The following is a 288,358-nucleotide window of genomic DNA, read 5'->3' as shown; positions in this document are numbered from 1 at the left end:
TGTTACAGTGTTTTCTCTCTCGCTCTCTCTCTCTCTCTCTCTCTCTCTCTTGCAGGATTGATGTATCAGCTAAACCTGTGGTCTACACTGAGGTCTCCAAATTTGCACCCTCAAGCTGTATGTTGTTAACTCACTCATCCTCTTCCAGCTCCTTGTCTCCCTTCCACTGTCCCTCATTCATTCCCTCTTTCATTCAGGCACTCCCTCTGGTTCCCACCCTTCTGAATCCAAGCAGGCTGCTGTCTGTGTCCTGAAGAAATTCTCACTTGCCTCCCTTCTTTATTGTTCTGTCACATTTCCCCCTTCATCTCCAGGCTCCTTGAAAGGGATGTCCGTGTTCAGGGCTCCAATGTCCTCTCCTTCAACTCTGTCTAGATTCCCTCCAGTTGGGAGTCCACCATCTCTCTGCCACCAAAACTGCCCTCCTAAACTCACAAAAACACTTTCCTTTGCAACTCTAAGGCTTTCTTTCAAACTCATCCTGTTTTTCTGTCCATTTCTGACACTGCCATTTCTTGGTTCTCGTCCTGTAGCCAACTGCGTGAAATTTGGACATAGCAGCACAGATAGTAGTGGGGAAGAGTTTGGAGGAGGCAGCAGGAAGTCAGTCTCTGTACACATGGATGAAATACCACTGAGGTAGTTCTGTAAAAAGCTCTCTTAATTAAGAAACCATTTGGTTTTACAACCATGGAGTCCTTTGATGATATTAACTGGCATGTGGTCCATAAAATATTTTGTACATTATTGTCACCTTCTTCAGCATTACCTCCAATAGGTTCTCTTTTCCTCCTTTGCTCCCAACTGAACCTGAGTGCACTGAATGAGGGACCAATGTAAGAGTGAAGAAGATGGGTGATTTTCTTGAAATGGCCAGTGCTGCTGCTAAGAAGGAGAAGTGGTAAAAATGGAAGGCATAATGCGTATTGTGACATGTTTTTGATGTGAGTCCCCTCTGAACAGGAGCTTACCAACAATGTTGCTGCATTTTTCAATGATCTCCTATTGCTGAAATATTTGCTGCCTTCTCCCAGAAACATACCTGTGCAGAACCTTCCACTGTGGTTTTGAAGTAGACATTTTGGTAGGCGCAGATTGTGTGTGCAGGGCCTGGCGCCTCTAAGATTGTTGTTTTGGTCTGGGTTGGTCCAAGTGCCGCTGATTTTGGCAGTGGAAAGAGGTGTCTCAAGGCCTCTGGTACATGGTGCTTAGAGTTGCCTGAGAGTCCTTCATGGTTTTTGGAGGCGAAGACCTACACTCTATCAAAGGGAAGGTCCTCTTCTTTGAGATGAAGCTCTCTGGGCACCCCTGAGGCCTGTACCCAGGATGCCCTGTGCATGACAATAGCTGTGGTGGTGGTTCAAGTGGCTGTATCTGCAATGTCCATAGCTGCCTGGGGAGATGCTCGGGCAATTTTGTGGCACTCTTTGATAACAGATTGAAACTGGGGTTTTTTTGTTCTGACAAGTTGTCCATGAGTTCCCCTTGTTTGGAATAGTTGGAGTAGTCATAATTAGTGAGAAGTGCGGCATAATTGGGTACCTGAAATAGCTGGGCAGAGAATAAATGTGTTTTTGTGCAGATTCATGAGAAAAGGTATACATCCTTATAGTTATTCCATGGAGCCCCCTCTGCAGCAGAGAGGAGGACAGGCTAGCCACAGCTAGGAGTCCCTACTAACAGAGCTGCCTTGGAGCCCTGACTCCAGAGCCTCCTGGGCTCTCTGCAGTTCTGTAGTGATCTGTTCAGTTTCTCCTGTTTTGAAACTAGACGGCTGGAGTAGTTCCTGGGTAGATGGGGAAATCTCAGGTTACAATGATGCGACAGGGAACTCTCCCAAGAGATCCCATTGGAGCTATCTGTTCCCCTTAGTCCTCTCCCATAAGTTTCAGCATGGGGGTGTGTGTGAAGGATATTTGGCCCCATGTTATTTAGCTGATAAATGCCTATGCATATTTCTTTAAAATCAGGTGCTTCATGAGGAACTAGAGAATCCAAAATACAAAGCGAATTTGTTATGGTACATGCTGACGTTATGGGGGACTTTCACAATGGATACTAAACCACAGAAGTGCCTAGTGCTGCAGGCCAGAATCTTCACTTGATTCTCCGATATGTGCCGTGACTTTTGGAGGCATTGTAAGGAGTTCTAGCATGAGGGATTACCATAGAAACCCTTGTTACAATCTGTCTGGGTCATTGGACTGTGAACTGAAAATTCTTCCAGGCAGCAGGGAGAAGACAAAAGGAGCCACAATGTTCTCACAGGTCAGCAGTGCAAGCTTGAATCACCCACGCTGGTGCAGTGGAGGGTGCAAAATACCCCTTACACCAGCAGGAAAGGCTGCATCTGGGGAGGAGGGGAAGATTGACTCAATGGAGGATTCCGGCAGTGTTTGCATCCCCTCCTACCCTGGGTTCGTGCAGAGTAAGGCAGCGTTAGACTGAGTCTGGCCTTGACTCGTACGTCACCAAGAGAGAATAAGAAAAAAGAGGAAGTGTCTGCCAATGACCCTGACTTTAACTCTACTTGTCTTTTTAATTTTGTGTTTGGCAGGCCCCTCCTGCCACCTTAAGGGTCTGTTTGCTGAGTTCCTGTAGCTGTGTTGGTCCTAGGGTAGTCCAGAGACAAGCGTGTCTCTCTGGCCAATAGAAGTTGGTCCAGTAAAAATATATTCCCTCACCATCTTGCCCACTTAAGGGGGCACTTATGCAATTAAATCTCCTTATGTCAGGTAACATGTGACTTGCAACCTGCTAGAGTTCATCTGAGATTTTTTTAAAATACTGAATATAAGATAATCAATGACAGTTTGAGGTCCAGTAACTGACGCCACACTTCTCCATGCCTGTGTCCCAGCAGAATCTTCTTCAGTAGACCGTGGGAGATGCAGGTGGATTCCCTCTTCCTGGTGTAGAAACATGCAAATTCCACTTCAGTGCCTGCTGTTCCCTGGAGAGATTAACTCTGAGGGAGTAGGCCAGTGATGTGTCCAAAAGCCCTATTAATGGCATTATGGTGCTACTGCACTGAATGAGTACAGCACTTACTCACTGGTCAGCATTCCATTCCTAATAGCATCACTCACTGTTGGGGATGGACTTACAGTCTGCCAGACCCAGTTGGAAGGACAGTGCTCCAACCTGTTCCAGGGCAGAGTTCCAGCAGCAGGATCCCTGTGCCTTGGTTTAATTGGTGGAATACTGTATAAACCTGCAAAGGACTGAGGCCACGGTAAAGACGGTTCAGCCATGGAACAGGGACTTGGCTTTTTGAAGTGTCTGGTTGCCTTGAATATTCACTGTAAAACTCCACATTGGTTCATAGGCTCACTAGCTTTTCTCTTCTCTCATCCACAGTAACAAACCAACCAGATTTTTAATGTTTTCTGGAGGGGTGTGGGCTGTACTTTTTTTTGCATGTTCAATTTTTAGAAGAATTTTGAGCAGGGAGAATAACGGGGTTACAGGGATTTCACTTGTAGCTTTCTAATTCAAATGTAGTTTAGGATGGTGGCTGATGTACTCATTGCTGTGTAAAGGCTGTGTTTGCCTCTCCGTGCAATGTTAAATGTTTGGCCTGGTTCCTGATGGAAAAGCTTCCACACATGGAAGGTATTGCTCTTGTTTGCTTGTTCAGCGATAAGGTGCAGAGGATGGATGAGCTGTGGAAACTGAACTGCCATATCAGGCTGCAAGGTCACCCTACACCAGGTAAGGAAAATATCAAACCATTTCAATACCTTGTTAATGTTTACCAGCATGTGTGAGATTTAAATGTATTTTCTTGAACTACAACTATGTCATAGATTTCCTGTTTGCCTCAAACCACAAATCTCAATAGGTCAGAACATCACTGTACAGCTTAAAGTCTATTGTGCCGAGCTCAACTGAGAAGTCATTCATGGTGATGGCACATGTTTCTGCTTTTACTCCAATGGCAAATTCATGGATCAGCTTTTCTCTCCTTCCCTCAAGTGAATGCCAAAGCAGCTGAAATCCATTAACTCATGGTTTATTACCAAGAATGAGAAGTAGATCCAGCTAACCGGCTGCAGTATGATTGGTACCCTGTTCCAGGCTTTGTTCTGTGAAACCACTGCACTGGGCCAAACAAGGTCGCCCACTCTCTCCTTATGCATGGCCACTTGCAAAAGGCTGTGAAACGGCCCGTGATGCCAGGATCTGATTTACATCTGGTAGTCATTTTACATGCTCACTTAAGTTGCAATACCCTTGTGTTTTTGGAACATATGGAGTGATGTTATCAGTGTGTGCTGGGGTGATGGAGGATAGAAAGTTTTAATAAAATCACAGCTATTAATATAAACAGAAGACGCTCTGGAGTAGAAGTCAAAATATTCTGTAATCAGTCTTCTTCAGTAGATCTTTAATTATGAGTTGAGTCCAGGTCCCATTAAAGTCTATGAAGAAGCTTCCGTTTACTTTACATTTACTGGGAGCAGCCATACCTGTGGATGCAAATTATACAACCTTTCTTTCAGCCTGCCAGTGACTTGACAAGTCATCCGTGGCCTGCTGCTCACAGGTTGTTTATCACTGGCCCATTGTAACCATATCACATGTTCTGATTGCAGGATTGCGGTCTTCATCTGAGTGAGTGGTTGTACTGTAACAACTGCAATATAGGGAAAAACCTGAGGAATGAGGTCTCAGCTGAATTCAGATTTTGCCAGGTATCTTCCATTTGTAGTAATGGGAACTGTCAGGTTAAAGCGCCAATCTCAGAATTAAGAATAGAACATGTTAGGGATGTTTGTTGTGTGCAGAGCGCTGATCCTGAAATAACAAGAAGTCTTGTGGCACCTTACAGACTAACAGATATTTTGGAGCATAAGCTTTCGTGGGCAGAGACCTGCTTCATGCACTCATGCATCTGACAAAGTGGGTCTTTGCCCACGAAAGTTTATGCTCCAAAATATCTGTTAGTCTATAAGGTGCCACAAGACTTCTTGTTGTTCTCAAACCTACAGACTAACACAGCTACCTCTCTGATCCTGAAATAATGATCCATGAATTCCTGTGACAGCTTTCCAATGCACGTAATTGCTGCTGCTGCGAATGGGGGTGAAAGACATCTATGTAGTCATGAGTTGAAGAAGAAGAGTCCGTGAGACATATTCTCTATTAAGCTGTGGTCTTGACTGTGGAAAAAGTTTGGGACTTTCTAATGGAAATATATTTTAACAGGTTAAATTATATATTAGAGGCCAGGCTGACAACCTTACTCACATAAGGAGTGTCGTATATTCTAAATCCTCTCAAAATCCTACTGAATACATCTGGGTTCTGTTCAGACACGCATATTTAATATCATGCTGAACGTTAACAGTGTATTTTCCCCTAATTCAGAGACCTGTTGCATTATTGTTGAGGATTGTGGCTAATACAAGCAAAAACAATATTAATTGTATTCCTTATTTTTGTTTTGTTTTGTTTAAGAAATAAAGCAAACATACCTTTAGCTTAGACTCTTCAAGGCTGTGCACAGTTTTGGGACCTGGACCAAGACTCAACTGTCCTAGGCTCTATTCCTAGCTCTGGCACTGACCTGCTATTTGACTTCCATCTCTCTCTGTGCTTCCCATTTCTTCCGACCCTTTGTCTGGACCATCAGTAGGCATTTATTATAGGTTTGTCTAATCTCAGCTGGAACCCCTATCCACTATCTTCATAGAAAGCATAAATAATAGTAGAAATCAGTAGGCTTGCTAAATACAAAAGAGCTATTAAAGTCAATATAAATATTCGCTAAATAGCAAGGTATAACATAGACAATTCAAACAAAATGGGTCCCACTAGTGAGTGAACCTCTGAATAATTGCTGGCGAAGAAAAGTGTCTCATTATTCTTTTCATTTCCTTATCTGCCAAGAACACCTCAGAACTCTGTTTGTCCCTCTGCAGAGTACTAGTAATGCACATAATGCCCAGAAAGTGTCTCTCTGGATCATAGCTTCTTGCCATAATCAACAATGACTATTAAGCTGAGGTGAATAAATTTGGCCTGAGACATATGGTTTAGTCATGTCTAACCAATTGGCTGACATAACCACATCTGTTTTTAGTGGAGTCACTCTATCTGATCCTGTTTTGTACCCTGTTCTGGAGTTATATTGTGCAGACGGCTAAGCTTATGTCAAAAGATTATTCACATGTTGTTTGGGTCTGTTAGCATTATTGAAATAAATTCTGCCTTATGGAACAAAATCTAATCTCAAACAATTAAGGTTCCAAATTTGCAGTCTTTCTCACAACATTACTTTAAACATAACAACAAAACTCCAACATTGCCTAGACATTTCTATTCCTGTGTGCTTGAGCTTAAAACAAAAATAATTGCTCTACTTCCCCATAGGGGCACAGCATAGGAGCTTTTGGATATGTATGGCAGAGGAAAATATAAGCATGAGTACACAAGGTGGCTTATTCTGAGGAGGAGGAGGAGGAGGAGAGTGTGTGTGTGTGTGTGTGTGTGTGTACACACATTCATGAAGAATTTGTCTATCACCTTGAATTTTATAAGCAACAGGACACTCCTGTTTTGTTACCTAAACACTGACACTGAAGACAAGAGCCCAGCATCCAGCCTGGACAGGTGGGCCATGTGCTTTATGAAATGGATCTCTCCCCCATGCTCCTGATTCAGAGAGCCTTTGCCAGTGAACGTGACAATACACATGTCAATGGATCTCCCTCACCCGGTTCATCCTTATCCAGCACATTCGCCTACCCTCTCCCTCTCCTCTCCTCTACACCTTGTCCCTCCCTTGTACAATGGGACCACGCTGATTGTGCAGCTGAAGTGCCTTCTGTGTCCATGGCTGAGGACGTGAGATGTCCCCGAGAGTGTCCAAAATGGCAAAATAAAGGACATGGCCCACCAAAGACTAAAACTGCCTATTTTGATATTTAGCCAAGAATTTTTTTATGGAAGTGAGTTATGGTAGTAGATTCCATGCACTGAGCTGCTGTTCCCCCTTGAGCTATAAGAGCAAATCCTTTACATGAGACCCAGTTGAGGTTGATATTTATCACTGCCTATTATTTCAACTTCACTTTCACTAAAGATGCAAGTGAAACTCCCTGGCATTTGAAATAGCATTAGGAATGTTGCTACATGAATAAATCTGAGGCCACATTGGGCTTCATGGTGTTTTTTGTAGTCTATGTCCCGGTCACATGGGTCTCCCCTGCAGCATGGGTAATAGTACTAGATGGATCCTCTGGATCTACAAGGAGAACTTATTGGTTGAAAGGGAACTCCAGGGGGGCCTAGGGCACTGAGTTGAGCCTCTATGACTCCATCCATTAGAAGGCAGTGGGACACATACAGGCTTGCTAGTCCATTGGCCAACACTTTATGGGATGATTGAATTTCAGCTATGAACCATACACATTTCAGATTGTTTCCACGTCTGCCTGGATACTAACAAGATTTTTTCCAAAATACTGCCTCCATTCACTAGGGAGAGGAAATTAGAAAACAAAGCAGCATCTTCATAGCCATCAAGTTTTCTTATGACTAGAGTTCCTTCCCCAGTCAGTGATTAGCAAAAAAGGCTCAGTCACTCTGCTCTCATAGAAATCTATGGCAGTCTTACCTCATTGAGAAACTAGGCTCAAGCCCCTAGTCTTATCTTCAAAGATTTATAAAATCATTATTCTGCAAGGCTATCTTCAGGTATAACCTGATACCACTCTGCTAGAGAGACCTTCCTCCCTGGCATGAGAATCACTAGGCTTCCTGACCATACCCAATGAAAGGTGCAGGTGGGATTAAAGGGAGCTACTGCACATGCTATAGGTCACTGTGGGTGGAAAGCAAGTCAATGAGTTTCTGAAGCATCCAGTCACTGCTCTTCTGAATGTGCTCTGTGTGGTGCACTCCCTTGAAATGAATCAAGCTGACAGCCTTGGAGATTGCCATCCCCACTTCATGAAGTTTCTTGAGGCAGGGAGTATGCCTTCACTGACTGTTGGAAGCACATTGTGGCCAGAAGAAGGTGACCAGTAATAATGAATATGTCTGTTCCCACATGGTGAAGTCACTGTGCAGTGATGGCAGTTATCGATGGGGCAGGATGGCGTGAGTGTTTTCCTAAAACCTCTAATCAAAACAACAACATATGCTAATAGCTATTTTGAAATACAGTGAAGAAAAAAATCTTAGAAAGTGTGGTACGGCTTCTCTTTTCTCATATGCAGAATAACCAGCTCCTGGGTTATTGTGGAGCACGATGTTTTTGTCTTCTCAAGATAGTAGGAGCCCTTAGCACCCTGGCATTTGAGTTACTGCTCTTTGTCTCCATTCAACCTCATTTTACTTTGGGCTTTCCATCGGCAGAAGCCACTAGAACAGTGTTTCACAATTTTATTTGGCCATGGAACCTTTTTAAACTAGAAAGAATTTTGCAGAACCCCATTCCCAGGTCCTAGCCTCCTTTTCCCCCCAAATCACCCACCATCTCTACACTGTACCCACCTCAGCCCCAAACCCATCCCCCACCCCCAGACTTAGCCCCTCTGAGCCCCAAGTTGCTCCCCATACCCAGGATTATCCCGCCTCAGCCCCAAACCAACTCTCAGAACTAATCCATCTGCGGTGCTGGTTGGGGAGCCTACTCTGGGCCGCCCCATGTGCCCAGCAGAAGGAAGGCTGGTGTGGAGATGTTCCACTGGTGGGGGGTGAGCTGAGCCACACCCACCACCGGGGTATAGCTGCTCGGGTGGCAAAGCAAGTGAGGGGCTGTCTGCGGCTCCCTGCCCTGCCACTTCTGGAATAATGGAATTAAATTCAGTTGTTTTAATGGCTGGATCCCTCCTGCCACCCTGCCATCAGATAAACCAATTAAATTTAGTTCTACTGTTTCAGTGGCAGCAGGGCAGGGAGCCACAGAGGAGTCAGCTCATAGAGTGGAATTTGCTTGTGGAACCCTTATTTTCACATCCCAGAACCCGGGGTACCACGGATCACCATTTGGGAAACGCTGCATTAGAGAAAGGCTCTGTTGGTGCAAGTCAGTTTCCGCCCAGGGCTTTTGCAGGGGGTGCGCAGCATGGCCTGACAAATGACCAGTAGGTGGCATTACCAGGGGATGTGCACTTTCAGCATATTACCTCCACAGTCTCCACAGGCAAGTTATCTATAAACACCTCTCTATGGACAAAAACTGCTTTCTCCAGTGTAAGCACAGGCACCCTCTCCTTCTCCTCCCTGCAGAGAGCAGACCTTGCTAACGCAGGGGCTGGAATCTAGTAATGGATAGTAACATAAAGTAAAGGCACCACGTGGTACAACACTGCTCAGCTAAAGATTTTTAATAGGAAACAAGTGTGTCACCATTTTACTGCAGAATTAGTTTGCCTTTTTTAACCGATTGTAAGCATAGCTCCAGCCATAAAGGGTTACGGAAAGAAACAGGAATTGTAATTAACTAAATAAATGCTGTTTGGAAACCTCTGAGAGCTTGACACAGTTATACACTATAATCACACAAATTCATACAACTGACAGTCTTTTTCTTATGTGATTTATTATTATTACCTGTTAGTGTGGTGAAGTCAGGATGCCCTGACATCATCACCACAATATGTTGTGCTGGGTTCATTGACTCTCTGACCATCAAAGAATCATAACGTGGAAATTTTGGTATACCTGAAAGCCTGATCGAACCAATACTCTTGGCAGCAAGGAAGGATGAGCTTCTGGTTCAGGTGCTTGACTGGGACTCAAAAAAATTTGGATACCTGGTGGCCCTGAGCTGCGGCCTTCCTATGTGACCGTGGGCTATTTACTTAATTTATCCATGCCACAGCAACCCATCCGTAAAACAAGGATAACAGTTCCCTTGCTTACAGGGTGTTGTGAGGATAGATTTATCCATGGTTGTAAAACACTTAGATACTATGGTAACGGGGTGACATAAGTAGTACATAGAAAAATTGTGGAAGATACATACTTAGCTTTCACTGGCTATGCTGCAAATCTGCTGATATTTCAGGGTGTTAAATAAAGCCAATTTGTTAATAAATGTCTCTGAATTTTCTAAAAGCGCTGCCTTCTCATCTCCTTGGTTACAGAATGGCTTACGTCACTAATTGGTCAACCAGCGTGCGGCACTGTGAATGACGTGAATGAGTCTGGAACATGTGCAATTACAGATTATGAGATTTGCAAAGATAGTAGGAAGAATGAAGGGGTGTGCACGTTGCTCCAGTATATCAAGCATCCCTGTGCCTAATAAATATGTTGGTATGAAGAGGATATTCGGATCAGTTGAGGAATTGCTTTAGAAGCTGAATAATGTAAATCATGGTTTTGATCATGCCTCTGTTATGATTAAGCGTGTAGAAGAATCCCTGTGAAAAAGCCAGTTTTGCTTCATAGACACATACTGCTGTACTCCTCCTTTGCACTGAGGAGTTTTAGCAGTTGTCCTGGGATCACTTTTCTGCTTTCTTAGTAGAGAATAAAAATGTCAGTTAATTAAGCTGGAATGACAGGATAAATCCTGTTGCAGCATATAAAGCAGCTTCACTTTTTATCTTCCTTTTGACAGGCCTAGCTCATGCACTATTCACCAAGTAAAGAAAAAGGTACATGTTTGTAAGCAGCCTGTCTGACACTCAGATAGAATTATGGAAGAATGAAGATCACAATAAACAAACCAGTGCTGTGGGTTTTTGCAGCTGCTATAAGAGAACTTTCCATTTTGTTTACTAGAAAAAAAAATCCATGCTTGTGGTTGGTCAAATACTCCATACGAAGCACACTTGGCACAGAAGTGGTTTTCACACAGCTGTTCAAATCTGACCACATTGATGCCCTCTTTTAAACAGCCTTTACAAACATTTGCACATGTGGAATTATTTTACCCCAAGGTTCAGGGAATGCCTGTTCTTCATACCTGCACCTGCTTTTGAAAGCACAGAGATGAGGGACAGATGCGCACATGATGGAGTTTATATATTCTTCCCTGACCAAGGGGAGGGAAGCGTCACTGCACTTCCCTATGCATGAGAGAAAACATACGCCCCTCTCTCCAACTCCCCCTACTCACCTCCCCTGAACTGGCAGTTCTGGACAGCAGGGCAGGCAGTAAGATCCGTTTGGGAAATAGGTTTTTTGAACAGTTTAACTAATGGGAGAAGATCGTAACTTGCCTGGACCTGGAGGACTTCTGCCAGCAGGCACACAGGGTCTGTTTGGACTCCCAGGACTGTTGGTCTAGGGCCCCCCAAGGAAAGGGGAAGTTTGTGATTTCATTGTGTCAGACTAGCTTGCCCTGGGGGCTACAGAACCAGGGGGAATAAGCCAACCCACTCTCCTCCAGATGATTTGTTGTGCAGATGTAAGTAAAATCTGGATTGCAGGTTGGATGAGGAGTTGAGCCTGGTGGATGTGGGTCAGACACAGATTATGTTTTTGTTTCTGCTCCGGGTCTATGTATGCAGATAACTGCATCATTCTTGCACATACACAGGCAGACTTGCAGAGTACCCTGAATCTTTTTTTTGGAAATGCCAATGAGAAGCTGGGTTTTTCTGTCAACATTGGGAAAACCAAGATATTCTACCAGCCCTTACCTGCAAACACTAATCTTTATGCTCCATGAATCACCATCTGTGGAGAACTCCTGGAAAATATGGACCATTTTCCACACTGTGGCAGCTACCTCCCCCAAACAGGCAGAACTGACACAGGCGTTGAATACAGGTTCAGTTGTGCCAACACATTCTTTGGAAGACAACTCAAATGAGTCTTCAAGGCTAGGGATTCACAAACAGGCACAAGACCTATGTTTACAAAGCAGTCGCCCTCCCTACCTATCTCTGTAAGAGAGAGACCCAAGTAACCTACAGATGACATCTCAAGCATTGGAAGTGATCCCAGCATCACTGGCTTGGGAGGATTCTCAGGATCAGCTGGGAAGACCAACACATTAACATCAATGTTCTTTCTGTGGCCAACATCAGCAGTGTAAAAGTGCAGGTCATGAAACACCAACTCTACTGGGCTGACCACTGTGTACGTTGGCCTGACACTTGCCTCCTTAAGCATGCACTCTTTTCTGTTACGTCAGGGAAGAAGGGCTCACAGAGGGCAGCAGAAGCATACTGAGAATGTACCTTAGGGAGGGAGGCGTCAACCCAGCAAACTGTGAGAATTTGATGTGGAAGAGAACCCAGTGGCACCACACACTACACCATGCCACAGCTCACTTTGAGAACAGATGTGCTCATGGGACAGCGAAGTGACAAAGGAGGAAAGAAAAGGGACAACATCCCAGCCAGCCACGTCTCATCATCATCAATAACCGCAGGCTCAGCACCTGTGGGTGTCTAATACCTCTCTCACTATTTCCTTCCATCTTTCCCTGTCCAGTGCGGAGTGGCTTAGTGTAGACTAGCTCCGCACCAATCTACTATATAATCTATATCATTCTCTGTGGGGTCTGCCTCTCCTATTCGAACTGTCCATTATGCTGAATTCCAGGGGCTTGATTCTTCATTCGTCGTTCATTCTGCAAATATGTCCAAATAGTTGTAGGTTCTGTTTTATAACCTTCTGCAGCAGGTTCTCTTTCGGCTGTATCTTCCTGTATAATTCCTCATTGGTGACCTTCTGCATCCATCCTATTCTCAGGATCTTTCTCTAACAACTCCTCTCAAATGCCAATATTCTTCTTTTTGAATCTATGGCTCCTCCAAGATTAAACCTGTCACTTTTGTGTGAAAATCTTCAGGGCATCCATTGGGCCCCATGCCCAGCAGTTGAAAATCACTGCTCTAGCGTGTACTACAAGTTGAACACCTCTAGCCTGGCACTTTCTCATCCAGCACCATCTGTAATCTGGCATGATTTTAGTAATGGGACTACCACTTATATCATAGGCATAGCCAAGTTTCCCATGGTCCCATAAAGTTTGTTTACAGCCACCAGTCCTGCCTCTGAGTGTTCTGTGCTGTTATTTAGCTGTCGTTTATCCCAAAATGTCTACTAAGAGCCCAGTAAGCAGTGGAAGTGTTGGTAGTACTTCTAGAAAATATTGACCTCTTGTGGACCAGCAAATTCTCTCATTCAACACCAGTCATGTCCTGAGGGTGCTGGACTAGAGGGGTTCAACCTGTAGCTGCAAATATGTAGGAGAGACCACTGTACTATAGAACTTACCATCTAAATAGACAAGTAACCAGGTGAGTAGGGGGAAATGGGAGGTATTCCAAAGTACAGTACATTTTTAGGAATATTCATTTTAGTCTTCATTGTTCCCCGTTTAGCCCACAATCACACAGGGCCTCCCTTAGATCTCTGTCGAGTGCTTGTCTGTTGTGACCATTGCTGCAGCTTTCTTTTGCTTACCAGCTCTGGACAAGCCATTCTGAACTCTCAGTTGCTAACTACTCTGGCTATAACTGTTTTTTGCAATATCAAAGGGAAAGTTAAAAGTGCAGCAGTTGTGCTTAATGTGGATTATTGCCAAGAGTTTCATGTGCTAGATGACCATAAGGGTCCCTTCCGGCCTGAAAAACTATGAATCTAAAAGCACTTTTGATCAGGAGAATGGATTCATCTGTCCTTCCCCTTCTGTTTCTTTTTTCAAAAGTCAAAAGACAAGGAGCAAATGAAGGTGATTCCCTACTGTTATTCTAACTATGTTAAAAATTAAGGGAAGGCTTCCAAGAATCACAGCCCTTCATTTAGCCACATAAAACAGCAAAGTACAGCAGGAGATAGGGTAGCGGGGAGTTCATTCAGATCATATAATTAAACCCAGAGACCCAGGGGGAGCTGGGTAAATTTTTTTTAAAAAAAGCACCACACAAGTGGAATGGGCTTGTCTCTTGAGGTGCTTTCTGTGCATTAGAGGAATATGATTTTGGGTGGCTCTGTGCAGTGGGGCTCAGGACCTCTCCCCTCTTTTGAATTCAGCTAACCTCAGCAAAGACTGAAATTAGTTGCAATCTAACCTGTGATTGATGTAATGAGCTGACGACTTCAATGCAATTTCTTTCCTGGATCCAATGCCCGTTGAAGTTAATTCATGAGGGGGCTGTAGATGCTTTCACTCACTGAGCACTGCAGCCCCTACCTTCTAGGCACCCTTCTTCCTTGAAGAATTCACAGTGGTAACTGAGGCACCCAAGCTCCCTGCACAAGGAACGGGGAAATTTAGGTGCCCAAAATGACGTTCACAAAAGCTGGCATGCTAAGGAAGAAGCCACCTAAACTAGCCAGTACAAAATTCTGAGGTGTATGACCTAAGCAACTGCCCTCCCTGAAAGGGTCTGATCTGAAGAAGTGGGTCTGTCCCATGAAAGCTCATCACCTAATAAATTATTTTGTTAGTCTTTAAAGTGCTACTGGATTGCTTTTTTGTTTTTGATAGTATATAGACTAGCACAGCTTTCTCTCTGTTACTATTTCCTGCAAGGAGTTAGCTGCCTAAATCCAACCCACAGGGAGTCACTTATCTCCACTTGTGATCCACAGCAGAGAACCCTCTCTTGGAGTTAAGTGCCTAAGACCCATAGCCCTTTACTCCAGAATAAAAAAGAAAGTCTCCCCCTCTTAGGTGAATGCTCTAATTGCTGAGCCATTGGATATAAAGGGGATAGTGGTACCACCACCACCTGTGTTTAGGCAGGGTGCAGTCTGTTAGGCAATCTCTTAATGTGCCTCCAAGCCCATGCCTTACAGGTGAGCCAGCCAATGGAATGCATTGTTTGTGAATCTGCTCAAGCTTAGCTGCTAATTAGGTACTATACTGCTTGGTGCCATTCACTGATGTGGCCAATATAGGCCCCATATTTAGAGTGAGTTACTTCACAAGGCATGGCGAGAACTTATGTGCCATATCTAGAAGCCTCATAATCCAATTCTTGTTATTCCCCCCAAACACTAATTTAATTAGTGGCATTTCAGTAGCAGCTATAACATATCAGTGTTGGAGATAAGGACATGAGACAAAGTAACTCAGCTGAGAGGAAAATACCTACTAAACTAAACTGCTACTGGACTGCTTTTTTGTTACTTTTTTATCTACTAAACTTACTGTAAAGTGTTCTGCAGCCCTACTCTACAAGTGGGTAACCCATCTAAATGAATCCAGAAGGTAGACATATGTCCATAGTAATTGCATGCTGATGCCTCACCTGGTTAATCTCTGTGCCAGTTCAAAAGTCAGTGGTGGCAGTAACAGATAGTGTAGCAAAGTGAGATGATTATTTATTCATTTACATATCAATACTCCAAATGCCCTTCCAGTTCACAGGTCTTTCCTAGCAGTGCTGATCATGTCTGAGAACAAAATGAAAGATCTGAATGTGTGTGTGTCTATGTACTGATCTATTTTAGTGTCAACTAAAAAAAAAAATCAAAGCCCTTTGAGTTACCCATGTTACTTGGAAGACTCAGCACCACAGCTGTATAAGGTTCAGATGTACTGAAACCTCTGAAAGCCTTGCTGCTTCATTACTTTGTTTCCAGCCTCTGCATACAATGTGCCCCTTTTCTTCATGCAAGCAAGAACAGTAAAAAAATAAATATGATACAAGTGCCCTCAAAAGTATGGCTTCCGTGTCCACACAAAGCTTCTCTGTCTCTCTTGATCTAAGTACAATTACTCTGTGTGCTTGAACTGCAGGAACATGCAGCATATTAAACTATATTTGTAACTAGCAGAGACACCCATGTAAGTAATGGGAATGTTAAGAATGGGGAAACATTATGAAATCAGTATCCTGGGTCAATTGCAAAACACTGCAAATCCAAGGAAAGTAACTTCCAAATGACAGTTGGCACCGACCTTCAATTCCTAATGGTTTACACTTTAGGAGACCCTCCTGTCTGACATCATATGAAGATTCAGCGCCCTCAGATTACATAGGGTAGTATATCAGCCTTTAAAAGCGAGACAGGCACTTCACTAGGGAACAGAGTTGCAGAGAGCCTGTAGCAAGGTCCTGTGGCCTTGCCCCACCCCTGAAGCAGAGGGAGCCTCCCCGAGGCCTTGGTGGGTGGACACAGAGCATCTGTGCCCCACCCTCCCAGAGACTGGCACACAAGGCAGGAAATGCCAAAGGCAGGGCCTGGACTCATCAAAAGGGCAGCCTCTAAGCCAAGCAATGGGCTCCAGCTGGGCTCCTGAGTGCTGGTGTTGAAGACACCAGGCCAGATAGGTCTGCCAGCTGCCCTGATCCCAGACGTGTGCTGGGCCTGCTGCATGCCAACTACCTGTGGGGTCCCTGATCTACCTGGGCCCCCTGACTGGATGTGAGCTTGCTACTCAGAGGTCCCAGACTTGCCTGAGCCTGTGAACCTGCTAGCTACCCAGAGGTCCGGGACCTGCCCAAGCCTACAGGTCTGCCATCAGTCACCTACTCCAATAATATGGACATACCTGAATCTCTGGACCTGCCCTCTGCCACTTACCCAGTGGATATGTACTTGCCTGATCTTCTAGACAACCCCCAGTGGGACCCCACACTGATGGCACTGAAGGTAGGAAGTAGCCTGGGGGATGCCTTGCCAGAACCCGCGTCAGTGTGTTGTGACCTGGATCCCTGCCAACTGGCAGCTAGCGTCAGCTGCTGTTAGGGTGCTTGGCTGGGGTGCAATGGAGTGGGTGGGCCTGGGGAGGTAGCCCTTGGCCTCTCCAAACCCACATGGCCTTTCTGGTGTGCCTGCCACCAGGGCAAACCATCTGCATACTGTTTGTTTGCTCAGCCTTGCATCAGGTGCTGAGCCTCATAACTGATTCCTGCCCTGCGCCCAGGCCAGGGCTTATGTCTATGGGGTTGCTCAGTCCCCAGCAGACACCTCTAGAGAGCCCCAGAATAATTATTCTGCCATGTCCTGAAACTAATTTGTAGGTCAGTGATGTGACATTGCATAAGCAGGACTTGGTGCCTTCACATATGGATGCAGTATCATAATATATAGCAGGACATTGCATCATGATTAGTTTGGAGAGCCCTTCCACTTTACTAGCCACACTACCACTTCTCTCTGTTCTTCCTGATTGCTTGGAGCCATTATAATTCTGACAAGTACCTCCAGTCAGATTTCTTGTCATTTTCTGCATGGATATGGGGCATGCTACTTAATGCACCATCTGCTCTGCCTAAGGCGAGATAGGCTATGAAGAACCTGGACCAGAGTCATGAATTCCACCACTCTGAAGAAATACATACAACTCTACATTTATGGCACAGGCTCACTCTTAAAGGACAACGCAAGCCGCCCTGTAGCACTTTTAACACTAAAGCTGGGTCTACACTACAGAGTTCTGTAGACAGAAGAGGCCTTCTGTCAACAAGATGAGGGAGCGTCCACAATATAAATGTGTTCTGTTGAGAATGTGTCAACAGACTGCAGCAGTTTTCCCAGCAGAGTTCCGTCTTCACCGTACAAGGCATAGTGCCTCTGTTGACAGATTCTGTTGACTTAAATATAGTGTAGATGCTCCGGGGGGGCCCTCTGTTGACAGAGGGGGCTTCTGGTTCACCAGGCTGCCCTATTTGCAGAGCTTCCAGTTGGCTGTTCTGTCAACAGAGGGCCAGGCAGGTTGGCCGTGCCCTGTCGACAGAGGGCATTGACGGGGGAGCCTGTGTTAGGTGTGGACATCTTCTGTAGACAGGGAAATATCTGTCGACAGTGACTTCTGTCGACAGAACTCTGTGGTGCAGACACCACTTAACTACTTTATTTATTAGGTGATGAGCTGTCATGGGTATGAATCTGAAGAAGTGGGTCTTTCCCACGAAAGTTCATTACCTAATAAACAAAATTGTTAGTCTTTCAGGTGCTCTAAGACTGATTGTTTTGTTTTGCAATGCTGCAGACTAACATGGTTTCCCCTCTGAGACTCTTAAAGGATATTCAACATTGCCTTTGCGTACAATACACTACTTTTCTAACTTTTAATTCTAAGGTTATGTCTACACTGCAGTGTTTTTTTTCAATGTTAATTATTTCAATGTTGTAATGTCTAAGTAAAAAATATGGAAAAATTGCATTCACACAGCCACAGCATTGCTAAAGGACTGTTTGCGTGAGCTGCTAATAGCTGTGCTTTGTGCATACACACCTTTTTGGACCTTGAAAGGGGGTTTTGTAGGCAAAATTTGTTTGCAGAGCTGAAGTAATTATTTCAAGAGAAAAGGCCTCTTAGCTCGAATTTTCCTGCTTGGCTGTGTGAACATGTTGGGGCTTTTTATTTTGTTTTTGGGAAAAAAGAGTTTCCACTTTTCCCTCAAAAAAAGTGCCCCAAGAGTCTTTGAATAATTCCTCCTCTAACTATAAAGCCATATTATATATGTCAGTTTCTAGAGAGATCATAATTATCTCAGCTGGTGATCGTGAGTTATGTCATTTTATGGTATTTTATTTCTGTTATAATTTAAAGAATAATTCACCCTTCCCTATTAGATAATTCTTAAATATTAACTGCTGGGTTTATTAGATTGCTTAGAATTGTTCGTTGTTTGCACAGCTGAAATATGTATCTCAAGAGATGAAAAATAAATGCTGTTTTCTTAAGGGAAGTCAAAAACAACCTTTCAGCCCTAGTGATCAGTTTGCTTTGATTTATATAATTTTAATGCTTTCAGGGTATTTTTTTTTGTCAAGAAGGACTAGACACTTGGTTTTTAAAAGGAAATGAAAAATGGTTCTTATATTTCAAAGTTAACTAAGTCAGGGGTGCCAGTTGCTGGCTCTGGATGCCATGCAGGGAGAATGCAGGGCAATAGAAATCAAAGGCTTGTGGGATGTGGTTTTTATATATATAAATGCATGATACAAAGGATAAAATAAATTAAAGTAGCTGGAAAATGTGAGTCCCACAGACAGTTTCAGTTTCAAAAACAATTGTATTCTAAGCAGTTCAGGTAATGCCACCTGTAGTTCGGGGTACCTGATGCTTTCCAGTAGAAATCCTTCTTTTTACTTGCTTACACATTCCCAACGTTTTAACTATTTATGATGAAATTTCCCTTGCTGGCTCAATACCTGAAACTGAATTAGATTTTGTTTTTAAGTGCTTTCAGCTAAACCAGTTAAGCCAATTTTCAGAACAAAAAACAGTGGAAAAAATAAGCTCATGTTTTTAAAAAAACAAAACAAACGAAAAAAACCCTCACAACCATTTCATACAGAAGCGCCAGAACCTCCGTGCTGTGGAATGGGTACCTGGGATGTTGCAGGGGGCTAAGGATGTCACAGATGTGATTTTTTTTCTTGCCATCCTTCTGTAAATCCAGACAAATTTCGCCCTTAAAGACCTAAAAAAATGCAGGTCAAATTTGCTCAATAGAGATGTGTTAGAGTTTGGCAACTAAAGTCTCCAAAGATTCCATGTGCCATGAATATGCTCCAGTCAAGGCTGCAGAGGCTGAGCAGAACCTGCCAGAACTGCTATGGAGCCAAACACACTGTCTCAGAGCAGGAGGAGGATTTGTCCTGTACTCTTAACACTCCTTCTGCTGGCACCCAGGTGGTGAGATGGGAAAGGATTAAGCAGCTTGATTTCAAAGCAGACAGGTAATAAATTGGGCATAAGGATGGAAATAATGAGGTTGCACCCTATATTCTTTATGGAAATATGCTTATGAATGTGAGTATGCATAAATGGAAGATGGATTATGCAAAATACATCTTGTAACGTACCATTAGAAATGTTATAATCTGCTGAGTGTGTTTATTCCATTTGTGTGCATGTATCATTCCTGTATTTGAAGCAAGAGGTCCTGTAGCACCTTAAAGACTAATCATTTTATTTATTAGGTAATGAGCTTTTGTGGGAAATACCCACTTATTTAGATTCTGTTCTGCTCCAGAATCTGAGGAAGTTGGTCTTTCCCAGAAAAGCTCATTACCTAATAAATAAAATGGTTAAAGTGCTACAGGACTGCTTGCTTTGTTTTGCAAAGATACAGAGTAACACAGCTACTCCTGTGAGACTATTAATCCTGTATTTGAAGTTAGATATATGAAGTTTAAACTTGTTTGCTAAGTGAGGGCCATTAGTCATACTCAAGGAATTTGATGTCCTCATTATTTGGGACAATGATCTGTGAATCGTCTGCTTTCCTGTAAACCTTGATCATGGTTAGGTCTGCCAAGACGTGTGGCCAAATCACTTGATGCTAGAAATCGTTGTGCTTTATACAGAGTAAGATGGAGTTATCTAGGGTTCTGTTCCCACACTGGGGCTGTGCACCTGGGTACTGTTTCAACTCCCTCTGAGCCTTTCCAGAGAAGAGCTGATCTCACTGTGTTGCTCTGCTGGGGACTGTGACCCAGGTCTGTGCCCTCACTGGAGGAGACTGGAGTGCCCAACTCATCAGGACAGGGTGGTGGAGTGCCCCAGAGGGCAGGCAGGCTAAGCGTTATTTCAACACATCAAGTGACAGTCTCTGTAACCAAACGTGTCACAATGAGGGGAACAGGGTCCAGCCTAAGACCAAACTGCCTCCAGTCAAGGAGTATCTTTGGTGCACCCCTCCCAACCTGTTAGATTTTTGATTAACTTACTTCTATTGCATGTGTAGGCTATTTCATTAATTACATGTGTGATTTGTATGCACGATTGATCCCTCTCATATAAGATGATAAATTTGCATACTAGGATCTGAATATGTGTTTATTCCTGCCATAGATATGCAAATTAAAATATTTGTTTCCTCTAACTTATACAAACAGTTTTATTTCAAGAATAACTGGAATGTTTTAACATCAGAAAATTGAACTGTGCATCAATGTATCTGAGGAGCTGAGTTCCCTCTAAGCTGGATGGCCATGTAGCCAGCCAGTAATCTATTGAATACCATGCACCTTGAGTTCTTCTCTGATCTTTGCTCTCTTGCTCCCATCTACTGCCTTGTAACCCTTGGCCAACTGCTGTTGAGTGGGATAGGGTGCTGATGTCAGGGTATCCCTGTCCCCAGGGCACCATTTAAGGGAGCTAGAAGTACTGTACCCTCACCTGAAGTCTGAACCTCTGAATTTTATACTTGAGGGTGGCTTAAGAGGGCACATGTGAGTTGAGGGCATGTGTATTAATTTCTACGGAACTTGTGCTCTGGGGAGTTTGGTTATGAACAGAGGAAGGCAGAACAGGTAACAAAGAGCTCGCCGTTCAAGTAACTGAGGGATCATTAGATGATCATAACATTGCCAGGTGGTGGTTGTAGTAGTAGTAAGCCTCTTTCATTCCTACATCTTGGAGCACAGGTGATTGATGATCATTCTCCAGTGTCCTCTGTCCTGGGTGATCTTTTCCAGTTCTGATCAGGTGCATCCTGTCTTCTTAGTGTCTGCCTTCAGGTCTCTATGCCAGGTGTTTCTTGGGTGCTCTCTTTCCTTTATCCTTGTGGGTTCCAACTTAACTTGCTTTGTGATGTTGGTGGTTGGTTTTCTAAGCATATGTCCAATCCATAGCCATCTTCTCTTCCTGATTTCTTCTTTAGCAGGAAGTTGGTAAGTCAGTTCCTACAGGTCTTGGTTGTTGATGGTGTATGGCCAATGGATCCAAAAGATTTTATGGGGGCAATTATTGATAAACATCTGGATTTTAGGACACAGAAGGTAGGAATAAATAATGTATTCCAGTTTAGGTACAGGGACCAGTGCTGTTCAACTTATTCGTAAAAGATCAGTGAGGTGAAAAAGTTTGCTGATAATACAAAATTACTCAGGATAGTTAAGGCCACAGCAGACGCCAAAGAGTTACAAAGGGATCTCACAAAACTGGGTCAGTTAGCAACAAAATGGCAGATGAAATTAAATATAAAATAATGCACATGGTAAAGTATAATCCCTACTATACAGACAAAATGATGGTGTCTAAGTTAGTTCTGAATCAAGAAAGATATGTTGGAGACATTGAAATACATAAATATCCTTCTCACTGTGTTTGTATCTTCCTGAACTCACTCTCCAGCTTTGGAGGACATAACAATTTCCTTGTCATCAAAGAGACAGACCCACCAAATAATGTAGGTGTACTTAATGTGTACCCAAATAGCATCAAGGAACCTAGATGTAAATAACACTGCTGACAGATTCATCCAGAAAGCTACAGTGAGACATAATTTTCATAAACTGGGACATTAGTGAAGACAGCTTGAAGATGATTGCTAGAATTTTAATATACTGACATTCATGATAATGACATTATGTAGTTCATAACAATTGAATCATTATTAAAACAGTAAAGATACAAACAGACAAATTCAATAACTAGAATATGAAAGAAGTGTATAAATATGTGGAAAATAACCTCCCCTGTAACTGGCAGAGTTCCCCTCGCAAACACACACACTTCTTAAAAAGAATTTCTGACAAAAAAGAAAAGTCAGCACCTATATCTTTGATTTTGTCCAAACCGTTCAAAACTGTATAATCAATATGGGCAGTTTTTAGGATCACCAGTCATAAAGCAGGGTCTGAGGTATCAGTCTTTGGTGAGCAATTCTTCTCACTTTTGTTTCTGTCATCGTGGCATGAAGGGTGGGGCTGATTTTTCTTTGTTTCCCTCCTCAAGTAAAGAAGATTTTTCTTACTACTCTCTGTTTCATTTGAGCCACATTCCTCTTTATCGTCACGTGACTTTATGCCACTAAGAAAACTAGCCAATTCTCCATCACTTTTCTCACATTTCAATTCCTTATCTTCAGGTAAATCAGCTAATTTCTCAGTAATAAGACTTCCATCTTTTATGGTTTGTTGCTCAATTTTTTCTGCATTGGGATGATCACTACTGCCCAAAGCCCAGTATATGTTATTCTTCTCCAGATATTTTCCCATCAAATTTGCCCCTTACTGCAGACTAGATTGCTGATGACCTTTTTGCTTTGAATACTTAGCTCCTGAAGGCATCTTTGGGGGCATCTTTTATTTTAGACAGGGGAAAACAGACTGGTTTAGGGTGAGAAAAAGTCTATAAAGTCTTAGAAAGTCATCAAACATTATGGCTGAATCTACACTACATTCCCCTTTTAAAAGGGGAATGCAAATGAGTGAGATCGGAAATGCAAATGAGGCATCATCATCATCATCATCTTCATCATCATTAACCATGGGCTCAGCGCCTGTTGGCGTCTGATGCCTCTCTCACTATTTCCTTCCATCTTTCCCTGTCCAGTGCTGAGTGGCTTAGTTTTTGGTGCGGAGCTAGTCTACAATCTACTATATTGTCTATCCATTCTCTGTGGGGTCTGCCTCTCCTATTCGAACTGTCCATTATGCCGAATTCCAGGGTCTTGATTTTTTTGTTCGTTGCTCATTCTGCAAGTATGCCCAAATAGTTGTAGCTTCCATTTTATAACCTTCTGCAGCAGGTTCTCTTTCGGCTGTATCTTTCTATATAATTCCTTGTTGGTGACCTGCATCCATCCTATCAGAATCTTTCTGTAACAGTTCCTTTCAAAGGCCAATATTCTTCTTTTTGAATCTTTTGTTATCACCCATGTCTCACATCCATACAACATGCTGCTGAATACACACATTTTCAAGATGCTCAGCTTCGTTCCCAAGCAAATTGCTTTGCTTTTCCAGACCTTATCCATCACCTTCAAACTTACTCTTGCTTTTGCTATTCTAGTCGCTATTTCCTTCTTACAGTCTAGATTATACATTATGTTGCTCCCCAGTTATGTGAACTTCTCTGCATTTTCTAGTTCAATACCATCTACACCGATCTTCCTTCCTATTTTCTTATCTCCAAATACCATTGTTTTTGTTTAATCAATGGTCATAATCAGTCCATACCGCTTACCTTCTTTGTTTAGCACCTGCACCATTTTCGCTAGCTTCTCCTCATCCTCCTCAATGATACTATATCATCCATGAACCTCAAGTTGTTAATTCTTTTCCCAGGCACAGATATCCCTTCTACCCATTCCTTGATCTTGTCCATCACTCTCTCCAGACTTGGCGATATTGGATCTCCTTGTCTCATACCTCTACTTGTTTTAAACCAACTTCCTAACTCCCTGCATGTTCTCACTGCTGCCTCCGCATTGTCATTGATATCTTTCAATAACCATATCAATCTGCTATCCTCTCCGTATGACTCCAACACTGCCCAAGTCACTTTCTGATCTGTACTGTCAAATGCCTTTTGAAAATCAATAAAGCAAGTATATACGTTTTTGTTCTTTCTCGAGCTTTCTCCGCTATCAGTCTTTGTGCCAATATCTGCTGTATGGTACTTCTATCTTTTCTGAACCCCGCTTGCTCATCTGCTATATGTTCTTCTATCTCCGATCATAGTTTCTCCGTCAGTATCATCATCAGCACCTTGCCTAGATAACTCATTAGGGCAATCATTCAGCAGTTCTTGCACTCCTATGTACTTCCTTTCTTTTGTATTGTCACTAGCACGGATCTTGTCCATTCCTTAGGCATCTTCACTTCTTTCCATGCTATATTACCTAGTCGGTGTATTTCCTGAATCATGCTTTCTCCACTGTATTTGATCGTGTCTCCCATAACCTTATCATTTTCAGGGCTCTTGTTGTTCATTAGTCATTTCACTGCTTTCTCTACTTCCTCCTTTGAAATATCAGTCTCGCTCTCGATGATCGGTGGAGATCTCTCTTTCAGTTCTTCACTCAGTCTCTCTGAGACACTTGGTTCCAACTGTGCTCTGTATAGGTTGGTGCAATATCTCATCCATCGCTGCACAATCTTCTCCCTGTTCATGAGCACTACTTTGTTCTCATCTTTGACTGCCATCTGCTTCAGTTGCCATTTCCTATTAATATTCCTAATTGTCTCAGCCACCTCCCTGGTCTTATATTCACCATAATACCCCTCTATGGCTACGTCTACACGTGAAGCCAACATCGAAATAGGCTATTTCGATGAATAATGTCTACACGTCCTCCAGGGCTGGCAACGTCGATGTTCAACTTCGACGTTGCGCGGCACCACATCGAAATAGGCGCTGCGAGGGTACGTCTACACGCCAAAGTAGCACACATCGAAATAAGGGTGCCAGGCACAGCTGCAGACAGGGTCACAGGGCGGACTCAACAGCAAGCCGCTCCCTTAAAGGGCTCCTCCCAGACACAGTTGCACTAAACAACACAAGATCCACAGAGCCGACAACTGGTTGCAGACCCTGTGCCTGCAGCATGGATCCCCAGCTGCCGCAGCAGCAGCCAGAAGCCCTGGGCTAAGAGCTGCTGCCCACGGTGACCATAGAGCCCCGCAGGGGCTGGAGAGAGAGCATCTCTCAACCCCACAGCTGATGGCCGCCATGGAGGACCCGGCAATTTTGACGTTGCGGGACACGGATCGTCTACACGGTCCCTACTTCGACGTTCAATGTCGAAGTAGGGCGCTATTCCTATCCCCTCATGGGGTTAGTGACTTCGACGTCTCGCCGCCTAACGTCGAAGTTAACTTCGAAATAGCGCCCGACGCGTGTAGCCGCGATGGGCGCTATTTCGAAGTTAGTGCCCCTACTTCGAAGTAGCGTGCACGTGTAGACACAGCTTATATCTTCACATTGCTTCTCTAAACATTTCTCCATATCCTTTCTGGCTGCTTTCCTTACCTCATTGCATTTCACCCTATATTGCTGTTCCGCCATCTCAGAAACATCTCTTCTGATCTTCAATGCTCTCTTCTCTTGAACCAACTTCAGTGTCTCCTGAGTAATCCACTTCTTATCGATCTTCTCTTCTTCTGGAACAGTCTGCTCAATTGCCTCTTCTATAGCGGTGGCTATCCCTGCGACTCTCTTATCTAGGTCTTTTTCTGTGGCGATATTCTTAATGTTCTCTTCAAGCACTGCTCTGTACACATTCCCCGTTTCTTCCTCGCATAGCCTCGCCACATCTCTTCTTTTCTTAAAGTGTGCCTTACATTTTCTTTTGAGTTTTATCTTGATGTTTGTGATCACTAGACTGTGGTCTGAGTCTATATCCACTCCTTGGAAAGTTCAGCACTGCTGTACTGATGTTATCCATCTTCTTCTTATCAAAATCATGTCTATCATGTTCTTGGACTTCCCGTCATTCGATCTCCACGTCCACTTCCTACAGTCCTTCTGTTGGAATCTCGTGTTGCAGATTACTATCTTGTGCTCTTGTAGTTTCTCACCTTGTTCGTTTCTTTCTCCATATCCAAACCTTCCGGTGACTCTTTCCCAACCTTCGTTATCTGTTCTAACCTTCGCATTCCAATCTCCTCTGATGATCAAAACATTTTTCTTTGGTATCTCCTCTACCGTCTTTGTCAAGTCTTTATAGAATAGCCCAATCTCTTTTTCCGTACTGTCTGACATGAGTGCATACACCTGAATGACTCCGATGTTGAACGGTTTCGCTTCAAATCTTGCTACCATCATTCTTGCACTCAGCAGTTTGTATCATAGTAATGCTCTTCTAGCTGTTTTGCTAAGAAGGAATCCAACTCCTGCTTTGCGCTTTGTTTCATTTCCTGACCAAATGACTTTGCAACTGCATATCTCTCCTGATGCCGTCCAATGCATCTCTGCCAGTCCAAGTATATTGCATCGGTATCTCTCCATCTCCTTCCAAAGCAGCTCTAATTTTCCAGGTGCCCACAGTGTTCGGATGTTCCATGTTCCAATGGATAGCACATGTGGTAGTTATAATTTTCTTTTGGTAGCCAATTTATTGCCCCAACCCCGATCACTCGATTGGTATTGCAGACCTTGTTTATCCAGGTGACGTCCGAGCTGGCATCTTTTATCATTTAGTTGTGCTGCACCAGATTTCTTTTGTATTGTTGGTTGCCGGTCAGCACATCAACACTCATCTGACCAACCCTCCTCCTTCATCCAGGCTTGGGACTGGCATGGAGCTCGTAGAGGCTTCATGGCAGAGTTAAAATGAGGCATGGATTTACATATCTTGTGCAAGGATATGCAAATGAGGCACACTCTCACTTCTGGAACAGCCTTTTCTAGAAGCCAAAACAGCTGTGTAGATGGGGTTCCTTCAAAAATAAACTCCGTTTTTGAAAGAACCCTTCTTCCTGAAACAAAATAATCGCTTGGTTAATGTTTGTGACACACTCAGGCATCCTACTAAGAGCACCATAAACACCGAGAAGGAAATTAATAATATTGCTTTATTCGGTGCAGGGTTTGTATGGGATGCAATAAATAGGCCTAGGATCACACACTGCTTGCAGACAACAAAAAAGAAATATTGAATATCCTCCAATTCACTGAATGAGGGAGGACAGGGTCCTGACGTAAACTGAATGAGACTGGGAAAAACTTAGTTCCTCCAATTCCCCCTCCCCACTATCCAGCTGTGTCTCTTGTCCCTCTGCATTAAAGTCAAGCAGATGCCATCTTCCAGTTGCCTGTGCCCCTGAGGGAATCACTGAGAGCACAAGAGAAAGTAAATAAAAATTGGCTCCTGAACTGAAATAGAAATACAACTAAAGGAGACACTGTAGCTCATCTTAGCAGGGAAGGTCTGTCACAGTGGGAGAGAATCATCTAAAGTGGAGTCATGAAAGAAGAAAATGCAGATGAAATAATTTAAAATGAATAGTCACAGAGGGGTAGCTGTGTTAATCTGCAGCTTCAAAAAACAAAAAGCAGTCTTGTAGCACTTTAAAGGCTAACAAAATAATTTATTAGGTGATGAGCTTTTGTGGGCAGGCTCACTTCTTCAGATCTGAAAATGGGACTGAAAATGAACTGGTACAATGAATATATAACAGGGAGGTAGAAAACAACAACAAAAACTGAAATGAAAACTGACAGATCTGCTGGGGGCAGGGGCAAAGGGTAGGGCAGATATTACTTGCTGCAAGTGTCTATTAAGTTAAGTGATTTGCCTGAGATCACTACGAATATCAAAGAGGGCAAGCTGTCTTTGTAATGCGTAAGGTAATTGCTATCTCTATTGAGGCCAAGGCGCAAAGTGTCGAATTGGAGAATAAATTCCAGTTCAGCTGTCTCCCTTTGTAAGCTGATGTTAAAGTCTCTTTGTTGTAGGACGCAGATTCTCAGGTCTTTAATACTGTGGCCTACTCCTTTGAAATACTCACTAACAGGTTTATGTGTATTTAATTTAAAATAAGATTGGGAAAGCCCTGAAAAATATGCTGCAGCAGGCAACCCTGCATGGGCAGGAGAGGGGCTGCACAGCTGGATATGAGACAAACATTTCAGCTGTCATCTCCAAATGCAACAGCAAAATGTATAGGTGTTTCCATTGGCCTGTGCATTTGTGCTTGCGATGTAGGGTTTTGGGTGTGCAGGTTGTGACAGCTGTGTATTTTGCAGACACATTTCTAAACGCCAACTAAATATTTCCTGGATAGCTCCTGTCCTGTGCATTTCCAGCCTCTGTAGGCTGCTGCTGTCATTCTATAATCCTGATCAGATGCTTTCTAAAAAAAAGTTTATATCATTCAGAGACACAGAGGTCTCAGAGCTGGTGTCAGTTACACTGGTGTCGCTCACATAAAATGAGATCAGCCTCTGGCCTGAACAGTCACCAACATCAGCTCCCAACCCCACAGAATGAGCCCCCATGCGCTGCAGTCAGACAGCAGGGGAATCATCCTAGAATTCTACTCCAAATGCGGCTCCGTAAACTAGCTCTTGATATGTTGTTCAGAAGAAGAACTGGTCTCTGTAGATAGAAAATGTAAATGCATTTTCGCCAAACAAGTCCCTCCTTAGTCCCCTTGCTCTCTTCATCTCTTTCTCAGTGCTATACCAAGACTGCCTCCTCATCAGGCAGAGAAACGGCTCCCGGGAAAAGAAAGAATCCTCCCCTCTGCACACAAGCACCCACCCCCTGAATGACAAGCACTGTCTGTTCTGAAAGCAGCAAGAAGCCAGTGGCTGGGCCAGTGCTCAGAGAGGCCTGGCGCCTGCAAACCTAGTCCCTCCCTGTCTCTGTCTTTCTCTTTTTGGCTATGATTTGTGATGGAGGCAGGGAAGAGCACGCAGGATGTGAGGGAAGGGCCATTTCTACCAGTTCACATCCCCTTCTGGGAATTTTGTTCATAAAACCAGACGATGTTTTTGTTTTCAGAAAGACATCAGCTGTTTACAACTCAGATTCTGTTCTGAGTGGAGGCCCAAAGCCCCATAGCAACTGCAGACCTACAGACAGGCAGTGATCTGGTCTGGCAGCAAATTTGGAGTCCCCTGTTACAATCCAGCCTACTGTATTCTAGGGTGAGGGAGTCCTGTGAGAAAGCCTTGTGCCTGCAGTCACGTGCAGCTATCACGCTCTGCTTCCTCCCTGTACACCCAGGGATCTGCACTCTCCTGTTTTGAAACCAGGCCTTGTAGCACTCTCAGATCTAGCCCATAAGAATTCCTGTAAAAACCAGGAGTTCCGTTTGTGCCTTGGCCAACATAAACTGGGGTATTTTTCTGGCCCCTAAAGCAAAATTTCAACAGGAGTCGTCTCATAAAAATGCATTGACTAGAACAGAGGCTGTATGATTATATGTTAGGCTCGGATTCTGGTGAATTTTATGAATAGCCTTAAAACAAAATGGGCATATTAGCCACTTCTATGGGATTTTGTTCTTGAACAATTGCCTTGATGCCCAAGAAATGTAACCTAGGGGGGTTGGTTGGCATATATTAGAATAAAGATGAACTACAGATTTGTTTTGGTTTTAAAATAAAACTTCACTTGTGTAAAAAGATTAGATGATGTCACCATGGCTACGTCTACACTCGCACACTATGTCAAAGAAGCCTATTTTGAAGTAAGAACATCGAAATAGGCTACTTAGATGCATATCGTCTACACATCCTCCAGGGCTGGTGCTGTCGACGTCCAATGTTGAAGTAGCAACGGGCAATGTCGAAAGGAGCTGCCCCAGAAGGAAATGCAGGGCGTCCACACACACAAGCACGCACTGTTGAAATAAGGGGCCAGAAAAGCCTGTGGATGGGGTCACAGGCTGAACTAGCCCTTCTGGGGCAACAGCAAGCTCCCTTGAGGGGCCCCTCCCAGACACACCCGACCTGCACAGCACGAGGTCCGCAGTGCGCTAGCCACACTCTCGCAGACCGACGCACAGCAGCCATGGACCTCCAGCAGCAGCTGGAAGCCCTCCACGTAGTCACCCAGGGAGCAGGTGCCCTGCTAGGTGCTACACGGGAGGCCACCCAGCACCTCCTGGCAGAGGAGTCCTCCCAGGGGGCAGACAGGGACGCCCCTGACCACCAGGCTCCCTTCTTCCTCTCCCCGCCGGGTGCTCTCCCACCTCTGGAACTACCCAACCAGCTCCAAGTGGTGGGAGTGGGATGATGACCAGTGGCTGCAGAACTTCCGCATGTGCCGGCAGACCTTCCTGGAGCTCTACCAGTGGCTCACCCCTGCACTGAGGCACCAGGACACACGGATGCGGCGCGCTGTCCCCGTCGAGAGGAGGGTCACAATAGCTGTCTGGAAGCTGGCCACTCCAGACAGCTACCGCTCCATGGGGCACCAGTTTGGAGCGGGAAAGGCCACGGCTGGGGCCATCATCATGGAGGTAAGGAGGCCTGGGCATTCACTCAGGGGGAGGTGTGGGGGTGGGCCTGGGGGCCTGGGTGTGGGGCTGAGGAGGAGGGGCTGGGCGAAAGGGTACCTGGGGAAGTGCCTGGGGGGGGGGCTGACGGGGAGGGGCCTGGGGCACACTGCACACCCTCATGGGCTCTTGTGTTCCCTCCCCACAGGTGGTCCATGCACTCCATGCCATGCTGCTGCAGATGGTTTTCCGACTCAGGGACCTGGAGGCAGCTGTCACTGGATTTGCCGCCATGGGTTCCCAAACTGCTTCGGGGCCCTGGATGGGACCCACATCCGCATCCGCGCCCCGGACCACAGCAGAGGAAGATACATCAACCGGAGGGGCTACCACTCCATGGTCCTGCAGGCCATGGTGGACAGCCAGAGCCACTTCCACGATGTCTGCGTGGGCTGGCCCGGATGCACACATGACGCCCTTGTCTTCCGGAACTTGGGCATGTGCCGCGGGCTGGAGGCAGGGACCTACACCCCCAGAGGGAGATCCCTCTGGGGGACACCACCATGCCCCTCTGCCTCGTGGCAGACGCAGCCTACACCCTCTAGCCCTGGCTCATGCATCTGTACACCAGCCACCTCAACGCCAGCCAGGAGCGGTTCAACGCCCACCTGAACCACACCCGCCAGGTGGTGGAGCGGACCTTCAGCCATCTGAAGGGCCACTGCTGGTGCCTCCTTGGCCTCCTGGACCTCAGCCTCCAGACTATCCCCCAGGTTGTGGGCGCATGCTGCATGCTCGACAACATTGTCAAGAGCAAGGGGGAGGCCTTCATCCAGGAGTGGGGAGTCAACGCCGGTACGGGCTTCTCCCAGCCGGCTGCCACACCCAGTCGCCAGGCCCACTGCTAGGGGGTACAGGTCTGCGAGGCCCTGTGGGCCCATTTTGATCAGACCCCCTTAGCACCTCCCTGGACTTCCCCAGAGGGCACCACCGACCACACACACTGCCCGCACACCACCCCCACCACCCACACACCATCCCCCCCCCAACAAGCACACCTCTCAGGTTCTTTGGCAAATAAAACTGAATTATTGAAAACTGGTAACTGTGTTATGTGCACAACCAAAACTGCAACCAGTATACAAAGGAGGACAACTATATACAAGGCGAACAACTATACACGGGGTGTGGGGGACAACTGTATACAAATGGGAGGCCCAGCGGATGGCTTGGCCATCGGCCCATCAGTCTGGGGTGGGTATAGAGGGACGCTACCATGGGTGGGTACGGGTCGTGACACCCCACCCCTCTCTGTCCATGGTCCCCGGTACGACCGGCTGGGGGCTGGGAGGACTGGCAGGTATGGCCGGGATGCCTCCACCAGCCAGTCTTCAGCCCCAGTGGCCTCCAGTCCTGGGGGGGCTGGCAGGCAGCATGGCAGGGGGCACAGCAGGTGGGGTGGCAGGCGGGGCAGTGGGGGGCGGGAACCAGGCGACAGCCTCCCGGATCGACCCAGCTATGTCCCAGAATACCCCCATGAATTCCTCCCAGCTCCAGGTGGACTCCCCCCGGTCGAACTAGAGTCTCTCCTCAGCCACCTCCATCTGCCGCCGGAGAGCCACCAGAAGCGGGGGTTCATGGGGGCCATCCCCTGGGTCTGTCGGTGGCATGACGGTGCCACTGGCCTTGGGGGTGTCCCCGGGTGCTGGTGGTGACTGACTTCCCGCAGGCTCTCGGGGACCACGGAGGGTGCCTGGCTGCCCGGGGCCTCGGATGGTGCAGCTGCAGAGAGGGAGGGGAAGGCTGTTAGTATGGTGCCCTGGCCCATGGCCCATTCCCCCCACCCCCCCTTGGGTGCTGGGTCTCCATCCCCGTCAGTGGGTGTGGAGTCCCTGTTGGGTGTCCCCCATTGCATGCCCCCCCGCATCCCCGGGGTTAGGGCATGGTGCTGTCCATGGGTGTGGGTGCTGACGGGCGCTGATGGCTGTGCTGCTGTCCTGGGACCATGCTGTGGCCGGGCGGTTGCAGATTGGGGTCCGCTGGGGGATGTGTGAGGCTCCCAGTCGTGTGTGGTGCCCCCGCCCTGGGGCCTGGGGGGTGTGTGCCCTGTGGGATACGTACTTGACCGTCCATTGCTGCAGTCGGGGGAACCCTAGTGGGTGGACACCTGGCTGGTGCTCCGGGAGGGGAGGTCTATGAGAAGCTCCCCCCCCCAGCTGCTGGACGCCCCCCCACCATCCCGAGGCGGGGGCTACTCGGGCGGGCCCCAGAGTGCGGGGCTGGCCTCTGGCTCTGAGGCCTGCTGGGGCTTGTTGGCTGTGGTGTCAAGGGTAGCTGGTGGCGGGGGAGGTGGTGTCCCAGGGGCCCAGGATGGCCCTGAGTTCCCTGTAATAGGGGCAAGCGGTGGGGGCAGCCCCAGACCAGCTGGCCGAGTCCTGGGCCCGGGTGTAACCCTACCATAACTCCTTCACCTTGCTCCAGAAGTGATCCGGAGTGCAGACAGGGTGACCCCGGATGGCCAGGCCCTCGGCCAGTTGGGCAAACGCTTCTGGATTCCACTGCTTGCTCCCCATCACATGGAGCACCTCCTCTTCACCCCAGAGCCTCTTTTTGATGCCCTGTTTGGCTGCCAGGGGTGCCTGGGTCCCCTCAGGGGGTAGCCCTGAGGGGCGCGCTGGGGGCTGGCTGGATGGCATGGTGCTGGTTGGGATGTTCAGGGCCTCTGGAGTGCGTGCAGGGCTAGCACGTGTGTGCGCTGCTGCCTGCACGCTCTTAGCTTCCTGCCACAGGAAGTCCGGGTCCATGGTGCTTTAAGGACTGCTGCGCGCGGGGACCATAGAGCCCTGCAGGGGCTGGACAGAGTGTCTCTACTCCTCACCTGAGTGCCACCATGGAGGATCCCGCTATTTCGAAGTAGCGGGGACACAGATCATCTACATGCGCCCTACTTCAACATTCAACGTCGAAGTAGGGCGCTATTCCCATCTTTGGATAGGAATAGCGATTTTGATGTCTCATCACGTAACGTAGATTTCAATGTTGAAATAGTGCATGGCTAGTGTAGCCGCACCCCATTTAAACAAACGCTCAATAGACCTTATTTCCCATTGCCTTTCACATGGGTCAGTCATGTATGGGTTGTAAATCAGCATAACTGCATTGACTTCAATGGAGCTATGCCAGCTTTTATCAACAGAGGACCTGGCCCTTACATATTTGCACATTGGTTGTAAATGCCATCGTTCTGATTTGGTGCTGTACTGTACATGGATGTAAATAACTTGACAAGGCACAGAGGAATGACAAATAAAGCGCACTATGTTTAGAAAAAAAATAATTTTCTGCACAGGCTTATATGCTGTCAGCTAACAAAAAGTTCTTCAGAGATGAAGGGAATCTCACCTAAGATAATTCCTCTAGTTTTTAGCTACTTTTAAACCCAAGTCTATTAACTTTATGTATATATTGTTTTTCTTTTTCCCCTCCAGTAAATTCAGTGAATTTACTAGATTCAAGCTTTGTGGGCTGTTTTCAGTTTGAAGTTGTAGCACTCTGAGGATAATTTCTATGACATAAGTGTAAATCGAACCAAGTACAGCGTTCTTAACAAAATCCATAATACCAACTTTCATCAGCTCCTTATGGACCACATGTTACACTACAAAAATCACATTCCTTTTGAGTATGGATAAGGTATTAATTTCTTAGCTGAGTAGAAACTCAGCAAATACCTTTGACATCTACATTGGCTGAGTTTCTTGTTGTATCTGCCAAGCATTCTTCGTATGTCAAGGTCTGAGATTTATATGCTAGAAAAAACACAGTATTTTTTAGGTTGTGGAATTAACCAGTTTTGCACAAAGTATACTAGTTAAATAAAGGTAATTTGTCAGTGAATTTAAGTGCTCATGGAAAACACTAATGACAGCACCGGAAACCAAAGTCCTCTCTTTATCTGTAGAGCTTGTACAGAGCGTGCAGGCTTCCCACCTTAACGTGGTGCTGTGCTTCAACCCTGACCTAGAGTGCTCAGCTGGAAGTTGAATGGCTAATTGGATTTATGTTCATTTTGCTAACGTGCATCACTCAGTTGTGGTGGTGGATGGGTTTCCTTGGGATTTTTTTTCTCCTCCATATTAGATTGGTTGAAAATACAGTTTTCAGAAGCATTAAACAATTCAGTAGCACAAAGTACTTTACATCTTAAACTAGAATCTCCCCACTTCTCTCCCCTTGATCAGCTCAAACCAAAATTCCATTAGTAACCTAATTCAGGGATAGGGACTTCCTGTGATATGGTCATGTGACCACTAAGAGCTGCAGTAAAGCCACCAGCTCATCTTCAGTATTGCTATCCTCAAATGTTAAGAACCCTGAGTCAGCACCCCACCCGCAAAAGACACTGATTTAAAGATAATTGGATTAATAAAAATAAAATGGGAGGAGGCACCCTCTTGAATTGCTCTTCAGTTTTTGAGCCACCAAAGAGCACCTGGAACATATTTTTGAGTATTGCTTACATAAGAATGGGCACACTGCATCAGACCAAAGGTCCATCTAATTCACTATCCCGTCTTCCAACAGTGACCAAAGCCAGATATTCCAGAGGGAGTGAATAGAACAGGTAACCATTGAATGATCCCTCTCCCGTCATCCATTTTCAGTCTCTGGCAGAAGCTAAGGACACCATTCCCACCCATCCTAGTGAATAAGCATTGATAGACCTCACCTCCATTAATTTATCTAGTTCTTTTTTTAAACCCTGATAAAGTCCTGGTCTTCACAACATCCTCTGGAAAGGCGTTCCACAGGTTGCCCATATGAAGAAAAACTTCCTTTTGTTTGTTTCACTAAGGGAAAAACTTGCATCAGTGCACGTAGTGAGCGCACACATCTAATATTGAAAGAATTATATTTTGTTGGAAAACTACAGTGCAAGGACTGCAGAGATTAGCAATATAAATGCCATCATTTTAGCATAAATATCCTGTGGCAGGCTTGAGGAAGCAGTCTGTGTGAAAGTCAGCAGTGCAGACCCAGTTGCAGAACCTGTGGCTTGCAGGAGATGTGAGCCTTTTCTAGGAATGCCTTTATTTCAGAAATAATTATTTCGTACAGTTTTCAACTACAGATTTAAAGTTTTTGAAACATGTCTTATATCAGGAAAAAGAATTGTTTTGTCATCTGATATTCCCAGGGGTTTCTTATATCCCGTGCTGTGGGGATTTCCGACAAAGTGCAAAATTCATGCAACTGCACATTTAGATCATGGAAAACAACACACACACACACACACACATGCACCGCCCCCTCCCCAGCCATTTATTTGTTTGGGGAGGAACTGTAATGGGGTACACTCACCTCTCACACGTGCCTCCTGGCTGAGAGCATGCCCCTGCACTCTGTCAATGGCGACTCTTTGGTGATTCAGTCCTCTGGGCCCACTTACACACAATCTGTAGTTCACATAACAAGGCAAACCCCTTCCAAGGCACACATACAACAGAGACCTCTCTCAGTGTCTTTGTAGTGTATCAGTTTGGCTCTGCTCTGGAATGGAGCAGTTCCCAGTGTTGCCTCCCTTGAGGCAACATCTTGCCATTTTAGGGCCTTTCTGCCTTCAGCCCTTCCGCTGGGTCACTATAGATCTGTTCCTCACTATGAGATGACTCACTGTCTAGGCCACGTCCCACCACCCTGGTGGCTAATTGGACTTGGGAGGCCCCGGGCCCACGCTCTACTCTGGGTCCCAGCCGAGGGACCCCCATAGATAGCAGTTGTCTGCAGCATCTCTTTAAATATCGATGCTGCTGCTGCTATAATTCCCTGGGCCACTTTCTCATGGTCCCAGCATTACAGGGCTTTACTGTTACAGGGCTTTGACCCCATAGAATCCCAACAGCTGGCCAAGATCACCATCTCCTCCACCTCCAGCACAGAACTGGACTGGGTTTGGCTTGGCAGCTCTCTTCATACTAGCTTGCTGGGCCTGATTGGCTGCTTTCAAAACAATCTCCCCTAGCACTTCAGAGGACATCTCTATTGTCCTTTTCTGGGACAGGGTGTGGCAGGATCACTAGGCCACCAGCAAAGGGCCTCAGAACCTAGCTCACCCCACTGCAGGAAAGCTGAGGTTTACTGTGCTAATAGGCATTCTTTCAAACTTGGGAGCCTTTATTCACACAGCCATTTTGGAATGGGTGCTCTGTGCACAGCTACATCTGACCATTGTTAGAGCAGGAAAGTGGAGGAGGACTCCAAAAGCTTGTCTTCCTGTTATTCCTCTTCAGAAAAGCAGCTCCTGGCTAGTGTAATAACACAGCCCATGTGTCATGAGCCCAGCTTTAACCCTTGGATCTTCCACACCAAAAGCACATGCCTCAACCAAAAGAGCCGGCGAAGTAAAAGCTACCGTCAGATATCAGTAGTCCATTGCCCTCTATGTGGACTAGCTACAAGAGGGAGATGTGCCTTACCTTTGTCTAGAGTGTTACACTAGTGTTCTCTGAGTCTTAGTCATCCTAAAGTGGGTAGGGAGTACGGGTAAAGAGCGAGGACTGTGGCCTTGTCTCTATTTGACATGGTTAGCATCCAACATAGGGCACTCTTTCCCTGCCCTTTGCTGAGCCCTAGTTCCAGGTGTCATTGTGCCTTGCAGAGCAAGCTGTGCCTCTGAATGTTCACCTCACCCCCTAGTTGTGCCTTAAAAGACATCCGAGCCCTTAATATGCACAGAAGCTCATAAATTTCCAATGAAGCCAAAGAGAATTTGGCATGAGGTAGAAGTGAGTAGGAATAGCACGTAAATAGCATTAGGAAATGTATATTTTTGAGTGGTTGCTATGTGCCTACTTTTCAAAGTGAACTGTCTTAGCTTTTTATAGTCTTTCCCCTTCCATCCAGCTAAAAAAGACATTATGAGCTAATTCACCAAATCTGTATAGGACGAATCTGAATCTTTCTTTCAAATTTCTGAGAGAGAAAAAAAAGTCACTGAAAATATGCCAAGATTGAGACAAGAGTGGGATTTTTAATAGCTGTTATAGATAACTGAAAATGGGGGTTATGGTAGACCAGTCAGGCTCCCAAATATAATGAGCTGGCCAGTTGTCACTAAAGTGTATGTAAGACAAAGGAGATCATTTTTCTGATCATTTTAATTTTTCTAATGAAGAACAGCTTATTGTCTGACAGCAGCTCAGGGAGTTGAAACTAAGGGCACCATTCTTGCCATGCACTTATCTGAATTGTGCTGAAGATCTGAATGAGGTTGTTATAGAAGTGGAATTCGGCCTTTTGGCTATGATCAAGTGTAATTAACTCCCTTCCTAGTAACTGAAATATTGCTATTCAGTTTCCAAAGAGGAAAGTCTTCATTTTTTAGCTGGGTGTGGACCCACCCTGTATGTATCATTGTTTATTTGTAAGATCATTTCCTTTTTTTTTTTCTTATCAGTATCTTTCAGCTGTAAATTAAAGATCCAAGCTGTGACGCAGTTACTGGGCTCTTGATTTAATGATGTGCAGGGTTCCTCACACGAAACTTTGAAGCAGGCTTTGTTGGATAATTAGTGAGGGGAGAGAAAAAAGACTTCTGCAGTTTCATGGGACAGCTGAATCTTGGTGTAACACCACTGAAGACGGTGGGATTAGATCAGGGATGATGTAGGTGCAGTTTACAGTAAATAATTTTTATATATTGTGTTGCTATAGCACACTTCATGCTTTGGGCTCGAAAGAGATATACAAATGATGACCACCTTGAACAGAGATGTGATTCTGGAAGGGGCGTGTGTGTGTGTAAGAGCTGTACACTTGGAGGTGGCAGGGACAGCAGAGACCAGGGTAAGTAGGATGCAAGCTATGAGCTTGGCCAAGCACCACCAGATCTCAGAACTAAGCGTATTGGCCTAAGGTGGATGTATTATGGAACCTACAGTTTGTGCTGTCTGCCATTTGTAACTGTCCTACACCCACCAAACAAATAAATGAGTTGAGGGAGATTTTGAGGCCAGGTAGCTCTTAGGGAATCATAGTCTGCTTGGTTCCTACAGAATCAGTGCTGTGAAGGGTAGTAAAAGGGAGGGGCTAGCAGGCAAAAGAGCTTCCACCATGAAACCTGTCTAGCAACCGGTCCCCCTGGTCCCCTAGGCAGAGATAAAAGTATGGTGCAGTGCCCAGTTGTGCCACTTTGACAAGATCCGGTTGGGGCACTCCGCTGCAGGAAGGGGGGTGATGTGCTCCCAGCTAGGCTCCAGGCACTCTGCTACAGGCTGACAGGTTAAGGGACAGGTAAAAAGGGCTGTCTGGGGACACATCCCACACTCATCCGAGACTTCCCTAGCCACGAAGCCCTCCCCAGGCTGCCCTTTAGGGATAGCAGGGGGCCTGAAGGCTCCCCCATTCCTGTTACCTGAACAGTGAGGGCAAAGAATGAATCCTGCCCAAAATACAAGTTCAATACCCTTTCTGTGTCTAATCACTGGGCATTAACCACAACACACATTAAAGATAAACAAACAGGTAATGAATTTTATTGAACAAGAGAATAAACAAACAACATTATTAAGGTCCTGGTTGTCAAACATGAAAATGAATGAAGGTAGGTATTAGCCCTCCCTCTTGCCCATGCCTAATGCTGTCCCGAAGGCAGAGAAAGACAGTCAGGTCTAGTAGCAACAGGAGGGGAGAATAAGGCTGACAGCCAGGAGCAGCACCGCACTCGGGTCTGAATGGATGTTATGCTCTGCTTCCTTCCTTCTTTTTCTTGAGTTCTTCTCTTTTTCATACGCCGTCCTGTGTGGAGAGTGCCTGATGAGACCTGTAAGGACACGTGTACAGATGTGTGGTCAGTTCCCTAGCTGTTTCCCAACTCAGATCAATAGAAGGTTACACTGGCCTACGAGGCCTAGCAATGTATCCCTGCTGTCCTAGCCGCCAGATGAAACTGGCCTACAAATCCTAGCAGTATACACATGCTGCCCTGGCCACCAGTGGTCTCCTCTAGATCTTCTCTCTAGTGGCCTTACGAGGCCTGCTGGCCTGCAGCTGTTGCCCTAGTTACTGCTGTTGCTGACAGGAGACAATAGAGTGAGCCCTGAGGTGATTGCTTTACCCCTTTTCATAAACTCTTGTCCCTGGGCAGCTTCTGGGCAGGTGACCCAATCTCTCCGGCCTTAACTGCCCACCTTATCTGCGGGAAGAAGGCAATGACTCAGCATTAGCGGCTGTTTAAACAAAAACAAAAAAAAAAAAGCCAAACCAGAATCCATATTGGAAACCAAATGAAGTTCATTCAAAATACAACTGAACACCTTAACTCAACTCTACTTCAATGTTCCTACTCATATTGCTTGCTGTTCCCCTGGCACGCAGCTTGCCTGCCTGCCTCTCCCTCCTGGCTGCTGAGAGCTTTCCTCTCACTGCCTGACAGTGGCAGCAGGGGACCAGCAAGCCACAAGCCATATTGGTAGGAATGGCAAGGGGGCTTCAGCCCCAGTTTCCTTAAAGAGCACCCTCACACTTCAGCCACACACACTGTTCCCCTCCCCTGCTCTGAGCCCCCCCCCCCCCCACCAGACCCCCCAGTCCTCTGCCATGAGCCTGTATTTCACCCCACACTCACATTTCTTACAGGTACTGTCAAATCACACCTCCCTAACCCCCTGCTCTGACCCCCCCACCCCAGCAAGGAGTAATACAATAGTACCTGTAAGAAATGTAAGTTACTTTCACCCCTGCTCCTGGGGTGCATAGGGCTCACGGACCTCTGGGTGTTTGAGGCTGGGAAACTTCAGCTTCTGTGAGTGGGATAAAACTCCTGCAAGTAACAGGTTTTGCTGGCTGCAGCTCACTGAATGCTCACTCTCCTATGTGGGCTGTGTAACAGGCAGGCGGTGTTTGTTTGATACACTGCGCTTCGGTAGTAGGTGTTCAAAAGGCTAAGTGGGTTCTGCTTATTCACTGAAATAGTGGTCTGATTGCCCCCACATGTATGCAACTGGAGTAAAGAGAACCTAGGGTGTCAGAAGAGCAATTTTGAGCAAGGTATGCTACAAGCAGCCAAGGGTGGAAGAGAAGATGAGAGCTAAACTATTGGTTTAGCTAAACTTTTATTGGTTTCTTGATTAATAAAGACAAACCCCAGCACAGTCTACTTCAGCTTCATCTAGTGCGCAGGGCTCTTCTGACAATACAGCACAATGCAAACTCAACCACCCCTGTGGTGGTGTGCGGGGAGGCTGGCAATCAACCTCTGCTCAACAGTGCTGGGAGGAAACTTTGATTGGAAACACTGGGGTCAACCATTAAACTTACTGAAAATTCCATAATGGGGTCTTCAAACCCTTTGTTTTTGAAGAGTAACTTCACTCAGGCTGCAGCTATACTATGAGATAAAATCAAATTTATTAATATTGATTTTGTAACTCTGGAATTTATAAATTCGATTTTGACTAGCCTCACCTCCCCACGTGCTCCTCACAGTCAATTTATTGCTACTGCACGCAATTGGCAAACATTAACCGTTGCAGTAGTGCATTGTGGTAACCTATCCCACAGTTCCCTCATCCCTGTAGCATTCTGGGTATGCTCACAGGTCTTTGACATCATTTTCCCACACTGCATTTTCCTTATTTCCCTCCCATGCTAAGCAAATGTCCATTTTTCCCATCAGAAGGAAGGAAAAGAGAGTAGTTCTTAATGGTTCTCAATCCTGCTGGAAAAGTATAATAAGTGGGGTTCCGCAGGACATGGTGCTGCCTGGCAGCATGGTCAGCACCGAATGGGGGTTTTATTGGGTTGGGGGCTATGCACGTGATGTGGCTGAGCATGGGAAAGACCCCAACTGCATGGCGCCTGTGGGGAGAGAGCAGGGCTTCGTGCACAAATGTAAACTGCTGAGAAGTTTCTCAGCCTGTTATTCAAGTATGACCCCACAACAGCCTTGTTACCACGTTGTGCAGTGGGACAGTGGCTGGTGCCAGGCAGTGCAGAAAAAAATACCAAGTGTAGAGACAGGACCACAAACTCCATGCTGGGGTTATTTTTAATGGGTAGATGTGCTCACAGCACTAATAACAAAGGAAGAAAGCCATTTCTCAGGCTCTCATACAAATATGATCCCACAGCGACAAGATTTCTGGTCCAGATTTGAAATTCATGGTCTTCGTGTAACCGAATTCCTGTGCACCTGGAGAGTAGCGGCCAGAGCGGAGCACTGAGGGGCATCGTGGGTTACATATGGGACACCTCTGGAGGCTAATACATTCGATGTTAACACATGGCACTTCCACACCGGCTTTTAATTGCATTTTTGAATTTGAGCTTGACACTATATGCATCAGGTATCAACGATATTGTAATATCAATATTAGTGCTCCCTAAATTGAGCTAATGGCATTTACAGTGAAGACAATCACATGGTAATATTGAGCCAACGGCCTTAAATTCAAATTTATCTCATAGTGTAGACGCAGCCTCTGACTCAGTGATCACAGCTGAAGGTGGAATCTTGTGATGGAAACGTAAGCATTTGCTCAAGACCTCTAACAGCTTGGCCAATACAAGCCAAGCATGAGCAGATATTCAAGTTGAAAATAAGTCATAAATTGACCCTCTTATTGACCATGAGATTAAATAGAAGCAGATCAGAAAATATTCTGAAATGTCCTAAGAGAATGATTGAAACATATTAAGGTTATATTTAAGCAACCTGAAGGGTTGTCAAGTCAGTCCTTGTCTCTGTAATAATTAATTTAATAGTAGGGATTGTTTTTTTTGGTCAGGAAATTTAGAAAAGAATCTACTGAAGGGAAACTAACAGTGTAAATCCTGCAGGAAGTATAGTGATGCCAAATTTCCTGTACACTCCAGATGCAATTTCTGGTTTCAGGTGACACACTTCCTGTTGAGGCAGAAACCTAGAAGCACAGGAGAGGACTCTGCAGGCTGCAGTTACGCAGAGGCGTAGGAAGTTTTGTTACCTCATTTATGTGCATAGATGCTGTTTGTGATAAAGGATTTATTATTCTGACACCTTTTGGCTCATCAGTAAGTTACTGCGGAGGCCATAACCCCCAGAGCACTGTGCCTTCAGACTGGCTGGCAAACACATGCAGCCTCTTCTGGCCATACAACATAAGTCCTACACATCCTACACAGGATGTTCTGATGACTACTCTTCATATGAGGTTAGCTGATAGCAATGATGTAATAAACTATTAATGGATCTCCAAAATTGCATGGGTTTATCATAGAGGACAATGCCTCAGCTGCAGAACAGAAAGAATCACTGCGGTCCTGTGCCTAAGAGACAATCAGAGGCCCCATTAGATGTGTACACCAGAATGTGTCAATATCCACAGAGTGCAAAGAGGACTCACCTTTGAAAGTACCATCCAAAGATTCATGTACAGTGAACATCAGGGAATTCCATCAATCATCCTGGAGAATATAAGGGACTGAGTAGGATAACCACATTGCCCTATAACAAATATGGGACACTGGCCTCTGGGGGTGGGGGCAGGGCTGCTGTCCTATGTCAGGGCTCCTTGGCGATGGGGGCTGCTGCTCCAGGTGAGGAACAAGGGATGGGGGCTCTGCAGCCTCCAATGGGGAGGCACCAGGGATGAAGAGGACTGGTGTTCCAATGCCTCCCAGTGGGAGGGTGGCAGGTAATGAAGCCGGAGCTGCCACCCTCAAGTGTAGGAGACTGGGGAATGAGGCAGCCTCCATGGAGGGGCTCCCTGACTGTGGGAGCTGCCTCCCCTAAGTGTAGGGAACCAGTCAGCTGCCTCATTGTGGCGTTTGCAGGCAGTGGGGACTGCCACCATGGGGTGCCATGGAATGGAACATCTGCCCCCCAGAGGAGCTCCTCTGCAGCAGGAGCTGCTGCCACAAGGTGCAGAGCCCTGGGGGACAGGGCAGCCACCCAGTGGAGGGGCTCCCTGGCAGAAGATGCTACCACCCCAAGACACAAAGTGCCAGAGAACAGGAGCCCCACAAAATAAGGAACAATTTGCCCATTTTCTTAAAACATTTGGGATGCTTGTGAGACGGCGTAAATAAGGAACTATCCCAGGAAAAACAGGACAGATAGTCACCTTGGGACTGAATCAACATGACAAAGACATGAATGAATCTATGGTCCCTTGTCTTCTGAGTTACCGTGAAGTGTTTCATATATTTTAAAGCAAGAAGACACCATCATGATTATCTAGCCTGGCCTCCAGTGTAACACAGACCATAGAACTTCATCCAGTAACGTTGCATTAACTCTATAAATACTGTCTAGCTATAGTATATTTTTAGAAAGACATCCGGTCTTGACTTAAAGACTTCAGGTGATGGATCTTTTACCATATCCACAATTAAGTTGTTCTTAACATTAATTACCTCACTATTAAACATTTGCACCTTATTTCTAGTCTGAATTTATTTAGCTTCAGCTTCCCAGCATTGAATCTCACTAGGCCTTTTTCGTGACAAAAAGACTTCTACCATCAAAAATTTCTTCCCTCTGTAGATATTTGTAGACTGTGAGCACGACACCTGTTTATCTTGTATTAGACACATGAAACAGATTGAGTTTCCTAAGGCTCTCCGTGTAAGCCATATTTTTCAGACCACTTTTGTAAATATTTTCAGAACCCTTCCAATTTTGTAACATCTCTTTTTTGAAATGTGGACTCCAGAACTGGACATTAACATGGCATATAGAAGTAATACCATCTCCTTAGACTGAAGAAATGTGGAGAGTGAGGGACAGAACTGGCCCTGACTCTTTCCTTTGTTAAATTGTAAGTACTGGCAGGGTTTGTGAAAATCCTGTGATTTGTGATAAAGTGTGATTTTTTTTCTTACCTTGACAAATTCACTGCAGAGCTCCAATGATACCATTGCTTAAAGGGTGATCATTTAGGCCCAGAGGGATAAAATATTGAAAGCTAATGTCCTAGCTATAGAACCAACTGAATATTCACGAGCAAAGAAACAAGGGTACCAGAACAATGTGTATAGTGGGTGTGCTGAGAGCCATTGAACCAAACAGCAAATCCTATATGTGAGGGAAACCATTTCAAGCCGGGGGGGTGCGCCTGCACCTCAGGATCCCTAGTTCTAGCACAACTCAAAGAAACATTTTTAATAAAGAAATTGAACGCATCTCATGGGTTCTGACCTCTTCGGATTTTAGAACCTGCAGGTATTCTCCTGTGTTCTGAGTCTAAATTAATCAATAAATACTTTTTAAAAATGTTGAAATAAAAAAGAATTTCAGTCAGCAGGTTCTTAAAGGGAGTGAAGAGTTGAATAAACATGCAGTTCGGGTGGGGCCACAGATTGTTCAACAGGGAACTTCTCATCTGGTCAGTTGGAAGACAGGAAAGGAATAAAGAAACATAAACAAGGGCATTATACTTTCACCTCTATTTAAAAAAAAAAGTCTGTCAAAATCCCCAGTTCATCACAAATCTTTAAAGCTTCCATTGAGACAGATTCCAAAAATGGTCTTATGGTAAATCTGTCTGAACTTATACTGTGTACAGTCTCATGCAGCGAACTACATGGAGCATAGCAATCAGATGGAAGTGTAATTCACACCCTGGTGCAATGCATTAATTCCTAATACACTCATCCCTCACTATATGAGCACAAATGGTTCCCAAATTTCTGCTCGCAGGCAAAAGCTCATAAGATTGGCACTAAATTCCCAGTGAAATACATCTAAAAGTCTCCAATTCGTTCCAAATGCTTGTAATGTGATATAAACCAGTTGAGTTTAGGTACTTTTCTGATGTATTTGAATAGTTTGACACCAGAAATAGGATGTAGTGTATGTAGGTAGAGCAGGGATTCCTAGCCTATGGGTCAGGACCCAAACATGCATCGCATTAGATTTGTCAAAGGTCGGCAGCTGGGCAGTTCAGAGCTGCATGTGGCTGTTAAAGAAGCCATTTGCAGTTTCTTAACACTGCTGCCTCTGTCATTAGAGATAGCAATTACCTTATGCCTAGATGCTGAAAGCTTAACACTTGAGTTAATTGGTTTTAATGACTGTTACCTGCTGGAAGCAGGAGGGCTGAGAGAGCTGCCCAGCCTCACAGCCCCAGTGAAGAGGCTGCGGGAGGAGGAGGAATGTCTAAGGCTGGGGCCGTTTAGGGCTGTGAGGGTGGTGGTGGTGGTGATGATGAATCTAAGGCTGGGGGTGATTTAGGGATGCATGGGACGTCTAAGACAGAGGAAAGTTTGGGGCTGTGGGGGGGGTGTAAGGCTGTGGGTGATTGGGGCTGCTTGTGTGGTATAAGCTTGGGAAGGCAGTTTGGGGGCTGCTGGGGGAGTCTAAGGCTGGGATCAGTTGGGGGCTGCTGGAGGAGGTTTAAGGCTGGGGGCAGTTTGGGACTGGGGAGGGTTAAAACCTGGCTGAGTGTGAGGTCTGTGGGTCGGGGGGGGCGGGGCTAATACAATAAACCCTCAAGTTACCCAGGGATTTTCCTGAAACCCCTGTGTAACTTGAATTTTTCTGCAAGGGGAGGGGAGCCAGGAACCACCAGGGCTGGTCAGTTTCCTGGCTTCCAGAGTGGCAGGAGCTGGAAGCCAGCAGCCAACTGGTTCCAGTCTCTGCATGGCTTGTGGGACCGAGAAACTGTTCAGTTCATGGATGATCAGATTCATGTTCCCGCTAGTGCAGGGGAGAGAACCACGCTAAGAGCCTTCTCTCTCTCTTCCCTCCAGCCACAGGGCTGTCAGACAGCTGCATGTCTGAGGGAAGGGAGAAAGAATGCTCCGCCGCAGGGCTGCAGGTATCCCAGCCCTTGGCCAGGGACCCTGCGGCCAGCTCATATTAGTGGGGGAAGGTCGCTTGTCTAGTGAACATTGATAGGTATATATGTCCCTCGTTTTGGTGAGTAATCGTAAGTAAAGTACTTGCTAAATGAGGGATGAGAGTGTAATTGTTGTATAAGTCCCTTTCAGTGGGGTTAGGTTAGTAGAAGGAGAGCAGGTAAACAGGCATAGATTATTGGGATCTCTAGCTGTTGTACTCTAGTAACGGTGGGTTAAAGGGTGACTAATCCATTTAATATTGAAATTAAAGTAGACCCTCAGGCCCACTGATTTTCAGGCAATTTGTAGTGTCTGCAGGCAGCTGCATGGGGATGCTGTTACCACGTGTGCTATCACACTTTTAAAAAGCCAGAATGAGCTGGCAAGCCTCCCAATGATTCTACAACATGTGCAGCTCTCAAGACATTACATGAGGGGAACCAACACCTCACTGTGGTGATCACGTGAGTTTTGGCTTTATAAATTTTCCCTCAGTGACCTGTCCCTTACATAGCTGTAAATCCATCTCTGATGCACCCTAAAGAATGGTTTGTAGGTGGCCTTTCTTATGTGGCAACCTTCTGCAAATCAGGCTTCATGCACCGATAGACACAACAGTACACCTCCTTTTTGATTTTGCGCCAATTAATATCCATCACACTTTGCACTCTCACAGATATCTGATTTATCTGCATGGATGCATGTTAGCCATAGTTTGCACATCAGGATACACTAGTGCTGTCCAATAGAAATATAAGAATTGCCACAGGCTCCACCCCCTCAAAATAAGTACCCTACCCCAGAGCCAGGCACCCACCACCTATTCCCCCATCATGCAAACTGCCAGCAACTCACCAGAGCTGCTGCTGCCGGTGGAACCACATGAAGCAAGCCAGTCACAGCCCTGCGAGCTGAGCCACGGCCACAGCTGCAGAAGCCATGCTGGGGCAAGAGCCACAGAAGGAGCTGCCACCACCACCTGCTTGTCCCACCAAGTGATGGGGCGTGTACGCAAAGTGAGTGGAGGCCGCTCCATGTGTGCGGCCCTGAGGAGCCACATTGCGCCCCACCTCAGTGTCCAGTTTGCCACGTGTGGTGAGTGGCAAGTGCATTGGATACTGTGGGGAATACACCATAACTAGAGAAACCTGATCTCACTTTCAGAACATCTCCGATTCTGAAGCCCATTCCAATCTTTTTGCTACAACTTGTTCTCATAAAAGTTTATCCCAATCACAATTTGTCCAAGGTAGTGAGTAAATAATATCAGATCTTGGAGGAGAACAGGACAGCTCAGCATAAGCAGGGCACACACAGACTGATCGGGTCATAAACCATGATCTTCCTTGCGGGTAATACGGATTTGAAGGATCTATAAGTTATTGATGTCACTGCCATTGTCATCCTATCTTCCTGACAGTACAGCATAGTGGGGATGTGAATCATGAGCCATGGAAAATGGCAGAAGCGAGGCCTTCAACCTAAACAGAGGAAACATCATCCCAGCTGGATCAGGTCCTCTCTGTGGGGTTGCTTTTCCTTGCAATCACTGGGCTGGAGTGTGGCTTGGTATGTTAGACCAAAGAAAGGTATTAAGGAGCTGACTCCATTGAGCTAACTATCCAGACTGCAAGGAGCAGGGTGGGAAGTAAAGCAGACTCTGTGGGGCTGCTGCATGCCCCAGTGTTCGATCAGAAAGGAGAGGACAGGATGGCGGGACATGGGGAGAGTGTGCAGCATATGCCACCCGAAAAGTGTTAGCTAATGTAGCTATGCTGGTGCTCTGGGAGAGGTATGCCTCGTCAATACAAAACAGGTATAAACCTGGTGCAGACTTCTCCTCCTAGAACCAAGGTGGCCCGTGAAGGATCATAGAACATAGAAGGATCAAGAGGTCATCAAGTCCAGTCCCCTGCCCTCACAGGAGGACCTAGCACCGTCTATATCATCCTTGTTAGATATTTATCCAACCTGTTCTTCTATATCTCCAGTGATGGAGCATCTACAACCACTCTAGGCAATTTATTCCAGTAATTAACCACCCTGACAGGAAGTTTTTGTCCTAATGTCCAACATAAACTGCCTTTGATGCAATTTAAGCCCATTGCTATTTGGCCTACCATCAGAGGCAAAGGAGAATAATTTTTCTCCTGCCTCCTTTTAACACCCTTTTAGGTACTTGAAAGCTGCTGTCATGTCCCTCTCAGCCTTCTCTTTTTCAAACTGAACAACCCCAGTTCTTTCAATTGTCCCTTAAACGTCATGTTCTCTAGCCCTTTAATTATTTTAGTGCTCTTCTCTGGACTCTTTCCAATTTCTCCACACCTTTGCTAAAGTGTGGTGCTCTGAACTGGACACAGTACTCCAGTTGAGGCCTAATCAGTGCAGAGTAGAGAAGAATTACTACTCCTAGGGCTTGTCTACACTACCACCCTCCTTCAAAGGAAGGATGGTAATTAGGGTGTTGGGAGTTTACTAATGAAGTGCTGCCGTGCATAGGCAGCACTTCATTAAGCAAATTCCCCCCCACGGCAACTTCAAAGTACCAGCGGGTGCGCTGCAGCTAGACGCGCGCCAGTACTTTGAAGTTTAAAACTTCGAAGTGCTGGGGCAACTCTGAAGTCCCGAGTAAAGGGACGTTGCCCCGGCACTCTGAAGTACCGGTGGGTGAGCCGTGGCTAGACGCGTGCTGGTATTTCAAAGTTTAAAACTTTGAAGTTGCTGCAGGGGGAGAATTTGCTTAATACAGTGCTGCGTATGCAGCAGAGCACTTAATTAGTAAACTCCCAACACCCCCATTATTATCCTTCCTTTGAAGTAGGGTGGTAGTGTAGACACAGTCCTAGAGTCACAGTCAGTCTTTTGGTGCGCTCCAATTCAGTGCAACAATGTGCTGCCACTTGCTTGGGGCTCATGACAAAACCATGACTGCACAGTGAGTGCAAAGGGATCCATTTCCAGATAGCCAGGTTGCTGTTGAAAACTATCCAGCTTGTGGGGCCAACCACTAGCATTGTTGCAGCTTGAAATGCTACATCAGCAAAAGCACCAAGACCCTGAAAACTGGGACTGGTAGAGTGCAGACCCATGGGTTTCCAATACTTTTGCCTGAGTTTTGATTATAAACCCTCAGGTGCCCCATGCCTGTTTCTACCTTCCTTTTTAAGAAATGGGAATGAGTGAATTTAATGCTGGTTAAAGGTCCTGGCCAGACAGCCTTGGAGGCTGGAGTTCAGAATATGCTGTGGCGGTGCAAACTTCCCCTTCTCCACCAAAATGCCACAGTCCTATTCCAAAGGGAGTGCTCTAGGAGCAAGAGACTAGCTCAGTCACTGGCCTCCCTGCTCAGGCTGCCTACAACACTACTAATTTATGCCAGTGGCAGAGGTGAAAGGAGGGGGTGCCCCCAGTGAGCTGCTTTGGCAAGAACTCTCCTGAAGACAGAGCCCTTTGGTGGCAGCAGCAGGTAAGCTGGCCCCTGAGTACACCCCATCATCTACCTCAACCCTCACCTCCCTGTCTTGACTCCCCACATGCCCCAGTCACCTGCCCTGACTCCCCCGAACATGCCAATCCCTGACTCCTCCACACCCCCCCAGCCCTGACTGATTCCCTCAAACGCTTCCAGCTGAATTCAGCCTGGACCCCCCCGCCACAAATGCCGCAATCCCTGACTGTCCTACAGACCATCAGCCCCCTGCCCTGACTCCCGCACCCCTCTACACCCCAAACTCTGTGCCTGGGGCCCCACCACTCCATCCTATCTTAGAGGTACTATCATATTGCAACTCCCACAACCCCTGCCCTGAGCCCGGTGTGTGTGTGATAGGACAGTACCTGTAAGAAATTTAAAGTACCTTCACCCCTGGCTGATGGTGATAATGCATATTGTGACAATTACACCTGGTTGCTAAGAACTGGTGTGTGGCCTCAGCATATTTCGTACAAATCATCTGCTAGGAACAGCTGCAATCTATTTCTCACTTAAGCCAGGTTAGACTCTTTTTCCCAGAGGCAAAAGGTTTTGGAGCCCATTACCAATCTGTAGAACCTTCTACCTGCTGAAACATAATAGTTGTCTCAGTGTCAGTACCTTGCAAGCAAAAGAAATACATAATACAGAACAGTACCCTTCCAAGACCTTACTGAAGTACATTTTTAGTGTTGGCTGACGCTGCACACATAAGTAACCAATATAAGGCATCCGCTTGCCCAAAGGCATAATGTACAGCTATGTATCAGGTAGTCACCATTCTTATTATTCACAAATTTAGTTTTCCTTTTGGGTCACATCCTTGGAATAAGGTATGGCTAGTACATGTTCAAGTGATAATAAATAAATACAGAACAAAAAGGAAACAAATCCTGAGGCCAAATCCCACAAATCAACATTCTTAAAGGATTTCTCTTTGTTACTTTTCCATTTTACAGTCAACTATTTCATATCCGGCATTCTATTACCCTGAACTTTCAAATAACTGGCATTTTACCCATAAATACATTTTAATTTCATTTTCCATAAGTACAGTATAGTGAGAGTAAATACAAATAAATACATCAAATACAGTACGGGGGTGGCCACACTACAGAGATCTTTTGAAAGACGCTCTTCCAAAAGATCTCTTCTGAAAGAACTTCTTTCGAAAGAGTGCATCCACACACTTGATCTGCTCTTTCGAAAGAGAGCATCCACACAGCCCCTGGTCTTTCAAAAGAATGGGCCTGGGATCGAAAATGAAGACTGTTCTTTTACAAGAAGGGCCCTGCGGAGCACCTACATGTGTTTTCTTTTGAAAGAAGCTTTCGAAAGGAGGCGCTCTTCCTGAAAAGGGGAAAGGAAGAGTGATTTCAAAAGGAGCATCACATTCTTTCGCTTTACTTTCGAAAAAACGTGTTTTGCGTGTGGATGCTCCATGGACAATTTTGAAAGAGTCCTCTTCTTGCTAGTGAAGACGCAGCCTGTAAGTTTACAGTGTACATTACTACTGTTGGTAAATAAAGTACTCTGCATACTTTTGTTTGTTTCTTAACATATAATCATGTTTTCTTTATTGTTATGCATTGCTAGGTATACTTCTCTATTATTCAAATATTCTGTATATCCAGCAACCTCCCTGTCCTGGAACTGCTGGATATGAAAGAACTTACTGTATACTGTTTCTCCTGTATGGATGTTTGACTGTTCAGATGTATATTCCAAAGGAGAAGTTCACAGTGAATAAGATTCCTGAGATTAAAATGGAAATGTAACAATTGCTTTCCTTATTTTCACTGTGGGCTTGATCTAAAGCCCAGTGAAGTCAGTGAGAATCTTTTAATAGGTTTTGGATCAGACTCTATGTGCAATACATATTACAATTGATTTGTGTGTGCTGAGAACATACAAAATTTTATTCTATTATTTTCCTTTTTAAAAAGGAGACATGGCCTCTGTCAAGTTCCTTTTTTACATTGTTTATGCAAAGTATATCCTAACTACCGTTTCCTCTGATGCAAACATAGCTGGTCTTTGTTTTGATATTCTTTTAACAATGTTTATAATGCTGGGGGCAGAACCATAATGTATTCCTAAGAACTTTTTTTCACTCTCTTCAGCTTCTCTGAGATCTTCTCTGATCTCAGATACTTCCGGAGTAACATCACTGAAGTGAAGTCAATAGAGTTACTGCAGAACCTGACTCCTAAAAGCAACTAGTCTCCACGGACAGAACAAGGTTGGGTGTAGCAGAGTTTCTACATGATCTTGTATTAGATAACTATAAATGTGTTTACATGCACATAAATAATTCCTTACATATTGTGTTATATATTTGCAGTCAGCCCTTTAGTTCTAACTGCAGATTTTACATTTCTCCCCATCAGGAAGCATCTTTTTTACATAACCCAGAGTTTTGGTTTTATTCAATATCGGACCAAACCCCTGGCATGGTATTCTTTCATCACACTCTAATGTCAATTTTCTTGCCAGCTTCTTCCTTGTGATAACACATGGGGACTAGAAGGGTTTTTGGGACTGGAAAGAACAACAGCAAGTGAACTCCTGAGAACCCATGAGGGACAATGTAATCTTATCCCCTTTTTAATATTTCCTGATAAGCATCTCAATCCATTCCTGAGAGCAGATGCCTTTTAAAAAATCCCAGGATTGTATTGCCTGCAAAGTGAGGATGGTTTCTGAGGTTTTCTATGAAATCCAAAGGCTTGTGCATTGCTTTTACCACAGAGGTTTCTTAATGTGTCTGGAACTGATCCTTGCGGAGGCCTAGCATACAGCCTGGTATTATCCAGATAAATAAGGACACAGATGCTGCTAGCTCTCCCAGCAGCAGTTACTGGTTACAGACATTTCAAAAGACAACATAATTTATATCATGCAGAGGAGATGTTTGAATCTGACTTGCTAGATCAGTGGAGGATTTTACAATGGCCATTGCTTTTAGGGATCATGAGACACATGCTCAATTCACTGCCTTATTTCACAAGTTTTACTCAAGTCAGACACCACCGTTTTCAATGGTTATAATGGAATGGTGAACAAAACCCACATTCAGCACTGAGATGAATCCTTGCAGAACTAGGTGACTGGGCAATAAAATGGCAGATGAATTTTTATGTTGATGAACACAAAGTGATGCATATTGGAAAACATAATCCCAAATATACGTACAAAATGATGAGGGCTAAATTAGCTGTTGCCACTCAAGAGAGAGATATTGGAGATCTCTTGTTGGTAGTTCTCTGAAAACATCCACTCAATGCGCAGCAGCAGTCAAAAATAGCAAATAGAATGTTACGAATCATTTAAAATGGGATAGAGAGTAAGACAGAGAATATTTTATTGTCTCTACAGGAATCCGTGGTACGCCCACATCTTGAATACTGCAGGCAGATGTGGTCACTTCATCTAAAAAAAAGGGTATCTTGGCACCAAAAAAGTTCAGAAAAGGACAAAAATAATTAGGGATCTGGGACACGCACCATATAAGGAGAGATTAAAAAGACTAGAACTTTTCAGTTTGGAAAAGAGGGGACTAAGGATGGATATTACCGGGGTCTATAAACTCATGACTGGTGTGGAGAAAGTGAATAAGAAAAATGGTATTTAGTTGTTCCCATAACACAAGAACCGAGAGTCACCAAATGAAATTAAGTCACAAGTTTAAAACTAACAAAAGGAAGTTCTGCTTCACACAACGAGCAGTCAGCCTATGGAACTCCTTGCCAGAGGATGTTGTAAAGACCAGGACTTGAGCAGTGTTCAAAAAAGAACTGGATAAATTCATGGAGGATAGGTCCATCAATGGCTGAACTGTTCATTTTTTCTGGGACACCGGGCATTAGCCACTGTTGGAAGACAGGATACTGGACTAGATGGGCTTTTGGTCTCACTCGATATGGACGTTCTTATGTTCTCCAGGCATTCTGAATAAAGCAGCTCCACAGAAAGTGGATTCCTGAGTCCATATGATCACCGTCTCTTTGTGTTCTGCTTGGTTATTGATGCTTTTCTTTTTTCAGAGGACAAGTATGTTGAGCTAGAGAATTCTGAATTGAGCTAGGCTGTGGTGGGGCAGATCCCCAGCCATGGCAGCCAGGAGTTAAAGGGGAACAATCAGTCCGTTTCTGGTAAAGCAGCACCAGTCTGCCTTCAAACTACTGCAGGCAGGATTTGTGACAAATCAGTTTGTGTATTTCTAACATGTAAATACCACAATGCAAGGAAATAGAGAAATAGGCTTTGCACAAAATGCTGACAAGTGCACGAAGAGCTAAACTGTGACTTGGAATTTACCCCATGCTCGGGAATAAGAACTATATTTCTTTGCCTGAGGCACCTAAATTCAGATGCACAAGTTGGGCTGTTGACCACTTATGCTCTTCCCTGGAACAGGTGGATGGAGATAATAGAGAATGAGTGGGCTTTATATTTGACTGTGTCCCCTTTAAGTACAGTAAGAGAAATGCATTTTGAAGTGAGGCAATATGGAGATAATGTGGAGACAGTGTTAGTTTGCATGGTTGCTGATCTCCTACAAATAGACACAGACATTTTAGTTGATGTTTACATTTGCCAGCAGCCTTTGAGAGCTCTGACTGCAAAGTTTTGGTGAGTGAGCCCTAAAAGGTGTGGATAGGATTGCATGTGTGTGGTTAATGAAGGCAGGGTGGCCTTGTAGCTAAGGCACTGCGCTGGGACTTAGCAATTTGGATCAAACTCTCTTTTTGTCATTCACTGCATGTGTGAGTTTGAATGATTTCACTAAACAATTTGAGTGAGGGCCACACCCCTGCTCTGTAGCCTTTGCTACAGAGTGTTGTCAAAAGGCCAGAAAAGCCCTGTATGAAGCCAAAGGAGGATTTCTGTTGGGCAGGCCCTGAGGAAGGCTGCTGTAAAGCTGCCTTCCAGGAACTCTCTGGCAAACCTTAGCGTAGGGGATGTAAAAGGAGTGAGAAGTGGACCTCAGCCTGGTACTACTGTACCTAAGAATGGGGCAGTGCCGTGGGACACGTTCTTTGATGAGAATAAAGGCCTGACTGCTCATGACAACCCTCTGACCCTTGGAGCTACTAGATACTCCAGATGAGATCCAGGAAGAAATTTCTCCTTTGGGCAGACTATTCCAGAATTTTCTACAATGGATTTGTCTCTAGAAATTGGCTACTGGTAGAGGTGGTAAAATTATTCAAAAAGTTACTTGAGTAAAAGTACAGATCTTTTCACTTCTGGATATTTGAGTACAATGTAGATGTGATATGGGTGTATGCAAGTAATTTTCCAGAGGGGCACTGAAACTTGTACTTAAGTACATTCCTCCCAAAGCAGCTGTACTGCTACTCAAGTAACCTTTTGGGTACTTTTTCCACCTCTAGCTATTGGCTCTTGTTGGAGACAAGGTACTGGCCTGGATGGATCACAGGTCTGATTTCTATCTTTCTGACTGTACATCTAGTCTACATGCAAAAGTCTGGGCTAGAGAAAAGAATCTTTTTGCAATAGAGACACTGACTATCTACCCATGGGCACATTGAAAACACAAACAACTCCCCTCCCAGCCTTACCAATCATCAGACATGCTTGCTCAAATAAAGGCTGTTACTGGTCATTTTTGACTGTTTCTATTCTCCTAATGCAAAGCACCATAAGAACAGGAACAGTAACCACAACACATGGGAGTTATTGGCCAGCAATTTTCTTTCATGTCTTCCAGCCTGTGCACAGCCTTGAGTTTTGTGCCATGCCACATCCCATCCAGTTAGCCACATTATCAAACCACCCTTGTTGTGGGCAAACCCTGCAGCTGGCCCCTGGCCCCAGTTCCTACAAAACTAGCTTCAGCAACCTTCCTATGCTTATTCAGCCCACATCTCCCCAAACCCACCTTTTCTTTCCTTCAAGTTTTCTTTCCTTCAGTGATATTGGTTCTCTCTCCAGTTATGCGGTAAATTCAGGTGATTATGCTGTAAATTCTTTGATAGTCATGTGAGAGGTACAGTGAATGCTCAGCAAGTGCCTGTAGTATTTTGATTCAAGGGCAGAAATTTGCAGAAAGCTTCTCAGTGTCCTGTTTCTTTACTGTTCGTATCTAGCTTGCCTATAGCAAAATGCTGAAAATAAGAGTGTGCCTCAATTACATTTTATATTCATAGAAATGCCTTGGCATCTCCAAATTTGGCTAATGGTTGCTAGAGTAGTAATCATGAGTCCAATTCTATGTCAGATTTCTAAGAGAGGTTTAGTGTCACTTGTCATGCCACCCAGATTCTTAAAGTGCTCAGTGCATGCCAGTGCCTCTTCAGATCAGGGTAGGAATACCTTGACCATCTCAAAAACAACAAGAAATCCCGTGGCACCTTATAAACTAATGTATATTTTGGAGCATAAGCTTTCGTGGGCAAAGACCTGCTTTATCAGATGTTGCATCTGACCAAGTGGGTCTTTGCCCACAAAAGCTTATGCTCCAAAATATCCGTTAGTCTGTAAGGTGCCACAGGACTTCTTGTTGTTTTTGAAGATACAGACTAACATGGCTACCTCTCTGATACTTGACCATCTCAAGAGATTTAGATGCCTTCATTGTATTTGTCTTCTTGTATGATATCTTTAGACCGAACATCGCTGCTCCCACTGCTATTCTTTCTAGCAATCTTTATACCTCTTCTTGCAACAGTCCAATCAGGTCAATTCCAAAAGCACAGATTCACCAAAGGGAAGACTCTCTTATGGGATTCAATTAGTGGCTGCTCTTAACAGTTGTTTAAGATAACAGTTGAAGAGTCAGTGATTGCATGCATCTCTGTCTGCCTTCAATCCTCAGCTCAAGCCAAGTATTCTACGCAGGGCACACCTCACTAACACTGAAGCTATCATGCTTCTCTAGAGCTTTTGTCTTCTCACATTTTCACCAGCTCCAACCACTAACCATTGATTTTATATTTAAAGCCTCAATTCCTCTAGCCTCTGAAGACTCCTAAGCAAAATAACCCCATGAAGACAAGACAGTGCATCACAACAAGTGTGCTTTGATAATGTGGCTGACTGCATGAGATGTGGCATGGCACAAAACTCAAGGCGCTGCACAGGCTGAAAGACCTGGAAGAAGATTGCTGGCTAATGACTCCCCTATGTTGAGGTTCCTGTTCTTATGGCTCTGTTCTGTCCTGATTATAAGACTGCCAAGGTAGAGTTGTGCCTCACGCTGTCAGATGCCTTAGTGCAATCCATGAAGATGTACATCATCTTCCATCATTCTCCAGCAGTTTCACACAGCACATCCAGAGTTAACTGTTACTCTACCCATAGCTGGGCTACGTGAGTTGAGAGAGACAAAATCTTGAAATATGCTGTATGAGCTTGGCCAAGCATCGCCTTAGGGCAAGGTGAGCAAGGCAGCTGCCTTGGGCCCTGCGCTGTCAGGGCCCCGCTTTTCGATTGAGTATAGCACCTGTAGTACTGAGAGGGCCTGACAATCAGGCTTGATGTAAGGCTAAAGGCCCAAAACAATGGGCAGTGCCTAGCTAAAGGCCTAAACCCTGAACAACATAGGGTTAGAGCAAAAGCAGTGACCAAGGCAGGATCCACTCAGAGGCAGTCAACCAAGGCAGAGCTGATAAGGAATAAAGCCTATGAACCAAGCACTCATGGATGCACGTAAACACAATCCAGGGAGGTAACAGTACAGCTAACATACTCCCCTCAAACAACAAAGACAGTTCAGACATTCCGACCCAAGTTCAGGATCGAGATGACAGGATGATGGATAGCGTTTTGAGGGTACCACTGTCAACAAGAAAATGGGTGGTATCTAGTTACATCAAAAGGGTCAACTTACTACCATGAAAGGGTTGTACCTGGGGTACGTAGGTATTGTTTATACCTATGTATAAAAGTGCATGTCACCAGGACTGTGTTGTCTGGCCTGGGGAACAGAATGGGGCAATTCTGCCCCCAGAATTGTACTGAGTCCATTGTCAGCACACATGCATGTATTAGTGTAAAACTACGGGCATCCAAGCGGGGACCCCCAGAGTACTGAAGCCCACGTGTCAGTGATGGTAACCGTGATTCCAGTTCCTTTGTACCTTGCTTGATTTGTGGCTCTTGAGGGCTCCCAGACGTCTGTTGCATTGGCTAACTGCAGAAGCCAATGCAGCAGTCTGGAAGGAGCACACATGCAGTCAAGAGTTAGCAACACAGCCTGGAGCAGATAAGATGTCCAAACACCACTGGTAATGATGTCCCGACTACAGCACCCACTGCCCACCAGCCTGGCCCCACTGCCAGCATGCTGCCTTGGGACCTACCCATCACTGGGCCCCGCTTGGACAGCTCTGCTCTCACCCACGCTCTCTCTTAGATTACACATTTAGAGTTTTCACTGCCCACTTGCTTAGGAGCTATTAATAGTTGGTTATTAACATTTAATCTCTTATCCTTTATACAGTATCAGGCATTATTACTATCCCTCTATTCAGCTTAGATGTTTTATCATACAAATAATACTAACAACTTCCTGGCTAATATTTATGCTTTATGAATTACTGAACAAAATCCATCTGAGTTTACACTGATGACTGGCAACAGATATTAATAATCTTAACCTGATAACTTGTATAAATACCCTAAAAGTTAAAACGATAGGCTCTTATGCCTAGATTTTATATGAGGTTTATCATTATTACACATATCTAACCAATGGGCTGTAACCTTATCCTCAAAGGTATTTGGGCTTTTAACATTCCTTTAAATCAGTGGGAGTTAGAAGCCTAAATACCTTTGAGGATCTGGACCTCTGTAGTGGAAGAAACCTGTGGTCAGGCTGGTAATATGATACTTCAGTGCTGGAAATATCCCAAAGTTAAGAAATTTTGGCTCACAGAAAGGCAATGCAACTGAATTATAAATGCAAATCTCTCATGTTTAAAATAAGGGTAAAATTATTATACCTTTCTGGTCATTAGTTGTTTGAATTATTATTTCTGATGACTGCAGTAAAATCAATACTTCTGAGTCTGGATCAAAATTTGGAAAGCTATTCAGTAAGGAATGCTCAACTGTAGCAGTTGTGATGGCGTAGTAAGGACATGTCTATGCTAGCAATTTATTTAGCAAATAACTTTGAAATAAGAGCTACGTCTACACGGGAAGCCTACATCGAAGTAGCTTATTTCGATGTAGCGACATCGAAATAGGCTATTTCGATGAATAGCTTCTACACGTCCTCCAGGGCTGGCAACGTTGACGTTCAACATCGACGTTGCGCAGCACCACATCGAAATAGGCGCTGCGAGGGAACATCTACACGCCAAAGTAGCACACATCGAAATAAGGGTGCCAGGCACAGCTGCAGACAGGGTCACAGGGCGGACTAGCGCTTCCGGGGCAACAGCTATCCGCTCCCTTAAAGGGCCCCTCCCAGACACACTCAGCCTGCACAGCACGCAGTCTGCAGAGCCATAGGCACGCACACCTCGAGCGATGCAGTCATGATGGACCCCCAGCAGCAGCAGCAGCAGCAGCAGCCAGAGGTCCACCCAGCTGCCCCTGCAGGAGCAGTGCTCGCCCTGCTCCATGCCATGCAGGAGGCAGCTGAGCACCTCCTTGCCACAGAGGAGGAGCTGCCTGCAGGGGAGGAGGATGCAACCCCCAACCCTGCAGCACCCCGAGCCCCCCACCGCCTCATACGCCACCGGCTGTGGAGCTACCCCACCAGCACCGACTGGTGGGAGCGGCTGGTGCTTGAGGAGTGGGACGACGACCGCTGGCTCAGGAACTTTCGCATGAGCCGGCAGACATTTCTGGAGCTATGCCAGTGGCTCACCCCTGCACTCAGGCACCAGGACACCGCCATGCGGTGTGCCCTCCCTGTGGAGAAATGGGTCGGCATTGCTGTCTGGAAGCTGGCCACTCCAGACAGCTACCGATCCGTGGGCCAGCAGTTTGGCGTCGGCAAGGCCACTGTTGGGGCTGTCCTCATGGAGGTAAGAGGACCCACGGGGGGAGGGGGGCCCTGGCAGGGGAGGGCCACACACACCCTGCTCACCCCTCATTGGTGCTCTCCCATGTGCTTCCCCTACAGGTTGTCCGTGCCATCAACGCCATGCTCCTCCACAGGCTCGTGAGGCTTGGGGACCCAGATGCCACCATCGCGGGCTTTGCCACCCTGGGCTTCCCCAATTGCTTCGGGGCTCTGGATGGGACTCACATCCCCATCCGCGCCCCGGAGCACAGTGGTGGACGTTACATCAACCGGAAGGGCTACCACTCAGTGGTCCTCCAGGCCTTGGTGGACAGCTGGGGCCGTTTCCAGGACATTTATGTGGGCTGGCCTGGCAGCACCCACGACGCCCGGGTATTCCGGAACTCGGGCCTGTGCCACCGGCTGGAGGCGGGGACCTACTTCCCCCAGCGGGAGATCCCTGTGAGGGACACCACCATGCCCCTCTGTGTCATCGCAGATGCGGCATACCCCCTCCAGCCCTGGCTCATGCACCCGTACACGCGCCATCTGTCCGCCAGCCAGGAGCGCTTCAACCAGCACCTGAACCACGCGCGCCAGGTGGTGGAGCGCACATTTGGCCGCCTCAAAGGGCACTGGAGGTGTCTCCTCACCCGCCTGGATGCGGGCCCCACCAACATCCCCCAGATTGTGGGTGCGTGCAGTGCCCTACACAATCTGGTGGAGAGCAAGGGGGAGGCCTTCTTTCAGGGGTGGCTGTGGAGGCCGGCAGGGCCGCTGTGCAGCCACCCGCTGCCCCCAGTCGCCAGGTGGACCCTGAAGGGACCCGGGTCCGGGAGGCCCTGTGGGCCCACTTCGATGAGGCCGCAGGGTGAACGCTGGCAGGCCCCCCCACTGCCCCCCCATCCTCCACAACACTCCCTCCCCCTACGCCCACACCACGGAGCACCCAACAGCACCGCCCCCCCTTTCTTGTACAAATAAAAGCAGACACTTGTTTGTGAAATCAAACATGTTTACTTGAACTCTTCTTAATAATAACTATAGAACTTCTAACTAACTTATATATTATATGTATGTATATTAATATAAAAACAGGGATAACAAGGAAGGGGAGAACTATTTACATGCGGGGGGAAGGATCAGACAGCGAAAATGGGGGTCACAAATAAATAAATACAAACTATGTACAGGGCAACAAACCAAAAAAGTGTGGGGAATATATACAAAGGGGGGGGGGGCCACGTCCTGGGCCCCACGCCCCTACAGTCCAGCACTGGGGGTGGGCGGCCGGGATCCCCGCCTCGGCCGCAGCCCTGGCCGGGGCTAGCTGGGGGCCAGGCGGACCGGAAGATACGGCCGGCGAGTGTCAGCTGGCCCCAGGTCCCCCTCGGCGGAATGGCCCTCGGTGGTGGGTGGCGGAGTGACGGCGGACGGCGTGGTGACTGGAGCAGCGGGTGGCGCAGCGGGTGGAGCACGCAGGGCGGGCGCAGCGGCGGCCGGTGCGGCATGGGGGGCCAGGCAATCCGCTATGCAGTTGAATGCCTACATGTAGGCCCCCCATGCCTCTTGGCACCAGGCCAGCGCCCGCTCCTGCAGGTGGAGGCGGTGTTGCTCCACCCGCAGCCGCTGCTCCGCGTCCTCCACCTGCCGGTGGTGGAGGGCCAGCAGCTGGGGGTCTGTTGCCGGCGGCTGCTGCTGCTGGGTCTGCCGTCTTGCCCGCCGTGGGGCCGGTCGTTGCTTCGCCGAAGGGCTGGCCTGGAGCGATGGCCCCGGAGGGGATTCTGGGACCACTGAAGCCTCGCCGGTGCTCTCCGGTCCTTCCGATGGTGCAGCTGCGGAACACAGGAGTGGGGGAAGAAGAGTAGAGATAGCTGTTAGTGTGGGCCCCGAGCCGTGGCCCTTGTTCCCCCACCCTTCTGCTGCAGGTTCCCCATCCCCGTCCCCGGGAGATGCTGCTGTGATGGAGTTCAAGGGTCCCCCTGCACTGCACCCCATCCCCTGGCGGGAGTGACTCTCACTTCACTCAGCAGGTATGACAGGAGAGGTTCTTAGGCAACAGATGCCCAGTTTCTCCCAGAAGCGACAGTACAGCAGTCAGAGACAGTCCTTCCAACCCGTCCTGGGGAGAAGACCCCGAGGGGTGCCCCTCTGGGGTGTAGCTTTTCCCCTCCTCAGGCAGGCAGCCTTCTAGCTCTCCCTTCCCCTAGCCTCTACCTGCGGCCCCCGATTCAAACCCAGCTTGGCTCCTCCCTCCTCTTTGTTCAGGGCAGAGGTGTAACCTGCCACTTGTAGCCCCAGGATCATCCTTAGCCACTGGGAGCTATTCAGCTTGTTGCTCATATCTAGCCTGAGTCTCACATTTGCACTCCCCCCACTCTATCACATGCTGCTGCTGCTGCTGGGTGTCCCACCCCCTTCCCCCGGGGGACCCTAGAGGTTCCGCTCCCCCCTGCCCCTGGGATGGGGCATGGCACTGTCGTGCTGCGGGGGGGCAGGGGCTGATGCACTCCTGTGAGGGACATGCCACTGCTGTCCTTGGGGCCATGGTCATCTGGGCATGTGGAGGGCCCTGGCCATATCTATTACCCCCGCCCCTCAACCCCGGGGGTGTGCACCGGGGGGGTACATACCTGACAGTCCACTCCCACGGTCAGGGGACACCCGGGGGGCGGACGCCCGGCTGCTGCTCCAGGATGGCAGGAGGAGGATCTGGAGGCCGGTGTCGGTGGAGGAGGAGTCCCCCTCCTCCTCCTCCTCCGGTGCCCCGGGGGTGGGCTCCGGGGGGGGGCCCCCGGGGTGCGGGGCTTGCCTCCGGGGCGGACTCCGCCTCCGGGGCCTGCTGGGGCTCCTCAGCCAAGGTGTCAAGCGTGGCCGGAGGGGAGGAGGTGTGCCGGGGGCCCAGGATGTCCCTGAGCTCCCTGTAAAAGGGGCAAGTGATGGGGGCGGCCCCAGATCGGCTGGCCGCATCCTGGGCCTGGGCGTAACCCTGCCGCAGCTCCTTCACTTTACTCTGGACATGGTCCAGAGTGCGGGCAGGGTGACCCCAGGCTGCCAGGCCCTCAGCCAGCCGAGCGAACGCATCCGCGTTCCGCCTCTTGCTCCCCGTTACCTGGAGCACCTCCTCCTCGCTCCAGAGCCCCAGCAGGTCCCGAAGCTTGGCCTCCGTCCAGGAGGGGCCCCACTGCCGCTTCCCGGCCTGGCTCCTGCCCTGGGAACCCTGGCTTCCCTTGGGGGGGGTTCCCTGAGGGCGCTGGGGGGGCTGCCGGGCGGCCATCAGGTCGGTTGGGGGTGTGGGTGGCTGAAGAAGAGCGTGCAGGCTGGCCGTGTGTTATTGCTGCTGCCCGCACGCTCTCTCAGCTTCCTGCACAGAAAGGGAGGGGGTGGGGACCTTTAAGGGGCCGCTCCACATGGCCACCATTGAGCTGAGGGGCTGGAGAGAGCGTCTCTCAACCCCTCAGCTGATGGCCGCCATGGAGGACCCCGCAATTTCGAAGTTGCGGGACGCGTAATGACTACACGTTCCCTACTTCGACGTTGAACGTCGAAGTAGGGCGCTATTCCCATCCCCTCGTGGGGTTAGCGGCTTCGACGTCTCGCCGCCTAACGTCGATGTTAACATCGAAATAGCGCCCAACACGTGTAGCCATGACGGGCACTATTTCGAAGTTAGTGCCGCTACTTCAAAGTAGCGTGCACGTGTAGACACGGCTAAGGTTCCCTTTGGAAAAGCCATGCGGCGTGTCAACACACATTATATGCTACTTCAAAATTGGGATCAAAGTAACGGGGCTGCATTTCGAAGTTGATCTTCCATCCCTGTATTGGAAATAACGCCCTATTTCGAAGTGTAACTCTGAAATAGGACGTGTGTGGACACTCCGCATCTGCTTTTTCAAAATAGTGGGTCCGCCATGGCAGCAGCTCAGAAGAGCACAGAGACACTCTAGTCACCCCAGGTGGGCCTCTATGGTCACTGCCAGCCACGTTTAAGGAAATACACACCCAACAACCCGTGGCAGGAAGCTGATAGTGTGCTAGCAGCAGGGAGAGTATGAGCTCTCAGCTGCACACTCTCCCATCGATGACAGGACAGAGACCGGAACCCCCACCATGCCAATGGCAAGCAGCCAGAAGCCCTGTGCCCCCGGGGTCCCCTGGTTAGTCCTCCCAGGGCTCCCAGGAGCCAAACCAGCACAGAACCAGACGGGGCCCCTCCTGGTCCGAAGAGGAGCTCAAGGACCTCCTCCGCCTCTGGGGGAAGATGGGGTCCTCCTCCAGACTGGGGATGTGTCACCAAAATGCGGGTGCCTTCGATCCTCTCCAGGGGCCTCAGTGCCAGGAGGCACTCTAGCCGCACTGGGGACCAGGTGCCATCCAAAGTGGAAGAGCTGAGGCAGGTGTACTGCTGCAGCCTAGACACTGACAGTCACTCGGGGGCACCTCCCTTCCGGTGCCTATACTATGAGGAGCTGGACCACCTCCTGGGGCCCAAATAGGTGCCACCCCCTGAGCATGGCCACCCCACCGCCCGTGAGACCAGGGCAGCCACAGAGGAGGAGGAGGAGCCAGTCAAACCATCAGGGCGCTATAGTAGGTCCTGGCACTCCTCATTCTGGTGAGGAGTAGAGGAGGTTGAGGGGAGAGTTTCTCCCTTCGACCTCCCTCTGGGTGAATGACCAGAAACATTGATCTAGGATGCATCTATTCCAGCTATGCAATTGTTGTAGCTAAAACTGCGTATCTGAGATCGATGTTTCGCTCTAGCGAAGACCTGGCCTTAAATCCAATGCCTAAGGTCTTCCCATGGGTGCCACTGCCAGGTGCACTGTTAAGATCCCCCTGTTTTTGTCCCCTCCCGCCTGTGCTGAGGCTGGGCCGGCTGAGCCCCACTGGCTTGCTAACCCAGTGGTGCCCAGCGTGGGCTTTGCACTCCCTCTCATGCCACTCCAGAGGGGGAGGGTGGCCAGCTGTCTTGTCCCCTGCCAGGGCGGGGCCCTGGGTTTGAGACAAGGCGGATGCCTGGCAGGGTCAGGCTACTGAGCTCCCCACCTGGGGAAGGGCTGGTGCGAGCTGAACTCGCATCTGCCCAGAGCTGCTGGGCCTGGAGCCCCCCGCTGCCCCCTCTGTCAACAGACAAACCAACGCCCACCTGCTGGGGCGGGGCGGGAAATGCACCGCCGTGCAGCAGCCGCACAGCCTGGGGCGGCGCCCCCTGCCCTCCAGCGCGGTGTGCCACACTGCGGCTCCTGGCCGGGCCTGGGCCGGGGCGGCTCCCTGGCAGCCGGGCTCTCCCGCGCCCATGACGCTCACACAGCAGCGCTGTGCGCAGGGCGGCCGCGGCCTGGCCCGGCCCGGCCCGGGATGCCAGCGGTACCCGGGCGGGGCTTGCGGCGGCCCACTGCGGGTGGGAGGGAGGCGGGCGCCGCGGTCCCCTCCCCTCGGCCGGGCGCGGGGCGGGGGTGTGCGCGCGCTGTCCCCGCCCCCTGGCTCCCGGCGCGGCGCAGCTGTCGCGGTGCAGGCGGGCGGGCTGCGGGCTGCTCCGGGCACTCCCTTGCGCTCCGGCCACGGCTGCTGCATCTCCCCGGCCGCGGCGGGAGCGGCTGCCCAGCCCCGCGAGGTAGGGACCGCCAAGGCCAGCGGACAGCGGGGCACCCCTACCCCCACGAAGAGTCCGGCTCCAGCCCCGGGCGGCAAGGCGCAGGCAGAGGCGGGGGGCTGACACCTCCCGGGGCAGTGACGACCGGGCGGGCCGGGGGGCAGCGGGGCGCTGGCCTGGGTTGGGATGCGGCCGGGTGGCGGTGCGGGCTGCGCGCCTCGGCGCAGGAGCAGCCTCCAGCCGTGTGGTGCAGTGGGTTTATCCTGCTTCGTCCCGGGCGCCGCCGCGGCCGCTTTTGTGCGTGGGCCGGGGGCGGGGGGTGGGGTTCACTGCAAAACGGGGGAGCGCCGGGGGCGACAGCGGGCAGTTACCCCCTCCCCCGCGTGGAGCTGCCGTAGGGGCCGCCCCCCTGTAGCGGTGCAGGACAGGGGATGCGAAGAGGCGCGGCTGGGAGCTGCCCGCTCCCCCGGGCTGGGTGCTGAGCGGAGACCGGGCCGTGCCCCTCTCCCCCGGGGCTTCAACAGGTTTGGGCTGTAAAGCGGGCGCGGCGCCCGTCAGCGGCGTGCGCCTTAGGCACGGGCTGGACTGCGGTAAGGGCGCCTTTGCCCTGACCTAGTGCTGTGGTGCAGCCGCGCTCCAAGGGGGCTGAGCCGGGCGTGCCTGTGCGCTGGTGCCCGGGATGCTGCCCCAGCCCGCGCGCCTGGCCAGAAATGCTGCAGCACAATGCGGTGATCTGACAACCTCTGCTCGGGTCTTTCCGGCCGCATCTTGCGCGATTCCCTGCTCAGAGCCCCACCCAACAGGAAATCGGGATTGTTGTTCGTTTTTTCCCCCCGACAAACGCAATCACGGCCCTCTGGTTCCCCCGCCAGCCTTTTCTCCGTGTGGTTTGCGCCCCCGATCCGTGTGGCGCGGAGGTGCAGATGGTGCGTTCAGAGGGGGACTTGGGGGCTGGTGTTTTGCTGGCGCTTGGTTTGTGTAATGAAGGGGGAGTTACGCGATTGCCGTTCTGCAGCTCTAATGCGGTCTGATGGAGTCCAGCCTGCGGCTGGGGAACATTAATCTGATACTACAAAAGTAGCAGCGTTAGGGAGGGGTTATAGGAATAATGTTATTGTAAATGAGAGGAAACGGTGCACGTTTATATTGTAGCGGATAGGCACCTAGTGTTAATGCACCATTTGCACGCAAAGTGTATGTAAATCAGATTGAATACAGTTAGACTGGTTATTAGTGCCCTTTCATATTATACAGGAGAGCACGTTAGATCACCCGGTATTTCTTTACCTTCTACTTGAAAAGGCTGTCATCACCATTACACCTTTACATACTAATACTGTGCTTCCCAAAAATAATATTTATTGATATAACAGTATTTTCTGCTCGTTGAGAAGTATTGCACTCCAGTCTCTCTTAGAATGAAATGTACAGTCATTGGTCTGTTTTCTGCAATTTTGTTTGTCTTCTCTCAGATTGTTGCACAATGCTGTTTATATTTAAAGAGGAAACATTTGTTTTAATTCCAGTGTTTAAACACCTGATTTTTTTAAATGATTAGTCATATAAATTTCCAGTTTATTGATTATGAAGCTTTGGCTTAATATTTTAATAGGCTGACAGTTTTATGGACCTGTAACGCTTGTCTTACTGTAGTGAACACACAACTAAAAGGATATAATACATGGATGTGAATTCATTGTGTCTTCCACATCCACAGACTAGTTTGATAGTCACAGGCCTATTTTAACAATAAGTAAATAAATTAAATAAAATAAGTTGATTTCTACCAAGTATTGCAGAACTGCAGTGTCTCTGAAAAATTGCAGCATAAATCTGTTTAAATTATTTTAAGACATCTTGATTTTAAACGTAGATCCTTTGATTTTGAAATACTGTCCATGAAACATTAATTGATTACAAGTCTTAACAACAAGGAGTCTTGTGGCACTGTAAAGACTAACTATTTTATTATGGCATAAGCTTTTGTGAATTGCAACTCACTTCATCAGATGCACCAAGTTGAAAGGAAAAGAAACACATAGTTGGGATACAGAGATGGGAGTGTTACATCTGAGCTAACTCAGTCAAGAGGGATATGAATAAAAAGGTGAGAATAACAAGGCTATCTCTCTGAAGCAAGACTTAATTGGCACGCAGAAATGGAGTGAGTAAATTAATGTAGCATAAATGCCATTCTAGTCCTCTAGTTTGTGAGGCCATTTTCATCCTTACAGTACGAAGAGTGGGGTGGAGGAGGGAGGGAGGGAGGGGGAAGGGAAGAGATCAGATGTTTGTTTCTAGATGATGTCTGCACAGGATTCTGTGCTTTTACTGTGAGAGACATAGATCTTGAATTTTCAATATCAAAAATAAAATTCTTGTAAATGGAAAATAAACTACTGAGATTTGAGATTTCTTGAACCGTTAAGTAAGTAAGGTTTGTTGATAGAGTTGTACACAGGATGAAGCCTAGTTACTGAGCTTGGTGACTGATTTTTGATTGTTTCAGGTCTGTGACTGAAATCATGTATTGCATAAAGACATCTTGAAAACAACATTGCCAATAGTCTTGAAGATTGTCTGGGCAGCTGGTGTTTATTAAAGAAATATTAGCAGTGTGGAAATGTCACAGGAGACTTAGCCATTTTGACTTGCAGGCAGTGTGTAAAACTTCCAGCCAGAAAAAGAAAAAGTACCATGAAGCCAAAGCATTCATATTTACCAAAGTGGGCTGCATCTGTAGCTCTCTGTGCTACGTGGGCTGAATCCATGCAATGTATATACTACCTATGCGACCCTAAAGGTGTCACATAGTCAAAGGTGTGGGCCCATTGGGCTGCAAGCAGGCCACAGGCTTAGAACCACTGTTCTAAAATGAAAGGTAAAGTTTATGATACAGTTGTTGATAAAGAGCAGTAGGTGGCCAAAGTATGAATTGGTTTTAATAAATTCATTTCTAATGTTCAACAGTCTCATCAAGATGGTTGTCTTTTTTTGGAGAAAACTTGCAAAAACAGATGTAACTTCAGTGTGACACAGCAATTCTGGATAATAGGTGCAATAGTGAATGTTGGTGGCTAGTTAACACGTCACACGTGATACTAGGAAGATACTAAATAAAATGAATAAATTGGAGTATTTTTGTGACATTAAATTGTACAGTTGTAATGAAAAGTTGGTACACTAAATCTGGTAGTGGAATAGTGGTAGTTGTGCATCTTGTTGTAGAACAAGGTAAGTGATGTAAATTGTGTATGGTGAAAAGTAAAGCTTTTGATGGACTATAAAGTAATAGTTACACGTCAGAAAGTATTGTAGAACCCTGTTTCACCTATGTGTGGGATGAATCCCAGAACCCTTGGGATTATGGTGCACCTGCTACCAAGGATGGAATAGACTTTCAGTGAAACATTCATGCTCACACTGGTCAAGGTGTACACAAACAAACACACTAATACATGATTTGGTTTTAGACCTACCAGCCTTTAAATTGGAAATATATAAAATTTCTTCCAAAGCTCTAAGTTCTTTTTCTACATATAGACTTCTTGAACTGTGTGTCTTGTACAACCGGCCCCACGATGCTCATGAACATTACATAGGCTTGGGGATTTAATATGGGGCCAGTGTGACATGAGTAGGGCCCTACCAAATTCACAGTCCATTTTTATGAATTCCATGGTGATGGCGTTTTAAAAATCTTCAGTTTCATGGTTTCAGATATTTAAATCTCAAATGTCATGGTACTGTAACAAAACATGAATATGTATTTCACAAAGGCAAAATATAAACTTATAAACCTCTTAGGACTTGAGAACGCTTTCTGAAGTTGGGATTTCAGACCCAAAAGGGGAATCACAAGGAATTGTAATCGTCATGATATTGCATGGTAGAGCTGGGTGCCCAGCTCTGAAGGCAGCACCACTGACAGAAGCAGCATAGAAGTCAGAGTGGCAATACTGTGACTACCCTGCAATAGCTTTGGAACCCCTTTTTGGGTCCGAACCTCCAGACTGAGAAGCGCCATGTACTTTTGTATACTTTTAAATCTATCATATAGGTTACTCTTAGGCCGTTTCTACACAGGCCACTTCCTTTGGAAGTGGCACGCTAATATGCGGAGCGAAAGATGCTAATGAGGCACAGATGCAAATTCCCCATGCCTCATTAGCATAATGTCACGTGATTTGGAGTCCGGAAGACCATTCTTCCGGACTCCAAAACGCCGTGTAGAAGCGCGGCCCCCGGGGGGTCTTCTGGAAGGAAGTCCTTCTTCCGGAGGCCCCTCCTTCCTGAAAATTTTTGAGAAGAAGGAGCATCCGGAAGGAGCACTTCCTTCCGGAAGACCCCCCGGGGGCCGCGCTTCTACACGGCGTTTTGGAGTCCAGAAGAACGGTCTTCCAGACTCCAAATCATGTGATGTTATGCTAATGAGGCATGGGTAATTTGCATCTGTGCCTCATTAGCATCTTTCGCTCCGCGTATTAGCATGCCACTTCCAAAGGAAGTGGCCTGTGTAGAAATGGCCTTAGAGTATGGAATAAAAGTAAACAAAAGACCAGATTTCATGCTCAGTGACACATTTTTTGTGGCCGTGAGTTTGGTAGAGTCCTAGACATGAGATACTCACCTCTTGTAAGTGCCTCTTGTTGGGTAGGTTTGGTGCTGCAGTCTCTTTTTCTCCTGGCACCTCCTATAGATTGTCAACATCATTAGGCAGGTCTTGAATGGCTCTGTCCTCCAGCCAAGTCACAGAGTTGAAAAGGATGAACCCCCTCCAAGTAGAAAAGATCCAGCAAAACTACTTGTCCTTACCAGGGCCTTCAGCCCTCTCTCTGACTGTGTTACATCCTACCACCTACTAAGGCATCTAAATAAACCTTGTCCCCCTTTAGGCCCCGTTTCTGGTGGCTAGTGTTTGTACTTTGGCCCTTTTACTACTCTGGGTATCAATCCAGGGACTCTAGAAACAGCAGCCATATGTCACTGCCTTCAGTTTGCTGCTGCTGTTTCCTGGGCCTTTTCCTGCATAGTTCCTTTTTCTTCACCCATTATTTTAGAGTTACAGTTCTCAGATCCAGTGTATGCAGCCCAATGAATTCCTTTGGCCAGCACAGAGCACCCATCTTTGACCGTTGGTTCCAGCCAGGGACTGACCTATTCAGCCCATCATGGCTCTTTTTTGCTGTCTGCTGGGCTCTGATTGGCTCTATGTGTACAGCCTTTCTAGACAGGCCTGGAGATGATATCTTTGCTGCTCCTTTCTGTGGCAGGGAGGGAAGAACCATAAAGCCTTCAGCAGGAGGCCTCAAAGGGCTAGAGGCACCTTGTCACCTTCAGGTTACATGAATATTCATATGAGCAGTTTGACCACTTGGACAATAGTATTGTAATTAATTTGTGAGGAGCAAGTGCTATGCAACTCAAATTAGTCCATTTATTCAGATCTGTGATTACTACAGACTGCTAAGCCTGTACAGTGTAGCCCCAAACATCTTCCATGTCCACATCCTAGGCAGCCTCCAGCTGACAAGTCCTTCGTTCCGTGATTCTGGGAGAACCTTTACAAAAAGTAGTATTTTGGGTGCTGTTGGACCAAACTGAGGAGCCATTTCTGGAGCTGATTTATTGCCCCAGTCAGTGCTCTGTCTCTGTCCTACTTACTTTCAAAGCAGATAGCTGTGCACTACTTAAGAGCAGCGCAGACAGATACTACAATGTTTCCTGTGGAGAAGGGCAATCTGTGCGGTCAATGGAGGTTTTCCCTGTAGTAACCATGACTCAAATGAGCTGGGATTTTTTTAAAGTTAAAAACCAGCCTGTAGGTCTCCTCCTGTTGAGGGAGCTTTGTCTCTGACATAGACAGGAGCATTACTCAGATGCGTGGCTCTGGCTTAGCCCAGCTTTGAATAGACTTGACTACAACCTTTAAACCAGGACTGTTAAAGGTTGACAATCTTATGATATCTTGTTGTTTTTGTTGTGAGTTTACATCTTCACTTTAACAATTCTCTTGCGGTTAGTTGTAATCCCTATATAACAATCAACGACTGCCCCAGGAGGAAGTGCTAAAGGGTGGAGTGTATATACTGTTTGACATTACACAGGTAGAATCAATTTTTTGCAGTTACACTGTACCAAAGACAGCCTTATCCTGTGCAAATTTTGTTTCCGTGTGGTTTTCATTTGGCAGACTTTATAATGCTTAAAATGATCTGTTGTCAATTTGTTTTTCTAATGAGTGCTGTGTAGCAGCAGTTGCATCTGAACCTAACAAAGGTTTACTTTTCTTTTTTGAGAAGTAGGGTTACGTAGATCTCACACATGCAGTTCTTTTTGTAATGCATAGCTATATCCCATCTAGTTACATAACATCATACTTGTTTCTGTGACCAACCTATGAACCTCTGAATTTAAGCAATATAATATTTTAACAGTGTGTTGAGTTTTGCCTATTTTTAATGTATTTTTAAATTCTAGAACCAGTTTCTCCTGTCAAATCCCCATGGAAAATGCATAGTTTAGCTGCAGAAAATTCTATGTACAATTAAGCAGTGGTTGTATTTATATAAAAAAAAAGTCAGGTTTCTTTATCACAATTTAAAAAAAAGTGGCTTTTTGTTGTGTGTTTCTCTGAAAGAGTGTGATTTTATATGTCTTTTAATATATGCTACAGGAAAAAGAGCTATATTCATATGTAATCTTTGCAGTCTTGGTTAGGGTGTATCTTACTGTGCCCAATAGCATATTAAGGCTGAAGTGTTACTTGAAGTATGTTCTTTTTGCACCATTAACTGTTCTTTTCTGACCATTCCCCTTTATTAATAATTGTTTTGTTGCAATAACATCATTTCAGATGTTTCTGCTTTTATGTAACTTTTTGTTTTCTTCCATAGTTTTCTTATGTTCTGCATGAATTTAGATTTTCCTTAAACTCTTCGTATTTTTTCACTGTACAAAGGACTTGTAACAACCATTAGAGTGGAATTCCTTATGGTAGTTTATAGTCACTATTCTTCATGAACTCCTTTGGAAATGTGACAAGCATAGGAACTTTTATGGATATAGTTTGGCATGTTCAGCAATCTTAGCACATGAAGAAAACCGCATAAACTGAACAAAAGAGCCATTCTGTGAAAAAATTAGCCCAACAACTGGTAAGTCACACCTGTCAGCTAGGACAAATACACTGGTATCAGAGGAGTAGTTGTGTTAATCTGTTTCTGCAGAAACAATGAGAAGTCCTGTGGCATGTTATAGACTAACAGATTTATTAGAGTATAAGCTTTCTTGTGGAAAGACCCACTACATCAGATGCATCTGGTTAGTCTACAAGTGCCACAGGACTTCTCTCGTCGTTTTCACATGTACACTAGTGTTTACCAGCTATGCCATTGAATCAAAAGAGGTGTGACATTAATCCAATATTCACAGACACTAAATGCACTGAAATCAATCTGTTCATGGGTAATTTTTCCAAATTGAGTGGATTTTCTGTTTCTTAGGCCCCCAATAGATTTTACTATGTTTACAGTGAACTCTTTCATATCCGGCAGCCATGGGACTGGGATGTTCCAGATTTGTAAATATTTTGGATAACAGAGAGGTGTACCTAGCAATGCATAGCACTAAAGAAAAACAATATTAGATATTAAGAAACAAACAAAAATGCATGTAGAGTACTCTATTTACCAGCAACACTAGTATTGAATACTGTAAGCTTACACTGTGATTATTTGTATTTATGCTCACTATACTGTACTTATGGAAAAAGTAACTGAAATTTACTTATGGTTAAAATGCCGGTTATTTGAGAGTTCTGGCTAGTAGAATGCTGGATATGAAAGAGTTTACTGTTGTTCTTTTCTCAGAAGAAGATGCCAGGGTGCAAAGTGTATCTGGTCAGATCCTGGAACTACACATTTTTACATCAGCTGAGGATTTAGATTTTCATCCACAGAACACAATCAACATTTCTTCTGTTGAAGATATGGTAATGTGGTATTTGCTCCCTATTCTGCCCCACATAGTCCAAAGTTCTGAGCAAGAATGTTCTCTTCTCTTACCTGTGTTTATATAGTAACGTTTTTTCCAGTGGTATAAATATGAAATATGAAAGAGGAAATTCTAACCCCAGTCCATGAGATGGTTTCTTCTTCACCCTCAGTAGGGCAAGTGATTGATAAAGACAGGTTAGAAAAATAAAAATGACTAGGGACTGATTCAGCTGTCACGTACGCCTGTTTAAACGTCATATCACTCCATTTACTTCAACAGCACTAATAGTGATTTGTGGTAAGAGGCTAAGAATGAGTCCGACTCAGGGAATGTCAGTCACATCTATTGGGTAGTTACACTAATTTATTTAATGTTTTATTATGTATATTCATATTTTAAAGTAGAATATGCAGTTCTGGAAGAGCAGTTTTTGACCATGATGTATGAGAGGAAGGGATAATCAAAAGTGGAAATACTTATTGATTTTTTTTTAAAGTCTCCATCTGTCTCTTCATATGCCAGACAAATTGAATAACAGACAGGTAATATATGTGTTTAATTTTTATATGTAGAGTCCATAGATGATAGGGATTTTTGTATGGCACTATTAAGTGCGTGTGTATCATCTGGTAGCAAGCAGTTGGACTACAAGTGATGTGCAGATCATTCATAAAAATAAGTCACAATTTAAGACCTGATCTTGTAAAGCAGTGTTTCCGAAACTTTAAAACATTCGCATACCCCTTTCAGGACTTCGGCCTTATCAGTTTACCCCCTCTCTCCGTGCAGTCCCAGCACTTATCTGCTGCATGCTCATTGAAATCCTTTTGCACGCTACTGGTGGTATGTATACCACACTTTGGGAAACGTTGTAAAGTTTCGAACATCCTTAGTTTTCATTGACTTCAGTCCCAATTTCTCCTTGACAGAACAGGGGTGAGACAAATTCCCTTTGTCTTCATATAGGATTAGGAATATCTCAGCACCACAAAGAAAGTGCTGGGCACCTGGCATGATTGATATTTCAAACAATATTAGTATCCCTTGTCAGCATGAGAGAGAGTTATCTGTGGAGTGCAATCTGAAGTACACTTGAGGGTCTGCCACAGAAAATGAACAAACGTCAGATGATAAATTTAAACCCATCTGAATTTCCTATGACAGCAATGCTGACATTTGCTAGTGAGTTAATGTTACTGTCATATTAACTATTTTGTATTCTTTTGAGCAGTTTAAAATTAGGATGGGAGCTTAATTCGCTTAATTACCAGTAGGTAAGTCAGTGAGGTGGGTTGTACTGCAGTGTGTTGTGAACGACCTCTTGACACTTGTTCCTTATTGCTATGTTTATAAAGTGGGACCTTGTTTATATGATGATGATATATCCATGTTTGAAAATGTTTTATGTAGCCTGCAGTGCTGTGAGACTTGTCTCACAAGGACCTTCCTTTGACTTATCTTTCAATAAACAAATATAAAACGAAAGTATTTTAAAATCCATAGCCAGTGTCTGTGGAGGGAATGCTGCGCAGCAATAGACAGTTATGGAGCAGATATTCTTACTGTGTGCATTTGTAGCAACAGTGACATACACCATGAGGTTAACCATTCTAGTTTGTTCTGGAAGAAAATAACTTTGTCTTGACTAGTAAGTTATTGACTGCAGAGGTTTTTGGAAGGGTAGGTTGGGTCTGATGTGCTCTCATGGAAATCAAGTAGGTATTTTAACACTGAATTCAATAGGATCATTTGCAGCCACAGAGCCTTTTATCAAAAACCAGGATCATATTGTAGGTATGATGCTGGAGTGGGAGCCAAGAGATCTCGGTCTGGTTTGCATCTTTCCCAATGGCTCACTGTGTGATCCTGTACAAATCACTTAGGCCAATGTTTTTGGAAGTAACTCTTGATTTCAGATGTATCTGTTTTTGGGTGCCCAACATTAGGTGTCTTAAAGGGCCTTATTTTTCACAAAATGCTAGTAGCCATCTTATGAAAATTGGATGACAGGTTGGGCTCCCAGAATCACTGTGTGTTAATCAAAAACCTGGTCTTAATCTGCTGTGCTTCAGTTTCATTTGAAGATAATGGCACCTTCCCTTGTTTGTAAATTGCTTTGAGATCTGTGTATACTAATTGCTAAGTTGTATTGTCATTTTTCCCAAGGATGATGATACTGATTCTTATTACCATTTGTGTTTTGTTTTTGTGCTGAAATAATTAAACTAACTTGTACTGGGTGTGTTTTATAATTTAAAATACTGTAATTTTCTGGGTATAATAAAGTTTTGACCATATCACAGTATCTTCTTCTTGATTAAAATATTCTCATTGCCATTGTAAGTACGTTTACAAAACGTGTTTTCAGCTGGTATGAATCAGTCACTCTCTTCAGTGGAACTACACTGATTTATACAAGATGAAAATCTGGCAAAAAGTCTATAATTAAATGTTAAAACATTTGCTGGAACCTGTTTTAATTATGGTCATCACATCTTGGACTTTTGAAGGAGCCTCTCCAAAATGTTTTTCTCATTTGCAGGATCAAATTGTGCAAAGTGACCTCGTACCGGTAAAGGGCGTGTCAGTTTATAATGTGGAAAAATCTTAGTCAATGTGTCTTTGAGATAAGTGGGGCTGAATCCCATCTAGAGCTGAGCATTAAATACTGGAATGTGTTGGAGAGCTGCCAGCAGATTGGAAACAGAACTGTGTGACAAGTACTTATGCGGTCACACTATACCTTAAAATAGTACCCTGGATAACAAAAGATGGGAAAGTCGTCACTTTCCTTCCTTAAAATGGATTAGGGAGTGAGTATATATTTTTTTCTTATGTATGCTTTGTTTGTTTCTTACAACTTACAGGTCCTCACAAACCTGTAACTTAGGGCAGAATGGCATATCAGAAAGGAAGGAAAGTACCTATAATTTTAACATGGATGTACCAGTCCTTGATGAGGCAAAATTATTCATTACATACACTGATACCTGAGTAAGGAGTGAATAAGGCTCTAGACATTTGCTAGGAACTAATGCAGATTTCTCAAGTTTGTCTTTATTTGTAGACAAGAATTAAGGTAGAGGCAAGTCTGTCACCCTGACACAGAGTTTACATGGAGGCAGGATTTGGACTTAAATTCTGGATGTGAGCAAGCAATGTTGGGATATTAAGAATAGATGGGTGATGATTTTTGAACGGAGGGGGCACTCCAACATTTTAATAAGTGGTTAGGGGCCACACTTTTCTATGGAGGAGGTGCAGGGGCTGGGTTGGAGGTTGGGTGCAGGAGAGGGTGTGGGGTCTCAGAGAGAGTTGTGATGTGGGGCAGAGGGGAGGAGGATGCAGAGGGTTTGGTTGGTGACCTGGGGCAGGGAATTGGGGTGCAAGGTCTGGGAGGGAGTATGGGAGCAGGAGAGGATCCTGGCCTGGGGCGGAAGAATGGAGAAAGGGATGCAGAGTCTGGGAGGAAGTTAGGGTATTGGAGAGGATGGGGGTATTAGAGGCAGGGTCTCACGGGGTGCTTACCTAAGCAGCTCCCAGCCACCAGTGCTGTCAGGCAGGCTTCCTGCCTGCCAGAAGTCACAGACCTAGATGGTCCATGTGGCTCTTTATGTTGCTGGTGGAGGCTTCATGCACTGCCCCCACCCCCAGCAAAATCTCTCAGCTCCTATTGGCTGGTTTCTGAGAGACTGAATTGGCTGAGAGATTTTGCTAAGTGTGGAGGAAGTGTGTGAAGTCCTCCATCTGCAGCTCAGAGAGCCACAGGGAACAGTAGCTCCTTCAAGCGGTGCTGTTCTGTGCTGCAGGAGCAGGCAGCGGGCCAGATTAAAAAGACTCCATGTCAGAGTTGTCGACAGGACAATTTGATCCAGCATTTTATTCCTTGGTGTTAATGTTTTAAGAACTTATAACCGTGGTACCTAAAGTAGTTTGTTGTAGAAAGAGGATGTTTGCTTCCAACGAGGTGCCAGGGAGAAAACAAAAGGTCGTTGCTGCTCATTTCAAGCGGCGTGTGTTATTGGGCCAGTATGTGGTTCTGGAAGTTAGCACGGGTGAGAGTCTGCTGTAGGAAAGTATAGAATGAACTAACCGTTCTGTTAATGTGTATTTGTGTTGCTGTGGGGACCAGAACAAGAAACACTGCAATAAGGACAGAAGAGTGGAAACAAAATAGTACAGCAAGGACATGGAATAGGGTTGTCAGTTTTGGTTGGATGTATTCCTGAAGATTTCATCACATGCTATGGGGAAATATACAGCACTTTTGATCTTCCAATATGGAAGCAAATGTGACATCAGTATTTTAGTTCTGGCTGAAAAGGAGAGGATTGGTCCTCCATTTTGTTCACCTGCATTGAAATCAGTGGGCCCAGGACACAGATCTTGGGATCCAGGCAGGACTCCTGTGTTGGAAAGAAGCAAAAATGGCTTGATGCCACCCTTGTGCTCTGCCAGTTCTGTGTTTAGGGTGGGGGTTTCATGTAGTAACAGCATACTTTACAGAACCTTCATGGCTGTTTCAAGTGATGTTAGCTGGTAAAACCCCCCTAAGGGCCATTGCGGCAGCAAGGCACAGGTTGGAACACACAGGGGCACTATCTCATCTTCAGTGCTGGTTCTTGGAGGATGTGTAATGTTCTAGCTATACCACTTGTGCCCTGCCTGGGGGTTCCCGGATGCCAGCTGACCAGATAAGATAGCTCTAAGAATTCCTACTGTTGGAATAGTACTAAGTGTCATTATTGCTGGCCAGGTCAGTTAAACTTGTATAAAATGAGTACAATGGAATGGAGAATCAAATTAAAAAATGTCCATGTGTGTTTCACTGAACTTTCCATTTTCAAGTCTTGTGGTCTTTCAGACATTCTACATGGATTAGGCTTATTCATTTCCAGAAATTACATAATTTTAAAAGCTATTTAAGTCATGACTAATAAAACATTAGGTGGCAGTTAGTTAAAGTAAATGATGGTAGTGGATTATTTTCAGTGAGATACTTCAAAAGCATATTTAGACAAAGATAACATGAGTTGTGGGTATATGAAGCATGTGCTAAAGATGATTAAATGTATTTGGCCCAGACAGGTATTTAAATAACACCAATACAGTAATGAATATCTGCCGGTTATTTAATGCAAGTCTCAACTGGATTATTAAATTTATTCAGTTACAGAATAAAAGAAAAGTGTTAAACAGGTATACATAGGTAGTGCAATGATTTCTCTTTTCCTGCTGTGGTTAAAAATGAATTGGCCGGATCTTCAGCTGGTATTAATCAGTATAGCTCCACTGAGATCAGTGAACCAATGTTGATTTCACCAGCTAAGGATCTGGCTTGAGATTTAAAATTCTCTTGGTATAAAAAAACGCAGATAACTTTATTTGGGTTGCACAATGATCAATACAGTTTTTAGCTAATATAAATAACTTGAGTCAAGAAAGGAAGGATTTGTTTGCAAAAGTGTCCGTAAATCACTCTTGGTGATGACGATACTCTCTGCCTGGAAAGGTTTGAGTGACACAGATCCCTTATCTTATTTGTGGTTTGAGTCTAAGACAGTCTTAGTCCTGTAGTAAATCCTGTGTTGGATTATGATACTGAAGCGTGTGACACAAATATCAGCGCTGCTAGATTTTAGAGAAGAAATAGATTTTCGAGATACTTGCTTAGGTAATACTTTATGATGACGGGTGCAGGGCAATGTAAAACTATGAGTTTAAATAGCTTTGACCACCATTTTGAACAAGCAAATGAGACATGGAAATTTAGGGAGCTGCTCAGTAAAATGGAACTGACAGGTGAGGACCACATGGAAATACCGGCAGTGGTGTTGGTGCATGATATGCCAGCCATTTTAGAGATGTTTCTGCAGCTGTTGTCAACTAGCTGAAAATAATGTGAATCACTTAGGATTGCTGTAGCTGGGATTGCTGAGAGAGTTCAAAGAGTCACAAAGTTCCTCAGATTCCTGGCATGGTATTGTGAACTTGCATGTCACTTTAGGGGCAGTTTTCAAAGTCACATGTTCACATAGTTAAAGAGCATCTTTAACAGTAGTTGATATAGTGCAGCTGTTTTTATTTTTAACTTCAAGGGATTTGGGACTGAAATTACTTTTAGCCAAATTAGATTATAGTGGCATCTACTAGCGTTCTTTTATAGTTAAAAGTTTTCTGCATATTTCTTTGTAAAACACCAGTCCTTTGTAGAGGTTGGTGATTTGCCTATTAAATTACTCTCTGCTATAATTTGGAATATTAGGTAATACAAAAATGAAACCAGTGCTTTTGACGGTTTACAAAAAGTAGAAAAATGCATTTCAAATAGAGTTTTTAAACTGTAATTCAAACTTTTTGGGTTTAAAAAGAATAAGCACGTGATCAGTCAGCAGAAGACCGAAATAATCAAATGACCAAGATATTAATTTTGGAAAGTGGCTGTTATGCAGGCAGCATGACTTTATTAGAAATATGTTTGCAAATTGTAATATGAACATGTTATAACACAAATACCGTGATCAGGGCTAGTCACCTGTCATCTAACTTCACTGAAACCATACATATGTTTCTGATTGTTGCAGTTCATCAGTTCTGTACACTCAGGCCGTGTCCACACCAGCATGTTCTTTCACAATAGGGTGGCGGCCACGGGGTGCCTACACACAAAATTCATTCTTTCAAATTTGCTGTTCCATTCCCTTTGCAGGAAGAGCCCCTTCTTTCGAAATCTTTTGAAAGAAGGCATGTGTAGACGCTCTGTGGGCCTGCCCATTTGAAAGAGCGGTCCTCGATGGCGCTGGCCAGTTGGCATGTGGAGATACCCCTGCCAGCACAAGCAGGGCTCTATGGTTGGCGTGTCTGTCGATGTTTAAAGATGCAGCGACCCAAAAACCCCATGGCAGAAAGTTGAGAGCATGTTGGCTGCAGGAACCCCATGAGCATCTAGCAGCTCATCCAGTGACACCAGAGCCCAGCGAGGTGCCCCACCAGCCCCATGGCCAGCGTGCAGGACCCCTGTGCCTCCATGGGGGAGGGTCATTAGGCCCCCTGGTGAGGGCCGCCCTGAGGTCCTCCCGACCTGCATCCCATCCCGGTGTAGCTGACAGCACGGGGCATGAGCTGGCTGCTCATAACTGGCCACGGCCATAGTGACCCACCCCTACACAAGTTGTTTGTGCTTTCTCTCCACAGTATTGTGGAGGGTGCAGCATGCCTGCACCACTGCAGTCATATTCTGCAGGCTGACCTCCAGCTGCATGAGGAGACATCAAAAGTGCCCCTTCAAGCACTCAAAGGCCTGCTCTGTTGTGCTCCAGGCCCTGTTCAGGCACTTGTTGAACTGTTCCTGGGTGGGTCAGTTTGTCCCATGTAGGGCTGCGTGAACCACAAGTGCAGAGGTTAGGCGGCTTTGGCCACAATGCAGGGAGTCATGGTAGTGTCACCAATGGGGAGCTCCCATGGAGGGGGGCGGGGGGAAGTAGGTCCCCTCCTGCATCCTGTGGCTGAGCCAGGAGTTGCAGAAAATCCAGGTGTCATGGGCTCACCCAGACCAGCCCATACAGACATCCATGAACCGGCCCTTGGTGTCCACAAGGGCCTGGAGTACCATGGAGTGGTACCTCTTTCTATTGATATATTGCCCTGTGCTGTGGTCTGGGGCCTGGATGAGGACATGGGTCCCATCCAGGACCCTGAAGCAGTTAGGGAAGCCCTGGCCAGTAAGTCCCTCAATGGTGGCATCGAGATCCCCAACATGGATGACCCTCTGCAGATGTATGGTGTTGATTGTCCAGATGACCTGCTTGGAATGGAGGGTGTGCGCACTGTGAGTGTGTATCATGGTGTCCCGGAGCCCCCTATACCCAGTCCTCACCCCTTGTGCCTCTCCCTCCCAGCCCCCTTCCCTGTTGTCTCCCCTGTCCCCTCCAGGGTCCCTGCCCCCAGTCCCCAACGGTCCCCCTTGCCTGAGAGCCCCCATCCCCCTGTGGTGTGTGTGTGACCCAAGCATCACTTACCTCCAGGAGGACGGACCTGCTGGTGGCCTTGCCCACCCCAAACTGGTGGCCAGCTGAGCTGTGGCTGTCCGGGGTGGCCAGTTTCCATATGGTGATCGCAACCCTTTTCTCCAGAGGGAGTGCGGGCTGCATCCATGTGTCCTGGTGCTGAAGGGTGGGGGCCTGCCAGTGGAATAGCCCCAGGAATGTCTCTTTCCTCATCTGGAGGATCTGGAGCCATTGCTCATTGTCCCACTCACCACCCAGACCCACTGCTTGGTGGTGAGGTAGTGCCACAAGTGCCGGATGGCCCGGGGGATGGGGTGCGGGGACAGTGCCCTGTGGTGAGGACCTGCAGGACTGGGGTGGGAGGGATGGGCCACCAGAGGAGGTAGAGGGTGGTGAGGACGATCGTGGCCATCAGTCTGACCTGGTCATCCGTGGCATCCCTGTTGGGGAGCTGAATGGGATCCATGGGGGTCTGCGGAATCCTGGCTTTGCTCTGGGCACAGGGTCTGTGGTGCTGTGTCTTGCAGAGCAGCCCTCAGTGTGTACAGGGCAGGGGTATTTGGGAGGAGCCTTTTAAGGCAGTGACTGGCTGTGGGGCCTGGAAGAGCTTGTCTGCCATGCGACCCTGTCTGTGGCATTTCCTGACTCGCTCTTTCAGAAGGGCGCCCATTGCTGTGTGGATGCTCATTTTGAAAGCACACCTCAATCTTTCGAAAGGACAGATTAGAAGGTCGATCAGCTTTTGGGTGTGTGTGTCTTCTTTTGAAACCCAATCTTTCAAAAGATGCCTTCCAGAAGAAATTATTTCTTCTAGTAATTAGACCCAAGCGGCTACTTTCCAGCTCTGGTAATTCTGCAGGATAAATTGATAATCTTCATCTGCCATTCATGGTCCTCCTGATTTACGTGTATTACTGTAACAGGAGTGGGCTGAGGATGGAACTTGGTCCTTCTCTTCTTGACTCTTATTATGGTAAGTGAGGCCAATCTATAGTCCATTACACGTGTGAAGTCACTGTTGATTTTAGTGGGATTACTCCTGTAAGCACTTGTTGTATGTGTCCCAGTGTTATGAGCAGAAAACAGATAAAACTTAAATATCAAAAGCAAGTTTTGTTTTAATAGCTGAACATATAGGTCAGAGACAGGAACATCTGAGATTGACCCATATAGGAGCAGCATTCCCTAGCTTTTAGATAATTTTAAAAATCAGGTTACTATTGTACAGGTTACTTCCAAATTGTGGAGGTGATATATATCCATAAAATTGTATGACATTTTTATTTTTATTTTTAAGGGCCTGCCAATCCATCTTCTCCAAAATTTAGTTACTCCCACCCTCTGACTTGCTTCACAGAGTTGCCCCCCCTTAAAGAAAAATCAGATTGCCCCAAAATAGTCCTTTCTTGTTCCCCTGAATCTGGAATTGCTCCAGAAATGACCAAGGAGTGAGGCCCAGTTTGGGCAAGATTTAGTTCTGTGCCAGTGGACAGCCTTTGGAGACATCAAAGTTATCACAGTTCGGATTTTTTGTCTTACAGCCTTGTAGGAATAGAAACAGGTGTTTGATACTATTTGGAAAAGTGGACAGGTCTGAAATATTCTATTTTGATGTCATTACAGTTTTATGTCGAGAAGAGATGCATTATATCATTTTTATGGTTCCTGTTGAAACCAGTATGATTGAGCTAATGGGGCTTGGTCCTCTCTCCTGGAAGTCAGTTCCAGTCATAGTGGATTTACAGCAACCAAGGTACCTGATATTCAAGGCAGGGGGATATGTTAAATACTTCCTGGAAAAAAATGTTAAAGCTTTAAAACATTCCTGAAAAAAGACTTGGGGTGGAGGGTCCGGGGGAACATCTGTGACATATACAGGTAGTACAGGGGGTTTTTATTTGAATGTGTTTGGGATGGCATACTAGGTGTAAATGCAGGCTTCCCAAACTGATATTGACGACACTTTTACGTAAGCTCATTCTATCATGTTTTTGTATATTTGTATATGAAGGAGAGGAAGGGAGAGAACATAGCTGTTGTCTCTTGTATTTACTTGTTAGAGTATTTTCAAATGTTTAGTTTAATGTTTTACAACTTAAATCTTAAAATCACCCTACTTTCTTTTGAAGTGGTTTTGGATAGGGAATGTTAGTTACATTAGTCTGACCAGATAACTTCTTTCTTGTGTACTTTTTAATAGTTCTTTTTGTCCCATTCAGTTTCCATAAAAGGAAAATTTCTGTACGTTTATATGGTAAAACTAACAAACTGGGAAATTGACATATTGTTTGACAAGCGGCAGAAAAAAACAGTTTGTTACAAGTATTATTTTTATCAGCTCACTAGGGAATTTTATGGTTTGTAGTCTCATATGCTCCATACTGAAATGTGGAAACTTTTACTTAGATAACTGCATAAGCTGTTTATGCTCTACATGGAATAACTGTCTTCTTCCTTTAATAGTATAATGGTGACCTATGGGTTTCATTGGATGTTCTTGAAAAATACATTAAAAAAGCAGAATTTTCAAATAGGTTTTAAAGAAAAAACAAACAAAAACAGTTGCTTTATGATCGATTTTACACTGGGTTAGTCAGATTTGTGGGTCGCTGAATGATGATGTAATAGTTTGCATAAATTTCTCTTAAAGTTTATTTTCGATATTGGATTTAACATGTCGGAGCATACAATCTCACTTTCTACGTTATTTTGTAGAATTACAAGTAGCTTCCCACTTTTTTTGTCATTGGGAGTGATGACTTCTTGTCCTTTTTTGTAAAGCTGTCCTTCCTGTTTTTGACTTTCGTTAGCTGGTGCATGGAAAATTGTAGTATTTCTTTTCAGCTGCATTGGAAATCTGTCAACATTCAACCTGAAGGGCATAGTATACCTTTGGGAAATGCTGATTGGAAGATTAGAGCATGCTGAAACTGGAATGTCCACAGCTTAAGTACTATTCAGATCTGATGTCTCCCAAAATAAGAGCCAGGAAAAAGTTGCACCATTTCATTAAGATGCTGGATAAAAGACCAGTTCTCCAGTCAACAGATTTCATGTGTGCATAAAAAATAGGCAATTAGAACTACTGGTACCATCTTTTGATAGGTGGTTCTTTTGTAGTACAGCACCTAACAGCTGATGTTCTGAAAATTATTTAGAAAACTGCTCCTCTCTCAGGTGGGTAAATATAATTATCCCCATTTTATAAATAGGATCACAGATAAGTAAAATAAATTGTCATAGGTCATACACAGTATGTATCTAGTAAAGTGGGATTACAGTCCAGAATATCTGACTCTTAGTCCTGTGCTCTAATTGCTAGACAATACTATCTAAGTATAACTAATGTTGCTTGTCTTTCTAGCATTTTCCTATAGTGCTGGTTTTCAAAGGTTTGATCTCAGAAGTCAAAACAAGGTGATCTAATGTTTTGTCAACTTTTCTGTTATTTTTCTGAAGTGGGATAATTAAAAAAACAGCAACTACCATGCTGTTTGCTGTGAAGCAGGGATTTGGGGTTACTAATGTGTAGATGGACGCAGTAGCTTCCAGAAAAATGACATGTTCATGGAAATGATGTAGTATTTGTGTTCCGGAGGTTTGCACTGTTCTGCTTTGAGTGTTGATTGTAGGTAGGAGTTCCAAAATGATGATGTTAGTGCTTACCAAGCAAGAGATTCCACGTCACAATTTGAACAAGAGCTTCTGTTCATGGTAGTCTGGTGGAAATGCAACTTTTCTTTGTGAGCGCCTGTAGGAAATGTAATAGGTTTGATTTGCACAGTCAGTGGTATAATTGGCTTAATTAGCGTTAGCATTGTTTAATAGATTATTATTAACTGAAGCTTACTATTAGTAAAAAAGTAAAATTTTATGGTTTATTCTTGAGTTTCTAGTTTCAGAATTGAGGCTACAGGCCACGAGTAAGATATCATCTAAAAAGGGAAGGCTGGCCTGTGACTTGAGAACCACAGCAAAAAACAGATATGCAGGGGAGAGGCAGATGAGTGGAATTTTTGTGCCTGCTAGCAGTTGGCATGAGCTGTTTTTCTTTAATTTTTTTTAAATTTATGAATGAATGTTTAGTACTCCGAGGTGAGAAAGCAGTAGGCCTGGGAGGAGACAGGCATGCCACAAGCGTCTGCCATCCAGTTCTACTGTTGCACCTCCGTACCGCTGACCTGTGATACCTTTGCTGATCTAGTTCTGGATCTCTGGAGCAGAGAGACTACAGGTAGTAACCAATGCTTTTGCTGTTTTATGGCTGCTGAGTGAGACTAGACCAAACTCCATTTCCACATGTAATTCAAAATGGGATGTAAAATCTAGTTATTAAAGGAGAAAAGATGAAGCAGCCCAACCCACTGTACCATATTGCCTTCTGCTGGCTGTCTCTCACTTTACTGCACTTCTGCAGATGGCAGTTGCCCATAGATTTATTTGTGCTGGAAATCTAGTACACTGATTTTGGATATAGATGAGTGCTTTGGTCTCTCCTCATTGTTAGTCCCTTAACTGAAAGAGGGCCTGTTTTTTTCTACTTCTACTATGGGTACCCTGATACTTTTTGGGTCCTGAACATGAGATATTGTCTATGGGCAGTGTTCCCTCTAAGCTCAGGAGAGATTCAGATGCTGCCCAGTTGATGCGAAGAGTGTGTTTTGTGTTTCTGTTGGTGGTGCACACTTACACATGCCTTGGCGCATGTAAAAATTAATTCTGCACATGGATGGAAAAGCTTACAGGGAACATTGGCTATGAGAGGTGCCAAATGGCAGTGACAAGTGCAGTGTCAGAGCAGCTAGTCTAAAAGACTCTATGCCACATCCCAATGCCTGTACGTTGTGACTTGAGTCACAGCTTGTGGCATCTGAGTGGGTGGGACTGAAAGAAGGTTGTAGTTTTGGGTAGGTTCTTCCTGGGCCAGGCTGTTAGTCACGTTGTAGAGGGAGGGTACGCTAAGGGACTCATGGGTATAGGGTAACTGATACAGAGATGTTGGGGCAGGCAGATGATATTTGTCATGTGCTGCACTGAGTGGCTCTTCTGGGAAAGTCACCTTGTGAAGTGATTGAAAATACTGTGTACAGTGCAGGAGATGATACATCCTGTTGATCTGCTTTGACCTGGCACACATGCAAATGAGTAACATACAACAAATGCTGTTTACTTACAGAGCGCCTTTCATCTGAGGATTGCAAAGCACTTTACAATAATCAGCACTATCCCGGCTTTTACAGATGAAAACTGAGATCCATGGAGTAAGCAGCTCACCCGTCACCGAACAGCAAGTCTAGTGGCAGAGCTAGGAGTTGAAGTGAGTTTTCCACCTTCTGTTTTCCAGCTGTAACCGTTAGACAGTACTGCCCTTAGCTGAAGGGCTGGGAGGAGAAAGGGGTGAAGGAGAGAGGAGGTAAAAAAGGGGTTAGAGGAGATTAAAAATAAAATGAAGAACATAGGGAGCACGTAAAGAAAGACACCAAAAAATTCCATCCTTCCCCAAACTGGGGTGGATAAAGGGTAGGGTCCTGGTTTGTACTGTAGTGGTTTGTGCGGATGGAGCTCAGGCAGAGCAATGTGAATCAGCAGCAGGAAGCGGAGCACTCTTCTATTTGGAGGCTACCTGTTGGGGTGGATGTAAACTGGTTTGGCAGCTGCACTTGAGGAAAAACTCAAGTACGGTAAACGATTGAATGGATTAATGGGCACGAGGGGTATCCATTAAAGCCGAAAGTCCATTAAATAGAGGGTTTGCTGCCTGTCCACCCCCTCAGGCTCCTCTCCAGCCCCTCCCTCCCAGAATGCCTGCAACTCACCAAAGGAGGAGCTGCTGGAGCCCACTGCTGCTGGAGGAGCCACCGGAGCCCACAGCTGCAGTCGCAGCTGGATCTGACAACCCCACTGCACATAGCTGGCGGTTTTCTGCCATGGTTGGAACCCTGCTGCTGCACAGCTGGAGCTTTCCTGCCACCGTGCCGCTGGAGGGACCCCACCACATGGCTGAAAGAGCTGCTGCTGCCCTTGGAGCTGCCACGCACTCCTCCCACCAGAGATGGCACGCATACTCAAGTGCCATCTGCCCACGTATGTGCCCCATCCCTGGTGGGAGGAACGTTTGGTGATCCAGGCTGCTGTGGAGGGTTCAGCCATGGCAGACCTGGTGAGTCCCTTACTTTTTGTGTGGGGAGGGGCGAGCCTTAGGATTTTTTGGACGTGGGTTAAGCAGGCTTCAGGAACAACAGGGGGGCTGGCAGACATCTGTTGTTCCCGATCCGAGGGTTTACTGTACTTGTAAAATATTAATGTAAAAGGGGAGCTCTGAGTGCTCAGCCTGAGTGCCGTGGAGTTGAGCAATCCAAACAAAAGTTGGATTCTTTGAATGTTCTTTTAGATTTGTCAGAGAACAAGCTAGGTATCAGAGAGGAGGGAGGAGACCACTGAACTCACAAATTTATCAGTGCATTGGTGTTCAGAAGGGCTTTCAGTAAATGCTGTGCAGCCCAAATATCGTCTCCTGGTCAAGGAAATCTAATTTTGCCTCTCACTGAGTTGGATGAAGTGAATGATGGTGGTGGTGGTGTGTTTTAATTGTCCTTGAATTCAGAAGCTGCATCTACACTATATTCCCTTTTCGAAAGGGGAATGAAAATGAACAAGATCAGAAATGCAAATGTGAAGCATGGCTTTACATATCTTGTGCCTCATTTGCATATTCTCACACAATCTTGCTTCTGGAAGAGCCTTTTCTGGATGCAAAACAGCCGTGTAGACAGGGTTCCTTCGAAAATAAACCCCGTTTTCAAAAGAACCCTTCCTCCTACCCTTCTTTATTTTTGAAGGAATCCCATCTACACGGCCAGTTTTGCTTCTGGAAAAGGCTCTTCTGGAAGCGAGAGCTCACCAGAATAAGCAAATGAGGCGCAAGCTATATAAATCCATGCCTCATTTGCATTCCCCTTTCAAAAGGGGAATGTAATATACGTGCAGCCAGAGTGAAAAAGTATCCTTTTTCATATCCTGTTGCCAAGTTTGACTTTTGTGGGTGTGGATGAGACTAGCAATGTTTTGTTTATTGACATAGTTTTAAAAACAAAAAATAGCATTCCATTTGAAATCAGATCAGTGTTCAGCTTGACTGGCTTGCATAGTTATCTGCAGTCCACTTGAAAAGTATAAAGGAGAGGAAACATTTTCTTTGATTTTCTTCTCTCCCTTCTACCCCCAAGTTGTTTGCTGACTGCTAAAGGCACAGCAACATTGCAGGAAACTGTAGTAATAATAATACCCAACTCTTACATATCACTTTTCATCTGCCTGTCTCAAAGCACAAGCATTATTGTCTCCATTCTGAGTATGGTAATGCCGAGGCACAAAGAGGCCAAGTGCCTTGCCAGGTCTTCACGGTGAGGTGGGAGAAGAGCTGGACTCCAGATGTGGTGCATTGACGACTGGGCCTGTGTACTCCCTCGCTGGTGTTGGATATCCTGCTTTTCCTGGTACAAATGACAATGAGGAATTTACTTCTGTATTAGCCTGCTTTGGGAAGGAAGTACTGAAAACAATAGCTAACTGGTTTTTAAGTAAAGTGGATCATGTAGATGGAATAAAAATCAGTTTTTCATTGTTAATACATCAAGCTAAACAAAAGACCATTAGTGGCATTGCACACAGCCAGCCCTCATTTTGTGATATTGACTACATTTAGTGATTGTTCGCTCTATCAACTGCAAAATTAGCAACTTTTAAAACAGTTCTATATTTTTATTCTAAGTAATGAAATCACTCATTTTATTTCAGTAATACACTGAAAACATTAATGTTCCTGACACTGCAGTACTTACCCATGCAAACTCCTAATGATTTATGACCACAGTAATGATTTTTAAGAGGGTTTTTTTTTAGCATTTTTGTATGGTTGATATTTTCTTTATCACAAAGGAAATGGCTGAACAGGGATGGCTGTGGATAGTACAGTATTGCAGCTTATTCATTTTCATGAATATTTGATGAAACTGTCAAGTTTCATCAGTGATGCCTTCAGATAACATGCCCCATGTGAAAAACAGCCTTGCCACTTTCTTCATGTGACATATAAAACATTCATTTGTTTGGTTCATCTGAACATAGGCTGGATTTTGGAGGGGTGAGGAAGGGAAGGGTTGGCACCTCTGAGGTGAGAAAACCAGGATGATCTCAAAGCCCATTAAACTGGGCAGTCAGCAGGGTGTATGGAACACCTTTGCAGATTTCTTGGGGTAGCATCCTCAGAAAAGGACAGCTGGCAGTGTGTGCTGAAGCCTTCATACATTTTCTGGGGCAGCTACCTCAAAAAAGATGATACTGGGAAAACTGGAGAATTGGCAGCCCAAATGAATATGTCTGAGAAGATAGTGGAGAGGAAAATCACTTGTCTTGTGATTTTTGTGTGTTCTATAGGAACACATAAAAAGATTTTAATTATTTTAGTCAGTTTTAGTTTTATACGTGAATGTTACTTTGAAAACTATTTGGTCAGAAATGGTTTGTTTTGTATAAATATTATCATTGTTCTCATTAAAATGTCATCATTTACTCATGTAACCACAGAGGAATCTGAATACTGCAGTTTTTCCATTTTTAAGAACAGGAAAAAGGTGAATTATCTCAGATCCCACAGGGTGGAATTGGATCTTAACTGCTTGCTTTTTATTGCCAACCGTTGTAATTCTATTACAAGCATTAATAAGTTCCTTTTTTTCTGAAAATCATTCTCAATTTCTGGAACTAATCAGATAAATATTATGTAACTATTGATTATATTACCTAAAATTCAAACAGTAGTTTGATTCTGTAATATTGGCATAGAAGGTATAGCATGCTGAGGAAAGATTGGGAGGAGGCATTGTCTTGTATGTAAAAATGTTTACACTTGGACTGAGGTTGAGGTTGGATAGGACAGAGACTTCTTGAGAGTCTCTGAATAAGGATAAAAGGGGGAAAAAACCTGGGATGATGTCATAGTTCACCTAACCAAGAAGAGGTGGATGTGCTGCTTTTAACAAACTAACAAAAACATCTGAAGCATGGGACTTGGTGGTGATGGGAGACTTCAACTCTCCAAACACATGTTGGGAAAATAACGTAGCAGGGCAGATTATCCGACAAATTCTTGAAATGTATTGGAGACATTTTTTATTTCAGAAGATGAAAAAAGCTGCTTGGGGTGGGGGGTGGAGGCTGTTTGATTTAAACAAATAGGGAAGAGTTGGTTTGGAATTTGAATGTGGAAGTCACCTGGGGTGAAACTGATCATGAATGGTAAATGTCATGATTCTAAGGAATGTTAAGAGGGAGAACAGCAAAATAAAGACAATGAATTTTAAGAAGGCAGACTTTACCAACTCCCTGAGTTTGCTAGGTAAGATCTTTGGGGAATTATATATAAGACAAAAAACAGTTCAAGAGAGTTGATGGTTTTTCAAGGAGGTATTATTAAGTGCACAGATTATTTCATTGCGTCAGAAAGACAGGAAGTATGGCAAGAGAACACCTTGGCTTAATCTTCTGAAGGTCGTCATTGCTCTCAGGATTATATCAAAATAAGAGGCCTCCAGAAATGAATATTTGGTCAAATTACAAAGGATGAATACAAATAAACAAAATAGGAAAAAAGCTTAAAAAAAGCCAAAATGAGAAAAGAAGAAATTAAAAATTATTTAGTAGACATCTTCAAGTCCCCAGCGCCTGATGAAATGCATCCTGGAATACTCAAGGAGTTATCTGACCTATTTGAGCCAATAGCTATTATCACTGAAAGTTATGGAGTGTAGGGGAGATTCCAGCAGACTGGGAAAGGGGAATTATAATGCCCATCTTTAAAAAGCGAAATAAAGACAATTCAATGAATTACAGACCAGTCAACTTAATTTCTGTTCCAGGGAAATAATGGAGCAAATAATTAAGGAATCCATCTGCAAACATCTGGAACAGGAGTCAGCAACCTTTTCAAGGTGGAGTGCCAAACTTTGACCTTTTGACCTTTATGTGTGGTCTCACTGCCAGTGTTACTTTTTAAAGTCACTAATAGTCCTACTCACAGCACCTTCATTAGTAAATAAATTAAGATGCAGAGCTTTATTGTTTACATGGTGGTTGGTAGCATTGGCTGGTCTTTTGTTAATTCTCAGGCAAGCTCCTGGCTGCATGGGGGAGCGGGGGTGGACCTGAGCGCTTACCTCATGTGCTGATGAAAATCAGCTTGCATGCTACTCTTGGCATCCATGCTGGGGGTTGCTCACCCCTCATCTAGACAACCATCCCTGACATGTGTTTATCTGACCTGCTCCTAAAAATCTCTGATGATGGAGTTTCTTCAACCTCCCTAGGCTCTGCCCTTTAGTTAAGACAATGTTCCCAGACACTATACCGTAAACTCCATCTGACTTTGATTATGCATTTTTGGCCCGATTTTCTGTACTACTATTTAATCACATAATATAAAGAAAATACAGAGGTGAGGAAAAATGTTCCTGGCTATATTTTTTGAATTTCTATTGTTTCTTCTCCCCAGTAACATGTGAATCTGATTATAACTCATTCTGGCTTTTTACACCAGGGTAACTATCTCTGCTGTCGAGTTACTTTTGATTAACATCTATATAAACAAGAGTGGGCTTTTGCTCTAAAGTAGTTTAAATAGGAGGTAATGTTCTGGTGCACTCTTGGGAATGAGATAGTTTATTAATGAAGCCTGATTTTTGTCTTATGAAATGTCAAACCCTGTTATCTGGTTTGATTTGTTTAGGAGGTGAGGCTATAGCTGACAACTATCAATTTATAAATAATTCTTGTGGATGTTGGAGCCTCTCTGTAATTTCCTCCCACTCCTGGATTCCCTTTCCTTTCTGTCACCCACACCCTTATACTTGTTTATTCTGGTTTCACTCAGTTCAGAGTAATGCATAACTAGGCTGCATCTAGCATTATACAGTTTTCCTTGATCTCTCAAATTAATCCCAGATGTAACTCTGTTGAAGTCAATGGAGTTACACCAAAGTTTAATTGGCCTGTTGTGTTTGTAGTAAATTATAGAAACACTTATTCCAAGGAGTAATAAGTGTCAATGTCATTGGTCTGGTTTAAATCAAAGGCCATATTCAGTGTTTTTGTTGCTTTCTTGTATATCCGTTCCCAGAATTGTCTCAGGATTGGATATTCCCCAAAAGTATGATAGTAATTGTCTAGTTCTTTCTCCACCCATATGCACGGCAATGACTTATTTTAATCATGTGCTTCACAGGTTTATGAAATAATGTGATAACATCTACTAGTGAAGTAACTAAGACAAGCACAGTGAACTTTTGTGCTACATGCATTCTGTCATATGTTTTGAAGCAGTTAGCCGCTTTCAAGAAAGTGGAGCCTTTATTTTAAATCAGTATTTCTGTTCATCTTTAAACAATTACTTTTTCCTTCTTGGATAAAGACAGGTAGTAGCTGATAATTTACACTGGAAGAATATAACACCAGAATTAATATTCTTGACCTCTTTTGTGTTTGGGGTGAGATTCTTAGAAGTTTACCATGGTGGGTGGCAAGTTGCATTCTGCAGTTATGTTTGTAAAGCAGTTTCTATTCCGATATATAGAAAAGTTGTTCATGTGTATGTTATAAAGATTTGTCATTCATTTGGGGTAGCATCTGGGGCTTTGCAACTCATAAGTAATTCAGCCATACCAAGCTCATGATAGTAAAATTATCTGTATACTACACCAGGCAAAAGCAACAACAATTTGACAAAGTGGGTCTTTGCCCACGAAAGCTTATGCTCATACATTTCTGTTAGTCTGTAAGGTGCCACAGGACCGCTTGTTGCTTTTGCAGATCCAGACTAACATGGCTACCCCTCTGATACTTTACAGCAGGCAATTCACCTAATGTATTTAAACTGAACATGGTTTATTTGGTTCAGCTTCTCAGTCTGTTTTGTGTGCATGATATTAATATTTTGGTCACTCATGATTCTTTTATTGATGCTTATAACTTGCATACCAAGTAATCCTTGTTGTTATCTTTGTAATATGTATTTGGTAGAGATGAATATGTTAGTCAGGACAATTTCTTTTCCATCGTTAACCAGGCTGTTTTTATAGCTCCAGCACCATTTTAACAGTGAACTTAATGCAATGTGAAACATCCAATGGTGAGACAGCACTGCAAGCAATTTCGAAGCAACAAACAAAACAAATGGTGTAGTATTATCTATTGCCTTGAGCTTATTTTCTAATGACCTACCATTAACCTGGAAAGACTCAGCTTGCTGTGCCTGGCACATGCAGCTGTTTGAGGGATTCTTGAGAATGAATTGTTAAAGGAATACACTAACTAATTTATATTTTGTTTATCAATTTGTGTAAATAGTAAACAGTCCCCTAACTGAGGGGTGGGCAATGAATGTGCGTTGAATGTGATTCACCAGAATTAGCCTCTGGTAGGCTGCATGAAGCTTTATTTACCTGTACTTTTGCAGGTACAGCCGCTTGCAGCTCCCATTGGCAGCAGTTCACCCTGCAGCATTTCCTTCCCCGCACTTACTTTTTGCCTCTGTCCTTTTCCTGCCCAGCTGGAGCTAAGAAGCCCCCTTTGATGGAGCATACCTAGCAGCACCAAAATGTAGTCCAATGCCACAAGTCTCTTCCAACTGCAGGAACCTCAGGCTGCTGCCCAGTCCCAGACAGCATCCTGCAGCAGGGGGATGCACCCAGACATGGGTTTGGCTTGGTTCTGCTCTCCGACCACCAGAGTAGTTTGCAAGTGCGGGACAGGTCCTGACCTTATCTTGCCCAGTCACAGCTAGGAAGCCCCTTTCAGTGGGCACTCCTAGGAGAAAGGAGATATCAGATTTTATGGGGAAGGGCTTATATCACCGTCTATGATGCATTTTTCATGGCCATAAAATTAGTAAGGCCTGATCTATAGTTACGTTTCATATGCATAGATTTGGCTATCTCATCACAGGGGGCCTCAATTAGGATTACTGATCTGAAAAAATCATATTCCTCCTAATACCCCTGAGAGCATGTTGTATCTTCCCCAAGAGTGATGTAACTGCTGTGCCCGTGTGCACTGTGAACTCATTAGCTGTTCTGGTGTGAGTCAGTCAGATTTGCTCATAGGGACTCTGTATGCAACATGGCAGCTTTCACAGCCTCCAGTGTCCCTGCACACTCCATAGCACCACCGAGATCTGACTGCAAGCATAGACTCCCTGCTGCCACGTATTCTCTTTGTATTTATTTTCTGAAATGTTCCACTGCAGTATCATAGGTACTAGTGGGCAAGAAGCTGGCATCCCTTCCAGTGGTAGTCTTCAGAATTCACTACACTAACGTATTGTCTTCCTTTCCCTGCAACCTTTTATCAGGTCTCTGTACTTTTGCAGCTGTATGCTTTAGGCTGAACAATTCCAGTTCCTAAACTTAAAATGGCTGAATCATTTTGTGGGTAGGTGCTGCTTCAAGATGGAGTCAGCTCAAGGGGTCATTATGGCAATCAGTCTGGGCAATTTTGTGAGCTTTGCTGAATTTATGGGGCCTCTGTGTATCCCCATCTACCTTATTTCACCACTGTTAACAAATATGTAACATAAGACTCTCTTATCTTCAAAACTGTACAATGTATGCCACTCTGTCTTGCCAAAATACCAACACTAGTTGGACAAATAAAGATCTCAAGAGCAGCAGGCTTAAGAAGAGGAGAGACCAAGCAATGATCTTGTATCTCCTTTTAATTTTAACCCCGTGGTATTCTCACAGTGCATGAATTTTCAATGGAGAGGTTCAATCTTACAAATATTTTGTGCATTTCAAAGTACTCAGTTTATTCACTCCGCATGAAGATGCACAGATCCAGATGTTTCCTAGTATGCATTGGTACAGTTCATACCCCAAACAAGGTTGCTTTAATTGCTGTTGGCCTGATTAAGTATAATTCAATTTAAAGTATTGATTGTTACATTTCTGTTACTCTCATTCAAAGCTATCCACTATACCTATTTCTTACTTTTCTCTGATGCCTGGAGGAAGGAAATTTAATGTATTTATTGGGAGAGAAAGGACTCTTGATTATCCCCTCTGCAATGTTTCACCATCTGTCCTTCCTGTTTTCTCTGTGTCTGCCAGTCTTAGGTTTTAAATGCTTTAAACTCTTTACGAGGAAGTTTTTTTCAGAAAATCAGGTCCTTTTTTGAAAGAACACATGGAGCATCCACACACAAAATGGACTCTTTTGAATTCCTTTCGAAAGAATGCAGCTCTTCTTCCAGAAGCCCTCTCCTGGATCAGGGAGAGCACCTCCTTTCAAAAGCTTCCTTCAAAAAAAAAGCATATGTAGATGCTCCGCCAGCCCTTTTTTTGAAAGAGCAGTCCTCATGACGCTGGATTTTTTGATCCCTGGCCCATTCTTTCGAACGAGTAGGGGCTGTGTGGACACTCTCCATTCAAAGAGTGAATCGATCCATTTTTTTGTGTGTGGACATATTCTTTGTAAAGAAGATCTTCCGGAAGATCATCTTTCAAAAGAATGTTGTAGTGTGTATGTGGCCTTTGTGAAATGGGCTGTCTGTATTTTTCCGTGTTGCACAGCACTAAGTTCTCTGCCATTACTACAGCCTGGTCTGCACTGCAAAGTTTGGCAGACATAAGTTGAGTTAGGTTGAGTTAATAATGGCTGTGTCCGCAGTTCCAAGCCCTTACTGCCAGGGTGAGGGGCTTGTAAAATTGACTTTTGTACTTCGCCTCCACAAAAGGCGTAGTGCTTCAATTGACCTACGCACAGCAACATAAGGATTATGTGCACACTACCCTGTGTAATTCAAAGGGCTTGGCCTCCAGTGGTGTCCCAGAGTGCTCTGCTGTGACTACTCTGGAAAGCGCTTTCATCTCCATTGCACTTCAGCCAGGTGCACAGGAAACAACCACTCCTTCTCTGTTAATGCCCTGAGAACTTTTGTATTTTTGTTTCCTGTTTGATCAGTGTGCAGAACTCGCATGCATAGCTGACCTGGGATGCCCAGGGATGCAAACATATTCCAGCTTGGAGCACATAGGAGACTTAACGTTGTGTGGGGAGAATTGTCTGTGCAGGCAGTGTTCCAAACCAGCAGAAGAAACACTGACATCTATGCCCAGGGGTCTGCCACCAAAGTAGCGAGAAGAGCCATTTTTTCAAATTTAGTTATAAAATCAATACTTCAGGAGCCTCAATGCATGTAAGTATGAGACAGTCCTTAATAAAGAATGTCAAACTGCAATTTTTATCATCCTTATTTTAAGACATAGCACACACATTGATTTGTACCAGTTAATACCCCCATCTCCTGGCTTCACCCACTTCAGCCTTCAAATCCTACCCCTATTCCTCTGTATGCCAAAAGCTCACAGGACTTGGGGGACAGGGGCTGCCCCTGGGACCCACAGCTGTGCTGCATGAAAATAAAGTCAGTTAGGGAAGTGTACCAGAAGACAAAGGAGGCGAACAGTCACTCTGGTTCTCAGCCAAAGCCATGCTGCTTCTGAGAGGAGTTGTATGTGTTTTTAGGTGGTGACCCCACCACTATCCCCAAAACTCTTCACTGATACCTCTCAGAAACCCCAGACAACATCAGACAACAACAAAGAGGACATTGATGAGCAGGAGGAAGAGAATGTATGGCAGGCAAGCAGAGGATCCATTCTCCATGACAGTTAAGAACCTTTTTTAACTCTTGCATAATGATGAGCATCAGAGAGGCAGCCGAGTTAGTCTGTATCTTCAAAAACAACAAGAAGTCCTGTGGCACCTTATAGACTAAGAGATATTTTGGAGCATATTTTTGCCCACGAAAGCTTATGCTCCAAAATACCTGTTGGTCTATAAAGTGCCACAGGACTTCTTGTTTTTCTAGTTCTGAAGCCCACCCCCTCATAGGAGTAAATATTGGAGAACTGTGATGCCAGGAAGGTACTTGTGGTGGGTAGGACACATTTCCAATCAAACTGCAGGGGTTAAATGCTACTATTTTTAACGCTTAATCCAAATTTAAAAATTGGGCTAGGAGTTAGCGGTGGCCAATCCAGCTACACAGCAGGTGCCGTCTGAAAAAGTCTTGTGTACGGGGATGGCTCTTGAATCCTCCATGGAGATCACAAGGAGTCACTCATGGAGGTACTCTGCAATTCTTTGCAGAAGGTTTCTGGGGAAGGCTGACATATTTCATTCATCAGGGTAGGCCACGTTCCCATGGCCCTCCAGTGTTAACTCTGTGGGCACCAGGAGCAACATGTGAGAACCATGAAGGGTCATGTGCCCCCAGTACACTGTGGGAGGGAGGGGCAACAGACCAGCAGCCGGTGTGCAGAGCCATCTTGTGCGTTGCACTTTGGGAGTGGGGGCTGGGTGCCCAGGGCAGCCCGGAGGACTGGGGCGGGGCGGGCTACTGCCAGTAGCACTCAGTGGTGGGAAGAAGTAGAGTGATGTGACTGAGAGCCCGGGGAGCAGAGTGGGCTGGAGCTGGGTCACTCCACTTCCCACCACTGCTGGTGAGTGGTGGGAGGGGCAACCCTTGTTGCTGGTGCCAGGCCAACCCCCAGTCTGCCACACTGTGTCACTTGCAGGGGGGCCTCATGGGAAGAGGTGGAGAGGGCAGGAGGTCACAGGTGAGCTCTGGCATGAAGCATGCAGGAGAGCTAGGACCTGACTGCTATGAGAAGGGGGATGAAGCAGTGCTGGCAGAACCATGAAGCAGCAAAAGAAATGCAGACATCTATGCCAATATCTCACAGCATGGTGGAATATATCAGGGATGGCCATCAGCGCTACGTGAAACTAAAGGAGCTCAGGCAGGTGTACCAGGAGACGAAGGAAGCAAACGCATGGTCTGAGTCATTGCCACAAACATGCCATTTCTATGATCAGTGGCATGGGATTCTAGGGGGGATGCAACCACTGTTCCCAAGCAATCAGTGGATCCCTCCTAAGAGATTCCTTGTGCAGCATCTGGCAACAGTAGGAAAGATGTGGAGGATGAGGAAGAAGAGGAGGACGACAGTGGGTCAGCAGGCAAACCTAGCAGCTGATCTCACCGACAGCCAGGACCTTTTTTTAACTTTGGATCTCACCCCCCTCCTCCCAGGATGTTTTGCAGCTGGGCCCTGTTGATGGGGAGGGCACCTCTGGTGAGTTCTCATTTTTTATCCTGCTAGAAGTGGGTTAAGACAATTGGGTGTGATCTGTGGAATGTGCTGTACTTTCGTAGACCAGACCTTCCAGGACAACTTGTTAACATGTCTGGGGACACAGCATCGATCCTCCCTGGACATCTCCATAAAGCTCTCAGACAGGCACTCTTTAGCCCTCAGAAGGTTTCTGGGGAGGCCTGCTTTATTCCAGCCTCCGTGGTAAAACACCTTTCCATGCCAAGCCAGTATTAAGTAATCTGACCTCATTGATTGTAGAGCAGTGCAGCGTACCAACCAGCCTTCCACCCACACTGCAGTCAGCATCCGTCCTTATCGCTATTTGTTATTCTGAGCAGGCTGATATCTCTGATTGCAAACTAGAGGAAGGCGGGGAAGAAGCATTAAGCTATGATAGCACAAGCACCTGCATCCCCTCCCTTCCACAGGCTCTTGAGTGACAGGAAACTTTCACTGTCCTAGCCAGGGAGTGGGGAAGCACACAGTGACCACAAGAGTCACAAAGCAAGCCCCAAGGAGGATAGCACAACTACACTACAGTGCCTGCCCCACCACCTATCCCCAAGCTTCTGAGGGAAGGGACACTTTCATTGTCTCAGCCACATCCCTGTTGTTTGCTGCAGAGACTCTTTCATGAAATTCCCTTGTGTGTTGTAAAACTGAACCAATCTACAGCAAATATATCTTCCTATTTCTGGCCCTCATATATGTTTCGTTGCAGTGTGCTCAACAGTGGGCTCATTGGCCACCGTTTCTCCTACCCTCCGCTGTTCGGCTGGCACAGATCCAAAGTAGAAAATAATTGTGGGATGATATGCTCGTAGAGCAAACACAAGCTGCCTGCATGGGCAGGCCACAGCTAAATGCACAGAGGAGAACCACACTGAAGGACAGGAGGGCAGATCGAAAGGACAGGAGAGTGCTTAGAGAGCGTGAAGTCAGATGGAGGTGAAGATGGAGGTGAAGTCCAGACCCAGGAGGAGATGTTAAAGCTGATGGGGCAGCAAACAGAGCTCCTGAGGTGCCCAGCACGGAGCCTTGCTGCAGCCCATGATGAACCACATGCCTTCCTCACCATGTTCTGTACCCTCCTCTGACTGACACTCCAGAGTGTGGATGGGGTGAGAGTCAATGTCAGTCTTGCATTCCACTTCCAGGGACACTTCTGAGAGCAGAAGACTATGTTAATCCATCTCTTCCTCTTGCTTAACCATCTCTGAAGTCCCTGCCATGAACTTTTTTACTGTCCCCTGAATAAAGATGACAAGCTCTCAAAAAGTTTCTTTATTGCTTGTGTTGCACGGAGGTGGAGGGCTTGCAGAATTTACAAGCCATCACACGGGGCATCTCCTTAACAGCAAAAGACATGTCTGTCCTGTCACATTTTGGTTATTCATAAAGCTGTTTTTCAAAACCTCCCTGATTAGCAGTATTCCTCTCTGTGCTCTCCTTATTGCTCTGGGGTCTGGCTGCTCAGAATTAGTGACCAGGTGCTCTGTTTCAGCTCTCCAGGCTGCCATGAAAATTTCCCCCTTGCTCTCACACAAGTTATGGAGCACACAGAAGGCTGCCACCATGAAAGGAGATGTTGCTTTTGCTGAACACTGGGTCAGGAGGTCCTTAGCTTGACTTTTAAATGGCCAAATGCACATTCGACTACTGCATTTGCTCAGCCTGTAGTTAAACTGCTCCTTAACGTGGTCCAGGCTGCCTGTGTATGGCTTCATGAGCCAAGGGAGCAAGGGGTAACTGGTTCTCTCTGGATCACTGTTGGCATCTCCACATCTCCAGTGGTAATTTTCTGGTGTGGGAAGAAAGCTCCATTCTGTAGGTTTCGGTAAAGATATGCACATCATGTGCATTCCATTTGTTGCCCCGCCACAGTTGCGGGGGCGGGGCATCATAGCAAAGCCATCCACTGTGTCCTGCACGTTTCCCAGAGTCACTGCCTTTCGTAGCAGAATGGTATTGATTGTTTTGGCTATCTGTCTCTCCACAGGTCCCACTGTAGATTTGCCCATTCCAAATTGATTCCCCAGCTGTCTGGCGTTGCAAGCTTTTGCAGAGCTATTGCCACTCACTTCTGAACTCCCAGAGCAGTCTCATTTTGCTATTGCTGCACTTCAGGGTGAGGGAAACCAATTCCCAATGTTCCATGAAAGTGGCCTTATGTGAAAGTTTTGTAGCCACTGCTGATTCTCCCATAGCTGCACAGCAGTGTGGTTCACCAATCTGACCCTTGTTTCGTGGCACCAGAACTAGCGCTTCACTGTGTACAAAGCATCGAATGCAGCCAGCATCTCCTTGCTTCTCCTCTCTAATGTTTCACATTCATGTATGTCCATGTTCTCCTTGCTCTGAAGGATGCTTAGGTTCCACACATGCTGCAAGCACAGTGCTTGAGGCGCTCAAAATATTTGCCATGGCAGTTTGAAGCTGGATAGGGTCTGTATTAGCCTTTCAGTGTCATATGCATGGATATGAAAAAAGTCATGAAAGGACTCTTTGCCATTGCTTTCTAAAGGGAGTGGGAGGTGATAAATAGATTATAAGTGGCTGAAGACATACCCAGAACCACCTGCATTACTTGTCCAATCAGACAGTAGGAGCTTAACCCACAATGCAAGAGGGCAGCACGAACTGTGGGATAGGTACCCCCAGTGCATTGCTGACAAAGTTGAAGCTTCCAATCCTAATGGAAATGTATTCCATTGACTTCATGTGCCAGTGTGCACATGCACCTTCAACTTTACATAATTGGGTGCTATAAAATTGACCTAAACAAATGTGACCTAATTTCCTAGTGTAGACACACCCTTTACTCAACTCCTGGGAGAATACAAGGAACAGACAGTGCCTGTTCTCACAACTTTGATTGTTACTGAAGTGAAATTGAAAACAATCTGTCTTTGTTTCTCCCCTCAACAATGTTATGAGCCCCTTTGCCCCAAGTTATCTTTTCTTTGCTGTCTCCCATCTTGTTTGTGAGCTTAAAATAAAATTAATGGGTTAAGGATAAAAGATTCTTTATTCACTCAGCATAATGTGGTTAGTGCGGGGGGGTGTAGTTTACAGGGCAGTACATGTAATGAAGGAGGGTAGCTTAGTACAGAGTAACACATGTAAATGTCACATCACTGTGGATCATAGATGAAACTGATTTTCAAAGCCTCATGGGGATGCAGTACGGATCAGTGTGCTCTTTTTATTTTCTGGGTGGCTGGCTGCTCAAAATTGGCAGGCAGTCTGCCTCAGACCGCCCCCCACCATGCTTCAAATGTTTCTCCCTTGCTTTTACAGATGTTATGGAGCGCACAGCAAGCAGCAACAACAATGGCAATATTGCTTTCACTTAGGTCTAAGCACACTATGCTAATGTACCTTTAAATGTCCAAAAGCTCATTCTACCACCATTTTGTACTTGCTCAGCGTAGGGTTCACCTGCTCCTTACTGCTGTCCAGATTGTCAGTGTATGGCTTCATAAGCCATGGTAGTAAGGGGAAACCTGGGTTGCAAGGATAACCCTATGGCACTTTAACATCATCAAGGGTAATTTTGCTGTCTGGAAAGAAAATTCATTCTTGCATTTTTGGAACAGGTCAGAGATCTTAAAGATGCATGCATTAGGCACCTTTCCCAACCATCCCATGTTGATGTTGGTGAAACGGCCATTGTGATCTACAGCTGCTTGCAACATCATTGAAAAGTATTCGTCTGCTTTATATACTCTTTGGCAGGGTGGTCTGGTGTCAAGATAGGGGTATGCATTCTGTTTATTGCCCCCACCAAAGTTAGGGAGCCCCATTGTGGCAACATGTCCTTCACATTTCCCAGAGTCATTACCCTTCTTAGCAAAAGTCTGTTAATTGCCTTGGTAACTTAGACCAGAGTAGCCCCCACAGCAGATTTACCCACTCTGAATTGATACTCAGATGACCAGTAGCCGTTTGGCATTGCAAGTTTCCACAGACCTATTACAACTTGCTTCTCAACTGTCAAATCTCATTTTGGTACTGCTGTGCTTCAGGGCTGAGGAAAGCTCTTTGCACAGTACCATGAAAGTGGTCTTGTTCATTCAAAATTATGCAGCTACGGATCCACACCTCATAGCTGCATAACCATGATGTCACAATAATTTTTACAGTGTGCTGCCCAGAAGCTTCTGCTGTGGCAGGATAAGGTGTGAGGTGTTTGCAGTGCTTACAATGGTGTATGTTGATCAGTATCCATGTTTATCACGCTATGGCATCTGCATGAGTAAACCAGACTTCGGAAGAATGCACACAAAAGGCTTGATTTCCTTGCCATTGATTTCAGGGAAGGAGCTATGTTCATCATGGGAGGCTAATGCCATTTTCCCATAACCACCTGCACAAATGTATCCATCCTTTGAGGCACTGTGAGTGCAACGCGCATTCCAATTGACTCTTCATGCTGTGGGACAGCACACAAAGTGCATCACTCTGTGAGCTGATGCAAGCCCCGACAGTGCAGGTGCACTCTGTCAACAAAAAATGCGTAGAGGAGAAATACAGAATCGACTTGCTTAAATTAGAGACTCCATGTTAACTCATGTAAAGTAAACCTAATTGTGTAGTGTAGACATACTCTGACTAACTCATTGAGTTATTGTGTATCTGTGTTTACTGCACAACGATGTTTTAGTGGAGTGTCTGTGTTCTTGGAAGTTTAAATAAGCTGTCTTTTCAAAATGTTTTAAAATTCCAAATCAATAATAAAATTTATGGAGTGACATAAAATTTACAAGTGGATGCATTTGCAATTAAGCCCTTTCAAAATCAGCCTGTAATTTAACTGTCAAAATGTGAGCTTGGGGTTTTGCTTCTCCTGCATCAATATACAGTAGGGTCTCAACATTCGCGAGGGTTCTGTATTCAGAATGTTGAGTTTTGTGAATGGGCTCGGAGCCCTGGGAAGCGGCAGCCATGGGCGCTCCCCACCTGGGGCCCCGGGGAAGCAGCGGCTGCTGGCATTCCACACCCAGGGCCCTAGGGAAGTGGTGTCTGCTGACACTCTCCACCCAGGGCCCCAGGGAAGTGGCAGCTGCTGGCACTCCCTGCCTGGGGCTCCGGGGAAGCAGCGGCTACTGGCACTCTGGCCCTGGAGCCCCGGAGAAGCAGTGGCCACCGGCAGGCTGGCCCAGGAGCACCGGGGAAGAAGCAGCTGCTGTTACTCCCCGCCCAGAGCCCCGGGGAAGCCACGGCAGCTGCTGGCACTCCCACCCCGGAGCCCTGGGGAAACTGCGGCAGCCTCTGGCATGCTTGGTCTGGAGCCCCAGGGAATCGAGGCCACTCACGAATAATTGAATTTGCGAATGTGGCACTCGCAAATGTTGAGACCCTAGTTTATAGGCTCACAATATTTGGATTCAATAGCACGTAAAACTCTGTGTTGTCCATTTCTATCCACCACTTAACACCCTCATACATGAGCATGGTTAGATATTCACAAAGCCATCAACAATTAAAAGAAGCACAGAGCCCTGGTCTTATAACTTGTGAGTTAAAAATCCTTTATTATAATGTTGCATGGAACCCTGTTACTGGTCTTGCTCCCAGGGTCAGCAGGGAATTACTTTAAAGTCAGCTCCAGATGGGTAGAAGTAGCACATAGGGAAGTGATAACTCTGAGTCTAGTCAGCACCAAAGCACCATGATAACACTGCAGTTAGCAAAGTTAGATCAACTTGTGTGGTCCTTGGAGGCCCAAGTTCGCTTTTCATATTTGTTGGCCTGACTCAAATTGTGACATGGCATTTTTGTTGTTGATTTTCTTTTTTAAATGTATGCAAATAACGTGAGAATAGAGCAGGCTGAGTGGCAAGAATAATGAAAATATTTGCTCACAAATTATTTTCTTTTTTTAAAATCTCAACTTTTGCAGTTTGTATTATTTGCAACAAATGGGCATGCCAGCTCTGCATGAGGCACGAGAACGTATTTCCGCTAGGGGCCTCAGAGACTCAACCACAAGTTCTGCAGCTTTTAAAGCTGTAAAATGATGGCCATTTTGGTTCCCTCGCAAAGGAAATATTTGCTGCCTTGTCCTTTCCTTTCACCTGAGTTACACTGATTTAAAAACTTTCAGCATGTAACTTTTGCAAGAAAAGCAAATGTTTAGAATTTGCCCAGAGAAAATGAAGCTTTTAGAGCTTAAAAAGTCTACAGATAAAACACTCCCACTTGAGCTGTGTGCTTATCGAAGATGGCTGTCTGAGTGTTGTGTAAGAGGAAGAGAAGGAGAGAAGATCTGGATTGCTGCCAGATGTTTGAAAGGACAGTGTAGTTAAATGGTCATTAGCTGAAAAAAGATCAGTTTTTGCACTTTCAGAGTTGTTAGTGTTTCCAGTTCTTGCAGTGTTATTCCAAGTGTCATGATTTTTGATCTTTTTCTTAAAGCTTAGCTTTCATTTTAAAAAATAAACATATTTGTAGTCATCATGGCGGCAAAGTAAAGCTTGTAAGCTTGCACGCCAGTGTACCCTAAAACCTCTCAAACCAGAAGGCCAGTAGAAAACACTGAAAAATTTAAAAATCTGATCATTTTAAGGATCTCATAATTTTAAATCTCTTTGTATTTTGGGTCCAGTCTCTAAAGTTTTGAACACATGAAATTGGCAATACTAGTAATTACAGGAGCAAAGAAATGAGTTCTGTAGCACCTTGAAGACAAGCAATTTTATTTATTAGGTGATGAGTTTTTGCAGGTGAGACCCACTTCCTCAATGAAAGCTCATTACCTGATAAATAAAATTTAAGGAGCTACAGGATTACTTTCTTTGATTTGCAAGGATACAGACGTACACAGTTACCCCGAGACTAGTAATTACAGGGTGATTCTGATAGGTCACTTGCTTGTAATAGATTTTTGTAAATTTTTTTCTCAAATATGGATACCTGCTAGTGCTCTAGTAAAATCCTACATGGTTACCAGAGCACAGTGGTCTGTGCTTTGAAAACATTTGAGCTACAGTAGACATGAAATGCAAAACTTCCACATGATCAGCATTTTAGTAAAGTGACCAGTCAGCAGCTGATGTTATTGGGCTCCTTCTTGGCATTAGCAGTGAATACAATTTACAGTATTCTTTTTTTTTTTCCTGTTCGTGTTAATCCTGAAATCTGGTTGCTGGCCATCCTTCTCTGTTGCCTACGATCAGGCAGGGCAAAAGCAATTGCCAGAAAATTGGTTTTTCTTCCTTGTTCCTCAGTCTTTCCCCTACCTTTCAAGCAAGAATTGCACTTTTTTGTTTTTATCGTGGCTGAGTAGATAAAGCTGTGGAATCTACAAGAAAGCAGGGAAGCTCTTTAAGAATGGGTGATTTGGGGTAAGAAAATTATACTAGTTTTAAGTCCTAGCTATGCAGGCATACTCTCAATTCATCATATTTAGCCTTCTACTTACTACACATATGGTCAAGAGAGATTTCAGATATTTCAGGTTCTATCCTGATTAGCGTTCCATCTTGACTGATTGAGATGACTAGTAGAAAGTGATAAAAATCCTTGCAGGTATTCCAGAGACCTAAAACAACTGAAGGCCACCAAGTTCTTCTGAAATCCATAGAGGGTCCGAGGATAGCGCCAGCAAGATCTGGGTGTGAGAAGGCTTATTAACAACCCATGGATGTTTTCTTTTACAATTTTTTGTGTTCTCTTTTACAATTCTGTTTTTTTTTTTCTTTAAGTCTTGAAGAGGGTGATAGATCTTCTTTGCAGAGTTGATGGGAGAAGTTAAGTAACCTGCCCTGGGCATTTGTACAAAAGGAAGTAAATTTTACCAATATACTTGGCATTTGAACAGATAATTATCTAACGTGGGGCATCCCTCATGCTGTTTTTTGCCTTCCCGGATTATTTCCTGGTCTTCACAGCTTTTAGTTGCATAGGATAAACGATTCATTGTTAATTCAGCAGTGTCAGCATAAACTGAATGTACCGCTGTTTCCTTAGTAGTGGGCACGCTCTCAAAGATATCCTTAGTATAGCATGTATGTAAAATGAAACCACAACACAGTATGGCATTCTCATGGTACATTCATATTTTGACCGGGTGAAAGAGGCATGAAGCTCCAGATACTACACAGAGAAACATGACTTGTGTTCTACCGTAGCAAATAAAGTTTATAAATGTATTCATCTCAGCCATTAGGCCCCTTGGTAACTCTGGATCTTTGGAAGGCAGTGTTGTGGGGACCCAGGACCAGAGTTCCTAGCTTTGCTCCAGTAAACTTCACTTTTGGGAGAATGACAGGTGGGAATGACTTAGTATGCAGCCAGTCTGGTCTGCTTCATTTTTCTTTTTATAATTGGCTGGAATTTAGAAGGGGAGCGTTGAAGTTAATATTTGGACATCACACAAGAGGATCAAAATTTGCCTCTTCACAACAAAACCTATTATGAACATTGGCTTCCATGCACCACTTTATTTGGAGGTAGTGAGCCAAATTTAGAGCTTGTATAAATAAATTTGACTTGTACGGTCAGTGGACTCGTACTTGCACCTACGTATCCAGTCTGAACTTCGGCAGGACTAAGTAAATTGTATCTGTGGCCCTTAGTTTCTGAGTCAGATGGTAAAGTAAAAAATTATTAAAGTTGCACACTTGAATGAAAAATCAAATTGAACTTAATGAGGAGGACAGGCAATTAGACTGTGTATTGGAAACAGTGGAGGAAGCATACCAGGAACTATTCAAAGAATAGGGACAGTAAGTAGCAAAGAAACTGGAGAAGGAGTGCCGCCATTTTTCAGAAGCCAAGAACATCTTATCAATTCCTCACAATGCGAAGTGGAACTTTTCACTTGTCCTTTTCATTTTGCACCTTCTTTAAATCTTGCGTGTTGCCCTGTCAGTGTCCCGTCTCAAACCTTTTGCATAGTATTATCAGCCTTTTAAATACAAGAACTCCCATGACTGTTTTTCTCATTTGTGTTTGTACAACACCTAGCACAATGGAGTCCTGATCAACTACTAGATTCCGATGTTCTATCATAATGCAAATAAATTTGCCAATAAAAAGGACAGCAACATCCTTGATTGATGAAATCTATACCACTGGTATGGAGAGGGTGGAATATTCCATGTCTCCACTAACTCTCTTTGCTGGACCTCCACATTTAACAGAGCTGCCTTTCTAGATAGAAATTGGATTCAGAACTCCCGTAGGACCCTTAGAAAATCCCAGCCTTGAGCGAATGTGACCTGTGTGAGTACGTCTTAGGAAAGGATGTAATCATTTTTTTCAGGAAGAGTTTATTTGCATGCTGTGGACTGTGGGAAGGGTTCAAGAAATCTCAGGTTCTCCAGCAGAGGCTCAAACTGTTCCTGGGGTGATGAGGGAGGGTTAGATTGGTACTGTTAGAACAAATAACTCCATGTTCACACACATCTCATTTGCAGAGACCGAATACTTCGATGTGTTGTACAAATTCAACCTTTATAGTTCAGACTTCCCTCATCCTGCTAGCAGCATCTGCGGTCTAGCTGCATCCCCAGGAGCGCTCCCAGTCTGGAGCACTCATGGGGAAAAGCTGGGCCCTGTGCTCAACAACTCTTCCCCCGCCTTTCCTGAGCTTCCAGAGATCCACAAATAACTAAGTTGCAGTGCTCAAGTGCAGGAAGCGAGGGAGGGGAAGAACAGGGACAGGATGGACAGATGCTCAGGGGAACAAGCTGGGTGGCTGCAGAGCCCCATACCTGGGAGCCAGGAGCAGCTACATGCGCTCCTGTGAGGCTCTGCTCCTGGCTGTGGGGCTTGGCAGCCACCCTGTCTCTTCCCACAAGCACCAGCCTCCAGTCCACACTCAGTCAATGCCAACCCCTGTGTTGCCACTGGAGTGGAGCCACATAGCCAGTGGCAGCAGAGTAGCCAGCCTTGACTTCCCCTGGCCTAGCAAATTCCCTGCTTCAGGAACAATCACGTCTCAGGAGTTCCAGACCAGGGAGGTATAACTTGTACTGTGGGTTATTTTCTTCTGTAAATGCCTGCTCTTTGAGTGTGTGAGTGAAATATTACCAGCCTATGCTATTTATTTACTTTGCTATGGTATAACTACAAGAAGTCCTGTGGCACCTTATAGACTATCAGATGTTTTGGAGCATGAGCTTTCATGGACAAAGACATGCTTCATCAGATGCATGAGACTAAGTGGGTCTTTGCCCACGAAAGCTTATGCTCCAAAATATCTGTTAGTCTATAAGGTGCCACAGGACTTCTTCTTGTTTTTGAAGATAAAGACTAACATGGCTACCTCTCTGATATTTGCCATTGTCTGTTTATTTAAAGAATTGAAAATATAATTTGAAATGTAAGGGGCCTTTGCCAGTATTATACAAAGTGCCAGCAGACTCTGTTTATATTTTCAGCTTAATGTAAATTTTGATAGTAGGCAGATTGCAAGATTGCTTTTGGAAAATATGTTTAATAAGGAAAATAAAATATTAGGTTTTAGAAATCTGGTTAGAACTGGAGTGCACAGGTAGGGAGATTAACCTGGGTATCATCAGGAAGGCTGAAGTTCAGATATGTATCTGTAAGGGTACTAGAGAAGCGAAATTCACAAAATACTCTGAAGAAATACATATAATATTTCAAAAGAGAAATTGAAATAAACTTTGTTTGATGCGATATGTTTTTGTGTATACCATGTGGGATCACTATAAAAGTGTTCAGTGAGTCTGGTGGGGGAAAAACCCCTTACTCATACAACTAGATGGGTATAGTATGTGAGCATGTAGCAGGATGAACGTTTACTGAGCACCTCGTCATGGCCAGGGTTGCTTTGCAGGCCCTCCGTCTCCTTTAGCCCCTCTTGCATGCCACTGAAAACAGAAACTATTCTTAATAACCCTCAGGGTCCCCACATGAAATCTGCACTAAGTCTGTAAATTCCAGCAGCACACAAGTCCGTACTAAGCTCTGTCTTCTCTCAGAGCTGTAGCTCCTCTTCAGTTACAGCCTGTTGTCACAGCTCACCCTTCCTGCTGGAGCTTAGCCTTCTGGTGCTGGCCTCTGACTTGGGACTGCAAATTTCTAGACCCAAACTCTGCCCAGGTTTCATCACAGGAGCCTTCTGCTCCCCATGTTCTTCAATGTCACCATTCACTTGGTCTCAGGGTGTACTCTGCAGTCTTTCTACACCAGTGGTTGGCAACCTTTGGTTTGCAGGTCACATGCGGCCCATTGGAGTTCTACGTGTGGTCTGCACACCCCCTCTGGCTGTGCCTCTCACACACTGGGGGCCCTGCACTCACCTGTTCCTCCCCGCCCCTCCCAGCACTTCTGGAGCACTGTGTATCAGCTGATTTGCAGTCCTTCCCTGCTTCTCTCCCCAACTCCCAGAGCTTGAACTCGACAAATTTAGTTTGCCCCTAATAATGGATTGCTGTGATGAAAAAGCATGATAAAGAAGGAGAATCAAGTGCAACTCTTGGGGTTAGCGTACGTGCCTGATTTCAATATTGCACAGCCCACTGAGAAGAAGGAGGGCCACTCATGGAGCCCACTCACTAGCCTTGGTTGCCCATCACTGCACTACACTTTCCTGAGCTTCCCTGATTCACTGCACGCACTCCTGCTCTTTGCAGGGCTTCAACTGACCACTCCCCTTGCAGCTTATTCTGTAATCAAGAATGGTTAGCTCTAGCCCTCCCAACACATCAGGCGCCAGCTGCACGCTTACAGAAAACATACCAATAAAGAATTTAAATAGCATGCTTTTTGTCCTCAATTCACTGCCTTTGGTGAGTCTGATTAGCCATTTTATCTTGGATTCTAAATGGCTTTCCTTTTGAAGTGTGATAGGTTTAGTGTTTGGGAAATTAAGTAAAAATGAAGTAGTGAGGCACTGATTGCTTTCAGAACTTGTCAGATACTGAAAACAAAAGTCAAGCTCTTATTTCAATGTGGCATTAATAATAAATGACTTATACTAACCTATAAATGAGGGTTGTTATTGAGAGGAAACAAGAGGAGTTTAAAACTCATTTATTCGTTTATTTATTTTACAGAAGAATATTCTAGAATTTCTTGATGCATAGCATGCATAGTTCACTTATTAAAAATTCAGAAAGCAAACAGGTGATAGGAACAATATGTGAGATGCTGTCCAGTGAGCAAAGCTTCATAAATCTTAACATCTGTCTCCAATTATGAAGCCTCTACGGATGTTTTTTCCCCTTAGTTCAGATTTCTCACTATGAACGAATGGTACATAATAATAAAATCTTGACTATCTGCCAGCACAAATACAATTTTGGCTAACTTCTGCAGTGTTTGTGGAAGTAGAAAAGCAATGCAGCTGTTGGATTGAGTACTTCCCAGCTGAGCATACATTTTCCAGACAAAATACCTTTGAATCAGAATGGAGTAATACTCACATATTTTGCATATTGTGGCTATTTTTTTCTTTTCAGTTTGTCCAGCATTAATTGTTATGGGTCTTCACGGTTTGTAATCAAGGTACTTTGTTGTGCTCCCAGTTCACCAATTAGAGCTAAGGAAACCATGAGGTGTTTTTGTTTTTTTTTCTTTTGGAGGGGAACAAACAAATGTATTCTAGCATCTCTCTTTCTCTTTTGAAGCCTTCGTATTTTTGCAAAATAGTCTAGATTCAAAATATATTACCATTTTTTTCTCTATGTGTTTGCACAAAGAACCATAAAACTCAAAAATAATAAAAATGGAGTATGTTCGAAGAAATGATTCATTAATCTTTTTCTTTCCTAGCCTCAAAGTGAGTTCCACTCAATCTGTGTATGGGCAAGGAAAATCATTGTATGTAATTGAAACAGTATTCACCTGTTGCCAGTAGCTGTTTATAGTAAAGCACCTCAAAATTGTCAGTGATAACAACTAGATATTTAGGTAGAGCTTCACTTACTTTGCCTGTTTTGTTTAGTTCTTTAGATGCCTGACAAAACAGTGAAAGAAGGTGATTACCAGTCAATCAGAGGTTTTCTTTGAAAAATAAGCTAAGTTATGATAAACCGTGAGCTTTTGAGAGAACCTGAGTTCCTAACAGAAGCGGGGAAGGAGTCTGTCACTGTGCTGTCTGATGTTTTGCTCATGGCAATGGTGACCTGGGAGATGCTCTTTCATGTACAGCAAACTGGCAAGGTTACTCCCAAGTCAGCATGGGCTTGAAGCAGTGCTGTAGCCCGGGGGCAGGTGGGGGCAGGGAGTACTGTGTTTCATCTGATAGTCACCCTCTGACTGTTTCAGAGACTAACTACTGCACTCCTTGGCTAGATGAATGGCTCTTGCAACACCATGCATGCTTTTGGTATTATTTTGTTAGGTTTTAAAGTGCTACTGGACTGCTTTTTTATCATGAACCCTTAAGGACAGTGAAGAGGAAGAGCGTCAAACTGAAAATGGAGGATGGGACTTGGTGAACCCTTCAGGTTGGCTTGGGCAAAGCTAGGTAAAAATGTCAAAGGCCCCCCTGTTTCATGTCAGATAAAACTTTGTAGTTTAGATTACTTATGGCCCAGTTACTTTTAAAAATGCATTTATTAGACTTACCTTATACACTTTACAGGACATCATGACACATTCTTGGAAACAGACTATGGAGGCCTTTAAAGAATGGATATTTGTCTCAGATAGCTAAATACATTATAAGTGTCTAAGGCACTTCCAATACAATGGGAGTACCAGGAAATATTATAGATACTGAGAAACTTACCTGTTTATTTTTAGTAAGACAGGCACATATAGTAAGAACCTGTGCTGTATCCTACAGAAAGAGATAAATGTCCTTGTTTTTGATTAAACAGCCGAGGTAAATAGGTACAAAAATACCCACAAAGGTCTTGACCCCTGTTGGAACACCAGAGGACTGTAAAATTTATTCAAATGATTTAAGTTGTAGCTTTTCTGAATCACTGCTGCATCTCCTTCACCGTCTCCCCGAATTTTGAAGCACAGGATATGTGTGTTTTTCTTTTCTGGCTGTCCCTCAAACCATTCACTCATAAGGCACTGAAAAACAATTTGAATTTAATCTAGTTGACATTAAATCCCCAACCCCTCCCATGGGTCATTGGAGACCTACAAGCATGCATCTAAAACTTAGGCGGCAGTGATATATATTTCTTTTCTTGACTGAAAATGCACAGCTATTTTATCTATACATCAGATGGAAGTTCAGGGGGAAAGATGTCTGGAAGTTTTGTCAGGAGTTGGTTAAAAGAATGTGAAGAATTTAGCAAGGAATCAGCAGCTGGTGTCCATTAAAGGCTTCACTATGGCCAAATATATCTAGTAAGTTATCTTTCTCTGTGAAGGATTGGTTTCAAGAGGAGCAAGATGATATGTGCTGTTTACCTTTTGGGGCAATGAAATAGAATTAATATTATTTTTGAGGAACCATTGGGTCAAACCCTACCTACCTGTTGACTTCCATGGCTACTCAAGGAGGGTTGAACTTGGTCATTGTTGTTATTAGTATTATTACTATTAGTATTTTTTTAACATGTTGGTCCCATTGCTGACCAACAATTTTTAATCAGACTATCTTGTTCTTTTCTTCAGTTTATTTTGGAAGGTGCTTGGATATAGAGTAAAACTCTACTTGTCATTGATGTTTTCTAAAACATAATTGTGTAATCAGCCTTTCTGAGGCAAAATTTGTGAGTTAAAAATTACATACATGTCAGTACCTTGATTTATCTTTGATAAGTTAATAACTGAAAATTGAAGAATGCTTGAAGCAAACTGTGACCTGAGCAACTTACCCAATGGGCAGTGAGGTGCCTCTGTTTTGGAGCTAACACTTAGAGTCTGTCTGGAGCTCTCTGTAGTGAACCTTCTCTGAGTTCTGTCCAGGACAGCTTAGTTCTGAGCTAATTTCTTATCCATAATTCAATGCTTTTATTGAGTCTCTCCATTTAGAAATGGGGGCAGGCCAATGGGCTGGGATTCCCTGGGACGTTTTTCATGTGAGACCAGATAAGTTAGGACCAGAAAATGACCTTTGAGTCTAATTAGCTCAGGACTGGGGCTTATAGTGGAGGCATCAGAAGGTGCACTTAGTGTAACTGCCCACAGGTAGACTCAAAACCTGGGACCTCTGGAACAGTTTGAGATAAAAGCGAGCTGGCTTTTAGCTAAGGTTGTAGAGGAGACTTATTCCCTCTGTGTAGGTGGTCTAGGTGCCACTGTATGGGACAGTGAACCACACCCCTAGTGACATGGGTTACATATGCCCTGCAATAGGGGACAAATCTAATCAGATGTTTGATGAGGTGCTCTTGAAATTGCTGCTGAACCTGTAGCTAAGCGTTCATAAACTGCTGCTGAACCTCTTGGACTGCAGCCTGCGCCTGCTACTACTCAGCTCACTAGGCTTGCCGCTGCATTTAGTTATTTTAGTGTCTCCTCCATTTTCTCTTTTAAAAAAAGGAGTTTGCCCAAACAGAATCTTGCCAACTAGGCCAGAGATAGCTTGCTCGGACTCTGAGCTGACATTTCTTTACCAGGTCTTTTAATTACTTCCCCCAGCTCTGTCTGGACTGGTTGCAGAGTCTCTCAAATACATTAAACTTGAAACAAAAACCTGCACGAATTGCCCTTTTTTCACCAGATGCCTCTGGTGGATGGGATTTCCCACTGCTAATCAACAACGTTACGGCAGATTCCAAACAATTCAGGTTCATTCTGCCTTGCCCAGATGTTAACAGACAGTTTGCCTCTTATGAAAAAACGAGGCAGATTATATGTTGCCGTCCTTTCCAGTACTTGCTCACATTATTGGCACGAGAGGGGAGTCATGCCTTTCCCTCACTTTAAAGTTTCTTGGTACTTAAATGAATAGCCCCCTTTTTCCTGATGATAAATGTTACTCTGGCCCAATTCCTTTCTCTGACTGTCTGCCCCATTTTTCTCTGGGTCTCCACTACCGAACTCCTGGAACAGGGAAGCCTGAACACTGCCTCCCCACCCCCAGACTTCTCCTTCTGGCTTTAAAAGGCCAGTGTACTATTACAATCTTCTTTTTCATAACCATAAAAGAATGTCATAGACCAGGAGGGCCTCAGGAACAGACAATTAATGATCAGTACTACATACCTATCAGACTAGGCCTGTCTACTAAATGTGTCTGCAGTCCGCTTGATGGATGACGTAACACCACAGCAGGCCTATGTCAGGAGACAGAGTTGATCCTTTTGCAGTATGAGGTGGTGTGGTAGCTATTCGTAGGATTGTGACCTGGCTGGGAAAGTTGATATTTTTCAATTTGGTTTTAGCAATAATTGAAGGTGAGTTACATCCTTCCTGTAAAAGAGCCATCCATAGAGCTGCAAACCCCTTTGAAGTCTGGGAGTGAGACACAGGCAGACTCAGACAGGGAATCAATTGAACATTAATATATCTGCCATTAGGCCGGGCTTTTGCCTTTAATTCTAAAGAATTATGGTTGTTTATCAAAAATGTCTCCGTGTTTAAACATTATAATTAAAACTTCTGATTATATAAGTCAAATACAAATTCTTTACAAAAATACTCTTTTGTTTCCCAGATCCTGCACTCTGAAGATTATATGCCCTAATGGTTCATTAATTAGTCTGTGGCTTTGGATAGAATAACAGTGTTTTTGATTCTTTTGACCCTTGTTGCTTCTCTTGCAAATTTTCTTGGTTTGTCCTCTAGTTCTGCTGTCTCAGTCACACAACTGGGTTATCCATTTTCTTCAAAATCGTAGAAAGTTGGAAGAAAAATTGTAACAAGATTAGGTTGGGGAGGAGTGAGAATTCAAGAGTAGCAGTATGTATGCTAAAACCACAGCAATTCCTGAGCTAGCAGAATCCTCTGGCCTGTTTATTTGGCAGCCTTCATATTGTAAGGAGGTAATAGTTATCAGATTTCAGATTCCAAGGAATTTGACCGGACTACAGGGAATTACTCTCTCCAGCTTTAATTCAGCTGATCCCATGTTTAAAACTCCCTCTTACCAGAGCCAGTTTTTAATTAGACTTCTCCCACAGCTCATTGGAAAGGCAAATCTATTTATCGTCCTTTGGCAAAAGTTATAGCCACTGCTGCAGAATATCTCTCCCACATCACTGGATTTTCTTGTTAGCTGCAAGAGATGGGACAGTGATCTCCCAGGAACTCTCTCATTCCTGCATTTCTTTTCACGACGCATATTTCAGCCTTATCTCAATTCTCTCTGTCCCAGTTCTCCTTCTCCTCTCAATGATTTTTCTTTTGCAAGAGAATAAAATAGTGTTTTAAACAAATACCTGCTAATCATATGAGTGTGTTCATTACAGCCATCAAAGTGAAGCTCTTTGTCTTTCATTTCTTCCAAGAAATTACTCTTCCTAGGTTTTATGCCCATGCGTCATTCTCAATATTGGGTAGAAACGTGGTCTTTAGTGAGACTAGCTATTACCTTTTGATTCCCTCTTTTAATTGTGCTAGATGGTGAGTGATATTAAAATAAAAAATGGTGCTGTAGAGATCATTTAGCCTCTTAATGGACCACTGCTGAGCAAAGTTCCCAAATGTGCTCAAGATTTGCTGGCTTTACCATTTGTTGCCATTACTCGTAAATTTATCCTTCACCCATGGAAGCACTGAACTTCGGGAAGCTGGGTGGGTGAATAGGTTGAGTACTGATCAAGTGTACCTGCTTTCTGCTTGGATCCCCCCGAATTGTTTTTTGACCAAAACTTCCTCAGAGTAGTTAAAATACCCCGTATATTCTTCCTTTAGTATGTTCTCAGTTGGCTTTTGAAAGGGATGAGAATGACATATTTCATTAACAGGACCCTACCAAATTCATGGCCATGAAAAATCCATCATGCACCATGAAATTTGGCTTCTTCCTTTGAAATCTGGTGTTTGTGCCTTTACCCTGTACTACACTCTTCTATATCCTATAATCAGTTTCATGTGGGAGCCCCATGTTTCTCACATTGGGAGCCCCAACCCAAAAGAGAGCGCCCAACCAGGAACAAGACAGAAGTAAGGATGGATTTATCCTATACTTTATATATAGGATTTATCATGTACTTTATCTACCTTTGCCTTCTGTGCTGGGCTCCTGGCCAGGAGCCACTGCTCTCTAGCTGCTCAGCTCTGCAGGCAGCACCACCACCAACAGCGGTGCAGAAGTAAGACTCTTAATACTGCAAGCGCCCTACAGTAACCTTGTGAGCTGCCTGCACAACTCCTTTTTCGGCCAGGACTTGAGAATTACACCATGAAATTTCAGATTTATAGAGCTGATGTCATGAAATGTCTGACTTTGAAATATCTTATGACTATCAAAATGAACAATGAACATTAATTTCTGAGCATTCATGGTCAGGGTAGAAAAGATCCAGGTTTAAAGGTTCAGGCTGTCTGACAGAGGCTCAGACTAACCTGGTAGAACAGAGAAAATGAGTGCCAATAAATCATTAATATGTGGGCTCTTTATCCATGTTATGAATGTGTCCTGAATTTATGCAGCAAATCTGGTGTGGGCCATACTTTTGTGCTCATTAAATAGTTTATGCTACTACTCTATTAGGGGCCAGTTACCTTCCATTTACTTGTATTAGGTCCTTGGTAAGGAGGTATGAACTCTGAAATTTCTGTCTTTTGCTGGTTTGTTCAGCTTGCGTATTACAGCAACTTCTATTAACTTTTTGATCCTAAGACTAACCAATTTGTGTTATATGCTCACCTGTTTAACCTTGTAAATAATTCTCATTTATTTTTCTTAGTTAAAAATCATTAATTTATTTTAGGATTCATTACAAGCATTGTCTTTGGTATAGGATCTGAAGTTCAATTGACTAAGAGTAAGTGGCTGGTCCTTTGGGACTGAGTAAACTGAATATTGTTGTGATGTTTGGTGTAAGCAGGGTGACTATCCGTTCTGTATTTGGTGTGACAGTCCAATATTTGGTGTCCATGGCCAAAGTATTTGGCTAAAAATGAATCCCTACTTATTTTTTAAAAAGGGCTGTATTTGCGACCTACCCCCCGGCTGACCTTTTCCACCGTCCTTCCCAGCTCCCCAGGGCTTGGTGGAGCCAGGAGGAGCCTCCTCTCCCCACCATATCTCCCTGTCCCATATTTGGGACAAGGAGATGTGGTTGCCCTAGGTGTAAGGGACCATTTGTTGGAAAGGCCAGGTTAATTGGGTGGCAGGGTAGATTGGTGTGCCCAAGGGTACTGACTTCGACTCCATGTTAAGTTTGTACCAGTGCTTTGGGAGTTCACATCTGATAGATAGTTGGTGATACCTAAGTGTAGAACTCACCACCAGTTTGGGCATTGTACCCTGCTTCTTCAGAGTATGCCCTGAAGTTGATAGTCATGCCCATGAGCCACTTTGGATAGCTTGACTGCACTTCTTTTGCAATTTTACTATAAGGCCTCACTTCCGCTGGGTTGGAGTTCTTTCTTCAGTCCATATCTGTCCAAAACCACAAGGAAAGTCTGGAGTGCTTTAATCATCTCTGTAGTAATGTTATCCTTTTCAGCTGCTTTCTCATTTTTAAGTTTACTTACTGCTTTTCTAACTCATTCCACTGTCATAACTTGTAAATCAACGTAAAGTGCTGGCATTAGGTCTTCATCATATGCTTCTAGTAGTTTGGTTGAACTTAGTCTATTTAAAAGAATCTGAACATTTCTGTCCATCTTTTCCTTTATTCTTCCTCTGAACTTAAAAGTCTTCTCATTTGCATTTTTAATGTGGTCTCCAAGATTGCCAGAGTTCCCTGTTCGTGTTTGTCTTGCACAAAGTTGTAAGGTCTCCTTTTTGGCTACCATTTTCAGCCTCTTGACATTTTCTATCAATGTATGCCCTTTTACCTCTTTGAGCACTCCTTTTCCCTGAGACCTTTCTCTAGAGCTCTGTTTCTTCTTGCCACTTTCTTGTGTCTTCATGTGTCGTAGCATTCTTGAGTTTTTGCTTTAATGCTTCTGTTTTTTACTGCTGTTGAGGTATTATCACTAATCCATTCTTCCTTTTTAGATGTCATTGTTACTGAGACTGCCTCTGCACATTCTACATAGCAATCTCTCTGATGTTTTCTCACAGAGTATTGGTATCTTGGTTTTCTTCAACTGACTCCCTTAGAACACTGAACTAAACCTGTTTTTCACCTGCAGCTGAAAAATGCTTTTTTGTGTTTGCACTTTTAAATCTGCTCTGTTGATGCCTAGTCTTCTTCTAGCTTTCTTCATGCCCTTTCACTTCATCTTCCATGTGTCTACACGTGCCCCTTCCTTTTGAAAGGGGCATGTTAATGAGCGGGTTCAAAAGATGCTAATGAGGCGCTGCAGTGAATATGCAGCGCCTCAGTAGCATAATGGCAGCCCCGGCGATTCGAAAGTGCAGCTTTTCAAATTGCACTCCACTCATGGAGACGAGACCTTCCAAAAGGACCCCCCCCAGTTTTTGAAAGCCCTTCTTCCTCTCAGAAGGGCTTTCGAAAACTGGGGGGGTCCTTTCAGAAAGTCCCATCTCCATGGGTGGTGCGCGATTCGAAAAGCCGCACTTTCGAATCGATGTAGCCGCCATTATGCTAGCGGTGCCTCATTAACATATTTCGAACCCTCTCATTAACATGCCCCTTTCTAAAGGAAGGGGCATGTGTAGACCCAGGCCTTTAGTTTATCAATACAAAGATTAGGGTTATTGCCCACATCTGCTCTCTTGTACATATGTACTTGGACCAGGGAGCTGCAGAATTTTCTTGCAATGCAGCACTAATCTTTTTAATTATTTGTAGAACCGTCTGGAGAATTCTGTCTTGCTTTATATAGTTCTTTGTGGGTATATTGTTCCAACTATTACGAGATTGTTGACTCTGCAAATTTGGATTAATCATTAACCATCTTGATCCATGTCCAAGACCCTGCCACACTTGTCCATAATGGTATCTAACCCATCATTGTTACTTCCTACCTTCATGGATAAAGTCACCCATAATCACTGTGATTTCATGTTTGGGACCTTGGTTAATACATTGCCTAACATCCCCTCAAAACATCTTTTTCATCATTTGAATTTTGATTGGTTGGGGCATGCACACAATGATTTGTACCAGTTAGAAAGTTGTTACCTCCATCTCCAGGTTTTACCTGCCTTAGCCTCTAGATCTGTCCCCCTGTCCTTAAGCTTTAACCCCCATCCAGCAGACCCACACCCCATCTCCAGGTTTATCCCCTCTCAGCTCCAAACTGGCCTTTTCATCCCCAGGTTTAACTCCTCTCAGCCCCAAACCTGCCCACATCCCCAGGATTAACTCCTCTCAGCCTCAAACCCATCCCCCTTCTCTAGGCTTTACCAGCTTCAGCCATCAGCCCCCAAATTCGCCCCAGCATCGCTAGGATTAACCAGCCTCAACCAGTGAGTTCCTCCAGCTACATGTGGTTCCGCTGCTCTTCCTCAGCCACCACCTCCTTCTCAAGGGGCTGCGCAGCTCCAGCAGGGGCAGATTCGGCCAACCCTCCCCCCAGCTCTCCTGCTCAGTTCTCTTACTTGCAGTGCAGGTGACTCCTTGCCCTGCTGTGCTGAAATAATGGAACCAGATTTAATTGGTTTAATGGCCAGATCCCTCCTGCCACCCTGTTGGCTGTTAAACCAATTAAATTTAGTTCCATTATTTCAGCCATGGCAGGGCAGGGAGCCGCAAGTGACTCCTTAAAGAGCTGCATGCTGCTCTGGAGCTGCAGGTTGCCGACCCCAGGGATAGAGTGACATATCCATCTTATGGAGGATAGTGGATAAAGGCAGGGCCTTCTATATGAGGGTTGTAATGTGTACAATAAGTGGCGGTATTTGAGATTGTTGGTATCCAGACAGCACCATAAGAGCAGCAAGGATTCTTATCTCTGATTAGAGAATGTGTTCACAATTTACAGGCCCCTGTTAATCTTTTTCAGTACTTGATAAGTGGGCATGGCTGTTACTGTTGGGTTCAGAATGAAATGTTGCATTCGTCAGAGCAAAAAAGCCAGGTTAAGGATGATTTTGAAAACGTAGCTGAATTGTTTCAGATTTTTTAGGCTTGGTTGGTTGTTAAAGGTCTCCAATTTTTCATCTGCATATGCTAGTGTGTAGTCATCTAACTGACGGGTTGTGGTCCTAAATGTTTAATTTTTTAAAGTTGACTGTAGTATTTTATTAATATTGTTTTTAAATTAATGTAGATCATTTTACAGCCTCAACTTTCTTCTAAAGTTGCCTCCAAATAATTTGGGGTCAGTCAATTTACAGGAATCTGGCAGAAGTTGAAGCCAGTCTGTGAGAGTACCATGTTGTAGAAACAAACCCAGCATATGTTTTTTTCTTCTTGGATGAAGGGAACTGAATATTACTTAGTATAAATATAAAGTCTAATTACTATACAACTGTTCTTTTTTAAAAATTAACAATAATGAAGAAAATGTATTGCTGAGAACTAGACTGACAACCAGAGAGACAGATGTCCTTTATCCATCAACACAAGAGGAAAAGTATGAGCAACATAAATGTAAGCTTCCTCCTGTCACCCTACATGGACTGCCTGTAAAGAAGAGAGCATAGTTCAGCCGCTATGCATATTCAAACCTTGGCCTCTCTGAGGAGACCATCAGCAAGAATATCAGTTGTGATATTGGTTGCTGTGTCATTTACATCTTGCAGTTAAGAAATGGATGGAGACCACCAGATGCATGATACCAGTTCTTGGTCACAGTCCACTTTTTCCACATATATTCTGGTAACCTAGGCTACCTCTACACTACTTCAAAACAAAAAGCAGTCAAGTAGCGCTTTAAAGACTAGCAAAATAGTTTATTAGGTGAGCTTTCGTGGGACAGACCACTTCTTCAGACCATAGCCAGACCAGAACAGATTCAATATTTAAGGCAGAAAGATGACGTCTGTCTGGATCTGGGCGAGTTTTTTCATGTAGTTGATGGATCTCCGTTCCAAACAGATAAATGTAGTGCCTTGCATGCTGAATAGTAACAGAGAGGAAGCCGTGCTAGTCTATACACTATCAAAACAAAAAGCAGTCAAGTAGCACTTTAAAGACTAGCAAAATAGTTTATTAGGTGAGCTTTCATGGAACAGACCCACTTCTTCAGACCATAGCCAGACCAGAACAGACTCAATATTTAAGGCAGAAAGATGATGTCTGTCTGAAAAACCTTGCCCAAATCCAGAGAGACATCATCTTTCTGCCTTAAATATTGAGTCTGTTCTGGTCTGGCTGTGGTCTGAAGAAGTGGGTCCCACGAAAGGTCACCTAATAAACTATTTTGCTAGTCTTTAAAGTGCTACTTGACTGCTTTTTGTTTTGATAGTGTATAGACTAGCACGGCTTCCTCTCTGTTACCACTTCAAAAGAATTCCTTCTGGATGATCTCTTCCAAATAAGGAATCTGCTCTTTCAAAAGAGAGCATCCACACAGCCCTCTCTCTTTCAAAAGAACAAGCCAGGGATTGAAAAATCCAGTGCAATGAGGACTACTGTTTCGGAAAAAAAGGGAGCGTCTACGCACCTTTTCTTTTGAGAGATGTTTTCGAAAGAAGGCGCTTTTCCTGAAACAGGAGTGGAAGAGTGCTTTTGAAAGGAGAGCCATGTTCTTCCAATTTAATTTCAAAAGAATGCTTTGTGTATGTAGACGCTCCGCTGGAAATTTCAAAAGAGGTCCTTCTTTCAAAAAATATTTCAAAAGAAATTAGTGGTGTAGACAGAGCCCTGGAGGTGGGTATTTTTGTATTTCTTTACCTGTCCTCTGAGCCATCCAGTCCCACCTAGTTTATTGTAAAAATGTCAGGTAATTAAAAGAGGGTGAGTAATGCATTAGTCAGGGAAAGGACAGTTTACATAAGTAATGAGACCATTTGGGAGGGTTGTTCAAAGATAGTTACTTGAATCATAAAATCTCTTGATAATCCCTGGGAAATAAGAGTAACTTGAAACTGACTGTATTGCTTAGGACATTTTATATAGCAATAATAACACTTTAAAATAAATGTTATTTAGTTACAATAAATACAAGTATTAGTAAGTGAATCCAGATGTGGTTATGACAGAATTAATATAACTGTAATTTTATCCTATTAAACGCAAGAGTGTAATTCACTGAATAATCAATGAGCTTTTTTAATTAATTCTTCAGACGATCTGAATAAAATTATTTCTTGTTAACTGATAAATGCATCAGAATCCATATATTTATTGGAATAAATACAGAGGTGCTACTCTTTGGAAATTGCCTTTGGAATCTGTGTGAGAAAAATGCTTTTCTGGTAATTAGTATCAGGGGGTAGCTGAGTTAGTCTGTATCTTCAAAAACAGCAAGAAGTCCTGTGGCACCTCATAGACTAACATATTTTGGAGCATAAGCTTTTGTGGGCAAAGACCCACTTTGTGAGATGCTTGAGTGGGGGAGTTTCTTGACTGAGACTCTCTCTTTAAACCCTTCTCTGAACTCCCGCCCCCAACTCATGCATCTGACAAAGTGGGTCTTTGCCCACGGAAGCTTATGCTCCAAAATATTTGTTAGTGTGTAAGGTGTCACAGGACTTCTTGGTGGTTTTTTTTTTTTTTTTTTGTAATTGATTCTTTTAAAGAATCACTTAAAGTCTTTTTGCAGGTAATGTTAAGAAGAGAGAATCTCTTGTTATTTTAAGGACTACTTTGAAATTAAAGGGCTTGATCCATAACTTTGTGTATGCTGGAGTGGATGCCCCTTGTAACATTGGGTCATAAACTGATGAATATTGGGTCATTAGCTGATAATTATACAAAACCATTTGTTACTAATCACAAGCAGAGCTCCATGTTTCAGGCCTCCATGGTGTACTGTACCATGTCTGTGGGATTTACTTAGTTTGCCATCACACTGATTTTAGTTATGGACTCTGACACTTGTAAAGACAACATTTTGCTTTATGTCTGGTACAGATGGGTCTTGCTTTGGTGTACAAAGTACAGTATACATGTTTGTGAATGTCAGAGCATTTTAAATGCACAATGCTGTATACATTTTGTGAATGAAGTCAGTTTATAATTTTAAAAAAACTTGATTGAATTTTCCAAACACACGTGTTTTTCTTGTAATTTTACTATTGGGGAAAATGTCTGGTTTTGTTACTTCTTAATTGATACATTTGATTACAGCTAAGACATTAGCAGGCATATGCACAATAATTTTTTATTATTAAAGATGGGGAAGGACTTCTTATTTAAAGCTCCTCCCAAAAATTCCTGTGGAAGGGTGATTTAAAATGTCTTTATTTATCTTGCATACACAGTTATTATTCCAGTTTGGGTCAATAAATTGCTAATGTAACTGCTAAAAGAGGTGAGATTGAATACTTGAGGATGAAATCCTTACCATTAAAAGCAATGACAAAACTCCCATTGGTTTTAGTAGGTCTAAGAGTTCATCCTTGGTTTCTCCTACTTTATCTCTAAGGCTTTGGTGTGCAAGGCCTCAGCATGGGAATACGGAGGGTGCAAGGAGTAAGAGGTCTTCCATTTCCTAAACCTGTGTCTGGGTCCGATACAATCTGCCTCTGTTATTTACTTTCCAGTGTACACTCTGCAAACACATAGTATTAGTATGAAAATAAATCCTGAAATTCCAACATCTAGTGACTCTTATTTTCAATGTCTATACTTCTGTCATGTTCTGTTAGTGTAAATACAACATATCCTTAGAATTCTGTGTATTCAGTCACTCACTATGTATGACACCTGAACTTGATATTCTATTCAATATGTGTTGCATTACTTGGTATTTAATCTCAAAGCCAGGATGTTTGTTTGTTTGCATTTTTTGCATTAAATCTTTCCTCTGTCAAAAGTTCATTTTAGTATGTGTCATACAATGTATAGTGTATTTCTTGCAAGTGTTTTAGTGGGCAATTCGCACATGACTAGAGACTGCTGGTGTAAGCTAATGATAAACAAAACAAGTGGCTCCTGCTTTGTGCTGACTATATACTTCAGTTGAGCAAATTTGCACTCACAAAGATCTTGCTGAAATCAGCAAGCACAGGATAACAGAGGAAGTAAAATTAGTGAGCAGAACTTCAGTGAAAGTAGCGTGCTGTCACTGAAAGACATATTTTAAATCTTTTCAGCATACTTCTGTGATGTATTTAGAGAGTATTATAAACAGTAGATCATGTTTTAAGTAATTAATGGTGATCACAGATACTTTTGCAATTGTAAAAATATTGTCAAACGTTTTTCTCCCATATTATATTTATTTGGCTTACAGGTACTTTGTACTGAGTATTTGAGTAGAGATAGGCATAATTTAGGAACATGGTTTAGCATTTTAGCTCAGGAGTGCTACTGAAATTCATTTTCTAGAATAAGAAGCCTGCAAACTTCACCTCAGTCTTATATAAACCTCCCTCTTTCTCCCCCAGTCCCTTGTGGAGCAGCAATGTATCAGGACTGCAGCTGGAAACACACGAAGCTGCAGCCAATATACAAGGAAAAACAGGAGACTTTTTAGCCCTTTTTAGTCAGCAGACACAAATTGATTTCTGAGTAAGATTAAGCCTCCTTGCTCATGACCTTGTGATAAAATACTCAGATATCCAAATATCCAGACACAGGACATACTTTTAGTATGTTTCCAGTCAAAAGGACCTGCCCCGCCATAATCAAAGCAATGTGATTTTTCCACTGGAGAGTTACTTTCAAAGTCCAACAATGAGGCTTCATTTACGTCTCAGGTAAACAAAGCAATCAAGATAACTAGTCCAGAGAAGAGAATGCATCTCTACACCCCTGCAGGGAAGAGAAACTAGATATAAAGTGGGGGAAGAAGCAAACCCCAAATAAGCAATTGAATCAACAGTGTGGGAGGGGAATCCTGACACATGAGAGTTCAAAAACTGTGGCTTAATTTTACCAGAAATCCTGTTAGCCAGCCCAACTCCAGGCAGCTACTCCCCTGCTAGGCTGGGGTGTGTAGGGACACACACAGCCAGGGCTGGGGAGGGTGAAGAACCCTAAGGAGCAGAGGTGAGGTTGGGGGCTGCAGGTGGGCTGAAGTGAGAAAGGCTGAGGAGGTGGGAAGTGAGTCTGTGCTCACAAAAGCTCATGCTCAGTACTTTTCTGTTAGTCTATAAGGTGCCACAGGACCCTTCATTGTTGTTACAGATCCAGACTAACACGGCTACCCCTCCGGTACAGATTGCGGGTTCTGACCAGATGGGGTGAGTGCTAGGAGGGTGAACTGAGGACTGTGAGAGTTAAGAACATAAAGAGTGGCTATTGCTGGGTCAGACCAAAGGTCTGTCTAGCCTAGCATCCCATCTGCCAACCATGGCCAGTTCTAGGTGCCCCAGAGAGGGTGGACTGAAGACGATGATCAAGCAACTTGTCTCCTGCCATCCGTCTACAGCCTTTAACAACCAGAGGCCAGGGATACCATTCCTACCCCCTGGCTAATAGCCTTTTATGGACCTAACCTCCGTGAATTTATCCAGCTCTTCTTTGAACTCCCTTATAGTCCTAGCCTTCACAGCATCCTCCGGCAAGGAGTTCCATAGGTTGACTGTGTGCTGTGTGAAAAAGAACTTTCTTTTATTAGTTTTAAACCTGCTACCCATTAATTTCATTTGATGTCCCCTAGTTCTTATATTATGGGAACAAGTAAATAACTTTTCTTTATTCACCATCTCCAAGGGATGTGAACTGATGGGATAGTGATGATGGGACTGGGGACTGAACTGGAGAAGGGTCAGAAGTGAGCAGGTTGGGTGGGGACAGAACTGAAGAGGGACTGGGAAACAATATTATTTTTGGACATATGTGGCAGTCAGTTTACCAAACAGAGGCAAAAATCATCTTATCCAGTACATGTGGAAGAAAGGGCAACACTAATTGTCCAATGCATGCACCCTGGGGATGGGCAGAGGGAGTTAAAAATCAAGAGAGTAGATGAAAAACACAGTGTACTCTTTAAAAAGTGATGATTTTGGGGCCACTTTTGTGATATTTTGTGGGTAGGGCCTAACTCATGATTGTTTAAAATTGCCACTACTCTTTAGGTAAGTTCTGTGTTTTTATTTAGAGTGGATATCCAGAAATTCCTTAGAAAGTGCTGTGGAAACATCTAGCTGCAGTTCTTATCTCTGTATCTTCAGGTTCCTGGGCTTCTAACTGCAGCTCTGACCTTCCTATGATGCTAGGACTGGAAGCGACCTTGAGGGGTCAGGGAGTCCAGCCCCCTGCCTGGACTAAGTACTGTCTAGATCATCCCTGTTAGGTATTTACACACACATCCTAGAACTGGAAGGGACCTTGGGAGGTCATCTAGTCCACTCCCCTGCTCTCTTGGCAGGAGTAAACACCATCCATGGCATCTGTTTGATGCAATCCCCTAAATGGCTTTCTCAAGGATGGAGCTCACAACTTGAGGTTTAATAGGCCAATACTCAAACCACTGAGCTATCCCTCCTGCTGTCTAACATGAACTTAAATATCTCCAGAGATGGAGATTCCACAACCTCCCTAGGCAATTTATTCCAGCGTTTGACCACCCTGACAGTTTGGACATTAGGAAAAAGTTCCTACCTAAACCTCCCTTGGTGCAGTTTAAGCCCATTGCTTCTTGTTATATCCTCAGAAGCCAAGAAGAGCAAGTTTTCTCCCTCCTCCTTATGACACTCTTTTAGATACTTGAAAAACTGCTATCATGTCCCCCTTTTATCTTCTTTTTTCTAAACTAAACAAGCCCAATTCTTTCAGCCTTTCTTCATAGGTCATATTCTCTAGACCTTTGATCATTCTTGTTGCTCTTTTCTGGACCCTTTCCCATTTTTCCACACCTAGAATATTCACATTAATAACAGCTACTCATTTATGTGGTACTTTGTACTTCAGATGAGATAAGAATCACTCCTTTATACACAACATTTTAAGCTGAACTGCTGCTCACTACTATTGATGCAAAGGGTGTATTTATTGCACTAAAATCTTCAGAGATAGTTTTTGTCCTTCAAGCAGGGCAACAGCATTAAGGGCCTTGAACCAGTCCACATCCCGCTGTATGTGTACTAACAGAACATCTTCAACCTAGTTCCAGAATGCTTGGAAAACATGACCCAGGAGCATGACTTTGGGTCCCAGAAATGTATCAACTGTAAAGAAGTTTTTTTTAAAGTCTCAAATGGCTTTCAGTGACATGGAGTTAGGCTCTGCCACTTGAAAGCTCAGCAATATCTTTATATAAATACTACATTCTCAAAATTTAAGGGAGTGCTCAACAGTTGAAATTAGTATCTTAAGATAGTAACAGAGAGATAGCCGTGTTAGTCTGTATACTATCAAAACAAAAAACACTACAGACAACCTCTAACCTTATGAGGATTCTCACTAGCAACCACAGGCTACACCACAATAATAAAAATCCTGGAACTTTTCCTTGCAACAAGCCCCTTTGCCAACTTTGTCCACATAACTATACTGGAGATACCATCACTGGACCTAATCAAGTTAATTACAGAATCATTGGCACATTTCTCCTGTTCCTCAACTAACCTCCTATATGCCATCCTGCACCAACAATGCCCTGTTTTGATATGTGTGATTTAGACTGAAGGTATGGCCTCCTCCTGTAAATACAGATGATACAGAAACAGATGAACTCATTGGCTTATGTGTGCCTATGGGAAATTAGTACATAAGCAGGTTCAGTCTTTAAGCTTCACTAATTTCATTTTTCATTCTGAATTAATACTTCTCAAAAAAGTACATATGAAGCTTTCTGGAAAAGAGTTATTCTTATTTGCCCAGAAGGGCCGTGTCTACACGAGCCCCAAACTTCGAAATGGCCAGGCAAATGACCATTTCGAAGTTTACTAATGAAGCGCTGAAATGCATATTCAGCGCTTCATTAGCATGCGGGCGGCCGCAGCGCTTCGAAATTGACGCGGCTTGCTGCCACGCGTCTCGTCCAGACGGGGCTCCTTTTTGAAAGGACCCCACCTACTTCGAAGTCCTCTTATTCCCATCAGCTCATGGGAATAAGGGGACTTCGAAGTAGGCGGGGTCCTTTCGAAAAGGAGCCCCGTCTGGACGAGACGTGCGGCAGCAAGCCGCATCAATTTCGAAGCGCCGCGGCCGCCCGCATGCTAATGAAGCGCTGAATATGCATTTCAGCGCTTCATTAGTAAACTTCAAAATGGTCATTTGCCTGGCCATTTCGAAGTTTGGGGCTCGTGTAGACGTAGCCAAGGAGTGTTGTAAGTTACACTGCACATTTCAGATCAAAGACACCTGTAATTTTGCAGTTCAGACCTGGTCTAAATTGATGCTGTGTAAAGAGTTTGGGGCCTGATTCTGATCACTGTTAGTCTGGTTTTACACCTGTATAACTCCACTGACTTCAGTGGAGTTATTCCTGATTTGTGCCCATATATAGACCTGACAAAAGCATATTGAAATCAATGGGAATTTAAAGGCCTGATCTAGAGCCTAAGTGACATATGATTCAGTACCATAATGTGACTGCAGAAATGTTCTTGCCATGTACTGTGAGATCAAAGCGTAATGTTTTTTCTCCCTTTTCTGTTTGTTGATGTTGACAAAAATGTTAATTTGCTCAGTGTGGAGAAAATCTATTGCAGAGTTTTCTATTAGAAAGTGTTGGCCCCAAAAGGTAAAATTAAATGAGGATATATGATTTCTAAAAGGCCCTCCCAGAACAGCTTGTTTCATATTCTTTCATCTGTTGGCAGCTTAAAATAACAGAACTGATTCCTTCCCACATTTTGTAAAGGTCACATAGCTGACAAACATGCTCCAGTAATAGTATCTTAAATAAGCATTGGCCATCTCTGTGTAAAATAGGGGACTGATTGCTAAGCAAAGCAATCCCCTTTGGTGGAAATCTCCAGGGACTGGTGTGGAGAAATTAACCACGCTTTTTTGTCCAAGGATAGTTGGATGGAAAAGCAAGTACATCTCATTCAGAGAACGGTAAAGTTCAATTTGTGATCCCATTAGATGGATTTTTATCAGCCGCAGAATGTATAATGCTGTTGTAATAAACCTGGATTCCAGAAAAAACGCCCATGTACACTTTCAAATATGTGTAGCAACAGCTTCTGTAACCTGAATTCAAGGCAGGGTATAATAGTGGTTTGCTGTGGTTGCTGTGCTCTTGTATTCCATTTCCATTTGTCAGCAGGTGGTGCCAGAGAGCTAGGCCAAACCCAGAGATCTTCTCTTTAATTGCTTTTGCTTCATCCTTAGATTATTCAAGGAGATTTTGGTTGCTGTACTGTTCATTGGCTGCAGGTTTCACACACTTCATTAATGACCGATGTGCTATTTGGGGCCCTTATTTTGTGCTAATGATTTAGCAATAAAGATAGACACCCTCTAACTTTGTCATGTTTCTCTGTAGAACTAATCATAAGTAAACATTCAGATGTCTAACGATGCTTTTGTTCTGGCAAGATAGCCTTATACATGCATTTCATTGATCTAACCAAAGTGTTTGACTCAATCAGTCATAGTGCCCTGTGCACGATCCTCTCAAAGATTGGCTACAACAAATATTCATTAGCATTTTGAGGCTGCTTCATGACATGACTGCCACAGAACTGAGCAACAATGGATTGCAAAGCAACTCCTTTGAGGTCAAAACAGACGTCAAACAAGGCTGTGTCATTGCCTCATCGTTCTTCTCCATCTTTATTGCCATGACCCTTCACTTCATTAGTGGCAAGCTTCCAGATAGCGTGAAGATTGTCTATAGAATGAATGGGAAACTTTTCAATCTCGAGACTGAAGGCAAAAAGCAAAGTCTCCACAACCTCGATCATGGAGCTCCAATATGCAGATGACAACATGGTTTCTGCTCTTTCTCCTGGAGCCCTTCACGCCATCTAAAGGGCCTTTGCAGAAGCATGCAAGAATCTCAACCTCTCACTGAACATCAAAAAGAACAAGGTGCTCCACCAACCTTTCCCGACTCGACAATCTCATGTACCATCTCTGGAGAGCTGCTGGAAAATGTGGATCACCTCCTATACCTTGGAAGTCATCTTTCCACTAAAGTTGACATTGATGCAGAAATCCAGCATTGTCTGAGCTGTGCAAGCTCTGCTTTCGTCTGTCTGAGACAAAGGGTCTTTGAAAACTGAGACATCTATGCTAAGACAAAGCTCCTTGTATAACATGCAGCATAACGCTACTGTACGCATGAAAAACCTGAACAGCAGACAAGTGACATTTGAAGGCACTTGAACAATAATCATCAATACAGTCTCAGGAGAATCCTAAGTATCTTTTGGGAGGATAGGTGCACAAACACTTGTGTCCTGGAAGAGTTGAACATGACCAGTGTTGAAGCAATTATCGTTCACCAATAACTCTGTTGGACCAGTCACTTGGTTCAGATGTATGATCAGTGCTTTCCAAAACAGATTCTGTTTTCCAAGTTGAAGGAAGGTCAGAGGAGCATTGGGGGCTGGAGGAAGTGATACCGGGACATGCTGAAGGCTCACGTGAAAAAGTGCAGCAATGTTGTTGACACTTGGGAGAACCTAGCCCAAGACCATCCCCAGTGGAGAGCTGTAATCCTTGAGGGTGTGGCACAATCTGAGAGATCCCACCACAGTGCAGATGAGGAGAGGCAGAGGAGAAGAAAAAAAAGCAGCAACATCTGTGCCACACCCCTCCAACAGCTACCAAGACCTGTCTCATCTGTGATAAAATCTGTGGCTCCAGAATTGGGCTGATCAGCTGTCAAGGGACTCACAAATAGGAGGGTAACATGAAGATGTCCTACTCATTACTGAGTGACTGCTGAGAGAGAGAGAGAGAGAGAGAGATGGCGTGATAGCCTTTAAAGTATTGGGCCTGATTGCGTAATCCCTACTGTAGCCTATTGAAGTTAATATCCAATATCTGAGAAAGGACTGCAGGCCTCATCTCAGAATCAGTTTGCTATTTAATTTTGTACTGTTCTAATAACCCATCTTGTAGCATAGAATTTTTGAAAGGGAGGGGACTCACACACATCAATTAAATTTGTTTTTTTAATTCTGTTGATATTTTCTTTCACTGGGTAGTACATACTTCCCTGTACTCTAACTCTCTTTTTCAGATTTTTATTAGTATAGATATTATCAGTTTTGTTGCTTTGTGAAAGGAAATGAGACTTTTATATTTACTTTTCATCTTTTATATATTTATTCAATTGGTGGCTTACAGTGGACATTTTGGACTCCATTCATTACAAATATTCAGCCCACATATGCATGGTTCACTTGTAACTGCACTTTTCCCTAGCAAAGTATGGTACTTTTTTTCCCCTAATCAAGAGCAGAGGTTTCACCTGCTTCTCCCTAGAGATACAAGGCAGCACAGCCACAGAAAGGGATAAAATGAGAAGTAAGAACCTGTCTGTATCCCTGCATAGTCTCTCTGGGCCATAGGTTTGGGTTTGCAAGGGTAAACACTTACTGCTTACTCAGGACTCTAGACCAAGTATAGATGGTCAGGGGAGCGGGTGGAGACTGGAGTTAATCCGCACAATAGTCTGGCTCCAGACACAAGGTGGGTAATAAATATGCTGTTGGTATAGTAGCAATAGAAAATGATGCCACCTCTCTGCTGCATCATGTGTCAGAGGGGCTGATTTCTTCCCGGCACTGTTCTTGTGATGGCATCAGTGATCTTGTGTTAGAAATGTGTTGCAGAGCGGAAGTGCTTGTAAAATTCTTCAAGGTCCTTGAATGGAAAACAGTATAGATGTGCTAGCTAGGGGTCTCAGTTTTTTTCAGTGGCCTCTGACTGAGGCCATCAGCTCTTGCTGGTAGGCTACTCTAGCAATTTTTCTTAAAATATTTAATTAACTTTAGGAAAAATAAATATGCTCATATATGTATCCAAATCATAATTTATTTGTGTGGGGGTTTATTTGCAGACTTAGCTATAAAAATATTGTACAGTTGTCTCTATTCTTTAGTGGCCCTAACAAGAATAGAAGCAAATAATATGGTTTTCATTCTTGTCTTTTGTTATTGTTGCTATTTCTTTTCATCATCATCAACAGCCATGGGCTCAACACCTGTTGGTGTTTTGCTTTTTTTTTTTAAAGACTTGCTAACTAGAAAGTCTCTTTCTGTGACAAGTGGCATTTTTACGTTTGTTTCCCCTGCACTGTGCAGGAGGCTGTGGCTGTGAGGAAAAGTCCCTGCTGGCTGAATGCAAGTACGGTGCATTTGAGAAAGGCAACATGTAAAGACTGGTATGCTGCCATTTTGTTGCTGAAATAATTACCAGGATATGGTGATAAATGTTTTTCACTTAGTGGGATTCCAGGTAAATTCCTACTGCTAGTCATTTGATCGTACTTTACATATGCAGAAGGAAATGTCTCTTTATCCTTATGTTAAATATTCCTGCTTTTAAAATACTCATCTACTGCTTGCAAAAGTTTGTTTTTAACGTTAGAGGAGAATCTGGGCTTTTTTGGAAATGTGTTAAGGTCTTTTCTTGCACATTATGTTTCTGCAGCTAACTCATCTAGAGTTAACGTTTTACAGTTAGTTTTCACAGGTGTTAAATGCAAACAAATTCCTTTTGAAAATTAAAATTATTAAAATATCTAATTGTGTCATTTAGCATGTTCTGTTCCATTTGTTAGTCTATAAGGTGCCACAGGACCCCTTGTTGCTTTTTCATTCCATTTGTTGTGAGCCATTATGACCGTATTTATTTTTCACTGGTGGTAAATGTTATTCAGTGGATTTCAGGAAGAGTGGTAGGCTAAGACTTCTCAGTTATATTGAAGCTGTTTCTCCAGATTATCAAGAGGAAGCCAGTGACTTTTTCACCCCAAAAGTCTTGAGTTTTAATCTTGTTGCCTCTTTTCAATGTATGTGTATATTTTTAAGACACCTCGCTATTTTTTTTCCTTTCTACAGAGCTGTTTAAGAAGAAGCTAATGCTAAGGATACCTTAAGAAGGTACAAGATGACGACAACAGTAGCAACAGACTATGACAACATTGAAATCCAACAGCAATACAGTGATGTGAACAATCGCTGGGATGTCGATGACTGGGACAATGAAAATAGTTCTGCACGACTGTTTGAGCGATCTCGTATTAAGGCCTTAGCTGGTAAGCACTCCAGTAATTAGGACTCAGTGCAGGTCAATAAAAAAACAAGATTTCCATTCAGTAGAAATCTGATGTGTGAAAGTGACTTATTGCTTGATGTGACATCCCAAGGTTTTAAAAATAATCCCTCCTTGAATTGTGCGTGTATTTGTCCTTGTTAAAAGCATGAGAAAACCAAAGTCCAAGAGTCAGAACTCTTCTATAATTGAAGTAGACGGCCTTATTTATTTCATATGTATTAACCTGGAAGGACAATACTACCAGCGTAGGGCCTTTGTCACACATCTCAGCAGTGGATCTCATGTGGAACTACAATCATTCTTTGGCGAATGTGAACCAGACCCACAGCTTAATTTGTAATGAAAGAGGTGCTGAGGCTCAAGCAATTTTTTTTTACTTTCATAACTAATGCAGCAAGCCCTGGGGTGCCTGGCAATGACATGCCAAGCCTGGAGGTCATAAGGCTCAGCTCTGGCAAGTTCTAGCTCAAATAAAGTACAGAGCAGGCCTGCTTCAGACGAGCTTGCCCTCAAAATCAGCCTGTAAAAACTACAGTGGAAGCCATGCAAATGCCTGCTAGCCTGAGGAATAGGAGATTGAGATGCAGACTGTATAACTGGCATACTGAGGGCCAAATTCTCTTACACCCATTTAAGTTGCTTGATTTCAGCGATGCTGCATGGAAGCAGCTGTAGATAGGTTTTGGCCTTCTGTGTATTGTCTTGGACTTTAAAGTGTTAGATGATACCAAAGCTCAATGTTTATAGTCTCTGCTTTTGATCACTAATGATTAATATTTTTTATGGTTTCCCATTTCCTCAGTATTGATGGCTTAACGGGGATAAATTTAGTACTGGACTAAATTTGAAGAGCTCATGCACTGTACTGTACTTGGAACAATTTAAATAAGTTAGTCTGCTATAACTCTGCACCTGTACAGCAGGCTGTGAGTAGCTTCTTTTTGGCCCAGTCTGACCTATTTGCTGCCTTATTATGTCTGTACAAAAAGAATCAATGAAGAGGCTCCTTAATTCACCTTAACACTAGTAAGTGCCTCGTTCATTTCCCACTGTAGCCATGGGTGTGCCTTAATACCCTGCTGTGGTTTAAAGTTCCTTTCCCAGAGTCTGAAAGTGAAAGTTCACAGGCAGCCTATGTCAGTTTCCCAGAATGATTTGAATTCTTTGGAAAGGAGGGACTAAACTTGTCCACACCAGTGTGATTATTTGGCTAGATTATGTTGTCTGTTGAATATTATATATACACTTTTCAAGAAGGTGACACATGTATACACTTGATATTTTTAAAGTGTTATACACATAATCACCTAATAAATCATTTTGTTAGTCTTCAAAGTGTTACATGACTGCTGTTTTGTTTTGTTACACCAAACATTGTTGAAACAGAAGGGTTTTATCCATTCTTCACAGGATACTTTAATGAGTGTATGAACTAGTCCTGCAACTCAAAATAAGCAGTGTACACAGGCACACAAGTTATAGTTTTGAGAAAGATGGGCTTACTGCTTAAAAACAAGACAAAAGACGGCAAAATTATCTTGTCAGTTACACCAATATCAATCAAGAGTAGCTCCACTGAAATGGGTGGAATTATTCCGGATTTAGGTTGAAGTGGCTAATAACAGTTTTGATTCAATTTGTTTATATAACAGGACACAGCAGGTTCTGTTAGCCAGAGGCCAGGCAAAGAGTGTGGTAGTAATGGCCTTCTTACATTAAAATTCTTATTGCCTTTTTGAATGAACTGTTATGAAATGTCACTCTTAACCATTGTGATTTACATTTTAAAAGGTAGTTAGACTCTGGTGGATTATATACCTGTCCTTCTCATCTAGACTATAACTTCAGACTAAATTTAGAGCAATGTTCTGACTCGCTGCTAAGGAAATAAGTCTAGAAATCAAAACTGCTTCAGAGACATCCATCAGATGGTGATCTTCACTGTTCAAAAATTTGGTTGCATAGTTTAATTATTTTGATTCATAGTCCTATAATGTACAAGACAGCCAGTAACAATAATTTCCAGATCCTAAAGAATTTGAAGGACAGTATAACTTGCACTGGTTCACAGTTTCTTCTTTTGGAGAAATACTATATTTTGAGGCTTTCATGGTAAATAGTAAGTTCTGACAAAGATATAAAATTATCTAAATAATAGTTTCTAAAATATGTGTTGTTTCCTTTATAATTACATAATGATCATTACGCAAACTGTTTTTTTAACTATTTTTTCTTTTTGTTTAAAGGCATGTGATTATTGCATATTAATGGTTGCATATTAGCCAAGTATGTTTGAGTAGCAAACCTAACTATGTCATGGCCCCTTAGCTCTGAGGTACTGTACTGCAGTGTAAAATTTATGCATTCTGTAAATCATTTCCTGGATCACATGGTAGCATGTCCACATTCCTGACCTCTGAACAAAATACCTCAGTAATGTGGGATATACTTGTGAGCTGGAAAAAAGGCTTAAAATGTGCTGAGGTTTCTGGTCATTTGGTTAGAAGAACAATTACAACTACAACATTGATAATGCCTTAAAATATTTTATTTATAACATTTACATTGGCAAGGTATAGAGTTGAATCCTGCAGGGTACTGCATGCCCTCACCTCACCTGTTGAAGTCAATGAGAATTAAGGGCTCACATCACCTTGATGTTTCCAAGTATTGTGCAATATCAGGCTTAGAGCTGGGTGATAGGAATGTGAAATAGTCCATGAACTAATAAAGGCCAGATATTGCAGCTCTTAGGGCAGGTCTACACTATCCTGGAATATTGACCCACTCAGGGTCGATCTTCCGGGGTTCAGTTTTGCATGTCTACTAGAGACACACTCACTCGACCTCTCAGGGGTTGCAGTCAATCCCTGTACTCCTCGCAAGACACGAGAGTTTCTCCTGTTGACCTTCCCCAGTACAGATAGCCAAGTTAGCTGAGCGCAGATACATTGATCTTGGCTGTGGAATTGCCAGATTGGGTGTGTTGTACAGGAAGTCAGACTAGATAATCATTGTAGTTCCTTCTGGCCTTGCAATCCACAAATCTGTAAAACTGACCGTTAGGTTTGACACTGCCCTCCAAGAAATGCATTAGATTAAATTTAGGAAGCGCTTTTTTATGTCAAAATTTCAAGTCAAATTTAACATCAGATTAGTGAGAATCTATAGTCTCTCCACCTCCCCTACGTATTGAAGTGTCAGTCAGGTAAAACCTTAAAATCACAGCCTTCTAGAATAGGACCTATAGCACAAGGATACATGAAAAGGGTAGTTTTATTCAGCATTCCATAAATGGACAATGTCTTTCATTTCCATTCTAGAAAAATAGAGCACGTGGCTCAGTTTTGCTGTTAAGAATGGCTTCTCTTCTAAAAGAGGGGTTCTCAGACTCTGAGCTGGGACCCCAAAGTAAGTCCAGAGCCTATTTTAAAGGGGTCACCAAGATTGGCTTAGACTTGCTGAGGCCCAGGGCCATGGCCTTGCTCCATCGCTTGGGATCAAAGATGAAACCCTTTGGCCCTCAGAGGTGGGGCTCAGGTTACTGGCCCCTGGCTGGGGCTGAAGCTGTAGGGCTTTGGCCTTGGCCTTTGTTTTCCCCATTGGGAGTGGTGGGGCTCAGGCTTTGGTTCCCACACCTGGGGTCTTCAGAGTAACTTTTGTTGTCAGAAGACTGTCACAGTGTAATGAAGATTGAGAACCCCTGTTGTAAAATGATTAGATGGTATGGTTGCTACAGCTGTTTAATACAGATTGGTGAGATAGATCATTACGTCTGTGGCATTTTCTCCTCTCTGTGTACTGCTCTTTATAAAATGCATATTTCCATGTCCCTGTTACCCTGCCCTATCAAAACCGGTCTGTTGGGGATCACAAATCCAGCATTAGTCCCATAGAACAGACCCTGTTTTTTAATATACCCCATAAGCAATGGTAGTAAAGAATGGCACTGCTGCAGGCATTAGAGACCGAACAACCAATGCGTCTGTAGTCAGTGTGAATAATCCTACCATTTCAAGTGCCATCTGTCCATATAGCACATTGTTGTGAAGCAGCATTAAGAAACATATGCCACCTTCAGAACAACCTATTTCTTCACTAGCTGTTAATACAGAATTTACTCGGAGTTTTCATATTTGCTTGCCTAAAGCTATTCTTCACTCCACATTTTACATGTGAACCATTGTTCCTCAGGTTTATCGTAGCAGCAGTGTTCCCTCTAATCGTTTCCATCCATGGGTGGCATAAATTTTGTTAGGTGCACTAAGACGTGTTCATGTGCACCACTGATAGAAACACAGGCTGCCCACCTTGGGTGGCTGTGGGTGTTCTGCTAATCAGCTGGGCAGCACCTGACTCTCTCCTGGGGGGCTGCCCAAGCACTCAGCTTACGGGCAATGCTGTTTAGAAGGTCTGAGACTCAGCTGTAAGAATCAATTGATAGAATCCAAGGCTTTGCCTGCACCGGCAATTGAGGGGAAAACTTTTGTTGTTCACAGGCACTTAAAAAATAACCCTGAATGACAAAGCTTTGCCACAGTAAGAGCTAGTGTAAACAGAGCTTTCCTGGTGACAAAGCAAATGCCGGGTGAGGGAGTTGGAAGTTCTTTTGTCATTTAATATGCTGACAAATAGCATTTACACTGCTGGACATTTAGTGACAGGGTCATGTTGACGTGGTTGTGTCAGTAAAAACTGTAGTGTAGACAAAGCCTGGGAGGTTTGTCTCTTCAGCTTTTTTTTTTAGGGTGTAGCACATGAAATTTGTGCTCTTCCTTCTATGTGGAAATGCATACTTTAGATCCCATGGCTTAATTTTAACAGCGAATGGAACACTGCAAAACTGTTTTCTGGCGATCTGGGAGGATTATGAAGCTCAGCAAGAGAGGGAAATTCCAGGATCAAGAATGCTTCTCTAAAGATACTTAATTCCCAGCCAGGACCATCTCTACCCATTCGCAAAACACACAACTACATGTGCCTATGGGCTCCAGCAGGCCCAATACCCATATCTCCCCACCCTCCAGGCTCAGTGCTGGGGCTCCGGCAGCCCTGGTCTTCTCTTCAGGGGCTCCGGTAATCCCTATCCATGCCCCCCAGCTTAGTGCTGGTCCAGTGACCTCCACACCCCAGCCACCCCACCAGGGGCCAGCCCCCAGCCCCCATTCACTACGTGGTGCTCGCAGGGCTGGAGGGCACAGATGCAGCAGGAAGCATGTTTGCCCACTTCATCTCCGGCATGTGCCCTCTGTCCCAGGCCTGATCCAGTGTTGCCAACTCTCCTGAGCTGGAGGCACCAAAAGCCATTGCAGTAAATGGCACCTGGTCCCTCTGGTCCAGGAGAGTTGGCAGCCCCTTCCCCCGTGTGCAGAATGGCTGCTTGAGGGGTGTGTGGAAGAGAACTGCTAGTACTGAGCTGGGTGGGGCACAAGCAGCGACGGGGATGGCCCTGTCCCCAGCCCACCACCATTCCTACCTAGGGAGTGTTAACGGCCTCATCTGACACTGAATGTCATGATTGTTCATGGGGCCAGAAAAATTCATACTGTGGATGCGCTGGGCAGCGACAAAGTGAGTCTGTCCTGTGTGGGTAGATACGCTGTAGCCTTTGGCCACAGTAGTTCAGCCTGAATTTGGACTGCCCACATTTGTGCTCTGGGGCCCCAAAGACCCTTGTACACTCGTACCCTCATAGTAGAGCCCTTAGTCACCTGGGTAAAGCGCAAATACACAACTCACAATCAAAAGGGGGAAACGCTGAAGTTTTCGTGTCAATTTTCTGTTTACGTGATTTTTTAGGCCTACGCTTGTTTGTCCTGGCTGCCTGTCTAGCACTGGGTCAGCAATCTGCGCCTTCAGAGTCACACGCAGCTCTGTGGCTGCCCCTCTCCCAGTCACTTGAGGGCTGCCACTAAGCCACCAGCACAGCCCTGGGGTGGTGTGGGGATCTCTGCACGAGTATCCTGCCAAGCACCATTCTGGTATCTCTCATGGGCTGGAAATGGGGAACTGTGGTCAATGGGAGCTGTGGGAGGTGGTGCAGGCAGAGCAGGGTGGCACATGGAGCCAGGTGCACTCCAACACCCATCCACAGGGGCACGTTGGCCCTTTCTGAGAGCAGCATGGGGTGGGAAAAGACAGGAAGCCTACCTTAGTCCTGCTGCGCTGCCAACCAGGAGCCATCCTGGGTAAGAGCTGTCCAGCAGGAGGCTGCGTGTCAACCCTCAGCTCACTCCTGTGGCCAGCACCCTACTCCCACTCCTACAACCTGTGCCTCAGCCCTGCCTTCCCCTCCCTGCCCTGCTCCACCTCAGAGCCTGCTACCTGTGTATGTGTTCAAGTAGCTTTGTGTGTGGTGCAACACTTGAAATGTTTTGGGCTAGGACAAAGACAAATGGCCCTTCTTTGAAAGACTGCAGACCCCAGGTCTAACATATCCCGAGTACCAAAGTTTCTGCCCCTTCAGCTTATGAAGTAGTCAGTAAAAATACAATCAAAATAAAGCATTGGGCACAAAATCAGTAAAAAAGAAATATAAAACAGTATTGTAAATTCTGCACCCTTATCAACGCTGACAAGGCTCATTCATAGATTTAAAACATGCTACCAAGATTAACCTCTTCCAACATCTCTTCCGTGGGCCTCTATCAGTGAAGATATCTGGGACCTTAATAAAACTAAATACACTGATTTTAAAAGAAGCATTTAAGGGGAATGGAGCCTGCAGTATAGGGATACTTGTAAATAATATAGAAGCATTCAAGATCTTGCAGGCAAGTGGAGGTCAGGTATAGAGGACATATGAAGGGTTCACTTGATACAAAACAGAAACATAAAACCAACAGTGTTGCATTAGCGGGTGCACCTCTTTCACTGTGTATGCAGCCAGCTGGAATGCTCAGGGCTGCTGAGTACTGAAGATAACCTGAATAAAAAGTACATTTTCTTAGGAATATGCAAATGTGTAGCTATTTTAAATGCTTAACCAACCTACATATTTATGGACTTGATCCTACCATTATCTTTCACATGTAGCCCCATTTTTTCAGTAGCGCTTGAAATGATTGCAGTTCTATAACCCAGGGAAGACAATGGGACTAATCATTTGAGAAAGGATGATTTGCAGCAATCAGGGTTGCAAAACTGGAAACTAGTGGACTCTTGTCTTGGTCCTTCAGAACAGACTCTTTGCTCTTAAAGTGACAAATGTAAACCACTACAGTGTACTTACGCTAGAAGTGCATAACCCACCCAGGAAAGTGGAAAAGAAAGGAAATGCATATAACCCATTTCTGGTTGCTGAGATCCTCACAAGCTTACTTAAAGTCCCGTTCTGCTCATTTCCTCCATTTTTTTCTCTGATATTGTTTATTCCCTAGCTGACAGCACTATGACAGGGCTAACTCTAGCATCAGTTTTCAAAGGCGTTCATTAATTTGGGTGCCCAACTTCAGACACCTGAGGTTTGATTTTTCAGGGTATCTTTCGATCATTGCACCCATTGATTCATTTAGCAGTATGAGTGTTCAACACCTCTGGCGGATGGAAATATAGGACATCTAAAATTAATAGAGCCTTTGAAAATGGAGGCCCCCTAAAACTAAGATGCATTTTATTGCATGCAGAAGCATATCTACAACCATTTGGTGGGTAGCATCCATACAGAAGAGGGGTTTATGTTCTTCCTCTCAGAGCCCAAGCATGTCACTGCTACTTGCTGATCTGAACAGAATGGACTGCGGTCATATCCCATCAGGTGTGTGTTAGCACTGTGCTTTATCAGCAGATTAGCAATGTATAGTTCTTTGTGAGTAAGCCAATATTTTGCCCGTTAATTCTACATTCTGACAACAAAGAGCAATTAAAACTAATTTAGGAATATTTACATTTTATTACACCAGGCTGAGGAAATAATTAGTTCATTTATTCTTCTAGGGGAGGAAACAGGGAGCAAGAATTGGATAGTATCATTTGCTTTGTTGGTTCACGACTGCTTTGTGGCCAGTTAGTAAGGCCAAGTCTAAACTAAAGCCTTTTTCTGGTATAATAATTTCAGTTATGGGCATGCTTTCTCCCCCCCACCCTCGGTGCAACATTTTTGTATGGGCAGAAGCTCTAATGTAACGCATGTCTAGGCTCTGATCTGGATCAACAGGCAGCAGTTGATTCTGCAGGGGTCTGCAACTTAGATCGACAGCCCGTGGTAGTGTTGACAAAGTTGTAGACTCAATTATATTGAGATAAGCAGTTTTGTCAGGATAGCTTATTTTGTGTGGGGAACTCATCTATGCTGTTCCAGTAGGAGCCCCTTCTTGTCACTTTTAAACTATGTCTCCAGCAGGAAAGTTTGTTGTTATAGCTGTAACAGTACAGGTATACCAGGAGATCTTTTCTAGTGTTGATCTGGCATAACACAGGTAGAGCTATCCTTCCAGAATGGCTTTTTAAGCGCGGTAGCCTTGGAACTACTGCCTACTGCAATCAGCATGGCATGGAAGCATAACATGTTCTCGTCCCAAAAATCAGTGATAAAATTTTAGCATCTAGTGTGACATTGAGGGAAGGAGGTTGGCAGAAGAGATAGTTACTTTTTTGTACATCAGGGGCTACCATGCTTGTCCAGACCAGTGGCAAGCACTGCATGTGATAACAGTAGATAACACTTACCCCCAGTCTGTCACTAGTATTTGATTTTAAGTTTTTTGGGATAATTAATAAAACAGGTTGGGAAGCAAGTAGCAGTTTCTTTTGACTTTTTTCACTCCTTCTCCTCCCCTGCCCCCACATTTTAAAAAGTCTTGACAGGCTGGTGCATTGGGAAATTATGTACATGATGTGATTCCCCAGGATACAATCTGAAACAGATACTGCAGTGCCCACTTAACTCTCCAGCAACGTTCCCTCTAATGGTTCCCTTTCATGGGTGAAATAAATTTTGTTATGCGCACTGAGGCCTGTACAGGCAGCATGAGACTCTGTGCTTCCATCTGCCAGTTCTGTGCTGCTCTCAGCCTTAGCTCCCTGCTTCTAAATGTGCCAGAATCGTGCTGCCCTAAGCTTTTAAGGACAACCCAGGAAATTACAGACCAGTCAGCTTAACTTCAGTTCCAGGAAAGATGATGGAGCAAATAGTTAAGGAATCCATCTGCAAACATCTGGAAGATAATAAGGTGATCAGTAGCAGTCAGCATGCATTTGTGAACAAATCAAGTCAAACCAACCCGATAACTTTGTTTGGTAGGATAACAAGCCTTGTGGATGAAGGGGAAGTGGTGGACACAGTATACCTAGACTTTAGTAAAGCATTTGATACAGTATCACAAGACCTTCCTTTCAGTAAGCTAGAGAAATGCAACTATAGATGGTACTATCAGGTGGGTGCATAACTGGGTGGATAACTGTTTACAGGCAGTAGATCTTAATGGTTCATAGTCATGCTGGAAGGGACTAATAAGCAGGGTTCTGCAGGAGTCAGTTTTGGAGTCAGTTCTGTTCAATATTTTCATTGATTATTAGATAATGGCCTAGAGAGTACGCTTATCAAGTTTGCAGGTGATACCAAGCTGGGAGGGGTTGCAAGTGCTTTGGAGGATAGGGTCAGAATTCAAAATGATCTGGACAAACTGGAAAAATGGTCTGAGGAAAATAGGATGAAGTTCAATAAGGACAAATGCAAAGTACTGAGAGGATCAATCAGTTTCACACATACAAAATGGGAAGTGACTTCCTAGGATGGAGTACTGGAGAAAGGGATCTAGGGCTCATAGTGAACCACAAGTTGAATAAGAGTCAGTGTGACACTTGCAGAAAAACCCAAACATCATTCTGGGATGCATTGACAGGACTGTGATGAGCAAGACACAAGAAGTTATTCTTCTACTCTACTCTGCACTGATTGGGCCTCAGCTGAAGTACTGTGTCCGGTTCTGGTACCACATTTTAGGACAGATGTGGAGAAATTAGAGAGGGTCCAAAGAAGAGCAGCTAAAATGACTAAGGGTCATGAAAATATGACCTACGAGAGAAGATTAAAAGAATTGAGTTTGTTTCGTTTGGAAAAGAGAAGACTGAGAGGGGATGTGATAGCAGCTTTTAAGTGTCTAAAAGAAGAAGAAGGAGGGAAAAAATTATTCTCCTCTAGCCACTGATGGTAGGACAAGAAGCAGTCGGCTTAAATTTCAGCACAGGAGGTTTAAGTTGGACATTAGGAAAAATTTCCGATCTGTCAGGGTGGTTAAGTACTGGAATAAATTGCTTAGGGAGGTTGTAGAATCTCCTTCACTGGGGACATTTAAGAATATGTTGGATACATAACAGGGATGATACGGATGGTTCCTAGTCCTGCTGTGAGGGCACGGCACTGTACTTGATAATCTCTTGAGGTCCCTTCTTGTATTCTGTGATTCAGTCCCTGCCCCTATCTGCCCGTGCCATCCTGGCCTCAGTCTTAGCTCCCTGCCTCCAAATGTGCCAGTATCCTTTTTGGCAGCCTGTGTTTCACCAATAGATTTCACAAATAGAAATACATGCTGCCCCCTGCAAGTGGCTGTGGGTACTCTGCTAATCAACTGAGTGCAACTTGATTCTCTCGCTCAGCTTGCAGGGAACAATGTTCTCCAGCCTGGATTCTCTCTCTCTCAGCTTTGCTAGTGACAAGCAGTGAACCCTCCAGACACTGTTAACACAGCAGCATGTGGAGTCCCACACCTAGTGAAACTGCGTGCATGCTCCCTGAGCCTTTCTGGAATCACACAGAGAAAGGTACTAGCCAGTTCCCTCTCAGCTGCCCAGCCTTACACCTCAGAACTGCATCATCTTGCCCTGGTCAGAAGCCTGACCCCTGTAAATGTACTACTTAGTCCACCCCTTCCTCGCTATGGAGAAATCAAACGCTAGTCTTTGTAAACTGAGCTGAGATGTCCCAAGGACTTCAACTGAACACCCTGTTGTAGGTAAAATTTAAAACAGATTTATTGAGTTAGTTCTTAAGGCATTATTTGTGGTAGGCACAGAAGGTCAGACATAGTTACCAAAGAAAAAGAAAGATAACTGTACAGTCCAACTTTAGCCTTGGTCAGCAGTATTTGGACCAAACAGTTTTCTCATCCCTCTGGATGTTTTAGTTCTTAATACACAGGGTTTCCCTTTTAATGCAGGGAGAGGTCCCTTCAGTTGACATATGTCTTCCCAGCATTTTTGTTGCTTCTAGCATAGGTGCAGGAGGAGAAAGGCCCAAGCAGTCCATGTGCCTGGAAAACATTAGCCGAGCCCCAGACATGGGGGACATGAGGGAATTTACTGAGTCCTGGGGTTGAGCAATCGTCCATTGTGTGCTTTTTGAGGAGCCCTCTTACAGTATTGTAAATCCCTTGTTTGGCACTCTCCTGCTCAATAATGGTCATTTATCAGCCCTTTGGGTGGGGATCACCACCCTTCTTATCACTGGGAACTACCAGTAGGAACTCTCAGATTTACGATATGCTTCAGTAATGACCATACAGTAGAATCTCAACTTCATACACACTAATTAGGTGCATATTTGGACAATGCAGTGGGTTGCAGGCAATCTTGCGCGGTATACTGTGTATGAAGTAGATCACAATTATGACAGCTGAATATGGGGGGTCCAGGGTGCTTATCTGAGGTGCAAAGTGTCACATGTGGATCTATCAAACAAACAGTACAAATTATACTATTTTGGGAACAATTTAATTTATCTCATAGAAGAAGCTCCAGGCATGTGTCAGTCTTCTTGCATGAAGAGGGATGAATGTCATGCTTTTATGATTCAGCCAAAGACAGAGTGATCTATAAACTTTGGTGGTTTAGCCAAATGGAAACTTTTCAAAAGTGAACGTCGCGCATCTAAGAAAGAAAAGGAAGTGGCTGAAAAGCTCATTAGTTGTGTAACACAGACCCATCTTTGCACTATAAAAAGGCGTCTGGAAGCTACTGGAAACAGGGTATAAATGTGGAGGATGATAATTTGTATATGAAATTCCCATGAGGTAATAGGGAAGACAGTAAGCCTTTGGAACTGATTCTGTTCCCTTACACAATGGTTCAACTGTTAACTGCATTGACTTCAGTGGAATGATTTTTGATTTACATCACTGTAAGTGGGAAAAGAATAAAGTCATAGGGTTCCTTCGTTAGTGCAGAGCAGTTTTCTCTCATCTTAGTTTTCAGCATCAGCTCATCACCGTGGTATCTGAAGAGAGTAGAGCAGTAGAAAGATGTACTTTTGGCTGTCTGTATTGCCGAGTTAAGTGGGCTCTCGCTTTCTGCATCCATTGGAGCACAGACAGGCTTTTAAAAGCAGTAAAAGAGAACTCAGGCTATTATTTTAGTTCCCTGCACAAATACTTCTGTGGGCCAAGTTGCACCAAGAAAAAGAAAAAAGTGCTTGTGATAAATAAGAAATTTTCATTGAGGACAGCATGGATGCTAGTGCACAGATGCTGGACCTAGGGGTTCTGGAGCTGCTGCAGCACCCCTGACTGGAATAGGATTCTACTATATACAGGGTTCACAGTTTAGTTTAGTGGTTCTCAGCACCCCCACTATAGGAATTATTGTTCTTTGAGTGCTAGTTCACTTGTACTCCAAACAGGTGTGTATGAGTGCCCGGTTCCTGGACATCAAAAACTTTTTTTCTTAGTGGCCTCCGTTGGGTTGACTGGGAAGCCCCCTGGAGCGGTGCCTTTATGGTGCCCCATAGATGATGCTGTTGATGCCACTCCTTCTCTCCATCCATGGCAGCAGTGGAGCTGCGATGACTTAAGGGGATAGACTTTACCTGCAATTGTGTCTGCTCATACAGACTTGGGAGCTCAGTTTGGTGCTCCTCAGGCTCATGTACACCCTCCTTCGCCTTTGAGCCCTTGGCCACATGCTCTATCCTGTACCTTTCATGGAAGGTATCATTCCTAGTGGCCATAACATCAGCTAGATGAGTAGCAGAACTGAGAGCACTGTCTTCAGAACCCCATGTACAACCTTTTATAAGGACAAAATCTAGCTTACAATGCACCCAATGTGGTGTCCCAATTTCACTCAGGCTATGACATTTTCCTCCAGTCTTCCCAAACCTCAGTCCATTACCAGGCATCAGAGGCTGCATTCCCTGGCTCACCACAGTGCTCTAGGATTCTACATGGAGTGCACAAAGCCATTCAGGAAATCATCACAACTGTTTGTAGCAGTCACAGACCTGATGAAGGGTCTCCTGGTCTCATCACAGTGAATTTCTTCATGGATCATGAACTGCATCTGCATCTGTGAGAAGCCAAAATCTCAGCTCCTCCTTTCACTACCCATAACATGAGGGCAGAGGCTTTCTTGACTGCCTTCCTTGCTCAGGTGCCAATACAAGAGAGCTGTTCAGAGGTGACCTGGTTATCTCTTCACACCTTCAACACTCACTACACCATTGATCAGTAGGGTAGGAATGACGCAGCACTCAGTAGAACTGTTCTATCAGCAATTCCTTAACTCCAACCTCACCTCCAGGGAGAGCCTGGCAGTCACCTGATTGGAACTGATGGGAACAAGTGCATCAAGAAAAAAAATGGTTACTCATCTCTCATAACGGTTGTTCTTTGAGTACCATCCATTCCAGTACCCAGCCTGCTTCCCCTCTGTCAGAGTAGCTGCAAGAAGGAACTGAGTGGGATCCCTCAGTGTAATTTGTGTGAGCTCCCCAGTCGAGCTGACAGACTCTGTTAAAGGAAAAGTATTCTGACATCCATGTATGTGGTGTGCACACACACCTGGCTGAAATGGACATGAACACAGCTCAAAGAACAACAGTTCAGATGTGAGTAGCCATTTTTTCCAGCATCCTTTCACTAGTGATGCTCCTGACTAACCAACGGTTGTATCAGATGAAATCAGATGAAAGTACATGTTTCTGGAGGACAGCTATCTGTCTACCGTGGAGAAAGACTGGAATCTCAGCTGGTGCAAATTGGAATAGCTCCAGTGACTTCAGAGGAACTACAGTAAATTGGTTTAACTGGTATTCAGTCAACCGGTATTCTCAGATAACCAGCACTGCAACCAGGTGCTATCCCAGTGACTAAGTTTCTTTGCTAGGTGGCAAAGGGATCCCGTCCTGTTCCAAGCAAGAGGGCAGCGGGACAGATGGCTGGTGTACAGGGAATGCCCCTGCGGCACTGCAGCACAGGCCAGGGCCTGAACCGCTGGGGGGCTGCTGAGCCCCCACTGGAGGGCAGCGGGATGGGTGGCCAGAGCACAAGGAGCCAGCCCCCCTGCACAGCTGCATGAGCCAGTGCCTGAACTGCTGACCCACAGCAAGGAGTGCAGAGCAGGCTGCATGGGTGGAGGCAGTGCTCTGGGGACAGAGCTGCTGAGGACTTTGGGGAGGGGAGCGCTGCTGTAGTGTGGCCCCGATGTAGGAAAACTTGTGGTGAAGGGATCCTTCTCCATTACCCATAATATTTTCATATCCAGCAGCCTCCTGTTCCTGGGGCTGCTGGATATGAAAGAGTTTACTGTATATGTTGATCTGTATCAGCTGAGGAGCTATCTCAAAATGAGAATTCAGAAGACTTAAAGGCTAAAATCTACTGCTTTTCTTATTATCAACATTTTAGATATATTTAAAAACTAGCCAGGCTCTTTTTTGTGCTAATTACTGCTTATAGCCTTTATTTAGCAAAACACTAAGCATGTGCTTCATTTTAAGCATGTATTTAAATGTTTTGCTGAATCAAGACTTTAAAAAATAAGTGTTTTGTTGATAATTGTCCATACATCAACAATGGCAGATTTTTTAAAAGAGACTGACTTCCACTCAGGATGAATTTGGTCCATAGTACTAAGCACATTTCAAAATCTAGCCCTGAGCCAATAAATTACAAATCTGTCTACAGATTCTTTTTATGTAGAAGTAAATGTTCTTATGTCTGTCTTTGAGCTTTTAAATAGCCAGGCTGCTATACTTATGGTGCCAAAACTCAATGTGCTTTGAGTTTCTCCTTTTCGTTGCTGGGATACTCCTGCTGTGTACATAATGTCCAGCACAGCTTATTTCAAATTAAAATTCAATACTCCGTTCTTAAAATGCTCCTTAATTTCTAATAACTTTAGAGAGAAAAGATTAGTGACCACAGATATGACTCAGCCTTCACTTTTCAGTTATAAACTAAAATAACAGGAAAATTGCTGTTTTGGTCTTTCTGATGAGGGTTCAGAGAAGAGCTACAACCATGGTTTAGAAAACACACCTTGCAGTCAGACACAAGAGACAATGAGGCAGTTTGATGGGACCTTAAAGTCCTAACACAAGGCAGATTTATGGTAGATGGCAGCTTTATTAAAAAAAAACAAACAAGAAAAAAATCAAATGAGTACATTTTTAGTAGTGAAGGTAGCTAACCATGGATGGCAATACCTTACAAAAGGAAATGATAACTTCATCACTTGGGCTATGGTTACACTAGCAAAACTCAGCAATTTCGCTGGCAGCATTCTACCTCAAAGTTTTGAGGCAGAATGTTGCTGTCCACAGATTCTGTCAACAAAAAAGCTGTGTAGGTGCTATGGGGGGACCTTCTCTCAAAAGACAGGGCATCTACAACAATGGGCAGCCCCGTCTGCTGTGCTTCTGGGTGCCTGTTTTGTCAACAGAGTAGTAGGGCAATCCAGCTGCTCTGTTGACAGAGCGGCGCTCTCCGGATTGGCTTTTATGTGTATCTGCACTCTGTCAACAAGAGTTTTGTTGGGAAATCTCTTCTGAGTGACTTCTGTCAACAGATTGCTGTAGTGTACCCGTAGCCTTGGAGTCTAGAAACCAAGCCTTAACCGTAAGTGATTGGTCTTAATTATGTTCACTTCACAGCAGGGAAGAATAATATCTCAAGTGGAGGAATAACTGAAATTATTTATTGCATGTTATGCAGAAGGTCAGATTAGATGATCACAGTGAGGTCCCTTCTGTTAACTGTTGAACCCTGATGCTGTCAGCTCTACATGGGCTTCAGAAATCTCAAACTCTTCCAGTTTGCCTTTGTCCTCAGCAGAAATGTCCTTACCACATTGGTAATGGGAAACACGCTACATTTAGATTATTCAGTTTTTGTGAAGCATTTTGGCATCCTTCAGAATGGGAGATGCTATATAATATGAAATTTCAGAATAAGTCAAAGTATTTACTGAGTTGGTTGAATGTTGAATGAGTTTGTTTCCCTCCTTTGCTTCAGACCAAAAACTCTGAAGGCTGCAGGGCTCATTCATCTGCCAGTGCTGTTGAGTAGAGCTCTATGCTGATACACAATTTGTATCCACAGCCTCATCCATATCTGCAAAACTGAGCCTCAGATATGTATGTGCATTGACATCTGCAGACATAAAGCAAATATCAGCAGATTTGGAGGGACCTACTATTGAACATCTTCTGCTAGGAATGAACACTGCTTGTTTCTTCCTGTCTGGATTTGCTTCTGCAGCATTGATACATTTTTTTCTCTACTAGTTAGGAGGATGAGGGATGCAGCAATGCATCTGGAAATTTTAAAGCACTGCTCACTTATCCACTGACCACATCCAAGAGGGGCTCAGAGGATTTTTTGTGAGGGATTAGCCTGGAAAGTTGTATGTCTAAGGTGCTCTGATTGCAAATCAGAGGAGAGGAATGAGAGGAGATAGGAACAGGAATAATACAGATGATGGGACAACACATTTGCAACTAAGTAGCAGTTGCTAGGACGCTCCCTAGCAATGCAGGGATCCTCTGTTCAGCAACCCTCAATACAGAGGGGAAAAGCATAAAGAAGCATGATAATCATAGCCAGCTCCTGTTGGCAAGGGATAGTAGCTCCTGGCAAGAGGTTGGAAGGACTAGACTGTCTTAGTGGCACTGGGAACCAGGGACAGGACAGAGGAGTTCCTGTAAGTGAGGGGTTGAGGAACCCCCAGATGGTGGTCTGGATCTGGACTGCAGCTTGTCTTGGTCATTCCCCAAAGGCTTGGGACTCCCCTCCCCAATGTCTGGGGCAGAACCCCAAGATTCACAGGCCAGATCAGGCAGGCTAGGGCTGGGTCGATCCCACAGGCTATAAGAGCAGCAGCTCATAGCTCCCTGGAGAGGCTTTTCTCCCTGCCTGTCTAAGGCATTGCCCCCTCCACCCTGGTTGGGTGGAATTCTGTCCCTACTGGTTCTGCCTGCACTGGCTAGGGCAGTGCCCTGCTGCAGGAGTAAACATGTCTTGGGGCTCTTCCAATGGTCCCCGCAGTTCAGCACTGCTCCTCACTACAAGGAGTGTCCTGCCAGCACTCACCTGTGCCAAGCCACCACACCTCAGACAGATCAGCCTGCCCAGCAGGGTCCCCAGCATCAGTGCCTGGACCCAAGGCAGCACAATGTGGATCTGAAGCAGTGCTTACCAGTGGAATGACAGAGGCCTGCAGTAGTATGTCCGTCCCTGCAGCCCTGGTGCTGGGAGTGCTCGAGCTGCCATCCTGGTACATGGCACCATTCCAGAGATTTAGGATGCTAGTCACAGGAGCCCCATTACCCATCTCTGGAGCATTGGTATGTCTCTGTGCAGGCATGCTGACATTCACGGCGTAATGGCCTACCTGTGCCCACCTGACGCACACCTCTCAGGCCCCTCGGTCCCTAGTGGATTGGCATGATTGATAGGGGCAGTTGAGTGCCGCCACCCCCCCCAGAACGAGGCCAAGAGAGTGCATCTGTTTGGATGTAAGTTTTATTCGACGGGCAGCCTTGCTCTAGATCTCCAACCCACAGGCCCCATTGGGGAGGTGTGGTTGGAATTTGTGGGATGTCAAACTTAAGGACTCCCTGCTGTAAGAGTCCAAGACTGAAGTTCATGGCCATCCTAGAGAAGCTCACTGGGGCATTGATTGATTTGACCCAGGACAAAGCCTCCCTACCAGAAGCCCAGTTCCAAGCTATATCAGGTCATGATCCACCCAATAATGGCTACTTGGGTGGGACACAAGGCAGCACATTCCTACATGGTGCAGCATGTAAGCCTATGCCTCGGACTCTGACAGATGTGCTTGTGAGCATCCTGGGCAAGTGGTAATCTGCCAAAAACAAAAAACCTGTTTTATATAATCAGCAAATGTAAGATAAAAAGAGCATATGTTCGCAAAAATCAATGCCCTGTTTCTCTTCAAAAAGAGGTTTTGATTTTAGGAGCTACATTTTTCTTAAATTTTAGAATACACTCTAACATATGTGCAGTAGGACTTTCAAATGTAGCAGTTTTCTACCAACACATTTGATGGTCCACATTCACTTCCCGGATAATACAAAAGAAAGTCAGCATGTGTTTTACATGAAGAGTAGAAAGCTTGATCCTTGCCAAAGTAAAGGCAAATGTACATCCCCCTTTAATAGTACAGGATCAGACAGTTAAAAACACACACAAAGCAACTGTCAAAGCTTTATAGAAACCAAACCCTGATTAAAAGTAATGGTCTGGGAGAATGGGCCTATATTAACTGTAACACAAACATTAGCACTCGCATTCAGCTGCAGTTCTTCCCATACATGGAAATGTAATGCCCAAATGTGTCATATTAATTTTCTTTTCTTCTGCTACATCTGATTAAGAGCTAAAGAATTGCAGGAAAATGTGTGAAAATGCACAGTATCATAAAACTATGCACTATCCTCAATTATCTGTCTGCTTCTATAATTCTGAGCAGTAATATATTTAACCAATAAACTCAGTTCATAAAAAGCATGTCATCTGAATCTGCCTTCTCCGCTCCAATGTATTGGATGGGAAACAGTTAACACTGGAGAATTAAAGTTTTAATACTACATATATTGTGAGAGACCCCTCATCTGTTCCTTAGGGGTCCTGTGCTTCGGGCAGCTCTTCGTGGACCTCAGGGAGGCCCCTTTGTTGCCCTGGCGCTTCCCAAAGGCAAGGGTTTCCCTTTACCGAGCCATTTTCATCACAGGCCAGTCTTGAGTGGAGGTGAAGTAAGACCCTGTCCACCACTCTCAAGCTGCCCCAGTTTGGCCCAATTTGGGTACCCTCCAGAGAAGGGTGGGGGGAGGCTAGTTCCACCCACTGCCCTGGACACCACCCAAGGACCCTAGAAGGGGAGTGAGCTGGCTGGGCTTTTGCCCCTGCCCCGCAGCAGTGACCTTTCCCTGGGCCTCTGCATCCACCACTTCCCTCTGGTACCATGTGGCTGGTATCACTCAGCTCCACTCTGTCCTAGCCTACTCTATCCTTCAGTCTGGGTATCATTCTCTCTTCCTGTTGCTTAGGGAAAGCCTTTTGTAGGGAGCCTGGCTGCCTTAACTGCTCACAGGTGCTTGATTGCAACCTGTTGCTGGTTGACTCCTAATGAGCCCCAGCTGTCTGTCCAGCCTGCAGGTCTGCACCCTCTGGGAACTTAAAAGGGGAACAAAAGGGAATTCCTCTAGCATCCAAAATATTCCTCCTCCATCAAGCACTTATCGGCTGCAGCTTCTGATCTGCCACAATATATTAAATGTATCTTTGAAATATTGCACTCCAAGTTTCATTATCTGTGGCAGAACCAGCTGCTTCCTTATTGTAGGACTAGCTATTATGTACACAGGGCTGTTTCTGATCTCCTTTACACTGTTTTAAACCTGGAGTAACTTGAGTAAAGTCAGCGAAGTAACTCTAGATTTACACTGGCTTGAAAAAGAGCAAAATCTGTCCCATAATCTTTAGTTCCTGCTGTTGTATGAAATAGGTGTGTTCAACCTTTACCCTTTTGGGAGGAGTAGCTACTGTTATGTGACTTGGGTGGCATTTTAGATTAATATATTATCCTTTTTTACCTTTCAGAATTTCTAGTTAGTTGCCTGCCAGAGAATTTACAAGGCCAAACATGAGTGAAAGGGTAAGACAGGGATGATGATTAACTAGAAGTTCTGCAATTGTAAGCCATAGTGTGCGTACTCGTTCCCTCTACCAAGAGAATTACCTTTACAGAGTTACAGTTTCAGAACCCGACTGTGCAAAGCATGCATTATTTTATAATTTTAAAATTGCTAACAATACCTTCTGTATTGCCTCGCTGGCTTTAACTACAGGGTGACAGAACATAAATGTCTTTGAAGGTTTAGTCAAAACTAGAACGTTTTTCCTGGCTTCTTTGCCCCTTAACTGTCACACAATTCAACGTGATAAGGGTCCACAGAAAAAACGTTAATATTTTATTTTAATACTAATGACTACAAATGGTGGATGTGTAGGATTGTTTTAGAGCTCTTGGTTGTTCCAAGCTGGCACTACAGAGGCAGAGTTAAGGGTCTTTTGTAATATTAATTGTGCATGCAGCTTTTTGAATGCTTTTTGGAGGAGAGTAATAATGTAGAACCTTCCCTTGGATTTTTCAGGTTTCTTAATGTTGTTTTCAGGGTTAATGTTATTTTTAGAGAAAATGATGCATGTAGTGCATGCTTTGTACTGTGTACATCCACTGTTAATGGATAATCATCTCTCTGTGTCATTTGTGATAGCTATTATTTAAGTAAAGTTCCATAAAAGCCCCAGGCTATGTGTTAAATACAATGGAGGAAGAGTAGTTGGAAATATGTAGGTAAATCTGTTTCAGAGACATGTTGCGTAAAAGGAGTGCTAAAAGCTGACGTCATTTACAAAAAACTACCATATTTGAATCTCAGCATGTGATTTGCCCATGCTTACCAAAATTTTCTCATCAGTGATGAGATCTCATGTGAATTTCATGTCAATTTGATTTTGTTCAGTTAAAGTTGGGCCTGTACTCAGAAGACACTTTTAACTTTTAATCAACCTAAAGTAATGGTTTGAAGTTGAAGAGGGAGAGCTGTAGGTTAGATATTAGGAAAAGCTACGTCACCAGGAGGGTGTGAAGCATTGAAATGCGTTGCCTAGAGAGGTGGTGGATTCTCCATCCCTCGAGGTTTTTAAGTCCTGGCTTGACAGGTTCTGGCTGGGATGACTTAGTGGGGGTTGATCCTGCTTGAAACAGGGGTCTGGACTAGATGACCTCCTGAGGTCCCTTCCAGCCCTATGATTCTGTGATTCTGTGAACCTTAATTATGATGGCATTAGTGTTTCTCCATAATATATCACACAATTAATACTGATTAGGCTTCTTGGTCAATTAAGATTAATAACTGAAGAGAAGTCTGAAAGTGAAAATATATCCCAAGGGCATGGCACACATGAGAACCTTGTGACAAATTCAGAGCATTCATAACAGCAATAAATTAAATACTAGGTTGACTGTAGTTTGAGTCAATAGCAAAACATTTTAGGATTTATGTTACTGGAGCAAAAATAGGAATTGGCATGCTTCCCATTTGTGAGAAATCCATTTTCTTTACTATTTCTGTTGCATTGTCAACAAAGTTAAAGTGGATCCTTTAAAAATGTATACAGTGAATCCAGCAAAGCATAAATTATAATTCAGCAGATGAATCAGCATCACCTGATGAAGTAGCTGATGTAATCATTATAGCAAACTGTCACATCCAGTCCTTTTTTTGTAAAAAAGAGGAGCCCAGTACTCAGCCAGCTCCCTGCCCCCTCCTCCTCCTGCCAGGGTTCCTGTGGCTGGGGCTGTCGGGCGGGGCTCTGCTCCCCAGCCTGCTCCCTACTGCGTGGCTGTCAAGGATCCCTGCCCCTTGGCTAGGTCCATGTGGCTGGAGCTGCTGGTGGGGCTCCATGCCCATGCTGGCTCCCAGGCCCAGAGCTGCTGGGGTTCCCCTGGCTGGGGCTGGAGCCACTGGCAAGGCTCCCAGGCCCACAGTTGCCAGAGTTCCCCCAGCTCCATCCAGGTCCTTGGAGCTGGATCTACTGGCAGGGCTCTGTACCCCAGCCAGCTGCCAGCTCTGGGGCTGAGGTCTCCCTGTCACCCAGCCGAGATTTGCTGGGCCTGCCAAGATTCTGGTAGAGCATACCAGTCTGTAGTGGTACAAAAAAGCCCTGGTCACATCTATCACTGAAAGATCAGTTAAGCTGTACACATGGCAACTTGAGTTGGGACAAAACTCAGAGAAAACAAGCAATAGGAAGTCTTCCCTAATCTACCAATTTGTTTTTTCAGAACACACAGAAAGCCTAGCTGGATAAAATGTCCAAACACAAAGCTTCTTCCCATTCTCAGCATGCCTTTGCATAGTGGGGGTGGAGTGGGATAGAGCCTTCATTGCTCTGTATCTGCTGTAGAGCCCGTAGTTGCTCCTTGTTTTCATGCAGTGTTATCTCACTAGCGGCTAGATCAGCGGCTAGCCCCAGGTTCATAATGGGAAGCTGGCTTCGCCTTCACCATGGGATGCTTACTGCCAGTTCAACAACACTGCTTCATGTTTTGTGTTATATTCTGAGATATGTTAGAACAGTGGTGAAGGGCATTATATAAAACCAAATTCAGATTCATGTTAATATTTGATCTGGGAACCAAATGGTTAATTTGAGCTTTTCACTTTATTTCATTAAAATAACACAAAAAACCCTCCACACTCTCTAAGAAATAAAAACAGTGCAGTGTGTGAGATATTTATCTTAACATAAGTCATCATAACCAACATCAGAATAAATACATGCCATCATGGCTCTTCATAGAAAATGATATAGCAGTTCTATTTGGTGTATTGCAGACATTTTTATATTTTAAACAGTAAACAGTACAGTTGAGAGAGAATTTCTCTTTCAGTGCCTTTTAGGTATATCCTTATCATATTCAGTATTCAGACCGATAATGGGCTAGCCAGAGTTTAAAAGTTCACATTTTGTTTTTTAGTGGTTTATTGTCTTAGTAATATTGAGATCTTATTGTGTTATTGTGCCTATTTTACTGTAATGTTACAATCTACACTTTCATAGTGACACTTTGCTAAGGGTGGAGCTGCTGTAACTGTTTCTATGTCCATAGGTGTGTGTACTGCTTACCTATTGTCACAGAAAAATGGTTTTAATTTTAGTATAATATAGGTCAGACTTTACAGCCAGAAGGTTAACCATTGTAGGAGGAAAATTGCAAAAAAGAATTCTGCAAGATAGAGATGGGCATGTACTGGTACACCTGATCCAAATCCTGTTGACCTTTGGGGAAGTTCAGATCCAGACCTGTCCATCACAGCCTGACTCATTTCGATTCCAAACATTATTCTAATTGATTTTGGCCCTGTTGTGGAATTTGTATGTTTGGTGCACTTCTCCTCCTGCTACAGGGGACCAGATGGTTGCAAATCCACAATGTAGATTTCATGCTGCTTTCTGTGAATTTCAGAGACAGCTGGTTGCACAAAGATTATCAGAGGAAGGTTTTAGTAGGAACCTTGGATTTGTCTTACTGGGATTAAAGCCTTGTTCTACCAAGAGAGTACGCTGCCTCCAGCAGTGACCAGTACTTAATGCTTCAGACTGTACAGACTTCCCTGAGCCCTTTCTGTCACCATGGAATTAATACAGACACCCCCATGTGTTCACACAGTTACACCCAGCCATCATTACACAGTGCTGCAAATGAGGTGAAATATCTTACCTGACCCCTGCAAGCAATTCCCTAAAACATGAGATTTGATTGCATTTACATTAGTCATCACAGTTACTATGTAGTTACTAATGTTGAGTCGTCCCTTCAAATCTGGAGTTAGTGCCACAAGCATATATGGTGCTCTGAAGACTGTGGGTGGGACTTTCCAAAACACCTCAGTGATTCAGGTTTGGTCTACGCTTAAAAGTTTTACAGGCATGACTATGTCAGCAAGGGTGTGTGTGATTTTTCTTATAGGTGTATTTCCCTTAGTAAAAGCCCTAGCATAGCAGCAGGTTTATTAGTATGAGGTGCTTTAAGCAGGGTAACTGTGTTTCACTTTGTTGAACCAAAATCACCAGATAAGTATGCACATTTTGATATCGGTACAGCCATAGCAATATTAAGGGTGTTTTGCAGTTTTATATACGCTAGAATACTTAAAAAGCCGCAAACTTTGAAGCGTAGACAAGAACATAGGTGCACACTTTTAACAGTCAGTGGGATTTTGGTTCTATGTGACTAAGGGGAGTGTGGAAATCCCATCCTGAGTTTCTTCTGGGAGGTGCTGAACCCATTCAGCCTTCTTGATGTCAGTGGTAGTACAGCACCATTCAGGATCACACCCTTCTGTTCATTTGTTCCCAGGTATTGCTGATAGGACTGTTTGAAAGCACACAAAACTAGGAGTAGACTGTAGTACTCCTAGAGAAATTGTCTTCACAAGAACTGTTTGACTAAACACTGGTGAAACTGCAGTGGCAAACAAAGGGAACATTTTGAAATACTCACTAAGAGATTGAAGTGAGTGGGGAGGGAGAGCACTGACTCAGAAAGGAATTTGTAAATGTGAGAAATAGGACAAGAATGCTTTTGCAAACATTATCAGCATTTTGAAAAGCAAACAAGAGTGTTTGTAATGGGCAGCTGAATCTGGAACCGAGCTCTGTGAAATTATGTTATTGAAAGAGAGGGCTGGAGAGAAGGATGCTTCTGAGATAAAAATAAAATGTTGTCTAAGAGAATTGAAGATTGTGTGAGTTTTGATAACAATCATTGTTGATTTTTATTATGGAAGTTTTAAAAGGCTCCACTCAGGGGCAGGAAACACAGAGGGACAGGGCAGCCTCATGTTTTCCCTCCCTCAAATACTTGTACACATCTTCTGAGTGTGTACCATGAGAAATCATCTCACAGTCCTGCACCATACATATAACTGAGCAGGCAGAAACACACTCCAAAGAGATGTCTAGGGCTATGTCTACATTAGCATTCCTCTTTTGAAAGAGGCATACAAATGAAGGAAATTGAATATGCAAATACGACACAGATTTCCATATTTGGCTCCTCATTTGCATACTCTTTCAAAAGAGCTTCTTTTGATGGAAGGAGAGCAGTATAAACGCGGCTCTTTCTAAAGTAAGCCACGTTTGAAAGAACCCTTCTTCCTAAAACCAAATATGAAGAAGGGGCTTTCAAAGTGTGGGGGGGTCCTTCCGAAAGGCCCCCGTTTACATGGGCGGCGCATGATTCGTAAGCGATATTTTCGAATCATGTGCGCCTATCTTTATGCTAATGAGATGCTGCATATTCATGGTTGTGCTAATGAATTCTGAATATTCATGTAACACCTCATTACCATGCCCCTTCCGACAGGAAAGAGCTAGTGTAGACGCAGCCTAGGTGCTCAGCATGTGTAGTTAAATTATATTATTTGAAATAAATTGTTTAAACAAAATTTTTACAACAGTATTTGTCCCTAGCACAGTCCATATTTTTAAAAGGCGCGTTTGCCCAGCCCTGCTCTCGTACATCAGCCTTAGTTTCTGAAGCGAGCAGCCTTGCAGACAAATGCGGGAAAGTGCTCTCCTTTTCCACTGATAGTAATCTGAGACTTTTCCGTTACATGAGGCTCTTAACAAAAGATTGTAATTCCACCAGCTTGGTGCAGGAAGGTACCATTGTCTCCAGAGGCTGCTCAGGTGCTCTTAAACCGTCCAGGAGGCGAATCGTGCTCTCAGCCGGCCGCCTAGGGCTTTGCGATGTGTACATTCCATCGAGAGCTTTGGGTCGGAAAAGCTGGCGGAATGTTGCGAGGTCCTTTTAGCCCTTCCCCTTCACCCCTCCTCCCCAGCCTTGGTACAGCCTTCCTTGCCCATACAATGCCTTATGCTAATCAAGTGACATCATCGCGAAGTACACAGTGAGTGGCTACTGATAAAATTACAAGCCAGCAGAAAGGTTTGAGGTGTGTGTTGCTGCTCCGGGAGGCTTTGGAAAGGAGGGCGCAGGGTTGCTCCAGGCAGCTTTTACTTGGGGAGGACTCCGAAACTTTTGTGTTGTAGTTTACTTGCACTCGCGTTGGGCTGGTAGTTCGTTCCACCTTGGAGCACTGCGGGTTCCGTGTGGAAGGGAGGGAAAAAATCCAGGGGGATTTAGGTTTGAACGTTCTATTGGCAACTTACTATCAACCCACGCGACTGGATTTTTGAACCGAAACTGGTATTTACTGGAGGTTCGGCAAGAACGTTTTCACTGGGGCCGGGGGCCAACCTTCTGAGGAAGCGGGGATTTGCTTGCATGTATGGTGGAGAAACCTGTGAGGCTTTTATGCTGCAAGTCGACATATCGCTGAGTTGTAAATGGAATTACAAAAATCAACCAGTATGCCCGGGCCATTGTCTCCGAGTTACGCAGCTCAGGTGGCGTATAACTATAATCAGTTAGAAGGAAGATTCAAGCAGTTACAAGGTAAGCCAGTGCCTATGCCTTTTTCTTAAGTGTTGCTATGATATGATGCCTGTAAACATATTAACATGAGCTGCTTCTGATGCTACTGTAACATGCAGTTGTCAAGAGTGCTGCTGTAATAAAGAGCCCTTCATTTTTTTTTTAAATAGTGTAAATTGTCTGTTCGTCACAGTATGTGGATGCCGTCAGCTATGCAGGGGACAAGAGGACTACCCCCAGCCTCATTCATTTAGAACAATAGGAAAGCGGCAGGGGAGTGGTCTTTTTGTTTGAAACCCCTCTGCAAATATAGGTATGACTGGTGTTTAATCATGAAATCTTAATTTAGTTGTGGTGCAGGAACTACTTCTGTTTCCTTGTAACGTTTCCTTATGGCACCTCCTTGGAAAATGTAATCTAGCATTTTTCAAATCAAGGATGGTCTCCCAAGCAAATTAGTTGGCTTAAGCGGTGAATCCTCAGAATCTAGTACAAGGAAACAATGACATATTTTAACAATCCCATTCTCTACCATTTATTTATTTTACTTTTGGAGGGAGAGGAAGTGTATTTTTAATGTCTAATTTCTGCTTTGTCAGAGAATGGGAAAGTGACACTTGCTTCTACAGAAGGATTGTAGGGTCTGATCTGTAGTGGAAATCTAGAGTATCACTAGGGTAAAGGAATGGAAAGAGAGTCAGCATCTTTTTTGAGAAGAAGATGCTTCTGGGCCTCACATATCACAGGAATCAATGAAATTCAGATATTGTAGTTTGGAAAACAAAAAATACTTCATAATCAAACCCCAAATCCTCTTCACTTTGCCAATCCCTGATAAATATTCCCAGAAGAGGCCAAGTGTAGTGAAGTTCCTCCACTGTATGTGGTTCTTTTATTTTTACTCTTATCTGTGCCATAAGCGTGGTCCTGTGGTTCTGGTCAGAGAGGGAGGAAGAACTGTGGTTAGCATAGTATTTTTATTTGTTGGCTTAAGGATGAAAAAAGTTCATACATAGTAGTAGTTTGTTTGTTGATTTTGTAGCTTAGCTCAGAGTAGTGAGTACACACTGGATCTGAAGAGAGAAAATGACATTTTAAACATTGGCAAACTGGACATTCCTTAAGGCAGAATATGAAAAATCAAGGATCTAAATTTACAGCAGGGAATATCTAAAAACCTTTAGCTTATACATCTGCAAGGTCATCCCCTGCAATAGTTCTTTTAAAAGAGCCAGCTGAATTTGGGGAAAATACATTAATTCATGTCTCTCTCTCTTCTGGTTAAGTTAGATGTCCTAACAAAACCAGGTGGTGTGCTAAATGTATAGCACTTCAGGAATCCATGTCTGTTTACATCCTGTTGAAAGAGGCTGACTTTCAGAAATCAAGTCACTGTAACAGTCTCCTTACTGCAACTTCCTCTAGAGAATGGGCAGTTAAAAGCCAGCCAGTTTTTCACAAGATGTAGGGAGGGGTTTCTCACCAAACTACCCATAACAAAAAGCTGTTTATTTGCAGTGCAGAGAGGGGAGGGCTTGCTTGAAAAAACAGTGCTGACACTGATCTTGTTCAGGGTGGGACTTAACTACAGGAAATGTCTTTAAATTACGCACTAAATACTCCATGAAATGCCAAAGGATAACACCAAATACTTACTCTCTGTTACCAAATACTGTGTGTTGCAAAGGAAAGAAGGCAATTTTAGTTCTGTTCACACTGATGATCTTTCCTCAGGCTTAAAGGCTCTTCGTATGGAACATGTTTAAAAGTCTTCATGTTGCAGTTGATATAAATTCTAAAGTTTGTCCTTTAAGCTGACTATAACTTGCTCAGTTCAAAATATTGTGGGTTTTGTGCACTTAGTGTGACGCTGCTTGTGGTCCTGGGCCAATCCAGGACCAGCAACGATCAACTGAAGAAGTACAAAATTTGTAAATTACACTTGCATGATATTTGTTCTTTTCCCACCACAAAAGTTGCATAAGCAAATAATGATAACCTTGGTTGTGAGGATGTGCAGGGTACAAGGCTCAGTGGAACAGCATAATTGACGTTTTACTGGCTTTTCTCAGGTTTTGTTCTGGGGTTCTTATACTTGAAGCTGTTCTCAGTTGTGACTTACTGCCCTGGTTATAGAAGCAACACTCCCTAATTTCCATTGACCCACCCTGAATCCACCCCCCCCTGTTTTTGATAACCTTAAGGGGTTTGGGTTTTACCCTGGATCTGCACCTCTGCACTAGGCCCTGGCAATGCTCCTTTCAAAACTGGTTCTCCAGTAAGAAAAAGTGTATATTAAATGGAGTGAGTATGCAGACCCAATACAAAGCTGCAGATACATTTAGAGATGATCATGGCTCTCTCTGACACTTATAAAAAGGAGGCAGATGTGGCTAGAACGACAAGTGTCCCACAACAGGAGAAGAGCAAAGCAGCGAAGAGGCAGCCTCAACCCACCCTAAGAACCAAGTAACAGCTGCCTTCCTCTGTAAGCTGCCTCTTCAATGCAAAGAACTGGCTCTGAGTAGTAGGAGATTCAACCTGTGAACTTCGTGATGAGTTGGAAAAGATTTAAAACATGCCCTACAGGTCTTTTGAAATCTTCTATTCTTATCAATAGTATTTCAAGATATAGAAATCAATGTATGTGGCAACACCCACACTCCAAATGTTTCTCCTCTCACTCTCAGTAATTCCATTCATGCATTAGTCACCATTCTTTCCAGCCATTTCCACCAAAAGGCAACATCCAGCAGTAACTACTAATGGACAATGCCACAGTGAACAGAGAGCAACTAATCTGGTGGTGCTCTGTCCATGGCCCTTGGGCTGCTTGTGGCCCAATTACCATACAGCTGTTGCCCATGTGACATTCTCAGATTCGTACAGGTAGGGTTATTGAGTGCAGCCCACACAGCAAGCTGCATGTGTGGCCTACAACAGGTTGAGAACCACTGAACTGCCCCTTTCCCTTGTTCATAAAAGGATGTCAAACCAAAATGAAGCCACGTTAAACTGGTGCTGATGGTACAGCTGGTTTTACACATTAAAAGAAGGTGCACAATGTATGCAGTGAGAACAACAAGAAGTCTTGTGGCACCTTTATAGACTAACGGGTATTTTGGAGCATAAGCTTTCGTGGGCAAAGACCTGCTTCATCAGATGCAACAGTGTATGCAGTGTAGATGTAGCTTGGTCGGCTCCAGGATACTAGAGGGAGAGTGTTTGTGGCTAATAATCTTTTTTATTGAGCAACTTCTGTTGCTGAGAGAAACAAGCTTTCAAGGATTTTGTCTAGGCTCTGTGTGGCCTGAAAGCTTGTCTCTTTCACTAATAGACATTCAGTCTTTACTGGTGCAGAAGGAAGGCTAGATCATCTGCTGTAGATTTAGTCACTTAGGTGTCATAGTCACAGCCAAAGAAAATGTTAATGCAAGTTAAGTGTTTGAGGATGATTCTTGTGCAAGTTTTATTCACTTTAATAAATCTCACCCAAGGGTTGTTTTTGCAATGAGCTGATCGTGCTGTTCTTAAGTGATAAGTATGGGACAGCATTATTGGCTGCCATAGGCATACGTCTTTATATAGATGGTGCAGCCTTCATGTAGATGGTCCAGTCTTCATGGACAGTTTTGTCAGTAAATCAAGGCTTCCTTTTTTTAGGGGTAGAGCAGATGACTGTAAATGAGGACAGTCTTCAAAAAGTGGCCTGCAGAAAGCCTGCTTCCATTTTAACCTGCCCAAGGGACTGCTCAGCCAATTCAGTTGAGAAATCGGATGGAAAAACAAAACACAAAAAAGCTGTAATTACTAAGGTTTCTTGACCACACTAACACTGCAGGATCCCACTGATAAGCCTGATGGTCATGTAGGAGCTGACATCGATATTTAATGTGACACTAAGATGCATTTGTATTTTTTTGTTTTGTTTTTTGCTTCTCTGTTAAAACGCACAATGAACATCTACGAATTTCAGTGCTATAGGAAGGCGGTCCTTGATGAGAGAGGAGGCAGCTGTCATCACCACAGTGCAATTCATTCCCATTTAATTAACAGACCTGAGTATCCTTTATTAAAGTTTCTGGAATTTATCTTTGTTCAGTTTCTGCAATGTAATTTACAGTGGTTATTCTAAACTGTAAAATTGCACCAGAGGTGTGAAATTGCCTACAGTTATAGTTTCTGAATCCCTGGAGAGGAGGTCAGCTTGATTTGTACAGAGGATGAATCCCTAGCAGAAAGCTTGCCCTTGCAAAGGAATGCATGAAGTTCCATGCTGGGTAAAGATGCTATTTTTGTTTTCAAACAGCTTCTTTTTTGGGAGGTTAGTGCATTTTAATGAGAGCCAAATTCTCTGCCCTCTGTCCATTAGATTATCAGTGAGATGTCCTTAATGGTTGGTTGTTATTCTCAAATTCTTCAAAAAAACCCTTACTTTTTAGAGATTTAGGGACTAGTCTTAACACCAACTGAAGGAAATGGAGAGACAGCCCTACCAATGTTCCTTCTAATTTTGTGAGGAGTAAATTTTGTTATGCACACTGAGGTATGTGCAGATGTGCACGCTAATAGAAACACATGCTGGCTGTGGGTGTTATGCTAATGAGCTTGGTCATATTTGAATCTCAATTGGGTGGCTGCCCAAGTGCTAAGCTTACAGGGAATGCTAATCCCCCACCCCTCACTGACTTCCATAGACTTTTTTGATCAGTCCTTAACTCTACTTGATAGTTAGATGTAGTGACTCGACTCTCTAAAGTTTTCCTTAAATGAAATATTGAGTTTGCTAGGAGGTGTGGTTTGTAAGACCCTTGCTTATTAAAAGCAGGCTGATAATTCTCAAAATCTAATTTGTAAGAGGGGACTCAGCAACCAGCAGGTGTATTTTTGCTGGAGTCCCATAGGGATTGGTTCTTAGCTCTGTGCTATTTAACATTATTCTGTGTGGAAAATACTTACAAATTTTGAGTGAGTGGTAAGTGATGAGGACACATGGCTGTAGAAGCAGGGGTCATAAACACCCGGCACAGGTACCAAGAGTGGCACGTGAACTCATTTGCATCAGCATGTGAGGCAGGTGTTCAGCCCTTCCCCTTGTCCCCCATGCAGCCAGGAGCTTGCTCAAAAACATGCCACCTGTGAATTAACCAAAGACCAGCTAATGCTACCAACCCCCTGTGTCTTACCAACAAACTCTGCATCTTAATTTATTTATTAATGAAGTGTCATAAGTAGGACCATTAGTGATTTTTAAAAAGTATCGCAAGCACTCAGACCATACATGGTAGTCAAAAGGTCGAATTTCAGCACTCCACCTCAGCAAGTTTGCTGACTGCTGTACAGAGCAATCTGGATCACTTGGTGAGCTGGGAGTGAGCAGGCTGCATTTTAATACCTCTAGATCTAAAGGTATTTATTCATTCATTATCAATCCTTTGATTTGAGGATGATCGTTGCAACAGATTTACATGTGGGTCCTGAGGTGACTCAGGAGTCTAGTTCTAGAACCACAACTCCACCCACAGTAGGTGCAATTTGTGGCAGGCCAGCTGCCTGCTGGGAGAAAAAACAAAAACCCAAAACCTTTCTTCCTTCTCCCTTGAGCCTCAAGGGCAACATGCTTCTCAAAGTGGGCTACTGCCTTAAGAAGGACATGGTGCGATTAGGGTCAGTTGGTGGCCCTGTCTTCCAAGTTTGTGATGTCCACGTTAATTTTCTTTCAGTTGTCTTTGTAGCATTTCTTCTGACCATGAGTGAGCTGAGAGCAGACGACTTATTTTGGGAGGTGAGAGTTTGGCGTCTAAATATAGTTGATGGTAACACTACAGCAGTCTGACAGAAGTCACTGTCAGAAGAGATTTCCCAACAAAACTCGACAGAGTGCAGCCACACACACAAGCCAATTGGAAGAGCACTCTGCTCTGTTGACAGAGTGGGTGGATTGCCCAGCTTCTCTCTTGACAAAACAGGCAACTGGAAGCACAGCAGACAGGGCTGCCCATTGTTCTGGACGCCCTGTCAGTTGAGAGAAGGCCCAGAGCATCCACACAGCTATTTTGTTGACAGATCCTGTGGACAGCAGTGTTATGCCTCATGATTGAGAAGCAGAACACTGGTGAAAGTTCTGAGTTTTGTCCATAAACTGTCAACAACACATCTTGTGTGTGGGTGCTCCATCAGTTTTGTTGTCGAAACCGGGGGTTTGTCAGCAAAACTCACTAGTGGAACCGTAGCCACAGTGTCCAATCCAGTGAAGTTGGTGCATGAGAAGTTTTGCTTCAGTGCTGGTGACATTGGCTTCAGTGAGGATGCTGGCATTAATGCAGCAATCTTGCCTTGTGATGCAAAAGTGTCTTCCAGAGACAATGTTGGTGGTACCTTTCCAGACTCTTGAGGAGGTCACTCAGATTTTGCATCCATAAAGGAGAGTAGGAACGACTATTGTCTTGTAGACCTGGATCTTGGAGGCCTGCCTAAGGTCATGGTCCTTGAAAACCCATCGGAACAGTGTCCCAAAGGAAGCACTTGCATACTGGATCCCGTGCTGGACCTCATTGTCCATTTTTGTTTTTTGAGAATGTTGACTACTGAGGTAGCAAAAGTGAGTAATGTCTCCAAAATCTGAGCCTTGATGGTGATTTGTGGTGGGTCATATGGAGGGCCTAAAGAAGGATGATAGACCACTCTAGTCTTCTCAGTATGGAGTGGGAATTCTGTGCATCCTTAAGCTTGTTCAAGGAAATTCAGTATGGACTGAAGGTCACTTTCAGTGTGTGTGAGGATGACATGGTTATAAGTGTACTGAAGATTGGTGATGGATGCTCTGGAGACTTTAGATTTTTGAGTAGAGATGTAGAAGATTAAGAGCCACCCATCCATCTTGTGTTGTGTATCATCTCCCTTTGGGGAGGTGATATTTAGCGAGGACCAAAGCAACCGCTAAATAGCTGGTAAATAGGGTTGAGGCAATAACTGATTCTTCTTTAACCTCAGTTTTGATGATGAAAAGTTCTGTCTCAAGACCAGTACAGAGAACTGTGGCAGTCATTTGATCACAGATAAGCCTTGGGGCCTTAATTAAATTTTGGAGGGCTGCCAAATCTGGCCAGCACCTTCCACATGGCTCCATGACTGACAGAGTCACAAGCCTTTGCCAAATCAATGAAGGTCATGTACAGGTCCTGATTTTGCACCTGAGATTTTTTTTTTCCTGGACTTGATGGGCAACAAAGATAGTTTGTTGTTCTGTGGTACAGTCTAAAGCCACACTTGAGATTCTGGGAGTAGTTGCTCAGCAAGGGGGGAGAATTTGTTTAAGAGGATATGGGCAAGAATTTTCCCTGCTGTAGAGAGAAAGGCAATGCCTTGATAGTTTCTTCATTCTAATTTGTCTTCTTTCATAAAGATTGTAACAGTATTAACATTCCTCAAGTCTTCTGGAATAGTCTCACACCAGATATGAAGAAAATGTTTGTGGAGCTTCCTTACCAGTTTTTCATCTTCAAAATTGTGAACTTCAGCTGGTACGCCATCTAGCCCTGCTGCCTTTTTCTTCTTGGTTTGCATAATGGCTCATGTTGCATCTTTGAGGGTGGGAATTCAGCAAGAGATTCTCTTTCATGCCATTGAGGTATAGATTTAATAGTGGTGTGGGCAACAGACAGTTGACTCACAATTCAGGAGTAACTCAGAACGCTCCTTCCATCTGTTGTTGATGGCTTTGCTTTCCTTAAAATATGTCAACCCAATATGCGTGGAAACTTTTCAAAGATACCATATTAGAGGCCCAACTTAAATGTATACCCCAAATCAAAAAACACAGTAAGAGACCTAAAGAGCCATCATGGCTTAACAACCATGTAAAAGAGGCAGTGAGAGATAAAAAGGCATCTTTTAAAAAGTGGAAGTCAAATCCTAGTGATCAAAATAGAAAGGAACATAAACACTGCCAAATTAATTTAAAAATGTAATAAGAAAAGCCAAAAAAGATTTTGAGGAACAGTTAGCCATAAATTCAAAAAACAATAGTAAAATGCTTTTTAAGTACATTAGAAGCAGGAAGCCTGCTAAAAAAGCAGTGGGGCCCCTGGATGATAGAGACATAAAAGGAGCATCAAGGAACATAATGCCATTGCAGAAAAACTAAATGATTTCTTTGCTTCAGTCTTCACGGCTGAGGATGTTAGAGAGATTCCCAAATCTGAGCTGTCCTTTATAGGTGACAAATCTGAGGAATTGTCCCAGATTGAAGTGTCATTACACCAGGTTTTGGAACTAATTGATAAGCTAAACAGTCACAAGTCTCCGGGACCAGATTGTGTGATATGATATGTCATTTAGTTACATGTAATGAGCTTTTCTCTGGTCACACAGGCCCTGAATTTCAGCACTGTTTTTATCAGACCAATCTTGGTGGGGGTGGGAAACGTAGTCAGTGGACTCAGCACGTGCTGATAGAATGGCAGTCTTTAATCCTTTCAAGAAATTTTAATGATCATCAGTTGTAGAAATAGTGGCAAACTCTTCTTGCAGACGCTGCTAATGTTTCTCCTGAGTCGCTATATCTTCAAGAGACTTGCTGTTGATTTTCTTTCATACAGACTCTGCCTTCTTGCTGTGCCTTGAGGTGAGCTGGAAATTCATGCTTGATCTAACAAGGCTGTCGAACAGCCATTGGATTCGTGCATGGCCCTTGTGACTAGAACATCCTTCTAATGTCAAACTCTAATGGTAATATAGTGAAGAACATGCCAATGCTTGGAGTGAGGATGTCCCCAGGTGATCTCATACTTCTCACTTGGCCTGAAGGGGGTGTCTGTGATTACCAGACCACGCTCTACACATTTGCTGGGGAGAAGGATGCCATTGGAGTTAGCCATTTCTAGTCCTTTTCCAGTAGTGCTGTTCCAGAAATCTGACTCCCACCCAATTCTTTCATTAATATCTCCAAGAAAAATGTTCTTGTCCTCATTGGGAATATTGGTCAAGATCTGTATAAAGTTGTTTCTTAATATCCTGGATAGAATCAAGCTTTGGAGCATGAGCATTGATGACAACAGCAAAATGGTTGCTACTGACCTCAAGAAGAAGTGATAGAATGTTCATTGATTACTACAGGAAATTCTGTAAGCTGACTGACAAACTTATTCCTAATTGCAAAGCTGACACTGTGCTTGTCCTCTGCAGATTTGCTTTTTTAGTAAAGGGTATAGCCTCCACCTTCTTCTCTCACTTGACCTATGCGCCTTGTCTCACTCATAGCAGCCATGTTGATGTTGTATCTTAAAAGTTCCCTGGTGACAAAAGAAGTTCTTCTTTCCCGGCATACATTATCTTTATTTATTCAATAGGGGTGAATATTCTGGCTAGTCGGGCACTGTCTTTTTATAAGTTTGACTTCCAACAGAGTGGTTCCGTTGGGCTTGGTAACGTAGCTAGGAGTGTATGAGACAGCCTAGACTTAGGGCACTTTTCTCCTAGCCCTTCTCCATTTAAGGTGAACAGAGGGCGATGTTAAAGATGAGTGATCAGTTGTGATAGTAGCTGCCAAATTGCACCCTTACCTCTGTCTATGGGCAAGATGATCATTTAAGTGTTGCCACCTACATGCAGATTTATGCCTGGGAAGTGCCAGATTCACTAGCCCATCAATGTAGGGCTTGGAAGGTTGGAAAGATGTTATTTACCATGGTAGAAGCCTACACATGATTTTCTTTTATTGTTGGAAAGCTGGTGCACCTGCAGCAATCACATGATCATTAGAAGCTGGAGGTCTGGGACCCAGTTGCAGGGAAAGTCCAAGATGAATGGCGATCTCCAACTTGCTGCTAACTTCATCCCTTTTTCCCAGCCACTAAGCTCCAAGAACCCTCTTTGCCTGTCCACTATTGAGGCTTTGGGGGACTGAACTGTGATTTGTCTGGGAACATGAAGCCCCGTACAACTTAGCTCTGAAGATCATTGGAACATGCTAGCCCCTTCACCACAAGCGGGAATACTTCTAGGGAAAAGAACATGGCCTTTTTTACAGATAGGAAACTCAGTCCTAGGAAGCAATGACTCTCAAAAAGCCTTGGCTGGGGGGGCAGGGGTCAAAATGAATAATCACTGGATGTGGGTCTTTATTGAAGTGTGAACATATTGATAGACAAGTATAATGGAGAGAAATTTCTCTTCTGCATGTGTTCAGATTTAAATTGTTATACAATAAGTCTTTACCAATGGCTTGCATAGCTAGAGCTAGTGATTAGTCTACACACAGTAGGGGCTCATTAGTAATCTATCAGCCATTATTGTCGTCATGCTGATGGTTACTAGAAATGAGGCAAAAGAGTGGGAGGTTTATTTCATTTCAAATAAAATGCCGCTCAGTTTTAATTTAGTTGTTTAGGGACAATTTGAATTGCAAATATATCCATGCTCTGTGGGCAAAATAGTTTCCATATCACCATCCTCTGCAACCCACTGATGTCTGACAGGGACAATTTGGTCTTTGGCTTGCAGTAGAATTGCTAGCACAAATTGTACAGCAAGATGGATGGAAATGGTTTGCGGATTTGCAAGTATTTACTTAATCTGCTCTAATGATGGTATGGTTTGAGTCTTTTTCTGTGGGAATCTTGATTCTATCCCTCCCATTAAAAATAATCCTCCAAACAAATGTGAATGAACACTAGACTTGTTCTGATGTGGTTGTTTCAGAAGGTTCAGAAGCTGTTAAGAGACGTTCAATAATAGTCAATTATGTTTAGGAATTCATTGGCAGTATTTGCAATTGTTGAAAGAAGAAGCTTTAAAAATACACCTGTTACTTGGCTGAGTGTCTAATTTGAGGATTTAATGCAGAGGAAATGCTATGCTATGGGTTGTTGTTAGAGCACCCAAGTTCTTCATTAAAGTTGACTTTCCAGGAAGACACCTGCAGGGATTTGTGCTGGGTTCTTCTCCAGTTTTAAAGTTAAGCTGGTGAAATTTAAACCCTTCTTGTACCTTCTGTCAACTTTGTACCATGGTGTGATTGTAAAACTGATGCTGTGATGCAAAATGGCTCATAACTGAGTTACAAGTTACTGGCTGTTTACAGAAATGAAATGCTTCAGTTGCAGTTATGTTATAGGAATTGTAGAATAGCATGCAATCCAGACTGTATTTACTGGCTCTTCTAAATTCTGTAGAAAGGAATCTGGACTATGAGGCACTCCATTGGTGCAGGCTGCAATTAATGGGCCAGCTTCACAAACATTTAAAAAGTAGAAGCTATTTAATGAATTTGGCATGAAAGTGAACACTCAACGCAACATTGCTTGTGAGTGTAAATTTTATATTAAATTAAATTAATTGATACATTGTATTGCATGAGTTTATAGAGCAGTGGTTCCCAAACTTTTTGACTTGACCACTATCCTCTTTTGGTTTTCACTGAATCCTTTTGCTCCCCCCCTCCCCCAAAGCCATTTTCTATTGACATAAATGTAATGCTTTGCACTCATGTTTATATTATTCATGCTCAATTTGCAATTTTATCCATATATCTGGCACACATGGAGAAGACTGAAAAATATGCATGAAACAATATTTTCTATTGAAAATCTCCAAATGAACATAAGTCAGTGTATGTACTTTAATTTATAATGTAATAGATCACAAAAACACACAAAATTCAAACCACCTCAAAACTAACTGCAGTTTAGTCAAGTTTTAGTAAGCAGAATGAGACAGCAACATACCAATAATTAATGGTTAACCAAACGACTTTTTTTTCCTGGCTATTTACTTTTGACGGTAGAACAGAAATTTAAGCAAACAAAAGCAATTTGAATAGAATTAATTTCATGAGATGAATTCTACTGTTTTCCCTCACAAGCTCAAAAAAAAGAATGAATGATGAATTAATGCTGACAAATATGAAGATCTAACCACTCTAATATTTGGAATGGATGAACAATTCTGCTGTCTACCTATGGAAGAGGTTAAATGCAGAGGAAAAAATAGAGTATTTTAGCTGAATTGGACATTAAAAATGTATTTACTTTTTGCCATGTCCTCGTTCCTAGAACCCCTTCAAATCCCCCTGGGCAGGCATGCCTTCCAACTTGGGAACCACTGTTTTAGAGAATATGTTGATTTCCTTTAAAGACATCTTCAGGGGAAGGTTGGAGGCTTTAGGGGCTGGCTTTTAGGCACTTGAGAAGATGTGCGAAGCAGAGTGTGTGTGCATGTCTTTAGATTTAAGAATCAACACACACCATTAAGGTAACTGGGAAAATGCACACCACTTGACACAACGATTTCAGGCTTTTGACAGATTATTCTCTTCATTTTTTGTTTGGATAAGGTTTGGAACATTTGCTTTTAATCATCAGGGCTGCCAACCTAACTTTTTTTTTTTTTTTTTTTTTTTTTTTTTTTTTAAGAAAGTATTAACGTAGGCTGTGCATCACTTTGTTGTGGAAGGGATAGTTCAGATTTGGTGACCTTGCAGGTGTGGAGTAAATGAAGACCTGTAAAATAGAATTGTATCATATGAAGCTCTATGCCAGTCTTTTGAGCACAAACTTGAATTTCTGATTGATTTAGGTACATTTCAGGAAGGCCCTCCTGTTCTGTAGGTTGGAAGAGAAAATAACATGGAGCATCTTCATCTGGTATCAATTTGCATAGCTCTAACATTAGTGGAGCTGTAGTGATTTTTCAGCAGCTGAGGATTTAGTTCTTTGTATATTGATATGGATAATTTAAATTTGGACTGTCGATAAGATATAGTCAGCTAGCCAATTTTCAAGGTATTTAGGAAGATGGTTCCTCTTCCAAACCAATTTTTAGCTCAGGGCTGTATGCTGGTCCTGCTCAAGATAACTTGGACTACAGTGGAAGCAGGAGTGAACTCCACGTACATCACATAACTGATGGTAGTGGTAGAGTGAGGAGGAACTATAAAGCAGTGATGGGCAAACTTTTTTTGGCCCGAGGACCACATTGGGATTCAGAAGTTTTTATGAAGGGCCAGGTAGAAAAGGCTAGGGGAGGCTGTGCTTTCCCAAATAGCCAAGTGCGGCTTGGCCTCCATACCCATCCAACCCCCACCCCACCCCCTTCTCCCCATCCTCCTGACTGTCCCCTGTGAACCTCTGCCCCATCCAACATCCTGCCTGATGGGCCTCTTCCCCCGGTCTCCTTATCTTCTATCCACCCCCCTCATCCGCCCTGTCCTCGACTGTCCCTTCCTTCTTATCCCCGCACTGCCTGGGGAACCACCTGCTCCCCACATATCCCCAGGGAGCTTCCTCTGCTCCCCACCCCAACTGTGTTTCCCAGAGAAGCAGTGACCGCACCCACCCAAACACTGGAGGAGCTGAGGCGGCAGAGGTAGGGGGCAGGAGAGGGAGAGCAGGGCACTGGACAGAATGGTCTGGTGAGCTGGATGTGATCCACTGGCCATAGTTTGCTGCCCCCTCCCTCGTTGCTATAACGTGTTTTTTCTCTTCCGAGTTCTTTCTTGAATCTTTCCTTTATTTCTTCAGGACCTTACCTGAGTATTAAACTTGTGTCCTGAACAATGAAAATGTGTCCAGATTAAGGATTTAGAGCAGTGTTTCCCAAATGGTGTTCTGCGGAACCCTGAGGTTCCACAAAGTGAAAGTAAAGGTTCCACAAGCAAATTCCTTTGCAGCTCCCTGCCCTGCCACCGCTGAAATAGTAGAACTCAATTTAATTGGTTTAACAGATGGCATGGTGGCAGGAGGGATCCAGCCATTAAACCAACTGAGCTTAGTTCCATTATTTCAGCAACAGCAGGGCAGGGAGCTGCAGGGAGCACCTCCCTCGCTCTGCTACCAAAGCAGCCACACCTGTCCAGTGGATGTGGCTTGACTCACTCTTGCCAGTGGAACACCTGTACACCTGCCTTCCTTCCACTGGGTGCATGTGGCAACTCGGTGTAGACTCCCCAGCCAGTGCCACAGATGGGTTAGTTCTGGGGTGGGTTTGGGGCTGAGGTGGGTTAAGCCTGGAGATGGGTCCGGGATGAGTTTGGGACTGAAACGGGTTAGTCCTGGGGGTGGGGGGCGCATTTTGGGGGTCGGAGGAGGGTAGAACCTTGGAATGGGGTTCCACAAAATACTTTTGAGTTTTAAAGAGTTCTGTGGCCAAATAAAATTGGGAAACGCTAGTCTAAAGAGTGTTTTTGGGTATGGGGAGGAGGAGAACAACATGATTCAGGGAAGACATGTTTTCTGTACTGAACTGGTCTTATGTTTTAGTGCAGAACCTAGTATTAATGTGTAACACAGATGTTCAGAAACCAAATTTAACATAGGAAAGATGCAGCATTTTTTTTCCTCATGTTGGTCCAAGCCAACCCCCTGCATGGTTATTTAATTACTAGCACCTTGGAACTGTCTTGTTCTTCTTTAAGTTGTATTAAATATGTTGTTCAATAGCGCGTGGTATTGACATTTTCCCATATGAAAATGAAAAGATCCTGCATATTGAATAAACAACTCTAAGAAAGTTAATTAACAAAACAGTAGGATTGGCTTCTACGACTAGAAGCAGTTGTCAGGGAGATGATGGAAGAAAAGAATTATATAGGGTGGTGGAGCTGGAATGTTGCCTGGGATTTAACCTAGGGGCCTGCCATGTAACAATCCATTCCAGAGCATCAGCTGCTTTACTGATTGTAAAGTGACCAGGTTATGTGAGTCTGAGGTGAAAAGCTCTGAAGTTGATTAGAGCTTGTCAGGGTTCAAGGCCATTAGTGGACTGAACTGGAAACCTGGTGATTGCTTTGCATTAATACTAATCCTGTATTGTTAACACATTCTAAACTCATTGGAGCAAGAAGGAAACCATGAAATAGCGTGTAAAACCGTAGGGAGCACCCTGACTCCTCCCCACGTGCATGAGTGTAGGTGTTTGGAGAAAATCTCATGTATTGCTAACAATACATGTGAGATGTGATAGTATGTAGCTGGCATATGTAGTGTTTCCTCCTTCTTTACGCCATTCCATCCCCCCTAAAACCATACTAAGTTTCTTAAAAATGACATTCCAGGACAGTCTAAAATGTTCAGTGCTGCTGAAGACTTGCATACAAAAACTCTATTTCTCTCTGCTCTGTGAGTACAGGATGGATAACGATGACCACTCATGTCTGTGACTTTTGATATAGAATTTAAGGTCACAATTGCAGTGAGAATGCTAATTAAAACAAAGGACCTTGTACAGTTGCTGCTGGAGCTAGGGTATCTTGAGTTGAGAGCGTCCTTTGTGAAGGAAAACTACGGTAACCACCTAATACTAACCAGTATCCATAAATATTCTGAATGCCCCACTGTGCCTTTGGGAGTGGGGAGGGGGGCAAGGAAAAAATCCCTAAACTAAAAGGCCCTTCAGTTTTATAAAGAACAGTGCATTTAAATAGTCACACACTGATCATGGCACAGTTTAGAGGCTGCATTAATGATTTTTTTTAAATGGTCTTATGAAAAATCTGGCAAAGGGGGTTGACTTTTTTAATCCTAAAATGACGTGACTAGAAATCCATCTAATTCAGTGTTCGCTTACATTTGTTTTATTGATGGAAAATCAGAGGAGGATATCCACACAGAACCCAGCCACAGCAGCTAATACAATATAAACTTACCTTTCACAGACTTTATTAAGTAACTATTTGGCTGAATGTAATACAGTAAACCCTCCATTGAATGGACTAATAGTGGGGGAGGGTTGTCCAGATTTAAGACTTTCAGAAATAGTGAAGGTTTACTGTCTTCTGCATCTCCCAGCCCTGTCCCCACTTCACACCCAAAAAAAAAACAAAACACCCCTCCAACCAAAAAATAAAATAACAAAAACCAAACAAACCCCCTGCCACTCATCAAAGCTGCTACTAGAGGAGCTCCTGGACCCCACTCGCGCTCAGATCTTGCTGTGTGGCTGGAGATGCCCCGCCAGATGGCTGCAGCTGCTCCACTGTGTGCTGCTGGAGGTGCCTTGAGAAATATGGCTTGAGGCACCTGCTGCGTGTGCGTGGAGGCACTTTGCCACATGTGGCTTGAGGCAAATGGTGCCTCATTGCATGCGGCTGCAGCTGCCTTGCCACTTGTGGAGGCGCCCACTGCCTGCTTCTGCCAGGGCGGCGGCGGGCTTCTCCTACCAGGGTACAGTCTGCGGCAGTGATGAGTTTCCCATCCCCCTATATTTTTGGTGGTGGGAGGACGATTCAGGATTTTATGGATCCCTAGTGGAATTCCGGAGCAACAGACACACACCCCCACCACACCCATTGTCCCCAAAGTTTGCTGAATCTTGATCCATAAAATCGAGGGTGTACTGTACATTTTACTACCGAAAGGTGCAGGACTCTTTAGTAGGTTGTGAGTGAGTGAAATTGGTTCCCTAAACATGATCAGTCAGTTGTCTGTTCTGCAGATGACCTTTCCTGTACTTCTTGCTTCCAGTTACTCTTGCATATCCAGCAGCCTGGCACCAAGAGGTTGCTGGATATTCAAATATTCTGGATAATAGAAAGATGTGTCTAGCAGTGCATAACATTAAAGAAAAATAAGAGTAGATATTAAGAAACAACCAAATGTATGCAAAGTACTTTATTTACCAGCAGCGGTACTGTAAACTTACACTGTATTTGCTGTATTTATTTGTGTCTATTTTCACTATATTGTACTTAGCGGGGAAAAAAGCAGTCCTGGAACACTTTAAAGACTAGCAAAATAATTGATTAAGTGATGGGCTTTTGTGGGGTAGACCATCAACTAATTAATTATTTTGTTAATCTTTAAAATGCTATATGACTGCCTTTTTGTTTTGGTAGGATACAGACTAACACAGCTATCTCTTACTGTAATTATGTAAAATGTAACTCAAATTTACTTAGAGTTAAAATGCTGGTGGTTTTGAGAATTCTGAATGATTGAATACCAGATATGGAAGACTTCACTGTATACTGCTGTGGTTTTCCACAAGGATTGTGCTAATCATTCTTTAACCAGAAAGATCCCAAATACCTTCCTCAAAAAGGTATATCTGAGTCGTGTGTGCACCCCCCTCCCCCCAGTTTCTAATGAATTTGATTTTTAATAGAGGGAAAAGGAGAAGACTTCAGATTTCAGTTACAAAGAGGAAAAGAGAAAGTTCAGCTGCAGGGAGGATTACATACCAGTGAGAGGCTATAAAAATGTATGCAAGCAGAAGCAGGGTTACAGAGGTTGTCCGCTTTAATATTGCATCCTAATCATAAACAAGAGAGACTCCTTGGATCTACAGAAGTTTAATAGCAAAACGTAAAATTCTTTCTATCTGAGCTACATAGGGACTTTTTCTTTTCAGATCATTGGCCTAACAAAACAAAATTTTGCTTGCACAGATTTTTGCAGACAAGATCTTGTTATAGAAAGATGTTTAAGTAGAATAAAGCTTAAGATTATTGCAAGAATTCTTAGGAGTCAGGTGATATGACAACTGAGAAGCAAGTTGCATATGTAAATTGGTGTAGCTCCTTTGAAGCGAATGGAGCTACACAAATGTATGGAATTCAGGCCTAGCTCTCTGCTGTTCTTTGCTACCACTGTTCTTTTTTGCATCTTCTGTGCATTGATATGGTATATTCAGTTCTCTTTGCCTTACAGAACAGCAGCTGCCTTTGTGTCCATTTAGTGCTGGTAATGCTGCCAGCTATCGCCTATGATTTCAGTGATTGAATTCCACGAAAAAGAAGGGAAGAGACATGTCCATAGTGTTTTATTTTATTTAATTTTTTTGGTTGCATATAAGAGCCCCATTACCGGCAGTAACCTCTGCATGTAGTTGGGAAGCTAGTTGCTTTTGTCTGTAAGGCTATGTCTAGACTTCAGGCTTCTGTCAACAGAAACTTTGTCAACAGAGCATGCGTCCACACTGCAGATCTCTCAGCAGAGATCTGTGGGTCAGGAGCATTCTGTCAACATCCCTGTACGCCTGGTTCCACAAGGAAGAAGGGATGTCTCGAGTGGGAGGGGTCTGTCATTTGGCCCCATGTGGATGGGTCAAATGTCAGAAAAACCTGTCACAACAGAACTGTGGGCAGAAGATATGCTAATGTGTTGCACAATTTGCATATCTTCTGCCATGAGGTCTCTGCCATCTAGACACAGCCTAAGTTATCTTTCAGAGCAATGATAATTTCCAGGGTGGGTGAAATACTGTGTTAATGAGGACATTATTTTTATGAGGATGTTCATTTTTAAACTTTATAGATCACTGACCAGTTTAACGCAAGTGATTACATGTGGCTGCCCTTTGACTTCTGTGTAACATGAGTAGTACTTGTTACGGTATGGCAATTAAATCAAACTGAGTAAATATGGGACATGAAACTACCATCTGAAATTTTTGATGCACGTTGGACCTTTTACCTTTAAACTATAATTACTCATTAGAGAACAGATAACATTGGCTTAGGCTGCTTCTGGTTTTAAGTATTCCAGGTTCTTTTGAATGAAGGAAATGCCTCTTGAGCATGAGGCCCTGCATCAACCCAGTATGCCGGTGAGGCTGCCTACAGTAAGCCACCAACAGAATAGCTGTGAAGAGGTGCTCTTTGCCAGCCTGACAGGTGCCAGTGTAGAATGTGGGTAGAGGAGTTTGAGGCAGGAGAAGGGCCATGGGATCGGTGCTTAAATGAATCCAGTGGTTCTAATACTGCCCAGGTGACCTGAATGGATTTTCAGCTACTATTCCAGCCATGCTCATGCAGACTGAGCTCCTCTCTGTGGGATGGATTTGATCCCATCAGTCCCCTTTCCTGCTCCTTCATTTACTCAGGATTTGCATGTGGCTGATGTAAGTTGCTCTCCGTGCACATTGCCTTGTCCAAAAGAGGAAGGTTTGTTTTGCTTTCAACACAAAGGGGGAAAAGTTCTCTTCAAACAGCTGTGGCACTTTCACCAAGCAGATCTCTAGTTGCTACCCAAGTATCTCTTTGGAATCTTGCCATTTTCACAGGTGTGCTGATAATCTAGTATCATCTGATACCATATTATGTTGTAGATGTATCTGGATGTGATGATCACAGTTTTTGCTTAGGTGACTATTACAAGAGCTTACCTTGTGAGATGTGAAATGGAAAAAGTGGTGTTTTTCTCCCTTGGGTTAGTAGTAATTCTATATGGCAAAACTGTTTGTCTTTGTTTTATGTAGTAGTGCTTGGTGGGAGTTAGGTAACAAATATTACCAAAAGCCTTATTGGAGGTGGTGGAGATTGTATCCAGGTTTAAAAAGTTCTTTTAATCTGGGGGAGTTTTTGGAATTATTCTCAAGATTATGGGTATCCATATAATTAAAAATACCATACAGAACCCAGTTGTGTTGAGTCAAATTCTGTACAATTTTAACTTTAGCCATAATGTAGAAGTCATAAATCAAACCATAATTTGGCCATATAGACTCAGCAGTAATATGTTGGACTTGATGTTTTATATTGATGTGAGTGTATTGACTTCAATTAATTGATTCCTAGTTTGCACCTGGGGGCAGAGGACTAATTTGTGTTATAGGACCTCGGTTACCTTGTGATTTGATAGTCATTTACACCTGTGTAAAGTTCTGTTAGCAATAGGAACTGGGGATACTCAGTTCTGACAGTTGAGCTGCTAGGATTTAGCACATTAATTTTGAAAATGATCTTTAAAAGTCTGCATAAAAGTGTTTTCTTAACATGTCCTTTCTGGCCCTTCCAAGAAAGATACTCTCTTCTGTTTTTTTCTCTCCTGTTTTTAAGGCAGAAAATACCTTAACTATAGTAAAAGCCAGAAGGGTTAATTTAGAGGAAAGAACAATTACGAGTTTAATTTTTCTTTTGTAGATTACTTTTGACAACTTTTCTAAATCTCATTATCAAAAAGGACCCCCCGCTCCCAAAAACAAAATCTTTTCATTCACTAAGGTTTAGGCAGCTCTGGCTAAACCTGAATTTTGTCATTTTTTTGCCCTCTTGTTGAATCTGGCAGCAAATTCTTGACTTCTCTGACAATTGGACAACCCAGCTCATGAGTAAGACAGCAAGGTTGTCTGTGCAGTCTCGCAGTCCAAAGCCAGTTGTGTGATGCATTACATGAAGTCTGTTCTAAATATTTCTAGCAGCCCATGGCCCCAAAAGAGCTGATGGCCGTTACTGGAGTATAAGGAAGTTTTGGCCATGTCCTGTTTCCCAAGGCTGTGTGCCCCAGCAGGTAGGTGGGGCATGTAGTATGTTGAGGAGTCTCTCCACGCTAGCTGTGCTAGCTTTAATACCAGAGTCTACCAGTGGTGAAAAGACATTTCCACACTTCAGAATTTCGTAGACCCACAGAAGAGGAGGGTTGGAAGACACCTCAAGAGGTCCTATAGTCCAACTGCCTGTTCAGTACAGGACCTATTCCAGCTGAGGCTTTGTCAAGCTTGGCCTTAAAAAAATCTCCAGGATAGAGATTCCATCACCTCCCTAGGTAACCCATTCCAGAGCTTCACCATGCCCTTCAAGAAGTGGTTTTTCCTAATATCCAACCCAGACCTTCTGCACTGTAATTTGAGACCATTGCTTCTTGTTCTGTCATCTGCCACCACTGAAAATAGCCAGGCTCCATCCTCTTTGGAATCCCCCTTCAGGTAGTTAAAAGCTGCTATCAAATACACCTTTCATTTTTCTCTTCTGAAGACTGACTTAACCCAGTTCCTTCAGCCTCTCCCCGCCCCCAAGCAGGATAAATGGGCATATGTAAGCAAATTCACTTCAGCCTTTTGACATATATAGGGAAGAGGGGGAAGAAATCTAATTTGGGCCACGGTAAGTAAAATAATGCTATTGAACAAAATAGTAACAGAGAGGTGGCCATGTTAGTCTGTATCCTAACAAAACAAAAAAGCAGGATACAGACTAACAGGCCTGTCTGTTACTATTCAACATGCAAAGCACTGAATTTAGCTGTTTGGAATGCAGATCCATCAACTATATATGAAAAAAACTCATACGGATCAGGTCCAGAAAGATGGGCATCTTACCCAAGGACTGAAAATGAAAAACCCATTACAAGAGAAGTACTACACTGATTATACTGAGAAACTAAGCCACACACTCTCTAAGAAACTGAAGACCCACCTGATCAGTATCCTGTACAACAAGCGGGAGAGGATCAAGAATGACCTATCTGACCTTGAAACTCTCATCAATAAACAAGCATCAACACAAGATTGCAAGACTTTAACAATAAGAGACAAGAAATCTATAATACACACTTCTACTCTCCACAAAAAAGAAAGTTGTTAATCTTTAAAGTGATACATGACTGCTCTTTTGTTTTACTATTGGACAAGGCCTGCTTTGCAGGAATTATAGGTTGGATAAAGGGATGCCTCTCATGTTTATCTCATTGAATTCAATCCAGGTGTTTGCTAGGGAAGGTTAAAGTCATCATTTTATTATGTCTGTGTGTGAATTACTTAATGGCTTTTGTTTTCTGACTTGACTTAAAGGTGCATTTCCGGTTTAGTTGCCGTTGTCAAGTTTGAACTACACTTTCCCAGCATAAAGGTCTGGCGACAGAGGGGCGTTTTACAACATGGGCACGCCCACACAACCTCTTTACTGAGGGCCCACTCTGCCAAGAATGAGCTCTTGCGCAGCTATGCTAATAAGCCATGGGACCATGCTAATGAGCGGCCATTTGCAATTTCGAGGCTATTCATTAGCATGAATCTGCCGGGAAAGCCGCGCCGTGTAGACCCAGCCTAAGAGTTACACTGAGAGAGATATAGAATATGCTTACATATATGCCACATAGCCATGGCAGCACTTTTGAACAGCTCTCCCTTTGGGAATTCCCTGAGCTTTGAGTTTTCTTTATTCAGTTCCTATTGTATTAATAATGTTTTTGGCATTTAATGTGCATGCTTTTTAAAGAGAGGGCAAATGCAAAAAGAAATCTGACAGTGTATGACTTACAGAGCTTTGTAGGCAACTTGAACAGGGGCTGTCATTTGCACTAATTCTGCTCTCCATAAGTGAATTCCCGGATATGGATTTTTCAACCTGTGAAATTCATAATTCCATCACCCATAATCGGACACCCCTTAAAAATGTGCATTTAAAAGTTAGAAAAGTTTATGCCTGCATATTTCAAAACTTTATTTACATTTCCTATAAATTTGCCTTGCCTTTGACATTTCAATGAGATCTATAGAGCAGAGTCAAATTTACATACAGAAACTTCAGCGTTTTTTCTTCAGCCATTTAGGAGTTAATTATCTAAACAAAGACATTTCCTACAGGAGACAGCAATTTCCTCTCCTACATAAGTCAAAAGGTTGCAGTGAATTTGCTAACACATTCCTGCCCATCCTGCTTCAAATAAAACAAACACAAATTAGTAAATAGATGAATCAAATCTGGAAATTTTGCACCAAAAGGAAAATTCTAAAGTGAAAGATTAGACTGAATGTTGAAACTCTAACCTTAATTACAGTCTAGAGATTAGTAGCCGAGGTAACTGTGTTAGTTTATATACTATCAAAACAAAAAAGCAGTCCAGTAGCACTTTAAAGACTAAGAAAATAACTTATTGGATGGTGAGCTTTTGTGGGATAGACCCACTTCTTCAGACCATAGGTATACTGTAAGAGATTGGTTTATAGAAGAGTTTCAAGAAGGTGCTGCTACTGTAATGAAGAATTTTGTAAATAAAGTTGTTTTTTTGATTAGCTATGTGTGACAGACATTGGGATGTTATGTACAGTGGGTCTAATTTTTAATGCAGGTTCTTCTGGAATATTTCTTAGAAACACTCACAGAATTACAGGGCTGGAAGGGACCTCAGGAGGTCATCTAGTCCAGCCCCCTGCTTCAAGCAGGATCAACCCCCGCTAAGTCATCCCAGCCATGACCTTGTCCAGCCGGGACTTAAAAACCTCAAGGGATGGAGAATCCTCCACCTCTTTAGGCAATGCATTCCGATGCTTCACCACCCTCCTGGTGAAGTAGTTTTTCCTAATATCTAACCTACACCTTTCCCTCTTCAACTTCTGACCATTACTCCTTGTTCTGCCATCTGACACCACTGAGAACAGTTTCTCACCCTCCTTTTTAGCGCTCCCCTTCAGGAAGTTGAAGGCTGCTATCAGATCACCTCTAAGTCTTCTCTTCTGTAAACTAAACAAGCCCAGATCCCTCAGCCTCTCCTCATACGTCTTGTGCTCCAGCCCCTTAATCATTTTTGTTGCCCTTCACTGAACCTGCTCCAGCAAATCCACATCCTTTTTATACTGGGGGACCCAAAACTGGACACAGTATTCCAGATGTGGCTTCACCAGTGCTGAATAAAGAGGAATAACTACTTCTCTAGATCTGCTCGAACTGCTCCTCCTAATGCACGCTAGTATGCCGTTAGCCTTCTTGGCTACAAGGGCGCACTGTTTACTCATATCCAGCCTTTTATCCACCATAACCCCTAGGTCCCTTTCCATCGTACTGCTGCTGAGCCAGTCGGTCCCCAGCCTGTAACAATGTTTGGGATTCTTCCACCCCAGGTGCAGGACTCAACACTTCTTCTCTTTATTGAACCGCATCAGATTTCTTTTGGTCCAGTCCTCCAATTTATCCAGGTCCCTCTGGATTCTCTCTCTACCCTCCAACGAATCTACCTCTCCCCCTAGTTTAGTGTCATCTGCAAACTTGCTGAGGGTGCAATCCAGTCCCTCATCCAGGTCATTAATAAAGATGTTGAATAACACCGGCCCCAGAACCGAGCCTTGCAGCAAACTGACTGCCATCCAGATATTGAGCCACTGACCACTACCCGTTGGGCCCGACCATCAAGCCCGCTTTCTGTCTATCTGACAGTCCAAGGATCCAATCCATGTTTCCTTAACTTATGGACAAGAATATTGTGGGAGACCATATCAGAAGCCTTGCTGAAGTCAAGGTATAACACATCCACTGACTTCCCCATGTCCACAGAGCTTGATGCCTCGTCATAGAAGCTAATCAGATTGGTCAGGCAGGACTTGCCCCAGGTGAATCCATGTTGGCTACTTTTGATCACTTCCCCTCTTCCAAGTGCTCCAAAATGGATTCCTTGAGGATTCCCTCCATTATTTTCCCAGGGATTGAGGTAAGACTGATGGGTCTATTGTTCCCTGGATTGTCCTCCTTTCCTTTTTTTAAAGATGGGCGCTAACGTTTGCCTTCTTCCAGTTATCTGGTATCTTCCCCCGATCCCCAGGAGTCTTCAAGGATAATGGCCAAAGGTTCAGCAATGACCTCTGCCAATTCTCTCAGTACCCTGGGGTGCATTAAATCCAGACCCATGGACTTTGTGCATATCTAGTTTTTCTGGATAGCTCAGAACTTGTTCCTTCCCACAGATGGCTGCCCTCCACCTTCCCATACTGCATCGTCTAGGACCGTCATGGGGAAGTTGACTTTGTCCATGAAGACTGAGGCAAAAAAAGCATTGAGGACTTCAGTTCTTCCTGCATCTTCTGTCACTGCATTACCTCCCTCATCCAGTAATGGCCCCACACCTCCTCTGATAACCTGTTTATTGTTCACATGCCTGTAGAAGCCCTTCTTGTTACTCTTCACATCTCTTGCCAGCTGCAGTTTCAATTGTGCTTTCGCTTTCCTGATTACTGCCTGGCATTCTCCAGCCGTATGTTTATACTCCTCCTTAGTCAACTGTCCACATTTCCATTCTGGTATGCATCCTTTTTGAATTTGAGCTGACTAAGGATTTCCCTGTTAAGCCAAGCTGGTTGCCTACCATGTTTGCATTTCTTACTACACAGAGGGATTGTTTGTTCCTGTGCCTTCAGTAAGACTTCTTTAAAATACTTCCAGTTCTCTTCAACTCTTTTCCCCTTCATCTTCATTTCCCAAGGGATCCTGCTCATCTGGTCTCTTAGGGAGTCAGTCTGCTCTTCTGAAATCAAGGGTCTGTATGTTACTGCTCACCCTTCTTCCTTTCGTCCAGATCCTGAAATCTTCGATCTCATGGTCACTGCAGCCCAGGTTCCCTCCCACTTCTATTTCTTCTACTAGTTCTTTGCTGTTTTGTGAGCAGCAGGTCAAGTTGCGCACGGCCCCTGGTCAGTTCCTTCAGCACTTCTACCAAGATGTTATCCCCAATAGTTTCCAAAAACTTTCTGGATTGTCTGTGTGCTGATTGTATTGGTCTCCCAACGAATGTCTGGATGATTAAAGTCTCCCGTGAGAACCCTGGCCTGTGATTTGGAAGCTTCACTAAGCTGCCTGAAGAAAGTCTCATCTATCTCCTCTCCCTGATCTGGCGGTCTATAACAGACACCAACTACAACATCACCTCTGTTACTTCCACCTCTAAGCTTAACCCAAAGACACTCGACTGGATTTTCTCCTTCCTCATACTGGAGCTCTGAGCAATCATACTGCTCCCTCACGTAGAGTGCAACTCCTCCTCCTTTTCTCCCGTCTGTCCTTCCTAAACAATTTATAACCTTCCATGACCGTGCTCCAGTTATGTGAATCGTCCCACCAAGTCTCCGTTATTCCAAGCACCTTATGCTTGTGTGACTGTGTGCCAGGGCCTCTAATTCTTCCTGTTTATTTCCCAGGCTTCTGGCATTAGTGTACAGGCATCTTAGAGAAGGGGCCAATTGGCCCACTTTCTCCTCTTCACCCATGAAACCCACTTGCTTGTTCCCTCCTCCTTCCCCACTTACCTCCGGGCTTTGTCACCTTCCCCTGCCAAACCTAGTTTAAAGACCTCCTCACTAGGTTTGCAAGCCTGCCCGCGAAGATGCTCTCTCCTCTTTTAGTGAGGTGGATCCCATCTCTTCTCGGCAATCCCTGCTCACGAAACAGAGTCCCATGGTCAAAGAAACCAAATCCTTCCCTGCTACACCACCTACGCAACCACGCATTTACCTTGTGATTTGACGATCCCTATGCAGACCCCTTCCTTCCACAGGGAGGATAGATGAGAAGACCACCTGTGCTCCATATTCCTTGACGACCTGTGCTCCGTATTCCTTGAGTTACTATCTTTCTGTTACTATTCGTTTTATAAATTACCCATAGATTCTTTCAGTTAGTGCAAATAAGTTTTTTGCTGTACCCTAGACAATTTTCTTTTGCCAATATTCATTCTGCTTTAATCAAGGAAGAAATTAAGGGACACGTTAGCTCCAAACTGTAGCACATGCTGATATCCAGCATTACTTGATTTGTTACTGCTTTTATTTGGTATTCTCACTCCACGGAACACACACTCTCCATATACAGTATGCCCTGTAACCATCAGAGGTAGGTTGTTCTGTGACCATGGAAATGGAATAAATTGAACAAATCATGAAAAGGTCATTAAATCAGCCTATTAAATAGAAAATATTATAAATCCCCAATTGACACAGTGGTTATTTAAAGATATGCTTGTAGATTTTTAAAATATTTCTTCTAGGCTATCATCTACACTTAGTAAAAACTTCGAAATGGCCATGCTAATATTAATGAGGCGCTGAAATGCATTTTCAGCACCTCGTGTAGACGAGCTGTGTGGGAGCAAGCTGCGGCACTTTGAAAGTGCTGCAGCCACTGGCATGCTGATGAGGTGCTGAATATGCATTTCAGCACCTCATTAGTATTCTTTGATTTCGAAGTTTTTACTAAGTGTAGACACAGCCCTAATGTATAGATTCTAGATATCCAGAGAATTAAATGCATTCATGATTTGAATGTCAACTTCTAACATGGCAGTCTGTACCACCATCCCTGTCTAAACGGTGCCTGTAGGGCTGCAGTGAGACAAAACAGTCCTGCCTATTTTGCTCTATTGCAAATTATAATCCAGTGGACAATGGTGCACTTCGTATTCCAGAGCATCTTGACGTCACTATCTTGGAGCTCCAGGATGTGGAGCAGCACAGGTTTCCTTGGGCACTGGTGTGTGTATACAGGTGAATCAGTAGAAGTGGGCAGTTAATTGCATCTAGGACCAGTCACAGACATGACTGAGCCATGGGCTCACCCTTAAGGGAGGGAGTGGGGAACTGGAACCAGCAGAAATGTCTCCTGCCTCTGAGAGGGAACAGGGGAAGGCCGAAGGAAAAGTGGCACAGGGAGCAGGTCTCAAGCAATTCCTCTCCCTCAAAATTCCCTCCAGAATTCAAAACTGCTTATCTTCCCTCCTCCAAACAGAGAGAAATAGGTTTTATATGTAAACTATACTTAGAGTATTTGGCTTGCTAGACAGGAGGGATATAACAGGTAGTAGAGATGTGGGTATGGTAGTACCATATCCACAGCCCACTATGCTGTTCACAGAACTGGCATTGGCCCCTGACATCGGTCTTCAACCAGGTAGTGTGTGAAGGAAGAATTTTGTGAGAACCTGTTTTGGCCCCTTCCTGCACTGTGCCAGTGAAGGATGTTTGTTTTTCAAGGAAGCTGCAAAGGCCGCACAACAGTGTGTAGTTCACAATTCTGCTATGACTTCAGTTGTTTAGTTGTTTTTGTTTTGTGGGAGTTTTACAGACAATATCTGACAAGCCAGTGCTTTTTCCAGATCCCCTTTACTAAGGCAGTGTTTCCGACTTCATCACATTTACAGGTTTTTTCTTCCCCTGCAAGACTTAAATACACAGGACCAAATTGATTGTGCTGAGTTTGAGGTTTTTTAGTAGGTCCTAATATTTTTTTATTCAGTTGGTCTATGCAGGTCTGTCTGAGCTGTATGTCAAACAGTAGCTCCTTTGTTGCTGTGCTCAGGCTATTTTATCTGTTTGGTTGCATGCTGTTCATCATAGGTCTGATTTCTTAGGGGGAAGTGTCAGGGCTTAACCACTGCGCTGTCCCAGGCCCTACTGCCATTTCACCCCTTTCCCCGAGATCCCACCCCAGCACTGCCTCTTCTCACTCTGTTCCACCCCTTCCCCCTTCTGCCACATGTTATTGAACAGTGATCGCAATGTGCTAGAGGCACCGGAGAGGAAGGATCTGATTAGCAGGGTCTGCCTCCCACAGGAGGTGTAAGGTGAAGAGCGTCCCTCTGGCAGGTTCTGAGCACCACTGCCTTTTTTTCAGTGGGTGCTGCAGACTCGCAGCACCTGGAGAGTCTATGCCTTTGCTGTTCGCTTATGTCTGTCTTGTGCTTGTACTTAGCTTCAGTCGTGAGAGTATCCTCATTGAAGTCCCATGAGACAGTTTATGCGCTTAAAGCTAAACACAGGCATACAAACTTGCACCAAAGGTGTTGAACGGTTATAATTCTCCATTATGAGTGCGCTAGTTTTACTTTGAAAACATTGGTTAGAGCCACTTTGATGTATTAAACTACCTGAGATTGAAGTAAAGATAAAGCAGATGGCCATTATTTTAAAAGTTCATCCAGTTATTAAATAATGTTCTCAGCCTTGGAATGTGCACTTTGAATTTCTTCACATTTCATTTTTATTTTATAGCTTTCATGTGTCTTTATTGGGGATTTTGGCTTCCAGATTGAATACCCTTCTTTATACTTGTATCACTCCATAATTTCAATCCCAGCATTTTGTCAGCAGACGGAAAACCAGCACAATGCGGGAAGACAAGAAGCTTTGCTGTCCAGTTTAATTTGCCTTGTTCTTAAAGGGAAAAATAGCTAGCTTTAGAAAACAGCAGTGTTAGGCAAAGCTTTTATTTTTTGTGTGTTCATAGTAGTGATAGTGTCTAGTAATCATGGTTACTACTTGACTCCCCACTGCTCCCAGCCCCTGCCCTGCCGGTGGCTTTCAAGCATTTTAAATTGGTCATCAGTAGAATAACACAATTGATTTTATTTTGAATTAGTTTTTTGTTTTAGAGCAGGTAAGTTTTTTGTTCTTCATGCTTTCAGTAACAACAATCCTGTTTATCAGTGTGGTGCTGCAGTGTGCTAGGAGTTTAGTAGGTATGTAAAAAAGACAGGTATCGGAGGGGTAGCTGTGTTAGTCTGGATCTGTAACAGCAACGAAGGGTCCTGTGGCACCTTATAGACTAACAGACTGAAAAAGACAGTAACAGCTTGGAGGAGCTTGCAGCCCAGGGCTCCTGATTATTCCTGGCCTTGTGTAAGAGCATGAGGACAACAGCACAAGAGGTCTCTGTTGTTGCCTGAGCAACCCAGCCACTCCAGGGTTACACTCATATTTATTTTATTAAATACTATGATTGGATTAAAGGAAAAGAGGGAGCTAGCTGTCAAACACCCCCACACACTTATACCCTCCTGCACTCATATGCTTACACAGATGAACTTGCGCAGGTTAAGACAGCAGAGGAACAGTAAAGGAAGACAAGGTGTAGTGGAGCCAGTGTGTTTGACTGGAGTCATAAGTCCAGGGCAGTGAGCTGATTTGTATGACCCTCTGGTCAGCTTGCTGTCTTCATCAGATTTAGTACTCGGGAGCAGTCAGTACCATCCATCCTGGGGAGAGAGGAAGTGGGCCAGGCCTGGCCCCCTTCTTCCCCTGCCGAGACTCACTCCTGTAGAGTGGCAATGGTAAGAAGAAAGCAGGGGGAAAAAAAGATAGAGAGCTCCTGTAGTTTTGTATTCAACTTTTATAAGCTTCCGTCCAGTCCCACTGGCCCAGAACTCTGTATGACCATGAGTCATCAGCTAAAAGCAGGTAGGACTTTGATCTTCTCTTAATGGGGCCTCTTTCTCTTGCAGGCTCCAGCTCCTATTATTCTCTGGCCATCCCAGGGGCTGCTGGCAGTTGGTTGTTCAGACAGGCTGACTTCAGGGACTGATTCCATTACACACCCACATTCACATACGGACTTATAATACTCAATATAGACCCAGCAGCTACCACAAAATGAAGCTTATGAAATGAAACACAATCGTATAGAACAAATCTACTGTTACAAACCAGCGATGACTGAAAGTTATGGAACATATATCTGCATTGTACTGGACTGAGCAGAGGCTTTATACGACATCTACCAGCACCTTGTACGTTGCACACTAGGACCAGAAACCAAAGCAGTTAACTAATTGCCGCCTCCTGTCTCCCCACTTTTGTAACGTGAAAGAGACTGAACCATGTCCTTGTTCTCTCTGCTGGCACCATCACCAACAGAAATGTAGCCAAAGTTCACCTAAGAAATTGTCTGCTTTCCCAGATGCCAGCGTATAAATGAGGGATTTTGTGCCCTGAAATTTGGTCCCTCTGCTGTGGGGCTGCATCGCACAGACCTGCACTCCTGGGCTACGTCTACACGTGCAGCCAACATCGAAATAGTCTATTTCGATGAATAACGTCTACACGTCCTCCAGGGCCAGCAACGTCGATGTTCAACTTCGACGTTGCTCAGCCCAACATCGAAATAGGCGCAGCGAGGGAACGTCTACACGTCAAAGTAGCACACATCGAAATAGGGATGCCAGGCACAGCTGCAGACAGGGTCACAGGGCGGACTCAACAGCAAGCCGCTCCCTTAAAGGGCCCCTCCCAGACACAGTTGCACTAAACAACACAAGATACACAGAGCTGACAACTGGTTGCAGACCCTGTGCCTGCAGCATAGATCCCCAGCTGCCGCAGAAGCAGCCAGAAGCCCTGGGCTAAGGGCTGCTGCCCACGGTGACCATAGAGCCCCGCAGGGGCTGGAGAGAGAGCATCTCTCAACCCCCCAGCTGATGGCCGCCATGGAGGACCCAGCAATTTCGACGTTGCGGGACTCGGATCGTCTGCACGGTCCCTACTTCGACGTTGAACGTCGAAGTAGGGCGCTATTCCTATCTCCTCATGAGGTTAGCGACTTCGACGTCTCGCCGCCTAACGTCGAAGTTAACTTCGAAATAGCGCCCGACGCGTGTAGACGCAACGGGCGCTATTTCGAAGTTGGTGCCGCTACTTCGAAGTAGCGTGCACGTGTAGACGCAGCTCTGGTTGCCTAAAACAGTAGCTCTCAACCTTTCCAGACTACCGTACACCATCAGGAATCTGATTTGTCTCGTGTGTTCTGTTTCACCTCACTTTAAAACTACTTGCTTACAAAATACAAAAGCGTCACAGTGCACTGTTACCAAAGAATTGCTTTACTTTTCTCATGCTTGTCTTAGAACTATAAAATCAATTATTGGAATACAAACATTGTATTTGCATTTCAGTGTGATTGATACTTGAGCCTCTTTTTCACTTGTGAGCCTCGTCTGAGGTTGGAGCCCTGAGTGGCAGGGCCAAAGCCAGAGCCCTGTTCTCCCTCCTCTCCAAGCTGCATCTTGTAACTTAACTGCACAGAGCCCCCTGTGGGGTGGGGTACCAGGCAATTGACTTGCTTGCACATCTTGACTCTCCTGGGAGTCACAAACCCTAGATTGAAAAACCCTGAACTCGATGAGTTGCGTACCCCCTAGAAGGCTGCTATGTACACATACTCCTGCTTGAGAACCAATTGCATAAAGGACGCACTTCAGTTCCATCTTAAAATCTTTGTACAGCACTTGCTGCCATTGTTAAAGATACTGGGTGAGACCCTCAGTCCCATGCTGACTCTCTTTGTAGCCTAGTAAGGGCACACAAAAAAACCAGCACTAGCTGTAGGATTAGACAGGATCTTTAGAAGTCACAGTTTCTGGGATAGGTGGCTGGCTGTGGGGTGGGATGGGGAGGGAACTGGCTTGGGGAAATGCTTGGGTGTACAACAGCTTACAGAACAGCCCTGGCCCCAGGGCTATGAAATTGTACAGAGAGCCCCAGCATACTACAGGATGGGGAGGGGGTTAAGACGGCTCACAACTGTTGTCTGCTCCTTACCTGGACTGCACCACTTAGAGATGGAGCACAAAATGTCACCCATTGTATTTATTATTTGGCTTATACAATTATAAAGGAATGAAAGTTGTAGACTACTGCAATGAATATGTTCATGTCTCTTCATAATAAAATCTGCACAGATCATAAGTGCTGCCTGGATAACCGATCATTGTTTTCTCAGGCTATCTCCTTAGCAGAAGTATGTTCAGGAATGGTTGGAATTTTGTGAAATCCTCTGTTGGTGGCAGCTTAATTCCTATCTTTGCATCTGTGTAAAAACATCAGACCAGAGTGATGTCCTGCATCCGGAAAAATCCAAGAATAGAGTGCACATTGGCCTGAGAAAGTTCTGTTTCCTCTCTGCACTGTTGACCTGAATTCTAATTATTCTAAAAGTTTCTGGGAATCTGTGGATATTAAATATTGTAAGCAAAAGTCAGAAACCTGTATTTAATCTTCAAGACAGTGTATTCAGAAGAATTTAATGAGAAGCACATATTTCCTTCCAGTAAAAAAGATTAAGCTACAGAAATTTGTATGTTCAGTTTGTAAAAATATTTACATATGAAGAAACTGTTGCATTCACTGGTAGGAAAAGATGCAGGTGGCTAAAAGTGTGTGTGGCTTTTTTTTTTTAGGGTTACCATATAAAAAAGACACTCCCTCTTGGGTGTCCTATCTGTATCAGAGTCTACGAATTCACATTGTATTAATGTGTTCTAGGATATATAGTACATTAATACAGGTGTGAGTTGGTCGATACTGATACAGATGCACACACATAAACATGCACACACTCTCTCTCTCGGGGTATCCTTTTTTTTTGTAAGGTCAAATATGGTAACCCTGATGTGTGTTAATCAATAAAATTATAAATTTCTCAATTTGAAAACAGTTATGTCTCATCACAGATATGCTACACATACACTTAGCCTGGACAGACAAGAGGCATTAATTACTTTTCTATGAGACTAACTACCAGCTCTTGCTTCTTGAAAGTTCTGAGCTTTCAATTTCTGTTTCTCACCAGAGTAAAAAGTAACGAAGTGCGAAGTGCAAAGAAGGACACAAACTGGATGAGGTCATTTTTGTTCTGTGCTTATGAGGTGGTGGAGCTTCACTGAGCACAACAGAAGTGTTAATTAAGACATTGTCAAAGACAGACTATATACAGCAAGGTCCCAACATTGGCGAGTGCCACATTCGCAAATTCCATTATTTGGGAGTGGCTGCCACATCCCCTGGGGCTCCAGGCTGGGAGCGCCGGCGGCCTTTGCATTATTCTTCTGCCCCCCCTCCCCCCCCCACTGCACAGATCTGACCAGGAGCCTGCCATATTCGCAAAATTCAACATTTGCTGGGATTCTCACACCGAATTCTTGCAAATGTTGCCACCCTACTGTATAAGAGAGGCTGCCTAGAAAGGAACCGTGGAGTGGAATGGAAAAAACCAGAAAGGAAGACCATTCTTCAACACACACACACAACTTCTTACATTCCCCTACATTTCTGCTATGGAAAAACTATCATGGCTTCTGGGCATAAGAGAGACCTCATCTGGGAATATTTTGAAGAAATTTGTTCCCTGGTTTAAAAAAAGGAAAAAGTGTCAGTGTAAGCTGTGCAAGAATATGATGCAGAGCCTAGCTGCAAGGATGAAAGATCTTAAGGAAAACTGCTTATTGGGAGAAAATTATGTGGATAAAGATGTTGAGAAGGCTGAGTTGATCAACTAGTTAGTAACTTAAATTCACTTTGCAATGAATAATTCATGAGTTTCTCTGTGCCTCTTAGAAGTGTAGTTGTTGACAAATTCTCAAGCTGTTTGACATTTTTATGTTAGAAAAATTTAGCTTTGCTAATCCATATGGCTTTTTAATTAAACTAGTTTAGAATCAATCACCTAAGTATACAATACAGAAAGTTGCAGTAAAGGAAACCTAAAGTTGCAGTTGTCCTTGTCATTTTCTTATATTACATAATGCATGCCCCTTTCATTTGGAACATCATTGTCACAGACCGTAATGGTGATGCCATGAGTCTATTCCCTATTTTATTTCAGTATAACTCAGCTTTTCCAAGGGAACCCCCTTCTATCTTTCTCAAAAGCAAAAGTGCCAGGGAGATCAATGGGGCTTACTGCAGCTGGTATTAGTCAGACCCTGAATAATTCTTTCATGGTTTCTTGTTCTGGTTTAATTTCCTTGTATTTTTTTTTAAATGTATCATTTTTGCTAATTTGCAGTTTATCAGATTGACTGACTGAAAGCAGATGCTGTGCTCAAGTGGTGGTTATGCCTTTTAGTATCAACTGTTTTTTAATGTTTTTTGCTCCTAAATCTCTCTTGAAAATGAGCTGTAGGATCCTAAGCCTGTTAGGTGCTGCAACATGGAGTGTAACATTAAAAAATCTGGACTTATAAAATTCTTTGATTCCTGTTGGTCTGGGAATAGCTCTTGCTGAAATAAATTTAAAACTCACTTATAAATGGGCTTGGGTTCAGTCTGTTTAAAACATGGTTTAGTGAATGGAATGGGGACAAACAGTCTCTTTAAACTGAGAGTAAAGGTGATCTCCCACTTCAGGCAGCCGTTGGAGCCACATTTGGCTTGTCTTTGTGAAAAGGGAATAGTGCTGATCTCGCTGTTTTTGCCCACTGTGGTAAGGCTGTGTTTGTGCTCGCTGGCTGAATTTTTGTACTTTCTGCTCATCTGCTGAGCCAAATTTTCCATTAAACTGGTGCATGGGCCCAGTCTTAGGGCAAGGCAAGCAAGGCGTTGCCTTGGGCCCTCTGGCTCGGGACCCTGCACTCCAGTTGAATGTAGCATCCACTGCCTGCTAGCTGGGCCCCCTGTCAGTGTGTTGCCTTGGGCCCCGCCCACCTGCTGGGCAAGCTCTGTTGGTCCAACTCCATTGAGTTAATTGAATTCAATAGGATGGCACTAATGTAATCAGCAGCAGGTTATGGTTCCCTATTTTTTCTCCAGAATCCTGTAATCTCTTTAATGAGAATTGGGCATCCAAATTCCTGTGGCAGCTTTGAAAAATCCTACACTTAATATTTCAGAACGTTGCTTAATTATAAAGGAAGAGTGTCAAGGAAAGTTTACTGCCTAACTCCTATTTCTTTACCAGTCAACTAAACCAAGCCAGCACTGCTTAAATCACAAGCACCAGACATGAGCTGCAAGTCCCCCTGCTAATCATATTGTCGGGGATTTCCGCCCAAGGGAAATTTCCTTCCTAACGTTGCTTCCAGATAAGTTGGAGTCCTATATTATCAATACTACTGTTAAGGGCCAGTTCCGTTTTCCTGCTATGCATGTTTTGCGTGATGCTTGTTTTGTCTTTACCCCTGGGACACACATTTTCACAAGCTACACGACATTAGCAGCTCCACCCATATCCTCTGGCTTAAATTAGATTTTTCAAAATGTAAAAAGGTCACATTTGTTAATGTAAACTTAAAAGGCATGAGTGACTATAAATGGTTCTGTCTTTCCCACTATAGATATTAAATACATGTGATTTAGTTATTAATAATAAAATATCGTTTTACACAAAAGTATATACATGAATATAGTGTCCATTAGTTTTTTTTTTTTTTTTCCCCCATGGTTTGTTGTATTTTCTAAGCTGTAGGTGCAATTCCTGGCTTAAAATGTATATGCAAAGAAAATTTGATGGTCTTTGTTTAATACTGTGTGTGTTTTACCTTAAAAGATCTGAACAGGAGATGTATTTTCAGTTCATCAGTTTGAAGGTGGTGGTGAAATCAGTTGCAAAAATCTGCCATCGTTGTGAAACGTCAAGCAGAAATAGAGGTTTTAAGAATACAGGTCACACCCCCTTCAATTAAATCTACCAGTAGCTTTAACCTGCTTTTCCAGGTAGATATCTAAAAACATGTATGGAGTACATGTATGCAGAAATACAGCGTATAAATGAAGCCTGGTATAATGGTATAAAAATGCCTGCTCTCTGTCTGGTGTTAGCACTGTTACTACTGTCAGTGGAGAATGACAGTGCTGAATTTTTCCAACGTGGCTGCACACAGTGAGAGAGACCTATGGTGGGTGAGGAAAGTGGGAGTCTGGAAAGCGCTGCAGAGCTGCGTTCTTGGGTATCATTAATTGCCTATTTGCTGTTTTTTCTGAAAAGCTGGCAGTCAGAGGCATGCCATAAGACTGTGTGGGAGCCTGGCTATTTGCTATCAAGCAGGGCTTTTTCAGCACAGGCAAAAAGAAGGCCTTTGGCCAGTCATTAATTTGACCTCCCCCGTGGCTAGTGTATTTTTCTGTCCTTACTGTTCGGCTGTAGTAAGCAGGAAGAAAGACAGAAACACACCACCAGTCTCTTTCCCCCAGTAGTGGGTTGTAACAAAGAACTGGAATGTACAAGGATTGGACAAGCATAAGACTTAGAATCTGGAAATTTAGAAAGAAAGAGACTTCATGTCTGAAAACATCACAGGTGCAGTGACTAGAATTTGTATTGCTTCTGTTCCCACAGGGGGGAGAAGAGGAGGGAACTCCCAGGGATGGGTGGAAATTTGAAAACAAGATGAGGGAGTGAGCAGAACTAACCACAGCAGTGCAAAGGAAATAATGGGGACTACAAAAGACAAGACAGACAATGAATAGGTAAAATGAGAGGAGGAGCAACTGTACTGGTATGTGACTGGAAGGGACACATTGGAAGAGGAGCAGCTAGCCAGCCACTCTCAGAGCAGTGGTAGGACTTCTGTGTGAAAAGGTCGGGAATCACTGCTTAAGGAAATAGAGGGGCTTCCTGGGAATGGAGTAACTGAAACATTGTTATTTGTTCGACCCACACAGCTGTTTTCCTTCCCCAGACAATAGGCCAGATCACCAGCAGAGGTAAATCACTGTACAGTAAAAGCTCAATGTAACAGACCCAGATGTAACAGACTTTGGAAATAGTGGGTGCTGTCTGCCAGCCCCCCGCTAAATAAATGCTGGAGACTCACAAGAGCTGCGGCTGGAACGGCTCCAGGTGTTGGGACTGGAGGGGCCACCACAGTGTCTGGGGCCACGAGGGCCAGAGGAGCCAGTTTGGGGGGCTGAGGTGGGGTGCAGGAGCTCTCCTTTCCCAGCCCTGGGTGCCTAGAGTATGTGGGTGCCCGATCACAACTGCCTGCAATGGTACTGAGCAGCAGGCAGGCTGGGGGCGGACACACACTACCTTTTGCATGGGTGGCTTGGAGGCCAGGGATGGGGGAGTCACACCACTGAGAGCTGCCGGAGGTGGAAGGACCCAGCCTGGTATTCAGCTCCTCTCTTGGTGATTGGGAGAGGGAGATAGAGGTGTGAGGGGCAGAATGGGGGCAGGAGAGGGAAAGGGAAGAAGGGCGGTGGGGACAGGAGTGAGTGATGGGCTGGGAAGTCAGTGTGTCGTCATAGGATATAATGGACTTTCAGCATTAATGGGCACCCCTTTTTCCCCTATTAGTCCATTAAACCGAGGGTTTGCTGTAGTTTCATTTAAGTTAGTATAGCTTTATGCTGGCTGAGTATTTGGCCCAGTGTATACAGCCCTGCAAATCTGTGGATATCCGCAGCTCATTTTTGCAGCTATGGATACAAACTTTGTATCTAGAAGCCTGCAGATTTGTGGGTATCCGCCTTTTATCCATGTGTGTCCACATCTGCAGATGTCCACATGGATATCTGCTGCTCATTTTTGCAGCTGCAGAGACGGCTACAAATTTTGAGTCTGTGCAGAGCTCCACCAGTGGATCACCATATTTTTTTATTTCATGGTCATAATCTGTTTTTACCTTTCCTTGATCAGGCCATAGCATGGTACCTGGCCATTTGTTCTACCACCTATTACATTTTATCGGCACCCTAGAAAGGCCGGGTGAATGATTGATAACCATGTCTTTATTTTAATAGGTTCCATCACAGCTAACTTAGTTACTAGATTTCACAGCGTGCTTTAAGCTATAATGCTTTAAATATACAAACTTATAGTTTGGATTTCGTCAACTACCGGTATCCATCTATCTGTAGAGTATAATGGGCATCTCAGAATATTACATTGCAATATAGAAATTACAGTTAGGTAAATATACAGTGATGTAGTATTCTTGGACCCATCTGCAGTGCAGTGAGCTTTTATTAATCTTTATGGGGAAGGGAGAGATTTATTGTTGGAAAACCTCTAGTAGATGTAAAATGTTGCCAGTTCCTTAATTCTTCTCTCTGACTTGCTAGTTAAAAGGCATTGATCTTTACTTAAGGCATGAATTAGCAGACATGTAAGTAATAATAGTTCTGAACAGTATGCTCAAGGTTAATAGAATATATTTAAATTGCTAATTGGATAGACTGGTATTTGCACTAGCCAGATATGTTAGGGTTTTTTTTCCCTTTGGTGCAAGATTGAGCAAACTGTGTTGTTAGGCTGCTGGAAATGAGGAGCAGCTTGGGTATGGGAGGCTGTATCTTCTGACAGCCTATATTTGTTTTTGTAGTACTGCATTGCTGGAACAGAGTCTCTGCTTTCTAGGGAAGAGGCCCACATCCTGTTCACACTGCTTATTAACAATATACATCTTGGCTTTGTATTGGTGACATTGTCAGATGTTGTTGTAAAAATAATTGGAATGAAATAAAATTTATATGTAATATAAATGCTCTGAGCAGTGAGGATTTTGTGAGGAAAAGTTACAACACAATCTGGAGTAGATAGTTCAACAGGACAAAGGTTTGCAGCATGTAGTAACTAGGGTTGGTTTCTTATCAGGGTATCAGTAAGCTCCCCTCAGTTCCTGCTGACTTCCTGTTGTGTTGTCATGTCGTCGTAACATTACACTTCAAAGTGAGAACCACTACAAACTGTAACATGGTCTTGTCAAGCTGTTTAAAACTTACTGGTGCAATTGAAACACCTCAGAGAGTCAGTTTAAATGCATTATCCCCCTCACAATGCACTCAAAAATACATTCAGAAATGCATGGGGGCACTCAGATATTGCAGTGATAGATCATGTAAGAAACAAAGATCAAGTAATAGAGCTGTCATTGAGCTGCTGAATGCTTTCTTCCTTTCAGATTCCTCCTTCCATTTTCATATCTAACCATCACCCCCTTGTTTCTACTGCTGCTTACAGTAAATTCTTTCATATCCAGCAGCCCCGGGGGCCAAGAGGTTGTTGGTTATGCAAATATTCTCAATAATAGAGAGGTGTACCTAGCAATGCAGAATGCTAAAGAAAAACAAGGTTAGATATTAAGAAACAAACAAAAACATATGCAGAGTGCTTTATTTACCAACAACAGTAGTATTCTATGCTGTAAACGTACACTGTATTTGCTGTATTTATTTGTAATTACTTTTACTATACTATACTCAAGGAAAAGGTAACTAAAATTTACTTATGTTTAAAATGCTGGTTATTTGAGATTTCTGGATAATAGAATGCCAGATATGAAAGAGTTCACTGTATTTCATTACTTGCTGTGCTTTTACTCCCTCTGCTTTAATTTTCTTTTCCTCTTTCCTCCTCTCCCATGCTGCCAAGATAAAAAGTAAAACTCACTATAAATGTGCTGGATTCACGCATCTGTCCATGTTAGAGAAGCACTGTATGCGGGAAAACAGGTGCATTGCACCTCCTCAGAAGTTCCTAGTTCTTCGTGAAAATTCAGCCCCCTCTCTCATGTTCCCGAAACATTTCATATATCTAAAATGTGTCCAGGATGCCTATTGAGATTCTAAATCAAAATGGCCCAATTTCCAAAAGCACTGAGTACCCAGATATCCAAGTGAAGTCAATGAGAGTTTCAGATACCCAGTGTCTTTGAAATCAGGGTTCTTATCTAGGTGCCTAAATATGGATTTAAGAACCTAACTTTGGACACACAAGTTTTAAAAGTTGGGGCTATCACTCTTCCAGAATTCAGTGAAATCATTGGGTTTCTTTTTATAGAGTAAGGCCTAATATAGAAGGTCCCAACTGAAAGCCTGTTGAGTTCAGTTAAGATCCTGAGTGACCAAGTGATGCAACATTTTCTGGCTACAACTTGTGTGATACTCAGCAGACTGCTTCTTAAGAGTTTATGGAATAAAATAGACACCGCCCCTCCTCCCCCCCCCCCCCCCCGAGTTGCACAAAATTTGAGTTACGCGAGGTTGCCCAGGAACACAACCATTGTGTAAGTCAGAGGACCTGGGAATCTCTGGTGCACTGTTCAGTTTCCTGGTTCCCAGAGTGGTAGGGTGTCTCGGCTGTCACCCTGACAGGAGCTGGGAAACTGACCAGCACAGCAGCCAGTCAGTTTCCCCACTCTTCTGAGTGTCAGGAAGGTGGCATCTGGCAGCCCGGAGCCAGATGCCAGCTCTTCTCCGCACAAAGTCGCAGTAACCTAAGATCTTATCAGGGTTCTACTGTAATGCAGTCTATAGTGAGCTTAGACTCTAAATGAACTACAGTTAGTTTGGTTTTTTTGCTAGTGATTTTCTGGTATGTGTAAGGAAAGAAAAAAAATCTGTTTTTTAATGGCTTTATGTAATCCAGGCCAACTTCACTATTGCAGTTTTAGAACAAGTAATCCTGTTCTTGCATAAATATTTGAACCATAAAATAAATACTATAACAAGGGATGAGGAGTAAAATCTGAGGTGCATTGGACCAAATTCTGCTTTGACATCAGTGCTAATCCTTTAACTCTATGTATTTGAAAGTTACTCTGAGTTTACACCAGGAGCAGAATTTGGCCCATTATCGAAAAGATGCAAGATAGCCAAGCACAGGACATTTTGATAATCCACAGAAACTCTTTAGGTTATTCTCTTGCAAGTCACCTATTCATGTCCTAAACGGCTTCTCATGCCAGTTCCTGAATCCCATACTCCAGATTTACTTCTCAGGCAGAGAAGGCAGAATTCCCAATTTGAAATCAGTTCTCCTGATTTCATCAGAAACTACTATACTATAAGAAATGTTGGATTTTCTTTGAAGTGCCCTGATTGCTAAAATAACTCCTCTGGAGACACTAGCAAGCCTCTTTATTGGAATATATTTGAACATGGGTTTGAACCTCTTTTTTTATGTCTGTGTGCAAATTTTGATATATTTCAAATAATCCTGTATTTTTTGCCTAGATGAACGAGAGGCAGTTCAGAAGAAGACTTTCACAAAGTGGGTTAATTCACATTTGGCACGTGTATCTTGTCGAATTACTGATTTGTACACTGATCTTCGTGATGGACGGATGCTTATCAAACTGCTGGAAGTTCTTTCAGGAGAAAGGCTCGTAAGTGTCTATATCTTTATATGCTTTTTGTCATCGTCTCAGTAAAATCTCCTGATTTCATTGAAGTCACTGGCAAAACTCCCGTTCCTTCTGTAAGGGATGGGGATGGGCAGGAAGGGGGCAGTTGCCCTAGGGCCCAGTGTTTCAAAGGTTCATGGAGCTCTGGGCCGCTTTGATGTGCTGCAACAGTACCACTCCACATGGCTGGAGGCAAGGCGGGGCAGGGCTATTGTCTGGGCACTGCTAAGGACTGACTTCCACTGGCCCCACCCCTTCCAGTGGTGCGCTGAGCTGAGGCCCCTCCCACCTTGGCCCGTGGTGTCTGTCAGTCCTACTGACCATTAATGTCAATGGGGCCAGGATTTTACCCCATGGTTTTTATGGAATCTCTTCCTATAAGTTTTTTTTTTTATTGTATTTAACATAAGTAAAGGCTTAATTTAGTTCTCATTAGCATTCTATTGTCTTCAGTTAGGCATTAGAACTCTAGAGCAGTAAGCAGAGGTGCTGTATGTGTATGGGATGGGTATTTTGGAGAATGGTGCAGTACTACTTTTGCTTTCAATCATTTAGTAATATCCCTATTCTGAAAATGATCTTTTCAAAGCCATACAGGTTTTCAGCTGTTACGTATGAGGCTGCAATTTTGTAAGTGTCATCAACTGGCCTTATTAATGAAAGCCATGTGGGTTAAGAACCTGCACAGTAATTTGGACATGTGCTCCATAATGTTGTATTAATACAACACTTTTATATAAGGATTTACAGAGATTGTTTTAGTTGCATAAACTCTTACATGCAAATAAGTACCTTGTCCAGATACTGACTAGTAAGAGTTAAATATACTTCATGTGTATATCCATGTTCTACTCAAAATACATTTCTTTATACTGAATATTTTTTAATGTGGTGTTCATGTTTGTACTCGTTGCAAACATTGCTTATTCCAGAAACTTTTTCATTATACTGACATAAATGAGGTTAGAGTTGGTCTTTATTGATACTTTAAACTGTTATTACAGGCGTCAAGGCTGCAGACCCTTCAGTGCAGATATATGCCTTAATGCCAGTTGCTCTGAACTGAAGTGAGTTTTGATGTTGTATATTACAGGAAGTCCACAGCTTATGAACTGGTTGGGTTTCAAAAGTGTGTAAGTCAGCTGGTTAGATCTTGAAACCCCATTTTTCCCATAGACACAAGGTTATAAATAAGTTTCTAAGGTACCCACAAAAGCCTATTTAACTCATAGTGTAGCTGAAATACTGTACATTTGCGACTAAAAACAGTAGAAATACTTTTTACTGAACTTTGAGGACTGGCAGGTGTAATTAAAGGAGGATGAGGAGGTACGTGGAGACTCTGAAGGGGACTTCTGGGCATCCCCTATCCCAGGGATTAGCGACATATGACCTTTTTTACCTCTGTACAGTCCGAGTGCTGGTGGTTACTTTTTAAACTCACTAATAATCCTATTTACAACAGCTTCATTAATAAATAAATGAAGATGCAGAGATCCACTGTTGAGGTGGTGGTTGGAAGCATTCGCTGGTCTTTTGTTAACCCACAGGCAGCATGGCTTTGAGCTAGCTCCTGGCTGCATGGGGGAGGTGGGGTGGGGCTGAGCTTCCACCTCATATGCTGATGAAAATGGGGTCATGTGCCACTCTTGGCACCTGAGCTATGGTTTGCTGACTTTGCACTGTCCTTTCCTTTCCCTCAGGCTCTCTGCTGGGTCTTCTGGCCAGCCCCCATCCCCTTACTGCCCCCCCATCCCATGGGCTGCACTCAGCACCCACTGACTAGGAGGGAGCAAGTGGCGTGCACATGGGTTCTAGACTCTGGAGGACCAGGGGCAGCTGCAAAGCTGGCACCTGGAAAAGCAGCAGTTTCCCCTTCAGAGTACTGCTTCTCTCCACTCATTGGCTGCATGACTGCCCCCGGTCTTCCAGAGTCCTCCTGCCAGCACTTGGGCTGCTTGTCGTCCTCTGTGACTCTTGCTTCTCCCCTGAGGCTAGAGCCGTCCTTACTCATATGCGGAATACACAGCTGCATAGGGCATCTGAAAATTTGGGCACTGCTAGTTCTGAATGTCCACCCATCTCTGTCCCCATTCTGTGGTTCTGCTACCTCTGGAGACCATCTAGTTAACTTAAAATTAAAAACCAAAAAAGTAGTCCAGGAGCACTTTAAAGACTAACAAAATAATTCATTAGGTGATGAGCTTTTGTGGGACAGACCCACTCTTCAGACCGTAGCCATACCGGAACAGACTCCATATTTAAGGCATCAAGAACCAAAAATAGTAATCAAGAATTAGATATAAAAGAGTTCAGCAGTGAAATCCTTTGCCATAAACAAAAGATGTCTAAAGGAATTTATATTGGATAGACTTCAAACTCTCTTAGACAAAGAATTAATGGGCACAAAACAGACATAAAAACAGTCCTGATGCATGAACAGCTCAGCCCGCATTTTAATGGAGTGGGCCATTCTGTTAATGACCTGAAGGTTTTGCGTTTTACTGAAGAGGAATTTTCACTACAGATTGGAAAGAGGCTGCTGAACTCTCTCTTATATTCAGATTTGACACATTAACACGTGGTTTGAACCAGGATGGGAATTTTTTAGGTCATTATAGGGGCTCTTTTGTATACTTGACTTAATCTAATTCTTGACACACACAGCCCCCCACCCCGCACCTTCTGCTCCTCTACTCTCTGATTTGTTCACCTTGATAAAATTTTTCTGATTTGTCAACCTTGATTACTATTTTGGGTCTCTATGCCTTAAATATTGAGTCTGTTTTGGTATGGCTATGGTCTGAAGAAGTGGGTCTGTCCCACGAAAGCTCATCACCTAATAAATTATTTTGTTAGTCTTTAAAGTGCTACTGGACTGCTTTTTTGTTTATATAGTATATAGACTAGCATGGCTATCTCTGTTACTAAAATTAAAAAGTCTGTTAGACCTCTTAGCAGAACCTTAATACTGTGAAAGACCCATTCAGGTGGCCATGAAGCCATTTAACAGGCATTTACTACCCCCAGGTATATACCATCAGCTTCTGAATTTGCTGCGTTAGACGACAGGGTTTTAGTTTAAAATTTGCTTTGAAAATATTGCATTAGTACATTGCTGAAGATTTAAAAAATCATCATTCCCTATCCTCTTCTAAGCTGTCACTGGGCATAGGAGCACCAGTTTAATAGTACTGCATAAGGCCCCATAATCCCAAGGACTCCGCTGCCTGAGGCTCTGTGTGAACTGTTTTTGTTTCCTGTCCGAATGTTCATAAGTCAGGGATGTTTGTAACTTTATTTATGAGCAACACTAACCAGGCATGCAGCTTAATTTGTGTGGGTTTTTTTGTTATCTTGCTAAGCTTTGAAAAATGGATGTTGTATTCAAATAGAACGTATTCAGTTATACTGTGCATAATTGTGCAAAGACAGCAGTATTATTCTAGTGAGAATGTTACTGTGTGGTTACATCACCATGAACATTTGTATATTAGTGACTTGTAACACTACAAATTCTTATATGCATATTATTGCAGGTTTGGAATGGAAGTATAGCAACCTTTGTTTAAACAGCAAATGGTAGCATGTCTTCCACTGCGAATATGAGTGTAAATAAGGCAAATCATGAAACCTTGATATAATTGTGCACAATGAAGAGTATATTATTGTCATCCATTTTATGTGGCTTGCATGCTGAAATTCTGTTACTGTATAATTATATTTGTCTTTTATTTATTCACTGTGTCTCAATATGTCTTGTGTAGCACTGAACAATCACTTCTCACTCACACATGCACATCCCTACCTTACCACCTAGAGAGTAAACTCACAAAGTCAGGTCAACTGGGATAACTAAAGACAGAAGCTGCCTTAGATATGCTGTTTTTAAAATTCTAATGCGGTTTAATGTATGTATTCAGTGAAATATGTAACAATCATACAGGTGTGTTACAAATTCTAGCCCTCATCCTGCAACGTGGAAGTCCAGCGGAAGAACAGTCTGGTGATCAGGACATTATCTTGGGATGCAGGAGAGTAGAATTCAGTTCAGTGCCCCCATTAGACTTCCTGTTTGCCCTTGGACAAGTCTCTGAGGCATAACTTTTTGAAAATATGTGGTAATTTGGTGTGCTGGAGTCCTTGGCTGCCCAAATTTAAATACTGAAGCACATGATTTTCCAGAAGTGCTGCTAACAGTCCATCCTCTGAAAACCTTCTGAGGTATCTCAAGTTGGATGTCACAAAATAAAGGCATCCAAAACAACTTTAATTGTAATAACTCCATAACCATTGTGTCCTGTTTACCTGAAGGTCATACTCACTTGTTTTTAATTTCTAGGATCACTCTAGTATCTTCGTTAAAGATGAGTACAATATTTACCCTTTTTGAATCCTCAATAGACATGGTTTCAAGTCCCAGTTTTCGCTCGATCTTATTACATCAAGTATTGAATATGCCAAGATTTTGGAAACAACAAGACAGCATTCCATAGTCCCACTGAGCAAAGTGAGAGAGAATCCAGTCAGGATGAAAAAACAAAAGCAGTTTTGGTTTGATATACTGTTAAACAGCTTTTCCCAAAGAGAAAAATAAAGCCAAGTATTGTACGTTGCATAAAACAGAATTTAGCTCAGTTTCTTATCTAATTAGATAACTGCTGAATAATTACTTCGGAATCTCTGAAAGCTCAAAAGTCAAGCCTTTAAAGCAGATTCTGTATGGTCAATGCTGTCATATGTTCTAAAGGTTGAACCTCTCATCTGAACCTCTCTGGTCCAGAAACATCCGTAATCTGGCATGACTTTAGTTAGCTGGATGACAATATATCATGGGTGCAGCCACATTTCCTGTGGTCCCAGTTAGTTTTCAGCCACCAGTCCTGGATCTCAGTGTTCTGTGCTGCTATTTTGCCTTCTACGTGTCTTTGGAGAGCCCAACAAATAGTGACAGTGTAAGTAATGCTGCTAGACGGTATGACCTCCTGTGGTCCAGCCAATTCTTTTGTCTGTTACAAGTCAGGTCCCCAGAGTGCTGGATTAGAGAGGTTCAGCTGGTACTAGAAAAGGGAAGATTTAAGGGAATTTAGATTTTTCTTGAATATGTGCACAGGACGTAACAGAAATTTTTGACCTGAGTGTGTTCTCAGCTAACAATAATCCATATTGCACTGATCTAGTTGCCTCATTAATAGTGAAAATCCCTTTGGGGATGGCTACCTATAACCTCTAAGCCCCACAATGAAGTTGTGCAGGAGGTATTGAGGACAGAGCAGCTACACGCTTTACAATCTACGTAGCTGGTTGGTTGGTAGGCATGAGAAGGGGACCTAGATCAGGGATTTCTGGATCCAGTAGCCCAACATAAAATAGAGGTGGACAACGGAGGAAGCAGACATTTATTCCATGCCAATTGGACGGGTGAAATTCACTTCTATTTTCTTTATATCTGTGTAAATCAGATGTAACTCTGGAATGACCAATCCCTTATGCTGTTTATCTCCAGAAGATGTGACATCCCCACCCAACCCCACTGGCAGGAGCTAGGATGCTACTTTTTAATTTAATGTTTAACTCTTGATTTAGAATGAAACAAGGTAAGAGTGGTTTGAATGAGCTAAATACCCTCTGATTGAGAGATTAGTGGAGACTTTCTTCTTCCATAGTCTAACCCCTAGTGCACTTTTCACTATGTGACCTAAGATGAAACTAGAAGACATCATTGAAACCCTCGGGTGAATCCTGGGAATTAAAAAGTGCAGCGGGAGCCAGTTAGACACTGGATTTTATCCATTTAATTAATTTGAGTGGTCTTCTGGGTCTAAGTCATTCAGGTTTATTACATGTGGTATTTCACGTGAAATCTGTGTTTAGGGGTCAGAAGGTCTTGCCTATAGTGTGCTTTCTTTGAAGGTTATATTTACTGTATTCTTAGTTTTGGGATACATTCTCAAGTGTAGTTTGAGAATAAACAAGTCTCAGAAACTAATTCATTTGTTCTATAAAACACTGCGAGTATGTTTCGATTTAGGAACTTCTGTTTCTCTGGGCAAATAAGATATTTCCCTCTAATTGTCTTGAGACAGTAGGGTACAGTCCTACTCCCATTTGAGTATTTAATATGATTCCTATTGAGCTGAAAGCGGAGAGCAGCTGTCCTTAATTACTTATTAGAAATCTTGTGGATAGCACCAGTATGCTTTTGATGGAAGCGAGGTCTATACGTACCTTGGGTAAAACAACAAATGTGAGATCTTGTGTCGGCTAAAGCCTCTTTGCTCTACACTGACAGTGTGTAACTGTAATTTTTGCCCAGTTTGATGCTCTGTTACACATCTAGGTGGCTATAAAGCATCTGTTGTGCAAGTGAACATCAGGTCCCTGGAAATTTACACTGTGGATCAGAATTAATGCTGACTAAGGCCAGTCTGATCCCCGGAAGAGAACTTGTGGTCACAAAACTTGAAGTGAAACTGTTGACACTTAGATGTCCTTAAGAATATCTTTCTAGCAAAGTGTTTCATGGTTATTACTGATGTTGTTCAGGCTCGTGTTCCTAGGATACGTAACAGAGCTCTAGCTAAGACCTTCTGTCTCTTGAGCCATCTGAATGAAGGATTTTGCTTGAGTTATTTTAGTGGCCTGTTGATTACATTCACTGACTAAAACAAAGAAAACAGTGTGATTTAACATTTTGGCTGAATACCCTCAAAGATCTTTCACTGAGCACTGAACAACATAATTGGCTGTTATGTTTGTCTGCAGACTTAAGATTCTTTAATTTTGTTCTATTTTATACCTGACTTTCAAGCAGTGTTGTTATATTCATGATTTTTGGCTTGTTACATTGGGGTTTGATCAAAAGGCATTATTTTCATATTGCTATTTTGGGTTTTTTTCCTGTCAGCCTTTAAAGGCCAAAGAAATTGTGAAATTTCTTTTTCATGGTGTTACATCAGTTTATTTAGAGGCCAAATCTGAGCTGCCTTTAAAAAGAGTTAATTTCAAAAGATGTGTCCTGCAGACCTTTAACTATTTATCTTCATTGTGTTCATGCATTGGTGAACTTGCTTATTTAATATGTTTCCCAATGCAGAAAATATTACTTCAAAAACAGATCTGGGATATGTGGTAGATTAAAGGGGACATGTCATTAAAACACAAGCAAAATCATTAGTTGTTTGGATAGCAAATGAAGGTAGTAGACTGAAAAGGCTGAAGAGAGAATGGTGACAGAATACGTTGACCACGAGTTGTAATGAAATGTCCCTCGCTTCTGCTTCGGAGGCTTGACCATATTCAGTGTCCACTATCATTCCTTAAATCAGCAATATTAGTCTCCGTCACCTATGGCTGTAGTAACCAGTGTTGTTTTGTCTGGTTCCACAAGCAGATGTTATTGATAGACTGGGGGTGCACTGGTTGTCTGACTGGTTTAGACATATATTTCACCCAGCAATGAACACAAAGCAGCATTATCTTTTTAAAAATGAGTCTTACAGGAAAAACCCGTTAAAGAAAGAAAGAAAGAAAACCCTATTCTCTCAAGGAAGAAATTTTTACCTCATGTTGAAAGAGGTGGTGGGTCAAAGCCTGAGATGAAACGGTGTGCCTAAAATGTTATATGACCACAGTTCGTGAATTGTGTTTTTCAATTTGTTGTTTGTGTTAAATCCCATCCGGAGAGGAAATACATGATGTTGCCAGACAGAATGTGGAAAATATAGGTAACTGCACCAGTTGAAATTGAAAAACATGCTTTTTCCAGTTTCAGTAAAACCTTTTCTCCCCCCTGTTGTTTTGCTTGGTAGCCTAAGCCGACCAAGGGAAGGATGCGCATCCATTGTTTGGAGAATGTTGATAAAGCCCTCCAGTTTCTGAAAGAGCAAAGAGTACATCTAGAAAACATGGGATCCCATGATATTGTTGATGGGAATCACAGGCTGACTCTTGGCCTTATTTGGACCATTATTCTGAGATTCCAGGTAAATATATTACTTTTGTGTACTAATATGTTTGTTCTTGGTGATCCTGATCCTCCAAGTAACTGGGAGACTTCCAAAGAAGCGCTAAGTTTCCATGGACGTGTTCTTGAGCTTACAGAAATGGACAGCAGCTTGCAGCAGCCTGGATTTTCTGTCTGTAATTCAGATAATTTGTGTTTTGAGCCTTGTATTTATGTATGTTGAAAAAATACTATTTTATTTTCATTATCAGAGTGTTTAAATATGTGATATGAAACTTAAAATGACTGCAACTGATTTGTAGAGATGTCAGTTTAGCCTTAACCCATAATATAAATGTATAAAACTTATTCTCTTGACAGCCACAAAGTTGTTGTTTAAAATCTTAATATTTTAACCAATTATGGCTTTACTTAAAACTGTACAAACATTAGACTATTTTTGGTTCTATGAATATTTATGAAATACAGGAGAAAAGTTCCCTTCAGTGGAGTAAAAAGTAATTTTCAAAAATAACTGTTTCTAACTTTTACATTGGTCTGCACTGACTCACAATTAACTTTTATGACAGTCACAGTGCTATTCCCTTTTGTGTCTTGTATGCAAGGGAAAATACATTTTTGAGTTTCCATGTGTTCTACAGTTACTTATAAGAAGTCCTGTGCTTCAAAGAATTTTTACCTTGACTTCTTTAGGATAAACTAGTACAACGTAACAAGATGCTTTTATAGGCTTGCCCTTGCTTCCATGTGTATCTGATGCCCCTTCAGGATATAATATGTGATTCTATAACTGGATCAAAGCCTCAAATCCTACTTACAGTAGATATTTTGTTTGTCCTCAGTTTGTTTAAATATAGGAATTCCGCTCTAAGGCATGTGGGGTGTGCAACGGGTTTTTCCCACACTGAAAACCCACTTGACGTCACTGGGCATTTTGGATATTCACGTGTTTTAGCACAGGTGTGGAAGCTATAGGAATGGAACCTAAGAAGTGTCTTTGTAGAAAATTAAAAACAGGCAAATGTAGCAGAATGACTGGTAGCTGAATACTCTTGTCACTGACAGTCTTGGTCAGAAAACATCTGATAGCCCTTTTCTAGAAATCTGTAATAATAAAATCAGCCAATATGCTGAGCTTCATTGTTGTGGGGAATGAAGGAAAGGACATGATCTAACTTCTATTGAAGTAAGTGGGAATATTTTTTGACTTCAGTGGGAGTTGGATTAAGCCCCAGTTAGCTTAAAATATAGCATGGTGGTATATCCAGGGAGTCTGTACTCGTTGAGTAGCCTAGGCTCCCACTGACATGAGGTGAGTGTACTTAGCACATTGCAGAAAGTCCAAAAAAACTTGCAAGATTGGGCCATGGTGTGTATAAAATAAGGTTTGTTTTGGCAATTTGAATAGGATGTTTCTGGTGAATCTTAAATGGTTTGTCCATTGACTCAATAATAATTTAGAAAAAAACAAAAACAAAAAAAAAATTTACACTAAGTTAAAGGGCAAAGCTCAGAAATGACAAATTGATTTAATTAAAACTGATTTTGTGAATTCCAGATTCAAGATATCAGTGTCGAAACTGAAGACAATAAGGAGAAGAAATCTGCTAAGGATGCGTTGCTCCTATGGTGTCAGATGAAGACAGCTGGGTGAGTGCAGATTAAAAGATTATCTGGAAAACTCGACTTACAGCATTCTGAGGTTCGACTGAAATGGTTTTGAGTATAAACATGTATCTTTCCTCATGTGGTTTGAACTAAAACAAGATAATCAATCAAAATGGACAAATTAATATTAAAAGTTCATATTCACGGGTCAGTAAACTCTGACTGACTTGTGCTTGCTTCATTTGTTCTACATGCTAAATATCAGACTCTGAGAATTCAGGAAAGCTACTAGTTTAATGCACCCTTTCTATTAATATTGGTGAGATTTTAATCACTGTATTTTTTTTTCCCTTACAAAAAATGTAAAGTAATTGATTTATACAATAACTAGCATTTTATCTATTTCAGAAGCATTGCCCCAAGTCTTGTTTGTTTTCAGTGAAATTTTGAGTCCTTCTAGACACTGATGTTCTATTCATGGATTATCGTAAATATTGACAAGACTATGTGGTGTACAATTCTGGGCTGCTGTTTCTTTACATTTTGTTTTGGAAAAGGTACTAGGAACGGAGCCCTGTTTCTGTTAAAGTTAATGTCAAATTCCCCTTTTCTTCTATAGGAGCAGGCCAAAGTTTAGATGGATGCAGTCCTTTTGGGTTGGGGTGTGTGTGTTGACTAGAATGTCCCTACAGTATCTGTGGAGCACGAAGTACTTATCTGAAGCCTGTTCTCCTTCCAAAGCCGAGTCTCAGGAGACTCTAACATCTAAATCAGGGGTCTCAAACTCAATTCACCTTAGGGCCAGTGCCAGTCCTCCAGAGTCCCCTAGTGGGCCAGCAGGCATGCCCCAGCAGAGCTGCAGGGCAGGAGTCCCCATGCGTTCCCTCTCTGCCCTGCGTCTGCTGGCTCGTGTAGTTCCCCGCTCACGGCACCTGCCCCACTGCGTGCCTCAGCCCCACCTGTCTCCCTCAGGTGATTCAACACCCTGCCCCCCGCCCCGAATCAGAGTCCGCCACTGCCACCAGCAGCAGCACAGCAGGGATAAAGCAGCTTCCAGCTGGTATGCTGCGCTGCTGCCAACACATCCCTGTGGACCTGGAGAAGTGTGGGCAGAGCTGTACCATCCATAAGACAACTTGGAGTAGCTGCCCTGGGCTTTGGGAGCCCCCACAGTAGTCACCTCAAACCATCCTGCGTATGGGATGGTCCCCCCATACTCAGATTACCCTGCAAGACCCTGGGCAAGTATGGGCTGGCAGCAGGGTTGGCTCCCTTGCGTTCACCAAGACAGTGGGAGCTGTGAGGAGGCAGAGCGGTGCAATAGCCAGCTCTGCCCTGCCACCATCTCCCAGGCTGCCTCCCTCAGGGAGGTGGGGCTTGAGAAAAGGGGTGCAGTGGTGGGGGAGAGGGTGAATCGGGCAGAAAGAGGCAGAGCTGGGGGCAGAACAGAGTCTGAGGTTGCGGGAAGGGAATGAACGCAAACCCGCCATCCACAGGGACTTGTGCAGACATCTGATCTAGATAATGCAATTTTGCCCTCCTCCTGGTTGTGGGGTTACTTCTTGGGTTGGGGGAATTTTTGTTTTGTTTACTATCTTGTGTGTGGCGGGGGTTGGGCAAGAGGACTCAATGGAACAAAGCTGTTCAGTTTAGTGCTGTGATTCTGAGGGCTACAATTCCATCTTCTAAAAACCCTCAACTTGCACAAACAATTTGCCTTTTTAAAATAGGAATTCAGGGTTATGCAATAGGCAAAGATTTGAAGTCTGAGGACTGTTACTTGTCTTGATTGAGTCTTGTGCTGCACATGAGTCTTCCATGGAATTGGCCCACAGAATATCTTTTGAAGGCTGCTGGGGGGAAAAGAAGGGTATCAATAGGAGGATTGCTGCTGCTTCTCTGAAACAGAAGAATTCTGCTGCTTTTGGTGGTGGCCACATACGTTATTTAGTGCAGGTTTGACTTAGGCAATTAAAGTTTTTATTTCTTTCACATTTGGAAAGAGAGTCTACATAAACAAAAGTATTTCCAAAATACCTTTCACAAATAGTAACTGAGAGGTAGCTGTGCTGGTCTGTATTCCACCAAAACAAACCAGCAGTTGTGTAGCACTTTGACTAACAAAATAATTTATTTGGTGATGAGCTTTTGTGGGACAGACCCACTTGTTCAGATCAATAGGATTTCCAGTACAGACTGTACACCTGTCACTCTGCACTGGAAATGTTGTGGGTCTGTCCCACAAAAGCTCATCACCTAATAAATTATTTTGTAGTCTTTTTTAAACTGCTGCATGACTGCTTTTTTGTTTTTGTTTTTTTCCCCACAAATAGTAGCTTTCTTGCTCTTGACTGGCTATCCATTATTTACAGAAATCCACTGATGGTTTTCTTCATGAAACTTGAACAGATGCATAGTAAATTGAATACTAAGTAGTCCTAGTGAAACTTAGGCTCCTCTTTCTGAGAGTTCATATGAACAGGGGTTAGCAGACTACCTAAATATTTTTCCAGAGACTTTGAGCAGATATAAGATTCATTTTATCAGTGATTAATGGATTTTCAGTCTATTAAGGCACAACTTTGACCATCACACTCATAATCTTGAGCACTTTTTGCAGGAAAAGTTGTTCCTCTGAAATGTTCATTCTGGTTCCATGAGAGTACCTATCCATCTTCAGTATTTAATGTTTCAAGTACCCCAAATATAATTTTTTTTCAGCTGTTGAGTCAGGAAGTGACTTCAGACTTGAAACTGGAAATATACAGATTGCAGACTAGGCACCAAAACTAAAATTACTCTTCTGTTCTTTTTCTTAAAAGTTGGTGGTTACCATACACATAGAAAGTATATCCTTTCTTTTACTGTTGCAAGGAAAACTGACATGTTCTTTGCCCTTGCTATTGACATGAATAGAAGAGAATTGCCATGATTATGAAACGTTGATAGCTGGTTGATAAGATCCCTCCCTTATGTTTATAATTGTCTCTCTTACAACCAGCTTCCATTTATGTAATATGCAAAGCCAGAGCAGAAATGCTATATTGATTGTTCTCTTTCTGGTTTCTGTTATGTCAGTTATCCCAATGTCAACATACACAACTTTACTACTAGCTGGAGAGATGGGATGGCTTTCAACGCATTAATCCATAAACACAGGTATGTCCTTGGGATTTTCTTTTCAGATTTAGGATGATGAACTGTTGCTGTATATTCAGTTTTGTAGCATAGCAGCTTGATGTTGGTTATTTTAAATCTGTGGGAGTTGAAGATGTGGTGCAAGAACGTCGGAGTCCCAATGACAAAAGGTGTATGAAAATTCTTACTATTATAGCTCTTCACATCACTGCCAGCTCACCCAAGTGGTAGTGGCTGGCATTGCACATAAGAGTGGCTGCATTTATATTTCAAGAGAAAGAAACCTATGCATGACAGAATTGCCAGGCCCCTAGACAAGGTGGTAATTGTGTTCAAGCTGTGAGCTCCCAGAAGGGGCAGCCAGCCCTCAACAACACTCGGACTGCGCCACTCCCACTCCCTCCCCCCTGCCAACCCTTAGAGCCATCCAGAGCAGTAGAGGCAGCAGTGGCCAGGAGCCCTGGGCCCTTTTGAATCTCCAGGCTGTGGGGCAGTTGGCCCCCTTGCCCCTTTGGCAGGTCTGGATTGACCTAGCTGCATTGCAATGTCAATAAGGTATTTAAATAGATAATTACTCGTTAGCGTGCCTTACATTTTCTGATGCTGGCTAGCACTATTAAATTCAGTGGGACTTCTTGTGGAGTGGGGTGACGCTCTGTGTTTGTACAGTGGCAGAATTTGTCTCTTAGTGTTCATTAGTAACTAAACCAGCGAGTTCTCGCACTTGTTTTGTATTGTTGACCCCTTTCATGTAGCAAGCCTCTTAATGTGATATCCCTCAAAATCAAAACACATTTTATATGTATTTAACTCCGTTGAAAATGCTGGAGGTAAAGCAGGGTTTGGAGTGGAGGCTGACATCTCATGACAACCCCCCCCACCCCCGCCGTAGTAACCTCATGAGCCCCAGATGGGTCCTCACCATTAGTTTGAGAATCCCTAAGCTGGACTTTGCCACTTGTACTTACATGGGTGACCACTTGCACAAGTTAGTGCTCACGACTGTGAGAAAAGGCTGCACAACCCTATTGGCAGATGATCTTGTTTTTTCTTATTCACTTTAGGCCATGTTAATTCCTGGTAAATTATCTCCCTTTTTTTTGTCAAGGGTCGGTTTGCGCACCCCTGACACATGCTGCTCAGTGCTGTACTCCTCCTGAATCCGTCTCAAAGGGGTGTGATTAGTCGAGAATTCAAGTGCTGGCCGATATGTATGAAGGTGTCGGAATCTGGTCTGTCCATGGTGTACTTAAGGGGAGGGATAGCTCAGTGGTTTGAGCATTGGCCTGCTGAACCCAGGGTTGTGTGCTCAGTCCTTGAGGGGGCCATTTAGGGATCGGGGGCACATGCATTTAAAAAAAAAAATCTGTCCGGGATGATGATAGTGAGTGCAGGGACTGGACTTGACCTCTCAAGGTCCCTTCCAGCTCTGTGAGGTAGGTATACGCGGCTCCATAGGTCACCTGTGCTGTAGTGTGTGTGTTGCATTTATTTTTACTTATTCATTTTAAAGTAACCTGCTTATGTGCTGGGGAAGTCAAGGATTTTTCTTATTTTTAGGCCTGATCTGATTGATTTTGACAAGTTGAAAAAGTCAAATGCGCACTACAATCTGCAGAATGCTTTTAACCTGGCTGAACAGCACCTTGGTCTCACTAAGCTTCTGGACCCAGAGGGTAAGAATTCCTACGTGGAGGAATGTGGTTCCTCTTTTACACCTCTCCCTGCCGCAGGGTGATGTTTTGTGGCAGCCTTTTGTGTTGAAGATTCTGGAGGTGTCTCCGAGGGACATTCCATCCCAATTAAGGATCGCAGGACTTTGAGCTCTCATTCACTCATGTCTCAGTGTTTTGCTGTAATTAGACCACCATGTTGGCCGTGTATATAAAACATAAGTACATCCCAGTGAAGAGACACATCTCACCTGTATGATAAAACTTTCTCTTTAAGCATAGATGACACATTCTTCACAGAATTGTTAACAGTGTTTTCCAGCCCACCAGCAAGTATTAGTTTTCGTGTGTAACATGTAGTTTTAAATAAAGGTAATGTTGGAATAGGGAGCTTCATTCTCACAGGGCAAGTAAAGGCCATGTCATCACTGGGCAAGTTGCTTCTTATTGGCTTTCCAATAAATCACAATTTCTGTAAGGGATAGGAAGTAATTCACTCTCCATCTGCACCCCTTACAGGATTCTCTTCCGGCTAGGTTTGCTTGCCTGTGTGATTATGGGTGATAGTCCTTGGTGCTGGAAGTTGGAATTTCTTCTCTTTTATCCTCTTAATACTATCACAACACCATTCTTCTAAGCGTTTGGCAAATGTTATGCCTCACAACTCCCTGTGAGGATAGGTAAATATCAGTCTCACACTGCAGACTTTGGAAGAGAACCAAAATGCCATGACTCCCAGTTGTATACATCAACAACCATTTGCATTTTCTAACCCTAACACAAAATGTAGAGCTTAGTAGTGTTGGAGTTTGATATCTGCCACTACCAAAGAATTTGAGACTAGCTCAGAACCACTGAATGTATTTTATTTTAGGCACAGAAGTCTAGACTTCAGATAAAATCTGGGAAGCTGAAAGGCCACTGAACCCACATCTCTGAGTCATATGTAGTGGATTGTCATCACTATGTGCATTGATTCAAACTGCTTACCCCACAGTATACTAAAGTAACTCTTATTTGGTTTTCAGATATCAGTGTTGACCATCCTGATGAAAAATCAATTATCACCTATGTGGTGACATATTACCACTACTTTTCTAAGATGAAAGCTTTAGCTGTTGAAGGAAAACGTATTGGAAAGGTTTGCAAGCTAAGATTTTATATGTGATTTGGTAAACTAAATATTAATTTCCACTGAGCTCCTCAGTCCATTGACTGTTGGCTTTTAATTTTCAGAGGGAACACTACATGTTCCTACAAAATATAGGAAGTCATTAATCTTTCCTGCTACTTGCACATATGGCTTAACGAAAGCCATTTAGCAGATATTTTATTTTGCACATTAACTTTTCTGAGATGAGGCTTTCCCCTCCCCATTAAATGCTCCCCACTCCACAGGAGTTCCTCTTCCCCTCCTTGCAGCATTGAGGAGTACCCTTTGTTTAAAAAAAGCACACATGCTTTCTCTCCCACTTTGCACAGCAGCCACCATCCTTACAGTTGAACCAGACAGTCCTTTCCCAGTTAATCAGCCCCCACATCCTTCCCCTCAAATTGCCTGGGATCATGGGAATTCACTGGAGAACAGTGCAAGGTCCCCACTCCTCAATTTATGCTACCCCATTGTACTCAGAATTAGTTGATTTGTAACCTAAGTCCTTCATAGTATCTTTTGTGTTTTTATATATGATTGAAATGTGTCTGAACTGGTCTGGCCTTGTTGCTCACATTTTTTGTGCTGCATGTTGCAGGTGCTTGATAATGCTATTGAAACAGAGAAAATGATTGAAAAATATGAATCACTGGCTTCTGACCTTCTTGAGTGGATTGAACAAACGATTATCATCCTGAACAATCGCAAATTTGCCAACTCGCTGGTTGGTGTGCAACAGCAGCTACAAGCATTCAACACTTACCGCACAGTGGAGAAACCACCCAAGTAAATTCAGTCACTCTTCTTGTGTTTTCTACTAATCAAGAAAATAGCTTAAAAACCTCTGGTGTCTTATTTCTACTTAGTGCTGAACTTTTTTTCATTTAACGGTGGCTTGTTCCCTTTCACTCACCCACACACATACACAGTAGAACAAGAAAATACTGTGCCATTGACAAGAGCTCAGATATCAGGAGTTATGGCTTCACAGCAATCTTTCAGAACTATTCATAGTCGTCTACTACAAGGAGCAATAGCATATCATTATCAGACAATAATGCCACCATTTATGCATGTCAGCATTGTATAATATGTGCCCACAGCTAATAGGATTTCATTGTTTATCCCAGGTCAAGAGCAAGTGTCTTTGATTTTTATCAAATATAACTTGGAAAGCTAGAAGCTGATGTAACAAGGAACTGAGTTTCTTTGATTCTGTAAACTGCTATACAGTATGATGATCTTACAAATTCATTTATCGTCAGTTAATGCAGTTTTCATTAATAATAATCTGTCATCCAGAAGCTTTACAGTGGCTGTTGGTTTCATAGTGCCTATAAAGGGAATGCATTTTCTAAGAATTGCTTTAAAGGTCTGATTAAAAAAAGAGTCTCATTAACTTCAGTGGGATTTGGATCTAGCCTTAAATTCCTGTCAGTAGATTAACTAGGTCAGTTCAAGAAATAAAAAAAAAAAATCAGTCATGTTTCTCTCTCGCCCTGCCCCCCCAGGGATTTAAATATATAAATACAAACTGGCTGACTCTGTGCAGTCATTGTTCCATTGGAACCAGTTGGTTCTTCTGGGCACTTCTTGTGTCTTTCCTAGTGTCACATAGACTGAAACAGAAAAAAGGGCTAATGCTAGTTGTATTACTGAGTTATAGAAAATGACAGTCCTACCAGAAAACACACTTTAGTTCCTTAGAAGTGATGAAATATTCATATTAACCCTCTTTTCTTTTGGGAATTTGTGTCTAGATTTACAGAAAAAGGAAACTTAGAAGTACTGCTGTTCACCATCCAAAGCAAAATGCGGGCGAACAATCAGAAAGTGTACATGCCACGGGAGGGCAAACTCATCTCCGACATTAACAAGGTGAAAACATGAGCTCTGGTGTGGGTTTGGTTTTTTTTTTTTCCAGCTCCTCACGGACATCTCAACTGTTTCTTTTCTTTTCATCTCACTAGGGAGAAAACCGTCTGCCACAGTCCCAGGCATAGGGGATGCTAAAGGGGTGGAATGGTATTTCTTGCAGGCCACACTTGGTGTAACCGCTGCTGGTAGCCTCTGAGCTACAGCAGCATCTGCAACGCTTGTGTATGTTCCCCCTGCTGGGGAATAGTGATGTGGTGTTGTGTAGCTGTGGAGCCACTGGCCACTTCTCACTAGTCTCGCCCCCAAGAACTCACTGGGTGTGTCCATGGAAGAGCTGTGATTTTGCTTCCCAATGCAGACACACAGACAGGCAGTTGCACATACAAAGGGGGATATACATATCTCAAAGAGCTGGAAGGGCCCTTGAGAGGTCTTTGAGTCCAGCCCTGTCAGCAGGATCTATTCACCACCCCCAACAGATTTTTTTTTCTTTACATCTATTTACGCCAGACCCCTAAATGGCCTGCTCAAGGAGTGAATTCACAACCCTGGGTTTACAAGCCCAATGCTCAAACCACTGAGCTATCCATCCCTCCTTGACTCAAGAAAGCATGCTAAAAAGGAGTGTGGACGCAGGAGATGGGCTAGCTGCCTCAGTACGGGGGACTGAGTGTGATAGTACATGGGCGGCTGGCACCCTCCCAGTTGCTTTGTAGGCATGAAAATAACATTTAGTGATCTCCCCACACCACCTTCTAAGCCCCACTTTCCATTGAGCTCTGCCAGTCATCAAACCCCCCTGCAGGCAGCTAATGCAGAACAGAGCTCCACACTAAATCCAGGGTCTTTGTTGCCCACTGAACTCCAAAATTTTCTGTCCTAATGTCCACTGTTTCCATTGTCTTCACGCAGACCTCCTCTTTCCCTAACTCACTCACCACCTCATTGGTTCCCAATCAGACTTTATACAACTAGCTGTTACTCAGCTGGCTGACCAGCAACAGGTCTGACAAGATCTCTGTGGGATAATAAATGACTTCAAACCCTGAGCCTCCCTAATTTTGCTTTTCATCGTGCTTGGAATTCCCTGAGCAGCTGTTGCAAGTGTCTGCATTTCCCTCTGCATCCTGGAGAGCAGTAAACTGCACAGCTCCCCTGTTCATGTTAGGCTCTGATGCCTGTGACTGTCTAAAATACTTGGTTTCAGGCAAAGTTAGGAGTTCATGATAGTGTCTGATTAACTGGGGGCATTTTTTGTTTTTTTTATGAGAGAACTGTAAGGCTGATTAGCTTTTTTTTTTTTTTTTAAGGTATAATTTTTATGGCAATAGCTTAATGTACATGAACAGATATTTACTTTTTTTTTTTAAAACGGTCTCATGCAACAAAATAAATAGAACTCATTTTTTGCTCTTATTCTAGAAGTCAGACTTGAAAGATCTATGTGTAGAAATGATTAAATGATTTAGGGGAGAGAGAACAGGTGAATTCATATTCTTCTTCGAGTGTCCCCGTGGGTGCTCCACATTAGGTGTCGGGCTCGCCCGGTGCCGCAGATCGGATCTTCCAAGCAGTTTCTGCCGGACCGCGCATGCGCCGGTGCGCGCCGCTCCCTTGCGCGCTCCTGGCCACGTGCGCGATCCGGTCCCCGCCAGTTCTTCTTAACCGCCGTCGGCTGCAGACGGAATCCGACTAGGCTACGGCCAAGTTAGCGTATTCAATGGTTCTAACTGTTTTTCTTTAAAGTTTTCAAGTTCTTAGGCTACTGTTAAGTTAGCCAGTTGTTACTTTAAAAAAAAAAACAAGAAACAACAAGCGGGACGGCATTCAGTCCAGTCCTAGTAATGAGCGGAGCACCGGAGGCCAGGAGCCTAGGGCCATTAGCCCTCCTGCCACGGCAGGCTATCGGAGAGGGGGAAAACAGCACAGAGAAGGTGCTAAGTACCCCATTAACAACTGAAAGACTCACCAACAATGTCCTCTTCAGGATTCAAGAAATGTGAGTCCTGCCGAGAGGCAATGCCAGCGTCTGATGGGCACAGTCACTGCATAAGGTGCCTGGGGGAGTCCCATGTCACGCAGAAATGCTCCTTCTGTGCAAAATTAACAGCCAGAGCAAGGAAGGACAGGGAGATGTGGCTTAAAATGCTGCTCTTCGACAAGGCCCTCCAGCCGGACGTGCTGGAGCGGCCGCAGCAGGAGGGACCCTCCGGGGCCCATAAAAGGAAAGCCGCCTCCCTCACCCCATCAGTGCAAAAAGGGAGGAAAGTCTCCCCAGCCTGATCCCTGCCAGCAGCAACAGCGAGCAGGACGGGAGGAGCGCACAGCCCCCAGCCGCAGCAACAGCTGATCGGCGGTGGCACGGAGAGCCATGTGGAGGCGGCTCAGCCTCCAATAATCAAACAGCCACTCCGCGCTGCAGGCAGGGCGGCAGCTAAACAAGCGCCGGTACGGGCGGCACCGCAGGCAGCGGCACCGACCCCCGGGGAACCGGCAGTGCAGAGCGCGCAGGCACGCAGCCTGCAGGCACCGGAGGACACCGCCCGTGCGGCACCGCCCATGAGCGTGCCGAGCATGGCGTGGACGGGGCCGAGATCCCCTACATGTCAGGGGGCGGAGCTACCCCCTCAAGGGATGGGGAAGGCTGCACACAAAACAAGGCACCGCAGCCCCTCTCCAGACAGGGCTGCAGAGTTGCTTTCTCTCAGCCCTCCGCTTATGCTGCAGACTCCAACCAGAAGGCAGGGGTCCCCCCTAGCCTACCCGGAGCCCCCATCTCCATTTTTGCAACTAGCCTCGCCCTGGCTGGGACCACCTTCACCCTCCTGGGGTTTGAGCCGCTGGAGTACTATCACAAATCGCGCTCTCCAGTGTCCCAGGTCTCTCGACGATCTCGCTCCCCCAGACGCAGAGGGTATGCACCAAGGGAGTGGTCTAGGTCACCTTCCCAAGAACAGTGCCCATGCTGCCATGGTCGCCCCTGTCACGCGGGGCATAGACACCACCGGCAATCTACCAGGGAAAGATCCCCACAGACGGTCCCGTATCCCCAAGGGCAATCGCGAACGGGGACAGAGACTCAAGTATCTCAGGGGGAACTGGTTATGGAACCCCGAGATTTTCCCTTGCAAGCTTCCAGCGAGTGGATGTACCATCACCAATAGGAACCGGAAGGGTCCAGAAAGGCGTACCCTAGTGGTTCCTCACTCTCCTCCCCGGACGAGGCTACGGCCCCGGGGGACGTCCATCCTCCGGACGATCTCAAACAGTTTCAAGAGCTGTTTAAGAGGGTGGCCTTCACACAAGGCATCCAGACAGCAGAGGTGCAAGAGAAACACCATAAGCTCCTCAAAAATCTGAGACTTCCGGCCTCCTCCAAAATAGCAATACCGCTTGATATGGCAGACCCCCGCGACTATTCCACCTGTCCACAAGAGAGCGGATAAGAAATACTTCGTGCCGGCGAAGGGCATGGAGTTCCTGTTCAGCCACCCACAACCAAATTCCTTGGTGGTGGAGTCGTCGCAACAAAGATCAAAGACATCTCAATTCAAGACAGGGGGAACAGACAAAGATGCCAAGAAGCTAGAGCTGTTCGGCAGAAAGATCTACTCCTCCTCCACTCTACTGTTGCGAATGGCAAATTGCGCAGTGCATTTAGCGAACCATAATTTCGACAACTACACTAGGTTAACCTCCCTCATGGACTCGCTTCCAGAGGACAAGAAACCGGTACTCAAGGCCATCGTGCAAGAAGGCTACGCGGCCTCGAGGACAGGAGTTCAGATCGCCCTGGATGTTGCAGACACAGCAGTACGCTCCACAGCTACGGCAGTGGTGATGTGAAGGGAGTCCTGGCTCCAGACTTCGGGTATACCAAGGGATCTGCAGGCAAAGATAGTCGATCTTCCCTTCGACTCGCAGAAGCTGTTTGCTGAATCAACTGACTCGGTCCTTCATTCCAGTAAAGATTCAAGAGCCACACTTAGGACCCTGGGGATTTACACCCCTCCATACAGAAAGAAAAAGTACTACCCTCAACAAAGACGGTACCAGTACCAGCAACAGCATCCCCTGTACCACAGGGGTTACGAGCAAGGGCGACATCAACAGCACCAGCAGTACAGAACTCCCAGGCGACGTTCCCAACAGAGCCGTGCGTCCTCAGGGCAGGGCCAAAGGCCACAAGTTTGACACGCAGATCCAGGGCTGCGCCATCACTACCATCGCACAAGGTCATCCGAAGCGGTTATTCCACCATCGCCTCCGACCACTCTACGACCAGTGGCAAAGGATCACCACAGACAAATGGGTGCTGGAGATCATAGCCACGGGGTACACCATTCCCTTCCAGTCGCTGCCGCCGCCACGACCTCCACCCAGGCCCCACCTCCAGGAGGCCTCCCACGTAGCGAGGCTCAAGCAGGAGGTAGACCATCTCATGCTCATAGGGGCAGTGGAAAGAGTGCCGGAGCAACTGCAAGGGAAGGGGTTCTACTCGAGGTACTTCCTCACGGAGAAAAAGACAGGAGGCTGGAGGCCCATCTTAGATCTTCGAGGCCTCAACCGGTACCTGCGCAAGCAACGCTTTCGGCTGATCACAATCGCCTCCATCCTTACGGCACTGGACGATGGAGATTGGTTCGCAGCCCTCGACTTACAAGACGCGTATTTTCACATAACTATCCATCCGGCTCACCGATGATTCCTCCGGTTCATGGTAGGCAGAGAACATTTTCAATACAAGGTCCTACCGTTTGGCCTCTCCTCGGCCCCCAGAGTCTTCACCAAGACCTTGGCAGTGGTGTCAGCCTACCTGCACAGACAGGGGGTATTTATATTCCCATATCTGGATGACTGCCTACTCAAAGGGGCTTCGAAGGAGGAGGTACTACGCATGATACACGTCACAGCAGGCACGTTCTCTTCGCTCGGCCTGGTTATCAATCTGGCAAAATCAAAGAGAGACCCCACACAGGACATAAAGTTCATAGGGGCACGCATAAATTCTATTACAGCGAGAGTGTATCTACCAGAGACTCGCTTTGGGGACATCGGCTCCCTCGTGCAGGTCATCACCTTCAGCCCTACGGTGCCGGTCCTGACGTGCTTACAGCTGCTGGGCCACATGGCAGCGGCGACGTTCGTAGTACAGAATGCCAGGTTACACATGCGCAGCATGCAGCACTGGCTGGCGAGCGTATACAAACTGACAGCACACACTGTTCACAGGGTGGTGTCGCCCACAGCAGAGGTGTGCAAATCCCTGCAATGGTGGGTAAACCCCAAGAACTTGCTAGCAGGGGTACCCTTCCACCAACCGCAAATATCGGTTTTTCTTACTACAGATGCCTCCCTCGTAGGGTGGGGAGCACACATGGGCGAAGAGGTGACTCAAGGGCTGTGGTCCTCCACGGAGCAGTCACTGCACATAAATATACTGGAGCTCAGAGCAGTGTTCAACGCCTGCAGACACTTTCGAGACCATATACAAGGCAAAGTACTCGGGATCAGTACAGACAATACCTCCACCATGTTTTATATAAATCGGCAAGGAGGAGCTCGGTCCCGTGCCTTATGTGCGGAAGCAGTCCGGTTATGGAACTGGTGCATCGCCAACAATATAATTTTAAAAGCCTCGTACTTACTAGGCGCTCAGAATGTGAAGGCAGACCAGCTGAGCAGGCGTTTTGCACTCACGCATGAGTGGCAGATCCGTCCTGATCTGCTACGACTGATTTTTCACGCATGGGGCTTTCCCCAGATAGACCTGTTTGCCACTCAACACAACAAGAAGTGCCCACGATTCTGCTCCAGGGCAGGACTGGGACGGGGGTCCCTGGGGGACGCATTCGCGATCTCGTGGAGGGGCCCCCTGCTTTACGCTTTTCCTCCCACAGTGCTGATCCACAAAGTCTTGCAGAAAGCCAGGAGGGAAGGAGCCCAAATGATCCTGATAGTCCCAACGTGGGATCGACAGCAATGGTTCCCCCTACTCCTGTGCATATCGGACCGTCCACCGATGCCCCTTCCGGTGGCGCTGGATCTGCTCACGCGAGCCCAGGGGTCCATAGTGCATCCGCACCCCCAAGGCCTGCTACTACAAGCGTGGTTAATCCATGGCTCAGCTCCCTAGAGAGCACACGTATGGAGGAAGTGCAACAAGTCCTAGAAAGTAGCAGGAGGACTTCCACCAGGAAGACCTACAAGCAGAAATGGACTCGCTTCACGGCATGGTGTTCTACCAAACAGCTAGCCCCCCTTTCGGTGCCTATACCTGTAATATTAGAGTATTTACTGGACCTCAAGAGAGGAGGACTCTCACTATCCTCGTTGAAGGTCCACCTTGCCGCCATTTCGGCGTTCAGACACGAAGAGGAAGGGCACACGGTGTTCGCCCATCCCATGGTTACCAGATTCCTCAAAGGGTTGGTAAACCTATACGCCCCTCGAAAACCGCTTCCACCTTCGTGGAACTTGGACCTGGTGCTTAATGTGCTAACGGGACCACCGTTCAAGCCTTTGGCCATGGTTTCCCTCTGCCTCCTTATGATAAAGACGACCTTTCTTCTCGCAATGACGTCAACTCGCAGGGTGAGCAAGCTTGCGGCAGTTATGGCAACGCCACCCTGCACTGTTTTTTCCAAGGAGGCGGTAACCATACGGCTGCATCCAGCTTTTGTTCCTAAAGTTTCTTCTGAGTTTCACATTAACGAACCTATTGTTTTACCCTCATTTTATCCAAAGCCTCATAACTCTAACAAAGAGGCGCGCCCACACCTCTTGGACGTGAGGAGGGCTCTAGCCTTCTATATAGACAGGACTAAGTCCTTCTGGAAAACGGATAGACTCCTAGTCTCTCTCTTGCTCCCAAATCGAAAGGAGAAGGTCTCTCTTCACAGAGAATCTCGAAGCACATCGTATCCTGCATAAAAATGTGCTACGAAGTCAAAAAGACTCCTTTACTGGCCATGCCCAGGGCTCATTCCACTAGGGCGGTGGTGGCATGAACAGCCTTTTTCAAGGGCGTTGCGCTAAAAGACATTTGCAGAGCGGCGACCTGGTCATCCTATGACACCTTCGCCAAACATTACGCCCTTCACAGGGTATTCCAAGAGGATACCCGTCTCTCGACAGCTGTCCTCTCGGGGACAAGCTGCACATAATCCGATTACCCACCTCCTATCTTGGGTTACTGCTGGGTAGTCACCTAATGTGGAGCACCCACGGGGACACTCGAAGAAGAAAGAAAGGTTACTCACCGTAGTAACAGTGGTTCTTCGAGATGTTTCCCCGTGGGTGCTCCACTACCCGCGCATCCTCCCCGCTTCGGATCTCTGTTTAGTGTTTTGCAGGAGCATCCGAGGCAGTTGGTCAAGGAACTGGCGGGGCCCAGATCGCGCACGTAGCCGGGAGCGGCGCGCACCGGTGCATGTGCGGTCCGGCAGAAACTGCTTGGAAGATCCGATCTGCGGCGCCGGGTGAGCCCGACACCTAATGTGGAGCACCCATGGGGACACATCTCGAAGGTTACTCACCGTAGTAATGGTGGTTCTTTCTTTTTCCCTCCCTAGAAAGGAGGATTTTTAGATGATTTTTTTTTCTTTTTTTTTTTCGGGTGGCGGGGGAAGGTAAATGCACTTGTGTGTACAAATTCAAACTAATTGTTTAGCATAAAGAAAACAGATTTAAAACAACAAATAAAAGTCCTTTCAACACTCCAATGAGGCAGGCAGCTTTGTACCCAGCTGATAGAGAGGTAGGTTGAGGAACTGAAAGATTAAGTTATTCTGCCTTAGCCACACATTGGCAGAGCTGGATATGAAGCCTGACAGTCCCGTACTCTTTCACTAAACATTATCGGCTAAATTCATCCCTTACATAACCATTTCGCCACCATGAGTTTACATCAGGAATTAATTTTGGCCCACAGTATTGATTTAATGCAATGTTGATGTGATTTCTCAACATTCTTTAAAAATGCGAATCTTTGAGGGATATGATGATATGTTCTTTCATCTCTTCAGGCCTGGGAAAGACTGGAAAAAGCTGAACATGAAAGAGAACTGGCACTGCGAAATGAGCTCATAAGACAAGAGAAACTGGAACAACTTGCACGCAGATTTGATCGCAAAGCAGCTATGAGAGAAACTTGGCTGAGTGAAAATCAGCGTCTGGTTTCTCAGGTGGTGTTTTCAGAACTATTTTGTATTACTAAAATTATCACCATGAGTAATTATGGGAAAGTGTTCCTGTGTGCAATGCGTGTTCTCTGCGTCGTGTTAGGTGACTTACAGCTTATGGCGTGAACTAATTAGACAAGACTGTACTCCGTAGCAAGCCATGCAGGAATGTCTCCGTAGTATTCCCATGAAATTTAAGAAAAAGTTAATGGTGAGTGCATTCAGGAGAATTACACCAAGTATGAATTTGATTCATTGATATTACAGAGATAAAATGACTGTTAGGTCCCCTGGCTGCCTGGCCAATTCATGGTTTTCCTACTGGTATATTGGCTGGTTTTGTTAATGGATCTGTTTTCAGAATATATTGGAGCCCAGTAGTTGTTAGCAAATCTGGCTTGAAGAACCAAAGGTAACAATGCACTGTTTTGTTTGAGCCATAGAATTTCTGATGCACAGGCATTCCTAAAACGAATTCTGTACACTTACAGGATAACTTTGGTTTCGACCTTCCAGCAGTGGAGGCTGCCACTAAAAAGCATGAGGCCATTGAAACAGACATTGCAGCATATGAAGAACGAGTCCAGGCGGTGGTTGCTGTTGCAAAGGAACTTGAGACTGAGAATTATCATGATATCAAACGCATCACAGCAAGAAAAGACAATGTTATACGCCTGTGGGAGTACCTGCTGGAGCTGCTCAGGGCACGGAGACAAAGACTGGAGATGAACCTTGGCCTGCAAAAAATATTCCAGGAAATGCTTTATATTATGGACTGGATGGATGAAATGAAGGTAAATGTCACAAAGATAAGATAATGGCAGGAAACTGCTGCTGATTAGAGATTGTGAATATCCTTTATCTGTTTAAGTGGTGTTTGTTTTAAAAGGAATGGTCCTGTCATCAACTGTTCAAAAACAGGCACTTCCCAGTCACGTACATCAGTTCATTTATTTGAACAGTGCGGGGCGCTTATAAAACGCAAACAGCTTTCGAAAAAAACCCATCTCTCTCTCTCTCTCTCTCTCTCAAGAAAGTAACTTTTTTTTTCTTGCTTGTCTCTGCCAGGGTCAGGGGAGTTTATGTTCAGTGTGGTACTCGTTCTGGGCCATACCCTTTACACAGGTGCACTGTGGGAGGGAGGAGATAAGGACTCCTCTTCCCCAGTTGTGCAGCTCCCATGAAGACCACAGTTTTAGCAGCCACTGTGCGCGAAAGAACGTACGAATAGCTCCCCACCTGTCTCTTTCGGGTGGGGAGGAGGGCAGGACCATGGCTCCATCTGCACTTTCTTACCTGTCAGCTGGCAGTCCTGACCTGCTGTGCAGAGGAATGACATGTCATCCCCTAAACCAGGAGTGGGTGAAATGTGGCCTGTAGGCTGCATCTAGCCCCTGGGCTGCATCTGGCCCACCAAACCTTTGGATGCAGCCTGTGGACCAGTGGGACTCTCAGGAATGTGCCCTGCCTGCTGCAGCCCCAGGATACTCGAGGTGGCCAGCTGCTGAGGTCTTGTGCCTTGAGGTATCATGTGTCGCTTGTGGGGCAGGGCAGGGGAGACTTTGCAGGCTGCCCCAGCACAATCCTCACAACTCTTGTTGGCTGGAAACTGGCCAAGGGGACTTGCAAGGTTTTCCTGGGGATAAGGGCAGTGCGTGATGTTCCCCTCCTCCCCAGGTGCATGGCACAGAGAGGGGCACGGTCTCAGTCAGTGGTCCTTGTAAGCCGTGTACTTGGGCAGCTGCTCAGGGGAGACTGAGGTGCTGCCCAGCTGAAGAGCAGAGTGCCCGCGGCCAGCTACAGTGGGTAGCCCGTGACTCTACTGGTGGGGCACATTTGCACGTGCCCTGGTGCACGTAACAAAACTTATTCACCATGGATGGAAAAAATTAGAGGGAACAGTACTACCAGCAGGCAGCTGCTTTGAGGTGGGTTGTGGCTGCAGCCGGCAGGGAGCCTGCTGGAGGGCCCTGCTGGCTGGGAGCCAATGAAGTAAGCACTTCCCAGTGAGAGCCTGCCTCTGGTATCCAGCCCCTCCCATAACCAAACTCCCTGCCCAATGTCACGACTCCCTCCCAAACCCTGCATGCCTGTTCAGTCCAGTCCCTGCCCTAGGTCACAACCCAATGCATCTGCACCCCTCCCCAAGTCGGAAACCTCTCCTGCACCCACACCCTCCCAATGGTGTTCCCTGGAAGCTGAGTGCTTGGGCGGCCACTTAAGAGATGTCAAATGGTGCCCAGCTGATTAGTAGAGTGCCCACAGCTGGCCGCACGTGTGTCTACTGGTAGTTCACATCTGCACATGCCTCAGTGCATATAAGAAAATTTTATTCTGCACACGATGGGAAAAATGTAGAGGGAACAGTGTTCCCCAAGCTGGCACTGACTGCTGCAGCCTAATTCCTTGCCCCAAGTCACAACCCTCTGCACCCTTTCCACAAGTCAGAATTTGCTCCAGCACCTATATCCCCTCCTTCACCCAAACTGCATCTCAGAGCCCCCATCCTCCCCTCCACCCCAGTCCTCTACCTCAAGCTGCCTTCTGCACGTGAGCCCCATCCCAGCCCCTCCATGCAAAAGTACCGCCCTTGACCACTTTCCAAAATCTTGACATGTCCCCCATCAAAATTATGCCCCCTGCACCCGCCCTGAATGCTGCAGTATCTATGTGCAGTGCCTGGGAAATGAGGGAGGCGGAATGTCTCTCAGCGCTACCCTAGGCAATACTGCTGTGCTCCCTCCCCAGCACACGACCGTTTGTTTCAATGGCACATGGCACAATGAAGCCTCTTTCGTGGAGCACAGTTTTGAAAATATGGGGAAAAAATTGTCATCAGTGTATATTTGTAAAGGAGCAGAACTTGGCCACTCTGTGTAAATATTGTTTGCTCTGTGCTTGTGTGGCATATACATCTTTACTGGTTCAACAAATATGCTTTAAAAAAAGAGAACCCATGAAAGTAGTCCTCGACCCCTGGGGTGTTGTGAATGTGAAGGAGACCGTTGCCACATAACCGGTTGCAATGTGGTGAGAACCTTTAGTTTTGGGCCCTGGAAAGGGCACGAAGTAGGTAGTCGCTATTAAACCTAACTGATTACACACAGCATTGTTCGCTTGCTTTCTTTGAGCAGGTGCTTTTGCTCTCTCAAGACTATGGCAAGCATTTGCTAGGTGTCGAGGACCTGTTACAGAAACACGCGCTAGTGGAGGCAGATATCGCTATTCAGGCTGAAAGAGTGCGGGGGGTCAACGCATCTGCTCAGAAATTTGCCACAGAAGGAGAAGGTAAATCATAGTTTTACTTTCGCGTTAGGCTTGAGGAGACATTTTGGTCACACATTTATGAAGGTTTGTTAGCTGTATTAGAAGCGTCCGTGTTAGCCATATTGGACCAAATTCAGTAGCATAAGTGGGCCCAGCTCCATTGTTCCAGGTTGATTTAATTGTGCCAGTGTTGAATCTGGATATTTACCTTCTCAGAATGCATCATGGCACTGTGTTCTACACGGCACTCCATGCTACTAACTAGCAGCTGTTGTAAGTTTGTACCAGTCATTCCTTCTGCCTTATGATTTCCCATGTCCTGTCTTTCTAATCATCAAAATTCAAGTTACTGGATCTGACTCTGATCTCCTTGATGTTTATGTAAATCAAGAGGAATTTCACTAAATTACATGAGAGTACAACTTGCCCATTTTGTGTACTGCAGTTTTGCTCTTGAGTTCAGCAGGATTCATCCAGAGTAAATTATTTGCATTCACTGAGAATACTTGAACTTTTCAAACAAATAACTTAAAATTTAATTTGGCAAGTATTTCATTAAACTCTTGTCTTGTATTGCATTCAGCTACTCTGTGACAGAGAACTAATAAGCAGATATTAAGAGTTGTAGGTGCCCTGCTTTATAAGTAAATGAGACTGAACACTAACACACTTCTGTCTGAACAGGTTACAAACCATGTGATCCACAAGTTATCAGAGACCGTGTGGCGCATATGGAGTTTTGTTACCAAGAGCTATGCCAGTTAGCAGCTGAACGCCAAGCTCGCTTGGAAGAATCCAGGCGCCTGTGGAAATTCTTTTGGGAAATGGCTGAAGAAGAGGGCTGGATCAGAGAAAAGGAGCAGATCTTGTCATCTGATGATTATGGGAAGGACCTAACTAGCATTGTCCGTCTCCTGAGCAAGCATAAGGCATTTGAGGATGAAATGAGCGGCCGTAGTGGCAACTTCCAGCAAGCAATAAAAGAAGGTGAAGCGATGATCGCTGAGGAGCACTTTGGGTCTGAGAAGATTAAAGAGAGAATTAAGGATATGCGAGAGCAATGGGCTAACCTGGAGCAGCTGTCTGCCATTAGGAAGAAACGCCTGGAGGAAGCATCACTTCTCCATCAGTTCCAAGCTGATGCTGATGATATTGATGCCTGGATGTTGGACATCCTCAGAATTGTCTCCAGCAATGATGTTGGCCATGATGAATATTCTACTCAGTCCTTGGTGAGAAAACACAAAGATGTTGCAGAAGAGATTGCAAACTATAGGCCAATCATTGACTCACTGCATGAACAAGCGAAAGCTCTGCCACAGGAACATGCTGAGTCTCCAGATGTGCAAGGCAGGTTGTCTGGAATAGAGGAAAGATACAAAGAAGTTGCAGAACTGACGCGGCTTCGTAAACAGGCTCTGCAAGATACCCTGGCTTTGTATAAGATGTTCAGCGAAGCAGATGCTTGTGAACTTTGGATTGATGAAAAGGAGCAGTGGCTTAACAATATGCAGATTCCAGAGAAGCTTGAAGACCTGGAAGTGATCCAGCACAGGTGAGAGTAGAATTGTGAGTTCGCCCTGTTTGTACATCAGCTACCTGTGTACTTTTAGTCTTGATTTTTATCTGCCTTAACTTACCTTTTGACTGAGGGTCCCTAATGCCTTTGAATTTTTCCTCCCCCCCCAGATTTGAAAGCTTAGAACCAGAAATGAACAATCAGGCATCTCGTGTTGCAGTGGTAAACCAAATTGCTAGACAGCTGATGCATAGTGGTCATCCAAGTGAAAAGGAAATCAAGGCTCAGCAAGACAAACTCAATACAAGGTGGGTTAATGACAGATGATGTGGAAAGTAAGGGACATGGTTAGTATAGTTTCTTTTGTGTTTATGTATCTTCTATATGTGTGTTTTGAAACTGTGAGGATCTGATTTTCATGTGGTGAAGACTGACAGTTCTAATCCAGCCTTATAATGTGTTTTTTAAAATCTGCCTCTCTCTTAGGGACTGATTCAAACTCAGAGTTTTTTTCTTGACATCAGAGGACTCTGAATTAGGCCCTTAGTACCATAATTATAAATCTGTGAGACTATGGAGACTTTAAACCAGTTCAGCATAGTTTACAAACCTGCTGTTAGAGTCTCTGTTTTGGTCCTCAAGTGCATTCATGACATACAGAAAACCCAACGAGTTAGGAGTTTCACCTGCAGAAAATATATGATCCTGCAAAAAGCAGAAATGTTGAAATCCAGTTCACTGCTATCTGGTGTTTTCTAGTATACACAGTAGCTCGTTTGGGTGAGGGTGGCGGGGACAGACACACAAAAAACAAAAGAGGTTATTTAAAAGTTCAACAGGCTGACTGCAGCAATTTTCCTCATTCAGAAACGTTGACATTAGACTTTACCATTATTTTATATTACCCTCAGTATCTCCATTTTTCTCTCCTACCCCTTCTTTAGATGGAGCCAATTCAGAGAGCTGGTAGATAGAAAGAAAGACGCTCTTATCTCTGCTCTAAGTATCCAGAATTACCATCTTGAATGTAATGAAACCAAATCCTGGATCAGGGAAAAGACCAAAGTGATTGAATCCACACAGGACCTGGGCAACGATCTGACTGGAGTAATGGCTCTTCAGAGGAAGTTGACGGGTATGGAACGTGATTTGGTAGCCATTGAGGCTAAGCTAAGTGACCTACAAAAAGAGGCTGAAAAATTGGAATCTGAGCATCCTGACCAGGCTCAAGCCATCCTGTCAAGGCTTGCAGAAATCAGTGATGTGTGGGAAGAAATGAAAACCACCCTCAAGAACCGGGAAGAGTCACTTGGAGAGGCAAGCAAACTCCAGCAGTTTTTGCGTGACCTGGATGACTTCCAGTCCTGGCTATCCAGAACCCAGACTGCAATTGCCTCAGAAGATATGCCAAACACACTGACTGAGGCTGAAAAGCTGCTCACTCAGCATGAAAATATTAAGAATGAAATCAACAATTATGAAGAAGACTACCAGAAAATGAGGGACATGGGTGAGATGGTAACCCAGGGACAAACTGATGCACAATATATGTTCCTGCGCCAGCGCTTGCAGGCTTTGGACACTGGGTGGAATGAGCTACACAAAATGTGGGAAAATAGGCAAAACCTCCTTTCACAGTCTCATGCCTACCAGCTGTTTCTCAGAGACACTAAGCAAGCTGAAGCATTTCTTAATAACCAAGTAAGTGGATAGTACTTCAGTTCCTTGTGTTAATCTTGCACGAATTGATACATGTTACTCTAGTTGTGTAGTGAAAGAGCTCTTGTTGCAGATGAAGTGAAAGTAAATTAAGTAGATCGTTTTTGTGAAAAAGAGAATTTTTTGCACCAAGTTAGTATCTGGATCTTGGCAAACACTCTCTAGTTAACGGCATGGGGAAGTTTTCACTGTTAAGCAGGAACCAGTGAACACATCTAACACTATTTTGTTTAATATGTTTTTCTTGATAAAAGGAGTATGTTTTGGCCCATACTGAAATGCCCACCACCTTGGAAGGAGCAGAAGCTGCCATTAAGAAACAGGAAGATTTCATGACCACAATGGATGCCAATGAGGAAAAGCTGAATGCAGTTGTAGAAACTGGCAGGAGGCTTGTTAGTGATGAGAACATTAATTCTGACAAGATCCAAGAGAAAGTGGACTCTATTGATGATCGGTAAGGTTTTCTATGTGTTTTGGTGATGCTTATGCATCAGACTTCCCAGCCTGTTCATCCAGAACTTGATTTCTTTTCTGAATTTACCTTTATCCCTTGCATTGTGGAGATTTCTTAGCATAAAGCCCTGGTGCCTGTTAGATTTGTACTGAGGTATAGAAAACCCCAGCTCCTGGGAGCAAGGAATTAAGTGGAAGTACACTGGACAATGGGTTAGATTCTTTCTTACATTAAACCAGGAATCAGTACTGTCCACTTGGCCTTTGATCATGATTTCTTTTTGTGAAATTAAATTAAAAAACGTTGGTAAAAATCTCTGTCTCATCCTGAGATGGGCTATTTCTTTGTCCTCGTTGCTAGGACACAGCAGCTGTCGATTGTAAACAGGTCGTCTTATCTAAACTGAGGATGTTTCATTTTGATGGGAATGAGCCTAATGCCTTTGCACTTGTATCTGAACAAAGCACAATAATAATAATTAGCTGATGTAGAAGGTGAACCCAAGTAAAATACTGTAGGATATGGCATTTAGTCATTTGTCTTTCTCCTCTGTCTGGTTAAAGCAAGTGCCTCTAGACTGGGTGCATTCTGCCTCAGTTATGGCTAACCAAGACTCCCTCACAGAGAAGGGTGGGATATTTATTACCAGTGATCCCTGAGGCTCTCTTGGCTTGCATGTTTCAGTGACCCTCTGTCTGACTAGGATAGAGTAGATATGGCTCCCTTTAGACCCCAGCAATGATGCTCCAAGTGCCAGAAAAATGGGATCACTTGAAAGTGACCCATGGCTCAGTTTGATGTTAACTCTATAGAGCTTCCTCCTACTCCAGCAAAGAACCTGAACTGAGATGCAAAGCACAGTGGCCACTAGAATGGGACTGCTCTGTCCACGTGTCCTCACTGTACAAATATCAATGTCTGCTCTGGGAGAGTTGGCAAGTCTCTCACACAGAAGACTTTGTTTGTAATAAGGGCAGGCAATAACAATGTGATGAGCTGGATCACAGGGATCCATTGAGGTAGACGCTGATCAAGCCTTGAACACCCACCTTTTTGCTCCCCAACAGCCTGCTCCGCTGGGCCAGAAGCTCTGGTCTCCCCCAACCAAGCCACACACTTAGGGTAGCCACCACCTTATATGAGCAACCCAGATGCTGAACCAGCCGAGGTTTGGGAGGGCTCACCTACAAGGCCATTGCCAGCACTCAGGAACCCAACCCTGAGAAGGGACCGACACCCCAAATAAATCCCTATTACTCTGTGTAAAAGTTTCACACGGCCAATGAAAGAGAGAGATGCACAGTGGTTGCTGTTGCCTCCTGTCCCCTTCCCCTCAAGGTAACAATTATCTGCGTTGAGCTTGATAACAAGCTGAAGTGTTTTATAAAAAGTAGTTCTTAAGTGATTGCAAGTGAAACGAGAGAGTAAATTACTAAACCAAAATCAACTAAACACACCAGCTAATCCTAATACTCTAAGGCAGGGTTTCCCAAACTTTTATCGTTGGGACCTGTTTTTTTTGTTTTTTTTTCTGTACCTTATTTTTGGGTCACAAAAAAGAAATGCATATTAAAAAAATGAAAAATGAATAAATTTTCACTGCTCATTATTTATTCACAGTAGTAATAGTACACAGTGATAATTTGTATATTTTCTAAGGACTGTTTGTTTGTTCCCCCCACCTCCCCAAGGACCTGTACTGGGCTGCAGACCACACTTTGGGAAACCTCTGCTCTAAGAAACTTATTCCATGCAAATTCTTACCCTAACAGTTCTAATCATCAGTCTCACACAAGCAAGGCAGTCACCTCCCTTTGGCCCAATCCCTCTTCCAGTTCAACCTTTAATGTTTCCAGGAGGTATCCTGTGTGGTAAGCAGGGGTCTCCTGGTGTCTGGTCACTTCCTATTGTTTGGTTTCCCTCCCTGCATTTATATACCTTTTGCCCAGTGCAGGACTTCTTTGTGCTTGGTTCAGTATTTGGGTTTACGAGAAAAACAAAGCCATTCACAGGTCATTGATGTGATCACCAAGCCATTAAGTTCCTAAAGTATCACTGATGACCCTCATTAGCACATAGAGTTGAAAACAGGTTCATACTTCATATATTTCTAACTTCGCATACAAGAGTGATATGTGCCCCAAAATAGGATATAGAGATTCGGTGGATTTCAATTTGTAAAATTGTTATAGGTCCTCTTTTGTATAAAGCATCTTTGAGTTATGCATATGCATAAGCCAATTTTCATAAAGCCTGAGGGGGAGCCATGACAATCTGTACTTAATGACACTGTTACCAAGATACGTTTAAATCAACACCAGGACACAGCGTATACCCAGATGGCATGAAATCAGTGCTGGTGCTGTCTACCTGCATCTTAACACTTAGAGCTGTGCAAACTCTAGCAATGTATGGATCCTTTTCCCATACTGTTTATTTCTGGCACTGTATATGTTAGAGGTAGGGCAAAGGATGTACTGGTGATGTCGCACACTGGAGACCAACATTACTACAGAATTTTACAAGTTCCAGGATTTCAACAACCCTCAATCACTAATTCTCCTCAGATGAGGACTAGTTTTCATCAATACCTGTGTTTTGAGCTCCTCCAATAAGAGATGTGGAAAATAAAAACCAGTGTTAGGAAACTCGGAACAAGGAATTTTTGTCTCTCAATAAAGAAAGCAATCTTCCAAGCTTTCCAACTGGCCTGAGATATCACCTTCTGACTTAGCTTGTTTCAAAGGGGGAAATATAGCATGATCTTTGCACTGGTTTTTATTATACTTTTTCAGCGGCCAACAATAACTATATTAATAGAGGAAATGGGGACAAAAGTTCTTTCTTCTTTGAGTAGTGTCCCTGTGGAAGCTCCACTCTGGCTTCTTTGAGTAGTGTCCCTGTGGAAGCTCCACTCTGGCTGCTTGGTGCATCCTTGTGCTGATGCTCAGAGATTCTTCTGTAGCCGGGATTTCCTGCGCCGTGTAGTAGTGTCTCCTTGTGCTATCTGGCACGTTTGTGGCATAGGCCCCTCAGTTGCTTTTGTCCCATCCATGCCTGCAGACGGAGCTTCTCTCTCATGCTTGCTGGAAGGCAAAAGAGTTCATTAGTGTTTGTTCTACCCTTATCCAAGCTATCTTTCCTGTTAAAGTTCAAAAACAAACAAAAAAATTTGTTAGGCTTAGTGTTTAGAATTAGTCATTGTGTCATTACCATGCTGGGCTCAACGGGCTTCAAGTGATGCACAAATGTGCAAGGAAACCATGCCGACCACTGTTGGCCACATGTCCTGCATCAAGGGCCTAGGTGTGAAGGTCACCAAACCCAATCCTGTACCCTTTGCTCAAGGCTCACGGTTAGGACCAGGAGGTACCAAGGCAATAGGCTTAAGACTTACTTATATGAAAAGTGTCTCCAACCACTGGCCCCAGAGCAGCCTTCCTTTGAAAAACTGTCATAGGAGACAAAGGGTGTGGACTTGATGCATCCCTCTATGGTGATCGGTACCCCAACCACCAAGGCAGGTCTGTCCCTGGCACGCGTTCCTGGCCTCCGGCACCATCTTCATGGGCCTTGCCAATTGAAAAGGTCACCACGATGTCTCTGGCACCATCTAAGCTGGCACTTTTCTAACTGGTGCCTTTGGAACCAATACGCCAACATTTGGACGCCACTGACACCAACAGCTTCGGCCGCATCGACTCCTGGGCATAAGAGGTCATCAAAAACTAGGACCCCGCCCTTAGTGCTGGGAACAGCACAAACAGCACCGCTCCAACTCTCCATGCCATTCGCACAACACACCAGACTCAGCACTTCAAAGTCCAGGACCAAGGCACCACCCCACTCTAACGCAGCAATAGACAGGGCATCGAAGCAGCACCAGAGCCTAAGCCTCCAGCACCAGAGCACAGCACAACATCCAAGCAACACTGTGAAAACTCCCCGTCCAGATGTACATGGTGCTAGTCTCAGCACCACCCAACTCGCTGCACCGTGTGTCCCAAGCACCACCTCCATCCCTGTGTTCACCTAGACATTTGGGGTTCTCGCACAGCTCTGGGGCTAAACTGCCCACACCAGGAGGGAGCGGTTCCGACTGAAGGAGTGTGGGGTTTGTTTTTTTTTTTCCATCACAGAACTCCAGACCCACACACTCCAACTAGGAAGACGTGCCACCTACAATGGCTTACCCATGTGTTACACCACTCCTCATTTTCCCCAGGCAATGCAGTAATCTCGGTCTCAGCTCCCCCTCCAGACAACTCATAGGCTTTCCAGGAGCTGTTTTGGAGTGTGTCCCAGGCTCAGGAGGACCTGCGGGAGGTACAGGTCAACCATTGTAGACTTCTCCATACCCTGCAGCCTCCCACTTCTTCCAGAAGCATACTGCCTATGGACAAAGCAATTATGGACCCCAGAAACCTCATCTGGCAGACACTGGCATCTGTTCCTCCCACCAACAAGAGGGATGACAAAGTATTTCATGACCTCCAAGGAAGTAGAGTTACTATTCACCCATTCGCAGCCAAGCTTGCTAGTGGTTGACGCTGTCCGTAATAACTCCAAGTCCTTTTGTTCCACTCCTCAGGACAAGGCAAGAAAAAAATGGGACAGAATTTATTCTTTGGGCATGTTGCTCATGCAAGCAGTTAACTATGGGGCCATGCTGGCCAACTATGACCATCTCAGTTACTCTAAAGTGGAGGAGTTGCTTCCCTCCTTACTTGAGCAGCAACACCTGGCCCTCATGAATGTTATACATGAAGGGCACACCCGTGTGGCACTCCAGTCCACAATGGATGTGACAGACACAGTGGCTAGAGTCACAGCCTCTGCTGTGGTCATGAGGCACACTTCGTAGCTCCCAGCCCTTGGGTCCCAAGAGACCATTAGCAGAAGGTGGAGGATCTTCCCTTCAACAAACACCTGTTTTGCAGTGAAGACTGATGAGGTTATACGCTCAGTGAAGGATTCTCGTACCACACAGCATACACTGGGGATGTACACCTCCCTGCCACCCCCCTCTCCCCCATTTGAGTGGGCTTGGTGCTCTCCCTACCAAAGACCACAGGAGCTGTTTCAGCAACAACCACAACACTATGAGCCCTGCCAATAGCACAGGTCTTGGCAGCGAAAATCCCATTGACAGCCTCACCAACAGTCCATGGTGTCCCACTCTCAACAGCCTAAGCAGCAGTTTTGAGAGTTTGGTCAGACGCCTGAGAGATCTTCCTGCTCCAGGTGTCTGTCTGGTCAGGCTCCATTCCACCACCACCTCTGCCCCTTTTTTTTCATTGGTGGGCCACCATTACCTTGAGCAAGTGGGTCCTGGAATAAAATTACTTTGTTCGTCTTTAAAGTGCTACTGGACTAACACGGTTATCTTTCTGTTATTGCTCAGGCAAGAGTTACAGCACCTCCTTCATATGGGTACAGTTGAGACAGTCCCAGCAGAGTTTCAAGGCAGGAGGTTCTGCTCCACATACTTCCTAACCCAGAAAAAGAATGAGGGTTGGAGGCCCATCCTCGACCTCTGGAGGGGCAACAAATACACCCTCTGTCAACAAATCAGGATGGTGACTCTCACGACCATTATCCCAGCACTGGTTGGAGGAAAACTGGCTCTCAGCTATTGACCTACAGGATGCCTGTTTCCACATTGCAATCCACACAACACACAGGCGTTTCCTTCATTTTACAGTAGGGTCTTGTCACTGCCACTAGCAGGTCCTCCTGTTTGGTCTCTTTTACCATGCCCAGGGTGTTTTCCAAGACTGGCAGTCATGGCTACCCACCTACATTGTCACAGGGTGATTATCTTCTCGTATCTGGACAAGTGCCTCATAAAAGGGCTCTCATTTTCAAAGGGCCTTCACATGGTAAGAGTCACCACAGATCTCCTGCTCATCCTTGGCTTCCACATAAACTGCAAGAAATCCCCACTTCAAGCCACGCAGTTTCAAGAGTTCGTCAGGGCCCACATAAACACTACCACTGCCAGGGCCACTCTCCCAGTTCAAAGATTCCAGGCCCTGTGTGATGTCATCCTGGTGGTGCAACTGTCTCCCACCACCACGTTTCACATGTGCCTTAAGCTGCAGGGTCCTAGCTGGCCACATGCTACACGCTGGCCAGGGACCCGCTGTCTAAATCAGTGTCTGTCCTGCCACACATTTTCCCTTCCCCTCAGTGGTGGACATCTTGACAACGGTCTCACCAGGTGCCGTTCCACTATCCATCCCCATCTATCACCCTTACTACAGATGCCTCCCTTACGGTCTAGGGCAAATGCTCAGTGAAGGACCAAGCGCTCCACATAAATCTACTGGAACTCAGAGCTGTCCACCACACTTGCCAGCATTTCCGATGGCACTTCATGCAGAATGGTCGTCATCCTCACAGACAACACCGCATGCATGCATATCAACCATTGGGGTGTGGTTTGGTCTGCATCCCTTTGTGCAGAAGCCTAAAACTGCGGGCTTGGTGCCTTCAGCACCATCTTACTCCAGTGGCCACATTTCCCCAGGGTACTGAACATAACCGCTGACACGCTGTCACTCATTCAGTGATCACCATGAGTGGGAAATCGACACAGTGGCCCTCAACCATATGTTCTAGCTTTGGACCCAGTCATGCGTAGACCTGTTTGCTACCCGGGTCAACAAAGTGCCATGAGTACTGCTCCAGAGGAGGTCTGGGGAGGCACTCACTCAGGGCCGTCTTCTATGTCAAATGAGATGCACCCCTTCTTTACACGTTTCCTCTCCTTCCCTTAATTCCCAAGCTTCTGATCAAGGTCGGACTGGATCAGGCTCATCTCATCTTCATAGGCCCGGCATGGCCAAGACAAACTTGATATTTAATGGCTGTCAGTGGCAATTCCTTATCCTTTTCCTCCTTACTGAAACCTTCTGTCTCAGGACTTCAGTTGCACCCTTCACTCGGATCCATTCCGGCTGCATCTCCACACGTGGCTGTTTCGTGGTTCCAGAATGCCAAAATCACCTTCTTGCAGGGAGTGAAAAGGTTTTTTGTTAACCCACAAGTCCTACCTCTGAGTGGAGGCAGTTCTCTCAGTGGTTTGGGTGCTGATCATCCTATGTCCCCTCACACTGCGCCCCTTCCTCTCCTCCTTGACTGCCTGCTGTACCTGCATGTGTCAGGCGTAGCCCTCAGTATTGTCTGGGTGCATGCCACAGCATTGGCAGCATTCCACCGAGCAGAGGATGGGATCTCCTTCCTTGCCCATCCTATTGCTAAATGCTTTTGACGTGTCTGCAAAACACCTTTCTGTCAGTACACCATCTGGTCCCTCTGTGGGACAATAACCATGTACTCAACTGCCTCACAAAGCCACCCTTCAAACCACTGGCAACAGGTTCCTGGCTCCATCTGTTGATGGTCTCATTTTTGTAGTCACCATCACACCAACCAGGAGGGTTGGGGAACTTGCGACTCTGATGGCTGAACCTCCTTATGTGGTATTTAGCAAGCAGAGAGTCACTCTTTCACCATCATCCTAAGTTCCTCCCTCAAGTTCTCTCTCCATTTCATATCAGTGAACCTATCCACTTATCTGCATTCTTCCCAATGCTGCACTTTGATCGTGAGCATGTGGCATAGCACACTCTGGACATTGGTTGGGCATTGGCCTTCTGCACTGATCACACAAAGTCTTGGATCTCTCCACAAAGAAAAGGAAAAGCCTAGGAGACTTATGCCAAGTGCCTTCCCGTTTCATCTCAATGACTGTCCAAATGGATCTCCACCTGTATTCACACCTGCTGTGTGCTTCACTGGAAAGAGCTTCCAGGTGCTGTCATAGCCCTGGTAGAATGGGCAGTGTTTTCCACCACCGCCTTTCTCAAGAACGTACCCCTTACAGACATATGCAAGGCAGCAATTTGGTCTTCCAGGAATATGTTTGCACAGCACTACACTCTTTCATTTTGGTTTGCTTCCTCCATTCAAGTGGGTCAAGCATGCTGTTGACTGTAATCATTACAGGGCTCCAAACCTGGCTCCAAAGTGTGACTACTGCTTTATAATCACCCAGTGTGGAGCACCCATGGGGACACTACTTAAAGAAGAGGAAGTTACTCACCTTGTGCAGTAACAATGGTTCTTCGAATGTTTGTCCCCGTGGGTGCACCACTTCCCTCCCTCCTTTCCCTGCTTTGGAGCATCCTGCTCTATTTGCTGGGGCAGAATGGAGGAGTCAATGGCATGAGCATGCCAGAGAGCACGAGGAGGCAGTACTGTGCATGCACGGTGCAGGCAACCACAGCTATAGAAGAATCTCCAAGCTCCAGTGCAAGGATGCACCAACACCCAGAGTGGAGCACCCACAGGGGGACACATCTCAAAGAACCATTGTTACTGCGCAAGACGAGTAACTTGCTCTTCCTGCCCCTCATCCCAAGTAAGCAAAGCAGGTAACCCTGACCTTTCCTTTCCTATGTTCTCTGATTTTTATTCCGCTCCCCCTGGCTTTTTCCTCCCACTTGCTAAGGCATAGAAATGATCTTGTAATCAGCCAACCTTTTTCCTACAGCTTTGTCAGTAACGGTGGATCCAGGAACATGGTATCTTCTGATCAGCTTCTCCCTGAAGCCCCAACCAAACCTAAACAAGTCCAAATCCATGATATTCCTCAGTGTTTGGCAAGCATAAGAAGCTGAATTCTTTGTAGTAAAATAACTTTTGACATTGGCTATATTCTATTGGGAGGAGCCTAGGGCCTCATCTACTCTGGTTATGGCCGTTCGTTTCTTGAAATATGTTGTAGTTTTAAGACACCAGCATGACTGCCCCAAGTCACATGGAACTGGCTTTGCCAGGTGTTACACTTGTGAAAATACTATAGACAAAGTGGCTGTGTAACTTCTTCCAAGATTATTGTTGTCAATTCAGGGAAGAGAGTTTCTTGAGTCTCAGTGGAAGAGTTGAACAGCATAATCTTTGCTGGTACAAACTGGAATGTTGGATCCAAACTCATGTATCTCTTACAGGCAGTTACTTCCACATGTATTCAGCAGTCGTGCTTTAATGGTGTTTCAGTTTCTATTCCTGTTCAGATTCTCTGAAACCCACAGATTGGCAGTTGAGCTACCATGACTGTTTGTTCATTTTTCTGACTCATTAGAGTTCTTAGGTGCCTCCTTTATAGAGCAAATATCAGTCAAACTGTAGGAGTCTTTTAGCACTCTCCTGGGTAACTTCATTCAGATGTGAGATTTAAAATCTCCACCATTCCTATTTCACATACTTCAGAATTCTCCCATAGAGACTAAGCTCTTGAGGTCATGATATGAGTGTACGCTATCTAATGCAGCAGGGCCTCATTTTTGAAGGGACCTTTGTGCTCTATTGTGATAAAAGTAATATATTTTTGTGAACCAGTCTATTGGCATATCCACAAGTGTTTTGAAGAATTGAAGTCCGAACAGGAAATACTTGCAAATGTGTAAATAGCGAATCGCCTTCAGAAATGATTTTAGCATGTTAATAAGAGCTTTTACTACTTTGAGTAACAAACATGAATTGGCTTGAGCCTTGTGGAAGCAGTGGATGTTGGTTGTTCTTGTTCTTACAGGTATCGTTAACATTACTAGAAAATCGTGTGTTCTGGTTACAGTACTAGTACTCTGTCCTCTCTCTCTCTGAGTACAGCCTCTGAAGTCTCATGCATTTTCCTATCTTATCACTCTTAGGGCCTGGGGTTACAATACACTATATCAACCATTCTTGCCTTCAGGTGTCTTTCTCTATCCTGTCTGCTTTAACTTCTATTGAGTTAACCGACTGCATTTGTGCAATAGACATCTCTGTAATCAAGCCAATATACACTACTCATAAATAATTATAGGATAGTTCCAACTCTGCTATGCATGTATGGGAGGGTTGTGCTTTGTACAACTCCCAGCTCCTACACTAAATATGTCAAAATGTGTTCAGGTCTTCACCCCTCAGTTATTCAGACCCAATTCTGTTCCCAGTTTCCCCTTTGCAACACTATTGCCTTCACTTGACTCACACTGGTACAAATGAGAGAAACTGACTCTAGATCTAGTCTCGCTTCCCCTGCATCCCCTGCCACCCAGCTGTAAACTAGAGTACATTGAGTTAGTAGAGAATCAGCCTGTCATGTATCTGCAGAATCTTACCTAATAAAGTAAGTCATGATACCTCCTGTTTTAAAGGGTCCCACATAGAAAAGTGCTGAGTGCATCACTGAAGGATCAGAGCACCCTAACTCTGTAAGAATAGAGCAGCAGTTCCCAACCTTTTCCAGATGGGGACCCATTTTGACAATTCAGGAAGACTTGATGACCGGAGGCAATTCAACTGTGTGCGTGCGTGCGTGAGCAGTGCAATAACTAGCTAATTGTGTGCCTGAGGCAAGCATATAAAATTGTGCTCCCCCATGTTTATATATTAATAGTCATCCCATAAAAGAGGGAAAATACATCAAGAAAATAGTAACACTGTTTATTATTTTAATATTCTACTTAATCTGTGTTGTGGTGGGGGAAAGGCTCATTCTCAAACCACACCCCTCTATCCCCTGCTTAAACCTCACACTCTGAGGCTGGAGGGGCTGGTGGGGAGTCACAAACGCAAAAAGAAAAACTGAGAAATCTACATAGAAGAGAAGGGGGGAAGAAAGAAGCTGGGGGCGGGGGTGAAAATTACTGCCAGAGACTATTAAGTGGCTTGCCTGGGATCACTATGAATATGAAAGACAGAAACAGTCTTTGTAAAGTGTAAGGTGGGGGGGCAACTTTTTTTTCCACTGGGGGCCACACAGCAATTTTTAAATGTTCCAGGGGCTGACACAAAACAGCCCCAAGCTGCCACCACCCCACCCCCAGCAGCTCCAAACTGCCCCCAGCCCTAGACAGTCCCCACCCCCAAGCCCCAAATTGCCACAGGCTTAAACTGCACCCAGCCTTAGAATCCCCCCAAGCAGCCCCAAACCATCCCCAGCCTTAGACTCCCCCCCTCCCCAAGCAGCCCCAAATTGTCCCAGGCTTAGACCCTCTCCCCCAGAAACCCCAAACAGTCTCTAAGCTTAGACCCCCCCCAGCAGCCCCAAACAGCGCCTAGTGTTAGACACCCCCTGGCAGCCCCAAACTGCCCCAGACTTAGACCCCTTCCTGCATCTAGAAACGGACCCAGCCTTAGACACTCCCACAGGCTCCCCCAGCCCTCCTGTTCCCAGCAGGTAACAGTTGTTAAAACCAATTAACTCAAGTGTTAAGGTTTCAGCACCTAGGCATAAGGTAATTGCCATCCCTAGTGATAGAGAGCTGCCCTCTCCAGCAGCTATCTCTGTTGATAGATAGTTGCTCAAGGCAGCAGCATTAAGAAACTGCAAATGGCTTCTCTAACAGCCACATGGAGCTTTGAGCTGCTCAGCTGCCGACCCTTAACAAATCTAATGTCACAACCCATAGGTTGGGAATCTCTGGAACAGAGGGTACTCATTATCAGGGTAACTGTGATTATGGAATCTATTAGAGGCACCTAGCCTGTAGTAGGCTCTGTGATTAGCTTCACTACCTGTTTAGAAGAGTCAGAAGACTGAATCTTAAACTCAACAAAAGGTCAGCAGTTGCCTGAAACATTTGTGCATGGCTGTAATAGCTTCTGCTTGTTCTTAGCCCTTCTCCTACTTTGTTCTAGTCTTGCCTAGCTCCTCGTAACCCTGTTCTTAACCTCAGCTGCAGTTCCTAACTTTGGCTCTGGCATCTGACACTGGCTCAGGACCTTGGTTCAGACTCCTGACTAGGCATAACTCCTGCTCTAAGCACTAGCCTTGATCATGCAGGGCTTCTGCAGTCAACTCATACTCACCTTTCACTTTCTGGCCTTTGATGTCATTGCAGAAATTAGACCCCTATGCAGTAAGACTATGCTTGAGGTTTTTTAAGTAACCAAGATCTTGTAAACCATTCTATGTCTCCTATCCATTGGACAGCCACTACTTGTAAGAACTAAAGGTTCTTTCTCTGAATTAGTCCTTCATTCACTGTTTTAATCTGAGAATAAAACTGGATCGTCCTGATCGTCCTTTTTCTTTAAGTGAAGATTCAGAAGACCCTAATCCTTCCTTCTCACTCCAGATAATCTCAGACTGTCAAGTGACCTTTGGGAATTAAATTAATAGCCGAGCTCCTGAGCTTGTTATGATGAGAAAATAATTGCATCGTCATCTATTTGATATTCATATATACTTTCCCCTAAAAGTCTGTGGTGTTTGTGGCTTTCTCATGCTCTTGTTTTATTTAACCCCAGATTACCTTGCTTTAAATCTTCACGTTTAACTCTGTTTAAGTTAGTACTTTGTAAAATCTCTTAATTTTCAAATTTATTTCACTGTTGAAAACACATTACCTTTATTTAATATGATGACCCAGTAAATTTATTTCCTGATTTCTTACTTTTTGTTTTGACTTCTTAAAAATTGATTCCTGTCCTATTATCCTAAGAGCTTAGACAGTAAAACATGAACCAATCCTTTACAATACATAACAAAGTACAAGTTCTTCCCTCAAATTCTGCCTGTCAGATTAAATAGGTATCATTCCCATTAACCCATTTCTTTCTCAAAAGGGAGGGAGGGGGAGAGGTCTCTGAAAACCCAGCAGAAGTTCTGTGAGAAAAAATCTTGTCTGAAATACCCTGGGAATTAGTTGAAAAGCTTATGTGACCATTTGCCAACAAGCAGTTGTGAGTGGCTGAGAATAGTGGTGTTTTTCTCCCCCCGCACCCCCACGTCTGAGAACCTTATTGATGAACAGATCATCTACCAAAGTAGTTCAGACTTCCATCCTAATTCAGAGGAAGTCAACCCAATCCTGCAGTGGGGAAATGCAGTTACGAAGAAGAAAAGGAATTTCCTGATTAAACCTTCCTTTCTTCTAAACCAAGCTTGCTTGTAAACCTTCTAGTTTCTGGACATAACGCTTACACTTTAAAGAATGTATAGGTGTGGCTACCCACCAATTGATTCTTACACACAACATTTTCAGGGCTATATAAATCACTGCAGCATGGCTCAGTATGAGATGGTCTAATGATGCTGAGTCAAAGTGAAAAATACATTAAAAATCCTTAGAGCATGTGTATGCTTTGTATTAATTGTGATTTTTTATTTTTTTTTTGACACAGGCCTTTTTAGACTTTTTTCAGAGTCTTAACTTTCAGATAGTCTTAAAATTAGAGTGCCAAATTCTGTACTTGGTGACACTCATAAAATCCGACTGATTTTCAGAACTTGTCATTATTTCTCAAAGCTAATCCAAAGCAGGTCACAAAGGAATAGGAAACTTAAATAAGCACATTCAGCAACAAGTCTTAATGATGTTTTCGATCTGAAAAGCAATAAAGTGAGGCTGTTAGCACACACACATTCATAACAGATATTCCATAGTGACTGCAAAAATGATGAAAGCATTGTTTTTCTTTAAAAGCGCCTACATAAGTATTGGTTGGTTGTTGTTTTTTTTTTAAATAGACATAGGAAGAATCGGGAGGCAGCGAGTGAGCTTCTGATGAGGTTGAAAGACAACAGAGATCTTCAAAAGTTTCTCCAGGACTGCCAGGAGGTAGGTTGTCACTTTGTTGTAATCTTTAAGGAACTCAACCTGCAGCATTATGAGTGTTTCAGCTTGCATTCATTGGGAGCTGAGGGCTCTCAAAAGATCAGGCCCTAATTGGTATGTATAAACAATCCAAACACCTGAGAGCGAAGTGAATGCTTTCTGCTCTTATTATTTGGGGGCTCCGTCATGGTCTGGATTTCCTCTCCATCATACTAATTAAAGGCAGCAGGGGAAAGGGTTGCTAAACTTGAAGACCTGGTTAAGTTTAGTCATGGAGTCTGGAAGGAAGATTCAGGTTTCTGTACTAAGAATTGTTTCACTTGTCCGTTATGTTCCTGCTATATGGCTTATCCACATGGTTTCTAGAAAAGAGTAACCATAGAGGGAACATAGGGTAACTTACATGAGATGAGTAGGAATAAAGTGGATTGTTTTAATGTAGTATTTTATCAGAAGGTTTGTGGTATTTTATGGGAAAGCATTATAACATTTCTTAAAATATTTCTGCCCAGGTCGCCCATTGTGGGACACGTACCTTTTGCACTGCAAATAATATCTAAAGTTGGAAGTAATCTTTCTTGTTACATGTGGCATTAGTCTGGTGATTATCTGATTTATTTCATGCATCACCGACAACACACATGACAAATAGCTGTGCAGACTTGAAACCCTCAATGAGGTGATTCAGAAATAGCTGTGTTTGTAAATTTAAAGATTAAGTTTATAAACCAAAGCTCTAATGCAGTAAACCTTCAATTTTACAGACTTCAAGAACAACGGATGACCACCAGACCCCGTTTGTTCCCGATCCCCACTTAATCAAGGCCCATAAAATCCTAAATCTTGCCCCCACACGCCAACCCCCCCCCCAAAAAAAAAAGGACTTATCAGCCACCAAAGTCACTGCTGCCCGAGCCACCACACACCAGGGATGGGGTGCATACATAGGCAGAGGACACTCATGTACACCCCCACCCCTGGTGGGAGCAGCATGTGGTGGCTCCTGTAGCTGTGTGGCGGGCTCTGGAAATTCCAGCCATGCCGCACAGGGGACTCCCTGCAGCTATGGGGCACAGGGGCAGCTCCAACATAAGCAGCACTGGGCTCCAGCTCCTCCAGCAGCAGCAGAGTAGTAGGCTTTTTTTTTTTCAGGGGAGCGGGGGAGACTGGGGCTGGAGAAACCTGGCCAGGGTAGGCCTCTGTAAACCCTCTGATTTAACGGACTTTCGGGTTTAACAGACACCCTTTCCCCCATTAGTCCGTTAAATCGAGGGTTTACTGAACTGAACGCAAGCCAGTAAGATTGTGTTGCACAGCAGTTCGGAAAGAATTGGTAATTCCATGGGAGAGACATACAAAATATCATTCATAACCTGAACAAACGAGGTTCACTGAGAGCCTTGCAAGTGCATTCATGCACGTCTCCCGTGGAGTGGCATTTGCTTGGACAGACAGGAACTTGGCCCAAATAGCACTACCCTATTAATAAAAACTTTACAAATTAGCAGAGGTATTAGCTGGCATTGACAGTTTGTTCTTCCCTCCCATAGAGTACCAGTAGTAACAAAAATTGGTCTGTTTCTCGGACGTTCATGTGCTCTCTACGTTTTAAACCTACACTCACCAATACAAGTTTGGATTTTATATTAGAGTTGAGCATATTAGAACGTGAGTAGTGGAGAGGTACAGGCAAGGAGCCAGGCACAGCTGCAAGCTCTGTGCTCTCCGGCATGCAGCGAGCACTCCATCTGTGCTGCGCAGCACAAGCCATCCTGACGGGGTGGAGAGAAGCCAGAGCTATTGCTCACCCTGTATTCCTCTCATCAGCGCAGGTTTGCAACTAGAGGGCATGCAGAACATGCTGTGCATGTGGGCCCAAGACTGCGGGGGCCCGATCCAGAGCTGGGCTAAAGCTGCTCCCAGAGCTGTCCTGCAGGCTGTCTTGCTAAGAAGCAGGCAGCCAGGCAGGTGAAAGGGGCTGGCTAGGAGTTTGCTTCCCCCACGCCACACCCAGTCACAGAGTGCCCCAGCAGCTGGGCTCTTCCACCACCACTACTACCGCCACCCCTCCACGCTTGTGGCTGAGAGGTGGCAGAGCTGCAGGCTTTGAGTCCTCAGAATTCTAGGGCTTTTCCCCTATCAGGGAGTGAGGGCAAAGTGCACAGCCTGTACTCCTAGCTCTCACTCCTGGCTGCCCAGGGAAGGGGGAGAGAGGGAACTTCAAGCTTTGTATTTTATTTCGCTCCCTGGAAGTTCGGCAGCAGCACCTGGTAGCCATGCTACTATCTTCAGCCCTCATTCCTACTTCCCATGCCCTCAGCACCCCAATGCTCTCAGCCCCCTGCCATTATTCCTGAACTTCCCCCACAACACACCCTGCTGTGAGCTCCCAACCCCCTTTCCTTATTCCTGAACCCCTCTCCACCCAAGCCACTCTGCTGTTAGCCACACCCACCCTTTCTTGCCCTGAGCAGCTCTGCCTCACCCCCCCAGAATACCTTTTAGAAACTTAAGTTACTTTCGTCCCTGAGTGTAGGATGACATGTTTAAAATACAAGGCACACTGGGATGTTATCGAGTGGGATTTCTGAAAACACCTAAATGACTTTGGTGTTCGTCTGCTTGACTGACTGTGAGTGGATTTGTACCTCTAAATCACTGAGGAGCTTTAGAATATTGTACCAGTATTTCATCCTTATGAAAAGGAGAGAGAGAGTTTTGTGGGTAAGGCATTTGGGGTAGACATCCACCAGAACTGGTTTGGTTCCTGTCTCTGCCAAAGACAGCTTGCATGGCTATGGGAAAAATCATTTCATTTCTCTGTGCCTTTATTCATAATCCATTAACTTCCCAATGCTCCCTGACTTCCACAGGCTGGCTTGCCTCCCTCCATTTAGCCTAATTTCCCCCTCCCCTGACCTTTCCCTATCTACAGCATTGGGGCTGTTTGGAACAAGGCCTGTCTCTCACTCTGTGTCCATACAGCAACTAGCACAATTGGATTCTGCTTTCAGTTGGGGTCTCTGGGCACTACAGTGGCACTAATGATGCAGATTTTGAATACAAAAAATAATGAATTGCTATAACAGTTAACAGAAGCAGGTGAGAATAGTTATCCCAATTTTCAGTACTGGAGAAACTATGGTGCAGGGAGGTAAAGGGATTTGCCCAAGGTTCCAGTTCACAACAGTGGCACTGTTGGACAAGAAACCAGCTTCCTGACTTTCAGTTCTGTGCTAGTCACACAGTCTCCTTATTTTAGAATAGTTTTCCATGTATCCATTGCATCTGGATCACTGTACTAAAGCCATAAACACACACACTCTCTCTCTCTCTTTCTCTCTCTCAAACAGGAATATATTGAAGCTGTTGCTTCAGTAGGGGATCCTGGTTCTAGGAGTCACTGGGAATTTGAGGGTTAGTAGCACTGGGGTCAGGCCCTTTGTAAGGCGTTATTGGTCAGAATACAAAAACAAGTACTCAGCACATAAGGTACATTTCAGCTGAGTTGTATGTCTGGTTTTACACAAGTGAAATATACCCCATCACAATGCACAGTAAGACTCCCCATTGATGTGACAATTCCAAAAGTCAAAGCATGTAGAGAACTAAATAAATAAGATTGTTAAAGTGTCACGCATTTCCAGAATGCAACTGGCAATGTGTAATGAATGGTGTGTGTGTGTGTGTGTGTGTGTGTGTGTGAGAGAGACAGTGTGAGTGGAGGTGGGTAAATATCATAATCTAACATGTATAGGGAGTGATAAATTATGGACCTCCACTGAAATGAGAAATAGCTGACCTATCTTACCAGTGTCATTTTTAGCATTAGTTCTGTGTGCATGGGTATGTCATTAAAAAACACAATCACAGCCATGGTACAAGGTCTCCTGTGTCTCAAATGAGATGTAAGATAACAGACAGAAACTGTAATTAGTAAAGATGAGCAATAACTTTAGCTTCAGGCTTATATTAATACCATTGATACTTACTTAACTGCACATCAGACCAAGTCTGACTACTGTATCTGGGATATCACTCAAGTATGCTGGAAGTCAGAGTACTCTGGATTGTCATTTGGGAGGCTAAAATACTAGGTGCAGTTAAAACTATGCAAGCTTATTTAGTTGCTCTTCAATATACTGAGAAAATTGGGTAAAATAATTAACATTAGCTAAGCAGTAATGCTCAAGAGGTGAGAAGCAAGGGGGCCCCAAAGTCATATTTCTTGCTCTCTCCCTTTGCCCCTGAGAAAAAGTAGTTGTACCCCAGTATCAGCAAGTGGAGTTTGTCAGGGACAGAGAGGTGAACATAGATCAGCTTTTACTCCACTCATCCCACGCTTGCTAACATTCCAGGTTTGTCTTCTGAAATACATTATGGATGTGTCTACACAGGCACAGATCTTTGAAATAGCCATGCTTATGGCCATTTTGAAGATTAGTAATAAAGTGCTGAATTGAATATTCAGCACTGCATTAGCATTAGGACGCTTCCGGCCGCGGCACTTCAAAAGCACTGCTTTCGAAAGTGCTCGGCGCATCTACACGGGTCCTTTTTGAAATCCCCTTATCCAGCTCACTGATCGGAATAAGGGTATTTTGAAAGGTATGGATCCTTTCAAAAAGACCCCCCGTGTAGCCGCGCCAAGCCGTGCGCATTTGAAAGCGGCGCTTTCAAAGCACCGCGGCCGGAAGCATCCTAATGCTAATAAGGTGCTGAATATTCAATTCAGCGCCTCATTAGTAATCTTCAAAATATGGCTATTTTGAAGATTTGTGCCCGTGTAGACACAGCCTGTCTCACTGAGCCTTCTGTGAAGTGATACTGCTCCATGTGGTTCCCAACATGAGGATAAGAGTGGGTAAGGAGACCTGATCAGATCCCCAGTCTTCTACTTCTGTCTTGCAATATCCCCAATTCATCCCTTATCTTCTGTGCATACTCCCAGTTGCAGATGGATCGTATTCCATCAGGGGCAACAGTGACTGAAGAAAGTTTTTTGAATAGTTCTTTCCATGGTGCTATCAGGTTCATGATGAACCACCTGCTCTAGCTGTGGCTCTGTTCTGAGTCTGCACCATGGCGCACAGTTCTTTGTTTCTGTGAATCAGTGGAACACAAGAAGAGAAAACAAGGTAATCCTCATAGGGACAGCTCAGTTATAAGAACTAAAGGCACATCTTTTCTCCAGCCCATATGCTGCTCTGCATTAATCACTGGGCATCATTCTCTCGCGCTCTCTCTGTCACAAGCATGGATGTATCAAATCTTCTGAATGAATATAATTAAGATATGACACCAGGGAAGTCCTAGCAGATGATAGAGATCCCGAATTTTGTGCCTTGAAAGTTGACTTTTGCTATTGCGTTTCCTTTATATCTTTGTTCGTAAGTGGCCTATCCCTGAAGAGTTTTGTAAAGTGGAATTTCCACTTTCTGGTCTGATTTCTCTTGAGTAGTCAGAGTTAAGAAGGTTTTTGCTGGATTGGACATGTCAGATATGGTCAATCTGTTCATTCCATGTGAGCAGGTTTTTTCATACATTTTAGACACTCATGAACCTTGCGCTTCCAGATAAGCTTCGACGGTCTGCATATTTACAGTGTTGGAGAAGAGTCTGCAAAACAATTTAATTTCCCAGGGCTCCTTTTGCCTCCCAAGAGTCAATAGTAAAAACTGTGTTATGAGACATAGTTGCTCTCAGTGTCTCATAACCTGTAACTAGACATACATGAGCTGTTTGTCTAGTATCCAACTCTTGTTGGCAGTAAGGACCAAATTCTGGTTTCATTGAAGCCAATGGCAAAACTCCCGTTGATTTCAGCAGGATGAAGATTTTGCTTTACTAGAATACATACGTCTTTTTTTTTTCTTCCATGGCATTATTTTTGGAAATGAACTGCCCCTGAAGCATCGTTGTGTCTGTATCAGTACAGAGGATGCTGGCTTTCAGCAACCTATACTCTAAACCCTCGATTTAATGGACTAATAGGACAGGGGTGTCTGTTAATGCTGAAAGTCTCTTTATATCCGAATGGGTATACTGTATGATGCTGCTACACTGACCTTCCCAGCCCATCTGTCACTCCTGTCCTCTGCCCCCTTTTCCATTGCCCCTGCTGCCACATTCTTCCCCTCACACCTCCAGCTCCCTCTCCCATTTACCAGGAGAGGAGCTGAATACAGGCCTGGCTCCTTCCATGTCCTGCAGCTCTCAATGCTGCAGTTCCTCCAGCCCCCAGCTCTAAGCTGCCCGCACGAAGATGGACTGTGGCTACCCCCAGCCTGCCAGCAGGCAGCAGCCTCCTGCGCCATGGCTGCTGCTCAGCACCATTACAGGCAGCAGCAGCTGAGTGCCAGCATGCTCCACACACACGGGCTGAGGGAGGAGAGCTCCTGTGCCCCACCGCAGGTGCCTCTCCCCACCTGGCTCCTGTGGCCCCAGCCGCCTCTCCAGTCCCGGGGGCAGCTCTGGTGACTCTCCCGCATTTATTTAAGCAAAGGCAGGGGGCTGGCAGAGAGCATCCATTTCCGAAGTCCATTGTATCAGGGTCGGTTAAATGAAGCATTTACTGTACATGTCTCTACTGGTTTCAAAGGTAGATTTTCATGATGATGCCTACAAATTCTTGTTTGGAGCACCTGTGTGAGGTTAGAAGAAGTAGGCAGAAAACTAGAAGTCAGAAATCAGGGTTTGTGCCTGACTGACACTGGCTGTGTATGACACTTGATTTTGATGTGCCTCTGTTTATGCCTCCCGTAAAGCATGGCTAATAGCTGCCTTTGTGAAGCACTTCAGGATCCTAGATGAGGTTAATGTTGCCATAGAGAAAAATGTGTGGCAAGCATTGTAATGACAAGGGTGTAACACCTCTTTCTTGTCTGAAAAGTTACATGTAAAATCCCTAATTTAGTGCTATAATGTACTACTTAATATGGACTCTGACTATTAAACCTCCAGAGTTCATATGCTCCCTACAAGTATGTCTATTAGAACTGTAATCTTGAGACATGTAGTATCCATATTGAGATGAATATTGTTAGTTAAATTCACTAAAAAGATCAGATGAGGATTTTTCTGGCTCTGCTTATATCTGTTCTATTTTTACACTGATTAACCATGCTCCTTGATAACCTTTTAAAACGTTCATGAACTGTAAATGAAGTTTGTTCCCAAGACCTCTGAGTAGTCATATTCTAGAAGATTTTACTTGTCTGTTCCTTTACCCTAGCCAACAAAGTGTTGTATCTGTAGGATGGTACATATTGCAGAAGTGGCCTGGTTAGCAGGAAAGCTTAGGTTTTGTTTGTGTTTTGCTTTTGGGTGGTGACTCTAAAAATGTAAAACGTGCATCTTTGCGTGAGTTTATGCAAATATTGTGTCTTATTGCTTCACAATTAAAAAAGGTATGATTGAGACCACTCAGATGTGAGCTTCAATAGAGTAGACTGTTTTTTTTAAATTATTTTAATAATGTTAGTAGCAAAAATCACTACCTGTCCTATTGCCAAAAAGGATATTTTTAAAAATATATGTGTTCTTCAGTTTTGGCATAAAAATGCTCATTGTAAATCTATTTCAGGGAAATCTTATCAAAAAAGAATGAACTGATTTTATGTGAAGGGGAACGGAATTTTTGGTTTTTGTTTAAATTACGGGAATTGGTTTACTGAATATTTGGAAATGGCATTTTAAAAAGCGAGAAATAGTCCTGGCGTATTGAAGAACTAGTGAAAATTAACAGAGAGAGAGAGCTATGTTTAGTCTGTATTCTAACAAACAAAGCAGAAGTCATGTAGCAGTTCAAAGACTAACCAAAAATGTATTAGGCAATGAGTTTTTGTGGGGCAGACCCGCTTCCTCAGATCTGGAGAAGGTTGTGATATCTCCAGATCTCAGGCACTGGGTTTGCCCCACAAAAGGTCGTCACCTAATAAATAATTTGGTTAGTCTCTTTAAAGTGCTACATGACTGCCGGCTTGTTTAGTGAAAATTAAGCAAAGAAACAGATCTAATTTAGTACAGTGTGTTCATGTGCGTGTGAGAGAGAGAGAGAAAGAGATTTCATATAATGAGAGTAACAGACATAATGTGATATTCCTACAAGAACTTCTTTGTAAGAGGATTCTTTGATACACGTCTAGGGATACAATTTCTGATTCAGTTCACATTTACTAATCTAGATCTCTGCACTTGTATAAAGACATATTGACGTAAGTGGAATGCCACACAGGTGAGGAGTCCACCTGGAATATCATCATACAGATCAAATATTGAAGTAGGACATTCCTGAGAGACTCTTTAGGACTGTGTTGGTAGCATGTGAGACTGTTGACCACAGAGGAGTAGAGGAAGCATACTGTCACTGTTAGCAATAACTGGAACATTTGCATGTGACTCCTCTCTCATTGAATTTGGTGTGAGCCTTGTTGTTGACTTCAGTGTAGACAGGGGTGCGTCCTTTATCATTGCAACAAGGGATGGCCTCTGTAGCAGTGCCAACAACACATTTCATAGAACAGTACTGAGAGGGCAGATTTTGAGGCCCTTCCACAGTGGACATTTTGAAGAGGCCCAAATTCCTCCTCTCTTCCAACGTCTGTGTTTTGGTGGGTGGAGCTGTCTCTATACATGCAAGGAAGAGAGGAAGGCATGCCCTGAAAATGTACTTCTCTCTGTCTGTGTGCCATCTATATGGTGCTAATAAAGATCATATTAGACGTGCCAAACTTTTAGATTAAGATATGTACAAAGGTGAATGTTCACCCCATCCTGAAACATCCCCTCTTGAGGAGTTTGGTGAGCTCACTTTATAACCATTGAATAGTTCTCCTTATTACTGAGACTGTTTGTTTGAAGACAAGCCGGCCAATAACCTAAGGGTCAAATTGAAGCCAGGCTGTACAAGAGTTGTATAATATTTGGGTGTTCGTAATCAGCATAGCCAAATGTGGACTCGATCAGTGTAATTGTATTTCTGCTACAGCTTTTCCCATGTGTCAATCAAGTACTGTGTAAAAGAGACAGAGGTGTTATGATCTGTTGCAAGTATTTAAATACATAGGGCCAGTGCCGAAGCTTATTGGAATCAATGAGCATCTCTCCAGTTACTTCATTAGACTTTGGATTAGGCATATGCTGTATGGTATGTGTTGGTTATTTTATATATTAGAAATGTTGTCTATGTTTAATAGAGATCTCCCCGGCCAGACTCTTGGCTTCTGACAGCTCCTAGATCTGTTTGGAACTTTTTGCCTCAATCTTTAAAATGAGCTAACTTAAATCCTACCTTTGAATACCCTCAAACTTTCTACTCATCTCTGGTTCCTTAACTATAGACAGTTTTAAAAGTCTCTCAGTAATATTCTTTTCCACATTTTTTCAGCTGTCCCTCTGGATCAATGAAAAGATGCTTACGGCCCAGGATATGTCTTATGATGAAGCAAGGAATCTGCACAGTAAATGGCTAAAACACCAGGCATTTATGGCAGAACTTGCATCGAACAAAGAATGGCTGGAGAAAATTGAAAAGGTAAAATTTTTTTTAATAAACTTCCTCTTGCTTTAAATCGTGGTTGTGTTCAGAGAAATGACTGTACAAATGACTCAGTAGATGAGACCCCTGTTGTCTTTTGGTCATCTGTTCAGTTTAGACTGAAAAACCTTTTTGTTGTTGCTCACCAAATACAGTTATGAAAAGGAAACCTCTCCACTTTTATCTATATGTACCTATCTGTGTTATCCTCTCTGTAATCTAAACCATTCTGTTCTATTTCTCACCAATCTAATCTCTTTGATGTTTTCTTTCCATTTATGATATCCAGGTTTTTGTAGTGCATGTACCAACCAGCTTGCCAGTTCAGTCCAATTTGCTATATTCTCCTTATTTATGATGATGTAAAGAGGAGAGCACATGTTTTGACTTTCAGATCCCTGAGTTGGAAAGTACAAAAATTATATTTTGATTTTTATAAATTGTTCAATTACTTTGCAGATCATGGAAACAAAATAATTAGATAACTTTTTATGGTGCCATTCTGAATGTTGCTGTTTTTAGCATAAAATCACAATACTAATCAGAAAACAAACATTGTCAGATGTTAAAGTGCAGTCTCTCTTTTGTGAACAATTAACATCTTCATCGAGCTAGATGAAGCAATTTTTAATGGCTTTAATGTGCTGCATTGTATTTTCTACTTCTTGTTTGAAGAAGGAACACTGGAACACTAAAATTCTCATCTTTAGCTCTGACAATGGGTTTCTGTTCACTGTAAGTTAGTATAATTGCTCGTTTCCTTCCTAATTTGGCACTCTGTATCCCATTAGTGGCTTTTCTGTGTTTTGCAAACAGTAATAGTTTTCACTGATGTAACTGAAACATGTCCCTCATCAACAGCGGTACCTTTTCAGTCGTGCTAGTGCATTCCCATCCTCTGTTCCTGAAAAGTCAGATTGCAGCAAAGGATAAGATACCTGCACCAAAGTTGTGTGTTGAAATGCAGTTGTAGAACTTTTTTTTTTCTTTTTAAGGTGTGTGTTTTTTTTATTTCCTTGTATTACGTGTGCATTGTGGTCTATGGAGCCCACCATTACAAAGCTTGCTCTGTATTGAGTGAGATTACCAATTCTAGGGGTATAACAACATACTTCTAAATAGAAGAGATGTGTCTCAAACTGGAGAAGGTCTTTTCAGCTGTAGTATTTTTAAAGTCCAAGTCCTCTCTTGGTGTTCTCCTTAAATATAGGGCGACTGCTTCCCTACATGTCCGTCCCATTGGAAGGAGAGCTATCAGGCAAAAGAAGCGAGGTGTTCAGCATCTTAAAGACGGTGATTTAGGAGGGAGCCAGTGGAGGCAGAGAGTAATTAGTATCTCCTTGCCCCTGCAAAGCTGCCTGGCAACCTCTGTCTTTCATCACTGCATTTTTGATAGCACAGCCATACTGCACTGTACTACTTTTGCTATTGTTAGCCCTGGTTTCCCTGCTCCCCCATGTGAAATATCCCACAGTATCATGAAAATCCTGCATCAGTTATGGCAGGTTTGTTTTCCAACAAGTTGCTCCACTTTGTCCCATATGTTTTAGAGGTGAGCACGTTCCACCCCCACCAAAATTACTAGATTTCAAATGAAAAGGGACTTCCCCATGGTCTGAATGAAGGAGAGTTTCCACCCTTCCAGAGCCTTCCAGACTTAAGGCAACAAGCAGCCCCATCGATTGGGGGTGGAGGGGAGAGTTGCCCCCAGGCCTGCGATTTCAAAGGTCCAGTTGTATCAGCACTGCTGATACTTAGGCAATGGTGGTGGCTGGAGCTCCAGGCCCCTTTGAAACACTGCAGCAGCGCTGCTCTAGCTGCATATGGCTGTGGGGGAGGACCCAGCACCGTGGTCCAGGAAGCACCAAGAGCTAACTGCCCTTGGCCGTGCCCCTTCCACTTCTGGCCACGCCCCTTCCAAGACGCAGAGCTGGGCTCCACTCCCACCTTGCCCTGGATCACACAGACGCTGTCGTTGTCGCTGGGTAGAGGAACCTTGCTCCTTATGGATGTGGAGGGAACCTTGGAGCCTATGTTCTGAGAAGAATAATTGAGGTGTAATTTTGATGGCAACGTGTAGCTGAAGGCACCAAAGTCTAAGGAATCCTGACTTCTGTCAGAGACTAATTTAATGCACTCGCCTTTAGTGCTTTTGCCCATCACGTCTGTTTCCTATGCCCTTTCCAGGAAGGGATGCAGCTCATTGCAGAGAAACCAGAGACTGAAATGGTAGTGAAAGAAAAGCTAACTGGTCTGCATCAAATGTGGGAGGAGCTCGAATCGACCACCCAAACCAAGGCTCAGCGACTCTTTGATGCAAATAAGGCTGAGCTTTTCACCCAGAGTTGTGCTGATCTGGATAAATGGCTGAACAGCTTGGAGAGTCAGATACAGTCTGATGACTATGGAAAAGATCTCACCAGTGTCAACATCCTGCTGAAAAAACAACAGGTAAAGTGATTGAGCTGTGAGTCTAGAATAGACTGCATGGAAGGCAGTTTTAACCATACAAAGGAACAGATAAAGGCCCTTTCAGTTTAAATTCAGACTTAATTTGCTCTTCTTTCTATTTGCCTCTTTGTTAAGGGAACGCAGCAGCCATTAGATATCCCATCCCCACATCTCTCAGTGCAACTCTTTCTCCCCAGTTCTTCCCCTTCAGAATTTCTTTTCCTGGAGGATCCTCCAGCGATTGACTGACTGCCCTCCCCCATCCACCAGTGAGTGGCTCCTTGATTCCCAGAAATCATAGGAAGGGGTGAAGTGGTGCTGCATCTGCTGTTGCACTGAGCAGTTTTGGAATAGGGTTAAGTTGTGAGCAACTAGTAAAAGAGTAAGAACTGAGGAGCAGATGTACCACATCTGGAAGCCGATGCAACTCCCTTGACTTCGGTGATGCTGAGTCCAGCAATTCAGCAATGAATGTGGTATTAATCCTGCTTCCATGTGCCTCTTTCCTTAGGTCAGAACAGGAGAAATGCACTGGTATTGCCTGCTAGGAAATAGTGCCAGTCTACTTCCTATACTGTTTGCTGCAAAACAACTCGCAGTTATTATTAATATATTTAATTCTTAGTTGCTGTGATTCAGCCGTTCTTCTTGCCCAGGATTTATGAAGTCAATGACTTTTTTTTAATCCTACAGTTTTGCATATGCATGAGTGCCCAGTATTTGTCAACCTCTTTTGGCACTTTCCTCCCACTTAGATGCTTGAGAACCAAATGGATGTTCGTAAGAAGGAGATAGAGGAGTTGCAAAGCCAGGCCCAGGCTTTGAGTCAGGAGGGCAAGAGTACTGATGAAGTAGATGGCAAACGCCTTATTGTACAGAAGAAATTCTTGGAGCTACTGGAACCTTTGACTGAAAGGAAGACGAACCTGCTGGCCTCCAAAGAGGTCCACCAGTTCAACCGGGATGTGGAGGATGAAATTGTGAGTACAGATTGCACTCCCCAACTGCTGAAAATGCTCAGTCCCATCAGGGAGGCTCGTCTGAATTCATATCTCACTAGCACACTAGACTATTACATTTCCCAAAGCATCTCTCAGAGCATTAGACTCTTCTCCTATCAATACTGTGAATTGCTATATTTCATGGAGGTTTTCTGTAATTTCTTTCAGCTGTGGGTTGGAGAGAGGATGCCTATAGCAACATCTGTTGATCATGGACATAACCTCCAGACTGTGCAGCTACTGATAAAGAAAAATCAGGTAAGTAGCTGCTACTAGAACTGTTTGTTGCTGTTTGTTTAAGTATCTGCTAGGAAAAATGTTTGAGGTGGCTCTGTGCAGAATGAGTGTCTTTGATGTAAAAGCTTAGGGCTGGGTTAGGGATGCTCCAGTGCACATGTGCTGGAGGCTGAGACCTCTCAGGGAGCCCTTCTCTGTAATGTGCTTGCACACAAGGCAGCCATAGTTTATCCACACAAACGGTTAGGATGGGTATTACTGTGCATGGTACCCTTCTACCTTACATGACAGTTCTGCAGACCATCCTCATTCTGCAAGCATTTGTTCAGATGGTGTTTCTAGTGAGTGTTGCTTTCCTGTGCAGACACTTCAGAAAGAAATTCAAGGCCATCAGCCTCGTATCGATGACATTTTTGAGAGGAGTCAAAACGTCATTACGGAGAGCAGCCTTAATGCTGAAGCACTTCAGCAGAGACTTGCAGACTTGCAACAGTTGTGGAATCTCCTAATTGAGGAGACGGAGAAACGCCACAAGCGCCTGGAGGAGTCTCACAAAGCCCAGCAGTATTACTTCGATGCAGCGGAGGCTGAGGCGTGGATGAGCGAACAGGAACTCTACATGATGTCAGAAGAGAAAGCCAAGGTGAGTAGCTTCACAGTGAAATGGATGACAGGGGAGAAATCATTGGATGATTAACTGTTCTGTTGACTCCCGCTGGGGCATCTGTCTTTGGCCACTGTTGAAAGGCAAGATACTGAGCTACATGAACATTTATTCTGACCCAGTGTAGCTGTTATGTTCTTATGTAACATAGCTGGAGCTACATATCTTGATTTGAACATCTCCCCTCGTGTAGACCTGGCATAGGTGAGCTCTCTGTTTTTTTGAGTCTATAATTTAATATGCCACAAATACACAGACCAATGAAATTCATTCACAAGGTCCCAAGTCAGTTCACAAGAGATCTTTGAGTAGTGCTACCCACAAGTTACTGTTTTCTTATAGGAACAACAAGAAGTCCTGTGGCACCCTATAGGCTGACAGATATTTTGGAGCATAAGCTTTCGTGGGCAAAGACCCGCTTCATCAGATGCATGAGTTGGCTTATGTTAGTCCATAAGGTGCCACGGGACTCTTGTTGTTCTCGAAGATACAGACTAACATGGCTACTTCTCTGATACTTGTTTTCCTATGGAACACTGGTCTTCCCATACCAGGTCATGTTAACAGTGCAGTATTGCCAGACAGTAACTGCACCATTAACATATCATAATAGTGCTATACAAGAAACTGTTTTTGCACTTGGTGTGCTTTATACATGTATTTTCCTGTTTGCTGGTACGGGAACAGATTCACCAGAACCAAATGGAGCGGTGGCAACCAGCAAATCCATACTTGTGAATCTAGCCCAGTACTTTAGAATCTGCGGCATTCTGTCAAGAGCCTACTGCTGCTCCTATTGTAGTCAAATCTAAACAGGATCAAACTACATAAGGGAGAACAGTCTACTCCTTCTTCTCTGCAGTATGGAGGGGAGTGAGAGTCAGCCATATAGGCTTTTTATATGTTTATATGATCCAGGACAATAAATAACCATTTCACACCCAAGTAACAGATGCCAGTGGCATTCAGTGCTCAGCTAACAAGTGTTTTGCTTTACTTTGTTTTCCAAGCATTTAAAAAAAAAGACAAAAGGAAAAAGATCTTTAAAAATGAAACCACAGTCAATCCACCAAAATGTTCAAGATAAAGACACTTGTAGGTGATGTCAAGTTACATAGTCATACTTTATTTTTCTTAAATTTTAAACTGCGTACTGTAAGTTTTGATCAAAATTATTGCATTAATTTTCGGGAGCTTTTTCTGGGCTTCTTGGAATTCCCTCCTTGATGGAGGGCATAATGTGCTGAAAGTTTTTTCTGTTGTCTTTAGACATCATCAGTGTTCTAAAAACACACAAAGCTCTTCACAGACAGGGAAATTCAACACGCTTGAGAGACAGCCATTTAATCTTGCTCTGGATCCCAGAGGGGTTATTGTATTCACCCTTTTGCTTGGTTTGTCAATGTGTGCAGATGGCTTTTACCATAGATTAACAAATATTTGTAGACCATAGACAGAACAACTTTTCTTAAAGTTGCGCTTGAAAGCAATCCTTCGTAGACCTCTTAACCTGCTACCACCTCAAATGTGTTTTTGAAGGGGAGGACCTGACTGCTGTTCTTTCCCTCTTGCAGGATGAACAGAGTGCAGTGTCCATGCTGAAGAAACACCAGATTTTGGAACAGGCAGTAGAAGACTATGCTGAGACAGTGCACCAGCTTTCCAAGACTAGCAGAACATTGGTTGCAGACAATCATCCAGAAAGGTTAATATTCCCTTACAGCTGGATTTTGACTACCTTTGACAATTATGTCATTTCACTGACGCACTGTGAACACAGGAAAATATGTCGAAAGTGGAGCCAAGTGCTGTTCTAACTAGACAACAGCAGAGATGTCGTCTTGGTGCATCCTTGTCAGGGTTGGATTGCACAGGGGAAACCAGTGCACTTGATTGCAAGGCGCAGTTTGCGTCTGGTCTGATCAGGATCGGCGTACGTGACCACTGACTAGTATCGGATATGTTGCTAGATCACTTGGAGGACGTTGTATGGGCAGTTGCATTACTCTCAACACCTGCTTCTGCATCCTGTGGAAAAAATGGAATCCAGTCATGCTGCTTGTATAGGGGAGGACTGTCCAAATACTCTTTCTTCCCTCTGACTCCCCCAAGCCCACTCACTTTTGCATGTCAAGGGAAGTGCCCTGTGATGGAAGTGCCACCACTCTCTCTTAAGGTTTCTAATTGGGAAGACCAGCTTTAATTTTTAGGGATGACAGGAGTTGTCTCTGGAGAATGCTGAGGCTTGTACAGAATCAGTGCATCTCCTGTCATCTGTATTAGCCACCCCCTCTTCATAGCTAGAGCTAGTCGCTCTGTGGGTGTGGTTTACTTCAACAAATACACACCTACATCTCCAATGTTAGATATACATATCTCATGGAACTGGAAGGGACCTCCAGAGGTCATGGAGTCCAGTCCCCTGCACTCTGAGCAGGACCTGGCACCACCCCTGGTCGTTTGTTTTTTTTTTTTAAAAAAAAAAAACCTGCCCCAGACTCTTGAAAGGCCCCCTCAAGGATTGAACTCACCATACTGGGTTTACAAGGCCAAGACTCTAACCACAATGTATCTATGCTTACATAACCTTCTGTGTTCAGGATGAAGGCTTCCCTCCATCTCAGAGATAGACCAAATGTGGAGGAATTGGAAGTCTCCTGTACCACATGGCCTATTACAAAGGCCAACACAGCAGAGTATCCCAATAGCAGCTGTGTGAGCATGGCGCTTTTTCATGTGTTAAGAGTGAACAGTAGGATAATACCTGAAAAAATATTGCCTGCAGCATGAAGGAAATAGGAAATTCTTGGAGCTGTCTTTGGAATAGTCTAAGTGTCTGAATGTATCTGATTAGAACACATGGTTCAATGCAATGGAAATGTAAGGGATACTACTAGAGGGGAAAAAATGTTAAATCGAGAGCTGTATACTGCAGGAGAGACTAGTTTAGTTCTGACCTTTGCCAGAGATTGAGTTCAAGGTACATATTCTCCATTGGCAATATGTTGACTATAAGGCAAATTTATTTAACATACCCCTCATCTGGCTGGAGCTGGGAGATTCTTGGAGGTGACAGTCTCCATATCTGTTGTAAGGGTGTATGCTGCATTACTCAAAACACTCACTAGTGGTCAATTTAGAACTCTTATGGCTCAACTGATTGGCTATTGCAATAACTTAGTAACCTGTATATATGGCAGAGGAGAAGCAATTTTAAAGGGGGTTGTGCAGTTAACAGGCAATAAATACAAAACCTCTGGTAAATGGAAATATTACTTTCCTTTGGATTATTGAACCTTAAACTTAAAAGAAATGTGTTATTGCCATTGACTCTCAATTTACCATTAACTTCCTGTTAAAGAAATTGACTGACGGAACCCAGGGAGATGTAGCCCAGGAGCTTTCTCTCAGTCCTAGGACATGCCGTGTGTGTGTGTGTGTGTGAGAGAGAGAGAGAGAGACTTTTTTAAACCTCAGCAAATTGGGGTCTTTGTTCATATTTACATTTTCCACAGTCAGTGGGCATGGTCTATATTTGAATGGTGGACCAAGTCCTTTACTGGTGTAATTAGCAGTACTCCATTGACTCTAGTGGAGCCATGCCAGCTGAGGCTATGGCCTGAACTTTTACAGACCAAGCTTTAGTCCGTTAAGAGACACATGTTCTACGGGCTAAATACTCTAACAATAATTCTTCTTCTTAGATTTTTTTGTCCCCTGATGGATTGGGGTTTTTTTATGAAATTCGTGGTGACTCAGTGTTCTCCTTGGATCTTTTTCAGCGAGCGCATCAGTATGCGCCAGTCCAAGGTGGATAAACTGTATGCAGGCCTAAAGGATCTAGCTGAAGAGAGGAAGGGAAAACTGGATGAGAGACACAGGCTATTCCAGCTCAACCGTGAGGTGGATGACTTGGAGCAGTGGATTGCTGAAAGAGAGGTGGTGGCAGGATCCCATGAGCTGGGTCAAGATTATGAACATGTTACAGTAAGTTATTTGGGTATGGCTGCAAACAAATCTGGTCCCTCTTCCCCCTGCCCCCCCCCCCCCCACCCCCGGAGTTGTATGCACTACCTGGGTAATTTAAATCAGTAACAGGTTTTGCGTATTTGATATGCATTGTAGTTTTGTGGCTGTTGGGTTATTTGCATATTCTTTTTCCTCCTAACCGCACCATAAGTAATTCGCTGTGGGGGTCTTACAGTGGTCATAAAGTACTTCAGGTTCCTGCTTGTGAATATTACATATAAGACATGCCAATATAACGTTACTGATGATCTTTCATGCAACGGATTTTAAAAAGTCTGTGCTCCCCATCACATGTGGACTGTATTAATATCCTCAAATGATCGACTTAAGTGTAAAAATCCCACACAGCTTGGATGTTGCTGACTCACAACTGTCTGATCACTTTTCAGATGTTACAAGAGCGATTCCGTGAATTTGCCCGAGACACTGGAAACATTGGGCAGGAACGTGTTGATACTGTTAACCACATGGCAGACGAGCTCATCAATTCTGGACATTCTGATGCAGCCACCATTGCAGAGTGGAAGGATGGTCTCAATGAGGCATGGGCTGACCTCTTGGAGCTCATTGACACAAGAACACAGATTCTAGCAGCCTCTTATGAACTGCACAAATTTTACCATGATGCCAAGGAGATCTTCGGACGTATTCAAGATAAACACAAGAAACTGCCCGAGGAACTGGGGAGAGACCAAAACACAGTGGAAGCACTACAGAGGATGCACACAACATTTGAACATGATATTCAGGCTTTAGGCACCCAGGTGTGTATCATGCAAGCCACTTCTCAATGTGTGTGTGAATTTAGGAATCTGGTATGCCATCAGACATCTCCCACCAAGTGGCTGAGAGACAAGACCGTGGATTGTTCTTCAAAAGGCTTATTTTACAGCTTGTATTTGTAATTTTGCTTGTCTACTTGTCATTGTGTAGCTCTCTTAGTCTCTAACATAGCTATCACTCTAGAAGTCCATAGCCATTTATATATACAGATTATGATTATTTTAGTGAAATCTTTTCAAATGCTACCCTTGATTAGTAAAGAAATAACTAAGGGCTTGTATATTGCTTATGATGACTGGCAATGACAGTAAGATTTTTCAACCCCAGATGAAGACTTTAGCAGTACATTGACTGATGCTGCCTGGGATCTGTGGGAGGGTGGTTGGATAGGTAGGTACCTCAGTCTGATTTCCCAGAGGACCTGCTTCAGACGAGCATATACTGTAGTGTCAGCATTACATGCCTGGCTTGTGCTGTTGAAAGATAAATTAGGAAGAAAAAAAGTTAACTTGCATTTAACAGAACACCTATTGAAGCAACTTCAATGGGGGCTTGAGCTGGTTTTAAATCTAACAAGGTGTTGGGGGTTGCAAATATGTGCTAATATAAAACAATAGATTTTAGCTTTTTCTGTTCTCTTAACTAAATACTAATTATGCTAAAAAGTCACCACTGAAATTTTTTGTGCCTCAGCCTATGTCTAGACAGCAGGTGCTATTTTGGGATATAAATGTATAAATGTTAAAATATATTTTACTTGTAATGTTATTAAGACAGGTACATTAAATAGACCAAAAGTAGAATAGCTATTATAATTCCAAATAAGACATACAGCTGTTTCAGAATGAATATTTGAATGGGAGAAATGGAAGTAAACTCTGTTGCTGTGTATTAGTGTTTTTCTGCATTGTTTGGAGACTCAGGGCCAATTCACCCTAGCCCTGCAGATTTTGTGGTTATGTATACAAGTGCAAAGGTAGTTCCCAGTGGATATAACATACTACCATTATGTTCAGATAGTGTTCGTACCTAGAATCTCAGTCACTTAACCAGGATAGGAAACTCTACCCTGGAAAGGACTGTTTTCCAAATGACTTGGGAATCCTGCTGGATGACTAACTGAATATGAGATTCCAGGGTAATACAGTAGCTAAGAGGCTTACCATCATCCTTAGATGCACACACAAGGGAATATAGGCAAGGAACAGTAAGATATGTTACCTCTGTATATTAGGGGAATACCGTGTGTAGTTCTTCCACAAATATTCTGGAAAAATTGGAAAGATTGAGAACATAACCACATGACTGATTTGACATCTGAAAAATATACCTTTATAGTAGAGACTTGAGCTGCTCTGTCAGTTTAATTTATCCAAGAGAGTGTTAAAAAGTGACTTGATTACAAACTTCAAGATCCTGCATAGGGAAGAGATTTTTTTTTTATTGTAGTAGGTTCATTGTTGCACCTTTGTATGCTGGACTAGGATCCCGTGGTTGAAAGGTGAAAATAAACACATTCAGACTCTGGGGAAAAAAGGCTCAGATAAAGTGAAGGTAACTAACCATTGGAACAACTTACTTAGGGATGTGATGGGTTTAAGCCTTTTTATGAAAGCTGTCTTTCTTTCTAAGAGATGCCATATTTCAACCAGAAGCTCTGGGTTTAATGCAGAAATTACTGCATGAAATTCTATGACCTATGCTGTGCACAAGGTCAGACTTGATGATCATAATGGTTCTGTCTAGCCTTACAATCTCTGTGAATCATTTCTCTCTGATGTAAACACACAAGATGCAGGTGATGGTGAATTGACATGTGTTTTTCTTATGAGGCTCGTTAATCAGAAGCCTCTGCTTCTGTAGGTAGGAGAAGTTCAAAATTGAAGGGCTGACTGTACACCAGGAGGGAAGCTTTCACGATGCAATGTTCCAATTCTGAAAACTTGAGACTTAAAAAAAATTTTAAGGAGCAACTCAAAAACATAAATTAGCCTTTGAAATCCCACTACTCCCGGAATTGTTTCCATTAGAAAGCACACTTGTGCTGAAATGTATGTTTGTTTGTTTTTGAACACGTTAGGTGAGACAGCTTCAGGAGGATGCTGCGCGGCTTCAGGCTGCCTATGCTGGGGACAAGGCTGATGACATTCAGAAGCGGGAGAACGAGGTCCTGGAAGCGTGGAAAGCGTTGCTGGATGCCTGTGAGGGGCGCAGGGTTAGATTGGTGGATACAGGAGATAAATTTCGTTTCTTCAGCATGGTTCGTGATCTCATGCTCTGGATGGAAGATGTTATCCGACAGATTGAAGCCCAAGAGAAGCCAAGGTAATGTGAATATCTGTAATGTACTGCTCTTATGTCAAGGCTGCTGATTTTGCTGAGAAAAAGGACTGAGCCAAGATAACAGGACAGGTTAATCTAAATGATTTAGATCCCTCCAGCCAGGTGAAATAAAATGGCTGTAAAATCAAAACACACCCACATTTGCACATATGTATTGATAATTATGGAATTAGCTGCACTGTATACTTTTATCTGCCAGGCACTCCTGACATTAGAAGTTAAGATCTTGTTAAAACATATCCAGTGTTTCCTGTCCTTCCAGCACAGGTGGACAATTATAACTCTTTCTCGTGTAGCATAGGATAAATTAGTTAAAGTCACAGCCCTTTGCTCACGTCATGTCTGTTTCACATCAATTTTTTTCCCTCTTATGCAGCTTATTGTTTTTTGTTTAAAGAAAAAGAAAAAGATGGATAGGGTTAAAAAAACAAACAAAAAAAAACAAACCTCTAACCATATCAATCCATCATCGATCCCTTACACCACTTTTCTTAAAGTCTTGCAGCTTGTTGATTTCAAGAAGACAAATCATACTGTCTTGTGTAGTTATTTTAATGAATATCTATTGCATGAAAATTCTTGATTCTTTCTTGTTGGATTTAATGCAGTCCACACTAACTTCACATAGTACGTGTTCTTGTCATTACTGGAATACAGTGTGTAGTTCTTCCAAAAAGACGATGGAAAATTGGAAAGATTTAGACCATAGCCACATAACTGATTTGACATCTGAAAAATATACCTTGTAGTAGAGACTTGAGATGATCTGTCACTTTAGTTTATCCAAGAGAGTGTTAAAATGTGACTTGATCAAAATCTTCAAGATCCTGCATGGGGAAGAGACTACAACATAGATGCATAAGGGGATGCTCCTTGCATCTGGCCCCCAGTCTTGCACATTATACTGGGTACAGTCTTGCCTTTGTGGTTTGGGAAACGGAATTAAACATTCTAGATTTGAGCATTTCTGTTCTAGCTTATTTGTTTAAAGGAGCAATCGTGTGTTGCCATTGATTTTTGGAGTGTACATTTCTAAATCACATTTTGTCATTTTAGGGATGTTTCGTCGGTTGAATTACTAATGAACAATCACCAGGGTATCAAGGCAGAAATTGATGCTCGTAATGACAGCTTTACTACTTGCATTGAGCTTGGCAAATCTCTCCTGGCAAGGAAACACTATGCATCAGAGGAGGTATTGTGCTTGCTGACTGTTCAAGAGCTGCCATGCAGCTGAGCTGTGGATTTTTGCTTCAGTTAGAGAAGGCTCACATTGTGCAATTTGCTGACTAACGGGGTGCTCCTTTTATAATGTCTGCATTAGTTTGGGTCCATTGCACTTACATTGGTGAAATTACTGTATTATTTCTAATCTAGGGTCAGTACATTGGTACCACGTTGCATATCCATGTGGGTCATCAGGATTAGAACCCCTGGTTTGGCCCCCAGCCTTAACTTTTGGACCAGGTGACGTGGAGGAGGGATGTGAACGATTGGGATGATGAAAACCATGAGAGAAAGGGTCTGCTTGAGTCATGGTAAAACCAGGGGGAGTGACGTTTCTGAGCCTACTTGAAGAAGGAATAGGAGCAGTTTGTGCTTCACAGGGTAAACAGCTACCTCTAGCTAATGGGTGCGGTATTGAGGAGAGATGTGTCCTGTTCTGAAAGCAGAAGTGTGTGCCTCCCTAAAATAGATGCGGAAAGCGTAAGGGTTCAGGTTTTTGTGCCTGGCATCTCCTGGTGAAAAAGCAGACTGTTTCCATTTGCATGAAGTTTAATTTTAAGTTCCCTGCTTACAGTTTTTTGCACCACACATCCTGTTGGTAAAAGTTTAGCATCTCTTCCTCATGGTAACTGCTTGTACAGAGTTAGTGATGGTAGTGAGTTATTTGATACTATAACATAGGTCCATTCTCTTAAACCCCAGATCAAGGAAAAGTTATTGCAGTTGACTGAGAAGAGAAAAGAAATGATTGACAAATGGGAAGACAGATGGGAATGGCTGCGACTGAGTAAGGATGCATTTAAATTGCTCATTAGTAGAATGAAATGTCTTTGCATTGATGTCTCTGACTACTGCAAGAACACAAAGTACACTTGAACCTCTTTATCCCCCACAGCCCTGGGAAATAGGGTATGTAGGATTATGGAATTTCCAGACCAGGGAGGGTGTTTGGGGTGGAGTTGTGGGGTCTGGGAGGAAAGGAGGGTGCATTGGGGGGTGGGGGTGCAGCGTCTGGGCATGAGGGGGATGCAGTTGGGGCACTTATCTGGTGCCCCCACTCTTGGGGGGACACACGGCTCCATGGCACTACCCCCACTATCACTGAAAAGCCTCTGGCAAAGTGTGTCACTGCGCTGCTGTTCCCCCAACTGGGGAGTGCGGGAGAGTGGCACCATTTAGAACCACTTCTTCCTACCCCTCCCAGGGCCAAGCCACCAGTGTTTCCAGAATAGAGACACCTGGATTACAGAGGTTCACGTGTGCCTGTCTTTTAGCTGTTGCTGGTTGGAATTGAGTTCATACTGGAATCAACAGTAGCATTTCCTATTGCCAGTGGTGCAGCAAATTGGTAATGGCTATCAAGGGCCTCGTCCTGCAACATCAAAGATCAAATAGGCATTTTGCCATTGACTTTAGTGAGGGCAGAATGGGACTTCAAACTAACAAGATATACAGTAAATTATGGGCATAATTATTTTCATTTTCTTTTTGCAGTTTATTTTTATTGGATTTCTGCACTAAGAAAAAGCCCTTTGAAAGGGACTTCCAAACATGCTACACATGTGTTATCTAGTATAAACATCTACATGTCTGGGAGTGCATTGGTTCATAAACTGTTTATTTTTGAACCTGTAAACCCACTAGATTTCTTATACCAAAGATAAATAGCTAATAACCATAATATTGTAACATCACAGTACACAGTGACGGAGGTCACATTTTACAAAATCTTCAATATGCCCCTACAGTGTGAGCCCAGCCAGCAATCTGTTATCTTCTTGTTAACATATGCTTAATGGGTTGATTCTTGCACTAAAGACACATTCCTTGCATCATTCTACCACTATAAGTTTGAGTACCAGCTGCACTTAACAACAGTGTTACTGAAGTAGAGCCCAGTTCTGCTCCCACTGAACTCAAGAGATGTCTCTGCGTTTACTTTACAGGAGCTGGGTCAAGCCCAGAGCTAAGGGTTCAGGTGTTGGTTTGTGTTTCTTTTGTGTGTCAATGTCAGCATTGCTCAAACTAAGTCAACAAAACTGGAATGCCAAAAATTACTGTCTAATATAAGTCTATTCAGTTCAGTTGACTTAGTTCTGAGGTAAATTCATCCAATGACATTCAAATCACCCTAGTTCAAAAAAACAAGCACTAAAGATACCTGACTATATGGTGCCACTTTTGTCCCTGCTAAGTACTGACTGCCTCCCATTTCTTCTCAGTTCTGGAAGTACATCAGTTCTCAAGGGACGCTAGTGTGGCTGAGGCCTGGCTGCTGGGACAGGAGCCGTACCTGTCCAGTCGTGAGATAGGTCAAAGCGTGGATGAAGTGGAAAAGTTAATTAAGCGTCATGAAGCATTTGAAAAATCTGCAGCTACGTGGGATGAGAGATTTTCAGCACTGGAAAGACTGACTACAGTGAGTACTCCTTGAGTCCCTGCAGGACTGTTTTCTTGGCCACTTCCCGTGTTTTGTTCATTGTAATATTTACGTTTTCCATTCGTTTTATTAAGTCAAATCAACCCTGTCACTCAGACACTAAACTGCCAGGGCTGGAAGGGGGGGGGTGGGGGAGGGAAGGGTGAAGAGAGGCTCAGGCCAGGGGCATACAGGAGTCAGGGTAGGGCACTCTGTTCGGGGTATGGGAGGTGTGAGAGTCAGGGCAGGGGGTTGGGTGGGGTATGCACAAGTTGGGGGAGGAGGTTGGGATGTGTGGGGGCATGAGGGTGTCAGGACAGGTGGTTGGGAGGTGCAGAGACACTCCCGTGGATGTGGGGTGGGCAGCTTTGCTGCCTGACTGTCAGTTGCTCCTCAGGTCTTGCTGCCCCTCTGTGGTCATTCTGAAGCATAACTGTCCCTGCTCTCAGAGCCCTCCCTTTCTATTGGGTCAGATTCCAGGCACTATCCTGGCACGGCCAACCCCTGACCTTGCTTTAAGTTAGGATAATAGGAAGCTGCTTACCAAATTTGGTGGCTGTAGTTCTTACCATTTAGGAGGAGTTCTTGAATAAACAGATTCATGGACAGACAGGCACACACTCTCTGCCTTTAAAACAAAGGTATTATCTACTGTATGTTTCGGAGAAGACAAAGTAAATGCTCCATTAATTGCCAGTATAGGAATTACCAGTTAGGGCCATGATACTGTATGTCCTTCATTGCATGAAGTGAAGTGTGACAACACACTTGAGTAATGATTTGCGGGATCATGGCCTAAAGTTTTTTGTTTCAATAAACTTTAATTTTAATGATGTATCAGGCAAAGTGGTGTGTTACAGGCATCTTTTAGAAATGCTTCTTGAAAACAGCTGGGCTGTGAGTCATTGCCATTCTCCAATATTTTCCCTTCTTAGCTGGAATTATTGGAAGTACGCCGACAGCAAGAGGAAGAAGAGAGGAAAAGGCAGCCTCCTTCTCCAGAGCCAGGTCCAAAGGTCCCAGAAGATGCAGATTCACAACAGTGGTAAGCTCAGACTAAAGAAGACAAACTGCACGTGAATTACTCCGCCCTACCCTGCATCCTCCCCAAAAGTGCATTCTGTTAACTGCTGCCAGGATGAGAGAGGTAGGATTGTCACTCTGAGGCAGAGGGAACTACCATTTGGGAGCAAAGAACTCTAAAAATAGCTAAATTTGGGGAGAACATATGCTCTGCTGTCCTTTGAGTTGCCAGCAAACCCCAGAGTGTGCAGATATATTTTGCACAGAGCAGGATTAGAACTCCACCTGTTTGCATAAACAGTTGTCCTCAATCACTTGCTCAAACATTCTTCAGCACAGAACTAAAAAAACAAGGAGGCATTCTCAGTGTAGGGAAGAAGGCCCATTGACAAGAGACTTGACCATTGACAACAGCGCAGTTTCGTGTAGTCAGTCACTGGAAATTTCCGTGAGCCAACAGGGAGCTTGGCTCATCTCCTTAGGGTAGCTCACTGGAGGCCAAATGCACTGAAGCATGGGCAACATGTGAACAGATTGGTTCAGAAAAACTTGCCCCTGGCTTGGCTCTCTCCTTCTGTCGAAGGCCCTGCTCCTTCCCCAGTCAAAGGCCCCCTTCTCCAATGCTGCAGATCCCCACCCCAGATGAGGACCACCTAAGAACCTACAGCCCTAGTCTGGGGCCCTGGCCATGGGAGAAGTCTCTCAGAGTGCCAGCAGGAGGTGGCCTGGGCAGCATAGCCTGGGCAGGGCCACACAGGGCTGTTTGAGGAGGTTCTGCCTCTCCATCTGTGATAGCCACTGCCCATGCATTGACGTTCGTGGATAAGATGGATTTCATTCTCAGCATAAGGACATATGGATAAAGCTTTCTAGATCTGTGCATCAACTATATTTAAAATTTAAATCACGCACAAATTACAATTACTGTCTGGCCGTGTCTACACTAGCCAAAAACTTCGAAATAGCCATGCAAATGGCCATTTTGAAGTTTACTAATGAAGCACTGAAATACATATTCAGTGCCTCATTAGCATGTGGGAAGCTGCGGCACTTTGAAATTGATGCGGCTCGCCACCACACGGCTCATCCAGACGGGGCTCCTTTTCAAAAGGACCCCAGCTACTTCAAAGTCCCTTTATTCCTATGAGCAAATGGGAATAAGGGGACTTTGAAGTAGCCGGGGCTCTTTTGAAAAGGAGCCCCGTCTGGACAAGCTTCGTGGCGGTGAGCCGCATCAATTTCGAAGTGCTGCACTGCGTGCATGCTAATGAGGCATTGAATATGTGTTTCAGCGTTTCATTAGTAAACTTCGAAATGGCCATTTGCATGGCCATTTCGAAGTTTTTGGCTAGTGTAGACATAGCCTCTATGTAATGAGGACAGGCTCCTTGTCAGTTTATTATGATATAAAAAACTTGGGACCTGATTCTGCCCTCAAGCTGTTACGTGTCAGGAATAACCCTCAGAATTCAATGTACTTATACTTTTTAAGACTGATGTAAATCACGGGAGATTCAGGTATTTCTATAGCAATTTTTTCTAGTTCTACACTGCACAAAATTCAGTAGGAAAGTCTCTAATTTTTGTGAGTAAGGTTTTGTGACTTTCTAGAATGTCATGTGATATGGGCTTTTTTTTTGTCTCCCAACAGGGATGGTACAAAAGGAGAACAGGTGTCTCACAATGGTTTACCATCAGACCAGGAGTCTCCACGGGTTAGTTACCGCTCCCAAACCTACCAAAACTACAAAAACTTTAATAGCAGATGGACAGCCAATGACCGGCCATGGTCTGGACTGTGACACACAACCAACCAATTGCAGCAAAAACCTCCTTTATTCAGTATTGTATTGGTTTTAATCTTTTGACTTAAAATTCTCCTGCTGCTTTTCTGTTCTGCCATCCAATTAGTAGCCCTCTGGAATATATATTTGATTCATTTTAATCTTTTTCATATGAAACTCTTCATTGACACTCAGCTGAGTTAAAGTGACACTTTTATTTCCTGTTACTTATTGTGAGTTTTTCCTGTCATTAATAATATGAAGATTTTACAGCTAAACCATCCTTTATGTGAGTAATTGAGATTACTTTATAATGGGGAAGAAAACTAAAATGTGACAGTTACAATGAATTCAGTTATACTAACAGGTTTCAGTGTGACATTATGAAATTAACTGTGTTAGCAAGTGAGTTATTTACAAAGCTGAAGATAACAAGGCTGAGCTTGGCAATACAAATTGCGGGGAAGAAAAAAGGAATAACTACCAAAAACCCTAATGCTTCATTATGTGACATTCCATGCAGAAGGAACTCTCTTTAACTGATGATAAAAATAAATAGAGAATCTAAGAAGGCTAAAAATTAGCAACTGGTTATTTTGGTTTTAAATCCTTATAAGGAGTTTTGATCTTGAGGGCATGACTATTTAGGGTCAGATTGTCCCCTCATCTTCTGCTCAGTTTACACTGTAGAAACTCCGTTGATTAAAACGGAGACCCCCTGGCTATGGTGTAACAGAGAGCAGATTTGAACGCTAAAAAAGGAGCTGCAATGCTTTCTTTAAAAAACATACACAAAACTATGTAAGACCCTGAATAGTGAATTGAATATAGGCTAAATCATTCTTGCTTTATTCATATCAAGTAACCCTTACCAGGAGAGAGGCAAGTGAAGTCAATGAGAGTGTGCATATGAATAAGGCAAGCAAGAGTTAGCCTCATATGTGCAGAGTTAAAAATTACCAATAAATACAATTTGTTTATAACAGAATAGCAGAAAATTTTGTCTTACCATTCCTGCCAAGGTCTGAAATCAGGGGCTGTTTCCCTTGCAACACTTGAGTTTCTCTAACACTCAGAGTGCTGTACAGCGTGGTCCTGCTCCTTGTTATGACTTTGCACTAGATCCTGTATGGAGCTGACAGTCACCTTAAATAATCTAAATGAGGTGTCCTGGATTATTGGTTATCATTTTTACAGTACAAATGCAAGGCCCTTTGTGAGAGGTGGTCACCCCGAGGGGCAGTCTGAGAGCGGTGGAAACTGCTTTGTACCCTAATACAGCTGGGCTGGCACTCTGCTGCTGATTCAGCCAGCCTCTCCAGGCCTAGTCACCCACACAGTAGCAGGGGTTGTCTCACACTCAGATGAGCTACCTGAGTTCTTTATCTAAGCTGTTCAAGGACTATAAGTAGAGCTACTGGCGTGCTTCTTCACCTGTGCCACTCAAGGATAAATAGCCAGTTTCCCAGCTGCCAGCATGACACCCTTGCTGGAAAATAACCTGAAATAATAACATCTTGCGATACACATGAACTGGTACAAATTCAGGTTCATTAATATATTTGCTTCCCCCTCAACATGGGGAAGAGTTGCAACAGCCTTTGTTTACAGAGCTGAACTTTTTGCAATACACTTCACTTGAAACACTCTGGTTAAGATTAAACATACAAGAAGCTTATTAATTACAGAAGGATATATTTTTAAATGATGGCAAACAGATCACCTAGCAGATAAAAAATGCAAACAAGCCTAACAGACTGCATGGATTGTATTTGAATTACCAATTTCTTGTTCTGACTGATGACACCAGCAGTCTACATACAAAGGCTAGAAATGTCTGTGTGGGACCAGCATTTCACACAGTTCAGTCTTTGGTCCTCACGTGTTTCAAGGTGCTCTCTTGCATGGGGAGTGAGTCCTGCAAATGATGTTGCTCCCTACCTGTATAGTTTTCTATATAGCAGGAAGTGGAAACCCTTTTTTCCAAGCTAAATTCCCAGCCCAGTTTGTGAAAGACTGTAAGTAGCAAAATGGAGCTCAGTGTTATGTGGCTGGTCACACGCACTTGTATGACTTGCTGAGTCATAGCAGTCATTTCTCACAGGCAGGCTGAAAAATGCAAAGAAGGGCTAAACTCTTCCACAGTCCCTTGTCGTTGTTGAGGAGCCATTAGAACTGTCTAGTTTCTTTGTTGTTGTACCTGAATGACTAGTTGTGGGTATTACCCTGCTTAAGCATGTTAAAAATACAGTTATGTACTCAGTATTCGTAACTTAAGATACAAAAATAACTGAGCTATCTTGTACAGCATAATCATATTGCTAAGATGAATATGAGGTGTAGTGTCACACCCTGAACTCAGATTTTGGCAGAAAATGCATTTTAGCATTTCACCTCTCAAAAATCAAGCCCTGTGACTTCACTGGTTTGCACATATATTCTGTAAAGAGTCTGGGGGTGTTGGACAGTTTTTCTGTGTTGTTGCTTTAATAAAGCATTTCAGATTACCTTTAATATTAAAATAATGGAAAAAATAGATGGTTTTAACTGCCAGAGCTTTGCAAAGTAATGCTACAAGCAAGCATGACGAGGAATTTCAGAATGGGCCTTCAGTAGCATCACAAAATTTCTGCATACAGACGATCTTCATGGTTTTGGTGATAACCTTATTCAGCTTTTCTTTCTTTTTGTTCTTTGTTATGGACTCTTTTAACAATGCATATTTATATTAATCATCACCATCTGCATGTTGATCTCTTTATGAGAGCTTGGTAGCTGATGATTTAATGAACCACATGTTGCAATACATCAAACATACACCAGTTTTGCTATTTGTAATAGAAGTGATATAAGCTGTTGTTTAATTATCAAAATTTAGATTTCAGAAGAGAATCTTAGCAAAGGTGATTGATGGACTGTTGTCTAACAATTGTATTTTTATAGTGCCTTTCCATTTCATGATGCATCTCTTCTTTTCTTTTATCAGGATAACAACATATAGGTTCTTAATCCTTTTTAAATATCTGCATACAAATATACATACATGTTCTGGTGGATTCTGTGCACCAGTGTTGGGTCTCTGTGCCTTTCAAAGTATGACATACAATAGTCATAAAGCATAGCACCTGCTTGACTTACCAGACTGGGATGCCTTTATGTGTATTCTGGCTAAGAATAAGTCATTTTAGATGATAATTTTCAGTTTGTTATTAAGATTATGTAGACAAATTTTGCTTTACTGTCAAGAGAAATGAGTAATATAAGGCCAGCCACTAAGCAAGGGTAACATTTTTACCTGGTCATTATGGCCTTCATTTTTGGCCTAAGATTTCAACATTATATCTTTGCCAGAACAGTTAATATGCTGTGATGTATTTGTATTTAAAGAAGAAAAGTATGTCTCTCTCTTATTTGAGTTGTGGTGCAGAGACTCAAGTTGATGAACTGAATGTAATATTGCTTCATGCACTTTAAAAATCAAAGGGGGGTTTCTAATCATGTCACCAGCTATCATGTTGCATGTCACAGTTGTGATTTAAATACCTCATTAGTAGTAGCTAGCCACTGAAGTACTCACAGCTAACTTCCCATAGATAGTAATAACAACGAAATACATATTCATGTGTGTTAACTGTTTTGTTGCTGTAACGGTATAGTTTGCTATTAATCTTTGTCCTCTTTTGTGTTGTTTCTGCATGCTCAAAGCATGTTTCCATTAAAGTTCATTTAGCTCCTCTTTTTTTCTTATTTTCGTGGCACGTACTTGGTATAAATATTTGTAGTCCATGTGCAGATTTATTTGGCTTGTCTTGTGTTCATTGTGGATAACATTTATATAAAAGAAATTATGCTGCAAGAATTTCCATTGAAGAGCATCTAAAGACCTGTTCATAGTCCTAGCACAGGGGTCAGCAACTAAAAGAGCAAGAAGAGCCCCTTTTTTTTAAATTTAGTAGAAAATCAATAATTCAAGAGATGCAATGCATGTGAACAGAGACGGTCCTTTATAAATAATGTCAAACCATTCTTTTTGCCTATTATAAGAACAGCTACACAGTGATTTGTAATGCAATACATGTTTACTGCAGGACATTCACAGACTTTTACATATTCCATTTCCAAACACCTTACATGTGTGTTTGTACAACTATCTTCCCGACTTTCACTCCTGAGCCCACTTTAATTATGCAAATTTTACTTAACCTTTAATTTCAATTTTCTTTCTTAAAATGCGTGTCGCCTTTCACTGCAGGAATGCCACAAGCTTCCTTTGCCTTTTTAAAATCCAGACTTTATTAATAAACACAATCAAAACATGGTACAATATCATATCTCACAATGTACTGCACGTTAAAGGGGGAGTTATCCAATATTTCAGGATCACATTGTTTGCTGTTTAGATATGAGTTATTCATTTTGGGGCTATTAAACGTTCACTGTTTATCGAAAATAATCAGGGGGACTTTTTTTTACTTTGTAATTATGGTGTTGGAAGCCACAAAGAAGTCCTTAAAGAGCCACATGTGGCTTTGTTCCACAGGTTGCAGACCCCTGTCCTAGCATAACTGCAGTGTTTTAATTGCCTATGCATTTTGGGGTTTATTTCAATCCAGTAATTAGAATCAATAGCTAAATTTTAAGTGGAGGTAGACATGCAGGGACTAGTTACATAATTAAAACAGTCAGTTACCATATAAAACAAGTTTGCAAATCACAGTCGTGTTATATTCTTATCCTCCCCCATTAAAAACATTTTCACTAAAAGTGGAGTGGCTGTACTGAAAAAACTTCCCTGTTTTACCTACAGTGAGTAGATATTGGTAGCTCCATATTTCTGATTATTCTCATATCCTTTTTATACTTACTATGGGAAAGACACTGAATCCTACAGTTAGCTAATAGGTAGTTTTACGTTGTTATACAAGACTATTGGCAAGTATTTGTTACCATCGTCCACTGTAATGTACAGTTTATATCATGGGTGTCCAACCTTTTGGCTTGCCTGGGCCGCACTGAGTGAAGAGGAATTGTCTTCGGCCGCATATAAAATATATAATATAGTTAATGTATATAAATCACATAATAATGTTAAAAGTTTATGATCTTGTGGGGCCGCATTACTAGCTGTCCAGGGCCGCATGTGGGCTGCGGGTTGGACACGCCTGGTTTATATACATACCCAGTGATAAATTATTGCTGTTCATTTAAGCATCATACAGGCTCACTGCATAGATCTGTCAATTTAGAAATAAGAATTTGTTTCAGGAAGAGTAATTAAGCTGTGATTAGTCAAGTAGTTTTTTGCTTAGGGCTTTCTTTCTTTTTTTTTTTTTTTTTAATTTGCTTCCATCACGATGTTAGCATGATTTGTTTATAATGTCTCTTTCCTGGTAACTGTGCTGGCACCATTAAGATATTCATCTATCAGTCTTCCTGGCGCCGCCCTCCCCCCCCCCCCCCACCCCCATTACTCCATAGCATTTTTTTTTGACATTTTGTTAAAAGTGACAGTTGTTAATTACCCAAATTTCACATGGTTTGCGAGTAAACTCTGCCACTACTTTTAAAAAGCCATCTCTGCTCTATAAACCAGGGATGTGATTCCCAGCTTGTTTACAAGTACTTGTTCTGGTTGAATGTAAAAATAGTTGTGTAGTCATGGTAGCACTGTCAGTAGCCACATGACTTACTCTGAGCAGGATCTGTCTGAAAAGGATGGTACATATTCAGCACAGCTTAGCTGTGCTGCACCTGCCTATGCACTGTGGCTACACTATTACTTAAGCTTATGCTAGCTGCCATTGAGCTAGTATGGGTATTTGTGTGGGAGCTGGGAATCTTACCTTTAGCTCATAGTGTAGTCATAGCTTAAAGTTACAAAACATTGACAGGAAATAGATGGAACCACAATCCAAGATGGACGTTTTCAAGTGGCAGTTTTTCCCCCAATAAACTGAATTATGGGGTTGTGTATCTTCAGCTGCACAGTCCTATTGATTGACTATAGCTGAAATTGAATGTGATTCTTTCCCTGTTTCAGCAGTATACTGTCTATACTCCTGAAAATCTAGTTTGTTTAAAGGCAGTTAACCAATCCTTCCCATATTCCTAACAAGATTGTACTTAAATTTTTCTAGAGTTCACTGTGTGAAGTACAGTAATCTAAGATATAGTAATTCACAGTTGACAGGCATGAAAAGGTCTAGCAGAGAGAGCTGTAATTTATAGTTTGTTGCCTAATCTGCTGCTTTTGACTTGCTTAGACCCTGTGCAACAGTGGAAATGTATTTAATTATTGTGCCATTTGCAAATACTTGCTTGCATAAAAATGGTACAGAATGTTTGTAATCTACTAGAGCATTGGCAGCAATCAGCTTTCGTAACTTGCTAATAACAATACCAGACACTCAGTGTGTAACCAGTGGGCTGCTACCAAGGGTGCTACATGTCAGAGTAATGGAACAGGAAAAAATAAAACTGGAACCAAGCTGCACTGCAAAAGTACACTAGCCATTAGGATTCCAATTTAAATTATTTTGGATGAATGGCTCCTGAAGACGTCGACAGTTTGACCAGTCAGAGCTGCTGGAAACTTTGGCTGCTCTCTAGGCTGTCTCGAACACAGTGCAGCAGGCAACGCGATCAACAAAGCAAGTGATGGGCAAGGCCTTGGTTCTGTCTTTGTTTGGGGGTAAATAGCTGTGTGATGTGGAATGACTGACTGTGGTGGTTTCCGGTTCCTTTAACATAAATCCAATCCACCTAATAATGAAGTCTGTAACGGACTTTGGTAAATTGACATTTGACCTCTTACATTTCCCCTGTCTTCAAGATCCAAATCCTAACTGGGATGGTGGACATGAAATGCATGATGTAATCATCCTAATTTCTGCATGGTTTGATTATATTGTGTTATCTGGGGCATGGGGAGAGAGCATTTACAGAAATCAAGCAGTTTTGCAACATACCTTAAGTCATGTTTTTGTGAATGCTCCTGGACAGTTCTGATTTTTTTTCTTGTAATATATAATATGTGTTTAGAATTTCTATTAATTTTACAACAGTAAAATTATAAATATATGTAAGGTGGCTGAAGTCTATAACTTTCATTATTTCTCTGTTTACAGAAGTGTGATTTGTTACTGTTGCAAGTCTTTGAGTACTTAGCAATGGGAGGAAACACTCTCATTTTAAGATTAACCATATAAAATTGAATATGACTTGATTAGCAGAACAAAGTGCAGTAAAACTCACACTGATGTTTTGCTCCTTTTATTTTTCCTTTTTTTAATCTGTAAAATGGGTACTAATCCATTCATACCTTCTAATTTCCTTAGCCTTCTGTGTTTCCATGGGGGTGTGGAAGTGATTTTACTGGACTGTGTTACTCTATAGACTAAGCGTACACTCAGCCACATTGTGCAAGATAGAAAATTAACTCTTAAGATATTGTTGTTTTGTGTGGCCTGTAAATGAATGGTTTTTTGTTTGTTTTTTTTTGTTTGGTGTTTTTTTGTGTTCTTAGTTGGCGGAAACTGTGGAAGCAAACGAAATGGTCAATGGAGCTGCAGAACAGAGGACAAGTTCAAAAGAGTCTAGTCCTGTTCCTTCCCCAACTGCAGACCGTAAAGCCAAGACTGCCATTCAGGCTCAAACAGCAGCTACCCTACCAGCCAAAACACAAGAGATGCCTTCAGCTCAGATGGAGGGCTTCTTGCATCGTAAACATGAATGGGAAACACACAATAAAAAAGCCTCAAACAGGTGAAGTATCTGGCAATTAATGCAAATAAGTTTTACATCCAAATATCCTGGAAAAAAAAATAAAAAACACTAGACATAAATATTTGTCTTACATAGCCCTCAGAGGCCCCACTGTGCTAGACAACTAACACCTTAAGCAAGGCTGCTATTTTGTGGGGGCAGGAGGGCAGCAGCTGTGTGTAGTGGGACACCCTATGCATCCATGTTTTCAGTTGTTGTAATCTGCTCAAAGTGTGCCTTGAAGTTAGATTTGGTTGTACCGAATGATTTAAATTCTAAGGTCCTTATGCTACAATCCCCATGCAGAGAACACTCACGCTGAAAGTTTTTTGTCCTTGTGAGGAAGCAGAATTTGGTCCTAAATGACCATGAGGGGGAAACACTGGAAAAGCCAGAACTCCAGTTTGCCTGGAAAGTAAACATTGTAGGAATCCTGACTTAGCTCATCACTCCCTACTTCTGCTCAAGGAGTGAAATGACGAGTAGCGGCGATGGGGCAGAAATCTGAATTACAGTGCCCTGGGTATCTTTCTCCTCATCTCCTTCGTCTCATGACACATGGAAAAAAAACAATTTTTGTGCTTTGAGTGCTGATGATAAAAATTTTTCCACGGAGTTGAGATTCTGTAGGAATGTGTCAAACAACTAAATTTTATATAGAATAGTCCTAGGTATTAATATTCAAGGAGTCCTACTTCCAGTATTTCTTTATTTTTACAGTCATGGTATGGAAAGAGGTAACAATTACTGCTTCTGAGTGTATGTAAGTCAAGAATGTTTTGTATAATTCAGCCATAATCTTATAACAGAGAGAAATCCCACTGCAAGTATTCCTTAAAAGGTCAAGCAGTTTCTTTAAGTGTGTAAACTGCCTGTCTTCCAAACAGTAGTCCCACTCTTAGGGTATGCAAATGTGTGTGGGAGAGCTTTAGAAATCTCTCTTCCATTTGGCTTGAGAGCTGCACTTTTGCCTTGAAACAGCACTTTCATGAGAGAACTCTCACCCGGCAGTTATGAGGGCGATGCCTGTTTTCTAGCTCCCCAGACTGAACTGAATTAATTTTATAATCCTATAAAGATAGTTGCATTTGATTCAGTCAAATTTGTATTTCATTGAAGAGAATTAGACTTAGACTTACACTTGCTTTCCCTTTCTTAAAGATCCTGGCACAATGTGTACTGTGTTATAAACAACCAAGAGATGGGTTTCTACAAAGACTCCAAGGCTGCTGCTTCTGGCATTCCCTACCACAGTGAGATCCCTGTCAGCTTGAAGGAAGCAGTGTGTGAAATAGCGGTTGATTACAAAAAGAAGAAGCATGTGTTCAAGCTAAGGTGAGATTGGTGGAGCACCAGTCTGGGAAACCAAATGGGTTTGTTTGTTTATTTTTTGCGGAGAATGTTCTTTCCGTGACACACAGTTCCCAATCTTACAAGGTGCTGACTGCCTTCCCCTTCTGCTAAAGAAAAAGGGACTTGAGGGCACTCAGCTGGCCCCCCACAATCCAGAAACTGGCCCATCAACATGTAGCACAAGATTTATTTAGTTAATCATTTTAATTTCATAATTGACAAATAAGCTAAGTTCAGCTTCACTGATTGTTTAGTTAATAATTTGGGGTGAGATTCTGCTATTCTTCCTCATATGGACATTTGCTGAGACTCTTCTCAGGTGAGTTGGTGCTACCCAAAATAGAATAACTGGGTACTTCTTTATTTAAGTTAAACAGAACTATATGACAGTGCAAGTTACTGTCTTACAGGGGCTCAGTTGCATCAAGGTATTTTAGCAGGTGCCCATATTATAGCAGTTAATAAAAGTCTCAAACAATGACCACATTGCTGCCCTGCAGTTCTCTAATGGAAGCAAAAGATCTTTCTGCCACAGTTTCTCTGTCCATCTTGTGGGGGCTCCATGACGATGTCCAGAGCTGGAGAACATGATACCATGTATGCATCTACAGCTCATAAAGCTAGTCCCCTCGAGCCCTGGGCACTTCAGAGGAAGGGAGACATATGAGGATGCTGATCTTCTGTTGATTCACTGTGCTTGCTATAGTTCTCCAGATGCTCTTTGAACATCTAAAGTATGTGACAGCTTTTCCGCTGCGTGCTGTGTGCTTGGACAGAAGGAAGGGAAGGTGATTTTTCTGAGAGTCATGGAAAGATGAATTCAGCTTAAGTAAGAATGAATCTTGGATTCTTAGCGCTAGTTTTTTCACCAAGGAGCACAAAGTGGGGTTGTGCATAAATAAAGCTGCCAGTTGAGAAATTCATTAAGCAGACATTATGGCTACCCAAAAACAGGTTTTGATGGATAGATATAATGAAGATACTGATGTCAGTGTCTCAAAAAGGTGTGTGGCTAGAGCCTTTGGTACCAATGGTACTTCCTATTCACGAACAATTAAGCCAGTCTGACTGCTTTGAGAAACGTGAATGCATTATTTTTGTCAGGGAACTAGAGGATCTTGTAACTGTGATACTACTTATAACTGATTTCTGGGCTATGGGCATACAACCAAGTGATTTCAAAATAACTTTGCTGTTGTCTACACTATGCACATGCAATTTCAAAATAAATTTGAAATAGTGGGTGTGTTGTTTTGAAATCTGTAGACCTCAATTCGTTTTGGGAGTAAGGGAATTTCAAAGTTGGGCATGTATTTCGAAGCGCCTGCAGCTAGGCTGCTGGTCAGCACTTCAAAGTTACAAGCTTCAAAATTTGCACAGCTGCCATATGCTAATGAGGAGCTGCATATGCATGTAGTGCCTCATTTGCATTTTCGAACAGCTGTAATTTACATGCCCCTTCCAAAAGAGGGGTGTAGGGTGGCCACAGCCTATGCATTTCGAAAGAGCCAAGTGCTATTTTGACATACATTTTTCTGAGTAGCAGTTGTATTTTGCAATAGCTGTTTCAAAATAGCTGTTCTGGAATTGCTTATTTTGAAATAGGGCTGCTGTGTAGACATAGCCCTGATGTGCTTTGGTGATAGTGCACATCTGTCGTCTGTGGCTTTAGTCCAACTGTAGAGAAATTTCAGTACAGATAAATCAAACGTGTAAATGTCAATACCTATGATATATTTGCTTTATGTAAAATAACAAACTTTAAAGTTTATCTCGTGGCATAAAATTTCCATTTATAACCCCAGTAGACCATGAGTTACTGAATTTTAAATCTGTATCTAGCCCAGGACTGAATATTGCCCATCCTGCTCTTCAGGGCAGGTAGGTTGTTTTGGTGTGGGTTGTTTTTTTTGTTTCATTTGGGGGGGTGTTTTTTAAATGACAGCTTCTTAGAATTGAAAATGTTAGTGATGCCCCCAAGTCACATGGGTTAGTGGGCAGCATGTGGGCCAGGTGGGTACAGATTCATGGAAAGTACAAATTATCATAAGGCTGTGTTTATTTACCACTTTGCTGTGTGATCCCATTTAACCTCCATGGGAATACTTGCTAGTGAAAATGAAGCAGATTTGCACCCGTGTATTAGGCTAAAATATGTAGTGGTTGTTTTTAATTGCAGATTAACTGATGGCAATGAGTACCTCTTCCAAGCCAAAGATGACGTAAGTTTCTATCCATTTTCTTTTTAAATGGTATTGCTGTCATATACTGGTGTACTGATACATGCTAAGTAAAGAAAAATGATTTGATATTGAAGGGTACGTTTACAGTCCTAATCTCCAGTTATGTGTGCATGTCCATGAACTTGCTGGTCTGCTAGTGATGCTGGAATTTGCTCCTTCAAAACCCACAAAACAGAGAGACTTTCAAGATTCAAGGTTAATACTTGTGTCATGATGGGGGTTAGATTTTTTTTTTTTTTTTTTTTTAAACACAGATGCAAATTTTTGCATCTGCAAAGTGCATAGCACGAATGGCACCTAAATAAAAGCCTGGTTTAAAAATGATGGCAACTTATGAGTTGGGATCACGGTCCCTTTAATTTTCTACTTCTGTGTCAATTACTTCTTTTGCATTGTTGTTTGAATGACAGAGAATAGTACAAGCTAACAGGTTGATTCCTACATTTTAACTTTTGATGCTTGTTGAAGGAGGAAATGAACACATGGATCCAGGCCATCACATCGGCTATCTCTTCTGACAAAATTGAAGTGTCTCCAAGCACACAGAGCACTCCAGCTTCCAGTCGGGCCCAAACCCTTCCAGCCACTGTTACAATAACCAGTGAATCCAGCCCTGGCAAACGGGAGAAAGACAGAGAGAAAGACAAAGAAAAGAGATTCAGCCTTTTTGGCAAAAAGAAATGAATTCCATCTCCACACATTGCACTTCTGACCTTACCAGTGGAATTCCAGCATGCAAGTTCAGAACCAATACATTACTCTCTGTGCCTAATGTTCCTCAATATGATTTAATTTTTATTATTTATAGAGCATTAAAAAAACCCATTACAAATGTATGAGGTGCATTGGGCAGCTTCTGTATGAGAGGGAGGACCAGGTTTTGCTTTTGTTTTTTTTTTTTTTTAAATGGAGTTAATGTAGATTAGGTCTTAATATTTAAACTGTTCCTCAATTTTGTGAGGCTGTCTTGGAAAAGAACCCACATCCTGTGCTATTGGTATGCAAGGCAGCGGTGCTTACAAATTTACCATGCACATCAAAGACAAATGTACAAATTTTCAAATACGTTCCCTTCCATTAAGATTGTTATGCTGAGTCTTGACTAATAGAGCCTCCCATTACGAGTCTAACCTTTATTAAAATAATAGTATATTCTCTTTGCTGTAACAGTGCAAATATGCATTAACTTACAGACAAACTTATTTGTATCCTGGCATCAGCATCAGTTGTTAACACAATGTGAAGCTTTTATGCATCAAGGACAACAGTTAAGAATGTTGGTGTATAAGAAGGGTTTAGCATACTGATACTTTTAAATAATCTGATTTTTTTTTGCTGAAATACATTATATTGTATGTTTCAGATAATTCTAGTACAAAGTATAAGAAGACTAGATGTATAATAAACCCTTTTAAAGTAATGGATAAGTGTAAAAGTGGAACTGAAGCATTTACTGGAAAAAAGTAATGTTACTCAAATGGTTACTTGCTTGTCAGCTGCAGCACTGTGTGTTATAATTTTGCTACATTACTTTGCTATTTGATACATAGTGTGCATTTCTCTGTCACTGTAACTATTGTAATGAAAAAATTCATCTTAATGCACAATCAAAAATACATTTAATAGGAATGAACTTTCAATGACTGGGCCTGCTAGAGTAGTACTGGAACTGGCTTTCAGTTATATGGAACTGTACCTTTAAGACTTTTACCCTATCTGTTAAATATATGCTATGTCATTAAATGCTTTTAAAACTAAACATCTTAGTAGTTTTTTTTTATTTCTTTTCAGGTGTGTGAAATAGTAATTCTGAGATCAGTAAAAGTAATTCAGAACACTACTTTTCCTGTGTAGTGAAGTTTAAAAAAATTATTTAAGAAAAAACTTGTTATTTCTGTTGTGTGTGTGAGAACAGACTAATTCTCATGGAAGTACAAGGGAGAGCATGGGGGACAAAAGGGGAGAAGGTACCAAGGAGGGGAAAATATAAGGAATAGCCCTCTTATAAAATACTGGACAACTTATTTATCAAAGTAGATCCAGCAGAATCAATTTCACTAAGCTTAGTAAAACAGGCTGTAATTTAACTACTATAATTTATTATTAGAGCCATTTAATTTCATATTCCTTAATGTTCAATCTTTTCTAAATATAGATAGATTCTCTTGAAATAAAGTCATAATTAAATTTAAACATCCTCCCCAGCTCTGTGTTCAGC

General features: G+C 43.7%; 1 protein-coding gene and 2 long non-coding RNA genes across 6 annotated transcripts; 2 read left to right on the top strand and 1 right to left on the bottom strand.

Moving 5' to 3' along the window:
* Positions 1-16,502: 16,502 nt before the first annotated feature.
* Positions 16,503-53,289, top strand: LOC142010226 (uncharacterized). Its single transcript, XR_012644734.1, has 3 exons — positions 16,503-16,527; positions 51,931-52,049; positions 53,186-53,289. It is a non-coding gene; the product is annotated as an uncharacterized LOC142010226 (long non-coding RNA).
* A 7,554-nt stretch (positions 53,290-60,843) lies between these two features.
* Positions 60,844-65,182, bottom strand: LOC142010225 (uncharacterized). Its single transcript, XR_012644733.1, has 3 exons — positions 64,945-65,182; positions 62,426-63,156; positions 60,844-61,627 (listed from the first exon to the last, which is right to left on the bottom strand). It is a non-coding gene; the product is annotated as an uncharacterized LOC142010225 (long non-coding RNA).
* An 84-nt stretch (positions 65,183-65,266) lies between these two features.
* SPTBN1 (spectrin beta, non-erythrocytic 1) lies at positions 65,267-287,899 on the top strand. 4 transcript variants are annotated; one of them, XM_074989511.1, is made up of 38 exons: positions 65,267-65,412; positions 86,572-86,712; positions 91,313-91,384; positions 133,557-133,753; positions 200,935-201,086; positions 208,916-209,089; positions 210,629-210,720; positions 213,757-213,837; positions 215,377-215,492; positions 216,518-216,630; positions 217,241-217,428; positions 218,403-218,520; positions 226,548-226,706; positions 227,195-227,497; positions 229,838-229,991; positions 230,655-231,525; positions 231,660-231,797; positions 232,434-233,190; positions 233,463-233,665; positions 247,194-247,284; positions 256,670-256,816; positions 259,007-259,270; positions 260,026-260,250; positions 260,440-260,529; positions 260,873-261,151; positions 262,747-262,877; positions 264,955-265,159; positions 265,591-265,965; positions 268,065-268,309; positions 269,384-269,522; positions 270,257-270,341; positions 271,777-271,973; positions 272,909-273,018; positions 274,648-274,711; positions 282,306-282,544; positions 283,706-283,879; positions 286,077-286,119; positions 286,609-287,899. In XM_074989511.1, the coding sequence occupies exons 4-38, from the start codon at positions 133,606-133,608 to the stop codon at positions 286,822-286,824; spliced, it is 7,086 nt and encodes a 2,361-aa protein (XP_074845612.1). In that variant the 5' UTR covers positions 65,267-65,412; positions 86,572-86,712; positions 91,313-91,384; positions 133,557-133,605; the 3' UTR covers positions 286,825-287,899. The 4 variants fall into 4 exon arrangements, with proteins under 4 accessions (XP_074845612.1, XP_074845613.1, XP_074845614.1 ...); XM_074989512.1 differs by lacking the exon at positions 91,313-91,384; XM_074989513.1 differs by lacking the exons at positions 86,572-86,712; positions 91,313-91,384 and having other exon boundaries at positions 65,280-65,412.
* Positions 287,900-288,358: the final 459 nt, after the last annotated feature.

Source organism: Carettochelys insculpta, chromosome 3, assembly GCF_033958435.1.
Source record: "Carettochelys insculpta isolate YL-2023 chromosome 3, ASM3395843v1, whole genome shotgun sequence".
NCBI classification, from domain to species: domain Eukaryota; kingdom Metazoa; phylum Chordata; order Testudines; family Carettochelyidae; genus Carettochelys; species Carettochelys insculpta.
Note: the sequence above shows the minus strand (reverse complement) of the source record. Positions and strands in the feature narration are given on the sequence as shown.

Bases quoted from the DNA above. Each gene is read 5' to 3' on its own strand.
- SPTBN1 (XM_074989512.1), top strand. From the start codon at position 133,606: ATGACGACAACAGTAGCAACAGACTATGACAACATTGAAATCCAACAG. The intron at 201,087-208,915 runs GTAAGTGTCTAT...TTTGCTTGGTAG, and splicing joins TTCTTTCAGGAGAAAGGCTC to CCTAAGCCGACCAAGGGAAG. The intron at 209,090-210,628 runs GTAAATATATTA...TGTGAATTCCAG, and splicing joins CCATTATTCTGAGATTCCAG to ATTCAAGATATCAGTGTCGA.